Source organism: Gallinula chloropus (genome assembly GCF_964237585.1).
Source record: "Gallinula chloropus genome assembly, chromosome: 7".
NCBI classification, from domain to species: Eukaryota; Metazoa; Chordata; class Aves; order Gruiformes; family Rallidae; genus Gallinula; species Gallinula chloropus.
The window spans coordinates 12652390-12940747 of record NC_140092.1 but is presented as its reverse complement, the minus strand read 5'-3'; the positions used below and the strand labels follow the sequence as shown (position 1 = coordinate 12940747).

The 288358-nt window shown below is 36.7% G+C and overlaps 2 protein-coding genes across 2 annotated transcripts; one reads left to right on the top strand and one right to left on the bottom strand.

The window, feature by feature from the left end:
• Window positions 1–54903: 54903 nt before the first annotated feature.
• Window positions 54904–71906, bottom strand: DTHD1 (death domain containing 1; the record flags this gene model as incomplete). Its single annotated transcript, XM_084266756.1, has 10 exons — window positions 54904–55193; window positions 55794–55851; window positions 61638–61882; window positions 63196–63485; window positions 64065–64229; window positions 64956–65200; window positions 66017–66196; window positions 66811–67135; window positions 67621–68460; window positions 71632–71906. The coding sequence occupies 10 exons, from the start codon at window positions 71904–71906 to the stop codon at window positions 54904–54906; spliced, it is 2913 nt and encodes a 970-aa protein (XP_084122882.1).
• Window positions 71907–91186: 19280 nt separating this feature from the next.
• ARAP2 (ArfGAP with RhoGAP domain, ankyrin repeat and PH domain 2) lies at window positions 91187–209224 on the top strand (the record flags this gene model as incomplete). The annotated part of the gene is made up of 32 exons (XM_084266843.1): window positions 91187–92067; window positions 99490–99560; window positions 100483–100562; window positions 105280–105365; window positions 106164–106520; window positions 109715–109784; window positions 114932–115052; window positions 117639–117820; window positions 143989–144104; window positions 145303–145507; window positions 146191–146271; window positions 146933–147115; window positions 149604–149778; window positions 151239–151373; window positions 155560–155704; window positions 157494–157596; window positions 158234–158432; window positions 160412–160475; window positions 168126–168289; window positions 170122–170334; window positions 172560–172665; window positions 174513–174660; window positions 175452–175520; window positions 181152–181226; window positions 182328–182445; window positions 186779–186907; window positions 192416–192555; window positions 197243–197325; window positions 198664–198699; window positions 199149–199212; window positions 203549–203680; window positions 208874–209224. The coding sequence occupies 32 exons, from the start codon at window positions 91187–91189 to the stop codon at window positions 209222–209224; spliced, it is 5082 nt and encodes a 1693-aa protein (XP_084122969.1).
• Between the last annotated feature and the right edge of the window lie 79134 nt (window positions 209225–288358).

The following is a 288358-nucleotide window of genomic DNA, read 5'->3' as shown; positions in this document are numbered from 1 at the left end:
CCCTCAAAGGTCGTAGGACTCTAGAATAGGTTAGGCTGGAAGGGACTTCTGGAGAACCTCTAGTCCTTGCTAAAGGCAAGGCAGGACCAACTATGAAGACAGATCAGATGGCTCAGGGCACAAGATTGCACTGATTCTGATGTGACAAAAAGTTGAGAAAGGCAAACAGTAAGAAAGGGCCTGAAAATTTCTCTTTCCACTTGCCACCTCTGTCTTTCCTAGGGCAGCATCTTCATCTGTTTCTTTCAAGTGCAATTTTGAAAGTCATTCCTAGCTGCACCAACTCCACATGGTCCACAGGGATCTCTTTGAAAGTCATCTTTTCCATCACTTCTGAGGCCTGGTTTTGGATCCTCATCTTTCTGTAAATGAGCTCCCCACCGCTGCAACCTACCCTCATAGGTTACTGCTTATTATCTTTTCTCCTTTCTAACCAAGGCTTATTCTCCATACTCAGCTTGTCTCCATCCCCTGCCAATTTATGGTATTACTGAAGCTGATCCCAAAAAGCATCTATGATTTCTTGCAGAAAGAGAAACTCTTCTACAGATTTGCACCTGACCCAGGGGCAAAAAGAGTAGTACTAGGAACCTCACCTCCACCTTTATAAACAAAGTATGTGGCTGAAAACAAATTTAATGCAACCACCACAGCATTCTTAGGGAATATTTTCAAAGGATTTAGGGATATTAGTTTTCTAGGAATCCCAGCCTCAGAGGAATTGCATCCAAACAGACAGGTTAAGCTAGTTTTTGAAAAAGAAGGCAAAAGCACAGATTTGTCCTCCTCTAAATATCCACAGAACTTCTGAGGCTCAACCCTTCCCAGCACCTGCTTTGGCAGCTACTTCTGACACAAATAGCATTTAGTTTCTCACAGGCAGACTGCCTGTTAGTTACTCTGTGTAATTGACACTGGTTAATCTAATTTAGGTAAATGTTCTGTAGCATATTAATTACTTAAAACCTTAGCTATAAAATAATCATATTTTCCGAGAACATGATGTGAATTACTAAGTTTCTTCAAGCCCAAATGAGAAATGTTTTTTGTTTTAATTAACACTTTGTACCCTTTCCATAAATGAAAACACAAAGAATACTAGCCATCTCTCTATGATATGATCCAGTCTCTTTCACCAAAATTATTATTGCAGAGGACCAAATATTTACAATTTTTCACATATAAAATTCATTATAATTTCCATTTTATAAGACCTCTACATAAGGAAGCCCAGACAGATGGATTAAAATATAGTTCTATCTAAACCAGAATGTAATTAAAACATTTTGAGCTTTTCTTGGCTTAAATAAATTCTTTACATTTTCCTGTTCTAAAAAATTAACATTTCATAATCTGAGATGAATGCAGAAAGCTCTCTCTGAAATTAGGCATTCTGGGATTTATAAGGTAAATCACTCAGATAAGAAAGCTGTTTATTCATTTTAATTTTCTGAAAATTGAGCTTTTGAATATTTTCTACTATTAACCAAAACTTTTCATGGGGCTTCATATGACCTTGATGAAGGCTACATTCCTTAAATCTAAACATTTTTCCAGCCACATGATGGAGAGGAATTAAATTTGCTCTTTTCTCAAGCAAAGATAACAGCTGATTCCCCACTATGCACACACACTTAATTGCCATAATTTTCAAATACTGAATTTCTTATGGTTCACCTGAGACCATCAATTCCCAGAGATTCAGATTTTCTTCTGGCATTGATGAACATCTTTTGCATGAACCAGCCTTATTGCCATTGCAGTAAGCCTTGCAGTGATTTTTGACAGATGATTCCAGCCTGGTATTTTCTTTGCAAATGTTTGTTTATTTATATTTTCACGATAGTTTTGATTTAAAGTCATGTTTTATACATAATTTTTAATTTTTTTCTGTCTGCAAATAGATTCTACTTTCATGGTTTCACAATTATTCCTTTAATATTCCATATAACTGAATTTATATTCTTTTGGTAGCTGGACTATGCATATAACATACAGTGTTGTGCATAAATATACTATAAATTTTTATTGTTATGGATATCTTCTGTGCATCTCCTATATTACCATGAAACTGTGTATGGTCTGTGAGACATGAAAGTGTTCAAAGAAAATAATGACATGGTGATACTGATGTGTGGGTGATCAAAGAAAATGATTACTTTTTGCAGTGGAACTCTTATTTATTTTGCTTCTTATTTAATAGAAAAATGTCTGGTTGCTGATTTAACTCCTCAAGGTGCATGGAAAATTATCATCCCAAACAGGTGTAAATTCTGTAGTTATATTATGTCAGGTACCTTTACACACAGCAAATCAACTTTTTTTTTCATTGAGTCCCATATGCACCCACTGATTTCTGTAAAAGAGGCACCCTTCACTCACAACCTCCATTCCAAGAGTGCAAAACATTTGTGCTGCCTGTTGCTGCTGTTGTCAGTGATTCTGATGAGATCTGTGAGCAGGAGGTCTGCTACAGGCCATTTTCAACTTCTGGTAGGTAAACAAAATGTATTGTTGCCTGATCTGCCCTAAGGGAAAACACATACTTTCTGATAAGCAAGGCTTCTTGTTCCTCCTCTCTTCTCATTCTCATAACAGAACGGGTTACATAAATGTGGGGTGTGTTGCACTCAAGTATATAGGGCAACACACTTCCTTCAAGGATTCACATCCCCAAAGCAAGAAACAGCCATCATATGAAATCTGGCCAGGACAAATGGTGTCAGTAGAAGGTGAGCATAAGGAGAGGAATAAAATTTGCCATAAGGATATGAAGGAGAGAAGCTTGAGCAGCCTGGTCTGTGAAAGGTGAATCTGCCCATGGCAGGACGGTCGGAACTTAATGATCTTTAAGGCACCTTCCAACACTAACCATTCTGTGATAAGAGGTCTGTGATTCTATAACTAAGTAAAATAGCAAGAGTCAGTTCTTTGCTTCATCTGTTGCCAGCATGAGTGCCCCAAGACCTACCAGAGCTTCTAGTCACACAACTCTTCCAGTCTTTTCTTCTTTTATCATACTGAGACTGCTTGAGTCCTAAACAATAATCTTGTGTATAGATAGCTAGGCCAGGCTAATTCTTTTGTAGTCAGCACCTCTGATGCATTGCCTGAAACATATTGATTGGCTGGCATTAGGAGCTCTTCAAAAGTTTAGGGAAGCATATAAAGGGTGAAAGTTGGGCTGTAGTGGTTTCTGCACTTCTCAAGTTCGTAAGGCAGAGACTACTGAAAGATGTACAGGGGGAGGGAGCTGTGGAGCTGGTCTGATTTCTCTAGTTGTCCTCCCATAAATTGTAACTAGATTTAGAGACTCTGGGTGTTTCAGGAATAGAGGCTGAGGCTATGCTAATTAGTTTTGCAGCACAGCTACCTTATGGCAAGCTCTTGGCTGGTCAGACCCAATGATAGACTTAAATCATGAGCAGTAGGTATACAATGGTGACTACAGACTGTCATTTTGACATCTTCAGATCTCCCCGGTGACTTTTACATGATACTTCTTTGTGCCTCACATCTTGAATAGCTTTGCTTCTTGTTGGCAGTATAAGAGTAGGAACTTGAAGAACTGAGCATCAAATCTTCATCTGAACAGATCACAATACTGGTATTGTGATCCCTGACTTCTGACCATGTCTGATCTGCCAGCAGTCCCTGTGGAGCCTGTTCTGTGCATACTCACCAGTCTAGTTCCTCTCTGCTGGTGGTAGGTTGAATCTGTCATTTCCCATGCTGGATTTTCAGCTCTTTATTCACTCTACCAGTCCCATCCCTGTCTATGGACTGAGAAGTGTACTAGAGTATGTTTTAACAGTGATAACCTTGGGTGTAGGAGAAGGGGTCCATGTGATGTCCAGAGCCTGTGACTTCAGGCAGGTACGGGAGGAGGAAGAATCAGAGGAGGCAAGTCCCTCAATAAACCATATCCATAATCAATTTTTTTTGTTTTCCACGTGGAGCAACCCAGGGACATTTTTAAGCTGATGGCATGACACAGGATCGGTAGGTATTAATATGAGTCATCTATGAATTCTTAGGGATGTCTAAATTCTTGTCAAACACATACATTCCGGAGTTTCTAACATTACTGCAGGGATGTGCTTTCCTGGACAACTGAATTTTGACTGCTACAATAGTCTTCCTTTCGTTTACTGAACAGCAAAATAGACACTCTGTAGCCTAGCTAGACTATATTCCTCCTTCCTTTTCCAGTTTTGAACTGAGAACTGCTAAGCTTGATGGAAACACTATCTATCCCCTTATCTTTGAAGAGATATGCTATCTGCTCTTTAACCATCTCTCCCATTTATTTTTCACAGTTTTTCTATTTTCACTACTCAGTATAAAGGAGTTAAGCACAGATTTCTATGATTTGCCTTCAAATTCTCAGTCTTCACAGAATGACTTTCAGATGTGATTCAGAAGCATTTGTGTGGTTCCACTGTGAAGGAGCAGTCTTTAAAATTGTGCTATTCATTTCTAAATTGTTGCTCGTTACCTCCATGATATTCATTCCTGTAGTCCTGAAGGCTACTGATGGGCAACTTAGGCACAGCTCTGTGGGGCATCCCTGTGGATGGTCAGGGACAATGGATGACAATGAAAGATTATTCTCAAGAGGATTAATCAATCATGATACAAGGTGAATTTATAATTTTTTTCAATTAAATTCTATACAGTCGATAATTGAACAATTTTGTTCTTGATGTGGGAGAGCTCATAGATGAGTAGAAAGTCTGTGAAAATTTAATTCTTTCTGGGGTGGTCTAACACACCATGAACCTTACAAGCTTCCAAGCTTAATGGGCTTTCCTTCCAGCTTGCCAGGTCTAATTAAAGGCCAACTCTGTTTCAGTATGCTATTCTATTAGCTTGCATAAAATCACTCACATTTGCATGAGCCTGTCAAACCTCATATTCAAACCTGCCTAGTCTCCTGAATAAAATGGGAGATTTCCTTTCTTTTTCTTCTGGCCATCATGGTCTTCTGAATTAATTGTTCAAACTCTTTGCTTCTGCAACTGTGAACCTGACAGGTAGTGTGTTTCTCATTAACAAGGTATTTTGCTTGCTCTGGTGTTATGCTGATACTTTTCTTCAAGCTGCACAGTAAGACTATTTCCTAGTCAAAATATAAGCAAGTCAAAGGGTCTGGAAAGCTATCAATATAAAAATGAGTTGATACTACATAAGGTCATAGATGTATCGTAGAGAAAGAAACTTGACAAAATATTCAGTATTAGATACTGACATTCACAGGAAAAAACCTTATTGAATTTACATTATTCTCTTACTCCATTTACAGCGTAATAGGCATTAGTACATTCAGCTTTTATTATGATTGATAATCTATAAAAATAGCATGAAAAATGAAGTGATAGGAGGTCACAAATCTCCGCCTGCAAACTCTTCATAAAGATACTGGACTTAAAGTTGAAAAATCAGGTATTAACAATGTAAAACAATTGGCAATCCTTGTCTTGATATATACATTTATTTTATTGGCTTGCACAATTAAAACATTAATAAGAAAGAATAAGAGAAGAATCTGTCATGACTAGTTATGTCCATTCAGAAAACTTGCAAACTACTTCAAAAGAAGTGCGGTCAGCAGATCACCTGTTGGAGTGTGTCCAGAGGAGGACCACAAAAATGATCAAAGGGCTGGAGCACCTCTCCTATGAAGACAGGCTGAGAGAATTGGGCTTGTTCAGCTTGGAGAAGATAAGGCTCTGGGAGAACCTTATAGCAGCCTTCCTGTACCTTAAAGGTGCCTATAAGAAAGCTGAGGAAGAGCTGTTCACGAGGGCATATAGCAGTAAGACAAGGGGAGATTTAGGTTAGGAAATAGTTATTCAATATGAGGGTGGTGGATCACTGGAAGAGGTTGCCCAGAGATGTAGTGGAGGCCCTATCCCTGGAGAAATTCAAGGTCAAGCTTGATGGGGTTCTGAGAGGCCTGAAGATGTCCCCTGCTTACTGCAGGGAAGGTGGACTAGATGACCTCTAAAACTCTCGTCCAACCTTACACATTCTGTGATTCTACTTTACAAATCAGACACTTCTACTCCATTGATACGTAGCTTTTTTGTACTGATATAGGTTGCTTATTCATGTAGAAGAATTCCAGAAATGTTTGAGGCAGATCCAGTGGTGTATTGCATCAAATCCAAATTCCAGTGTGATATGTGGGGTAAAATGTAATCATCCACTTCACATTTTAGCTAGGGCCATTCGGCCATATGCTTAATTTGTTCCTACTGCTTTGTAATGTTTGAGTGCTTCACTGCACTTTAATGGATTTAACTTCACAATACCATTGAGCTATAGTAGCATGTATAAGTTTATTATGCAAAACCAGAACTGGGACACTGAGAAACTGATCCAAATGAAAATCTATTGAGAATAGAAAATATTTGGTCAGCTTCAGCTGGCCTTGGATCACACCCAAGATAACATGTGAGACCTGGAAAGACTCTATTGTTGGCAAACAGCCTCTTTAGCAAAAAATTACTCTGTTTTGAATGGGTAATGTGATCTTTAATCAGTGCAAGTGATATGAGCTGCAGTTTGAAATGCCCAGAACACTGAAATATCGGTGTTTGTATTAAGTCACCAACAAAATAATCATTATCAGTAGTTCTCTCCTGAAGGAAATACAGTTATACTGAGACATTTTTCCTAATTGAATAGTAAAGTATTTGAGTTGTGATTATAACAGAATTACTATCCCTGAAGCCTTGAGGTGTGCCTATTAAAAGCACTTTCTTGTGGCAGGCATTTTCATAAAATAGTATCAGTAAAGAACTCCAGTGAATGAATCTGTACATCTGTTAGTACAGTTGGTTCCACCCAGGAAAACTGTTTCCTCACAACAAGGATTCATGCAGCATCTTTGATAGAAGAACTGCAGGATTAATCTAACGTTAGTCCATAAATTAATGTTATTCTGTTTTTGACAGAGATGGAGTTAATTTTCTTCCTAGCAGCTGGTGTAGTGCTGTTTTGGATTTAGGATGACAATAATGTTGATGACACACTGATGTTTTAGTTATTGCCAAACAGTCAAGGGCTTTTCAGTCACATACTCACCTGTCAACAAGAAGGTAGGGGGGTGCCAAAGAAACTAGGAAGGGATACAGCCAGGACAGCTGACCCAAACTGACCAAAGGTATACAACGTCATGCGCAGTATATAACTGAGGTTTGGCCAGGAGGCAGCATAGCTTGGGAACTAGCTGTGCATCAGCTTCAGGTGGTGAACTATACTGCTGAGCATAACTTGTTTTGTTGTATTATTGTTGTTGTTGTTGGGTGGATATTGTTGTTGTTGTTATTTTTTTTATTTTAATTTTTCTATCTAAGGCTAGTGTCTGCCTCTGGCCATCACAGCATGCTTTACAGTGCCTTGTTCCTATCTGGTCTTTTTCTTTAGATGTATGATTACTTAGCTTTTGTACCCAAAGCATCCTGCAGACAAAGCTTCCAGCTCACCTCAGTGGTTTATTTATTTATTTAGAAGGCCAATGGCATCTTGGCTTGTATCAAAAACAGCGTGGCCAGTAGGTCTAGGGAAATAATTGTGCCCCTGTACTCAGCATTGATGAGGCCACACCTTGAGTGCTGTGTGCAGTTCTGGGCTCCTCAGCATAAAAAGGACATTGAGGTCCTCGAGCGAGTCCAGAGAAGGGCAACCAGGCTGGTGGAGGGGCTGGAGGGCAAATCCTATGAGGAGCAGCTGAGGGAGCTGAGGCTGTTTAGCTTGGAGAAGAGGAGGCTGAGGGGAGACCTTCTCACCACCTACAACTACCTGAAGGGAGGTTGTAGAGACGTGGGCGATGGTCTCTTCAGCCAGGTGACAGGAGATAGGACAAGGGGAGATGGCATGAAGCTGTGCCAGGAAAGATTTAGATTGGACATTAGAAAATTTTTTTTACTGACAGAGTTGTCAGGGCCTGGAACAGGCTGCCCAGGGATGTAGTTGAGTCACCTTCCCTGGATGTGTTTAAAAAAATGGAATATGAAGTACTTAGGGATATGGTTTAGCTTAGGATGAGATTGGTTGGACTTCATGATCTTGAAGGTCTTTTCCAACCTTGTAATTCTGTGCTCTGTGCTATTTATTCCTTCCTTTTAAATTTTCTATTTTGTATTGATGGTCATGTGACATATTCTTTGTATCATAATTCTAGAAATGCTCAAATAGTAGTTTTCCTTTTCTTTTGATTATTTGTGTGTTTGTTAAGCAATCAAAATTATTCTAGGAGTCAGACACATAAAAAAAGACACAAACCCTTCCTCAGGGTAATCAGTGTGAGAGACCTGAAGAAAGAACTGTTGATACATGCTATGCATCAAACCCAGCTTTCATCCACTGATGATAAATTTTGGAGCTGTGTGGATAAACTAATCACTTTCCAGACACAGGCACCTTTCCTCTCTGAATCCTTCAGTTCTACCTTTTGCTGCCAGGAACCAGGGTGGAGTATGAGTCAATCTTGCCCTTTTCTTTTATAGGTTTGTATCCTGTAGTGAAAATTATTTATTCCTTCCAATCAGTGATTAAGATGAAACATGACAAGGTAGAAAACACCATGGAGAGAACAGGTATTCCAGTCCAAAAAAAGGAAGGAAGACTCTACTGTCTTTCTGCCTTTGCAGCGGAGTAAAAGGCAGGATCCAGCCCAAGGTCATTTCTGTCTTAGAATGTGTTTTTTGTTATAGTTCATGGGCCAAACTCCTCTGAATACGTAGCTCCTGGTTCATCCTGTGTTACATTAGTCCCACAGCTTTTTTGTTCTGAGTATTAATCTCTCCTCACCCATAACTCAAAATGTCTTCTAACATTTACAATGACAGATGTGCCACTACTTCAGCAGCATCCATATGTCCTTCCTCTCTCCTGGCAGGGCTTTCTTATGCCCCCCCATTTCCTGGCACAGCTCTACTTTCAAGAGTTTGTATTCCTTTCACTTTTCTGGTTGGCATTTCCATTTCTCTCATCATTAATAAATGTCTGTTGCTCAAGTTCTGTGATGCTCTATTAATCATCCAACTAAAGTTACCAGGTATATTTTTTTAACTTAGATCAATTTTTCCCCACTTGCTCTTGCACTGTCACTTTGACTGTGTTTGAAAAATGCATGTTATCTGTAAATTATTTTAACCAAAGATTTTCTTCACTTTCATCAAATTGGAAGCTGTGCAAGTATTGACAAAATACATTACAAAGTTCTACCAACCTTCGCCTTTATGACTTGAAGAAAATTCAGTTGGAAACCAGAAGACACAGATTCAAAAACTTTTAGAAATATTCTGCTAGGTTGTGGTGGTTTGACCTTTTCTGGAGGCCAGACACCCACCAAAGTTGCTCTATCCACTCCCCTTTTCAGCTGGACAAGGGAGAAAACATATATTGAGAGGCTTAGGAGTCAAGATAAGGACAGGGAGAGATCATTCCTCAGTGAGCGTCATGGGCAAAACAGACTCAACACAGAATAAAGGAAAGAAAAGTATTTTATTACACTACACTACACTACACACACAGTGAAACCAGAGTCGGGTAATGAAAAGTACAACCAGATCTTAAAGTACCTCCCTTCACCCCTCTCTTCTTAGCAGACTTCACTTTAGTCATGCTTTCTCTCCATTCTTCCACCCCATTGTGGCACAGGGAGGGGTGGGGACTGTGGTAATGGGGTTATCAGTCACTTCCTCATGAGTTGTTTTCCTTCTTAGCTGGAGGGAGGGGGGGCATTCCTCACACTCTTCCACTGCACCAGCGTGAGGTCCCACCCATGAGAAAGTCCTCCTGTTGGGGTTTCAGCTCCTCACCAACTGCCTCAATATAGTTCCCTTCCATGGGGTGCCAACCTTCAGGCCCAAACTGTTCCAGCCTGGTCCCCCATGGAATCATAAGTCCTCCCAACAAAACTGCTCTGGTATGGGTCAGCCTCTTCACTGTAAGTAGATTAGTATAATAGATGCAAAGAATCATATTTATTTTATGTAATTTAATTTATCTACACCCATTGGTGCCTTCCATTGTTGGAAACATACATTTGCTTTTAGTAGTCAGTCAAAGCATTTTAAAAATGCACATAATAAAACATTGTATTTTTATCCCAAAACCACTGAAGTCAAGTCTAAAAGATAATGGTGACTATTTCTTAAATTGTAGGAAAGTTAAACTGTAGCCATTTTAATAATACAAATGATTATAGTTTTCCTCTGTCCATTTCTGAATACTAGTTCTCAGCCAATATTTATGGTAAGAAAGAGAAAAATGCTTAAAACTCTTTCTCATAGATTTCCACTCTTCAGTTGAACTGGAAGTCAAAACAATGCACAACCTTTGTACCCTTTTGAATTTAGGTACAAAAAGAGAAATAAAGAGTAGTCCTTCCTACTCATTTATTGACTTTCTTACTATTAAAAGAATATGTAGATTGTTTCATGAGATAAATTTAATTCAGATCACTTCTATGCTCTGAATAAGGCTAAAGTTTTATGCTTTCCCCAGGAATAGAATTGGTCATGTGTGCCTGAATGTCCTTTCCATATGCATGAGTGCTCACAACTTTCAGCACCAACAAATTAATAGTCTGCACTCTCTTTTCAGAGGAAGTCGAGACGCATGAGTCACTTTACTATTGATTCAGGAATTGGGACTGCCAAGTTGCTACCAATAAAGTAATTTCCTAAAATCCTAGCAATCGTAGTCTAAAATGCATCGCTGTCTTATGTAGCAAAGCATAGCTTCCAGAAGACAGAAGAAAATTCATTAGAAATCCAGCGATGTTCAGATGGCAATAGCAAAGGTCTTTGAAATAATGCAAAGTATAGTAAGAAGATCTGCTGATAGCATGAGAGAGATTTTAAAACGATGATTCATCTGTAGTAGCACAAGTCATATTATGCTTTAGAAAAAACTTACAATCAGTCCCAGATATGGAGTACTATTTAGTTAAGGTAAAATAGTCTCTTCACTGACAAAATGTATGGCTACCTAAAGGGTTTCTCATTTTCAGAAACGGTTGTAGATTAATCAATCGGGTGATAGTCAGATTTACTGTGTTATTTTTACCACAGCCACTCTAATGCAGAGGAAGTTCATGCTCTTTCTCCTTCCCTTATATATGTCCTTAACTGTCTTACTGCCAGGGCTAGCAGAATAAGCCTACAGGATCCTGCTATGATGTGACTACAAAGTGGATCTTTTCTTTCAGGCCACTATACTAACAAAATCCTCTTCAGCTACTGGCGTTATTCTATTCCTTTGTTTTCTTGCTTCCCAATCTTACTGTATATCTACCCTTAGTTAATGTTCAAAGGCACTCTGTAGCCCCCTGCAAATGTAGCTCTGGGCTTATTCTTTCCCTCAACCCTACTGCTATGCTGAGCCTTTGGCAAGGTACCTTTGCCCTTCTGAAGATGGAAAATTCCTCAGGGATATGTCTTCTGTCAGCTTTCCATCTCCTTTTCCAGAGTCTCTTCAATTGTAGCTGCGTGTTCTCTTGCTCTGAACCCTATGTCTAACCACACATAGGTTATCATACCCAAGGGATCCCTCTCCTTCCAGGAACAGAATACTCTCCACTGGAGACTTAGCTCCAGTGAAGAGTATTCTCATCATCCCTTAGCTGTTTGTAAATTCTTTCCAATCCCCAGCCATTTATGTATCTCCAAGCATTCCCTTTCTTTAATCTTCATCCTCACCCTAGGCTGAGCCATAGGGAGCCAGGGCCCTTTGATTCATCCAGACACAAAATGCCAGTTATTTAAAAATCCCTAATTTCCTTTGACAGCTCTTCTCTATCATTATTCCCTTCGTAGCTCTGGGCTTTCCCTTTCTCTCAACCCATAGCTGAGACCTAGACAAGACACCCTTTTCCATCCTCACATGACACCAGTAGCACAAAATAACAAAAATGTCAGTGAGATCTGAACAGTTCTGTTGGGCTGGTCCCAAGGAAAGAGCTTGGGCAGAAAGGCTGGATTTTACTTTTTATGTCAGCTGCTGTTTATGCAGATTGTGTTCAAACCTGCCTCCCACTTCAGACCCAAAATCTGCATTTTGACATCGAGACTGAAGCAATATACTTAGAAAACCTTACAGGAAAGCTGGAAATATATTACATTCTCTGAAAACAAATCTCATAAGGAGTTGAAGTTGGACAATCTTTGTCTTAGCTGTAGATACACTGATTTCTGTGAGAGACCATATTCTGAAAAATCTGGCCGTTGCTTTTCATTTAGCTGAGAAAAAGGGCTTTAAGACCTTCACAAAGATAAACATAACCAAGGCACGCCTAGAAAATGGCAAGATTTAAGACGTGTCCTCAGCATCTATATTGGCTGCCTCAGCTGATATACGGTGTATTTTAAGGTATGTGCAGAGGGCACTTCGGGTTATGGAGTGCATGTGAAAAGCCAGAAACCAAACTCACTCCACTAAATTAGAATTCAAAGGTAAGAGCACAAACACTTTAGGACCCATAAATTCTGGATCACCCGATGAAGGTGATCCAGAAATGCTTCTCTCTTTCTATTAACATACAGGTAGACCTCAGTGTTTATAGTTTTAATTCAGCTATGCTTTAGGTGTTTGAGCCTACAAGCCTGCATCTTTGTAGACAATACTGTGCAAAGTACTTAATAATTCCATTTTTAATAGGCAAAATTATTTGTTGTTGATAAGCAAAATTTAACAATGATAAGGAATTGCTTCCCAATACAGTTGTTTTGACCTTCCACATTCCTTAAAAATAATTTGTTGAGCAACTATGAGTGTAATATTTTTCATAAGATTTCTGTTTCAAGAATGAGTTTTGGTGATGAAATATACTTTTAGAGACTCTTCCAAGAACTCCTACAATTAAGTAATGTATAGTGCTGAAATACCATGCATTGACTCAGGAAGGCTTCTTACAGGGAATGTGGAATTTCTGCCAGGGGAAAAAATACCTCTACTGACAAAATCCTAAATAAATTCTTTCTTCAGGCATGTGGCTCTAAAACCAAAATTATAAAAGTAGGTGAAAATGAGCTCAGTCAAGAACCTTAATGTCTGTGATGGCTGAGACAGACCTGGGGATGTACAGAAGTATAACTTGGGGCTCCTAGGAAACTTTAATGTAAAAAAAAAAAAAATTTAAACAGAGTACTTCTGTATTGGTATTCTGTGTAGGTCACTGAATACAGAAAAGATGGGTTTCCATCCTGAAGGGTACCAAGGACCTCTTAGGGCATTTTCTTGTATTTCATTTGTGAAATGACAAAGTGTTAACTGCCAGAATAACCTGAACTGTCTTTAGTTCTGAGGACAGGTAACTGAAAAGCTTGTGACACTTAAGTGAGCTATCAAAAAATTACTTAATAGCTAATATAGTTGATCAATGTAGGTGTTTTTCATCCTTCTTTTGATTTTGATTGGAGAAACTTTGAAACACACACACAAGTTTCTTTAGGTTTTGAAATCCCAGTCACTTGTTTCCAGATTTAACTGGTATAACTGAATACTTGAAAGAAGCAAAGAGGACAAATGAATTATGATAGGACATGTCTGAGTTTGTGTGATAATTCATAAAAACGAATCCTCGCAGAATCCTCACAGGGAACTCAAACTGTCATCCTGTGGACTAGGAAAGAAATTCCTCTCTCCAGTTCATAGAGGAAATGGAAACTCTACTAAATCAAGAGCATTTCCATCAGAATCTTTCTCTGCCAGTTGTGCACAGGCACATATGCTTGTTTACACTCTTTCTCATATATATGCATTAACATTCAGAACAAAGTTGATAGATGCCACAATAATTACAGGGAATGTGATGTGTTACTGAATATCAGTAGTAATTCCAAAGGGTCTGTGTATGGATATTTCTCTTTGGAGCTTGCTTTATGGTGGCCCAAGGTCCTTTCTAGCCTATTTTCTATGATTCTACATTAAACTGGTATTCAAAATATGTTCTAAAATATGGATTTGTATGTACTTATAGGGATAATATTTGACATGTATAAAAGTCTCTGGATAATAATACGTTGTTATGTCTGAATTGCCTTGGTACTTAACATAATGACTATACACATGTAAGTAAACACAACAGTAATGCAAAATAAGTATACCCAAATTAATATTTTCAGGCAGCTACAAAATTATACTTAAGCTGTTTGTGACTGAATGATTTTGTATACCTTGATACTGTAAATAAGATTTAATGAAAAGATTGAGGTTTTATAGCATAATATTTTAATATGCTGGATATTATGGTATAAAGATTAGTGTAGAGCACCTTTGTTTTTGCACAGTAGATGTGCAAAAGTGGAGTTAACTCTTAATGGTTAATGACCTACAGTTGCAACTTGAAAGGAAATTTGAAAAGATCAAGAGGAATCAAGCAGACCTGATCTTAGTGCAAACAAGATGCAATTCAGAAAGGTCATTTCTTTCATTACATCTGTTTGACACTATCTAAAAAGCAAGTTCTAAACTAAATTTGTGAATTTATTAAGTTTAAATAATGTGAAGTGAGGTTCTTATGCTGTATAAAAGGTGTTCATAATGTCTGTGCTATACTGTACCTAGTGCTGCTGTTGGTATTTTATTCCTCTTTGTTCTAATATGAGAAAGATCACAAATATCATCTTGTAATTGGTCTGACTTCATTATACCAATATCAGTGTACTAAGCATTAATATTACGAAAATAATATCGAAAGTTTTACAGAAACTCTTCTTTAAGAAAGAAGTCTCTTTTCTCTATGTCCAAACTTAATTTTGTGCTGTTGAAGGTCTTACAGCCTTCTAATAATTTCTGAAAGAAATATGAAGTGGGTCATGAAATATTGATATTCCAGCATCATACTAGAAGATCTTGTAACACAGCATGTTGGAAAGAATGGCTGTGATTGGTGTGGTGACAGACAACACTGGGAAGTGTTCAAGGCCAGGTTGGATGGGGATTTTGTAGAGGGCATCCCTGCTCAAGGCAGGGGAGTTGGAAGTAGGTGACCTGTGAACTCATACCATTCTGTGATTCTATGATGCTATGTTCAACTAATTCTGTAGAGTAGTGAATGGACATTTATATAAATAAACTTTCAGTACAAAAGAAAAAAATATTTTGTAAAAAGACAGTCAGGTAAGGCAACGAATTGGGAAATTGTAGTACACCATTGCCTTGGGTAATTTTTCTTTCATCTCTGACACCAATTGTAAGTGAAACGATCTTATTCTTTGTACGTGGAATCATAATGTTAGTTTTTCTGTATTATACCAAAAGAGACTAAATTCCCAGTGGATAATTGCTATTTGAAATCCTTTTGTCATCATTTCAATACATAAAGTACAGCTGAAATTGTAACCGGTCTGATTACTGCAAATCCTGAAGCCATAGCTGTAATTTATGCATTACAAGGTATGCCTTTCAGGCTTCTGACCTCTAGATTTATTTATTCCCTCTGCTAATTGATGAGGCTTTCAAATGTTGTGAGCCAGGTACCTAGAGACTGACTCTGAGTAGAAGAGAAGACCTACATGCTAAGTGTTTTATGGCTAGTCAATACAAACTGCACAAAAAGGTGAATTTGAAATCTTACCATTCTCTGCAGAGAAATGCCTTTGAGAAAGCACCTCCACCCCTTTGAGGTCTCAGAGTCACTTCTTAATGAAGGCATCTGCAGCCATTCTAACAGGCAGGGTTTGCTGCTTTGTTTTAAAACATGGTGAAAGAAAAGATTAGTGGTCGTGGTGTTCTGGTTTTTTTGGTTTTTTTGTGGGTAAAGCACTTGTCAAACAGTAGGTAAACTCAGTTCTTGTGTTTCCCTTTCTTACCTCTGATGAAACTGCTTAGTATGCAGCTCTGAGGGTAAGATATCTACACAGTAATGGATGGATGTTAATCTCAGGCTGTGGAGAATGTAAGACTTTTTGTATGACAATTTAATTATTAGGATGAGATCCTTTGGAAAGTTAGTGACTGCAACTGCTTTTCACAATGCACTGACTTCTGAGGTGCTGAGGGAGAACACAAAATTAAAGGTCAGGACTTAGAAGGAGAAAAAAAGAACATATTTTCTGCATACTTGTGTTTCTTCTCTCTGATAACTGTGGAATGTTAACTAGAAGTAGTATATATTGGAACTTGAACCGCATGCTAAAATGTATTTGGCTGTTAAAGTCATAACTAGCAAGAAATGCCTAATGCTGTTGGAAAATATCAGAAATAAAAGATGTTTTGGAATATAAAAGCGAGCAGCAGACAGTAGGATAATAAATGAAGCAAGTAAAAAAAATCAAGAATTTTAACAGGAGGTGCTGAATTGATGAAACACTGTGAAAAGAAGCGGGATTTATATTTGCATGTTAAATCTCAGTTCAAGCTTTAAACTGTTCCTTTTCACATCTTTTAACTGAAGCCTAGGCTTGAGAATGTAATCCCTGAAAACCATCAGCCCATCAAAATTCAAATGGGTCCCAAATTTTGGTCCTACAAACACAAACGTTCATGAACAAGCTAGTCCAAGGGGTATTTATGCTTTTGTTCTCAGACAGGTACTAGCTATTTTTGCTGTGAATTGTCTATTTCCTACCAAACTCATTTACAGGATAAAAAAATCCTCAATCTTCCCATACTTGTCCATCTCTTCACATACTTTCAAATGTCTTTAAAAGTACTAAAAAAGCAATCTCCTTAAATGTGAAATAACCTTTATATAAAATTGATAGTAAAGTGCTGGCTGTGTAGGAAAACCTTTCTTTTTAACAAAGGTTGGTAGAAAAACTCACAAGTTACTTTTCTCTCCTTCCTCTGCACAGATTACTCAGCCATAACTGATTCTGCTGACCACTTGAACTCATTAAGTAGTCTGTTAACCTGGCATTAAATTGAAGAGCAGAGAGGAGGGCTGGTATTGCACTGAAGGCATTCATCAGGTACTTGTGGATATTGCTACTTCTTCTCCTGGATCTAGGTACTTGACTGTATCTGTTTGATTGAAAGGCAATAACCTAAGCTAAAAACCTGTAATTTGGGAAGCAAAATGTTTTGTCATCTGCCCGGGTGGACAAACGCTTTGAAGTTGTCAGGGAAGGCAAAGAGTGGGGGAAACCTTTTCTGAACTTATTTTGTAAAGAAGAGCAAGCTAATAATTCACACCTCCAAGCTGGGCCTAATATATATGGTGTACCTACAGGCTGGTTCAGAAATAAATGGTGCCATGAAGTTGTCTTAAAGCAGTTCACTCTACAGAGATTTCTCAGTGGGTACAGAGGTTTATCTATTTATTTTTCTTGTAGATATAACTGCAACATAGCATGAAGACAACATTCCCTAGACTTAAGGTACACAGTATTAGATTAATATTGCTATATTCTGCATAAGAATGATTCGATAGCCTTTTTGAAGGCTTGAACTATTGAAAGGCTTATAATTTTGACATTTCCATATCAGGAAGCCACCTATAGAAATTCATAAACCAGTGAACTGAACTAAATAACAAAGTTCTAGGAACTTTTTACCATTACATCTGCAGTCAAATTTCTGTGGAGATAAAGAATGAACTTGACAACTCTATTGCTTTAAAGGCTGACTCCAAAATGGTTGTTTCCTGCTGCCCTCTTCTTTTTTTTTTTTTCTGCATCTATAACAGCTGGGTTAGAGGGTTTGTTTAGACATGATCTTGCCGATGAACCAATGGATAGTAGCTTGTCTCTGATACTCTGCCTCTGATACTGAGATTGCAGTGCCTCATGCTTTGTTAGAATTCGAATCTACAATAAATAATTCCTCCAGCTGCCTGGTGAGAACCACATCTCTGGGGAATAACTTGCATGTGAAATTAAACATAGACAACAATGACATTTGTCTTTGAAGACCCATACCTATACTTTCTGTAGTTGACTTCAAAAACCAGTAATTTATCTGTTAGCAAATATTTTTCTTACCTTTCTGCTTGTGTATTTTGATACCTAGGATACATTTTCCTAGTTATTATTTTGAATTCTGCAAGTTCTTTCTTTCCACACAAAAAAACCTAAGCGCAAGCACAGTTCATGAACTTCAGGGTTCATGATGATCCTGTGTTTGCTTGGCGGAGCCCTGAGCTGAGAATAAATTGATTTTACAGGTTAGACTCAATGCTAAACATCATAGTATTTGGTTAAGTGCATGTAAAAATCTTATTAGAAAGTAGTTTCAAATTCAATCTCAGGAATTTAATTTTGTTTCTTTATAACATTAACACAAATACAGAAGTAGCTGGGAGTATGGAAATAGAGTGGATGTTGTCTAGATAGATTCCTCTGTTTCTTTTGAATGGGAGTTAAAAAACAGGAACTTTTGCAATGCATGGAAATAGCTATAAAACTGCTTCTATGACTCTATGATTTGAATGCCATGGAATGAATAGCTAAAATCAAGTTTCACATATTTAAAGACAGAATGCTTGAAAAAATAAATTTTTTCCCTGTTTTTGAAAAGAATGTTAGCATGATTTCAAAGTCATATCACAATGATGATATGACCTTCATTTAATCCCTTGTGATCAAATATCAGTTGTGTTGCAGTCCTGAAAACTACAAGGGAATAGCTGAAGAGTAAAGGCTCTACTTGTGTCTTCCCCCCTTCCTGCATTATCAAAATATGAGTATATCATGATACGTAATGGCCTTTTTTTAAAATTTTTGGAGGTCTGTACCTGTATTTGATGTAGAATAGCTATTATATATTCTGTATGTGGAGGAGAAATGCATTTGCCTTACTAATTCAAGACAGTATGTTTTGCATGCCAGAGTTTTGATTCTCTAATGTTTTGGTAAAACCACCTACAGCTTTTCCTTGTCTGTACAAGTGGGAGTTGGAAGAAGTAGGTTAATTCTCAGCTCAGAAACAGAAATGTGTGTATGTTATTAACGAGCCGGTTAACTTACTGAGCTCCTGGTTCCAAATTTGTAAAACAGGGTATTATTCACTGCCCCTCTCTGATTTAGTATCAAATTTTAAATGCTGTGAGATTTAGAATTTCTTTTTTCCAAAAGTACATGTGATTAACAAAGCTTTCTGGAGAATTTGTTGCTGAGTTGAGCTGACCTTTCTTACCATGGTTATGTCTGTATTAGCAATAATTTTACCTACAAGATAAGATTTTCAGAGTGAAACAGTTGGTACTGAGAGCCTCATATTCATACAAAAATATTTTATTTTGGACTAGCTTTAGTATGATTTCATGGCCTGAATGGCTGGAATGCAGTTAGCAAGCTCCTGGATCATATCTTCTCATCCAGTTTTGCCAAAGGAAAGCATTTATTTGCTCCAAGTTCACTCCAGTATGTAAACTACACAATATGTGCAGGTGATTTGTGCATTGAAAAGTACAGTACGATGCAATTGCACCCTTAGACTCTTGTGGAGAACTACATTTGAATACAGCAGTTTTTCTGTGTTCTCACAGAAGTCTCATAAAAAGAGGTCTAATAAAAAGCGGTTGATTTAGGGTATTTGCTTCTCTTGGACCAGTCAGACCAGTCACCTGTGATAGCTCCCAGCAGTCCTTCTCCCTCAGATTCCCAACCTTGTTCTGGCAACAGACTCCTTCTCCAAATCTTTTTAATGTCAGTTTTAAATTACATTTTTCCCCAAGGATTTCCAATTTTCCTGACACTGCTTTTCTCTCTCTTTGCTCCCCTACTTAGGTCATTATGAATAAATAAAAATCTTGTGCAGGACAGAAATTGTAGTTGCTTTACAGCTCTGTGTCACAGTTGAAGCTGCTACTCCTTTGGAGAAGATGATAAAGAATATGCAATAAAAATATCATTGCACCTGCTTATTTTGAACACAGGAAAAGCAATAGATCTGTGGGCTCCAAGCTGATGAAAAATAGAGAAAAGTCTTATAACTCTCCCAATCATAATAAAGCTGGAAGTGAGGCAGGGAAGAAGACCAGTGATAAAATCCAATATATGTCATTTTCAGACAGTGATTCCCTCTGAACTGTGAGACCATTTTGTATATACCTTCACAAGGAGAATGAGGTGGGAATGTGGTATTTCATAGAAACTTTGTGAAAGAGTTCTTGTCTCACACACACACACACACACAGAGAGAAAGGAACTGAAAAGTACATTCACATATTTCAATCTGTTTGTTTTGGATTACTGACTGGAGTATAACAATAACTAAGCATTCATCAGCTTGTACTTGCCGTTTCACAGTCCAAATCTTGTGTTTGAAACAGTCAAAATGTCTGTGTGAAACTATGCAGAAAATTACATTGGTAAATTTATATTTACTTTAAATAAAATGTTCTGACTGAGTAATCTCTAAACTCCAACCAATTCTGCCTCTCTCTGGGCAGAATATCACACTGGTTTTCAAACTAAATCTGTTCATTTTTAAGTAAAACGCAACCAGGTTGATATCTGACTAAATAAATTATTTTTTAAAGTATTATTAATACATATTCTGACAGACCAAATAATAATAAAGGGTGTAAAGGGCAGATGTTTGCATACACACTTAGATTGTACTAATAGCCCTGAGCCTGGTTTTACAGAATGGTTATATGCAGTTCTTCTTCCATTAAATAAAAATAATCTTAGTGTGGAAACATTTAATAGAATTCTTCATATACATTCCTGTTACAGCAGACACATGTAAAATTTTTAGCACAAATGCATGGACTGTTTAGAAGTGAAGTTAAAAGTGACTTAATTCTGCCCCCTTATATGCACCTGGAGTGGCAGGATTGTTCAAAGGGATTTTCTTCAATGCTTCACATTTCATGTCTGCATTCTAGTTACCTAAAACAACTGCAGAGTGAGCAAGGAACTGTGTTTGAAAATTAAACAAGCTGCTAACAAATATTGCCATCATTCATGCAATGGAAATCGTAGTTGATCTCTTAGGACCAGTGGATATGAATATTAGTTATAACAGTATCAAGATTTATTCTACAGTCAGCATAAACCAAAAGTAGAATACAACAATTTTCAAGCTCCAATACTTATAAACAAATTAATTTCACATATAGATAGATTTTCAAGTAAGATACAATAATCAACATTTTAAAAAAATAATTTTCACTTAAAATCTGCAGGAAAAGCTAGTAAGACCAGCAGGTTCAAGCGCTGTGAACCTTTTTTTATGCAATTAGATATATTTTTCATTGCATTTGAATATGTAAAATCTTCCTTGCCATTTGGCTGGAATCTTCCAGTAAACACGAACTTTACATGTGTGGTGAAAAAAATATTTCTTTGACAGATGTGGTTGAGTTTATCCTAACAAAAGGAAAATTCACTTCATCTAAAAGCTAGCAGTCTGTGACAGTTTCTGAGCCCCACTTCTGAGCTAAGCCAACACTGGATGTACCACTGGCTCAGCCACAAGCCATCTCTCCATAGCGTCAATTATAGCAGGTAACAAACTCCCTAAGGAGTCCATCCCTCCCAGGCATGGGTACTTGGATTTATTAATATATAAATTACTGTCTGAAGTCCATCCTCTCCATGAGTGCACACCTGGCTTTGTTAACATTAGAAAGATGTTCCTTACCTCTTGCCTTTCTTTGAACCAGTTTGTAAGCAAGGTGTCTGCAACCACTTGGCAGAGAGCATGAGTGCAGAGGAGGGAACCCTGCCTGCAGGATCTCTCCCTACAATCACAGCTAACAAAGCTTCGTTCTGGCCTATCTGAAGTTGTACTTGCACTATTATGCACTAGGAGTCCTGAGTTTATTTCACATCATCTCTTTAACTTAGCAAATTGGGTGGCACGTGTGGTTGGCAAATATGTGCATGGATTTCTAACTAGTTCTAAAGGCCCAAGCTGACTTATTAGAAACTGAGAAACTGACAGGGTGCATATGACTATTGTTAATTCAGTATTTCAGTTCCTGAAATGTCAAAGTTGCCTAGGTATTTGAGCATTCTGGTTAAAGAGGTTTATTACTGCCTTCCAGAATGCTGTATATGTATGCTTGCATGAAGAACACAACTGTGCACATAGCTAAAAATGGATCTCTGATTTCATATATTGTAATTTTCCAGCTTTAAAAAGAAGCTGGAGTCCACACCTTGTTTTCCTTTCTAGTTGGAAAATTTTGGATATGCTTGTGTAGAATGAGTAACATGCTAATCACGATTTAGGTTAAGCCTGAGAAAACTACAAGTATGAGAAGAAATTCCTCTGATTAAAACCTAAACATAAAATATCTTTGGGATATAAATATCACTGGATGAAATAATGTCCTTGCATTTGTTCTTCATTTCTTTGCTAATGAGCACAAAATGTTTTCATTCCTGATATCATTGTGATAATATGCAATGTGCCAGGTGCTGTTCTGCTTTGTTTTAAGTTAAAATCATTGTTAAGTTAATATTGTTTTGTTTTAAGTTAATATTGTTGCTGGTTGTGTGTTCATATTCATTATCTTAAGCAACAGGGTGAGAGAGTGTTTCTTTTATATATTCCATACTCTTTGTCTTGGGTAGCAGCTGTGTATGGCAATAGGGGGAGAAGAAAGGTGACAGCTCAGAACTGTAAACCAAACTGTATGTTAAGAAGAAAAAGGAAAGCAGAGTGAATGAAGTTGAATGTCATACTGCGTAGCTGAAATGAGATCACCATTTATATTGCAGGAGTTTAGAATCATGTATTACCAGTAACCCTTATAGGTTAGGTTCATGCATAGCATCAGCATATAAATTATTTTACTCTTATCCTTTTTTATGCAAAATCAAGTTTTTGTGTACAAAATACATTGTTTCCGTGAGTCCTAGGAGAAGGAGTTACATTAGATTGTACCTTAGATAATTTTCCATTATTACCTGACCTTCTGCTATCTTATCACTGTCTTCTATTACTGTTGTAGGTTCTGTCAGTTCATGGCTTTGGACTTCAGAGTGTCACCTAGAGATCAAACATTTTGCTAGGGAGCTGTGCCAGTGAAGAATAACGATCAAAGATATATAGTAAACAAACCAAATTGCTCAGTGTCTATGTATTTAAACTAAGTGCTGTTATTACAATATTTTTTTTCTGATGTGTATGCATCAGTGCAAAAATTTCAATTTTTCATTGTAAACACACAGAAGAGAAGCTGAATTTGTATAGAAGCCTGCGCTCTTTTGAGTGTGAGATCCAGGCAGCTTAAAAAACATCTCCCTGTGTAATTTATGGTACTGTTTTCATGTCTGGCATCTGCCCCACTTCATCTCAGTCTAAAACTGTCCCTTTGACAGGGTTTCATAGTTATTGTGAGACCTTTGAATTTTCTGTTCTGTTACAGAATAGTGTGATTCATGAACAGCACTTATACAATTCCCAAATTGTGTTGATCTATGTGTATTTGTCTGTCTCTCTATGATCTATCTTCAATTTGTAGTAGGAAAAGCACAGTGGGGAGCTGCCCGGATCCAGCCCAATCCACATCAGAGTAGCAGATCTTGGCACAGAGGGAGGGAAGTGCCCAGACCTTTCTCCTAGGGCAGGGATAGGCAGCAAACTGACTTGCAAAAGCTGTGCCCAGGTGGAGGACCTTCTGCAGCTGGAGGCTGAGCTGCAGGAGACAGCAAGGCCCCATAACATTGGGAAGGCTGAGAAGGAGTTAGATGGATGGTTCCAAGCGTAGTCTGCAGTGGACTCACAGCCTGTGACCAAACAGCCAAAACTCCCCCACTTACACACACGGAAGGGAGGGGGGCAACAACACAGAAGAATGGAAGCTTGCAACAGCAAGTCACTTAGGAACAGGTAGTGGGTATGGCAGAGCTGATCCACAGAAATTAGGTTATGGGATTGAAAGCTGACATGTGCCATGGGAAGAAATGCCAGATCCAGAACTTGCAGCACAGCTGAGGGATCAATCTGTCCTGAAAGGCTGGATCTGCTGCTGACTTGTGGGGCAGCTTTCCAGTGAAAGGCTCTGAGTTAAATCATGTTGGTATTTTCTATTTGGAAAACTTACCAGAAAAACAGTGCTTAACCAGAATGCTAGCCTTTGAATGCTGCTAAATACCTATTTTCTATGTTCAGCATCTAATCTTAGCTGTAGCTGAAGGAAACATAGCTCTTGAGTTGGTCAGCTGAAGGTTTCTCCATAGGTGAATCCAGCTCAGGCACCCTATGGAACAGTTACTTAGAGATTAAAATGCTGGTCTTCTAACAGTGCTATAAGCAATCAGGTATGACTGCTGATATAGCCATGTGGTAACCTTTGGGGAAGTGTTGCTTCTAGGAGATGCTATTTTCTTCAAGGGAAAAGTACTGAAAACCTTCTAAACATAGCTCTGGGTAAAACTAGAAATGTCACATTTCACCATTGACTTCAGTCAGGCTTTAGTTGGGTCCCAGGAAGTGCAGCATTAGAAACATTTTCAGACGTCTCACATACCTGAAACACACAGTTACTAATCTCTATTGGAGACTTTAAACAAGTCATACATACGATTATATTTAACCAGTAATGCTGGTAGTGCTTCAGTGTTTTCAATAGAGTACATGACACAGTTTAGTTCCAAGTATTCTATGTCTTCAAATGAGAGTTACTGCTGAAACTCCATCTCTGATTCAGTACAGCATAGATCTATTGTTTTTAATAAATTTGCACATATAAGCAGATTGTGACACAAAATGCATAATGCATTTCAAAGTTGTCTTGCACATTTAGGCAACACTTCCCCTTCATCCTGCTTTTGGAAGCTTTCCTAGGCTGAAGGAACTACTGTGTTCATATTCAGTTCCACCTGCATTGAATCTGCTAAATTGGGTGTTACAGTTCATAAGCAAGTATTAATGTAGGCTGAAATAATATTTAAATAGGTTTCCAGGGCTGATTGCAACTTTTGATCAACTTCAGAAGTGAGTTTCCCTTTTAGTAATTTGAATAAATGAAAGGTAGAAGTTACTTAATAAACTGGTCAATGAAAAAAGTTCTCCAACCGTAACAGTAATTAATTCTTCTTGGTCAAAAGCTATTTGACTAATCATTAATCTACCCACTAACAGCTAGGCATTCTCTGCCTTATTTTACACAAAATGAGAGTAGATGATCATAACCATCTAATCTTCTAGAAGTCAGTGGGTAGAACTGTTCTCTTAATCAATTTTGTCAGAAATAATCTCAGAATACCTACAAATAAAATGGCTTTTAATCAGAAAACAACAGTTTCCAATGTAACTTTCATTTCTGATTATGGGCATTTCAGTTATTTGTGAAAGCAGTCTAAAACAAGACAATTTAATGTCCCTTTCTCTAAGCCTTTTACTCTACATGATTCTCAATGCATTTTCAGTTTTCCTTTGTAGCTGTGGTTTGGAGTCTTCTTTTCAATACATATAGAGGACTCCACATAGAAAAAGACATTCTGACTTCTTTGAACTATTTTCAGCAGTCTTACCATGAGGTATAGGAAACATCTGTACTACTTAATACATAGGAAACATTTAAACTTTCCTTCTCTCTGGAAGACTTTCTCTTGCTTTCTCTTTGTGTCATTTTCCTGCTTTATCACACATACTTTCAATTTCCTCTCTCCTTGCACCTGAACTCTCAAGGATTCTCTACACATTGTCTTCTTTTCATCCAGAATGTCTCGGATGAGCAAAAAAAAGAAAGAATTATAGGTCTCATAAGTTGCACTTACAAAGGGTTGGAAGTTCAAGAGATGCAGAATCACAAGCACAAAGCATGGAAGTGGTTGACATCCAGCCACCATAAATAATTTCAATTTAAAATAATTATATGTAAGTAAGCTCCTTGCTGCAAAATCCGGATAAATGGGCAGAAAGAAAATTAATTGGAAAAACTGATAAAAGAGTGATAGAGGAGATTGAAAAAAAAATTAAAAATTCTCTTTTTTTGGAATTGGAGACGGAAGAGAACAGTGGCTTAAATGCACAGTGAGAAAGTAATTTCAACACACAATAAGAATTCCATCTGGGGAGGATGAAAATGAAAACATCTATACTACTAAAACATGAAAGTCATGTAACTGAAGTTACTGTAAAAGAGAAATTCAAAACCAATTGTAGGAGGTCTGACATATTTTTTTTAAATTTTATTCATTTGTTTTACTATTCATTCATCCTTTGAAAGTGGGAACAGTCTGTTTCTATGGGAAACAGGTGTGGTTCTACTTTTTTTCTTTTTTTCCCTGCTCAGAATGTCTAAAACTTAGGGAATCATCAGTATAGACAAAGGATGGTGGAAGCTCCAGCTGGAGACGGAAAGCAAGTTATACTTTTATCCTTTATTTTGTTAAATATTCTGTCTGTGTTTGACTTGCAAATAGTGGGTTTGGGGTTTTTTTTGGTTGAAGTATGGTGGTGACAGGCCTCTAGTAGCCAATATAACATGGTGCAGAAAAGCAATGAGGTCAAAATGAGAGACTGGACGAAGAAACTCCAGCAATAGCCTAGTGGATAGGTCACTCCTAACTCCATGATCTGAAATATGTTTTCCAAGAACTGCTTCTACATCTATCCAAATATTGCTTATTGTAAGACCCATAAATAACTTGTGCTCAATTCTCTATCTTGCAGTTACTCATATTATTCACTGGAAAAATACTGGTCATCAGTTTGTAACTGTTTTCTGCCTTACAAAGAGACCAGGAAAACTAAATCCTAAAAGACAAAACACCAAAGTGAAATAATCTCTCTGAGTCTGTAATTTTGAGGCTTTGGGTATGAATGCAGGGGAGTGTAATTACAGTTATCAGCTGATGTCTGAGACTTGGATGTGAAATGTAAGGCATCAAAGTTTATGGATGAATTCAGTAGTCATAAAAAACAGCAGACTGTAAGGAGTCTGAATTTCTGCACAGCTTTTATCATATGCCACAGGGCAAATCTTCAGCTATTATAAATCAGCTGTGCTTATTTTGGAATGAAAATGATGCCAAAGTTACAAGAAAAGGGTTAATTAGGTCTTGCTATTGAGGATCTATGAGTTCCTCTGAGTTCGATAACAGGATTTGAATACCTATGAACAAGGTGATTGAGATGATCAGATGGCCAGAAAGGGTACCAGATGAAAAAAAAATTAAGTGCAATTACTTTTATAGACGGACCAGAGCTGAAAAATATCCATAGCCTTGGCAAGATTGCTGGACCAAACTCACATTCTAAACTGAACAGGAGCCTTGAAGTAGCCACACCACTGGCAATGGGATGTTCAGCTGTAAATTAAATAGTGGGAGAGTAGTCTGAATGTTTTTAAGCTAATGAGAAATTGAAGGCATTTTATATGAAGTATTGAAGATGTAGAATTCCAGGATTTAAGATGCAAAATGTATCACTTCTTGACCATCTGTGGAAAAAAGATGTTTTTTTCTGTTGCCTCTACAAGGAGACATATGGAAATGTTACCTTCAAAAGTGAAGCAGAAGATGAACAGAAATATTTATCATGAAAACATGAAAATTTCACAAGTTTAATTTTACTGATGAGAGAATCACAACACAAGCAAGCAAGATAGCAGTCAAATTCAAAGATACTACGAGTTACAAACGAACATCTGAGCATTGCTGTTGACTTCAGTGAATGCAACAGACACTCAGTGAGGTTTGAAATGGAACAAGTGGCATTATGCTCTTCCCTGTGCTTTTCTCATGGCTGCTATTTCATTCACTTACCACTGAATGCCACATTACACAACGTAAGTGTATATTTTATAACATGAATACATCGCCAGTGAATTTAGTCTCATAATATTATGATGAAATGTTTACCGTATTCAAACATACAAAAGAACTTAGTGATGATATAAAATAGTTTTACCTAAATTATTTTTAAAAAATGAGGTAGGAGTTTGAAAAGACCTCTTGATTGCTCTTTAGAATTAAAAAGATATCATTTACCCCATAATGTATTTTTTTACCTATTTTATATTTTTCAAGGTAGAGCTTCCTGCCTGTATATGCATATGCTCTACTCTTTTTATTCTCTACTCTTTTTATTCTATTTCAAAGAGTATTTTCTTATCTTGTGATCCTAAGGGCTTTTTGCAAAACAAATACCTGCATGCTTCTAAAATACTTAAACAGATTTACTAACTATGAAAACCTTATTGTTTGACTTAAAGCTCATGTTTGTTTTTTCATGCTGCCTACATAAGAGTAAATGACTATAGGTCTGCCTTTGTAGGATTTAATGGAGAAAAATCAGTTTTTATATTTTGTTATTTCTTTTTAGCATTCACTAAAATTATTAAATCAACAGATTTGTTACATACAATTATTTTGCTTGCTCAAGTTCAGATGTTCCAGTTTTCTCATAACCAGGAATCTGTCTCTATGCTGTGACACTCAACAAGCCTGAAAGAAAAGCAGCTGCTACCATCCTAATTTCCAGAAAAGTATTAATCTTGTTAGAACCTATTCTAAAACAAAAATTACTGAGAAAATAAAAGAGTGAGAAAACCAGCTCTCAGGTCCTTCTAATTTATGCATTTTTCAATCAGCTGATGCCTGTTTGCAGTGTTTACATGCCAGTATAACAGCTTTTAGAAGTGCATTATTTCAGCAGTGCAAATAAAGCCCCAGACCAGTGTGTAAAAGCTTGTGCAAATCATTTGTTGGATGAGCAAGGAAAGATCTTGAGGCTGAATTCATCATTTAGTTGGGAATGTTTATGTCCTACAGATGAGCAATCATTATGTTTTAGTGGGTAGAATTTTCTATTTGCAACACACTTGATGCTTTGCTGAAAGAAACAAATTATGGGAGAGAATGAGGATCAAAGTTTTCATTTGAAAGACAAAAGGTAACCTGAAGCTATAGTGGCTAAGTTGTCTTTGTATAGATTTCAGCATTATGGCACCTTCTGTATGCTTTCCTTTGTAGGGTCTGTATAGCTTGTGTGCCTGAAGGTAGGAGAACCCCATCCTTCCAGCAAGGAGCTGAATAGAGGTGGCTGTTCTGTATGTTAGAGGTGCTGGCGTGCTTTGCCTGTGCAAAGGAGTTGTAACCCCTGTTTCAAGAATATGTTTCAAGAACAAATGCAGGCAAACTCACAAATGGATTCTAGAAACTATTTTAATTTATAGTCATTACAATGAAAAACAAACAAACAAAACCAGAAAACCCTCTGTCCTTCATCCCTGAAGCACAACAAAGCCTGCCTGATTTCTGTGCATGAGGGAAGGAAGAGGAGTCCATGATAGATAGTATTGGGTTGCTACTTAGACAAAGTAGTAGAGAAGTACTTGGCTTCTATCTGATTCCATTAGTTGACAGGAGAACAGATACAGATACCTTTATTGGATGCACACATTTGCTTGAGAAGGTAACAAGCCACAATTTTCTCCTCTTAATCTTTGTTAATCTTAGCATAGTTAGAATTTGTCCTAAGAAAGGAAAAGGATAGACTTAACAAATGTTTAATCTAAGTGGTAGGGAGAACTGGCATGAGGTAATCCTCTGTAGAGCAAAAAAAGTACAGTTCCCAATGTCAGTAGCAAATCATGGTTTAAAAATGTCTCCAATAATGGATACGATGTTTGCCAGGAAATATAAGACATACTTAGCTGTCAGTCTTCCAGCTGAGAATGCAAGTGGGGCTAAAAAGTAATTTATTTGATTTTTATTGACAGATTACATATCTAGTAAATCAAAACAAAGCTATGAATTTTCGAGCTTTTGTATTTACACCTGGTGATATGCCTTAAGTAATAATAAAACTTCATGAGATAAATAGCTTTAAAGATATTAAATGCAGTCTTTCCTACCTCATCCTTTGTAATCTTTAAGAAAACGACACGTGCTTTTTGTTTGTTCTTAAATATTCAAATCAAATCCTCCATCTCTTTAATGGCTTTTCTTCTTTTCCTGAATTCCCTCCAGAATTTAGAGGTAGTGACATGCTCTGACCCCTTTATCCCCACATGCACTTGATGTAGCACTGGAAAACCTGTGTTCAAATACAGGCTGCCCTTTCTTCACACTTGAAAGAGCTGAAATTGCTATTTTGTGATCCATTATCCTTCCTAAATCTTCTGATTTTGTTTTGTTTCTTATCAAAAGTTAAAAACAGCAATCTGAATGAGACAGTCCTATTCATGTTTGCTCTTAGCAAACCATACAGAATTTCTTTTGTACAATAGCCATTTCCACTGCTACCTGTTAAGAGAGAAGGAAGGTTTTGCTTCCCCCCCTCCACCGCCTTTTCTTTCATTTAAATGAAAAAGGATTCATTGGACAGTTATGTTCACAAAGGTAGAGCACAGAATAAAAATTTCATGTGGAAATATTAATATGCAAATATTTTACATGAGAGTATTCAATTATCTCTTCCTTGCCTGACAACTATCTATTATTATTAGTGTAAGAGGACTTGATTTTGCCAACATGTAAAACCAAAAATATTCCTTACCTAATAGTAAATATAATTTTGGGTTTTGTCTGTATTTTCACTGTAATATTTTTTCAAAGAAATACAAATACAGATGTTGACAAACTCTAACTAACATCAGTACAGAGAGCTTTATGTATTTCAAGGGGACAGTGAACCTGGTAGCTCTTAACAAATAGGCACTTGCAATTGCATGCTGAAGTCCCATCATCTATAGTGGGATTTGAGAATATACTTACACATATATATAAGAACTTTGCCAAATGAACGTACATATCACAGAGGATAGAAAAAATATAAAAGTAAGTTTGCCAAATTCTCAGTCACAGAATCATTCCTCTGATTTCTGTGTTAGCTCTCCAACACAAAGTAAGCTTAAAAAACCCAACACCTCCCTTAACCCAGCAAGTACTCTGTGTGCTGGCAGATACTGACTATAAGTGTGAATTCATCAGTTGCTACTGCCATTACTTGTAGTCTGAATTTCTATTAATCATCCACAAAGTAATTAAAAAACTCAAAAAATCATTTCTACCTTTTCATTCAATGTATGATATGAAAAAATAATATTTTTTGTGAATACAAAGACATTTTGCTGAAAAGATTTATTTATATCTTCCATTATTTAACCCATAAAAGATCTGTTGGCCCAAGAACCAGACAGCATCTATTCTAAAAGAACCCTGTGAAATATGTAAAATACAAACATGAGGAACTTCAGCACATATTGGTTTAATCCACCAATTTTCTCTTTTTGCATCAATTGGCAATGTATAACATCTTAACAATGTACGCTGTAGCCTACGGGAACACAGTGCATATGAATGGGGGAAATAAAAAGGTTGTGTCCTCTCAGAGTTCCACACAGTGCAACCTGAGATTACAGTTCCTTACCAGCAGCATCTCCATGCAAACCATCATGCTTTAAAGAAAGGCCTTCCTGTGCACTAAATTTTAATTCTTCTATTAAACAGCAGTGAAAAATCTCAGAATAAGAACAGTTATTTTTCTTCTAGAAGGCATAGCTTTATCAATTAGGAATAGTTACTTTGTCAGCCAAATTTTAAACCCAGGTGTTAATCTATGAGTTATCTGCCTGTTGTCTGAGGCTATGTATCATTATGTAAATATGCATATTGCTATGTAACCTTTGTGGTTAAATTTTGATGATCACTTAAGGAAAAACTGTCAGCTTCATTTTAATTTCCCAAAGTCTTTGTCAGTGCATTTAAGGATCTCAGTTGCCCTGGAGTGTTACCCAAGGTACACAGATAATTAAGGAGAGCTTATAATTGAATATTTTGAAGTAATTGTTTACAAAAAAATGCTAAATTGCACTGATGACATGATTAACAAAACAAACTTGACTGGTTTCCTCTTTCACGGTCTCTGTTGCCTCTTTTTTGTTTAAGAGATGTTCCTTGACTTGCTTTACTTAAAACTATGCACTATTAATGCATAACTAGTTTAGACTGTTTAGTCTGCATTTTCCCTCTGAGACTTCAGTCAAATTTAGTGGCAAATTTTTATGAAGAGATACCTCCTGAGACAAGGGTTTTTTTAAAGCTAAATGTTCTATAGTAATCAACTGATTTTACTTCTACAGATGTGAAAAGACAATCCTTTCTGGTCTAGAAATGAGGAAGTCACGGTAAATGTTTTCTAACGTAATTGAACTTCATTTAACAGGTAGAAATGCACTGCAGCAGTGATATTTACCACATCAGTGATTACAAGGCAATTATAAAATCACACCACCTTATTAAAATTGATGAGAAATGTTATACATATACGTGATTTGTTAAAAGTATCATTGTACCTGATAATTTTACAAAGTATGCAGTGAGAAAATTAACACATTATTCTAGTAAAACCAGGAAAATTTAAATTCCTCAAAACATTTCTTGTTTGCTGCTTTTTTTTTTTGAGTGAGAAATCACAGTAAAGATCTTAATTAAACTGGTTTTTTTTTCCACTAAAGTTGTAGTAACAGGACCACTTAAGATCAAGGCCTTCCCTGAAAATAGTTCTACATATTCACATTTCCTTTAACAGTATTCTAACAGCAGCAATGGCTGATAGACTTACTTATATATTTGTCTTTCTGTTTTTCAGTAGCTTTACAGCTTTACTTCGGCTCTGTGTTCCCTGGTCCATCTTACAGTGAGTTTGTATAGTGAGTGTGCTGGGGAAAAATGATTACTGATGAAATTTTAATTTTAAAAAAGTATTCAAATCTATGTGTAAAAATATTCTGAGTTACTTTTTTATAAGTGCATATGTACTCAGCCAAAGAGCAAAAATATTAACAGTGTTATCCGGCCAATATCCAGTGAGTAATATTTAACGAGTAATATTGGTTTATGGAAACTATTATACAAATTCAATTAATTAACAAATTGAAGGGAATTGTAGTTTGCTCCTAAAATTTCAAAAGCAGACATAGCAGATAAACTACGTAGATTATTCTTTATGAGATTGTCTGCTCAGATTTAATATGAAACTAATTCAATTTTCATACCAAATTAAATAAATTGACGAGAGAAATCAACATGGAAAGTTCAGGAAGAAATAAAGACTGCTACCATCTAATAGTTTCTTTTTAAACTTACTGTTAAATCTGTTGTTCGTTCAAGAATTATGAAGGTGACACCGTGTGGTAATAAAGAATATTGCTCCGGTGCTCGCCACCGACAGGGTGGTTTAAGCTGCCTTCTCTATCTATACAAACAGGAAAATGCAATTGAATCAGAGGTTTTGGCCAGTAATCTTTCTCTGGAATATACTCTATTATACACCATGTTAATACTCTTAGATTCAGAGTGTCTTAATTTGAAAAGTTTTAAGCAATCTTCACTTTCACAATTTTCTACTTTTTTTATCTTGCTCTGTGGCTCTGGTAATAATTTTACATCTTTACAGTACTTCCTGAGTGGGTTTAAATACTGTTCCTCGGGTCCAGCCGAATGTTACGTTTGCTCCTGAATGCTCAGGAAACCGGAGAATCAGATTAATCGCCTCTCTCAATAGATACCATGTCCACAGATGCGCCTCTTAAAGGCAACACAGAGCATCTACAACATGCCCGAGGGCTATGCAGTGGTAGCTGCGCGCCTGCCACCTGACCTTTTTGTCTGTGCACAGGCTAGCAGGATACTTCAGTGGGTTTACATGATGATGGGAAAAGAGGTAGCCAAACCATTGCACGTTTAAGGCTGCTCTCCTAGTGCCTTGACCGTTACAACTGCACAGTGCTGAGCCTCAACTGATGAGGTCTCTAATCCTGGTATGAGTGGGCAGGAGTGATCATTTCAGTTCAAAGTGAAGTTTTTCTTGTTCCCTTCAGTCTTAGCAATGTACTTAAAGGATAAGTTGAGAGTGTGATTAGCATTAGGTCTATGCTTAGTGCACTGGGTAAGTTATAAGAGTTATGAAGTAAGAAGCATATTCCAACTGCTTTCCTGTAATTAAATTCAGAGATTAAAGTTGAGGGCTACTGTGAGAGAAAAGTTGGTAAAAATGTTGTATAAATGGCTGATGGGTTTCCCTGAGAAGGTGTCCAGATATCAGCCAAAAAGGTATTAATATTGGTGAAAGCAGTAGTTAAATGGATTCTATAATAATGAAATGGTTTGCCCTGGAAACAACACAGAAGAATTTGAAATATCGGATGACATCCAGCAATTTATTAAAGGAGTAAAGAAAATGTGGCAGAATGATAATGATGTTCTTACTTCTAAAGTCTTTGTTCCACTGAAAGAAAAGATGATAAATAAAAGTGATGTTAAGAACACTGTAACAAACTACTGAGAAAATAAGATGGAAAGGGATGAAAAAAAATCTTTTAAGGTTAATATAATTGATAAGGATTTTATTTAAACCTAAGGACCTTTTGTAGTATTCCAGTGGTACATTTGATTATAAGAAATGATTCTGTAGTTTTATTTGAGAAATCTTATCCAGATTTTTCTGTGCCATAGCATTACAGTAATGCTCTAGAAGGGTAGATACTGGTGACTGCTCTAGCAAAATTTAACATTAAATATCACTTAATCCAACAAATGGACAACATCACAGGACGAAATAAATATGATTATGAGTTGACAGAAATAAATTACATTCGACCAGTAAATGAAAGATCTTTAAACCTGTGACATACAAATTGTAGAATGAGGTGAAAAGTTGCAAAGTAGTCAGCTGTTCATATGGTCACACTGTTTATAAAGTCAGATCAGTTTACTCTTCTTTCAGTGAGGGATTAGGCAGCTACAAGGGACTGTACAGGTGGTTAGTGTGGAACAGCTGACATGCTGGATTTTAGTGCATAATTTATAATTATTTGTATACCCATTCCATGAGATTCTCATTTTCAAAAGGCAATATTTCATTCATCAAGGGAACTAATTAGTAGAATCAACTAGTTAAGCTGTAGGAGACTATAAAAATTTTAAAAACTATGAGTCTGCATCTTACACAACAGGGGTGTGGAGAGAGCCCATCCAATTGGGTCTAATCTGGTGAATTACCATCTGTGAAGTGTCAAGCAAGCTGATGACCTACATGGAACAAAAAATCATGTGATCAGAGAAATAATACTAACTCTCAGAGGTCTCCTATGTAAGGGTAATATGAGAATTACCAAGATTCAAGAATTATATCTGGCTAAGTAAAATAGTAAGTAAAGTAAAAAAAATACTTTCTATTTTGTATTATTTATATATATAATAGATATAAATATTATATATGTTTGTATATTATATATACATTATATATTATATTATGTTTGTATTATATATGTTTATATATTTTTATATATCTCTATATATAAGCTGTTCAGACCCAGTGCCAGAGTCCTATTCCTGCTGCCTAGGGAGTGTCAAACTGGCAGGTTTTGTCAAACAAGCCAGCTTCCCAACAGCTAGGGGTAGTGGAGCATCAACCTCATTGTGAACTTGGAAAATATGGGATGGGGGTAGGGTTCAGGGCTGTTACCATCTTTCTCCAATGAAGAGACTTAGTGCCTCAAATCTACTTTACAAAGAAAAAAAATCCAGCTACACATCTGTAGGAGAGCCAACACATGCACAAAAGTACTCGTCTGCACACCTGCTACTGACCTTTGCTTCCATTTCAGAAAGACTTCTCTGATCCAATACAACAAAGAAATTCAGTAAACTGTATCATTTCCATGAACTCCTAATGGCTGGTGCCATGGGAGCAGCAGAGAAAAGCAGAGTCAAATCTGGACCTCTTTGAAGGCCAGTAAGTAAATAGGGATACAGCAGTGTCACGAGGCAGGTCTTAAGGCACATTTTACATTGACTAATCATTTGACTGTCTGATTCAGTGACTATCTCACATCAAGCCTGACCAACTGTGCAGCTGGCAGGCAGGAAACTGAATAGACTGGTTGTGCAGTGGACAATAGCAAAAGCTAATACACACACACATACACACACACAAATCAAACAAATGTACATTCCTGAGAATGCAGGCTCTTCTTAAAATGTTTTGTCACCATCACAAGAGCAGCCACCAGCATCTGTTTTGAATAATGATCTTACTTAACATTTGTACTGATGGCTCCAGGACAGAACAGAAAAATTAAACGTGAACCAATGACAAATAGCACTAATCAAACAGCACTGGCAGGAAGAACTGGAGAAGGCAGAAACAGTAAGATTGAGGAAATGGGGACAGAGTTTCAAAGTACAAGGTGGTATGCTAGCAGATCAGTGAGGAGCAGCCTTGCCATCAAAACCCCCCAGCTAAGCAGAGCAGCTGGAAGCATCTCTGTGTGCTAATGAGTCATGGAGAGACTACTGCTGAGATGCAGCTGCAAAAAAGAAGGCTCAGATAGTTCAAACAGGTGAAGCATTTAGCATTGCCAGGAGAAATCTAATTAAATTCAGATAGTTTTAAATAATCTAGGCCTTATGAATTTTATTGCAGGATGCTTAGAGAATGGGTTAAGTGTTTTGAATGCAGTTGGAGGAGATCCACACAGGTTGGGAAATATATCAAATACTGGAGAAGTTGTGTCCTCTTTAAAGAGGGGTGGTGTTCGGATTCAAGCTGTTGAAAAATGAAATAACCAAAATGTGTAAGTCTCAAGAATTCTGTAGGTAATAGATCTGTGTTACTTTTCAGATATAAATTATAACAAAACATCTACTTTTTGTGTTAAGATAACAGTTTTACTGGACAACTAAATTGAGTATTGTTATTTTCTAGTCCCGTTAACAAATGTGGCTTTGGCAGTCCTTGAACAATTTGTTAAACTATATTTTCTCTTCTTGAATAGAAGTCACTAGATATTACATCTTAAAGAAACTAATAATATTGATTTAGGCATCAGTGCTCTTTGCATCTCAGAAGATGAACTCTGTCCACTGTACTTTCCATGAGACTTATCTGGAAAAAAAGTACTTTTCTGTGCTTCCCCATGGGCTGCTTTCTGGTTTAGTTTATCCACTGTGAATCGAGCCTCCCAGGTGATTTCTGGTGTCTGTGCACTGTTTGTTTGAGGAGCAGAGCAGATGCTTGTTTAGACCCTTAGAGGTGTGTTGTTATATGTTGTTCTGCTACAAGATTAGAGATAGAAATAGTCTTCAAACAACACATTTGTACTTGCTCCTGGGAAAAAGTTTCTATCTGTGTATGGTTCAGGCAGCTGGTATATGTGTATGTTTGAAGCTCAAGATACCAGATCAGTCTGGAGTTCATCTATGTGATTTCCAGCAGCTTCAAAGGAACATGGTTAGTCGTGAGAGAAAAGAAAATTAGAAGGTGTTGTTTATCTGTATTTAACTTCTGTTGCAACTTACTGTCTTTGTGCTTTTGCTGTTAGAGGTTTTGGCTGCTGTATAAAACAGTGTGCACACAGCCGTAAAAGGTCTTCCTCAATGTGTTGCTCGGTCATTTATAAACAGCTGTTTTTCAAATTCAATTTTTAGACAAGAGTATCATAAAGATAATTTAAAAAAAAATATTGGCAAGTGTGCAGTCATCATGTAAGTGTAATCCCCATAAAATGAGGTGTGAAGGATGAGAGAGTACTGTGAAACAAAATCCAGCTCTCTGTAGCTGGTAATATCCAGCTAAATAAAGAAGAAAATTGTCTGGTGCTTGGTAGTACATTCTCTGTATCTTAATATTTTAGTTCCTTTTAATTTCCTAATTATTGTACTTGAGCATAACCTGTTTGTTATTAATCTGGCCCGAAGTGAGGCATCCTGCCTTAAGTAATGCTGGGCTGTTTGAGCCCAAGTCAACAGACCTGTCAACAGTTGAGCTGTCTGACAAAACAAAAAGAAGTGTGATCAAAATCCACTGATTGCTTCGTCTTCTCTTCCCCCAGTGTATTAACTTGATTAAAATAATCACAACAGCTAGAATAAAGCTGTAAGTGTGCTGCATCTTGTTCAAATAGCATCTGTGTTAAACAAACTGTTGGAAGAGGAGGCTGCAAAGTCAAGTCCTGCCAAAATTGGCACATTCCAGTATGAAGACCTTAGCACAAGCCAACTGAAAGTTTGCATTATGATATTGTTTTAAAATAATGCTTATTATTTTAACAATGTACTTGTTCATAGTTCTGTTCTTTCTTACCGAGTAGCTATTCCATAATTCACCTTATTCCTCCTATGATCCCGTGCTTTATTTATCATCATTCAACATCTGTCTCTAACATGGCTGTTGTTATCTTTCATTTCTGTGGATGACTTCGTCAGTGAATGTGTATTTCTTGAATGATTGCATATAATAATTAAGGAAGAAAGTATTTTATGACACAAAGGTCAAACCTACTTGGTGCAGGAAATCTTGAGATGTCTAGGATGTATTTTTTTTTTCTGAAATGGAAATCTCCTTGGCTTCAGGTGGATTTCTGTCTTTTAAGCAATCATGCAAACTTGTCTATGGGTCTTGTTCAGGCTGCATAGAATGGGCACAACTTAGAATAGTCTAGTCAAAATAAACTGCCTAGGATCATGAGAGCCACTCTTGGATACAAATAGATTGCAAAACTGCCAGTAAAACATTTTAGCAAATGGGGATACTGTTCTTTTCCAGCAAACTCACACCTCATAGGGCATCCCCTGTACCTAATACTGCAACAAGAAATTCATTTCACTGCCAGTGAAGGTCCAGTTTATTTCTTCTCTCAGCCTTGCGGCTAAGAACACTCAGCTAAACAGGGTGATTTGGGTCTGCTCTTCGGACTATTTTTGTTGAAACAGAAGTTCACTTTTTTGTATCCAAGACAGAACTCCAAACATCTGTATTCCTTTCTTCAAAGCATAGTGATTCCAGACTTCAAAGAAAGGGTCATCAGATTATTTTGTCTAAAAATTTTTTACATTCTTCAAAATTACAGTTATTTTTGCTATAGTCAAAAAACTCTCACATAACTCAGCAAGACAGTGTAGCATACCTTCAAATAATACTGGTCAGCGGCAGAAATCTAGCAAGCAAAGAGTCAGCTCACACTGATACTTGGAGCTTGGCAACTGAGAACATGAGCTCTTATAATTAAAAGACCCAAGAGAATCATAATGACAAATAGTGGTATCAGTTTGAACGGTAACTATTCAATGTTACATCTAATATTCAGATGCCATCTGCTAATGGAAACACAAGGACCTTTGAAGACAAGAAAATGACAGCTGATAAATGAACTCTACTTCCTATGTGTGGCCCTAAACATTCAATATCTTGCTTCTGACATCAGTCTCAAGACCTCAGGTAAATACTATTCCCCAGAAAATGGGATAAAAAAGTAGAAACTAAGAAAATTAATGAAAATCCTTTAGTGGAGACAGGTAGAGCTGCATGCTGCTCTACCCACACAATCCTTACATGGACAAGCTGCCTAAGGTGAAGATTTTTGCAAAATGGCAAGTAGAGTTCCTCACCCCTTTGTAAAGCATAAGACAATGTTTGTACTGAGTCATGAGTTGCTTTAGATTGGTGTCAGGCCCTGAGTGATTTTCCCCTGAGCTTCCTTGGGGTTTGGCTGCCTGAGCTCAAGGCCAACTTTCAAATAATACAGCTGAAGGCTTTGAAAGACCGAGCAAGCAGATGTGTCCTTGGAAGCTTTCTCCAAGCAGGCCAGCTAGGAAGATGTAGCTGAGGCTCCCTGTTCATTCACATGGGCCTTCTAAGCCACTTGTGAGCATCCATAGCTGATCTATGCTGCAGCAATGTTGTGCCTGTGCCCTGTTGGTTCAGATCCTGACCCACTGACTTGGTGTGCTGGAGCTGGCGCTGCTCTGTCATCACAAGCATCCCTGATGACAAGGGCTGTAGGTTACCTGCCCTAGCCCTGCTCCCTCATTGGGAGTGGTGGGACAGGCCCTGTCTGTCAGTGTGTATGTGCCTTTGGGGGTTTTTCTAGTGGTGTTTCTAGTTTTCCAGAAAAGGCTTTAGTACTTTGCACACTCTATGTCACTGATGGAACTCTTCCCAGTTCTTACTTCTCAGTCACACTGTGGTATCTTATGCTAAGCACGCTGTGCTTTCCAAGCAGGCTTGAAAGTAAGAATTTTGCTTCAGTTCCTATTGTATCAATTTCAATAATAACAGATTAACTCACTGCTACTAAATTAGTGGTGGGATAAATTGCTGAATCTCTCCCAAAGCTGTCAAAACTACACAAGTACAGTTATATCAACTCATGGCTCAGCCTCTGCCTGGTGCTAGATTCCCTTCCCTGCATGTTTCTGTGCTCTTGACAAAGTTGTATCTGTGTTATTCATACAGCTGGAATATTTCACAAGTCCTACGCTAGTATGTCCATCTCTCAGTGGTGTTGTCTTCCACTACACACATTGCCTTGTACTCTGATTATATTTCCTAATTCAGATAAGTTGTCCAATGATTTAATGAAAACCAAAGTGTTTGTAGAAAACAGTTTATTTGCCTATTTCCCCTTAAAAATAGATCCAGATTGTATTTGTGGGTACAGCTTGTGGACATGCTCAAGGGCATGTCCTTCCAGAGGAGGAAAAAACCAACCTGTCAGCTCTGCCCATTCTAGGAGCTGAGCTGTGGTGAAACAGAAAGGGAAGTAAAATCCAATCAAGCAGCAAAAATTATCTATGAATCTGTTGTTTCATTTTAAAAAAGGAAATGGCAGTTTCACTGAGAATTTTAAAGCTGTCTCTTCTGCAGAAGAAAATTAACATTCATTTCCTTGAAGAAATTAATTTCCACCATATGTTTTTATCTCTTATTCCTCCAGAATACAGATGTGGGTCTGGAACTGCAAATTAACTCTTTTCTATGGAGACATTTCAGTCTTTTAGGAGTGCTTGCAGGCAACAGAATGCACGTCACACTTTCAGAGATCCATTCTAGTCTTATTTCCTTCAGGAAGTTTTATCCCTCTCAAAGTCAATGGAAGATAACCATATAAAACTGAAAATGGAATGTTGAAAAACTTCTGTTAAAACTCCATTTTTACTAATAACGAGACGTTTCCTTCCTAGGTTCTGGCATTACTTTGTAACCTGGAAATACTATACTAACCTCTGAGATTCTCCAAGTTGTTTTTTTATTTCTGTGATAAGTAGCTTTACAATTTACATAGAAAAATAGGACAAAAAAGTCTTTTTTATAGCTGACTGTTCCTGAGAACTTTGGAAATCTGGAATCATGTTGAGTCTGGGTTATATCCTGAAGTGAACATGCTTTCTGTTTCTAACACAATACATTCAGATTGTGTTGCAGTGACTTGTGATGAAACAGTTGAGAAAATATTTTTGTGGACATAAATATTATTATTTTAGTTCTCATGTCTAGAGGGTACATTCTGACAATTTAGGATGGGATTGCCTCACACAAATGAGCTGGGATAGAATGGAGAATGTAAAATATTTTCTGATCTAAAATGCATCTGGAGTAGGACATTCTTTTGGCTCACAAAAAGGCTCTTTTGGCTCTAGCCAGAAGAGACAGTGGCTTCATGACTTCCTATGTTTTCTTTGTTGGAGTCCTGAGGAAGTATTTTGATATTTGGACTGACAGCAGAGGAGAAGAGACTGAGTTGTGTCTCCTTTATGAGTCCTGCCTGGGCAATCTCAAGCTTTTTTTTTTTTTAATACCACAAGTATGGCCTCCATCCTCTGCTCCTGAATGCACATATTACCATATTGAATTTCCTTCTTTGATTGAACATGCCTTCCTTGATCTCTCATTGAGTCAACAACTAAATTTATCAGCATTAACTGAATTATTTTTGTCCTCATCTCTGTAAAAGTAAAACAAATGTAAAATCAGTCCCAGAAAAGTGTGATGAAAGAAAAATAGACATTTGGTGATATTCCCTGTTTACATTGCATGTTGAGACCTATCTGTTACTCAGCTTTTAATTGCATTAGTATGTGCCTTGATGATTTTTTAGCAGCTGAATTTATAAATTCATAAAAATTATACCATCTTAATTTGACAAGATCTATTTTCCATGTACCCATGTTGATTAGCAGTAATTATATTATCTTCCTTTACTTGCTTATTACTTGAATCCCATATCAGGCTGTACATACTTACAACAAACTCTTAATACTGGCAGCATGAGACCTTTCACTGATGACACTTAGACTATCTTCCCCATGATAATGCAAGGTGGTTGTCACTTCTGTTTTTTTTTTTCCTTCCAACTATTCTAGATAGATGCTTAAATATCTATTTATCTTGTTCACTAAAATGTTATGATAGTGTGAAAATAAATCTTAACTGAACAATACTGTCATGTTTTATTTGGTGAAAAATTTGACCAAAAGATTCAGAAGTATTTTAGTCTGAGTCATCAGTTCTCTAGAAACTTGGGATTTTTCATATTTTAAAAATATTTTTACAAAATTTCAGGTCTTTTAATAATTTTAGTGTTTAATGATTCTGAACTGAGAATGTTGTTCATATTTCAATGGTTAATCTTCCTTTTGTAGTTTGGTGACATAGGAAAAAAAAATTGTTAAATTTCACACAGGCAAAGGTAGAACTCCTGTATAGTTGTAGATGCAAAAGATCCAACATTATATGTAGGAAGCAAAATGGAAAGTATGTTACAAAGAAAGACCTGTCGGTAAGATTCTTAGCTACTAGTGGAGTGCAGTGATTGATATCAGTTAGATAGTGAGTGGTATCAAGTCCTAGATAAAAAGTCTTATATATAAATTTGATAAGTGAGTGGTTTTCTATTCTCTTAAATATTATTTGGAAAGTTTGTGTTTTTCATGTAACTGTTTTCAGAAAATGGTGGGGAGAGGTGTTCTCCAGACACAAGCTTTAGTTTATACCCTTAAATAGCAGTGGTAGGGAGTTAGAGAAACATTGCAGGAAGAGACAGCGTACATGCATGTCACTGCCATCTGGAGAAGCCCCCTTTCACTAATATCCAGTAAAGATGCTGTGTTTTCATAGAGAAAATTCCAGGAAGAAGGAATTTGTTTCAGAAGCACAACTTTTATAATCTCCAGGAGTGTCATATGATGACCTGCTTACAATTGTCTGCCATGTAAACATGTTTAAATGAAGGTTTCAGCTAGTTTTGGAGTCTGGCTTGAACAAGAGAATTTGAAGATACACAAAATAAGACTGAAGTGATTGTTACCATCAGGAATAGGCAGAATTAGGCTTGCTCACGGACGTTCTTTTCTGCATGAGCAGGGAAACATTATGTTTAACTACTCTGTTCATTTCTCTCAAAAGATAAGACTTTCTTTTAGCTGTTCACAATAAAAATGCAGAATAGAATTGCTCACCCCAGACACAATCTGAAATTTGAATGGCTTCTTTTCAACATTCAGAAATCAAAATAGTAATTAAAAAATAAATAAATTCTTGTGCTTAATCCCCCATTCTTAAAGATTTGCATTTTATTTATTTCCCCAAATGTAATACTTGTACTTTGAATTCCATCATATCTTTGCTAAGGTCATTTTTTTATTCTGATGCAGTGCCTATAACCTTTCCTGCCTTAATGTCATCTACTATTTTTAGAGTGTATTCTTTATTATGTGTTTTACAACATTAGTGAAAGTGCTTAATAGAATTTGATCCTTGATTGTTTTCTCCTCTTGTTCTCTGTCACATTCCATTTGCTTCATCATCTTAATTTGTGTTTATGCTCCTCTAGTTTCCTTCTTGCCTCAGGGATTTTTTCCAAGTCAATTATTATCCCCTAGGCAGTTCCTTTTCTCCTGGGGACTCTAGTTCTTTTTTTCTTAGCCTTCCTAAAAGTTAACTGGTTAGCTTTACATTAACACTCTACAGTGGATGCTTCTTGTTCCATTTTCTTTAATTACAGTTATATTTTTATGCTATGTGACAAAGTTAAGGCCTTGCTGTCAGCTGTTACTGTGCAGTTTTAATGCATATCCAGTGTTAAGCAACCCTGATGTGTGAAGCCATACTGCTGTTTGGGGGCTGGTTCTGTGAAGGGCAGCGTGGGCAGAAGGCTCAGCAAGTAAAAAAAATTCAGTGCAGATGTTACAGACCTAATGCTGAAGATCAGACCTGAAGGCATGGCAGATATAATACATCAGTTTATTCCATGAGTAGTATCCCACTTCCCTGAGGGAAATGTTGGATGGAATAATAGTATTTGCCTGCCTGTGTAAGAGCGTGTAGAAAGTGTAGTGCTGTTCAGCTTCGGGTCTAGAGTGTCTGGAACTACAGGTTCACTGAGTTCTTTCTGGAATACAGGAATGCCAGAAATGCTCCATAGGATCAATGTCCCTCTAGTCTAACTTGACAGCGACCATAATCTTGCTCCAGGAAAGAATGGCTATGGCATGGTGTCATGTCGTGTTTTCCAAATGCAAGACTGTTACTGATACAATGTATATGCTGAAGTATGGCCTGGAAACGTTCTGTGCTATTTTACCCTGCTGTAACCCTGGATGGTATTAGTCACGTGGGCATCTTAGGCCTGTAAAGCTTTGCTGTTGGCTCTGGCAGAATTGTCTTGTGACAATTGTAGTTTAGGGGGTTTTAATTGGTTTTTTTCCCATCTTCCCCTTAACAAGGAGCATCTGTCTTAAAATGCTCCCTCCTTACTATCACTAGTGCCATGAGTACAAAAAGAGGTAAAAATGTCTGTTTACTTCTTGCAGACACTAATTTTATCAAGCGTTTAAGCAATATCATGGGACTACAAACAAGTATGAGTCCACCTTGCACAGGCATCTGGATTTCAGCCAGGGTCACAGTTATTATTGCAGACTGAGATCGTGCTCCACAGCATTACTACTCTCCTGTGAACATATGGCTTGGAAGGACAAAAAGTGACCCAAAAATAAGAACTTGGTCTCTAAGTACCAAATGTCTTCAGTGCATTGGAAAATCAAATTCCAGAACCTCTAAATCAAAATTTTCTCAAATATTAGTTGTTTTTATTTTGCTTTAAGGCAAGTCACAAAACTACTCTCCTTTTTTCTTTTTTTACAGCTTCAGAGTTTCTGTAATTCTGGCTAGCTAAGACTTAAAGAGGTTTTGCAATATTTAAGATCCATCAAATGGTGGTGGTTAAATTGTAAATGTAGTTTACAAAGAGAAACCCATTGCAGAAAATAAATTTGGCTGCAATCCCATCATAATTTTGAGTGTAGTAAAAGAAGGAAGTCTGCAACAGATTTTGAAGCCACAACAGCATCAATTACAAGCACACACACAAAAAAAGTCAGAATTGTACTTTAGAAGACAGGAAAAATATATTTCAAGTGTAAAAATTTCTAGAATGTTCCTTCTGCTGTGGTTTATAACTCATTTGAAAGACTTCATTTGAACTTTTTGGTCTTACAGGTTGCATGCTAAGATGTATATTCATTGTTTTCAGAGAAAATTCTTTAATTGATTTTTTTTCTTGATTCAAAGATTAAAATTCTAGTGGAAGATAAATTCACCTTCTTTAATACCAGACAGATTTTATGGCAATTTATTGTACATTTATGTTTCTTCCTCTTGTACTGCATAACAAGAAACTGTTCTGGAGCCCAGGCATGGATTTAGAGGCCCGTGGAAACACATTTTTAAACTCCTTATCACACTATAATAGTCTGGCAGTAAAGACGGGGAAAAATCTACTTGCCATCCCATTGCATGCTGTCATACTTTTTTACTTTAAAAACATTGTAACAATATACACATATTTGTAACAACATGAAGGCATTTTGGTCTGTTGTATGCATTTTCTGTTTCCCCCACTCAAGCATCTAGAGGACTGTACTAAATTATATGTGGAGGAATCAGTGTTTCATTTGGTGTCACTGAGGGATTCTGTACTGTTTCACAGTGGGAATAACTGAATTTTAGCAGAAGTGGAAACGATTTCTGTGGGCTATTCCCACAATTACATAAATTTTAATACTTCCTCGTGACTTGTCCTGTAACAGCAACCACCACTCTCATGGCTATTTGGGAGGCTGTGGGTGTATGGTAGTATAACCACATCCTGTTCTCCCTCTACCACAGATATTTCTAGATTTTTTTCTCTGACTGTGGGTGATAGAAAGTCATCATCTGAAGAAACTTCCTTATTGAACACATTCCACTGCTGAGCACAGCATTGGACCACTACTGTGGTCCTGCACGAAGCTGTTACCAAACTTGTTAAAACTGAAGTAGCATTAAGTAATTATGCAACTGCCAATATTAATTAATCTAAAAAAATTACTCATTTATTGTACTTAATGTTCTTCCATTTTAAAAATCTTTAAATGCTTCAGAATAATATTATATCTGATATAACTTCTGAATAGATCTCTTGCTCTCCTATTTGTTTCTAGGTAACATTTTCTGAGTGAGGCTTCATATGCCAGACACTTGTTTATCACGGACTAACATCACAAATTTATGTGTTGGGTCTAAAAAAAAAATCTTAAAAGCTAGCAGTAGGAGGATGAGGTGGCTAGTGTCTACAAAACTTGGTGCAGACTTTAAAACTGCAGTTGTGAGGCTAGTACAGATGGAGGATTTTTAATTAATTTCTTATATATAAAATAGGAAATAGTAGAATTTATCTCCTTTTTTTTTAGTGTGTTTGTTAAATATGGAAATTTAGCTCAGCCAAGCTGTATAGAAACATCTATGTGGGCTTTTGATGAAGATTATTTCCATGCAGGCCCAGACTGATGAATATACAAATAAGTTGTTAAAATGTTTCTGTAGTTCAGAAATAGTTGACAGAATTGGATCAATTCTTATGGAAAACACCTGAGTCACCTAATGAAACTGGATCATGTCTCAGCTAAAGGGCACATGATTCTCTGCCTTTGGATCTGCCAGTAATAATATTTTTGTTTTCTGCTCCTTAAATTTCCACACTTAGCTGTTATGGTTAGTTATTAAGCAGAGTTTTTGCATTTTTTAGGTCAGAGTTTGGTCTAGGCAGGGCCAACTGAGGTAACTGGAGATAAAGTTTTGCAGGTAAACAGTGATGTTCCAAGAGGCACAGCATGAATGCAGTGAAGAAGGCATTCAAGATAATGACTAAATTGTTAAGCTACCTTCACTTGAAACTCTGGAACAAACCCATGTTAACTGCTACCTCAAAAATTTTAGAATAGAAACATTTCTCTCCCCTGCCCCGAATTAAAATAGATATGGAAATAGAAAATGTAATATAGAGAATCATAATGCTGCTATTATTTGAAACGACTAACATATAAATTAAAAATTGAATAAGCTATTTTGTATAAACCAGATTTTATGTTGGTTAAAGAAGCAAGGGGTTAAGACATTACCCCAGCTAAATCTATTACACATAAAATGGCTAAAATGGCTTTGACAAGCTCATTAAAATTAATACGAACATTTCAATGGGACAGACTGGCTGTCATAAATTATTCAGGAAAAGAAATTGTGCTATTCAACAAAGCATGCATTTTTAATTAAAATACATGCAAAATTTTAACTAGCAGCTAATTTCCATTTCACCCTGACTTACTAGCTTTATCTTCTTGGGGTTTCATAACAAAATGAGTTACAATAAACACACCCTCTATTACAGCATTATGGATCACTTAACTTTATTACATAGTGTAGCCATGGTTACCAGTCACTGAAAAAGAAGAGACATAAAGACTTGATAGCAGTTCATTGCTATCCATGAAACCCTAAATCAGATTGATTTCATATCTTTTTAGACGTGAACTGGAACTACTAGTTGCTTGTCAGGTTTAGGTGTGCATATGTGTGTCTGCGCATGTAAATGGTGTGTCATGTCACGAGGAGTGGCGTAACCCCGCTTGCAGGATGATGTGGACTGAGCAAATGGTATATATGTTGATAATTCCTGTCTGGTCTGTATAACCTAGGAACACAAAAATGGACAGAGAATTCCTCTCCTTGGGACCTCATTTCCCCACTGTTGAAGACTGGTCTTATAAAATCTTTAATGAACTTTAAAAAGTCCATTTTTAAATGTTTTAGGTATTTTCTCCTACTCACCCTGCTGGAAGGTTGTGATGGTTAGGAAAGTGCTTGTAACTCCCAGTCTGTGTTTATGTATATGTTTAGGAACCAGTGCTGCATTCATCTAACTAAAAATAATTTTTCGGTCATCCACAGTTTTCTTTTTTCTGGATAGACAAGGTTTTTTTAGTTTCCTTTGAGATCCCTTCTCCTCTTCTGTGATTTTAACTATTCCTTCTCTGCAGAAGGGCTCAGTGAAGAGATACGGCACTTTAAGTTCATTTGTTTTGAGCATACATGAGCAGAACTGTGCACCTGCTTCAGTGGAGGTCTCTTCAACCTCTTCTGTGCTAGCATTGACAGGTTGCTGCCCCTCTCAGAAAATATTTATCACTATATATATGGATCTTATTGATTTTTGGCATGGAAATCATTGTGGAGCTCTTGATTAAAAGTCACAGTACTTGTACAGTGCATAACGACTGAGTAGAAAAGACTCCCAAACAAAGCCTAAGGGCAGAATGAGTTGAGCAGAAATGGTTCAGTAAACCCACAGCAGCTTTGCTGACATTACATGCTTAGTCAATGTAATTTTACTTTGTGTCCCTTCTTGTTTTGTTCTAAACGTTTCCGCTCAATGTACAACTCTTGGTGGCATTTTTTTCTGGAAGATTTCAGAAAATGTCTATGTAGTTAAAGTAGCAGAAGGCTTTCACTGTCTTACTTGCAGACTGACAAAAATCTAATACTTTTAGGAGTTTATGTGTGTGTAAATAAAGGGATGAGCTAGACTGTTCTTGAAACCACTTGGATTTAGTCTTATAAGTACTGTAAAATCTGTTATTGTACCAACTTAATTTAATGCTTGACAGACGTTCCCAGAAAAAACTTCCAGATTTTTTGAAGCATCTTTTTTCTCTGAGAAATGAAATTTTATCAAAACTCCATTAAAAAAAACCCACAACAAACCAAAACAAAACCATAACATAAATTGACTATCTCTGTTAGTAATTATTAATTTGCCCCAAAAAGTTTTCTACTGTTTTAAAATGTTTGGAAGTGTATGAAACAGTAAACTCTTCTGATATTGTTATGTGTTTCTTCAGTACAGAAAAATTTCCTCTTGCATTCTAGAAATAAAATACTCCAAAATATCTTTACACATTTGTTTCTATATTCTATACCACTTCAAACTTTTTTTTCCCTTTCCTTACCTCCTCAGGCATGGACATGGATCTTCACAAAGGTTTACTGTTAACAGAAAGCATTCGTATTTCTGATTGGAAATTCTTGTTTCCATTGCATAATATCCATATCTTAAATTATTTGCATCCCTTCACCTTAAATGACTCTAAAAGGGTGTAACACATTAAGAGACAAGTGAATAATGCACAGTGTCTGGGGAATTTCTCTTCCATTATCACACTGAAATGACTTTCATATATTGAGCTCAGGTTTGAGAATACGAGCAAGAGTGTCTTCGTAGAAGCTCTTCTGCGACATCATCTGGCTAAATTGGCACTTGCAGTATAAAGCCGGCATGTAATAATAATAATGATCCTGGCTGGGATCCTTCCAGACCTATTAAGCCCTTTCAGCTTCTGATATGTAATTATTTTGCTCCGGCCAAAACTAAAACTGGTGATAATATTTTTGGAACTCATACTATAAAAATTGGACAATAATGATGAAAGTTATGCATGGATTTTAAACTATCTTAATATGTTGAAGAACCAACAGTTTTTCATTTGGAAAGCTACAGCTCAAAAGGTCATGATGGAAACAGTGATGTGGTAGGTGTTCATTCGACAAAATAGGTCACTGAGATCTAGATGTGTGATATATGTGCCGTTAATTATGTCCATGTCATATATGTGCACCCCATATATGGCTTTGAAAATCTTCCACGAAGAGGATATACATGCTGTGGCATAAAAAATTTATATATGTAATGGGGAGTTCAAAAGATGGAGAATAGGTTAACAATAGCAATGAAAAAGGATTCTCTTTCACTTAGACTTTACATAAGGACAAAGTCTTACACTTGCATATTGTAATATAGAATAATTTTCTTATATTTACGATACTTTCATTGTTTAGGGAGAAAGGATGAAACATGGATTCTGCTTTTCTATTCTTTCGTGGTGTAATATGACTTATTACAGTATTACAATTGATAACTAATTCATAAAAGCTGTACGTAAATCTCCAGTAGTATATGAGAAAATTATGTTCCTATCAGTCTGTCTTCAAATTGCCAGATTATAAATGGATTTTATTAAAATAAAAAATAAGGAAGTAATAGTAGTACTAAGGCAATGTTTTCCAGTTTATCAGAATCTTGTTGTGATGCAGGCTGTTGCAAAAACTGAGCTTGGTATTTGGAAGGGAGAGTGTTTGGTTGTTTTGTGGTGGTTTTTTTTTCCTGTAGATTAAGTTGTTACGATGACTGAGAGACTGTTGAGAGCTTCCTGGGAGAACATGGAATATAGTATGAGGAACCAACCTTAAAGCTGCACTTTCTGTTTTGCAGTTTATCTAGCAAACATATTAGTGATTCTTCTTTGCTGAAGAAAAAAAGTTGGACTTTCACAAGGAAACTTGCCATAGCATGCATTGTGGATGATACTCAATTTCAGATTAGCTGAAATAGGTGTGCTGGCAATTTTCCATACTATCTACAATTATCAGAAGACCTCCTAAGTATATTTTCAATGCATCATGCAAAGACCTTATTTCTACTGATATATTGATAATGATTGCATAATCAATGGGTAGGCAGAGTCATTAGAAAATGTATTGTAGCATTTTTGTGAGAAAGAAGGACTTTGAAGGAGTCTTGAAACAGGCTGGTACCTAGTATTCAGTTTTCAGACTTTCATACAAGCTCCCCTACTGGGACCAGAGGAACTACAGATTTCATTGGTTGGCACCTTATCTGAGATACATAAGAGATGTTCAAGGACTTTTTGTTGTGTCTTAGAGTAAAGATTATATGGAAATAAATGAGTTGTTTCAACTAGGCTATTTTATGCCAGGTTCCTGAGATTCCCTGCCTTTCCAGGGGTTTAGCTTGCTGCACTTAAGACAAGCTCACTGAAACAAATTGTTGAGAAGATGGAGCCTTTAAATGTTGAGCCTTAGAGGGTTTCTTTATGAGCATCTGGCTTCCTATCTTAGCTCATTTTCTGTTCAGTTGCCTTGACCGTTTAGAAGAAATATGTAGCATCACCTTACACTGAGGAGCAGAAAACATACTTATTCTAAGCAGTGTATCTCAGATCTTGCAGTCAGTCCTGCATGTTTTTACAGCCAATAAAAACAGATAGCAGTTTTTTTGTGCATTCTTTCCTACATTCTGATTTCAGTTCAGTTGAGTCTAAATCTCACTGAAGAAACCTTTTCATTAAGGAGACAATATTTGACTGAATGAAGAGCAAATGACAACTTTGATGCTAGATAAGAAATTGGATTTTCCACAGCAATAGTTCAGTCATATCAGCCTGTGATTGGCATTTGCTGTTTAGAAAGCAGCAGAATAGTCAGGTATTTGCCCTTCTATAAGGACTGAGAGCTGTCTCAGCTGATGTTCTATTGCTCCTCTTTTTTCAACAAGGTCTCTTTGGATTTTGCTACAACTTGATTGTAATTTGCTTTAGACAGAAAGAGATACATTTGGGGATCTAAATGCTGCTGCTGCAATTGCTCTGTTGAATAGAAGGCCACATTTTGGTCTGAAACCTGCTTTGTTTAGAGGTTTTGTTTACAGACTATGAACATCAAGGGGGGGGAAGAATATATAAACCTGTTGGTTGAGACCTAACATGAGGGAACCCCCCCATATTCTCTCCTGCTGCCAGGGGCCCTTACGGTCATGGAGATCTAGTGAAGGATGGTGCTTCTGGGGACACCTGGTAGAACAACAGAAACAAAGTGGGCATGCTTTGCATGACTCATTTTTTAAATTTTTTTTCTTAAAATGCATATTTTAAATGTGCTTTTCTGTTAAAATCTTTTTGTGATCTGAGAAAGTGTGTGCTCACTGCTACCCATGCCCTTGCAGGAGTGAGATAACAAAAAAGTGGGCACAAAAGCTATGAAGGTCACTAAGATCAGCTAAGAGGGAAAGCCCCAGGCAGAACTGATGGCAGAACAGAGCAGGGAGAGGAGAGGATAGGCACATCACCAGTCAACTCCTATTTGGTGGACCACAGCAAGACTAGTTACTAGTTTTAGATGGTGTTACTGCAAGAAGAGAAAAGTAACCAGTGGTCTGGGTGGTTACCTCCTTAGAGAAGACCTATGTGCACTGTTACAGTAAAATTGCTGATTTTTTAGGCTTTTCTAATTCTTTAATAAAATATATTGTTTCCTTTGTCACTTAATTAGTATTTGTCACTAATAAAAATGAGCTTTTAACATGAGCAAATTTAATATAATTTTACCATCCAATTAATGTAAAAAATAAATTCCAATTTCTAGGAAGAGGAGGCCAAATGCTGTTATTCCCGTTGTGTAGATGCTACTGAAATACCCACAGTCCTTGCTGCTTTGCCCTAAAGTTAATGATACTGTACAGTGTACAACTATCCAGGCCTGTATAGATGGCTTTAAGTTTTTAGCAGTTTTAGTCACGTTTTTTAAGCAGGTAAGACTTTTCTTAGACACAGAGGCCATCTTGTGGCAGAATGATGGTAGTTGTATTAAAATACCAGTATAGGTGGAAAAATGAAGTCCGCTTTGTTACAGTATTTCCAGTATTATTTGTAGTACCATCATACATTGTGCTGGTTTTGACTGGAGTAGAGTTAATTTTCTCCATAGTAGCTGGCATGGGCCTGTATTTTGGATTTGTGCTCTAAACAGTGCTGATAATACAGGGATGTTTTAGTTACTAGTGAGCAGAGTCAAGGTCTTTTCTGCTTCTCACATCACCCCACTAGCAAGGAGGTACACAAGAAATTGGGAGAGAACAGAGCTGGGACAGCTGACCCCTACTGACCAAAGGGATATCTATATCCCATACCATATGACATCATACTCAGCAATAGAGCCAGGGGAAGGTTGGGGGGCAGGGGGGAACACTTCTCAGGGATTGGCTGAGCATTGGTCAGTTGCTGGTGAGTAATTGTTTTCATTTGCATCACTTGTCTTTCTTGGGTTTTATTTCTCTCTTATTTTCTTTTTCTTCATCACCATCATTAGTATATTTAAATCATTCAACTGTTGTTATCTCAACCTGTGGATTTTCTACTTTTACCATTCCAATTTTCTTCCCCTATGCTGCTATGGGAAGAGTGAGTGAGGAGCTGTGTGGTGTTCAGTTACTGGCAGGGGTTAAACCACTACAATGACCATAATGTGTGTACATTCTGCCAGTATCTGCTGAACCTGCAGCAGAATAGTCATTACTAAAGAGAAGGCACTGAGACGAAAGATCCCATGACAGAATGTGTCAGGGCACTCCGAAAAGTCTGATAAAGTTTTCTGCTAATAAGTTAGTTTACATTTTAAAAAGATCTTTATAGAAAAATATTTTAAAAGGAAAGGCTGGTTATGTTACAGAGAAAGGATTAAGTTCCTCATATATTCTGCCTTAAAACTAAAACCTGATAATCCTACAGAATGAGACATTACTGAATAGATTAATTAAACTCATACTATTCCTATTTATCTTTTGTTTTGCAGTGCAGTTTTCTCATTTCTGGTAGTTATTTGGAAATGTTGCAAATATATGACATCTGAAAAGAAAATATCCAGACTGGCAGTGCGTATCAAAATTAAGATCTGTCAGCAAGACATACAGGGATTCTAAATAGTCTAAATATTAATAAAGTTTAGAATAATAACTTTTAGATTTAGAATAATATTCAGAGTTGGGGGGGGAGGGGCAGGGGGAGAAGAAAATAAGTGGTGCCTTGAATGCAGAATAATAACAGTAAGTAAAAGGTAATTATACACAGGCGGGGCGGGGTGGAGGCAGAGCTGCACGCTGCTAGAGCAAGTAGGGAAACCGCAGATGTGAGAGCCTGTGTAGTCACAAATTAACATTTATATATTTGTGAGTGTAAATAGCAAACAGCCAGCTTTCTCCCAGAATCCTGTTGCTCCCTGGCGCTTGCTAGCTGTGTTGAGCCTTTAGCAGAAATGTCAAAGTTCAGCGTTTAGAGAAATTTGTGGTGTGCTGTATGAGGTGGATTGCAGCAGAGCCACAACTAACTGAGGTCTGTTGATTAGGGTATTATTTCAGTAGAAATGCAGTTATAAAAATCCAACCCTGCTATTGCCCTGACTTTTAAAAATTAGATTACTTTTACTTAGCATTCTGGAAAGAAATGAGTTTTGAGAGATTGAAACACGTGGCTAAGGCATGGCACAAATACACCCGGTTTATTAACTGCACCTTCAATACAAGAACCCAGTATAATGAATGACATTTTAAAGGATTACATTTTAAAACTTACATGAAGAAATACTCCTTTTCCCAAACTTAATGGTAACCTGAAAAATCCATTACCACGACAGATAAAAGTGAGGCAATAAATCTGGTAAATTCTGGAAGCAGATTAGATATTCACACGTGGTAACAGTGGATTCTGCTGTGACATTCACAAGGATAAAGCCATTCACTGAGAATATAAAAGTCAGGATTAATTACTAACAAACCTGAAAGAAAGAAGAAATTTCCTCTCTCTGTGCATTGTAATGATCTATTATGCTTTCCTCTGAAGAACCTGGTAGCTATTATTACTGGATATAGAGTAATCTATACATCCTGGAACGATTAATGAGATTTTGATAAACTATGGTGAATAATTCCTGATATTTATGTAGAAATATAATTCTATGTCAACTGAGTATGGTACGTGCAAATAATCAAAGTCCTTAGAAATCTGTGCAGATCAGATCCTCCATACCTATACATTCAATAGCTCACACAAGAGAAATGTTCACTTTTAGCAAGCAAGGACATTGGTATTATACTTTGCTTTAGTAAAGAGGTTGCAAAGTAACACATAAATAAGCAGCCTGATCCTTGACTGGTATCCCTGTCACTTGTTCATTCAAAGATACGATGGAAATACTCACACCTTTCAGCAAGAGTAGAAATAGGCCTGTCAGTTGCCAGTGATTCTGTCAAGTGAACACTTTATTTTGCCACTTAAAACGAAGTTCTTCTGAAAGATCACTTCTGCCACTCTTCTGCAAATAGCGAGACAGAAGCTGCTGTTTATCAGCCGACCTTGGAAGGGACTTTTTCCAGCAGCAAAGCAGTTCATAGATCTGGTGTGTTAAATTATCAGGGCACTTCAGCTTAACAAGCTGAAGTACGCTCCGCCGAACAGGTAAGCGTAAAGCAAGCAGTGATGTATTATCTTCTGCGAGCTCTTCTGCAAGCCAATACAGCAAGCTGTCCCACAGTGCCTCTGAAGGGCAAAAATTAGTAAATTAAGAGCCTTTTTCTTCTCCCATGTAAATTGTTCTTTCTTTTGAAAAGCTTTCTAAAGCTGAGACCTCCTCAGCTAAATATGGTTCAGGTTTTACTTTCATGAAAATATCATCACTTATTCCTCAGCACAGTTACCAAAATTACATTTGGCATGATGTGAATTTAGTCAAAAGCAGATTCAGCAGTGATCTACAACTTTTGGAACTGCATGGGGAAAGCTAGCAATAAAATAAAAGGGTTTGGGCATTTCCTTTAACTGATACATAACTTATTCTAGAGCTTTTCAGTGCAAACTGAATCTCCTTACACAAAAAATTATATGCTGTTCAAGCACACACATGCACACACCCACACCCCTGCCCCCATCTTACCAGAGCTTTTGCACTTCCTGGTAAACACATCACTTTTTCTGGTTTGTTTTTTTCTTTGAATATCTTTTAACACATTAACTACTTTGGTTTATGAATATGAAATTTTAAAATTTCAGTTGCAGCCTAAACAAATCTTGGCATTTAAAGTAAATAGCAAGTATAACTATTTTTTTTTTATATTAGTGTAATATGTATGTGTTTCTTACCTGATGAATCAGAATAAATTCTCTTTGTGCTTCGTGGACGGTTGATCAACTTTTCACGCTATCAACAAAAATGTATTGAAAAAAGATAAATTACTGAGTAAGGAATGAGTTGTAGGAGATGGGGGTGGATTGAAGTAAATCAGCATATAAGATTGGTCCTACATACTAAAAACCACTTAACACCATCAGCAGGTGAAAATTAGTGTATAGCTATTAAAATAATGAAACTAAGTCTGTTTATACCAAATGAATGTCTGTTGCATCTTACTGAAAAGTTTAGAGTTTATAGTTTTATAGTTATGCTATTTTATAAAAGTTTCATCAGTAGCATTCTGTCATGAGTGGTGTACAGAAACCGGATGTGTAAAAATCCATATGATGCCTTCATACATGAAATGGACTCTAAATTTGAATATGGCAGTAGTTTTAACTCGCTGGTTCTGTGTTCTTGTTGCAGCTGTGTACATACCCTACTGTTTCCAGATATGCGGCAGCTTTTGTTAGGTCTAGAAATCATAATATTTTTGTAGCTATGGTTATTCATTTTACATGGATCAACTTCTAATTACAAATCACTAATAGCCATCAGAAGTCAAAAGACAAGTACCACTGAAAATACACAGTTCTTCCCCTTTCTTCCTTTGAACACTGGAGAGAAAGGAAAAATTACTTTGTCTTTTTACCCTAGGACTGAAAGTCTTGTGGGCTTCCCTGTTGTTTCCTACTCCATGTAGAAAAAGCAATTACTTCTGTAAGCACTGAGCATAAGAGATTCATTTGTATGAAGTGGAGTTCAGCTATTTGTTGTTAGAAGCTGTAATTGTCCTCTTTTAGTGTCTGAGTTACGTTTTTCACACCCATTCAGTTGTATTTCCTGGTTTTTTTTCTTCACAGCTTTCCCTGTGAGGCTTGCTCCTGGTTTATTCACTGAGTTTCTTTTTTCCATTTGTGAATGAAAAGCATGAAGCTCTGACTGGATAAATTACTCTCCTTTTCCTGCTGGGCATACTGAGCCAGAGCCTTGCTGAACGTATTTTAAATACTTTTTATAATACAGATTCTATATATTGTACTGAGTCGTCTTGGCAGTGGGATTCAGTAGGCACAGGATGTCCACAGTTTGAAGTGCTTGGCAGCGCAAACCTCCTGTGTGGCACTCCAGGTCTGGGTCTGCCTCGTCTTGCATGCTTCTACAGCAGCTCCTGGGGTGAAGTTAGCGTAGCCAGGCTGAATAAAAGCCCTCAAAAGAAAGGCAATACAAAGCTCTTCCCGAAGGGGGCATTGTTTTTCTTCCAACAGTCAGCTTTATTCGGCTTCCTTTAATTATGCATTTATATTTAAACTTATTTTCATTCATTAATGAGAGTTTAGCACCTCAAAGGTCTGTATGAGATTCTCAGAGTTATTGTAGATGAACTCAATTACCCATGCCTTGACTTTAATCTGAACCACTTTATGCTGCTTAATGTTAAAACAGTAGTAAAACTGATAAGAATCGAGAATGAGTATTGTCTAGAAATAGTGTAATAATATACAGTGCATTAGATCTAAAACATTACGTCTGCCTTTAAAGATTAAATAGCTGTGGTGAAGCGCTAAATTCACCCACGGTTCAGCTGCGCTGGCATGTGGCCCCACTGTTCTTGTTGACAGCGTAAGTAAAATACTCTTGGCGGTCAAAGCAGTTTTCTAGTCTAGAAGGCCCTTCAATTAGCTAAGCCTTTCTGAAGCAGAGGATCACATGCTATTTTGCTGTGAGACAGTCATTAGACATAAAACTTCAGCAGAATAGCAATTTGATAATGCTTTCATATATTACACCAATCTCTTTCTGCAAAGCATTCTGATTTCAGCCAGTAATACTGAAGTGCTCAGTCAAACGGACCTCTCGGACATGACCGGACTCTCGTAGCATATTAAACAGGACAGGCAGGAAAGGAGAAATCAACACTTTAAACAATTTAGCCCACTGTCACATAGATACAACTGCTTTGTAATTGGTAGAAATATTGCTGATACGTGTGCGCACATCCTTGACAGCAGAATCTAATTCACTGGATTTAACTTGTAAATAAATCACAGGTTTGACCAACCAGTGTTTCCTAATGCTGAGGAAATGAAAGCTCTGTAAGCAGGAATTGGGAGTGAAGATCAGCTCACTTCTGTACAAGTCTAGCATGTTTAAACTGAGAAGTGATGTGGATAGCTGCTTACAAAGTAAACAACCACTGCTTTTACCAGTGTCAGAAATGTATTTCTTAGAGAGTGGATAATGTGGGCACTTACATACAAAAATGGCTTATAATCTATATAGCTACTGTTTTCTCTCCAGAGTTAAAGAGAAATTTAGTTGGGAATTTTACAGAAATAATGTAGTCAAAAAAGTTGCCTTAAAAAGATTCCATCTATCCATGTCACAACCAAAATGAGGCATTGTGGATGGTTCTAACTTCACCATTGTGGGGGAAGAAAAAAATAGCCAACCCAAACAAACAAACAAAAAAACAAACCCAAACCAAACCAACCCCCCCCCCACCCAAACCTACCCAACCCCTCCCCACAGCTTAAAATCACTGGATGGTTTGGGTTGGAAGGGATGTCAAAGACCACCTTGTTCCAACCTCCATGGGACACCCTCCAGTAGACCAGGTTGCCCAAAGCCCCATCCAACCTTGCCTTGAACACTGTATCCTGCTCCAGGGCCTCACCACCCTGACAGTAAAGAATTTCTTCCTAATGTATAATCTAAATCCACCCTCCTTCAGTTTAAACCCATTATCCCTTGTCCTATCAATACACTCCCTGATAACCAGTCCCTCTCCAGCTTCCCTGTAGAGGCCTTCTGGTACTGGAAGGCTGCTGTAAGATCTCCCTGGAGCCTTTTCTCCTCCAGACTGAACAAGCCCAACTCTCAGCCTGTCTTCATAGGAGGGGTGCTCCCTCCCCTGACCATCTTTGTAATGAAACTTCATTCCATTTTATTGAGAAAATTTGTATTGTTACTGGCAACACTGAGTGTTTGCAATTTCATGTGTATTGAAACTAATCTGCTAACAGAGGTAAACTAAATGTAAGGTATTTAATTCAATTAAATAGTAGAAATGTAAATAGTCTTTGCTGTTATTGTCCTGCACTTACTGCTATTTTTGAGATTTTATTCTCAAACCATGAAAGGTTCTCCCAGTATACTGGGAGGAATTGAGAAGTCCATCAACAGTTTCACAGCTTAGAGTCAACTAACTCGCAAGGAAAACACAAGAGCCTTACTGTGACAACTGGAGCTGTGTAAGCAGCTGTATTCGTGTGACCAATACTATGAACAACCCAGCTTTGTCAATAGGTTAGATGTGAACACCAAGCATTACGTTTTCATATGTTTGCAAGATTTGTGGCAGTTCTGTTGCTGTAGTGTAGTAAATATGTGTTAGAAACTAGCAAAACTGCAGGATCATTGCTGGACTGTGTGTCTACACACACAAATGTGGTCAGACAGTCCTAGGCACTTTGTCGATATATATTAATAACATCAGCATATGACTAATTATGGAGCGTGCCAGTCTCACTTTGTATCATATAAATAGTAACACAAGACTTGTGCTTTAATGAAGTGGCAAATAGCAGTTGCATTTGACAGATGGCTGGTGTAGTTGTTTGTGTAATTAGTGCATTAAATTTCCCCCTAACTGTGTTTTCGTATACAGTTGTAACTATTACCTTCTATTTCTTTTATTTATTAGAAAGTCCACCTAAATGGGAAAGATATATCTGATTCAAATATATTGATCAGATCATGGATAGTAAAAACAAGATAAAAGTTCTTATGTTAATTTTTACTGGCACTGCTCTCATCACTGTTAATAATTTTAGAACACATAATAAGATATGGTAAGTAATTAGAAATTCCTTTTCATTGCTCTGGCATTTAATTGCACCTGGATCATTATGCTTAATATATGATTCCATCTCTCTTCCAGTCAATTCCTTTCATAGCTTAAGCACATTTTTAACTGCTGTTCAAATAAGTTTACTTTTTGACAATTTTGCATGTTAAAAGTCTGTTATTTTCTATTACTGGTTACACCTGCCACTTAACAATATTGTTATGCTTATATCTGGTAAGAGGGTTTATAATAATTGATTTTTCAGTTCCTCCTTAATATTCATAAGTGAATACAATATTTCAACTTCTGTTGAAACTGCCTGAAGTATTGTCGTCAGAATATTGCCTCTCTACCTAGAACCGCTCCATGTTTCTGATCAGTTTTCTTTCCTCCTCTTCCAAACCTTCCTTCTGAGTTCTGTGACCAGAATCAGAGTGTAGTCATGGTGTGGATGCCTCATAAATACATGGCATAATCTTGTTGTTAGTTTTGTTTTCTAATAATTTGGAATGTTCTGCTTACCTTTGCATTTGCTGCCAGATGCTCTGGAAATTTTCAGAGAGCAAAATGAACATGGGACTCAAAAAATGACTTATTTAGTGTACTAGGTAAGTTAGAGCCTGTCAGTATAAAATTAGGTATGTGCTTCCACCCCAGCAAAGCACTTGCTGACATTTAAATTATATTGTTGATTTTCTAGTCACTCAGTATCATCATATTCTGTGATTCATCACAGACACCTTTAGTATTCTGAACATTTTGTGCTGTCATCAGACTTCTCAATTATTCAAAGTTCCTGATTAATATACAAACATGGATCAGTGTGGGACTTTACTAGTAATCTTCTTCCCTTGAGAAAACCAATTATTTTTCCGACTCTTCTTCCTATCCAGAAAACACGCCAAAAGAGAATATATTTTGTTCTTAAAATATCTGTGATTTTGTTCAGTATGGAATTCAAGATCTACTTGGCTGATAGAAGGTAAGAAGATGAAAGGAGTAAATAACATTAACATTTTGCATTAATGAATGTTACATACCACTAGATAGTGGTGTGGGTGAGAATTCTTGTGTATTTATATACCAATAGTAAGGTATGTTATACTCAATTTACTAATTATTCACTAAAGTCAAATAACCAGCTTCCTTCTTCAAATGGATAGCTGAACTAGCTAAATTATTAAGAATTTCTTCTTCTCTATTAAAAACCTGATGGTAGGCATGGTCAATTTTAAATTATTATACTGGAGAGATAGAAGATAGATCAAAAAGATGTAACTGTATCCAATTTTGTGTATTAAGATGACACAACACAAGGGAATGTTTTACGTGGATGCTATTCTACATTCTATAGAGAGGAATTTCGTACTACAACAGAAAATACAAATCACATAATTAAAAAGTTATCAATGCTGAAATTTTTCCAATAATTTTGATCACTGTTTTTGGCCTGATATTTGTGTTTAATGAAGATTCTGGCTCCTTTGAAATGTCTTTATCAGAAGCAAAAGAAAAGTTATTTGCAAGAAGCTGAAATAGTGATTTTTCTGAAGTGATAGAATCATGCTCTCTACTCTCTGAGTAGATTTTTGTGCATCAGACACCAGGTGATAGGAGAAAGATAGGTTATGTGAACCATTTAGTGCTCCTACAATTTGCAGTTCTGCACTCCCAAGACAAGTATACAAGAAGTATATGACCAAAATGTAATAATTTCTTAAAGCAGAGAGCAAAATTTCTGCTAAACATTTTTTATCATGCTCATGCTTGGATGAGGGTCCTTTCCTACCTTCTAAGAGAAATTAAGAGGGTGTTTGTGATTGCTGATGGATCAGAATGGCTCCATCAGTGACTCCTGTGTGCAATCTGTAAAGCAAAAATCATACCAACATCTTTTTGCCTAATAAACACTTGGTAAGGGAAACGGGGAAGGATCTCTAACATTATCATGTGAGAAACTAACCTTTGGCAACGTTAGTGCTAATTTACACAATGGAGATTGGTGTTGATCTTCACCATATGGCAAGGGTTGTTCCCATTCCTTGGTTAACATCTCTCTGGTAATTTTATAAAACACCACTGTTCCTTTGTAATGAGGTGAGCTGTGGTTACCAAATTCGTCCACTTCTTTAATTTGGAGCTCTAGTCTGGGTCTTCTTTGTGAATGAAAAATCAGTCTGTAGACTTTTCCAAAATCTTTTCCATTCTCTGCAGTTCATACAAAAATAGAACCAACAAAAAAAGCAAAAATCCCAAACCAACCAAAATAAAAGAACGCTGTATTTAGACATGTGACATCTAAAATAATTCATTAGAGTGAGTCAGAGCTAATCACATAACATTTGGTTATCATCATCATTATTACATTATATTGAACGTTTGAGGTTCAAATGTTTCTGCCAGCCTGCTTCAGTAGTTAAAATGTCTTCATAGAAAATGTCTTAGCCCCTGAATTGTTGGTATAAGGAACAAGTCGTCAAGGCTGTGCTACAAGTTGAAAAGTAAGGAACATGGAGGGGGATAAAGTGCATATGACAGAGAGAAATAAAAGTGAGGTGATATTATGAATGGAATTAGAATGTACTTTCTGGTTATTCAGGATGGATACCTATCTGTAACAGCAAAATGAATAGGGTCAGGGAGGTAGGTGTATTTCTAGGATTTTTAATTCCATTTTAATTGATACATCTATAAATCCTTTGCATAGCTAAGTAGGCATTCCTTGGGGGCTAGAGACCTCTTTTTGAAGAATAATCCTTTCTTTAGGGTAAACAGAGATTTCAATGGGGGAATTTATGTACAACATGTTCAGAGGGACAAACACATAGTTTTTTCTATTCTTTCCAAAACTGACAGAAAAAACATTACATAATTTTAGGTAAAGGTTTTTTAAGCATTCTAATATCTTCTCCCTTTAAGCAAATCTCTGAATAATGGCAGCCACTGCATAGAATTTTTGAGGCTGATAATGGAAACACCATTAACGGCTCGCTCTCATCACCTCAATTCATAGTGCAACTCATAAAGAGCAACATTTTGCCCTGGATTTCAGTTTTTAATTTTGCTCATGTTAAGGGAATTTACACAGATAAAATAGCAGAATGTTACTTTCTGTTTGGAATCTGTCTCCTAACAAAGGTTCGTCATATTGAAGAGCCATTGATGGAAACCTGTCTTTTTGAAATAAAAGATAAAATGCCAGCAGTTTCTGAGGCACCAGGTTTCACAGGATGCCAGAGGTTGGACGATGTCTCTGGAGATCATCTTGTTCTATCTCCATGCTCAAAGCAGAGCCAATCTAGAGCAGGTTTTTCAGGATGTTGTTCCTCTAGTACATTTGATTTTTTAGTTAGGACACTTTCCTGTGCAGTTCAATGCACCTATCACTTACAAGAAACAAACCACTGAAACAGCTAAATGTGCCGTGACTAATCACAATCCACAAATGTTCAAACACAGCATTTCTGAACAGCTGAGGTGACTGATAATGTTCATCCTGATGCACGAATTAATTACCTTACCTGAAGCAAAAATATTGCCTCTAAATCTAAAAAGTATCTGCTCTCCTTCTCTTAACGAGAACTGCTGCGTAGGTTCTGGGGGACCAAAGTAGCCCTCTTCATGGAGATGTTGAAGTTCCCAGGTCAAATCTTTGGATGCAGATAGCAAAACAACTATTTGATATGGGTTTTCTCTTTTCCGATACAGTATTACATTAGCCATTGTGCTACAAACAGCTTCTTCCAGTGCCTGGGCAAAGAGGAGAAGGTATGTGCTTTCCAGGAGGAATGAAAGGCGAATGACAACAAATCTGGATATTAGAAAAAAGAAAAAAAAAAAAAGAAAGGAAGAAAATAAATAGGTCTATGTGAAATCATTTTATCAACCTCCTATAATGCATTATGCAAAAGCACACAGGACTCAGTCTCCAATGGACCTCATGCTATCTCCCTTCCATTCTTGTTTCCAACACGTGAAAGGGTGGAAATTTGCCTGCTTCTGTAGTGTAGAGTACATTGAGTCTGTATCTATGAATTCAAAATACGTATAACTTTTAGATGAAAGTAAAATAATATTTTCTAATAAGAAATTCCAAAAAATATTATGGGTTTGTAGTTAGAGAACTAAATAATCTTTTCAAATTAAGAATAATATCTGAATTTTCAGTTTCAAGTTTTGTACATATTACATTCTGTACAGTCTAGGAACAGAAGACAAATTAAACAAGTTTATATTTTCTGTAATTATGAGTAACAAAACTAAATCTTTTTCATACTACAAAGTGGAATAAGAGGTGCTGGCAAGTTAATAATAGTGTACAATTTCTTAACTCTAATAATTTCTATTGCTATATATATATGATAATGTTATGAAAGTATTGTTACATTACCTTTCTAAATGCTCATTTAATTGAAATGATACAAGCCCATTCCGTGCACTCTGGATAATAACATCATCAAACACCTTCCACCCCTCTTCTTTGTTTCTGTGACCTAATAATTTCAAAGTGTCACTAAGATTCTCCACATTTTTTTTCATAGAAGCACTCATGGCCCTGGAAAGTCAAGGAATTATAGGGAAAAAATAGTGAAAAATAGATCCTGCAGAAAGAGTAAGTTTGTAGTTGTAGCTCTACTTTCTCTTCTGCTTTCCTTGATGACTACAAGTGCTTTTCCTTACTTGCTGAAAATCTACATCTGGAACTATAGTCCATGGTATGTGAGAGAGTAATTTTTTTCAATTCTCCATAAAAAGAGAGGGGGAAAAAAATCTGTCTAAATAAATCTAGTTATCAGAAAACCGGTATATTCCATTGTAAGTTCCATTGTGTCAGAAATTTTGACTTGGTTAGCCATTGGAATGTGTAGAGGTAGAGATCAAAAGGTTAAAAGGCCAGGGTAGCCAAACTACTGAATGGCAAAATAATGTTCACAGCAGCTTTGAGGCATGGTTATTCTCTATGTTCAGTGTTTGGCTTTGGTGGAAATGGCTGGACATTTCTTGCTGAAAAAAGACTGTTCATTTTTTATCAGGATTCCTGCTAGAATTTCTGTGGTCAGCGTATTTAAAGATTATACCTCAAATGCTATATGAATTTTCCTGGTGAAGCTGTAGCATGAAAATTCTGGGGATCTGCTCTAGTGTTTCTAACAATACTTCTAAGCTGACTGTATAAAGGAACTAACACATTTTTAATACAACAAATTATTAATCAACAACTGTTAAAATAAATTCATTTTGATTTTTGAAAATGCTGGATTTGTAGTGAAGTTGCTCTTACCAAGGATGGTATGCCATAGCAACCCTCTTTATAGTTGCACTAATGGCTCTCACGTGTTCTGTCTCATGTCCTTGCCTTTTTTTTTCTGGATTTGGAGGACAGGGTAGACTAATAGTGACTGAGCTGTGAAATGGTTGGGCTGAAGGATGTTGGACATAAACCAGTGCACTAGTAGATACCACTGAGTAATACATATCGTGTCTTGCTTTCAGTGTCGCTACCAATGATGGTTCAACTGGCTGAACCTAAACATGAAAAGCATTTGTACAATTAATTTACAAATTAATAAATCTTTTCTTACATGCCTGTTTTTTATAAACTGATCTACCTTTTGTAACTAGATTAGAGATTAGATTACCATAGAAGCTTTAGGTTCCTCTCTGTCGCCCAGGAACAACACTACCAATGTATCAGCACTTTTACACAATGCACAACCAAGTGCTTGAAAGTCATCAAAACCCAGAACCTTTACAGACTAAAATATTTTAATTGTTTTGTTCCTGCCTTGAGTTCAAGTTTTAAGACTCCTGAGGTCCCTCTGAGTTTGATTATTTTCTAAGATTTTTCAAATCTGTTAGGTATTCACTATTAATTTTAGTTTCTCTGTACTTAAGAATCAATTTGTTTATAGGGCAATGGAGAAACACATTATAACTGAAGAATATTTTGAGATTATTCTCAGCCTAAAGCTAAGAAGTGACAATACCTTCTGCTGCACTACCTTGTACAAATAGTGCAGGTCAGGCAAGAAAAAATGTTGCATTAATTTAAACACTAGGCCAAGCACTTGAAGTTTGGACTTGAAAACAACTGCATTTTTTTAAGCATATCAAGCAAAGGTAGATGGTTCTTTTTAGCTAGAGGTATCATTGACTAGTGACGATATGTGGTTTTGACAAAGTTGACAGGAAACCATTTCCTGTGCATACAGGATGTGGAACTGCGCTCACTTTTCACTTCTAATAATGGAACAGGTTGCCCTTTAACATTATTGCCATCCTTGCTTCAGAACTGATCAGATAACAGAACTATGGAACAAGTATTTCATATCTTAAGCTCACCTTTAACTGCATGGGTGCTGGAGAACTGAACGTTTCTGGAAGGTAATAGAAAGAGATTCTAGAATCCATGCTCAGCTTTTGTAAGAGTCCTGCATTTGGAACAGTGAATGTTTCTTTCTTTAAGCATGACAAGACAGAAAAAACACCCAAATGGTAGATTTTCACTTCTGCAAAGGTTTCCTGCATAAAGAGAATTTTATTTTAATGTACATAGAGGGAAAGGAAGCTGTTTTCCACAGTGGATTAGCACTTTGAGAAGGCAACTTTATTTATAGAGCAAGGTATGAAATCATCATGTGATGTCATTAATATTCCAGTGTTGGATGAGTGAAATGAAATAAACTTATAAACTGGATGATGAACATGACCGATTGCAATTCTTCTGCACTTAAAAAAAAGAACCATCCTGTTTCTGTTAGATGGAGTTTAGACTCATACACACAGGATTGCATTACTACTCAGTGATCTAATTGCAAAATAATTCCTCTTAAGTTTGTACTTTTATTAAATAATACGATGTGTTACACTTGTTTACAAAAATCATGAACCGTTACTCAATAATTAATATTGTGGGATCAAGCACTTGCCTTAACACTACAAGTGAAAAAAGGGGCCTTGTTAAATACTAGGTTTCAAACAGAATTAGTTCTTGAGAGAGTAACAAAAGTTCAATTTAACCCTATATAGTGGGCAATAGGGTTAAATAATGACAACTTTACTTGTATAACTCCACAGGGGCTTAACTGGGAACATGGAATGATGTTTTTACAATGCTTAGCTGAGAGGTTACCAACCTTCTGGTTTCCTTGATATCCCTCCAAAGAAATAGGAGTTAAGTAGTTTGATTGGAAGTTCACATCAGTCACCTTCACCATAATCTCCCGATAACTTCCTCTGAAGCATGAAGTAAATGGGATTGCAATGTTGATAGGGAAAGGGATTGTTTTCTCATCATCAGAGCATTCAATACTGATGACATTGCTGACCAGCTCCTCAGAATCATCCACCACCAAAGAACTAGTGTCATTGACTATCTTACACTTCAGATTCTCCAGAGCAGTTGCAGGGGCTTTAATTAAACAAGCCAGTTCATTCTTACCACTCTGTCTCACTAGAAATCTGGAGGGAAAGAATATAAAATATTATTTGTATTTTGGTCAGGGAATTATCTTGTATTTTGTGCTGCACTGTTGTAGCATAAGCAGTTCATTCATAAAAATATATGCCAGTGACAAGATGGGAAACTCATGAAAATTGTTATGTTTAGCTTGTTTCAGAACAACTTAAATGTTGTTATAAAACTGACTAATCAGATCATTTCCTACTGATTTCCAACAATTTGGGGATTATTGTCTTTACTAGCTGTGACTCAGTTCTTCTTTGGCATTAAAAAATATAATTATGCACTCAAATATAAAGTTACAATTTACTTTAGACCAAATGGATGATCTTCATTGTGCATACCTAAGATGTAAAGTGCTACTGTGTGCATGACCACAGCAGCTGTCTGTAAATGCATATTGAGCTTCGGCCTACAGATGCATGTATATATGTTAATAAGCAATATTCATGTACAGCTGTTCCTAAAAGGAATATGTGCTTACTCTTTGTTCATCCAGTGCCTAGATTTTTTTATTTCTTCTGAATCATTCACAGCAGTAAGATCACAGGTTTGTGCTGAAGATGTGAAGGTGTTTGGGTCATTCCTACAAATCCCATGATTTGGTTCCTGTTCACCATCTTCCATTTCCTCTGCCAGTCTATGTTCTTCACTTTTTACCCCTTTTGAAGATTCTTTGACTACTCCCTTTTTTTCTTGTTCAGAAACATCTGTGACAGTTCTGTCATAAATGTCTGTCAATGTCCCAGATAGAATGCCTTTCCCACTGCTAGTAAGAGAATCTGGAAAAGCCAGTTCTGCAGACTTTTCAGTAACAGAGCTACCTCCATGAGGTTTATCTTTTCTATTACAATCTTTTTTCTCTGTAACAGAGTTTTTTAGTAGTCTGTGTTCACCATCTTCCTTTTTCGTTTGAGATTTTCTGCTAACGTCCTGTTGTTGAGAAGATACATTCTCAGCTGATGATGGAACAATGTCTTTTTCCACAGTTTTAGTTTCACCTGTCTGGGTTTGATTAATATTCTGACTTTCTGTCTTGTTCATGAAAGGAGTTCTTTGGGATTGCTGATCAGGAGTAGTAGATCTTTGCAGAGAGTCTGTTGCTTCTCCTTCAGAAAAACACACATCTCTACAAGAATTTTGAGCAGTCTGGATCTGAGAATCATCATCTTTCCTGCAGCTGGTGGCATAAAGTTTATTTTCTGCCTCTTGAAGGTGTATGACTGTATTTATCAAATTATCCTTCAAATTCTGCAGACAGTCTATAATTCCATTGTACTCTGAGGGGAAAAAATAGGCAACCAGGTAAATTTTGCTGTGAAAGCTAGCCAAAAAGGTGAAAACTCTTATACACAAACCTAATGAATTCCACCTAATTCTGTACTGACAATCAATATGTGAAGGACAATATATTTCCTCACTTCCATTTAATATTTTTGCATTTACTGCTATTTAATTTCAATGAATTTCTGGAGAATTGAATGCAGACCAGTACATTTGTGTACTTGTCTAAGGCCAACTGTGTATTTGTCAAATTACTACTGTGGCAATTCTAATGAACACCTTTCTCATGATCAGACACTAGACAATCAATGTAACACATGGAATTGGTAAATGATAGTCAAATCAATTTGGAAATAGCTTTGAAGTTAAACATTAGCGTCCTGGTTTCAGTCAGGATGGAGTTAACTTCTTTTGTAGCAGCGGATGGAATGCTGTGTTTGAGAGTTAAAATGAAAGCAGTGCTGATAACACCCTGATGTTTTTAGTTGCTGTCAGACAGTCAAGGACTTTCTCAGCTCTTCATACTTCTCTATTCATGAGAAAGGAGGGGCGAAGCCAGGGCAGGTGACCCAAACTGGCCAAAGAGAGTATTCCATGCCAATTACGTCATGCTCAGTATAAAGGGGGGCTGATGGGAGGAGGAGCAGGGGCGCCTCCAGGATGCGCAGTTTTGGGGGGACAGTCGGGTTTCGGGACGGCTCTGGGTGGCACGGCCTGAGTTGTGGGTTCGGTGAGAAACCTGAGAGATCATTGGGTCCAGCCCCCCTGCCAAAGCAGCTCCCCAGCTCATACTCCACAGATAGGCATCCAGATGGGTCTTGAATATCTCCAGAGAAGGAGACTCCACCACCCCTCCCTGGGCAGCCTGTCCCAGGGCTCTGTCGCCCTCACTGTGAAAAAGTTCTTCCACATGTTGGTGTGGAACTTCCTATGCTCCAACTTGCAGCCATTGCCCCTTGACCTGTCTCCACAGAGCACTGAAAAGGGGCTGTCCAATTCCCCCTGCATCCCATACTTAAGATATTTATAAACATTAATAAGGTCCCCCCTTAGTCTTCTCTTCTCTAGGCTGAACAGTCCCAGCTCACTCAGCCTATCCTCATAGGGGAGATGCTCCAGGCCCTTAATCATCTTTGTAGCCCTTCTCTGGACTCTCTCCAGGAGATCCCTGTCTTTTTTATACCAGGGAGCCCAGAACTGGACACAATACTCCAGGTGGGGCCTGACCAGGGCAGAGTAGAGGGGAAGGATCACCTCCTTCACCTGCTGGCCACCCTCCCCCCAAGGCACCCCAGGATCCCATTGGCTCTCTTAGCCACCAGGGCACACTGCTGCCCCTTGGCCAACCTGTCATCAACCAGGTCCTTTTCCACAGAGCTCCTCTCCAGCAGGTCATCCCCCAGCCCGTACTGATTCAAGCGGTTATTCCTTCCCAGGTGCAAGACTCTACACTTGCTTTTGTTGAACCTCATCTGGTTTCTCTCTGCCCAACTCTCCAGCCTGTCCAGGTCTCACTGGATGGCAGTGCAGTGTTCCTGTGTGTCAGCCACTCCTTCCAGCTTTGTATCATCAGTGTACTTGCTGAGGGTAGATGCTATTCCCTCATCAAGGTTGTCAATGAAGATATTAAACAGGACTGGACCCAAGACTGAGCCCTGGGGAACACCACTAGCCACAGGTCTCCAGTCAGACTCTGCTCCACTGATCACCACTCTCTGAGCTCGGTCCAACAGCCAGTTCTCAACCCACCTCACTGTCCCCTCATCTATCCCATGCTCTCTCAGCTTTGCTATCAGGATGTCATGGGAAACAGTATCAAAAGCCTTGCTGAAGTCAAGGTAGATGGAAAGACCTGATACAAGTCTTACAGGAAACCACTGGTTTACATTCAATTTATTTAATAATGTCATATGTTGTAAATCAATACCCCGAGGTTTTCAATTTGGAAAATAATTTTATTGAGCAAGAATGCCATCACACATCAATGTGTAATGTTATATGATCTAAATAAGCCTTTCATTTTATCTCTATTTGCGTCTGATTAATTTAAACCTACAAAGAGTACAGTTGAGAATAAAGGATTTTTTCTTGTTGAATTCACTCTAAAAATTGCCCCTTTGCAATACTTTCTCACTTCCCAAATGACTTGTTATTGGATTTTGGCTATATTGGGGAACAGGAGAAACAAACACATTTTTTATATATTTTCCCACTGTTAGTTCAAAGAAAAAAATGTTTGTTCTAATGTAATGTTGGTTTTCCAGGGGCACTTTTACAACAGTGAGCAACTTCTAAATAGTTTACCAGGGCTGAGAAATAAACCAAAAGGATTGGAAATAACATAGCTTCATTTGCGTAAGAGGTTGTAAAAGACCACTTACTGACCAGTTTCACTGTAAGGCAAAGTTCAAGCTGCGGTAAAACTGCTCAAATTAACCTGTTTCCGCCCTGAATTTTGCATTCTCTAAACAAAATTTTAAACAAACCCCAAACAAATCATGCAGCTCTTTAAACTTCCTGAAACTCAACTTTGAACATAAGGTCACCGAAACAACATTTTCTAATACCGCAGGGCTTACAGCCAAGCAAAGATACAGCCTTGTAACATCACCCTACCCAGCCCTGTCATATGAAAAGACACTTTTTGCATTCTGCTACAAGTATAACTTGAAATAAGTCTCCTTTTGTGTTACTCTGTCTCGCCCCCTGCAACCACCTCTGTTCTAACATTTTGCTTTCTGGGCTTCTTTTGATATTTGATAACAAAGCTTTGGAATACAGCAGCAGTTTACATGTAACTGTCTTCAAACAATTTTTCTGACTGTTTTATGGGAAAGTGTCAGATGAGGAAGTAGCTTTTTGGATGGAGAATGATAGTAGATTCTTAGTAATCATGGGGAAAAAAAATCACATAGGCCATGAGGCCAGCAGAGCAAAGTTAGCTTTATATTGGAACCTGAAGCAGGTCATTTTTCAACAAACATGTTCTTTTATTATTATAGACCTGTAGAACAAGATTCATAAACACAGTCACAGCTAAAGATATTTGCCTGGAGTCTCTGTGTCATTTTGTTAGACCATTACTAAAAGTAGAAGTGTTAGTTCTCTTTTCTGCTTTGATGAAAAGCAAGGTCCCTCAGCACCATCACATGTCAGAACTTAGCATTCAATATAACCTGTCCATTCTGTTTACAGGTAAGTCCTTCCATACTTGCCTGGACTTGCAGTCAATTCCTTGTATTTGTCACGGAGAGCACTCAGCAAGTGGCAGGTGTCTTGGATACTTTCCGTCACGTTCTCCAGCTGCTGGCTGAGAGATCTGCTCAGCACTTTTGTTAAAGAGGTAAGTCTAAGCACATACGCCACTGTATCTTCATAATCCAGATCACTTTTCAGAAGCGCATCTCTTGCTAGCAAGTTTAGGTGCCAGATTTTCTCCAGGAGTTGGCCTGATTTGCCTGCAGGTATAATCTTATCTTCAGTCATTTCCATTTTATGTTCAGAATATACTACTAAAATGGGTTTTTTTCCTGCTTGGACACTTCCATAAGGTTTCGTCCTTGGTTCGGACAGCTACGCTGTCTCACAGCCTGTGCAGGGTCTAAAAACGGACTGTATTCCACACACGCTGACAAATCAAACTGTAGCTCAGAAACTCTGCGTTGATGTTGACTATTAAAAAGTTACTAGGTGACAAAAAGGAGTGGCTCTCCTGTGACTATGGGCAAGGATTACCAAGAGATGACAATGTATACTGTGCACCTTTAAAGGGATTGTGTAACTCAGTTACGTAGCAGTGACAAATTCCAGGAACTCTGAGTAATTTCTCACTTCAGTGGCTGTAAATGATCAGGACCTAGGAAATCAAGCTTAACTGTGAATTCATAATTATTTAGTCACCAATGTGAGGACATGCAAGTTAACATTAAATGCTGTAGGTCACTTGACACAATTTTCTGACAACTGCATTTCATTTCTTGTTCAGAGACATCAAAATGGTGGGACAGGTCCCAGCTGCTATACAGTCTGGATGATGTGTTTGAATTATACGTAGGTTTCAGTAAGAGAAGAATTACAAATCTGTGATTGGCAAAAATATTTATTAGCAATAGACGTTTAAAGAAACTTGCAGTGTTCTCTGGGGTGTGTTAATACAACAGGGGGAGAAATGTAAAGAAAAAAAAATACCAGCTAAAAGTTTAAATAAGAAGTTTTATTTGATTCTTTGGAATTTGAGAAGCAAACTTATCAAAAACCATGAGCCCGTTGAACATAACTGCATCATCAAGAGTTGACTCTCTGGGATTCACAGGGGAAAAGCTCTGTCTTAAAGACTACACCCATGAAAGTGGGCACCACTGCTTCCTCAAGGACTCAACCATTGGCTCCTGGAGGCAGGGCCAGTGCCTGGTTGGGCTCTTGTGCTGTTCATTTGCTTCAGTGAGTGACATTTGAGCCCTAGTACCTCAAATGCTAGTATTTGCAATGATTTCCATTTCACCCAGCAAGATCAGAAAAGAAGTCTCATCAGCATTGTGCTGAGCTAGGGAAGGACAGGGCTAAAACACACATCAGCAGAGTTCAGTAGTGGGCTAAGTCTGAAGTATCATATACACAAAATATGTTATAGTTTAAGAAATGTACTACAGAAATTTCCTACTAAACATTCATTATAAATACAATCAATGCAGCTTTAAATAGCAATTAAAATGGGACTGTTGATACAAAAGCACACTGAAAATTGAATGTAAGCATTGCGATAACTAATAAGGTAATGTCAGCAGAGCGCTTTGAAGATGTAGAGCACCGTAGAAATGTTAAAAATAACAATGAAGGATATAAAGTGTCTTTAATCAAAAGTATGAGCTGAAACCAGCTGTAATTATTAAATTCAAAAGGAAAGTTGCCTTTGACTCATTATAGTTTGCTTGATCACACCAAAAGTGTACTGCACAGCTAATACAAAAAAGCTTTGTGAATCATTAACCTATGTACCATTTCTGATTGCCTAGAGTCTCCACATTTTCCAAAATCATTCCTAATAAAATGAGAACTCTGAAAAGAGCCTATACTTTTATGTATATAAGGGAGTGAGAAAAGTTGTCTTTCTAACCAAAATTTTGTGGATGTGTAACGAAAAAAGAAAAGAAGATGGGGAAAATGCATTACTATATAATTACTGTACAGTATTGCCTAGACCAACTTTGCAGTGTGAATCCATACTGTTCCCCTAACCATAGTGTAGCTGATTTCATCAGCTCTACATTTTTTCAATGTATGTATTTCCTTACCTTACTTCAGACTAAATAAATTTATAATGTGCAGATGTGAGTTATTAAAAAAAAAATAATTTGAGTAAACGTAGGAGAAAACTGCCAACCTTGTAATTCTGTGATTCTGTAAAACTTGATTTTTTAAAAAGTAACATTTGTGAGTGAAATAGTAATAAATGGAGCTGATATTGGAATAGGCCATTCACTGAATGTTGTAAAGCTTATGAGAAACTCACTGTCATAAACGTGCTTTTAGAAGGTATGACAAGAACTGATCTATAGTCATGTTCTTTGCTGTAAGAAAACTTTGATGAGATAAAAGATTAGATATCTAACTCCTGCTTCAGTTAGTACATGCTATCTGTATCTCTAGGAATTGTCTCTGTATATTCAAAAGAAGACTTTAGTTTAAAAAATACATTTGTCTAAAACATATTCAATAGAAGAGAAACTATTCTGATTTTTTAATGTGTAGTTGAAACAATTTCAAAACAGTATATTGGTCTTCTCTGTAAACATGAGTGAAACATGCAAAAAAAAAGCTTTTGTAAAAATATGATGTACTGCATGATATAAATGTCTGTGATTACAGAGTGGTCTGCATTGATTGTAGATGCAGTTGGGTAAGCTACATTCTTATTAAAACAGTTGGTCCACAAGCACTGCTATTGGGAGACATTTGAATTTTAAACACATGATTATGTATCAGGTCTCATGACAGAAAATGTAATGGCTACTCAAATTACAGTTGACTTTTTCAGCTTTTTTACTTTTCAGCAGTGGTAAAGTGAATGTGTATTTAGTTTTTCTGATGATCAGCACTTGAAGGTCTTTAAATTCAGATTTTCTAATAGCAAAAGCATAGCTTCACTTGAAAAAAAATAGTCCCCCACCCTATTTTAATTTCAGTCCCAGTGTTGTATTATGAAAACCTGGTTTTTTGTGATGTTTTGCTACTAATTCACCACTTTCTCTTACTTAAAGAACGTTGATAAAATATGTTGGTGGAATTTATTATTCTTTCATGCTGTTTAGTGGATAGTCTTATGATAACTATAAAGTCTTTGGGAACAATCAGAAATTTTTTACTTGCCACAAGCTCTTACCTAAAGGGGTCCAATTGCAATCATAACTTTCAAGGCCCTGCATGCATGGCCTAGACCACCCTCACCTGGACCACATTTGAAGCTTTCTGAACACTGCACATTTTAAAAGTAAATGTTGCTGAAATAAGCAAAATATAACTGGAAAGCATGAAGGATGAAGAAAGCAGAGAACATGAGTCAGTCAGAAGTATTACAGAACAGTGAGTGTATATTCTCTGAAAATACACAGCTCCCTACACTAAAATGTACTATAGAGCGTACTGACAAAAGCAAGATCTTACAATAGATGGTATATGTGAAAGAGGAAGTGCTTTCAGTGTAATATGATAAAGAATATAGTACAAAGGTTATTTAAATAGAATTCATATCATACAGTTAATGCTGGGGTTTCACAGTCACTTTAAGCTCGTACTTTTGTGAAGTTAAATTCAGCCTGGATTAGTTATCTGAGATGGTTTACTATGCAGCATACCAACTTCAAAGAGGAGGTTGAGACAGCAGGAATAAGAAAGCTTGATAAGGGTAATATTACTCCATTATCCTGCAGTGTCAACTTTAACAGCGAAAGTACAGTTCGATCTTTCAGCTTTTACTGCAAAATACTGAACAGAAGAAAAAAGACACACACACACAAAAAGAGACAGAAAGAAAACCAGTTCTGGGATACTGTATTCAGAAGAAACTCACAAATTGGGCCACTGTGGATCCCTAGCCTCACTGAAAATCCCTGCTGAAAATATATCCTTTTGCTGTGGAAGAATCAGCCCATAAGGGTAGGATGAAGACACAAGCCATTGTGTTTACCATTACATAGGGACACCAGCTAATTAGTCCTACAAAAACAGACTCCCAGGAAAAAAGACATGGGTGTTCTACAACCTGATAGTCAAAATAGGGCTCGAAGACTGGGTAGGTAATATAAAAGGGAAAAAAAGAAACTAAGAGACAATCTGTAAGAAATAAAAATGCAGGAACAATTGTGATAGATGTAGAATTTTTGCTAGATTGTATTTTTTCAGGTCTTGGGTTGGGTTTATCTATTTTGTGTGAAAGAATTAATAACAAAAAAGTTGTGCATTCATGCATCAGAGCTTAGTTGTCCATTTAATGTCACCCTTTTGAAGATAGATCCTACTACATCAGCAGAAAAACAAAGCATAAAATTGGTTTTGTGTTTGATTTTGTTTTAAAACAATTCCTATTCCTGGGTTACTTTCGCTTTTAAATATATTCTGTAACTATTTGAAGAGTCCTTAAAAATGAGCTTTCACATCCATATTAAACAGTGGCCTTGGCTGTAGAGGGAACAAAATAGCAAATTTAGAAAAATAGGGACCAAAGTATACATTGAAATTAAGTTGTCATTTAGCAGATGTACACATTCTTTTCAGAATACCTTAAGACCATTGCGTAGCTGATAACAAAGGAAGTGGACTTTGCTCTGTTAGGAAAAGAGATTAGACTGTATGGTGCAGACCCAGTAAGTTCTAGCTTTATACTCTGTATATAATGCAAAGTTCAGTATGTGCCCATAAAAGCATTTTGGTGCATTTATTGATCTATTCATATCTGAAAATACCTGTCTCCAGTATTCTAGGACCCAAGTGAAGAAAGTGCTATACTGTGCCATGGAAATTACATGTTCATGTGAATTTAGTGCTGTACCATAGTGACCAGTGCTGGATGTTTTGTAGAAGGTCATAATACCCTTGAAATACTTAATTATGAATCAGAATGTTTAGGAAAGGTACATCTCTCTGAGCGCAGCCACAGTACTTGTCATTAAGCCCTCTTATCCATGAATCAGTGTGCATGAGCCTCACATTAGCAAAGGCAAAGCTCCAGAGCATGGGAATGAAGAAAGTCTGGGCCTGTGCTAAACCCCAGTGTGGGGCCACATAGGTGATTACATTCACCTAAATGCAGTGTGGTGTTCTTGGCCTGATTTTGCCATTTAAGTTAGCTTCTGTGGACCTTTCAGATAATCAATGTTGAGAAAACAAACCTTGCTCAGCTGTGCTGGAATAGAACTTGTGATCAGGGTGCTAACCATGTATTTCTTATTTCTGAGCCTGATCTATGCCAAACTGCATAGGCATAGCCTTTGGTTAGCTTTGTGACTTGGAAAAAAAAGGGTAATTTATATTCCTTACGTGTTCTCTTTTAGTTTAATTTTTGATAACTATTTGTCAGGAGTTTGAATAATATTCAGTGGGAACAGTCATCTTTGAAATTGCAGACTGGGACTTCGTAAATCCTCATCTTTGGTGGGCAAGAAGAATGTCTAGCCCATCTAATCTGTCCTCTACTGCTTGAGTACTGACCTACAATATAGGAAGACTGCAGGGTAAGACAAAAATAGCAATATATCCTCTCCAAATCATATATTATTCTATTTACACTCCTCTACAGGAGGTAATCTCGATTTAGCTGAAAGCCTACTCTGCCTGAAATACAGTTTGAACTGTAGCATGCATTTCCGATACCTCCCTTAAGTGAAAGAAATACAAACCACTTTTACTGATGTTTCCCTTACAATTCCTTGCAGACACAAGAGAAGTGAGCTTTGAGGACAGAGATTAAGAAGTGGCCTTTCCTTAGCCACTGAAATAATTGTAATGAGTTTTCATTACATATTTCTATGCTCACTTAGACATTTGGTGCACCGTAAAAATTGCAATGAATTAATTTAGTCCATTAATTTACACTACAATTTCCTTATTTTTGTATTTCTTTAATCTGTTTCTATATGCAAGAGCTGTGAAGGCCTCCAGGATTCTGAGCATTCATAAACAACTGATAAGTTTTGCGTTTCTGTAGCTGAACAAAGTATGTAATTTGAATTCCATGCCAGTGTGCATAAAGCAAAAAAGACTTAGTCACGGTTTTGGTCTTGCAAAGGGGTTTCTTGTGTGTGTGTGTGTGTACAAAATTGAATTATCTTCTATGAGGCCTTTGTGTGATACATTGGCTTTCCAGTTATTTTTTAAGGAAAGGACAAGATTACCACAGTGTCTCTGAAAGGTCAGAAGCTTGATTAACTGTTTACCTGTAGAAGACCATAATTTCCACAGCCTCTCTGCTGTTTGTCTCATTTTACAAAATTAAGTAATAACCTAATTATAACCTTTGGGAAAAACTAATTCTTGAAAGAAAACAGCCTTTTGATAGAACAGTAACAGTATTTTGTACTTATTAAAGATGATTGATGTTGTCTTAATGTTAGTACTTAATTTATAAAAAAACCTGTAGGCTTTTCTATCCAATATTGAAGTGACACTTAATTGCAACTTTAATTAAATTTTAGAAAGTGAGAGGCAGTAGAAACATGACATGAAAGTGTTGTTTTCACTTGATGGTATTTCTTTTCCTAATGATGAAGTCCTAGTCTCAGTTATTGCTGTCCTCAATAATGAAGTTAAACCTTGTTCTTAAGAGATACTGTTCTCACAAAACAATCCTTGAAGGAAGTATGACATTTTCTCGGTAGAAGAAGGGTAAAAAGATACCAAGAACTGTAGCTATCTGGATATAGAGTTGTGTGGTGTGACAGATTTCAGCAGAGCTTATAACATCAGCTGATGTGTATCTGAGATTTCTTAAATGGCAATCTAATTCTAAATAGTAGGCAGAACACTTAATACCATCCTTTGTTTACCTAAAATAACTGAGGTTACTGGTACTCCCAGTACCACCTGGTAGTCCCCAGGTGGCTCGGTCGCTTTTAACTTCTCTTTCAGCATTTCACTTTTGAGGATGTGTCTCCATTTGGTATTTATAAAAGTGACTGAAAATGAAAGAAATGGTATGCAAAATGGGATGCACATAGTAAAACTTCAAAGACTTGATACTTCTCAGCTTCTAACATAACCTAATCAATTCACAAGAAATTATTCATGGACAGATGGGATATCTTCATTATGAGTTGTCTATTATTTGTATATATAGTAAGTCTGCAGATTAGTCCCTTCAATAGCATCAGAAACCTGGGGAGTGAGCCAACTACTATGAGTTGGTTTCTTTGGTTGGGCAGAAGGCAATGAGGAAAGAAGAGAAAATGGAAAAGAGATAATGTGTTTCACCAGACCTAAATAATGATGTAAAATTATATTGAACTATGTACAATTTTTACCATGATTGTACTTTGGAAAAATTTTCCTCTAAAAATAGTTCTGTGATGTCTGTATTATGTTCCATTACTTTCCATACTGAATTTGCTCAAGCAACTAGTAAAATGAAAGAGGGAAAGAGGTATCTGAGAGGGTGACCTTTAAGAACTAATAGCATCTTTAAATGTGTCATACGTGGTTTCTGTAGAATGCAGGCAAGCCAATGCTGTGCAGATGAAACCTTAATGATATGTGATTCATTATAATTCAACGGACTGCGTAAAAGACGAATATGGGAAAAAATTAGCACTTTGATGTGCAGGAAAGTTCCTCAGAGGAATTTATTTTCAAATAAGTTTAAGAAAGCTCCATTAGGCTTCTCAAAGATGACAGGAAGTTATGCCAAGGTAACTAGGTTCCTTAAATGAAGGCACTAGCAGTCATAAAAAGGAACTTACCACATGCTTTGAAGTTGCATTTGTATTCAAAAGCAACTTGAAAATGTTAAAATATAAATAAGAGACAGAAGTGCTGGGATAAGGTCCCAGACTGAACACAGCTACACTGAAAAAAAAGCATTGAAACCACTCCTCTAGGTTTTCTAGTGACAGATTTCCAGGAGAAACCTTAAGCTGCATCTAGAATGAAAGGCTGATCCCAGGTATTTTTCAGTTACTGCTTTTTCTTGGTTAGACTCTTTTCAGACTCTTTTGCCAGACTCTTTTCAGTGACACCCAGTAAAAGGACAAGGGGCGACTGGAACACAGCAAGTTTCACCTGAATATGAGAAAAAATGTCTTCACTTTGAGGGTCACAGAGCACTGGAACAGACTGGGCAGAGAGGTCATGGAGTCTCCTCTGGAGATACTCAAAACCTGCCTGGACATGTTCCCGTGCAATCTGCTCTAGGTGATCCTGCTTTAGCAGGGGGGCTGGACTAGATGATCTCCAGAAGTCACTTCCAACCCCTACCATTCTTTGATTCTGTAAGATGCCTTTCATTTGAAGCAAGAGCTTAACCCCCTGCCTTGCTAGAATAAATTTGCTATTTTCATTTTTTTGGCTTGTGAACTCAGGTGCATCTAATAGCTGGGACATGCCTTTACTTTCCCATAAGCAATTAACTCAAATAAAGCAGTCCTCCAGACAAAATTCTCAGGTTGTCTGCAGATGGAAACATATATCAGTGTATATGGAAGCAGGAGATCACCAGCCCATAAGGCCGTATCAACAGATTTAGGTGCTGGCTCAAGATGGACATTATGGAGCGGGTTAGTCCAGGGAAATACTGTATGGTGTGCTTTGGCAAAAGGCAGTAGATAGACCATCCTTAACTTCCAGAAATCTCAGGGTGTATTTTAAATTGCCATCTTTGCACAATCCCACTGAGAGTGAGGTCAGGTTCAATGCTTCTGACTCACCCATCACCACCATACAAGAGGTGCTTTTAGAGCAAATGCTACTATTGAACTCTAAGTGTTTTCATTCTCAGAAAGAGTATTTTATTCTGAATAATTTCTTGCCTTTAGAGGATTTTGCATATGCAGCTGAGTTCAGTATACAGTACACAAGCCAGAAAATTCATTCTGACTGAACTGTCACCATAACTGGTAAGGGAAAGAAAGAAAATCGCTATCAGTAAACACTGTATCACCCTATTGCTCCAGCTTTATGTCATTTGTTTCAAACGTCATAAATCAATATCAAAATAGTTTAAAGGGACTACCTCATGAGTCTACCAGCAGCTTTAAGAAAACAGAAACTAGGTTAAGGGTAAACATACAGCCATTGAAGGAAATAAGAGAGCAAAAGCCACAGCCATTATGTTGTCATACCTGTAAAGTAGAACATTCACTAGTTCATAGAGTGATAGTCTAAAAATACAAATCCATCATATGGTACAGGGAACGATCTTATGATCCTTCTTGGAAATCAGATTGACTATTATACAATTACATTAAAATATAGGCTGTAGATCAAAGTGAATCTTTACAGCACTTTTGTCTTACACCAAGTGAATTATGTGACCTCATGCTAGAACTTTACTTGTGAAAATTGTAATGCATGATTTAATTTCCAAAGTTAGTTTTCCACATGATTTATTAAGAATAATATCAAAGCTATACTAAAACACTAATAGAGAAGCTCAAATCATAAAAGGCCTAGATATTCCCCTGCTGGTTGTTTAAGATGTAGCTAACATTTCATTTCCTATCATGCTCCACAAGCTCCAAAAAAGTAAATACATTTAGCCTTCTAAACACCTTGAGGAGACTGGTGGATGAATAATAATTTTCTCTTCTTTAAGGGGGAACAAATGAGACTGAAAAAGATTGAAGACAAGGATTAGAACTTAGATCTTGCTACCTAGATTGGACTGTGTTCAGTGGGAATATGTGCTATTTTTACAGCAGAGAGAGAAATAGTCTCATTAAAAGTTCACAAACAAACTCCATTCTTCTGTGTATTCTTCTGTGTATTTTTAGATTGTGGACAAACTTTGTGTACAATATCAGGTCATCTATAAAGGAAGGAGTAGTTGTTGTTTCCCCCAGTTTATCTAGTAAATTGCTGTTTGTGCAGCTAGTTTTGGAGTTCTTAAATAAAACAATGTGTAGCAAGCAGAACTGATCCATAGTTTTAAAGATACACACATTCAAAAATGACACTATTTGAGAACCAGAATATGGCTGACTATTTTGAATCAGTTACACTACTAGCTTAATGAACAATAAAAAATGTGGCAAGCATCTAGGTTGATTTATGAAAAAACACAAAGATAAATGTGGAAATCTGGGGTAAATCACTATTCTAAGGATCAGCTCCTGTGCAGTTTAGATTATGGTACTCCATCTTCAGTTATACACAGACTTACATGGTTACTCTTATGGACCGATAATGTTAAAAATAATCAGTCCAATCTCAATAACTGGAAAAAAATATTTTGAAGGGTTTTGTAACCATAAATCTGAGCTGAAAGGAAACGTAGCATGTTGAATATGAATTACCTTCTCTTACAGTCAAATGTCATTTAGGATACAAAATGCCCTAATGTCTTTTAGAGAATTTAGCAAAAGTCGTAGAATCACAGAATCATGGAATGCTTTGGGTTGGAAGAGCCATCAAAGATTGTCTGGTTCCCACTCCCCTGCCATGGGCAGGGACACCCTCCCCTACACCGGCTTGTCCAAAAACCCATCCAACCTGGCCTTGAACACTGCCAGGAAGGGGGCAACCACAGCTTCTCTGGGGACCCTGTGCCAGGGCCTCACCACCCTCACAGTGAGGATTTTATTTCTAATATCTAATCCGAATCTACCTTCCTCTTGTCCTATCACTTCATGCCCTTGTAAACAGTCTCTCTCCAGCTTTCTTTCAACTTCTTTTTATAATTATTTGCTAAGGTGAAATTTTATCTCTAGTTACTAAAAAAAAACATTACCTACCTAATATTTTTTGTGATAGGAACATAGAAACTCAAGGAAAGAGAAGATTATCAGATAATAAAATCTCTACAGTTTTCAAGCCTTTCAGCAGATTTTGAAAACTGAAGAATATGAACAAGCCATTGGATAGTACTGTGCCTTAGGTCATATCAGAATTACATCAGAATTAGTAAATTGCAATTTCCTTTTAGATTTTTGTAAGACTTTTTTTCCGTAATTGTAGAAATCTGTCATTTCATACTTTGACAGAGAACTATATACTGTAATTAAACCTGAGAATTGAGAGCTTTCTTATGTTCTGATAAATTATGCTACCTTATTTCCACAAAAACAGCATATAAGTTTGCCCAATACTGCTAATGTCATTTAAATATACACAAAAAGAGAAGGAAAACCCCTAACCCCCAAAAGGACATGGCTTAAAATGAATTTGTGTATACTGCAATTTTTCTGGACATAATACAGAGAAAAATGTCAACACAATTGGTAGGTGTTAAAGACATTTAACACCTTTTTATTCCATTTTTCACTCCCCCAAAAAACACAACCAAGTAAAAAAACAATCTCAGATCTTGTGGTCTCATACTGTGGTCAAGAGAAGTAGATAAGTACAATTCTGGTTGAGACACAGAGCGTCAGGGTGCAGTCTCATGTCTGAGGGGAGATGCTATTACTACACAAGTACGAATGGACCAAAGACAATATCTTACTGAGCTCCATGTGAGACTAGCATCTCTTTTATGACCATTAACTGTGGTCTCTGCTTCTGGCCCACTTAAATAGGCAAATTGTGTGGGTCTTCTGGAATAGAAGGGAAGGTGGACTTTACAGAAGGACTTGGGAATTTCTTGGCAGAGAAGAGCTCACAGGTATTAATTAATAACCATACATTAAGGTATGCGGGAAAAATCAATTCATCCCAGCAAAACCTGCCAATTAATCATGGTTTTGCATGGCAAGGTAAGCCTTACGAAGGAGGCAGATCTGGTTTGTTGTTTACAAGACCTGAATCTTTCAAATATTTGAAGTTACTGTGGTTAAAATTCTTTTTCAAAGTCAGCATTCATTGGCATTCTTACTGTCCTGAAAGGAAGCTAGGCTTGGCTGGAAATCTTAGTCAAATCTGTGCTCAGATGACTCTGTGAGTCATGAGGTTACAATCTAGAAAGGGCATGGCCAAGAAGGGTGTTAGCATACTTACCTGAATCACATCTTTGCGCCAACTTGGTTTGGAAATGTGTGTCTGTTTGCAAATAATTGGGAAAAGCATGGAGCCAGACTCAGGGAAAGCATTAATAAAAAGTCAGATACAAACGTTGTGAATTTCTTCAGGTTATCTAGAAAGGCAAAACCAAAAGTTTGCACTGGAGTGGGACTTTCTTGCCAGAAAATTTGCTTGCAGAATGCAAGTTTAGAGGCAAAATTTACTGCCTTTTTTTGTGTGTGTGTACACTGGTATTAAGCATCAGTAATTTGTGCTTGCAGAAGGATTTTCAGAAGTGCTTGGGCACCAGTGGAATTGGTTCTGTAAACTTCAAACTGCTAATTGCTTTGGCTGGGAGTTGGAGTGAAAAAGTTATTTGCATTGAAAAATGTGATCCCCAAACCTCATTTTACTACCACGGTACCCACGGTTTTTAACAGCGCTACTATTAGTAGGGCTACCTAGCGAGGGAGCATTTAGCATGTAATAAGCACTCTTTGAAGCAGGAAAAAGAACCCAGATTTACTTGTTCCTAAACGAGCACTTTAATTACTGGCCTCTTTTTCTCTGTAAATGCTTTTTTTTTGCTTCACCAGCCTGGCAGACCTCAGGCTTCAGCTTACAGCAGCGTGAGCCTTCTGGTACGCCCTTGGATTTAGTTAGAAAAACCCCGAACTGATACACGAAGAGGAAGTTGTACATGCACTCTGATAAGTAAGTAGACGAGAGTACTTTGGAGTCTCGCTTTGTGGAAGCTGAGTGACACTAATTCACAGATGTGGGCGAGTTCTTAGAAGTGGGGAAGTTGCATGCGTTGCTGAAAACTTAGTAATTCTTTATTTTTACCTCTTTTTTTTTAAGAAAAAAAAAATAATCAAGTGATCACTCAACAGCTGTGCCACTGCTATAAGGTACTAACAGCTTCCTGGCACCCACGGCGTCTGCCCCGAGCGCGGCTCCGTTGGGGAAGCCCTCGGCTCCCCGGGAGGGAGGGAGGGAGCCATGCCGCCACCCGGCCCCAGGCTGGGGGGTTGCGGGGATGGGACGGGACGGGACACCGGCACCCGCAAAGCGGTGCGCTGCCAACACTCTCAGAGCCGAAGCCTGTGGCTGCAAGCGGGCTTCCTCCTGACTCCTCGAGAAATATGCTGTCCGGCGAGTACGCCCTGAGCAGCCGCCCCGGCGGCCCACGCGTGGAGCGGAGGGGCGCGGAGCGGCGGGCGGTCCCTGCCCGCGCCCAGGTGCAGCCGCCTCCTCCGGGATTGAAGGAGGGAGGGACGGAGCTCCGCGCTGCGGGCGCGGCTTGCCGGGGAGCAGCGCGGGGGTGGGGTGTGGAGGCAGGAAGGAAGGAGAGAGAAAGCAAGCGAGTGGAGAGCCGAAAGGGGGAAAGAAAGCTGAAGCGATCTAAAGCCCTGTTCTCCCTCCCCCCCCCTCGCGCCTCTCTCTTCTCCCGTTCCTGTTGCTAGAGGTAAGCCAGCCTCCGCGGCGCGGAGCTCGCGGTGCGGAGGGCGAAGGCTGCGCGCCTTTTCGCCCTGTGCGCGGCGCGGCGGCCTGCGCGGGCGGCTCCCCGGGCCGGGCCGCTGCGGGCACGGAGCCTCTCCGTGGGTCGCTGCTGTGATGCTGGAGTCTCGCCCTGCCCCAGCGCAGCGGCCAGCGAGCGCGGACTCCTGGAGAGTGGCGTTAGAGTTAGCGGCGAGTTGAGGGGCGAGGCGGGGCGGTTTGGTACAGGGCTTGTCCAGATGCACCTCAGATACAGACTTTGGGATCTGGCAAGAAATAGCTCTTGGGCAGGTAGGAAATAAGACGCGTGGCTTTATTTTTTTTTTTTCTCCCTTTTTATTTAGCTTAAGTTACTTTAACGCTCTCCATGTAAATATCATACTGAGGAACCCTGCTTTATCATTATCTATTTGTGGGCTGGTTTTTGTGGCATTAAACACAGGCCGCTTGTTAGTTGCAAGCGTATTTCTGGAAATTTTATCCACCAAATGCACGAACTTCACTTTGGAAAAGTCAGAGAGCCAGCAGGATGTCCTAGATAGAAAAAACAAAGTGAATGATACAGCACCCAAGTGTTGCCACAGCAACTCACTGAAGTCTGCTCAACCAATTCCACTTTTAGTTTGCAGATTGCTGCCACGCAGCGCCTTACTCGGAGCCTGGCTGCAAGTTTGTTCCGCTGGAATTTCTTGCAGTATGAGGTTTGAATCCGAAGTGGCAAGGGTGGCTGAACTTTTCTCTGAAAGACAAGTGTTCTGGAATAAAATTAAAAAACCCTCTCAAAACCAAGTAGCATTTTTACAGAGGATGTGCCTGAAGATGTTTCGTAACTACACTATGTTGAGCTGCGCTTAGTAACTTCCTTGCGTTTGGAAGGGAAACAGCTCTCTACCAGTTGTTGCAATCAGTTTCCTCGCTCAGAGTTGTCCCCAACGTTAATTCATTAAGTGACTGCTTTAAAAAGGTCATTAAGGATTTTTTTTTTCCTTGTCATTTTTGAGTGTGGAGTCACTGTGCTGATTGCATTACGCAGGTTTTTTCAAAGAGCTTTAACGATTTTCTAGGCCTGTTAATCTTGTCAGTTTGTATGCAGTCAATTACAGTTACAAGATGAAATTCACTACTGTCAGATTTCATTCTGCTCCTTGGTAAGTCCTGCTGTAGTGTTTGGGTTTGGGTTTTTTCTTTTGTTTTGGGTTTTTTTTACCTGTTTGTTTGGATCTTATTCTAGTACGTGGTTTAGGAGGAGCTGGGAGCAGGCTTGAACTTGCTTGTATTTGTTGAACTGATTGCTCAAAGTGTGATTACGTTGCTGTGCAGTTGTAAAGGTTTGACACTTTCTTCAGGCTAATATCTATAGTGATCTTAAAAAAAGGGGGAAAGAGAGCCTCACTTGAGTGTTTCCATAATTCGGCTATATCCTACTGTTCACATATTTCACTATTAAAAGTCGTTGTGCTTGCTTCTTGCTTCAATGTAGATTTGCCTATCTTCCAACCAGTGTTGTCAACTGTCTTTCAACCAGTTGTCTTTCAACTGTTGTCTTTCAACCAGTGTTGTGGAGGAATCACAGAATCAGCTGATAGGGCTTTTCAGAATGTTAGGTGCAGGAATGTATCCCCCATGTGAGGAAAGGTTCCCCAAGTTTGGGTTTTTTTTCCTGTGCTATTGAGTTGTCATTTTTCTTTGTGCTATAGAGCTGTCACTTGTAGTAAAACAAAACCCTGATACATCACTTCAAATTGTTTTACTTCCTTGGCTAAGCCCCTTCAAAAAGATGGGAAAGAAAGGACATGAAAATCAATTTGAAAAGTGTGAAAAACATTATCTTCTATGGAAGAAGGTTGGATGATCCCCTATGAGGCTTGGGATGTGCAACACAAATTACTGTTCATCACCTGTCAAAACGTACTCCCTTGGAAGGGAGGCCTAGATGATTTCCCTTGTATTGTTTTTTTCTACGTAGCAATTTAGGGTTTTTTACCCTCTTTTCCATAAAATTAAATAGTGAAGTGTCTTCCAAGAAGCCTGTTTTTTGTAACTAACTGCTGTAGCATTTTCCTGGGTTTTTTGCTAACCATGTTGAATTATGACTTTTGTCATGGTTACTCTACCGTGGAGAATATGCTAGTACAGCAAGAATCAATCTTATTTAAGGAAGACCAAATTCCCCTATTCTGGGGGATTTTCTTTTCCTTTTTGATATTTATTTCTATAAAATAATGTGGGGAAAATATATTTTGCCTTTCTGCTGAGAGCATAAGTTTTGTTTCACAGGATGTATGGCACTATGAACTATGTCGAAGATTTTTTACTTAAACTTGTAGTGGTACAAATATGGGTTGGAAAGTGAAGGTATGTATATAAATGTGTTTATATGCACTACATACCTAATGCTGTACAAATATTCTTTAGAGTTTGTTATGACTTACTCCACAGCTATGGGAGAGATTGATTTTTTTTTTAAATGTTTTAATTACATTAAAATAGATTAATAAATTGGATGAGCTTAAACCCTTAGTACAGATAAAACATTGTAATGTAAGGAATTATTTAGTATTTGTCTCTTAGCCAGTGATGGAAACATTCACTGATGTGTGTAGATCCTTTTAGCTATTTGTTGCTTGAATCTTCATCTGAGTAGTCAAACCAAAACAGGTGTCAATTTAACCCTTTGCTCTGACCTACAAAGTACGTGTGACTGTAAACTTACAGGTATGTAACCAGCTGTAGGGGTAGGCCAGATCTGTAGCAGATCTTTATAAATCTTGATGGATGCATTGGCAGCTCCTGCCATAGATTACCGCAGACACAGAAGCTGAAGCCCAAGCCATTTCTTTTTTTATCAGTGCTGGTGGTTTATGCTCAAAATGTCTTCTCAGCAATAAGTTTCTTCTGTTCTCAGCCTGCTACATAGTTAATTTACAAACTGTGCTGCAGAAAGCAATGGTTCTTGCAAATTTGGAAACAAAGTTTGTTCTATGGTAGGCAATCCTCTGCAGTGTTATGTTATTTATACAGAAAGGGTAAGGATCCGGGTAACTGATGATACATGGCTACTGAGTTCCTGAAGCAATGGGACTGGAGGTGTTCCAGAACGAAGTGTGGGCAAAGCTACTGTGTGTAGAAAAATCAGTGTTTCAATACAGGAAAAGAGTATGCGTGGGTATAAATAAAAATATACTTATATTGAGAATATATATTTATTTATAAACATATACCTAAAAGCTAATTTCCTATATGTCACTTTTTGTTACTGCTGAAGATGGATGGACTGAGAGAATGATACTGTCTGAGAGAAACATTAACATTGCGGGGGGAGAAAGTACTCAACCACCACCATGAATCCTAGAATCATAGAACGCGTTAGGTTGGAAGGGGCCTTTAGAGGTCATCTGGTCCAGCCCCCGTGCAGTAGGCAGGGACATCTTCACTAGATCAGGTCGCTCAGAGTCACCAAAAACTGTCAAGCAGGTTGAAATGGCTGAGCTAATCAGTTGCAACTCCAGTTTAAAAATACTTAAACTGATATGCTAACATCACAGCGTTTACACTTGCACATATGTGGGTTGTCTGGTGTTTTTTGGGTTTTGTGGGGGTTTTTTTTATTAATAGGTACATGGAAGATTCTGTTCTGGCACAGGCAGTTCCCGCCTGATACTTTTTGTTCATTTTAGTAATCTCTGCACTTACTGTTTCTCATTCTGTACTTGGACTATATATTCAACTTCAGAGACTATGTAGTTGTATTTTCTGGGTTTAGAGATGGGTGTAGACCATAATGTTTGTTTAAACTTTATCTTTTATGGTTAGAGGCTTATGTGAAAAGCTTGAGGAAATGCTTATGTCTGATATTTTAGAGGAATGATGAGTGTTTAGATAAGTACTCAGCTTGGGAAAGGACAAAGTTAAATCTAAAGCTGATTGTTAATCATTTTAGCTCAATGCAAGACTCTTTGAATTTAAATGACCTGGGAATCTTTTAGTGAGGATTAACTCCTTAACAAACTTCATCTCTCTTGAGAGGTTTATATCTGATTGGCTTATACAGTCCTTCCTCTAAAAAGTTTTAATTGTATGAGTTTCATATTCAAGATAGTAAGTTGCATCTCAAATTAGTAGACAGTGATCAAAGCTGATAAAAATATTGCACTAATAATGAAGTTAGAGATTAGCATGAATTCAAACACTTATTTTAAATAACGTGCTATGTTGATTTTAACATTTTGTAGCAAAATGGTTGATCCTCTTTTTTTTTCTTATGTAATGGAGATACCTATCTATGCTGTAAGACAAAAATGGTAATCAAAAGCAAAGGAAAAAACCCTCATTTTGAAGTGCAGGAGTAATGAAGATATTTACAAAATTTTGCAAGACTTCTAGTGACTGAATTAGTTTTTTAATCATTTGTTTCATAGTCATAATGAAATACAGTCACCAAAAGCAGTGATAACTGTCGTGTTCCATTTAGTACAGGATTTTAAGTTTATGTTTATTTGCACGTGACTTTGGGGAAGGAGGAGGGGCATAAAGATTTATTTATGACTCCTTTTCTGAATAATGATTTAGTTACTAAAAAAAATGTGTAGGAAATCTTACAGGGAGAGGTTTTATCCTTCATTTTTTGGAATTTATGCAGTTCAAAAGTAGGCAATCTTTTAAGCTTCAATTCTAGGTGATACTGCCCTTTTTGTCAGGAAGTATTTTGAAGAATAAGGTATCAATGCCTACTACCATGAATATATTCTGGACATATGACTTCTTTTCTTTCTAATTGCTATGCAAGTGTTATGCTTAAATGTTCTACCAAAGCCGTTCTTTCTTTTCCAGGCTGCTTAAGGCTCCTACCTGCATGCCAGGACAGCTGCTTCAGTCAGCAGGTTTTCCTCAGGCGAAATTACTCTTTATACAGGAAGAGGGGGTGTGTGTGAAAAAAACCTGTTGACTGCTGCTGATCTTAAACCTTCTTTAAAGAGTTGTGATTTCAGGCTGTCTGAAACACCTTCAGAACAGTAGCTTCTGGAGTCTGTAAATCGTGAATTTGGATGTGGCCCTTCAGAAAGAAGAACTCAATTAGGTAGAATCTGGAGTGCAAGACCTGAGTTGGAATACGCTGAGGGAAAAACTGTTGTGGACACTCCAGTTACCAAATGTCCCTAGTGCGGATGCCAGAATTTGCCTATGGGGTTATACCTCTGCTGCTGCTTGTGGCTGAGGGTTAACTGCTTCCTTGACAGAGCTAAAAAGCTAGTAGTGACCTGTTTACTGTTTTCCTGGGTGATAGTTCTGTGAAGGGCCTGATCTACAAGACTTATTTTGATCACCTCCACAGCTTTCTGACTGTAGTTATTTAACTAGTTCAGGCACTTCCCTCCCTGCCTCCCTCAACACACTCAGAAATGATTCTACCTTTGTAAACTATTTTAATCATTATGGTATCTGTTCAGTTGGACCCTCAGTTGAAGAGGGCTTCAAGCCAAAGTTCACATAGAATGCTCTAGCTGGTCATTTTTCCTTTTTCCCATTAAAAGTCTGTTTCTGTGCTAAAAGGAGTTTAAGGCTTAGAAGATAAGGGAGTAGAAGTTAATTGTAGTTAATTGATGCTAGCGTGGGAAAGGGAAGGCTTTGCGTTCCAGCTCCCGTCTTGGATCACTTTGTCTCCCCCTTATATGCAAGTACTTGTGTGCTTATGTAGATAAGTGGTTCATCTCTTAACTGTTCATCTTAATGTTAACTAGTAGGGTTTTACATTTTAAGACTGGATTACTTGTGCTGAGTTAAGACTTTGATTTCTCTATTCTTTTTATACAGGCCAAGATAAAAGGATGAAGAGGTTATGCTGTTTACCCTCTTTGAAATTTTAATATATAAGCAATTTTAAAATATGACTGTACAAATGGCAGGGGACTTTCAGAATTCTATGCAAGATTAATGTGAATTCAGTCCGGATTTTTTTAATGCTCCTTTTTTTCTTTTCTGTAGGTTTGTAGTCTAAAAAAAAATCAGTTTGAACTGAAGAAACTTGGAAGAAGTGTCTTGAAGGAACTGGTTCTCTGCTGGCGGGCTGACAACAAATTTAGAGAGCTTTGTTGCCAGTGAATATGCATGCATCCTGACTATATTTCTACATGACTGTGTGGGGCAATATTTGGAATGAAGCTGCCATCATGTCATCCACAGGCAATGGCACTGATATTGAAGAATTTTTGGCCAACATTAACTTGGGGCAGTATCTTCCTAACTTTAAAGGATATGGCTATAACTTTGTGACGGATTGCTTGGGAATAAATAACAATGTGCTTCAGCAAATGGGAGTGTTGCCTACGGGGCACCGCAGAAGGATTCTTAAGCAGTTAGACATAGCTCTTTCAAAAATGCAAGGAAACTCTCTTTTCCATGAAAATCTAAAACTCCAAGACTTGAAAGGTTTAGAAGAGAAACAGTATTCATCCTCAGAGCAGGAGTCTCCAATAAGCAATTCAAGTGTAGATGGGACTAACTCAATACCTACCATGCTGTCAGAACAACCTCTTAATAAAGCTTACATTGATAAAGAAAAGCTCAAACTTGCAGAACAAAACTTATCTGAGGCAAATGATGATAGCATATACCAGAATTCAGGCAGCCTATTAAAAGCTGTCAGTCTAAGTGGAAATATTAAGATGAATACTCAGCCAGAGACATCACTGGAAGAAGCTGCTGCATACCAAGCTGATGACCACGTTGGCTCTCTGGCATTTCATGACCCTCCTTCTTCACTTGCACATTCATGTGAGACAAAATACAGTGAAAACAAACTTCGGACACTTGCGGATGAGAATGATTTGTCTGATAGTGAACCGAAGTCTCAATTTTTTAAGTTTAAAGGAGAAATGATAGACAATGACTTATATGATTCTTGTACACAAAACTGCTCGAAAGCATTTCCAGGAGCAAGCCAATCTTTTATATTAAGACATCGACCTGTACCAGAAATTCCTAAATCAAGTCAAGTTCAAGCTTCATCAAGGTAACTGCTCTTTCTTTCTAATGCAAAATCACTGTCATTGCAGAAATTATGCTTCAGGGTTTCTCATGGGGTCCTTTTAGTGTAATTTTTTGTGAATTTTTTTTTAAATATGTACTGCAAATACACTGAATCTGGAATGAATCTTGTCAAATTAACTGAAGAAACATTAAGCTTTGATGGAAGCTAAAATTTCAAATGATCATATAAAGGGAAATTTTGGAAATAATTTCCCCAGTCATTTCTATGTCTACTTCTTTTCAAAGGAAGAAATTTTTATTGCTACAGATATAACCCTTGTTAAAAACAACTATGTCAACTATTTTAAAAAAACAATTAATCTGTATGCAGTTAAGACAGGGAAGAATGGAAATGAACAAGTGTTGGAAACCCAAGATTGTAAAATAACAGAAAAAGCTGTTGAATATATTCCAAACAAAAACATTGTTAATAATATTACTTAGCCATTAGTTCTAGTGTATTTAATGAAATTCAGATCCGTAAGAGCAAAATGATGACAGAATGGTGATTTCAGGAGGGCAATAAATTCACTCAAGTATAAAAAAGTCTATGATAAGACAACAGCTATTGTGAAACACAGGTATTCAGGTTGTAACTTAATAACTTTTATGGTCATACCTTTGAAGAGATACTGTTCTTGGAAAATACAAGTTGTTTATTTTCATATAAACAAGGGGTAATGGTTTTAAACTAGGAAAGGGTAAATTTAGGTTAGATACTAGGAAACAATCTTCAATATGAGGGTGGTGGATCATTGGAACAGATTGCCCAGAGATGTAGTGGAGGCCCCATCCCTGGAGATACTCAAGGTCAGACTTGACAGGGCTCTGAGCAACCTGATCTAGTGAAGATGTCCCTGCTTTCTGCAGGGGGGTTGGACTAGACAACCTTTAAAGGTCCCTTTCAACCCAACAGGTTCTGTTCTTATAAGTTTCATATATATATATATATAAAATAAAGATCTAGGAATGTTTACACAACTGCACATATAAACATGATTTTAGCTAAAAAGCTGCGCAAAATTTGGAAAAACCTTCTTGTCTGTTTTGTGCATTGTATAATGTAGCCACCTTGTAAACAAAGCAGGATGTATCTGGTAGTGACTGCATGCTTGGGAACAAGACAATTGCACGAGTATCTTGAGTCTTAGACTTAAAGCATGTAAAATTTCTATATGAATATGTAATTTTATTTATCCTTTTTTAAAATGAGGATATTTTGTGGAGGAGGAAATTACATTATCCTTTAGTTCTAAAGCAAGGACTTTCTTAAAGATGGCTCTCTGATTTTCGGATCTCATGGTCATTTAGCTGTTAACTCAGAGGATGGGTACAACCAGCTTGTTGTATTAGGTGTTTGCTTTTGCAGGTGTTCTCAGTAACAAAACCAGCATGCAATGATGCTTGTAGTATAGTTTTAATATTTTTATACTGGGGGGGGGGAGAGGGAGGGACAGGGGCAGGGAGAGGAGGGTGGCATTCCAACTGGTACAAAGAATTGGAAAAAGAAAATTAAAAAAAAATGTGGGAGGGTTTTAGAGTTTATGGAATCTTTGTAAGGTTAGTTCTGTGCAGCACTGCTGGGAATAGTATTGGACAGAGTCCAATAATGTTTGTTAAGATAAATTGCCTAGAAGAGTTTGAATTTGTTTCAAAATCTTCATGTGATGTGGGTTGGGGAGCTTTCTTCCTTCAGAATGGCTGAGTTCATATTTTCAATCCACAAAATAGCGTGCAGCATTTATTGTCTTGAATAAGCATTAGTTGTAGCTTGTCTTGCCAAAATATGATGGAATGTAGAGGAAAAGGTCTGATGCTAGAACTGAACTCCAGCTCTGTCTTAATAAAAGCTTTATTGTTTAAACGTTAAAAATCATAGGCACTGAATGTGCAGTAGATTGCAATATGGCAGAATATATAAATGAAGAATATCTCCCCACAGATTAATTTGTGGTATTTTTTGATTCTGTTAACTGTAGGGTTTTACACATCATGCTGGTTAAGTGTCATAAACAGAGTAACATGCAAAGTTTTGTCTGTGTAGACATATCAAAATTATTAGGTTGCACAAGTTTAGTTTGTTGTTTTTTTTTTTTTTTTTTTTTTTTTCTTTTTTAACCACTAGCTATGCCTGGAAGGAACATGTCTGAGACTGCTTGGTATTTATCTTTTTCATCTGCATCTCTCAGCAGCTAGAATCATAGTTAGCGAGTTTATACAGGCCCTAAATACAGAGTTTTCCCAGCCTTTATAAGTTTCTTTTAGATCATTGAGAGAAATCAGTATTAAATGTTGTAATACAATTGTTTGATTGAGCATATTCTTTCCAACAATTATGAGATTTTTGTTTGCCTTAAAAACATTTCATCAGTGCCTCCTAAATCACAAAAAAAAATGTGCTTATTGAAACTTAAGTATAAACCTCTTTGAGGGGGGAGTAGCTGTAAGGTAACTTTTGTACAGTGATTATCCCTACTTCACTCAATAAAGCTATTCCTGTTGAGCTGAAATGGGAATCTCATCCTAAAATATAACAACAACTAGCTACTAAAAGATTACTCTTAATGTCTTTAGAGAAATAATCATTCAGTAGAGACATTATGCTGTATTTTTATGTCTTCCCACCATTGAGGTAAATCCTCCAAATCCCAGTCTATTAGTGATTGATGTATGATTGGGTCACTAACTTCATTTTTATTTGTGAGCGCCAGCTTATTTTCTTCATCTTTATGCTCGAGTTACAACAATATGGAAATTTTGAAGGACAAGTAGCAATCTGTCTGAGGAAGATCAAGGTTAAACCAAAACTTCAAAGCAGAACTTAAACTTCTCTGAAATATTCATGGTAACCCTGCCAGGGGTTGGGTTTTTGGGGGTTTAGTTTTTGTTGTGTTTGGGTGGTTGGATTTTTTTTTAGAGACAAAGAATTGACTTGTATTGATGGGCGCTGATTACATCCATATTACACTGTGTGAGAGAAATCCTAATGAAATCTTCTGGGAAACTCAACATTTCCTTCTAGTCATATGTGGACATTGGTCATAAAATATTCATGCAAGGAAATGTTTTTCTCATGATCTCCTCTATGCCTTTTGTCATAAAAAGTTCGTGTGGTGTTTGTGCTTGTGACCCTTTGTGGGTCTGTGACCATGTCACTTCTCATTACTAATAGTGTGCTCGCCTCTCTTGCAATTATATCCGCTTCCCCGTCCCACGCTTGTGCTCCTGGCGCTTGCCTGTAACGAAACACACTGTCAGCTGGTAAGATGCTGTAGTGTGCTGTAAGTCGGAAATAACTGTGGTTTTCTTCTTTGAGGTATGTGTGTCATCACTGTCGTACTAAGGGGTGCTGAATAAAAAAAAGTGACTATTACCTTGTGTTCTTGATAGGTTACTGTGCCAGTTTTAGCAGTGTTGTTTGTTGATCCACATTGAAGTGCTGTGTTATTAGGCTAGATCCTTGTCACCTAGACTTTTTCTTTTAGGCTATTATGAGCTATTTGTTGATACAGAATTAGTGAAGCTCACTCTAAGTGTGTTTAAACGTACTGAAAGTTTTACAGGGATTGCAAATAATCTTCTAAAAATTAAATAATCTGAATCCATAATGTCTTTGTTTGGCAAAGTCAATCACTCTCTCTGAGGCCCTGCATTCTGTGCTTAAGTGAATAGTCTTAAATTTTTACTACGGTTCCCCAGTCATGTTATGGAACAGAGCAAAGGGTTAAACAGGGTGGATTGGAAGTTTCATGGCTCCTCTTGATACTTTTGGTCTAAGTTGCTTCTTCCATACAGGCATGAGTGAAAAACTGAGGCTTTTGTAAGACAGAATAGTTAAAGTAATGCAATGGATTGACCTAACCGCTGACATGCCTTCAGCGCCAGATTGAAGGTAGCAAGCGTGGAGATAGTTTTAAAGGCTTTGGCTGCTTTGGGCAATGTCATTTAGTAGTCGCTCTTAGGTGAAACAGCTATTGCTACATCATTCAGCACAGCAATCTGTTCAAAGAAAAAGCTTAAGCAGCTTGATAACACCATAGACCTGGTTGTTATATAGAATGCTATACAGATAAAATTTCAGGCTGATTGCCTCTATATATGTTTAGATGTTTTTTTCCATATGCCCCAACTTTGTTGCTTGTACTGTTCAGCCGTGGGGTTGCTCTGATTGTTTATTAAAAGAAGTAAGAAGAAATAGACCAAAAGTAATTCCTGAATATGTGCTGTGTTTCTGGGAAAATATAAATAAACAAAATAGATTATGGTGCTTGGCCTGAGCAGGCACTGTTCATCATCTGCAGCTGTCAGATCCTATGATTGAAACTTCTTGCTTGGTGTGATAGGCTTTAGATTCCATTTCTTAATATACTGGTGGTAAAGACTGCTAATGAGGCACCCAGGCTGGTGCTGCTCTGTCTTTCTACTCAGTGGTCTGGCACACAAAGAAATTGCTGTCTCTCTTTTACCCTATGGTCAAGCATCACCATTAATTTACCTCTGCAAGCAATCTATGAAGCTCAGAGCTTGAATACGGCATGGTAGAGCACTTTTGACATGTTTGCATTATGGGAAGGCAAGGTGTTAAGATAGAAAATAAAACGTCTTGAATGAGCTTGAAAACGAAAGTTTTATTCATTTAAAACTCACCAGATGAATGCCAGTAAAGACTTTTAAGCACTGACTGCTTGCACTGACCTCTCTCTGTCACTTTGTTTTCGAGGTGACAGGAGTGTTTTGAATAAAACAGCTCGGCTCAACCCCGTGCTAAGCTCTCACCTTTCCAGTCTCTCAGCCTTAAGCAAGACCAGTCACTGCCTCATCACACCCTCTCATCCTGTTTATGCACAAGGACAGGGCTGTTGAAGAGTAAGCAGCCTGAGCCGCATCCAGTACACCTTAATATATGAATGTAGTTATTAATCTCCACGGTTGTAACAAAGTGATAATTTAATTGCCATTATGATTTTTATGTCTTTTTAAAATTGGCACCCTTTGTGATTGACAGCCTGCTTGCACTAACCTACCTATAAAGTGAGAAATAAAGACCATTAATCTGAAAAGGTTTTGAATTTTGAAATGGTTAAGGAAAGTAATAGCTCTTTATAGATATAAGATCTTGTTTCAATCATAGTTACCCCCAAAACAGTAGTCAGTGTTTTTCTGTACTTGTATATTTAACAAATACTTATTGTATTTGTAGTCTATGGAGCATCAACAAATTATTATCATTGTGTATCTTGTACTGTGTGCTATTTGTTACATGTAATCTTTCAAGCAGATATTCAGTGTAAGCTTGTTCCATATATTTTATATCTCAAGATAGTTTTTACTTGACATAAGTTAAAACACTCTTTTCCAAAATTGAAAAAAGGTTTTATTTTTGATTGCTGGAAAAAGCCTTGCAGTTTGCTTGCTAGCAGGTTTTCTTGACATGTATGCATACATGTAGATACATAACCCAAAACCAATGCACAGGATCTGAGAAATAGATGAATTTTTAAAACATGCAGGCCTTTGTAAGCGGTTTTGTTATTTTTCATTTCCTGGTGAGTTTATTTTCACTCTTTACTATTAGTATTACTCACTTCTAAATCCATCCCCCTGAAACTAAGCCATTGACTCACTGCTCTGAATGAGGAAGAAAACCATCTTAAAAGCTTTTTCAGTCAAAGCTGATTATCTGTATCTCTAATTTATTTTAATGCTATTAATATCCTTAAAGAAAAGTCAACCTAACAACAAGAAATCTGGTCTGTGCTGAAAAAGAGGTTTTGTAAGCATTTCAGGTTCTTTAAAATCAGCTTAGTACAGAAGTATGAAGTTAGTTTGCTAGCTTAGCTTCAAAAGATGGAACTGCAACACTTTTAGTAAAATGTATGAAGAAACACAGACTTCTAAAATGTTTGCTTTAAAACTTTGCTTGTCTAATTTTAACTCGAGAACATAAACATTGGTGTGTGGGAGCCAGGCAGTGATACACCTTAAATCACCCACCTTGTATTTTCTAAAACCATGGTTTTACAAAATATTAATGAGGAACTTAATTGGTATAACCTGGATAATATTTGAAATTTCAAGTAACTTTATACAGTGCAGCTTCTGTTTTAAATTCAATCTCTTAATTTTTGCTTGGTGCGGATTACAACATGGAATAAAGTGATACAAAATAGTAGTTTATAAATGTGTGCCTTCTGCAATAGAGAAACATCAGTCTGTAATATGGTGTAATTGAACTTGGACCTCATGGGGCAGTGTTTCTAAAGCTTTGAATACAGCTAATCTTAAAAAAAAAATTTTTTTCTGGTGGAGAAAAATAAATAGGAATATTGATGATTTCAGTAAAAAGCCCTCGTATCATTGGCTGTGAAAACAGAGGACCCACAAACTGTTAGAAAAACTTTGAGTATCTTTTATGCCATTTACCAATCCATGAATACGCTGTAAGGATGCACAAGGACCTGATCAATTCTTTCAAGAAGAGAAAATGAAATTAATAGGAAAAAGTACTAATTATTAATGTTAACAGGGGAAATCAGAGCTTGGCTGAAAACAGGTGTAATATAGGTTGCTTGAGTAGTGAGGATGGGTTAGAAATATACAGCTTCAGGTGTATTTTTTTCCTGTGTTGTAATTCTAAAGCTGCTGTCTCAATCTGAAATCTCAATAATATTAATAGTAATAATAAAATGTGATCTTTAGGAGCCTGATGAGTTCCACTGTACATGAAACTGCTCAAGTATTTAGGGCCTAGCACACCAACAACAGTAATTCTGTTGTGTATGGAGATACATTATTATCTATCCACAAAATGTGCTGTGGTAGTTACAGGCAGTTCCAATGCAATGTTGTTTGTCTCAGATTGAAAATACTCTGGGGAAAAAATCACTTTAGGAGATAAAAACTTTACAGCACTATTCTGAGTTTGCTTTGTTGCTTCTTTGAAGTGTTTGAGAGCATGCTTTGTCTGGATTTCCGTGCCCAGATTTTTCACGCTCCGTTTGAGCTTAACGTTAAATTAGACTTTGATAGTACATCCTTCTTTAAATACAGTCACTGGTAATCAGACTGACGTGAGGGAGAAGAGAAAGTAAAGGATGGGGGAAAAGAGTGGGAGATGTCCATGCTTTCTAGCAACCTAAACATATCATAAGGTCAGTTAAAAACAAAAAAACAAACCTCAAACTCAAATTGTGTACCAGCATCAGAGAAGCTTTCAGTGTCATAAAGGGAGGAAAGCACGTTGTTGGGTGACTTCTTAAATTAAATCGGAAATCTTCTAAAGACTTAAAATTGACTATTTCTATGTTTGTGTATAATTTCAGTAACTTAATAGTATAAGAAGTTTTTGCTCTGTTTCTGCGAAATTTCACGTAATGTTTCCATTTTGTGCTTTGTTTTGTTAAAGTTCCCTTCAGAAAAGAAGAAATGTGGATCTTGTAAATATTTCTTGCACTGGAAGGCAAACTTCACAAAACAGTGAGTTAAGCTTGCTGCTTTTTACATCTTGAATATTGAGGAAAAAGAAACCTCAGACCAAAGTTGTCTAAGATGAGTATTGGCTTGCTGATTTTAAGAAATGTCTGGAAAAAGTGATCTATGCAGTTGTAGAGCTTTTAACCAGTTCTGCATTTTAACTTTTGTCTATGAACTAAAAAAATAATAATAATAATGGAAAATTCAGTCTTTAAACCTCATTTTCAGACTACAGTATTTTGAGCTTGTAAGATTAGATCTGGATTTTTTTTTAAGCAGTTAGTTTTTTCTTGAAAGATACAAGAAGCATATTCCTGACCAATGCTGCTTTGTTTGTTAGTGTTTATAGCTTCAGGAAATAACAGGAAATTAACTATATTAAATAGTTTACTGTAAGAGTTTAAAAGGCTTGTGCAGTCAGTTGTAAAAAAATCTTTCATGCTCTAGAGGTATGTCTTTTTTGAAGTTATGCATATTAATTTCAAGCAAATACTTGGTGACAAACTGAAGATTATGCACAAATGAGTTTTTGTGGGCTTTTTTATTGTGGGGTGGGTTTTTTTGAAGTCAGAATAAAGGACACTTGGAGGTGTTTTTCCTAGGAGTATTTAACAAGTTGCAGGTTTTTTTTTTAACTTGATGCAAAATAAGAAAGAAGAAAATACCTGTATGCAAATTAAATCCAAATTACATAGTAATAGTTGTAATGTCTGAGCAGGTGGTGTTGGGGGGCAGAAGGGGGAGAAACATCCCTGGAGTTCATTTAAAAATGGGAACTTTTTCTTGTTGTTCAAATTATTTTTCTGAGAAGGATAGAGAAATCACAGGAAAAAAACATAATCTGTGCCCCTTGTTGATTTTATTAGTACTTTAGTAGAGCATTGAACTGTGTGACTGTGTAATACATGTGTTTTATTGCTTTAAGAAACTTCCACAGAAGAAAAGCCACCCATCATCTCTCCATATGGGGAAACCTTCTTTTGTGACAACCCCAAAGATGCTCAAGTAAGTTGAGGGGTCTGGGTATAAATAGTCTGTCTTCACTTTAATCTTTGTGCTCTGTGTTTTATATTGCCCTTAATTCTTTTTCCTCTGTTTTTTCAGTTCCCGGTACTTTTTCTGTCTTTTTAGTTACATCCAAAAGGTTTCTAGTGTAAATATTTGTGGACTACTGGCTTTTCTTAATCTTGAAATGCACTTTGTCCTGTTGAATACTAATTGAAAGCTGTGGTGTGTGTTTGTTAGGTTTTTTTGGGTTTGTTTTTTTAAATGTAGGCCAGACAACTGCATTTTTTTAATGCCCAAACCTGCTATGTCAAATGCAAACCAGTTAGTTACAGGCAACTGCAGGCTACCTTGATGTCTTCCTTTTACCCTTTTAGGTGCAGTGGTATATTGTAATACTTCGTGCCTAAATGAGGTTAAGTGGTGAATAACCATTAGAATTAACTAGTAAAGGTGATAGTGGCTTTTCTGTTTTCTTATGATTGCAGATGAAAAGTGGGCACCTAAGCAGGCTCGTGTATATCCGATGACAACTGCTTACATGTTAGCTTAGATGGTCACTTTTGACTATACTCTTCTTGTAATTTCTGTGTATGAAAGTTCTGAGGACTTGTGATATTTTTCATACACCTCCTAAACTTTCTGTGTACCCAGAAAATCGCTTTTGTTTTGTTGAACAAGAAATCGCTTTTTTGTTCGCTCTGAAGTGAACATTTTTGTTGGGGTCAGTAATTCATGGTGTGAATATCATATATGACATGTGAACAGACTTCTGAACTGTGTGCAGATCTGGGAGGTAAATTAGTTTCACGATGCATCGCCAAATGCCATGAATCCCAGCTCCTGCTTCTGTCTCAGCAGGAGAATTGTTGATTCTCTGTTTGCTTAGACTTGTCCCAGCTGGTATCAAGCCACTGACATAGAGAAAAGAGTAAATTATCCTTAGTTTCTGACCTGGTGTTCTGTCCTAATGTTTCACGTTTTAAACTATTGTAAACTATTGATTAAAATGAAAGCTTCTTAGATGTAGCCTAGCATATTTTTTTCAAATTTGATTTTTTTAAAGAATTAGTCTGTGAAAGTAAATGGTCGAAATGTCATCTTTTAATGGGTGTGGCTTGAGGCATACAAATTTTTTGCACTTTTTGTACATACTTGCTTTTCTTTAGAAACATGTTGTGCTTTCTTTTGTTGACTTTTTAAGGAGGTATGCATAAATTCATGCAGCTTTTCCTTTCAGTTCTTATCTCTATGCAAAAGTGACTTTTGAGCTCTTGTTTTCTTTCCTTGTGTGCAGTGTCTTGTCTGTGCCAATGTCTTAAATTTTGAATTTTTAAACTACTTTGTAATTAGTTCAATGGTATAAGTAGGTTTTAAAGACTAAGTTCCCTAGCTGCCTTGTTACTTCTTAGTGTTTTTCTGTATGTTTCACTGAAGTAGTTATAAAAAAAATCATACCCAGGAAAGTTGTCAGCAATCTTTCTTATCTTACACAGGCACCAAATACAGAAATACCATGCTGCTAAACTGGATTAACTGCTTTAAATAAAATTGTTATTTCTGCTGGCTGTAGAATTGGAGTTAATGTAGTATATTATAGCATCCTTTCCTTGATCTGAAGATCTTGATTAATTATCACCTTACATGAAAGTGAACACGGAGCTATATTTATCTCATGGTTGTTGGAAACTTCATAGTTAATTTTGGTTCCATTAGAACTTAATTGCAGACAAAGGTCACAAAGAACCATAAAACAAAGGTCCTAAGATACTTCTTCAGGTTTGTTTTTTTTTTTTTAGTGGGTATCAGGTATCCCAGAAACAAATAAGAAAGCCTAGATAACACTGTAAAGTATCTGAGGTTTTTAGGGCTTGTAACTGTTGCTTCATTTTAAAAGATAACCTCACATGACAATATCGGTTTTCTATATATCAGAAAACATAGCACATTGTTTTACTGACTGAAGTTTGCTTTAAGGGCTTGTAAGCTGGCCATTACCCTTCTTCCTGTTTCACTGGTGTAAAGAAGAAAAGGCTTCTATAGGCTTTTATGAAGGGAGTGGCTGTAGAAATAAGTAATGAGTCACTACAGACTGGAGGTAAGCGAGCATGAGAGAACAAGGAATTAAGGTTATAAAGAAAATATACCTTTGACTGAGGTCAGGAAGAAAGCTAGAAGCAGAAACCTCTAAAGGGCAACCTGAGGAAAGAACATGTTTTAGTATTGATTTTAAAATAACATAACTCAAAGTCAAAATGTTTTAGAGCTGATTTTTTTGTTGTGTCCAACTGAAGAGTCAAGTATATTAGCATTCCTTCATAGGGAAAAAAAAAAAAAAAGAATTCTGATGAATTCAGGCCTCTAGATTGAACTATTGACTTTATTTCTTGATGTAGACTGTCAGAGTAAATTAAACATGCATATTGAATTCAATAAACTATATGGGCTCCAAAGCATTGTGCTACTGTGGAATGCTGGCCAGATTGCAAATCTTACCACTTGAAAATAAGAACCATTGATATTTTTAAAGGAGGAATTTGTCTTTATGGACCTGTTATAAAATTGTATTGCCAAACCATAATTCAAGAATTAACCTGTGGAGAGCTGTGTGACATTAAAGAAGACTAGGGCAGTATCTGTTAAAGAAGATGTCTATCCTGGTATTGAGTCGTTGTTTAGTGTCATCTCAGTTCCAATATTCTTCAAGTTCATGTTTTAGAGCTCAGCTTTTGTGACCGACTGTTGTGATCAAGACCACATGTTAAAAAAATCCTAAAACCCCAAATGCATCTGAATTGCTTCCCAATAGAAAGTAGAGGAATTTTATAAAAGGCTACAAGTAGGCAGTTCCATCTGCCTGGGATCCAAAAGCCAGATTTCTTCCTTAAGGGTAGGTGTAGGTGCTTAAGAACAGTACATATTTAGATACAGTGTCTGTGTATAATATATAGCTATATCCTAGAAAATATTTCTTTTATAAAGGTATCTACAGGAGAAAATGCTGCTGGTAGCTACCTATGTATGTATACCAATGAGATTTGCAGGAGTTGGGAGATAAGAATTTTGTCCTGAGTTCGAGCATTTTGCAGAGTACTTCTGTAAACAATGCATTGGAAATGCTTGAGATTTAATTTAGGTGAAATGTGTGTCTTTGCAAACAAAACAACTCCCCGTACCTGCAACTTGTGGACTTCTACATATTAAGATCTACTAGCAGTAGATACATGTTTCTGGATTATTGCTTGGAAGCTCCCTGGATTCACTAGTGCTGAAGTTTGTAGAGTGGACGCAAGCAGGACATGAAAGTGTAACAGCAATGGCTCATATGAGGGAGGAAGTGGTACTACCACATAGCTTCAATGGGTATGGTTTGTGGTTCATCCTGATAAGTAATTGAAGATAAAAGACACTGACCATTTTTACTCTGCAGATGCTTCCTGAGCTTTCCTCTTGACTATTGCATAGAAGTGGGACACTGCCATTTCTGCTACTTCTGTGAGATTCCAGTCAATCCAAGCATTTGATAAAGCAGTGGAAAGATTGATTTTGAGTTTTCAGATTAGGTTGTTTGCAAGGTGTAGGGGTGTTTTATTTATTTTTTTTTTGTCTAATCCTTGGTGCTACAACATAGTTAATGCTGTGGGGTATGGGTGGTGGTTGGTTTTTAGTGGTTTTTTTTTTATAATGCATCTGGTTGGCAGAGGAAGGCAGGCTGCTCACCTAGGTTTATCCTAGCAGCAGGCTGTGATTTCCGCATTTTTTGCTGCAGTGTACACATGCTCAGCTTTGGGCTATGTGCTTTTTTTAAGTTTGACTTTTCATGTTGCCAAGGTACAGCCCTGAAGTATAAGATGAGGTACTGCTGCTCAGAAAATAAATGGCAACCCTTGTGAAAGCTTATCCGCTTTTTTTTTCTGCCACACTTCAGCTTTATGACATACGCATCAAAGCTTAAACAAGTAAATTAAAATGCCTCCATCAGAAAGCACAAAGATGTTCATTTTAGCTTGTTTTTTTAAAGGAAGAATGGCAAGTATTGAGAAGCTAAGTAATGCAGTATGATTGTCAGATCAGGTTTAGGAAGTGTGTAGTGTAATGTTCCTGAACAGTGTTAACCTTGACATTTTGTACACTACAGGGAGTTTGTGATAAAAATTTCTAAACAAATAATAAATGTGCCTTTTGGGAAGAAAAGCTTGGCAAGAAAATGCAAGATATATTCAGTATGGCTTAGCTCAGTCTTACTGTAGGAATTTGAATTTACCATTACTTTATCTTTAGTGTAGCGTGAAGGCTGTACATTTAATTCAGAGAAGTAGTATTGATATCAAAGATAGCTAGCAGTGACAAATCATAGTATATTTACCATGCATGTAACATGTGGCTCTTGAGGTTACAAAATTAAAGGATAAGAATAATCAGTTGTGCCTCAAGAAGAATCAGAGCACTGACATTCCTACACGCTGAATTTCTTCTATTTGCATTAGGTATTTTGGACTGTGCTCAAATGTTCTGAGTGCTATTATTATTTAAAATTAAAATATTGAAAATAAGTTTTCTTAGAAGACTTTTAAAACATCTTTCAAATGCATATTTGAAAATGTGGCAAAGAAGAGATTTGCTAGTTAGACTGCTGTTTGTGCACGGTTAATGTCTACAGTAATTTAAACATCACTATGTCAATTCAAATGTTGGTTACAATGTATTTCTTTTCTAGGAACTTCATGGAAACGAATTCCTGGCTTGTGAAAACAAATTTGATCTAGGATTGAATGAAGAGTATTCTACTTACAAGAATCTATGGTATTAAATAAGAGTTTTAAAAAAATTCAAAGCATAAAGAGGAGTTATTTACTGATTCCATAAGCAGATCTCTAACTCTAAAGGCACTACCATATTTTTTTTTCCTATTTGAGCCTTTACACTATGCTATATAAGGCAAATTTGGCTCCTCTTTGGCTGTTCTGAAACTGTCGAATCCAGGTTTCAGAATCTTTGGTGGATTTGGAAATTGTCCCTCTCTTTCCCAGTCAGAACAAGGAAGACATGGGTTTTATTTTTGTATGTCTCCTAGTTAACCATGTCTGAGTGCTCTTGTACTCTACCTCCTCATCAGAAGGAAAAACCACCAAGCCAAAAAAACCCTATCCAAAACTAAACCCCATTTTCTACTCCTTTCATGAGGCAGTGGCCTGTTATTTGATAAAAAAGAACTAATGTGTTCCTAAAGTCCCCTGTCTGGACCTGGCTTCTGTTGAGGTGGGAGAGTAAAGAGAGTTGATGCTGCACTGCACATCCCCCAAAGTATTACTATGTCAGGCTAGTTTTCTGAGGAAGGAGAATTCACTTTAACTGTCTCTTCAAGCTTCAAAAGGAACCAGCAAGTGTTACCTTGCTATAGCGGACCTGTTGCATGGAGATAGTAGGATTCAGTGTGGTCATATTTATAAGACAGATTGTGGCTAGTATGTCTGTGGTTATTGCATTGGTCAAACAAGTTTTAAACATATTTATAAGGTATCTTAACAGTAGTTGGTCTAATGTTAAGTATTTATATGTTGTAGCAATACATTGAGAGTAAAATGCAGTCTTTCTTTCTAGTGCCTTTAACAATCAGGAAGTGAAGACAAAGGAATTTGCAAAAAGTGAATCCCTGTCTCAGGAAAACAAATCATTAACTTCAGAAGAATCTGAAAGTCAATCTATATATTCTGTTGTGGAACAATGTTCTTTGCCTTCAAAGAAAAAGAAAAATAAAGCCAAAACACACTCTGCATCTTGCAGCAAGATTCAAAGTGGACATTCAGATCACTTGATCAATGAACAAATGCATTTTTGGCAATGTGATGGAGGTCAGACTTCAACTGGAAATGAATCAATAACGCCGTATGCTTGTTTCTATGGACCATCAGTAAAGAAGGCTAAAGCAGGATGGCTGGATAAATTGTCCCCTCAAGGGTATGGTATTTACAGTAATTAGTATATAATTGTGAAGATGAATGTTTGCATAAGAGATGTTTTTATTTGGTCACAGCTTACTATTTGTGGTGACAAAAGGAACTTTTTTGCAAGAGCATAGAGCTCTTCTGAATTCTTAGTTTTTAATGATGTTACCTATTCTAAAGTTTATGTAGGATATGCACTCAGGGAAAATATTTTTATTAAAACTGCTGATCACCACTCGTGAACTGTATCAGAAAATATACAAATTTTATTTGTGGCAATATTTTCAATCTGATTGATTCTTTTGGCCACAAAGGAAGGCGCCACAAAATGTGAATGTATAAGTTAATAATTACTGTGACTGGAGATACTGTTGGTTTCAGAACTGTGCATATAAGTTGAGCTTCGTGTTTAGATATGAATCCAAGGTGAATTTTCTCCCTGGTTTAGTTTATTGGTGTGTGTAAAGTTTGTGAGGTATCTGAGCCCAAACCTTGCTTTAAGATGTCAAATAATGAAGAGAGGAACACAATAGAAAGAGGGGAGATTGTTTGACACATTTGTATGTTCACTTTCTGTTATTTATAAAAGTTTGTTTTATTTTAATAGAATTAAAATTCCAGCTGATCTTAGATTGTTTTACACTAAAAAGCACTCTATTATCAGATCTTAAACTCTGAAATTATTCTAATAAGTGTTTATGAAATTATCTCCTCCTTCATAACCGGAATAGGCTATTCTTTTTAAAAATTGTTATTATGAGTTTCTGGTGAATTCCTTTTTGTATTAAAAGTGGCACAATTTTACTTAAGACTACTTCTGCTATTCACTAATACTTAGGAACTAACTGGAAACTGAAGCTGTTGTCCTTGTTAGTGCTGTAATCCATCTATTTTACTATACTTCTGCTCAGTCCTTTGTAGTTCTGCCTTCTTTAGCTACATTGAAAGGTGATATTGAACTGGTCTGTCATTATTTGTGGCTATAATAATCATCACTACTCATCAACTAGTACATTAATTAATTTTTTTTTCAGTTTCATGACAAAGTTATTAAATTGGTTGAGAATACAATCTGGTTTGAACCCACTGGAATAAGCAGTTTCTAGGCTGGGACTTTGGGGTGTTTTTTGTTCCTTTTTAAGAGTTGTGATTTAGTAAATGGTAATTTCCTTGATTTTTGGCTTTGTGTTGATACTGTGATACACTGAACAGAATAAGAAGGAATAAGCCTGCTTTAATAAACCTATTTACCATTATAGAATTTTGATCTGATCAAACTTTAAAAAAAAAATGATTCAAAAGTCTTATTCACATTTATGGATTGTTATTTTTTGCTTTTGCTAAAAAAAACCCCAAACAAATAATTATATGCGGAGTCAAAAGACTTTTTACCAGTATAATACACATTTGCACTTTAAAAAAAAAAAAAAGTTAGTGTTTTGACTTCTCAGCTGCAGTTACCTTTAACTTTTTGTTTTATTTCACTTAATTTTTTTTTTAAATAAAACTTTTTGGCACTTAGCTCACAGAGTGGTTAAAAAATATTTCTTGATTGCAGTTGACTCATCTTGTGTTATTTGAAAACTGAATTGCGAACAAAGTGTGAAGGCTTTAGATAAGTACTGTGTGAGAATATATTATTTGAAAAAGATGAGTTAACCACAAAATACGTACTTTGGGGCTGAGTATAACAGTTGCAGAGTCATTAGCCTTGAGCCAGTGATATCCCTCAGCTAAATTTCTAGGACTCTTTCTTAAGCATGGTTGAGTGAACACTGTTTTTTGGTTCTTTCTTACAATACTATTTCACAAATATCTGAAAACTTAAAGAAACCAGCCAAAGGAAAAAAAAAATCCAACACCAAAACACAATTATTTTTTTCATCCCTTAAAGCACTGTCATATTTAATTTCAGTCCCTGCCAACTGAGTGTTTCTTTCTGTTGTCCCATCCCACCACTTCCCTTCTTCCTTTTTATAGAGTTCCCAATTACACCTGGCATTTTGTGTATCCTCAGGCAAATGAATATATAATCTTTTCTTAAATTGCTACAAATGGTGCATTTAAAGTACAGCTTCTCTTTTTAGTTAACTTGGTATAAATTGTAAAGCCCTTCAGTTTACTCACATTGTATGTGGTACTTAGCATCACTTTTTCTTCCCTGCATCATCTTGAAGTTTATTGACATTTTAATGGAAAATAGATTTTTACATTGGCCTTTACAGGTTATGAAAAATTATGATTTATTGTAGTCATATAATACAAGCTAATTAAGCCAGGGCTGCTATTTGATTAAAGTTTTGATAAAATATCACAGTCTACTAATTCTAAAGCAGAGCACTCATTTAGCAGGAAAGGAAATAATGTTAGTAAAAGAGATGTTAGAGTGGGGTCTTGTTCTTGTTTAATTAACTTGCCTAATAGATTTTTAGAATTGAAACTTTTATAGATGATAACTAATAGGCTGTCAACATTTTTTAATGAGCATAACAGACTGCTTCAGGTTCTCATAAAAGTAATTTTTTAGGAGGTCCCTACAGAGCATAAGTTAACAACAAACTGAAATAATAAAATGAGATTCTTATTAATGATGTCCAGTTGATAACACAGATTGAAAATGAAATCTTGTGTATCATTGGCCAGGGAAGAGAGGGTTCAGATGATGTTGATGACTGAAGATACCATAGTCTGTAAACAGATACCCTTCTCATAAGCATGGGAATGGTATGGCCATTTTAGGTTCTCAGGTTTCCTTTTTGGAAAGTAGCTTACAGAGCTTGTAACATTAAAAGTTATACTCTGTGTTCAGAATATTCCTTTGCCTCCAATAAAAATAGTCAGTTCTCATCCTTGTTAGTATCAAGCAAAATTACATGATGGAAAGTGTTATCTTCTGTCACTTCAGATGTGATATAGAGCACGTGGGCAGGAAGCAGAGAGAAAGGAAACTGAACTGACTGAGAACATGAACTCACTGATTTATAAAAGAAGTCAAGTAATCCTGCACTTCTTGTTTCCAGATATTGTTTAATTTGAAATCAGCATCCTCCTTCAGAAAAGAAATGATAGGGCTAAGAGTTACTTCAATTTTCAGAACATTTAGGCCAAAACACAGGAAGCTAGACATGATCTGACCTTTCTATAGTTTGTGCCTGAAACACTTTAAAAAGTTGACTTGTATTTATAATTTCAATTTTTGATTCACAGCAAGTGTATGTTCCAGAAGCGCTGGGTTAAGTTCGATGGAGACAGCATCTCTTATTACAATAATGAAAAGGTAAGTGACGTGTTTTGGTCGTATTTTGGACAAAATGCATCTGTGTAATACACATGTTACCGTGAAGCAATTGTGAATTAATATTAAATCCTAACTTTATTTAAATTGCAAAGACTAGAATAAGAGAATTATTAAATATTTCAAGGTGTCTTTGAGATCCTCATGTATTGTTAATCCTCTTGTTTTCTGGAAGGGCTTGTATTCCTGACCTGTTCACGTAGATACAATCAGGGCTTCTTACTTTATTGAGTGACACAACTGCAGCCTGCAAAACAGAACAGCATTTAAAAGGCATTTAAGAGATCCAATGTAATTGATGGTAGCTGCAAAATGTCTTGTCGTGAGAATCCAGCATGGTGGAGGTTTTGAGACAGAATCAAGTTTGTCATGGAAGGCTGTCTAAAAACTGAAACCCCATAGACTTGCTTAGTCTTCAATTAAAAATGTCTTTCCGTTTGTCATCTTGGAATAACGACATATCCTTGGAGCAGGTTATGTTTGAATAGGTCTCTTCCAACATCAGCATAGTACTGTGATGTCAGTGGCTGTTCTTTACCTCTGTACCTAAGGTTTGAGTTTCACTGAAACACTTGTAGACTCATGAGTTGCTTTAATTATTTCTTGTCTGATATGTGATACAAAAATGGATTTGTAAATCATGGTTTTCAACAAAAAGCGCAATCCCTCTGTGAAATTTTTAAAAGTTTTGATGCTACTGTAGCACAGAAGAAACTCCCTTTTTTTTTTTTTTAGGTCTGTCTTTAAATATGACTTTTTAACGATATTTGTACATTTTTTTTCTTTTATTTAATGCACTATAGACCACTACAATGTTTTCTTTTCCCACATTACGATTGGTTAATTTCTCCTCTTGGAAGAAATTAAGAACTTAAACTCAAAAGTGACAGATGATTGTATAATATGTATGTTTTATGGAAATGTGGTTATATGCATGTGTGTTATCTGAAATGCTGGAAAGCATTTCCTTTTGAAGATGCGTTAAATTGGGAACAAAATACATGTCTCATAATATGCAAACTCTTAGACCTATTTTAGCAGATGATGAGAGGGTAGAATTGAAGTTGGAAAAGATTGCTTATTTCCTGAGGGGCCAGGGAAATTAAGAACAAGCTCAAAAATTATTTACATTGATCTTTATGCTGCTGATTAGGAACATGAAACAAGCTGGTTTTGCTTGCTTACTTTGCTTCACTCACAGTAGAAGACATGATTTTGTAGATGAAGGAAACAATAGAATAGCATTTGGATTGCTGTGACAAAAAGTGTTACTCCTTTGTGAGATTCATCCCAGGGCTTCAGAGGAGCAGAAAAGCAGGGTTAGTCATTAAGAAAGACTTGAAAAATACAGCACTGGGATTCGCTTAACACTGTCTGTAGCATAATTAGGGAAAGAAATGCTAATACAGAATTTTAAATCTTGTATCTGTGCTGGGGATTTTTTTTTTTTGAAGGTCACTGAAAGAGTTACTTGAAGATAAATTACTCTAGAATAGTACTTGTTACAAATACATCTGTCATGTGAGATTCCAGGAATCTTCTATTCTGGACAGGGGAATAATATCTGGTGTGTCTCAAAGCATAGAAAGCTACAACTTCTGCATCCTCTATTTGAAAGGTTGCTGTGATATGTTAGACTCTGAGGAGCTTGCAAACTCTTGGTCTGACCCCTTTGTCTCACTTTTCCTGGAATCTGAGTACAAAACCTCACTTCAGGACCGAAAGAGTTGCTGTTTGGTTTGTGTGTACTTTGAAGAAATCTGAGTGTGTGACTTGTAACTTGTTGAGTCACATATGCCAAAACTTGGTATGTTTGGGAATTGTGAGGTCTGCAGCGTATTCTGGGAACTCAGGATGTGGGGAAACTCTTGAACTTGCAGACAGGAGGAAAACATAGCTAGCTGCCAATAGTTGTTGGTGCACAGTGAATTGGGTTGGGTGAGCAGTATGTATGTTGTTACCGTGACATTGTAAGCAACTACTTACAAACCCATCAAGACCTGCATGCAGGGCAGGAGCTGGTTCCAATAGAAGACAAGGATAGTTATATAGCTCATTGCAAGGCAGTAGGTCCCTCCTGGTACTGCTGTGTATGTATTTAAATGGGGAAGTTTGTTTTAACTTTAGATCTTAATGTCAAGATCCATCCATTCTAATGTGTGTTTGTCCAAGGCCATTCCTCCACTGACAAGTGTGTTTATAAAGGAATTGTTATACTTTTGATTCCACGTAGGAATTAAAAGTAGTTATCAAGGAAACCAATCAATTCTTGGATATTCTTATTATTACAAGCAGAGGACCGTGCACTCAGTGGAATGAGACTGTTTATTTTACCCAGAAACACTGCCAATAATAAATAGCTCTATTTGTCATTCAAATTAGGAACTTGAGTGAGCTTCTTAAGAAGGGGAAGTGTGCTACATGGCTAATGAAGAGTGAAACAAATGGAGGATGGGGAGAGAAAGCACAGAGGGTAGTATTCCTGAAAATGCATACTTAGCCCATCTAAATGCTTCTCTGACAGATTTAAACCTTAATTATCTAAATAGCTCTCCAACTTTGAGCTAGCGCATCAGCTTCTAATCAATGGAGATCTGTTCTTTATGTCTGTATATATGAAAAAAAAGAAATCCTTTTCTAGAATTATCATCTGACGTAGGGAGAGGTTTTGTATGAATCTGTGATGCTGCTCACATCTATGTTCATGGTCCTAAGCAAGTTGATATGGTCAGACCAACATCCTGTGTGGTTTTATCTTAACAGAATGTGGTTAATTGAAGTGAGAAGAAACAAGAGGGGAAGGTAGAACTTGAAAATTTTCATCTACCCAATATGCAGTTTTTGTTCCAGATTTCTTCCTACTTTTGGCAAGAGGACTCTGGTGCTCTAACATGCCCTTTATATTAGGGCAAAACCTGCTTGTTATGTTGAAAGTTTGTATTTTAAAAGATCTTAGGGTCCCTGCCAAGACTTTTGCTGAAATCACTAATATGTTTGTCTCTTCCTCTGGAGAGTTTCAGTACTTTGCAGTGTTATGTTGCATGTGAGTATAACAAAGAACAAAACTCAGTGCAAAACAGGTGAATCATTGTCATTCTTAAAATAGGTCATGTTTGATCTGTTATAGACAGAAAGTTAAAGCAGTGCAAAATGGTGTTTCCCAGGATTTCTACCCAGCTCTGAAACACAACTCTCAAGGACACCTCCATTGGGCTGAGTTTGAACATAAAAGTTATCATTAGAGGAGTTGATATGAAAACCCACATTCTTTTCTCCACTAGAAAATTGTTTTGTCAAAGTTTTTTAGCTGCCCTAAAACTAGAGTACACCTCTCAGTAATGAGAAATATCTGTGAGGTTCTTGACTGTGTTTTTGTTTTCTATATTCTTAAATAACTTGCTTAATTTCTGTTCTGGAGTATTTCAAGCAGAGAAGTTGTAGCTTGATCAATAAAAGCTTTTTAATATTTTCTTGCACGTGAAAGAGACATTGTTGAAGAAAAGATTGAGAAATGATTATGATTTAAACTGTATTTGAAAACACGTATGCCTTGGAGAATGAAACTTTAAAAGGACAAATTTTTAAATAGCTAAATCAAAACTATGCTCAGCTTTTTTAAACAAATAAAATAGAGTAGCTGTGACTTCCAGCAGTCTGAATTATTCTTTTACAGTACCAAATACAGCCAGTAGATGCCTGCAAACACCATGGTATAATTATATCTGAATACCTTTAGAAATAATGCGTGTAATAATTTTGCTTTGCCATTGTGAAGGATCAGTAATTAACAGAATATTTGACCTTATTAACAAATATGTTAGAAACTTTTCCAAAAAATATATAGCCATAATGAAAAAAGATGTGTAATACTAAGATCACTCTGAGTGACAGAGTAATTCTTGTGTGTAATGATGGTAACTTGTTCACTTCAGCTGTATTTTGATATTTCTTTTTATTTGCAGATTGCATTCACTGATGTATATTAGTACCTAGAAGTGAGACAATACAAGTGTAAATTTGGTGAAAATCAGTAGTATGTTAAACTCAGTAAACAAAAACTATGATCCTGTGTATCTTTTATGTTTAGAATTCACAGTGGTTCCTTATGTCCTTGCATAAAGTCTATTATAGTAATTTATACTTTGGAAGGAGAGTTATTGCAGTACAAATTCTTTATGGGGAGCTGACTCTTGGACTATTACTGCATCTGGATCATAAATCATAGCAGTATATCTGAATTGTCTTAGATAAACAATTGATCAAAGCATAGTGGGTACAAGAGCAGCAGTGTTAATTCTGGAATCCAGGAATTATATAGAAGTCTTTCCAAAATGTTGGACATCTGCTTGAGTTCCCCCTGCCCCAAATAGAATGCTTTGGTTAATTAGGTTAAATATGAGCCTCTTGGAGAAAGTACTTGTAGCAATTCCCTTTCTCTATGACACCAAAATGTATTTGAGAGTTTGTTCTCCTCCTACCTCATACAGCAGAAAAGTATGTACCTGCTCTAATTTGGAGGATTCTTGTTAGTGATAACAGGACAGTGGATTTTTTCAGGGAGGGATCACCCCTTTGAATTAAAAATTAGGGATAAATTTAGTGAATTTACTTCTCTTATTGGCTAGCCACAGTAGCGGTGGGGAAGGAATGGGAAGATTCTTTGGAACTTTCTGTCTGGAGAAGGGAATGTTTTTGCCCCTCTCTCCCCCGTCTGATTCACTTCTATAAGTATAATTTATTTAAAAAAAAAAAAGATGGTTCTGTGTGTCAATGTAACTTATTTTGGCATAAAATTGTACATTTGAGCAAGCTGTTTTGCAATATTAGTGTCATGAGACAATTTATAAAATTGTATCTCAAATATATGCATTCTATCTCTCTGAGGGGTTTTACTGTTTCAGAAGGCAGTAGGTATGCATAGACCCAGAACAGTGAGGTTGGTGATGTGTAAGTAATGAAGTAGTTTACTTACTGATGCAGTTATTAATAGTGCGGTGAACTTTTAGGACTGCATTATAACTAGACTGTGTATGTGAAATTCCTAAACATCATGGCTAGCAAGATTTGCCTGAGACACACTTGACATTCCATGAGAGTTATTAACTCTATCTGTTGCATTTTTGTTATAGGAAGTGTTCTCAAAGGGAATAATACTGCTCTCTGCTGTAGGAACAGTAAAAGTTCATGGGGAGAATAAGTTTGAAGTTGTCACATCCCACAGGACATTTGTCTTTCGTGCGGATAAAGAAGGTAAGTAGAATATGTGTAATTCTAAAATTGCCAGAAAATCATATAATCACAGCTGATAAATTATGCTTGTGAAATATAACTTGTTACAACAACAGAGAGATTTCTGGAATCCAGTTGTGTTGGGCTTACTGTAAGCTTTTTCAGAACGCTTGAAATTGCTGGGGAAAGGTTTCTATACGTACCAAAATGAGAATTCTGTTTTCCATTTCTTCTGTCTTCTCCTCCATCCTTCCCAAAGATGAAATTTTCTGGACGTTCCACAGGTCTTGCTAACAGCTCTTTCAGCCTGTGTGCTCTCAGTCATCTGCTCCGAGTCACCAGTTGTTAGAAAATTGACAAAGAGCAAGAATGAAGTTGATGGCTTGGGTATGATGCTGTGATCAAAGGAAATCCAAGTTTTTCTGTCTGTCTTTATTGACTATTTCATACCCTGTTTTTGGCCATTTATTGATAGTACAAATGTAAATTGTAGCAAGGAAGTTAGTATGATTTCTAGTTTAATGTTTTACCAACCTGAAGTGGTAATATGTGGAATCAGTGTCAGTGCATGTATGACTTATGGAAACAATCAAATAAAATGGAAAACCTAGGAAAAAAAAAAAGATATGCAATATGTATTTACAGCAGTACATGCCAGACCCATTATAGCTAAGGGTCTCTCAGCATTTCCATTATCAAATCCCATTTTTACGGGTTATAGCTTGGTTGTAAACATTTGCTGCAGGCTGTAACAGGAGTGCAGCATCAGTGAGCAAATCCTTCTTATCAGGTTTGGCTCAAATAATTTCAGGCATTTTTATGCTCTTAGCTGAGTTTAAAAGTATGTCTATTTTTATTATTTTTGCCTTTCTCTTCCAAATGTATTTTTAAACTTTTTTTCTAAGTTGGGCACAATGGTCTTGGTGCAATACATTTTGTAGGGCCGTAGCTTTCTTTATGGACCATTGCCTTTGAGTACTGTAAAAACATTAACAACCTATACTGACTGAGAAGTGGTTACTCTGAATATATTTTGTTATACATGAAATTGCATTTTGATTTAGTATAGAAAGATCTTTGGACATAGTGGCCAGTCTGTAAACCTGTTCACTTCAGGTTAAAAATATGTGTTGTACAAGTAATGTGGTCTTTACTGTAGCCAGAGCTGGATGATGTATTCATAGTATATGATGTAAATAACTCTGCTTTTGTTATGTGCGTGAACTGTTACTTGATGCTACTCTTTCTGTGGATTTGTGGTTGGGAATTGTTCTGGGACTATTCAAAGGGTACTTAACTTCTTTTCAAAGATTCTGAAATGATGGTTTATACTCGTTTAAAAATGAGTCCAAAAAAAAATATATGTAATGGTTTGAAAAGTTAGGGGCATTTGAAGGGAGTGGGGGGGAGGAGGAAAGTAAGTAGTTATGTGATGGCAGTGAATTAGAGCGTAATCTGCTCAGATGCAGCAAGATTTTGTTTAATTGGAATGAAATGCCATTTAAAAAAAACAACAGTTTTAGTCATTTGGTGCCCTCAAGTATACTAAGGTATTCCAGTGATCTTTTCCAAGTACTTAAAGGAGTGTATATTAAACCAAAACTTCTAAGAGGAGCACTTGGTTTACCTTCCCTGTGCTGGTCTGTCAGGTGACTATCTTCTTTGTCTTTAACTTAATATATTTGTTCCTTCTTGTTGCACTCATGACATTTATGAAGTAAGTATATTACTGTTTTAACTGTGTTCTTTGCAGTGTTTGGCACTGATTGTATTACCTTTATATCTGCTGTGGATAGAACTTTACTTCCCTCCCTGCCCTCCAATATATTTTGACCTGAATCTTTCAGAGCAAAGAGTTGAAATATTCTTTATGTTCCAATTGCATGGGGCAAGTCTAATTCAGAGTATTCAGCGTTAAAGTATATTGGTCTTAGTCTGGTGAAATATATGAACATAAGTGAATGAGACTGAGTGGGACTTTATTACTTCTCCTACTTGTGTTCACGTAAGATGTTAAATTAATAATGCATGCAAAAATATTCGAACATGCATTTTCTTGATTACTCAGTACCCTTGACAATATCAAGCTTAACCACTACACCTTAATGGAATAGATAGTAAATTGCTAAAAGGTTTTGCTTAAAAGCATGGCCAAACATAGATTAGCATGGGTGATGGCTTGCCTCTTTAGTGACAGATGATGTTTAGGCTCCCTAGTTTTTGCTTACATGGCTTCTGTAATTCTTTCCCATTGATCTGGCTTGCAGAAGGTGAACGTGCCACCTGTCTTTCACCACAGTCTTTTAGCTGTCTTACAACCATTAGTCATGATTTTAAGAATAATGATAATCAGTTTTTATAACTTTCAATCTGTGTATTGCTTACAGGGAGTTAATTGAATGTCTGTCTCTGCTAACCTCTCCGCTGATCCGGACTCTCATGATATTTTTATCTGTACCTCCTCTACAAGGTGGATGTTCTGTTTCATGTGGTATAGCTGTACCATCAACTAGCATAGCATAGTAGGAAGATAAGGAAAACCAATGTGCAGAGAAGAATGAAGCTGCTGCTTAACCATGGCTGTCTAATTTTTTTTTTCTTGTTTAGAAGAAAGGAATGACTGGGTTAATACGATGCTCAATGCCTTGAAATCACAGTCTGATAATAACTCTCAGTCTCGAACTTCTGTCGCCCCTGAGAAAAGTGGGTATCTTGAGCTGAAAGGATACAAAGCCAAAATCTTTATTCTACTTCAGGGGAATACGGTGTGGATCTGCAAAAATGAGCAGGTAAATTTTTCATATGCTTTTTGTGAATGAATGCTTACAAAGATGATTTAACTAGTGAGTTAGAAATTGATGGCTCTTTGTGAATAGGTGCATTTCAATATAAATGCATATCTCTTTTTATGTAGTACTTTATTGCTGCAATTCTCAGAAGGCTTCAAAAAGCAGGCAAGGTATCATTATGTCTATTGTACAATGGAAAAAACGAATATATAGTGAGGTGAAGTGAAAAGCCCTGAGTGTCACAACAGGTTAGTGGCAGGGCTGGGATTAATTCACTTTTTAAATGTGTGCCATAAGCACTCTACTAAATCAGAAGGCTTATTTTGTGCACTGGTTTCACTGTCCTATAGTACAGTGTTCTGGAAAGTGTGCTGTGCAGAAGTAGATGGTGGTATTTAAGTGATACCTGAGCTACATGTTAAAAACTGATGTTTGTGTTTTTAAGAATCCAGATTGTCTATTGTAATATTTCAAATAAATCCAGTATTTAAAAAAAAAAAAAAATGAAGCAGGCCTATCCTTTCAGGTCCCAAAATCTAGGGGGTTTTGTTTTGGTTTGGGCATTAATATACTGTGATGTCAAGTAGTTAGTTGTGGAACTCTTTAGGATAATGTAGATAGATGATAAATGAGAATAACTGGTTTCAATGAACGGCTCTGTGAATTAGTGGATGAAAAATCTATTGCAGAACATGAAATGGAAGGTGTTATTTCTGTGTGAGGAGATTGGTGACACATAAGTAGTGGGAACCTGGGAGGGCATTCAAGGGGTGTGCTGTTACTTGCTACATTCTCGTTTTCTCTCAGATTTGTGTACAGGTGAAGTCTTGTTAGAAAAATGAATGGTCTCTGAGTAAGGCTTGCCATTTTGGAGTTGATCCCACTTACTCTCCTGTTATCCTCTTAAGTGTGAAATTATTTAGATAGGCTTGAGGGACCATATAATGTGCAATATTAGATCTTACTGTTCGTTCTTAGGGAACAGCAGGAAATTTGAGACTGACACTCTTTTCTTTCCTTTTTTTTTTTTTTTTTGTACTTACTCTGCTTAAGGGAAGCTTTACTTGTCAGGTACATTCTTTGAGGTCAGTCAACAACCAACTAATCAAAAGAGTGACGCAGCTTATGGATTTATACTCTTCTGTAGCTGTAGCAAAACTTCACAAATTATTTAGGTGCAATATTTTACTAAAAGTGTATTGGGTACATGTCATTTGAGTTTATGCCTGCAGCGTGTGTTTTGCTGAATGAATGCCACAGAGAAGAACTGGTCCTCACAGTTGAGCACAGTATGCTTTAGCTGTACTGAAACCCGCAGTTGTGACTACCCTAATGAGTGGGTGACCTGCCAGTGACTTCGGTTAAGTAAAATTTACTGCTGGACATCTTTAAGGAGGAACAAAACCAAAGCTTCCTACCCTGAAGCCCTGTACCTCTCTGAGGTGCTCTTATGTTATTCCAGTAGAAAATCTAAGTTGACCAACTTACTTTACAGTCTCTCCCTGTGGGATGCCCCACCCGCAGTGTGCTGCAATGCTTAATGTTACTGTTACATGGGGTTTCCAGGTATTTCATCAGTGAGAATCCCTGGAATGCATTCTCATCAATGACAGTCCTCTCTCTGTGGACACTCATTGTAATGAGCCAGATGTTATCTTCAGAATCAATACTGTATTCATCTTATACCCATGAATACTTTTTAGTGCTCCCTTATGGATGTTCTGAGCTTCTTGACTAAGGGACAAATGCTTCTTCAATGAGGTATACAGACCTGTGGAGGAATTTCTCTTCTAGAGTGATGGGTCATTTGAAACTAGGTATGTCTCTCTTGAGAGTCATTGTACTAGGCATCACATTTTTGCTTGCTTCTTTCATTCTTACTCCACTGGCAGATAACCGTTGGGAGCATCTTTCTTGCCTCAAGCAGTCCTTTGATCTTTCTCTGTTGATATGGGGCACTCCCAGCTCTGCCCACTATGCTGAATCAGTTTTTCTGCCTTGAATCTGTTGATACAAAACTGTTCCAGGGCCATTCACTGTTGAAGGGTTCTTGACTGCTTTGTTAGGTGTTTTCAGGGGGCAGATTATGACCATCTAAATCTAAGACTAGTCTCCATTTCACCCCCCCAATCAGTTTCCTTTCTTACAGGGATTGGTTTGTTCGTTTGGGGGGTTTTAATTATTATTTTGTTGTGTGCACTTGTGTGTTGGTTCTATCTGTTGTGTGGCTGTATGGTAAGCTGTATCAGCTCTACCCTTTCAACATCATTGATTTCAGATTTGCTTTACCTGATGAGGAAAGCACAACCTTACATGGCCTCCCTACTAGATGTTTATTCCCCTCTACTATGTGGGTGCTCAGCAGACATCCTTGACTGCAGTGTAGCAGAAGGCAAACCAAAATCAAGCCCTGAAACAGAATGAAAGTTAGACAATCTGCCAGCCTGTCAGCTCCTTCTGTGTGTATAAATATTACAAACAGTGCTGCAAAACCAGCTTCTTCCAAAGCTTATTTATTTAAAAGCACTGAATGGTCTTAAGAGGTTTCTCTTTAGATCCTCCATTTGAACAGTGTCCCTTCTTTACATGATTTCTGGAGATTTGGGAATCAGAAGAAATAACTTCTGTCTTTTAAGCTTTTATAGTCTGTAAATCTTCTTTCAGTACCTCTTGTGTTTTATTTTCAAGTTGAAAACCAAATTTTTTTACTGTAGCACTGATGAAATCCACAGTAATACAACATTGAGCCTTTAGAGGGCTCTGTTGTTCTAAAAATCTTTCCCTGTCTTAAATTTGTGCTTTAGCCAGCAATTATCAGGCAAATATGTCCAGGGATGTCCTCAAATCCTGTTCATATTGGAATTCACATCCATACTAGAACGACTCCCTGGGAGATTTAGAGGGGTTTATTCTAACTGCAGTGCTAAAAGACACCTATTTAGACTTCTTACAATGCTGAAATGAGATCGGATCAAGCTGATTCATTGATTTCTATTAAATTTGATAGAGAGTCCACTGTTACTTTAAAAGATTTTTCTTCATTGTTAAAAGTGGAGACGATCCTAAGCCAAATGCCAAATCCTAACATAACCACCATGAACTTTGTGAAGTTCAGATTGAGATCAGAACATCATGTCTCAGACCCATTTCTAGTTAAAAAGTGATTGGTTTAGCTTGAGCTTCTGGCAGTGATATAGTGCTAGTATGAAACCATCAATTTCTTTGACTCTCCATGTAGTGTGAATTTCTTAAACTTCCTCTCTGGAGCAAGTGAAAAATAGATCGTACAGAATCAATTTGTTCAACCTGCAACTTGCTGAAATTCCCATTTCTATTTCAAAATCATTCGTGCTTAAATAAAAACATGTCATCTGATCCTTCATGACAGCTCAAACATTGGCTTGAAATGTCTGTCTGCTGTGGTGGTGCAAGTGATAACCTTCCCTCTGTGACCATCAGAAGGGCTTTGACAGATGCTTGCCTGGTCTGCTAGAATATATCCCCTTCATTAGGTTGTATTTAGGATTCACTGGGAGCTAGAGTCAGGGAGGGTCTAGATGTCACAGTGTTTGCACTAGAATTTGGCTTTGATAAAGGGAATTGAGGATCCTCTTTGTTATTGCTTTGGAGGGTTCTGAAATAGATTTATTTACCTGGGATATCTGAGGAAACTTTGCCAAGTATAAAGGCTGGGAAATAGTATGTATGGCTCTGTGCCATAATTATTTGTGACTTTTTTCCTCCATGCATGACTCCAAGTTAAAGCTTGAATTGTGATGAGTACTCCCTCTCTTATATACAAGCAATAGTATCCATTTCTTATTGAAAACCTCATTTCAGTTTGGCTCAATGCTCTTATTGATTTCAGAGGGGGTTTTGTTTTGTCGAAGATTGAAATGATTTGCTTGGTGGCAGATGGAAATGTTTATTCATGTTGAGTGAACCAGTAAGAGTGCTTAGTAATTTTCATTTCCTTTCTATTTCTAATGGTGCATTTAAAGCAAACCTGGACAGCATCAGAAGATGGAAATTATATTAAACAGGTAAAAGATAGCTAAGGGTATGATCATGTAGAGAACCATTAAGGGGATAGATGGAAGGACAAGTCAAAGATGATGCTTGAGACTGCTTCCTCTTTCAGACACCAATGTGAATATCAGTGAAGTGGAAGGGGTGCATGCTTGTATCTCCATGTGTGGAAAAACAGATGAGTTATCTCAGTTAAGAAACACAGTCTGACAGGGGAATGCTTTGAGCTACCTGATACAGGGAAATATGTCCCTGTCTGTGTAGCTAATGTGTCTGTTGGGCTAATGATCTTAAAAGGTCCCTTCTGACCCAAACCATTTTATGATTCTGTGAAACACAGTGTCACAGACAACGTAGTTGGGATTCAGGGGCAAACTTGCAAGTCTGTGACTTTTTGGTATATGGTAATGTGAATGTATAATGATTCTTTGCAAGGGAATTGTTTGTTAGGAAATGTTTTGGTTTACTATGGAGAAAAAGTAATCTTGATTATTAAATCATGAGCGTGATGGATGAGAAAGATCGTTTACTTAATTTTTAAGTGCTTCTCTATTAAGTACAGTAGAAAGTGTCTAACAATAGCAACTGAATAGAGAAATTAATTGAAGTCCTGAAAATGAGTAGCAATGATTGTCGTGCTAAAGCAGCATGAGAGCCTTTTTCATATATTTAGATTCTTCATTACATCACTGTGATAATATCTGTGAATATGAAATGAGTCCAAAGTGATGGCAACAGCAATATGAAAGAAGTCTTGGGGAGAGGAGCTCAATGTAAGTTGAGTGGAAAGCAAAAGAGTTGCTTAAAGATTTTGAAATCTAATGAGGAACCCGGAGCAAAAAGCAACTGACAGATTTGGAAAGGAAGCTAGGAAAAGAGGTAGAGGAAAGAATGCAGGAGGAATGGGAAGACCATTCAGACAGTTGATAGGGAGTGAGAGGAGAAGGAGTTGCCTGATAGGCACTGGTTTTGGGCAGTAAAACATTACTGAGAATGAGAAAATTGTGTTGCCTGTATTGTTGTTCCCCATCCTTGTTTCCCAAGCCCTAAAAACATGTGTCCTTTTTTTTCCTGTGGTGATAAGTGTTATTTGTAATAATAACTGGGAAGCTCTCTAAAGAAGGAGTTTTCCACTCAATTGCCTGTGTGGCTAGGAACAAACGTGTTTACAAACATAGGAGTGAACCTGGCCAGGAATACCTTAAATAGGTGGAGGTGACAGAAGTAGCTTTTGGTTTAAGATCAAGTATACTGATGCATTGGTGATTGAAGTGGGCACAAATGATCCAGCCTCTTTTAAACACAGTTGTTTGCATCAAGTTGTAGCTAGGATGATAGATTAAGGTCTAATTTTCCAGCAGCTCCTTGGCAAGAAATTAATTCCAATCTTCCACACTCAAAACCATGGCAGAGATCAATTGCTGTATATGACATCAGAAACAACAGAACAGGAAATAACTTGAATTCTCCAAGAAAGTTTAAAAACTTACTTTTTTGTTTGTTGAGCAATACAAATTTAATAATTTCAGGAAATTATGTTGACTGGGGGAAAGTTTTGTCTTTGTTCTGACTGTTACTTCAGTTTAAAACTAATTGCACTACTACTCAAAAAAAGTTCTTAAATTATTTAAAATAATATGCTATTAAAATAACGTGGTTGAATTGGACAAGAAAAATGTGTTGGTGACCATATATACAGGAAAGATCTACATTTTACATTCAAAAACAGTTTTGTGGGATATTGTTCTAGGTTGTTGCAGAGAATATTAAAGAACACGGAGTAGTGCATAAACGAATTCTATCGAAGAAAATTGAAAAAGTTAATGTTAAACTCTTCTGTATGCAGTTAAACTTTGTCTCTATGAGGAGTTTATTTTTCTTGTTCATTTGTTTTTATTCGATTAAGATCTCATTGAGATGTAAGTACATAGAAAGCAATCATGAAATATGGTAGTGAGCCCAATGCTTTCACATTGATCAAAACCTTCGTGATTAATTTGATTTGGGGTGGAAGGTAGGGAAGGAGGAAGGAAAAATCACAAAGTTACTGGCTTCTCAGTAATGATCAGTCAAGCTTTCTGGCTAGGTAATGTGTATACAGCCAGCTACCTTGATTATGTGAAAATTAGCTTTGAAGAAAAGTAAAATCTTTTTAGAATATTCAAACAAATCCTAGAGTGGCACAGCATGTGTTTTAGATCCACATTCAAAAGGTTATAGCACTATTAAGACAATATTGTGGAAAATTATTTCTCCAGAGTACTGCAATTAACCAAGAGGATTGTCCATCACTATACATCTTACTTGCATTTCAAAACTACTAGCTTTGCTTCAACTCCCATGGTAAAATAATGTATTGGATCAAAAGCCCTGCATGCAGGAAGCAAAGCATTGTTTCTGTGTATCTTTGTTTATAATAGTAGGCCATGTCTTCATTTATTTATTTCAAATCATATGCACAAGTTATTTCTGCATTCAGTGAAACTAAAGATTGTATAATCAGCGTGTCTGCATCTATATATATGTATATCCACACACACTCAGATAATGATGTGTTTTCTTTTGTGTGTGTGCAACAAGGTTTGAGATTAACAATGAAACTGAAAAAGAAGTATTTTTCAAGAATAGTTGGATCTCCTTTCAGTAGCTCAATATATTGTGGAAATAAATGCAGCCAAAACATTATTTTGTACCTAGTTGATTCCTGTTTAATTGTAAACATATCAGTTCTCATAGGAGACATACTGAAAAACTACTCTATAGCTTTGATTTGCTTTTTGTCCTTTAAATTGAGGATGACATAAAGCACTTTTTTCTTCTCCATCTGTTACATCTATGCATTTGCCATATTTGGGACAGTCATTTTAGACATAACACTGGCAACACTAAATTTTTTTTCCTCTTGTCTGCATCCTTTATTTCAGGTATTAAACTAATTAGTATAGCTGAAATATTAATATTTATGTAAAGTTTCAAAGCCGTTACCACAGTGAAGAGCAGAGTATTTCTGAAGCAGCATAGACAACATATCCTTACTGAAGAGGTCATTGCACAAACTTACATAGGAACAAGCATATGTTATGCTAGTGTATGTGAAATCCTTTTCCGAATTGGTTAAAAATACCATGATATGCCATTGCAAATTTTAATAATTTAGCATATATCTTCTGTTATCAACTTGCTGGTTTTGAAATCTGTTACAGCTAAACTAAATGTGGCTTATGCATTTAATCTTTAATTGGTGTGGCAGAGCTTAAACAAGTAATGTCTCAAAAGGGTGGGGGTTTTTTTTGTACATTGCCTGTAAGTTAAAGAGCGAAGCTGTATGGATATCTCTCTGTGAAATCTAAACTTTGAGAGGTGAGGCTTCTTTTGTCCATTCTGAAGTGAAAAAGCAGTAGTCTTTAAGACCTTGGGATTTGCCTAGTCTAGGATGAGTATGATCAGATGAGCACTGGCAGTTACATTATAGTGATTAAAATGTTCTCCTTGGTTGCAATACTAAATAAAATGGATTAGCACGCACCATCAGGAGAGCAAAGAGTATGGCTGTGATTCATTAATGTGCCTTGTAACTGACACTGTAAGGTCTAGAACCCCAAGCACTTAAAAGCAGGTGATTGATCATAATGCATTTAACTCGCAGTAGCTGAACGAGCAGGAAGAGCAGAGTGGTCATAAAGAAAACTGTTTTGGCACTCACGGATTTCTGGTTTTACTTTATGATGATTTTCAAGATTGGGTGATCTCCCTTCAATCACTGTTGGAGTTCAGCAGAGTAAGGACCACTTTAATTTAAGATGCCCAGAAGTTGTAGTCACATTCCCCTCCCCCTTCCCCCTTTTTTATTTTCTTGGTTCTCTTTCACACATGTAGTCCCCACACCTTTTTTTTGTTACAACCAATTAATCAAACAGTAAACATTTTCTCCAGAACTGTTTTCTGCACTGGAAATGTGAACTGTCTCTTTGCTGGCAGTGGAGAGAGAGAGCAGGTTGGAGTTGCTATAGGACTGCAAAGTAATTAGGCCAGTTAAGTTTTCATCAGTTATGCAAAGTGGATGGTTTAAAATAAGAATTATAAAGATTATCCTTAAAGTACAGAAAATATCATTGTAGCTTAAATGGCATTTTAATCTTTTGGACATTAAATTGTTTTTCATTTGTGCTGGTTTCATTATACTTGTAGCAGTATGGCATTATTCAGATAAGAACACGGCATTATTTTCTTAACTCTGCTATCTTGCGTCTACAAACTTTATTCTAAATAAATGCACCATCCTTACAGCAAAAGGGAGGGAATTTATGATTTACAAGGTAGTAAGAATGTGGGGAATACCCCAGTGTGCTCTCTCAGCAATAATTTCTGTCCCTGGTTAATAAACTGCTAGACCAACAAATTTGAACTTAATCAACTCCAACTGAATTATTGCCTCGTGAAACACTTCAATGCCATTATTATTAACTGAAAATATCTCTCTTATTATTTTGTTGGAGATGGCATGTTTTAAATCCCATTCATTAAAATATGCTATCTTTATAGATATTTCCAGAAAATGTGACAAAAGTTCTTTCCATCTCAGCACATGGGTCAGGACAGCCTTGCATCCTGAGATCCACTGGAATGATTGATTGAGTGATATCTAACACTTCTAAAAGAGCATTTTAAAAATATGAATTGCAGCAAAAATCAAGTTTTGTTCCTTTCACTTAAGGTGAAAGGTTGCCAAAACAATTGGCAATGGGCAGCTGGAGGACCATGAGAACAGGCTGGGGATTGTGGCTGAGAAGAAAAATATTTTCAGCTTACTAACAGAGAAGATGAAAAGCAACGATTCAGGAAATAGAAGGTGGAAATAATTTTGTTTGTATTTTAAATCATGACTAGTGACACTAGCATGCTTTAAGCATTCAAACAAGTTTTATTTGGCTGAGGCTTTTATGTCTTTTGGGTACCTTTGACTGTACTTCTGCAGTTTCTCCAATAAAAGTTGCTTTGGGGAGGAAAAAAAAAGGCAATGGCTGATGAGTGTGTTTTGCACATGGCGATAAGCAGTTCAATTACTGATTTTGACAATCCTTTTTGGGGATTCTGATATCTAAAATTTAATTGAGTATTACAGCTCCTGTCCATTTGCTTAAGATGAGTTAGGCTATTTAAAAGAAATTACACCCCCCCAACCCCCCCACCCTGGTATCTGTTGGGTATGACTGGCAAATTTGTCACCCTCCAATGTTTTCAAATTGTACACTGAGGCAGAGAGGAGTCTGTATCCCAAATACTGCGTTTGTCAAAGTTTGTACATGTCTGCACTCTAAGCCCAGTATGCAGAGCTCTGTTAGAGAGTCAGGAGGTTTGAGAAAGGTCTTGAAGCAATGTGGCTACATTAGTATAATTAATATGGCTTCGTGTCCTGCTTCCTGTTCCACAACCAGTCTGTCTGGCACTTGTTTGAGAGGCTCTGCAGGATGTTGTGTGATGATGAGAGGTGTGATTTTGTATTTTTTTTTGCAGCCAAGGGCTGTAATTCCCTGCCATGGGGTCATAAAGAAGTTCAAAGGCAGATAAAATGACAGCAGTCAGCAACAGCAGCTCAGCTCCTGCAACACAGGAGTAATTGCAGCCCATTATTACAATTGACTCTCGCTTCTCTTCCCTGAAGGAACTGAGCAGCTGCCAATTTACTGGGCTGCAAGAAAACTGATGAGCCAGGAGATGGGGGTCATAACGAAAGTTGAGAAACTGATCAAGGCAAAATTCATTAGTCCTGAGTAGCCATAACAGAAGAGAAGGAGACAGTGTTGACTGGTCATCACTGATGCCCAGGTGGGAGATGGATTCTGACTTCCAGGTTGGTTTGTTTCACCTTGCACTTCTTTTTTCACAAAGAGAAGCAAGGGGGGATCCGGCATCTTTTTTCTTAGTTTGTTTAAAACAAACCATACAGCAGAGGTACCTGCCATTTTAAGTGACTTATCCAGACAGGTCGTATTTTGCCCTGCATAAACACATCAGCTATTTCTCTGTGTGTTTTTTGGTGTGCTGTGTAATCATTCCCATGCGTTAGGTTTTTACAGGTTTCTTACTTTCTTTCTACAGCTATAAGAACTTTTCTTTGTCTTTTCTGTTTATTTAATAATGATGTGCAGGTGGCAAATCTTAGAAGCTTCATTTGAGGATGATCTTAGGTACTTGCATGTCCCTATGTAAATGTGTAAAATCAGCAGGCAAGGTGTGAAACTTGTGTGTGTCTGCGTTTTCACCAATAAATGGTAATGTGCAACTAAAAATGCTACATCTATGTAAAGCTCTGCTTTGGAGGCTCTGTTTCTTTACCCTTCTCACAGATAAGGTATGGAATATCAGGGAAAAAAATCTCAATATATGCAGGTGGAGGTCTATTGGATTTTTACAGGGAGAAGCAAAAATAAAGGTTAATAGAGTGTGCTGTAGGTACAAAACCAGAAGATGTTATCTCATCAGGGTTCTGCGTGATTATGTGGTGCTAGCTGTTCAGGTCTTCTAATTGTGCAGGTCTTTCATCTGCAGACCTAAATTTCATTCTCCTATAAGGAATGCAGATGTATTTTAAAATTAACCTGAAGAAGCCTGTGCAGATTTTGTTCTAGCTGCTTGTGGTTATAAATGGGAAAGTTATAGATAGATTTTCAGTATATACAGGACCATTTAAGGAAAGTTGTTGCTTGTAGGATTTGACACAGATACCTGGGGTGAATCTCTAGCTCTGTGAATGTCAGCTGGAGCTTTGCCATTAATGTCAGAGTTGCTGGATTTTCATTTTAGTCCAGCATTTTGTTTCATTACTGAATTCTTCTTTGTCCTAGTTTCTTAAATGGCATGTTCATGCTGGGAAAATATACCTTCTTCTAACTTCAGTGTGTTTGCAGATTGCAGTTGTACATTCTTGCTAACATAGAAGGATTTTTGGAAGATTTTCTGTTCTCAAAAATCAATGTAGCATGTTACAAGCCTTCACACCCACGGTTAGTATAAAATGCTGCTGCTGAGTTTCTGAATATACTTAAATAGAGAAATTCTATAATTCTAATTCTAGAAGATTCTCTTTTACAGTGTTATCTTGATGAAGCCTTTGCAGTGTTGCTGCAACTTGTGTGATGACATGTATCTGCGTACCTTCAGTGATGGCCAAAGAAGCTTCTTTGATAGCTGTACTTCACCATGACTTGAAGTGGGTTGAGTTTGCTGCTGCATAGGTCAGGATGTTGCTGTTAGATCAGCCCATAAGTCTATGCTTCCCTTTTTTGGCATTTTTTTTCATGACAAATGACACTTTAGGTACTGTTTTTTTACTGACCTCTGATATGTAAGGTGTCTTGTTTGAACTGAACATAGTACTATCTAGATGTTTCCAAATTATTTTTCTTTTTCATTATTACCTGATTTTGAAGGCTGTTCTAATAGAACATTAAGGACACAGATTTGTAAACTTGCAAAATGTGAAAAACAAGCTTCTCTTTGCTATGTTACTCAGAGCTTATTAATGGTTTTAGAAGTACAGCTTAAGTAAGTAGTGATCAAAGCCTGTTGCCCAAGCATGTGCTCTGAAACACAGTTAACATTGCTGTTGCCAATTTTTGCAGATAAGCAAGATATGTTTGTTTGTTGTGTAAGGAGATGGGTGGGAGTGAGAGACCCAAGTAAAAATAATGCAGGAGACAGGTGCGATCATTGCACTAGGAGCAAGAACGAGCCATGTGTCTGTAGCTCATCCTGAGTCCTGCAAAACCTTCCTGTATTATTTATTCTGACAATGGGAAGGTCAGTGGAACAAACAGAATATAAAAGTGGTAAATGGAGATAATTTATTAAAAATAATGTAATTACTAGTGTTCTTTCTACCAACTAGCTCTCTAGTTGGTAACACAGAGTATGAAGGTTATTCAAAAAGAGTATGTTGTCAGGTTTTTTTAAGGATAGGAGGGGTTTTTGTTTTTTTTAACTTAGAATTTTTTGTAGTATCTTATGGTTGCTCTGCATTTGTATGAACAGTTTATATTTTTCTGTTGGATGTTAGCCTTTGCTTCTCATTAGCTGAAAATAATTCCATTGCAAGCTTGAATTTACTTAATTTTTGTATAATGTGCTTCTAGCTCATATTTTTTTAGTTTTGGAAGACTGATATAAAAAACTAGACTGTTATGTTAATTAAGACAAAGGCATTAAATCTGTAATTATGGCTATATTAATTCTAAATCAAATCCTGAAACATGAATATGCAGATGTTTTGTAGGTGGACCTTGTTTTATTTCTGACAGTCAAAAAAAAAACTTAAATAGCTTCTCTGTAATTGTATGGGGTTATTCTTTGAGTTGTGAGTGCCTTTGTTTAAATTTTGTAGCTGTGATGGTTACCCTTCTTAGCTTTAATCACTGCAAAATAAAACAAAAAAAGAAATCACGCGAAGCAAATAGCAGTGGCTTTTATATGAACTCATAATAACACTTATTTACTGAACTAGAAGTTCAGTAAACTCTATAAGCATTTAATACTCCAGCCATTTCAGTATTTAAGTAGTGAAAAGTAGCTTGCTTATTTGTAAACTTCATTGATTTGTGAATCTCGTACGTATTTACTTTTATGCTGTGTTTTCTTTACGTGGAATCATTACCTTCGTGACAGTCTAGGCAAATGTGAAAGTGAGTAGCTGCTAAGCAGTACCTACATGTGTGTCCATTAGTGATTCTGCTTTGAACGAATCAAAATACTTTTTGTGTATTCATCAGCTATTTTCACTTTTCTTTGTCTCACAAAGCCAAATTAGCATGTGTGATTCTGCAGCCAGCAGAAGAAAACAATTTCTTTTCTAACCAAACTAACCACCAACAACAACAAAAAAACTCACCACAAAACCAAATTCCAAGAAATCTCTAACAAAACTCCCACTCTATTTTTGGTTGAACTAAGTGTAAGGAGGATGCCTTCCCAGGAGAGAAAATGCTGAAATGACTAGGTTAGGAAAATTCCTGCTTATCAAAAGCTACTTTTCAGCGTTGCTGTTGTCATGGCATCAGCCATTGGTCCAGGCACAGAAGAATGTATGGCAAAACTGTTGGTGCTGCTTTCCCTTCGCTGTGTTAGAATAGATATTACAGAAGTGGGGAAGAATTCACAAATCATCATTTGCTCTCCTCTAGGTTTCTGATTCTAAGCATTAATGGGAAGTTGCTGCTTTACATTGGCCTCTAGAAATGTCTGTACGTCCATGGAGTCCAAGGCACGTCCTTCAGAGTTATTGTGCATGTATGTATGCATGCACACACTCAAAGTATAGAACTGTTAAGTACTTATTTATGCCTTTCTTAAGAAAATTTATTTTGCTGTGTTGGCTCAGATATTTCAAAAGATGATGAATTCCAAATTGTAAGCAAATCTGAAATTTGATGGGGTTTAATGTCTCCATCTTTATAGGGTAAATATTTCTTAAGCAGAAGAGAATTTATACTATCGGGTCAAAAAGTTTTGTATACTTTTCCTTTAACTCATTTTTTTCCTCTTAAATTGAAGATCATAATGTCATCTGTTTAAAGTAAAACTTCCCCCTTCGTGGCTTTGGAAGCAGTAGGTGTCTCTAATCTCCCTAGCTGGAAAAAATAGCACAATTCAGAGCTCTCCATATTTCATTAAAATATTCCTAATAAGGGTTTTTTCGTGTATGTTGTTCCAATTCCCAATCTGAGAAGGGCCATTGAGTTTGGTGGAATCAGAAATTTGACCTGTTTTATTAACATCAACAGGGAAATCCTTTAGTGTTCCAGTTATCATAAAATGGAATGTATTTGGAATATAGGGTATTTGAATAGCCATAATTTTATTTTTTAAAAAGTGAAAATGTCTGTTGTTACTGGGACCAGTACTAGTCAATAAATTCATCAGCGACCTGAATGAGAGATCCGAATGCACCATCAGCAAGTTTGCTGATGACACAAAGCTGGGACAAGTGGCTAACACACCAGAAGGCTGCACTGCCATTCATTGAGACCTAGATAGGCTGGAGAGCTGGGCAGGGAGAAATGTAATGAAATGCAACAAGGGCAAGTGTAGGGTCTTGCGTCTGGGGAAGAACACCCCTCATGTACAAGTATAGGTTGGGGATGGACCTATTGGAGAGCAGCATAGCGGAAAGGGACCTGGAGGTCCTGGTGGACAACAGGATGACCATGAGCCGGCAATGTGCCTCATGACCAACAAGGCCAATGGAATCCTGGAGTGTAATAGAAGGGATGTGGTTAGTTGGTCAAGAGAGGTCCTTCTCCCCCTCTACTCTGCCCTGGTGAGACCACATCTGGAATATTGTGCCCAGTTCTGGGCCCCTCAGTTCAAGAAGGATAGGGAACTAGTTGAAACAGTCCAGCACAGGCCTACCAAGGTGATTAAGGGAGTGGAACATCTTCCTTATGAGGACAGGCTGAGAGAGCTGGATCTCTTTATCCTGGAGAAGAGGAGACTGAGGGGTAACCTCGTTAATGTTTATAAATATGATGGAGCCAGGCTTTTCTTGGTGATGTCCAATGGTAGGACAAGGGGCAGTGAGTGCAAGCTGGAGCATAGGAGGTTCCATGTGAACGTAAAGAAAAACTTTTTACTGTGAGGGTGACAGAGCACTGGAACAGACTGCCCAGAGAGGTTGTGGAGTTTCCTTCTCTGGAGACATTAATAAACCACCCTGGATGTGTTCCAGTGTGATTTAGTCTAGATGATCCTGCTCTGGCAGTGGGGTTGGACTAGATTGTCTTTCGAAGTCTCTTCCAACCCCTAAAATTCTGTGATTGTTAATCCTATATGGATGGCACTTTAATGCGTGTTGAAACTTCTTTTAATTGATTGTCCTTTATAAGTATTTTTAATTTTGCAGATTACTTGGAGATTAAATTTGTGGCTAAAAACCTTTGCAAAACTTTCTCCATCAGGAAATGTTTTTTTTGCTAATACTGAAAGAGAAATTATCAATTGTTTTTACATGTGAAATAAGATACCATAGAACTCAATTTTATTTTAGAGAGGTAAAAGGTGTTAAATAAAGTATGTTTTTATATATACTGTAAGGACTAATTGTCGTAGCACCTTACTGTTTGAGGTCAGTAAGCAAGCATTGTGCTTAGCCAATGATGCTTTTTACTGGTGAATATCATATTTGTTTATCTCCACATGTAAATTTGGAGGAAAATGAGATCTCTGTTAATGTGGAGGTTTTCTTGGTTCATTAGGGGAATCTTCGCCAGCAGGGGTATTGTACCAGTTTTCTCTACTGTCCAATGACAGCTGTCCAAAAAGGTTTATAAAGAAGTTAATCCTGCATGACCACCGGTCTAGATTATTTTTAAATGTCACAAAAAGTTCACAATTTGTCCATCCTCTAGGAGTTCAAACGCTTTGTTAGCAGTTTGTCTGGACTATGAATACTTAACAAGGACTTTGGTGTCTATGTAAAGCTTCAGCAAGAAAATTATCAAGTTGTGAATTCAGAAACCAGTAACTGTATGTGGTACTCTTAAAATACACAGATCTTGGTCTCTGGAGAACAGTCTTGATAAATCTTCCAAGAAGGTTTCCAGTTGTGAAGCACTTCCAAAGAGCAGTCCAGATGGCTAATTAAAATTTTAATAGTAGTAGCTATGTTTAAAAATGTCCTTGTATCAACAAGAAGTACTCTGGGCACTCATTACAGGTGTATGTGTGTGTGTGTGTGTGTGTGTGTGTGTGTTTAAAACTGTATATGTGTTTGAGATGATGGCTGTAGGGGATACCTGTTTCAGATAAATGAGAAAAAAAAAAAAAAGGCAGGTGAAAAGGATGATACAATAGAAGTGAGGAAAGCTGAGAAATTTCCAGGTAACGGTAGGTTTCATATACATTAAACCCCCATCCCTTTGGGATAAAAATGAACTCTGAACTGGAATGAATTTCCATGTGTTAGGAGTTCTGTATCTTAAAGAAGATGATTGTCTCTTTTAATAGCAGGCAATGTTGTAAATGGCTACAGAATAAGAATAAAGGTGAAAGCCTTGAATAGATGCTGCAGTCACTCAAGACAGGTTTTGAATTTTATTTACATGTGTGTTTATCTGCACTATCTCATGATGCTTCATGAAGCAGCGAAAGTAAGATTGTAGCACAGGCAGGCTGCTGCTGCTTCAGCCTCTCCAGCTAATCAGATGCTGCTTTCTGAATGCGCTCGGTGCTGCAGAGGAGCCCAGCTGGAAAGGAGTTTCCATAATTGTTCAAATTGGAGCCTCGCCTGCACTTGTCTTTCGTGTGGGGTTGGCAATAAAGAGAGCAGTTTTCTCTCCCTTGGTTGATATCTGTTGGGGTATTTTGGAAGATAGCAAGGCAGGTTTTGTGTGCAGTGTTACCAGATTGCTTTTGATGCTCGATTCTGTCTTGTGTGCCTCAGATGTGAGACTGTTGCTTTCCTAGCATGTTGAGTGACAGGAAAAAGAAAGCATGTGCGTGCAGAATGGAGTACAGTCTGAATCACACTTTCTGTACCTCAGCTGAACTCTGAACTGTAGAATAGTTGACTTAATTCAGTCCTTTCAGTATTTTTCTAAAGCAGCAATGCAAATGACTGTGGTACTTTTAAGTCATGAACTCTACTTTGCAGTAATAGCTTTAAATTGCTTTGTGTTAAAATGTACAGCTTCATGTAGAATTCAGTTCCATACATCGATGCAACGGCTCACACAAATTGTTTCAGAAACACTGGAAAGGTTATTGGACCATCACTAAATGGCATGCCTACAAATCATTTGTAATGGCAAGGCATGGTTGCAGCGTGGATTTCCCCACGCTTCCCTTTCTGCACCAGTGAGAAACTTGTGAATATTTGGAATTGCAACTTTTCCTCCCCTCTATTTTGTCATCTTGGTTTGAGGACAAAGAAATGGAAAATTTAATTTATGTATGTATTCATTTGTAGCTTTTCTTTGAACATCTCTTTCCAGATTGTATCATCTTGTCTTAATTCACTGTGACCATGCACAAAAGCTTTTCCTTCTGGGACTGGGTGGGGAGGGAGGGGGAGTTTAGACTCCGTGTCCTCTGCTCTAATTTGTAATCCTTAGGTTGTCTTAAGACCTGAGGTATTCAGTGGTGGCTATTAGGCTGAATTTGTTTGTAAGCCAAGAATTTATTCAGTTAAAAAGTTAATTGGGGTTAGGTGGGGAGGTGGATGCACCTGTGATTATGTAAGCTTCATTTTTGGGAAGATCTTTGAAAACCAGTAAAAAGTTAAAGATCTGTGTGAAATAACATTACTGTGATTAGATTTGTGCACCCACTCTAAACATGGGAAAACTTGGTTTATTTTGAATATCTTAATTTCATCTGATTAAACCTATACAACTTAATATTGTGCAGTAATTCCTATAATATGCTAGTTTCTACCAAGGGTGTATAGCCTCAGCCAGTGCATTGTTTACTTACTGTTTGGTAATCTTAATTTTTTTTTTATGGAGTAACCTCTGCCTTTTTTATTGAACAGTGCTGTAAAATGCCTTCCAGAAAGAATCTCCTCATCAGTAAAGAAGTGTTTTATGAGGAAACAATCAGTAATTGCTGTGTTTGGCTGTTTGAGGAGCAAGAATGAATGTATGATTTTATCAGTTCCTATTAGGTAAAGAAACATGATTGTCATCTCTGTCACCACATAATTCCAAGGAACAGAGCGAATGATTCAAATATCCTGATGTTTTTTGCATTCTTTGTTTTCTCTGACTTTTATGGAGGATTGGGAGGGAATAGTTTTCTGTCAAACTATTCTGGCTCAAAATACTGCTTTCACAGGTCTCGGCTGAAGTTCCAGTTGCTCAGCAGTTCTGCAAATCAAACCCTAGAGCATAAAGTCAGGTACTCGGAAATGAAAAATGTGCAGTGAAATGACTATGCGAAGGCTTTTGATTTGCAATGAGTAGAAACTGGCAAAGGCAAAGATAAGAGCTCTCCAGTATAATATCCAGTTACTTTAATTATGTGATTTTTTTTTTATTATTATATTTTATTTTATTTTGCAGCCTAGATGGAAGCGGGCGGGGGGTGGGGAGCTTTCATCTTCATGTGTCCTAGATCCATCCCATACCACAAGAAAGGCATAGGCCTGATGGTGCATAATCAAGTACTTAAAAATTGTATTGATACTGCAAAATACATACAGCTGCTGAAGTGAGAATTCTGAGTTACTTCTGTACTAAGTGAATAGGAAGATTTGTAACTAACACCTAAGGTTGTAAGTACCTTCAGAGTGTTGATCAGAAATGCATTTTTGAAACAAATCTCATCATCCCCATTTTGAAATAGCTCTATGATGAAAGTTAACACAAAAGTACGTGTGTTGGATTTCTTAATAAAGTAATGATGTGGAGTAACATGGAGGGGGTAGTGCTCCAGTAGCATGTCTAAGACACTCCAGTGAAAACAAGCCTACTGTATGACACTGACTATAGCTGATCTAAGTGATCCTTCTGTGATCCTTCTAAGTGATCCTTTGACCTTATCACTACCAACAACTACCTGAAAGGCGGTTGTAGAGGGGTGGGCTATGGTCTCTTCAGCCAGGTGACAGAAAGTAGGACAAGGGGAGATGGCATGAAGCTGTGCCAGGGCAGGTTCAGATTAGATATTAGAAAAAAATTTTTTACTGGAACAGGCTGCCCAGGGAGGGGGTTGAATCACCTTCCCTGGATATGTTCAAAAAAAGGGTTGATGAGGTACTTAAGGATATGGTTTAGCATAGGACAGGAATGGTTGGACATGATGATCTTAAAGGTCTTTTTCAACCTTGCGATTTTGTGATTCTGTGATTCTTACCTTTTGCTCTCTTCCTTATTATCATAGAATCACTTTGTTTGGAAAAGACCTTTAAGATCAAGTCTAACCATTAACCTAGCATGTCTGCCACTAAACCATGTCCCTAAGCACCTCATCTACGCATCATTTAGATATGTTCTGGGATGGTGACTAAACCGCTTCCCTGGGCAGCCAATGCTTGACATTCCTTTCGGTGCAGAAATTTTTCCTAATGTCCAACCTAAACTTTCCCCAGCACAACTTGGTGTCATTTCCTCTTGTCCTATTTCTTGTTACTTGGAGAAGAGACCAACACCCTCCTGGCTGTAATACCTCCTTTCAGATAGTTGTAGAGAGTGATACAGTCTCCTTTTCTCCAGAATAAACATCCTCAGTTCCCTCATCTGCTCCATGCAAGAGGAGGTCTTAGAGACTAGGCCCTTCATCAGCTGCTTTGCTCTTTGGACATGCTTCAGCACTTCAACACCTTCTTTTAACCTCTAAAATTATGAATGTTAGGTTGTCATTTCAAAATGTTTTGCAGTAATAGCTCAAATCATTTTCAAGTGGTTCTGTAATGGAATGCAGGAATGTTGCTTAGCTAAGTAAAGAACCTAAAATTGATGATGTGACTACCTCACACATCATAACAGATGAGCACAAAGTTACGGAAATAACATGCACAGAAAACTTGAATTCTAGCATCTCCTTGCTCCTCGTCAGGGCTTGAGTTGGCAAGCTTCATGTTCTTTTAACATCATTTTCTTGTGTGTGTAATTATATACTATATGCCTCACTGCAGTTTCTTTTTGAGACCTCATTAGGAAGAGTGAAAGGGAGAATACATATGTCTTTACTCTTGGTGGTGTTTATTCCAATCTGTGATATGTAACTCTCACCTAAAATCGGTATTAAATATACAAGGGACCTAAGTCTAAAGATGTGAAAAGCCTGATGAAAGGTAGACTGGGAAGGCTAAGCCTAAATACAGTTTAAAAGGAGAGAAAATCAATATAAACTTGTGGAGAAGAATTAATATAATCAAAGTAATTTCTGCATTACTAGTCACTGTTTCTCAAACTAATGCATAAATATGTCTTAATTTTTCATTGAAGTGGAAAAAAATTCCCACTTTTTTCTTGCAGAAATTAGCCTTACTTACTAGCTGGAAAGGCTGACATGTATACCTTCTATTCAGAAGGAGGGGAGAGAATCTATGATAGCTTTGTCTGAAGGATTCTAGTTACTGGCTTTCAATCTCTTGGGAATAATTCAGTTGTTTGATAGGAATCAAATGGCATGTGGTTGGGATGAAGGAAAAATCTAAATCATGTTTAATTTTGAAGGGAACTCTCAGATCTTTCAAGAATAAGTCCTGGTCTAATTGTCACAAAATTAATTGTTCCTTCCCCAAAGTAAACCTAAAGAGCTATTGCAAATAGGAAAGGTAAATTCAAGGGAATATGTCAGGTTGTATTTTGGAACTCTAATCAGAGATACTGTGATTAAAGGTCAAGAACTTTCTGTGTATGGACAGTAGCCAAGAGTAGTGTCAGAAATGAGGATGGTCCTTTTATAAATTAGTGGTAGGATGGTAAGAAAAGTAGATGTTTGAAAAGTAAAAGGCATGTGTGCATATATAAAAGTGCATACATATGTGTATGTACATATATTTATATGTAGTATATTTTTCTTGTATTATCTGGTTTGTCTTACCCTTATTGGGGCCTTGTGTCTCTCTGTGTGTGCACACCCTTAAATATTGCATGATCACAAGATCTTGCAGCCAAAGACAAAAAAAGCATCATCGTTTAATTCACAGGAAGGAAACTGATGTGCAGTGAGAATATACTCAATTGATATAGCAGTTTCCAAAATCTCTCTGGTCCTGGCATACACCAGTACTGTTTCTGTACGTCGGAGTTCTGGACTTTCTGTACATAAAAATATGCTACAAATACATATTTACGTATGTACATATATGGGTGTGAGTGTAGCAATTTGGCAGCAGTTCTCCTTTTTCTCTGCTAGTGCTGTTATCCCCTTAGACACCCCGAAAAAACTGAGATAAAATTACAGACTGATACTTGTAATGTGAAAATAGTAGAAATAGTTAACCTTCAAAATACAACTTCAGATTTATTTGCAAGAATTTTCATGTGATGGATAAGAGTAAGAGTAAACTTATAATTGTGGTTGGATTTTTTTGTTGGGTTTTTCTCATGTATTTTCCTGAAAAAAGTTAGGGGGGGGTTGGGGTTCATCAACTTTATATCTAATGGACATAAGAGTAGATTCACTAAAGGCAGTGAATTTTTGTTTGACTAAACAAGAATGCCAGCCCAAGTTTTACTAGTGGAGAACTGAGTGGAAGGGAGAAAATTTAAACAAAAAAAAGTTTTCAGGGTAAAGAGTAGTTTTGTAGAGAAGGTCTCCTCATTAACTGAGAGCCAGATGATTCAGCTCTGCTTACAGATATTAGAATTCCTTAGAGGAAGATCCCTAGGCTTTTTTAGGATAACATAGCAAAGGCTATGTGTTTAGCAACTCTGCAAATTAGATTTGTTCAGTTGTAGCTGCATGATTTTATTCATATATGTAGTTAAGTTCTGTTTTAACATTTATTTCTGTGCCTGTAGAACAGTGGTGATGTATTAGAAAAGGCATGAGACTAATCTTGGAGCTCCTCAAATTTCATCCAGAATAGAATAAAGGTTAGTAAAGTGTCTCAGGATATCTGAGAAAAGATAAAGCAATTTTGTACACTGATCTCTACTTCACAGATACTCATTAAATGTATGTTAAAATAATAAATACAATTCACAGTTTATATATGGTTGACAGGTTTTCATAAGCTACATCTTTTTCATATGGGGTCATAATAATAGCAGGAGTTGCACATTATAATCACTTCTTCAAGAAGGAGAAACAGGTTGCTAGAAAGCCAGTGCTCATCTCATAGTTAACTACTTGGCCCTATTAGTATTTTTAGCCTTCAGTTAACCATGCTGTTTAGTGAATCCTTCTGATCTATTTTGGTTTCTTAGAAAGCTCTTATTGTCAACACATTTTTCAACTTTTCTTCAAATTCCTTAAAGTAATATAAATTTTTTTCAAGACATATCTATATTTTAAAAAATGAATCTTCTTAAAATTTTCTTCATTTGTCAGGAAGTCTAAGTCAGTTTAATCTGAAACAAGGAGCTTTCAGTCTGTAGAAGTAAGACAATTCTTATTCTGAAAAGATACTGCTTGGTCTTGCTGTCAGTACATTTTGTGTAGTGCTTGAATGGCCCTATTGTCCTCTTGTGCACTCAAAGCGAATGAATTTATCTTTCAAAGTGAAGCATTTCTTTCTTCCCTGTACCAATTCCCACTTCTGTTTCTGAAGGAGAGAACAAGACTGCACTCCTGAAAGCATATAATTCTGAACCTTGAAAATTAGATTCCAGTGTACCTGTCGCTCACAAAGCCTGGTTTATGCCAAGTGTTGTATAGTTACTGTGAAGAGTTTGTTTGGACCATTACGGAAATAACTTCACTCTAATGTACCAATGAAATTGGTTAATTTGCCACTGCCTTCAGTTCTGAGAAAGGATATTCCTCATGTCTAATTTCTTCACCTTTCTGACATACCTCATGCTGAAATTCATTGTAAGTTCTTATATACTTGCTGAATTTAAAACATGATAATAGCTATTCTCTTTAGTGTGATTGTTCATACACTGGGTACATGTGCAAAGTTTGGAGGGTTGCTGCTCCAGCAAGTAAAGACTTTCAAATTAAGGCAGCTCATTTCTAGACTGCTCTTAGTTTTGCATTGAGTTCAGTACAACAAAGTTATGTGTGTGTCCTTACAGACACCATGTGAGTTGACAACTGTCAACAAAGGCAAGTATAGGGTCCTGCTCTACCCAGAAATAACCTGAGGCACCAGTACAAGTTAGGGGTTGAAATGCAAGGCTGCAACTCTGCAAAAGACCTGGGAGTCCTGGTGGATAACAAGCTCTCCATGAGCTAGTGGTGTGCCCTTTTGGCCAAGAAGGCCAATGGTATCCTGAGTGCATTAAGAAAAGCATGGCCAGAAGGTCAAGGGAAATTATTCTCCCCCTCTGCTCTGTCCCGGCGAGGCCACTTTTGAATTCCCCCATTCAAGAAAGATGGAATTACTGGAGAGAGTCCACTGGGAGGATACAAAGATGATGAGGGGACTGGAGCCTCTGTTGTATGAGGAAAAGCTGAGAGACCTGGGTCTGTTTAGCCTGGAGAACACAGAGGGGATTTTATTAATATCTAAAGGGAGGGTGGTTGTCTAAAGGAAAGGGCTAGGCACTTCTCAGTGTTACGCAGGGATGGGATAAGGGGCAATGACCACAAACTGTAGCACAGGAAGTTCCATCTCAATATAAGGAAAAACTTCACTTTGAAAGTGACAGAGCACTGGAACAGGCTGCCCAGAGAGGTTGTGGAGTCTCCTCTGGAGATACTCAAGATCCATCTTGCTTTTAGCAGGGGCTTGGACTAGATGATCTCTAGAGGTCCCTTTCAATCCCCACCCTTCTGTGATTCTGTGAGATGTGTGCTGTCTTCAGCCCACAGGGTACCCCTGTGCAGCTTTTCCCCCTTTTGTTCCAAGGAAAGTGGGCTCAGCTAGTTGTTTGAAGACACAAAAATGAAGAGACTGAAGGGAATCTAGGATAGACATTTTCAAGAAGGAATGGTATGCAGTAGGTAGATGAATAAAGTTCAGTTACCATTTCTTTTCTCTAATGTTGTGTAATGAAATTCTCAGTTATTGGGGGAAAAAATTTAAACCAATGTACATGCACAAAAGGAACTACTTTCTTGCACAATTAATATATGGGAAATATATGAAGTAGAATGCTGTGGAAGCCTCAAAGGATGAATTTGTTTAAACTCCTTGAGGATGTGGCTGTCCATGGCTAGTAAGTATGATGACTTGGCTGCAACTGCTTGTTCAGGGACCTTCTAGCTGGAGGACCTTAGACTGCTGGAAGCTTATACAGGAAGATGAGAATGTACCTTTATTTGCGTTCTGTTTGTGACAGTTGCCAGTAGCAAGTGCTTGAAGGAAAGATTCTGTACTAGATGAACTTTTTATCTGGCTCACTATGGTAGTTATTTCAGTCTTCATCGCTCATCATTTACTTTCAGTAAACTTTAATCCCGACCGAAGAGTATAATGAACTCTTATTAACCATGGCTTCTGGCAGTCATTCAGCTGCTTTTTAATAAATAAGGAATGCCTTGCACTGTTGTTCAGGTACAAGTATAGCATTATTACCTGTCCTTTAAATATCAGGACCTCTTCAAGCCAATTACTTGAAGTAATTGAAACCAGCAGATGAAATCTGCATCCAATTTACATCTCAAAAGCACAAACCATTTAATTTTAGAAAGCTAAAGGTTATTTTTTTCATCTTGCTCGTTTGATTTAAGACATGGCTGCCAATAGAAATAATTTTTTTCTATTTCTCTATGCTCAATATTTTTTTTACCTTCAATTTTATGCTTCTGTTTTTCTCACTGGTGATGTCTGACTTTAAGAATGCTTCACTGCCATGGAGAATGCTGTCAAGTTTGTACTCGAAAAGAGATTATTCTGCCCACTCCTTTCCCATAGAACTGATCTTTGAGGATGAATTAGGGAAATGTGTAGGCTTCACAAAACTCTCTGCTCTGAGACAGATGTGTCAGTATGAAAACTGTTGATTTATAAGAAAGTGGGGTTGGGGGCTGAAAGTGAGAGATTTGAGGGTAGAAAAAAGGTACAAATACTAAAAAATCTATTGTATGAGGAGTGGCTAAGCCAGGGTACTTGTTGAAACATGACTACTTTTTTATAAAGCTTTGTGCTGAAAACCACACCTGGGTTCCATGCTGTTACTGTCAAAGGTAATGTTTGGTGAAAAAAAAAATCTTAAGAAGTCTGGCAAGGAAACATTAGCTGACTTATCCCACACTGTGTTTAATTAGTGGAAATTATGGTATTTTAAAAATCTTGCCTTAAATTAGACACTGTAATGCTTTTCAGGGCATAATCGCCTTCAATGCCCTTTGTTACCCTAATGTGATAGAATTAGGACTTCTACTTTTGCATAGACACACATGTGTGTGTTATGTCAGATTTAGCCTTATCAATCATTGCTGAAAGGATATTTTTATTTGCTCATACCTGATAGCAGGGAACGAAGAGTTTTGTGAAGTATGTTCTCCTTGTGAGCTTTAATGCTCACGAAGTTTGAAAGTCTTACGACTTGTCAGTGGTGTAGGTTGAAATATGTATTTACTAGAAAAACAGTCCCCTCTGCACAGGCAGATACCTCTGAAGTGCTTGTATTTTTATCAGCCCACACCCAGGTATTTGTTGTGTGAGAGGTACCTTAGTGAATAACAAACAAATGGTAAGATACGAGGATTTGGTTTTTGCTGGAGTGATGTAATTTGATTTTGTTTCTGATGTAGTTTCTGTTCCCAGGAAGTATGCTAATATTTTGAGAAATTAAACTTGTGACAGTGACTACAGATAGATGAACATCTCAGCTTGAGGAGATACTGATGGTATTCCAAATAGATCAGAAATAACGTGCGTGTGGACCAGTGTTTCCAAAGCACATGCATTTGAGAGAGCCTCACAAAGGCTCCCTGTATGTTTTAGTTTCTGACTGTGTTAATGTGAGATTGCTTTTATTTTAAGTATGTCCTTTCATGTTGGGGGGGGGGGAGGGGAGAAGTATTTTTGCCTTAAATCAAGAAAAAATTCTTAGCATTTTTAATATTTCTTCTAATAATTGAGTCACAGCTAACCCTCTGCCTATTTTAGCTGCTGTGATGTTTCATGTGCTTATTTCAGAAGCAGGAGCAGCCAAAGTTTAAGAAAAAAGTATGCATAAAATTCTATTTTGTTAAAACAGTATGATTATAAGCAGGCCAAACATCATTTAGTCACTAAAACATCACTGAAGTTAGATGCTTCTGTAGTTTTGGAACCCCATTTTAATGCAATCTGTGATTTAACCATCAACACCACCACCTATCCCACCACCCCCTTATTAATAGTCACAGTGTGGGGGGCTTTTTCCTACTAACAATCAAGTTTGGTCATTCTAGCAATTAGAAGCGTAGCGTTTGGACCAATTTCATTATAGTTTTATTTACCCATTGATGAATTAGAAGCTTGTGGCTAGAATGTGTATTACTGATCTCGGATTTTTGAAACGTGTTGGATTTAATTGTTCTAAACATGTTTGATTCTTGAATGATAAAATTCTGAACTGTTATTGTCTTTTCCCTAGGATTTTAAGACAGGATTTGGTATCACTTTAATCCCTATGAACGTGGCAAATGTAAAACAAGTGGATCGGACTGCAAAGCAATCTTTTGAAATAATTACTCCTTATAAAAGCTTTAGGTGAGAACTTTAATATTACAAAAATATGTAAGTAATATACTAAAGGAATACCTGCTTCTTACTGTAGTGACTTAGAAAGTTTGGATGGAAACTAATGATTTCCTTAAGAATGCTCTGCTGTTTTTTTTAGAACTGAATTATTTTCTTTTGCTCAGATGTCTGCTTCATCTGTTACCTCACTGTCTAAACATCATATTCCTACAGATGTATATTTTCCTGTAGCCTTCTTTTTTCATTCTGTGCAAGGGAAGAAGTCGTCACTTCAAATAACATTACTTCATTTTAAAGAATAATAAACTGCAGAATAAAGAATAATTATTTCAGTAGTGAAATAATGTTGCATCCATATATATGTAAAGCCTTTTCTATAAAAATAAGAATCACTCCTGTGCCATCCCGTGTAGAAATCCTCCACTGAAATCAGTAGAAAGTTTCACTTTGGCCAATCCAGTGACTTGTAATGATTTTTAGGGAAATAAATGTATATGCTAATAATATCCTTTTTCTAAGTGTTGTAGTGTTTCTTAAATGAAACCTCAGTAAAGCAGGAGAATAAGAAATGACTTTGTTCTCCTGGGCTTGCTAAGTGTTAGCAAAGAATTTCCTTTCATTCTCAGTCAACTATTGTAGCAGGTAAATTAGTCTTGATCAATGATTTGAATCTGTGACTAGTTGATAGGTAGCTAGATCTTTGATTTTCTTTAAGCCATCACCATGTTATTTTGTTTTTGTGTTTTTTGTTTTGGTTTGGTTTAAGTTTTTTTGTTTGAGTGGTTTTTTTTTTGTTTTGTTTTGTGGGGGGGGGGGTTTAAAAAGATCAATTTAAATGAAAAGCATTTTTGGCTGTTTACTCCTCAGTAACTCTCTGTGACTCTATAGGTCACCCGATGCATTTGTTAAAGTTCAGGTAATATAAAAAGATTGAAAGTAACTCAAGAGCATAACTTCCACATTACAGAAGCTATGTACCTCATGCTAGTAGTAGTGTTTTTGTTGAAAACTGAACACAAAACCAGGGAGTTTTCATTGACTAAAACTACAAAATAATACATTCCATCTTAGTATTTATATTTGTGAAGAGAAAGATTTTTTTGACTGTGATTTTTCAGGTGTAAGTGTAATAGATGAGAGACTACAGTCTATGTTTAATTGGGCTTTAAAATAAAGATCAATAACACAGAAAAGTCAATTGTTTCAGCTTTACAGCAGAGTCGGAAAGAGAGAAACAAGACTGGATTGAAGCACTGCAGCAATCGATAGCAGAAACTCTGTCTGATTATGAAGTAGCTGAGAAGATTTGGTTCAATGAATCCAACAGGAGCTGTGCTGACTGTAAAGCTCCCAGTCCTGACTGGGCATCCATCAATCTCTGTGTTGTCATTTGTACAAAGTGCGCAGGTAGAGTAATTAATGACAGGCTGTGTGAGTTCTGCAAAATGTCATATTTGCATATATCTGGGTATGTCCTTGAATTGGCTTTTTTCATTTTTACAGTGTCATCCTCGTGAAAGTTTTTACAAACAAAAAGTGAAACTAAGTTTTTGGGTTTTTTTTTTTTTTGGTTTGCTTATACCAAGGTCATCCGTAATCTAAAGCACTTCTCCACTTAAATTACAGGTCTGTAAGGTGATTAGTTTCCCTGAGAGGAATAATCCTTCAAAATTAGTGAAAATTAAGACCCACTGGCACTTTGTGGGAAGTGGCTGGCTTTTTCAAGGCTCACTGCCAAAGGATAACAATTGTCAGTATATAAATTGGGGGTATTCATTCTATTATGTTTTATATTTAAATATATACTTAACCAATAGATTCTGGGAAATAGTTTCTAACTTTAGGCTTTCTTTCAAAACAAACCCTCCCAAAACAGACAGCCCACTTTGTTCATGCATTGTTATCAAATGCAATCCAGGTAGGCTTTTTTAAATTTGGGGGTTTTGGTACTTTTATTTTCAAATATCAAATCTATCCTTTTTTAAAAAATAGCAATTAGAATAAATCTGTCTAATTAATTTTTTTTATGTCAGCAGAGGAGAAGCCCAGTTTAAGTGCTTTAGTTAAGTAAAAATACTCTTGGTTTTCAGGACAGCACAGATCTTTAGGACCAAGAGATTCTAAAGTCCGTAGCCTAAAAATGGATGCTAGCATTTGGAGCAATGAACTTATTGAGGTATGTTGTGATACTCTAATTCCTTGTTCTTCCTTGAAACTACTACATGAACAGGAGTTATTTATTGCATTACTTACAGGAAAACTGAACACACAGCTGCTAAATAACATGCTGCTGTTACAGTAAACTTGAAGTTTCCAGGAATAATTTAGCTCTGTAATTCAAAAGATTGTTTTAATAGCCATATGTGAAAATTCTCTTAATATCTCTCCAAGCATCTAGATTTTTTTTTTGGGGGGGGGGAATTGCTGTTTTTTGGAGAGCAAGCATGATGGACAGTATGGGGAAGGTAAAAAGAAAATACCGGTTTGGTGGCTTGGAGGGTTAGAAAGTTGTGCTTATAGAGAGGGTTGAGTCACCAGTGTTTTCTTTAAAACATGTGCTAGTCTTCTCTGACCTTTTACTGGTATTTTCTAATATGTATTGAAATATAACAGGTTAGTCTCGCAAAGCTTAGTTGCTGTTGATGGTAAATGAAGACTGCAGACTATTATTCATTTGTAGATGACCGTAGGCAGTGACTGAGAGAGGCTTCTGTCTCCTGCAGGCAATTTTCTTTTCTTTAATAACTTTTTCAACCTTTAGCAGCTGAAAGCTATTTAGAGGCCAGCTTCATATACTTCATGCTATTTTGCTTATTTTTTTCTTGCACCTCATCCAGCTTTTTATCATCATTGGAAATAAGAGGGCAAACAGTTTTTGGGCAGGAAATCTTCCTCCAGATGAAGAGCTGCATATGGATGCCCCTGCAGAAAAAAGGATAGCATTCATTACACAAAAATACAAAGAAGGAAAATTCAGGAAAGCACCTTTTCCCTACAAAACCAAGGAACAGTTGAATAAGGTAATACTAGAATGCTTAAGTCCATACCATGCATTTTGTGTTGTATTGTACAGTTTGGTGATCACGTTGAACTGGTGAGAAATAAATTTGGAATCCTGAGTGACATTGTCACAGAGCTGAATAAGTTCTTAGTTCCTAGTTCTTCCAGGTAGTTTGTTTGTAGGAATTTATGGTACTGCTGTAGTTCTGCATAGCAGGGTCCTGCAGGGGCTGCAGCGGTGGCCACTTCAAGAAGCAGCTAGAAACTGTCAGCCAGTGGAGAAAGAGAGACAGACATCCATGCCAGAGCAGGTTTTTGGGGGTACTTGTGACTCTGGAGGGGACCATGCTGGAGCAGTCTGGGCATGAGGAACTGCACCTCATAGGAGTGAACCAAGCTGGGGCAGTTGGTGAAAAGCTGAAGCCCTGTGGGAAAGGACTCATGTTGGAGAAATTCCTGGAGGACTGTCTCTGATTGTACTTGTCATTATCTGACTCTGGTTTCACTGGGTGTGCAGTGTGGTGTAATAAATTTGATAGTTTCCTTGCTTTATTCTGTGTAGAGTCTGTTCTGCCAATGACGCTAATTGCAAAATGACCTCTCCCTGTCCTTAGCTCAACTCCTAAGACTCTCAGTGTGTATTTTGTCCCCTGTCCAGCTGAAAAGGGGAGTGATAGACTGACTTTGGTGGGTGTCTGGTGTCCAACCAGGGTCAAACCACCACAGGTACCAATGTGGTGCCTGTAATATGTCTTCCAGATCCATCAATGAATGTGTATCTTTATTTTTCTTTAAATGTACACTCTAGGGGTGCAAATTCCCACTTCACTTCTTTAGATTCCTTTTCATGTTTTTTATAAATCTTATTTCAGACGTCTAACATGCCAGTACATTAGGTGATTCAGTGTTATCAGTGTTGAAAGTAGTTCATGCACATTTATATAATAGTTTGTAGTTAGTTGGAAATGAAACAAGCTAAAATTAATGATGAGTGTTCTCAGTGTTTCCTTTTACACAAATAACTCAATATTGACACTTATAAAGAGGAAAATTATAATTTCTATATAATTTAATTATAATTTCTATAAAATTTTTGATGTCCATTTGACTGCTAATTTCTGTTGATTTCAGTCTTGATTGTTTAAGGTTTATGAATGTAGAAGAGTTTTAATGCATATGTATTACAGTGCTAATGCATCCAATTTCTTGAGTGAGATTGTCTCAAAGTGTATACAGAGCCTGCACCATTTAAAAGCTATTGCGAGTTGAACAAAAAGAGGTCTCACTTGTTTAGTGGTTATTGGATCAAAAAGGAAGTGTTCTTTTCCATGCATTTTATAAGTTGTATGGTAATTATACACAGAATTTAAAATAAGGACATACAAGAATAGTTGCCATCAAAACACTTCTAGCCAAAGTCTGGATGAGTCTCACTGCATAGCTTAAATTTAGGTTTTCTGCATTTCATTGAAATTAGGAAACTTTTTTGGGCTTCCTGGGGAACTCTGGTTTTGCAAAATAAAGCACTTGGATTGTTTTTTTGTTGGTTGATTTTTTTTGAAGTCTGGGTTTTGTTGAGGCAGAGGAAAGGGTGACTCAATTTAACTATGTGAGATATAATGGTCACATTCTCTGTAGAGACACGAAATTGCCATGTAATAAGGTGGTGGTTGCCACATAATCCTACAATTCTTACTGAACTGTCTGCCCTGTCATATTTTGCTGGGTAGGTGCTTTTATATTTGTTAGAGCGGCTGAATGAGTAGTAATATTAATATGTTGAGTAACTTCTGCCTTAATGAATTAACTAAATCATTTAAATATATATTCAGTCATAGAAAGTGTTATGACCTAGACTGCTGTAGTTGTGTGGCTACTTCAGGTTTTATGGTGTTAGCGCAAAATTTTGAAAGAAATAAAAATATTTTATGTTTGTCTTTGTGTAGACAAAAATAAAAGGGTCTGATATTTTAGGATGTGGTGAGATCTTTAAATCTCAAGGAAGATGATCAAGTATGAAAACCCTAAAGAATAGTTGCCTTATTGTCTGTGATCATAGTTTTTAAAAAGTACCTATGAACTGCAGCCTACTCCCTAGTGAGATTTTAGGGATCAAATTTTCTCTTTGGTTGAAATTTTGAGGTCTGGGGGTATTTTTTCATTAGTATTTTGGTGTGTGAAGGAAAATGAGGGGAAAATTTTGATGTAAATAAACAAGCTTCCCCTCCAGTTTATAATTCATTATATCCTTCCCATGTGAAACTTGTTACTAACATCTTTCAGCGGCTGGATTGATGATGTTTTTTGTGTTCTCTTTTTTTGTTGCTGCTGCTATTTTCTAGATTCAGACAATAATTCATAATTCCTGCTACTTCTCAATGTTTATGGTCTTTGAAAATGCAGGGGAACTACAGTGGAGGTGGAAGGATTTACATCTAAATTGCATGCACTTATGAACAATAACTCTCTCATTTAAACACACTTCTTATTTTCCCCCTACACGATAAGGCTCTGTGTGCTGCTGTAGTTAAACCAGATGTGCTAGAAACTCTGATGCTGCTGTTTAGTGGGGCTGATGCCATGTGTGCCACTGGAGACCCTGTTTACAGTACTCCATACTTGTTAGCCAAGAAAGCTGGACAACGACTCCAAATGGAATTCCTGTACCATAATAAGTTTTCAGGTAGGATGTATTCTTCTTTGCTTTGATCTTCTAATTTTATATGGGGCAAAACAAAAGGAAGGAGGGAATTCAGAAGAAAAATTGGCACAGAGTTGAACAACAGTGGTATAGTGAAGGGGGAGTTATAACAGCGTTAACTGTACTTCAACAAAACTGTGTATGTAATTGTGTATAAGTGACTTTTCTTTTGCTCAGGTATCAAGTCTAGGACTTCAAAAAACATAAAGGCGACATAGATAACTCATAGACCTTGTACTCTTGTTTGCAAGAAAAAAAAATTATCTAGTCAGACTTTTATCAGAAAAAATGGTATATGCAGTTAGCATGTGTCTAGGTATTTGCTGAAGGCTTTGTTTTTTCTTTAGATTTCAGTTTGATACCTACCCCTACTGCACACATACCTACTTGTTTGTTAAAAAACTCTTTTCCCAAAATATAACTCATCTATTGAACTTACATGATCTATCCCAGAAAACTGTCTTTTTGTTGTTTCACAAAGAGAACTTCTGTTGAAGTTTGGAGCATGTGATAAACTTCAACCTTGAGAGCCAACAGTTCTGGTTGTAGTGTGTGACTGTCATGAGGCTCTTGAAAACAGAAACCTATTCTTAAAAATAAATAAATAAACTGTAGAGTATGGATGTGCCTGACCTTATGTTATAAAAGGGCTGTACAGTATGCAAAGCAGTCTGGGAATGAAAATTCACACATGTATTTATGCTCAAAAATATTAGCTATGCTATACTGCAACCAGCATTGTGGATGTACTTGTGGACCAGTTTTCCATTGTCCTGTGCCACTCTGCAAAGCAACGCTGCACAGGCTGAGAACAGAATTATTTGTGGGGAACATGGGGATGATTTAAAGCTTCCTAAAGCAAACATAGTGCCTTAAGTTCTACCCCAGCATTGCTGTTAGTAGTGCCAGGCACTGGATGACTGGATGTTGAGCTCAGACACTGTGCAAACATGCAGCTATGGGTGTTTTGCTAGCTGTGCTCTCAAGTGTCCTAAAGCTATAGAAAAGTTTGCTTGTCTTGGCTCTGCTTTTTTTTTTTTTACCTTTAGCCTTCTAGCCAAGGCAGCGTCACCATGTGCTTATTCTAGTTCTCTACAGAGTTGGTGTAAACTTCTAGATAAACCCTCAAGAGAAAAAATTAACTTCTGTTGAGGTATGTTACATAAGGGATGAAAATAAGAACGTAGTACCCTGGAAAATCATATTTTATATTACATTAGTAAGCAGTGGTAGACTACACCAGTGGTGTAACAAATACAAACCAGTATTTTTTTGGTGAATATGTAAGAATTTTACTCTAATTCTAAAAATGAATCAATAAGATGTATCATTGTTTTAGTAAAGATATTTGCATATCTACATATACAGAGTTAAAGACCTGTGGAAAAATGGTTATAATTTATATGTTTTGTATGTTACATACACCTTTTGTCTTTTAATAGATTTCCCAAACTATGATACTTGTTTCCAAAGTGGCCTCTCTGAAGATTCTTCACATTCCACCTTTCTTTGTGAATTCTTATACAAAGTTTCTTCTAATACTGCTAAGCTTCTTACAGAGAAGAAATTAAAAGAAGGTATTTAACTTTTATTTTATGTATTTGAATAATACGTTAATATGCATGGTTTGGATGAATTGGGTTCTTCTTAACATCTTGCATTACTTTTTAGAAGACAAGATTTCTTTGAGATGGCATATCTGCTATTGATTTGGTAGACCTCTTTCAGATAAAGAACGAACTGATTGTCTTGATCTCTTTATTCAGTGGTTGACAGAGGAAGAAAACTGAAACTACTGAAAAGTGACTTAGTTAACAACAGTTATTGGTATATAAAAACCACTTAGAAACACTTCTCACTTCTCTGTTAAGTGCAGACCTTGTTTTCTGGGTTGTGGATATCTAGATCTGTATTCGTTTAAAAAAAAACTTATAAAGCAAAAAACCAGCTGCACTAGAAGAAGTAGGGAGCAGATATCAGGCAATACTACTGTCCTCTCAGAACACAATGGTGTTAGAAGTGCAGTATATGTTTGTAAATGCCTGTATATATTGAAGATTTAGCTGTAAATGTTTGCAGAATGTGTCTTCTGTAGTATATTGGGGGGAGATGCATTGGGAGTGAGCATCATCAGTAGGATGCCTTAAAAATATTTAAAAAATATTTTTCCCTTAGAAAAGAAACGACTGAGTTTGGTTGTCTGCTGTTTGGGGGTTTTGGGTCGGGGTTTTGGGGTATTTTTTGGACAGGTGTCTTTGCTTTGTTTTTGCATTAATGTTGAATGACTTGTGTGTTTGTCATGACTGATGTTTCTGGGATGGGTACCTTATGGATACATAGGAAGATAGGTTTCCCTGGCCATGTGCAATTCAAGGAAACTAATGACAAGTGGGGCAAGGGAGGAAGATGTAATAACAACATCCTTTCAACAACAACAAAAAAACCCTGCAATTTTGAATTAGAAACTGTTCTTGCCTGAGGGCTGTAATATATGTCAGCCGTGAGTGAGAAGTATTATGACAAAAGTTGTGAGGGGGTTTTGCTATTTAAAACATAAAATACATTGTTTGTGGTGGGTTTTTTCCTTGTGTATTGATTTTTTGGTGGGTTTTTTTCCTACATCATGTTTCTACCTTTATAAAATTTCATTAACATGAAATAATACAGGATATCTGTATCTAATGTTGTTGGGAATAAGTGGTAATTTTGTTTTAGAAATAATTTGATAGCTAGAGTACTAATGTGTGCGAGAGAGTTTCAGTTCCCTACTCTGCCATTAAAGATTCAAAGAAGAAGTTTGCATTACCCAAAAAGATGACCCAGCTCTTCAGTTCTAGAGAAAAGTACTTGTTCCTGTTGAAGCTGTCCTGACTTATTGCACACTGAGTTCTCATTGGCCAGACAGGAAGCCCCATTCTCTCATGGGTGATTAACAGCACTGTCCCAAAGTACATTGGGCTTTTGATCATCTGATTTTTTTAAATTTTTTTAAAATTCTTTTTCAAATGCCATTTTTGGAAAGGGCTGTAAGCCAGAAACCTGTTAAACTGTCTAACCATTAATCTAGAGTTCAAGTCTTCCTCAGTATTACAGATCTCTGAGGCAGTTGTCAGCCTTGACTTCAGGGCCGAGGTCTGAAAATTTAGGCACTGTGTTTTCTATCACAGAAAACTGTTAAAACCTTTGTGGGCTGAACCCTAATGGTAAAAGGACATTCAAGAAATCCTTTTTAGTGCTGTGAATTGAACCCAGATTTTATAACAACCATGTGGAACACCTGGGAAAAACATCCGGTTTTTCATTGCAAGTTTCATGGAGTAAGGCAGTGTTCTGTGTACTTCTTATGATAGCAGCATCAGTAGTTTCAACAGGGGTCTGTAACTTTTGAGGTAGTTGTTAATTAACAGCTGTTGATTGACAGGAAGAGAGCTCAAACATTGGCACAATTCTGATGCAGTGGATCGAAAAGTAAAGGTTAGAGTTTAAGTGGCTCAGGTTTGTTGGGATTTTTGTTATGTTTGGTTGGTTGGGGTTTTTTTTTGGTTGGTTGGTGGTTTCTTTAGTATTTTGATTGTATGGAGCCCTGTTAAAAACTTTGACATTCCAAAAACATCCTTGAGAGTTGTAACAGTTCAATGAATATTGTAGAAATAAGCTGTTTTGTATAATAGGCTTTGGGGGATAAGAGGGAGAAAACTAGGGGAGGGGACAAAAAACCCCAAACAATCAAAACCTCCAAGTTTGGTGCTTAATTAATGTAAAGCTATAAATTTTTAAACCCTTCATCTTAGGTTTATTTTAGTATTTAAAACATATATTAAGATAGAAATAGAACTAGATATATAGTAACATGATACAAACAAATGCTAATAAAATAATACTGAAATATTAATAAAACATGCAGAAATCATATAACAAATAACAAAAATTAATTGGATGAAATATCAGATAATATACTAAGCATTGGCTAACTACCAATGCAATTCGGATTTTTGTTTGATGCTTGGGTGTTTTGGTGTTTTTTCTCCCTGAGCTGTTTTAAGAAAGTCTCACAAATACTTTAACAGAGTATCTGCAGTTATACAGGAATTTTAAGAAGGTAAAAATAAACTGATTATTTTCTGTTAGGCCCCACTTCTCTGCAGTGGGTGGTAATAGATGCACCTCAAATTATATTCTAAGAACTAGGTGCAAGATCGAATGACTATGTGAATATTTTGAGGTAACAAATTATCATTAATGTGCTATATCATGTGCAGTATTAATATTCTAGGTTCCTAACAGGAAGTAGACATTTCTTCTCAATTAAATATGCCAGATAATGCTTTTAAATTGTTCTTCAGATTTTTTTTCTTCCACCTTACTGGGTTTTGGGTTGGCTTTTTTGTTAAAAAGTACAGATGACAATTAGTAGATATTCCAACATATCTAATTCAAAGTTATAACTAGGTAATTAAACCATGCTCAGCACCTGTAATTGTTACATGTTGAAAGCACCCTACAAATTCTGTAAGCTACACTGTTTCTAAACTAATTTACCCTTGCCAGATATAGATGTGAACAGCAACAAGAGAGATCTCCAATTCATTCTAATGTGAACATGCCAGCTTGAAATGGCTGTAGCTACCGCTTGTCTGCGATGTATCCATTTTTCTCCCCAGTATAGAGAAATAAATTCTGTACAATTTCATTACTGCCTGACACTCAGGCCTGTAGTAGGAGTGCTGAGAAGCGGTTGTTCTATTAGTTTTTCTGTTATTCAGTTTGTCATCCTGTACTTTTTGGAAACATATTGTAAAAAAAAAAAAAAACATGTAATCATGTTAATTAACAAAACTTCTGATTGTATGTTCTTTGTGTTTAATGGTAGTGTGCAATGGATAGAAGTTCTGGCATGTATGACACTTTTTTCTAGACTATTTGAAAGGCTGACTAGGCTGACTATTTTTTCCTTGATCTTGCGAGAGTGGACACCCAAGCATTACCAAACAGTGGAAGACAGACTGACTTAGTTTTGGCCTTTAATTCCAGGAACATGAAAGAAAGAGTAGCCCTTTTTTGCTACTGCATACCGTGGAGTCACGGAGCCACAGAGTCACAGAATATACTGAGTTGGAAGGTACCCATAAGGATCATCACGTCCAGCTCCTTTCTCCATTCAGGGCATGTTTGATATCATCACTTTCTCTCTTTGAGCCTTACAAACCAATTTATTTACCTTTCCTTATTGTTTGTTCATAATAAAACCCTGTGACTCGTACAATTAAATCAATAAAACCAAAAGGAGAATCACCATGCTTTTCCTCTCCACAATCTCTCAACAATAAAGGCTGGCCAAGTGTGTCCCAAACACATAATTCAGTCACTCACTTTGCTATTAGTTCATGTCAGAAGGTATTGTTGCTGTAGCTTTTAGCGTTTCTAACTTTGCAACAAATTTTCTTTTTCCTTCTTTAACTCTCCTCCACAGCAAATGAAGTAAACACCCAATACAATGGTGAAGTTAACTTACGAAGCAATCTAATACACTTATGAAGTAAAAATAAATGTGTTATATTTTAAATATTCTTTTCTTAAATTACCATGTGCTAGAATTTCTGTAGACATTGAATTCCTGGCTCACTGAAGTCAATAAGACTGAGATTTCATCATAAAGACATTACTGTTACAACAGAACTATGCATCCTGTGAGGCAATTTCTGTAGGAAGAGGTAACTTCTATTACTATGCCAACTGACTTTTCTATTATTTCTTTAATCACAGAGTGCAACAAAAGATGGTGTACTTTGGAAAGTGGCTTTCTGAGCTACTATGAAAATGATAAAACTACTACTCCTAATGGTATGATTGACATCAATGAAGTTATCTGTCTTGTAGTGCACAAGCCAGACTTCTTTTTAAATAGAGGGTAGGTTCCCAAATTATTACCTCAATAAACAAACTCTGTTGTTTTAAAGATTTTATTCTGGGGTTTTCAGAGCTGTTGAAGTTTTCCAGAATTTTGAACATGCAATTTAAAATAATAATAATAAAAAAATTGCTTTATTTTGACTTCAAGAAATAAGTGCTACGTCGAGACTATTTTTTTTATATAGTGAATAATGAAAATGTTAGGGTAATTTAAAAGGGCAGCACAAATTAGATACATCTGTTTCTTATTAAAACTTTAATGCATGCTCTCAGTGCTTAAAAGGTTACATGATGATAAATTGAACAATAAATACTCATTTTTCTTTCTGGGATTGACCTCTGCCTTAAACCAAAACTCATGTTTTGTTTCTTCCTGATAATGTGGCAGATTAGAGTTTTCCATAATTCTTTTGGTTTTGGTCACAGATCTCATGGTCTTTGAAACGCATTCTGTGTTCTGCCACTGAGCAGAACAGTGTGACTTCTGCGAACTGTGTTAATTTGAAGATGGCTTTTTTTGTGTGATTTTTTTGGGTTTTTTTCTAACTCACGTTCTGTTTATAGATTAAAAAAGCGTCATGTGGAGAATCACTTAAATCACAGTGATATTTGATTTCTTCAAGGCACCTTTTTATTTATACTTTGAGTCTGTCTAAATTTCTGTAACACTTTTAAATTTCTTATTGTGTCTGTGTGTGTAAAATAGCGGTGTCTTTCTACAGTGTAATTCTGTAATGCTTGTAGTTACAAGGCAAAAGATTCTATAAATTAACCAAATATCTATTTAGTAAGCTTCTGGAAAAGATAATGGGGAAAAGGGCTTTAAGTACTATAGAGATAAAAGACTTTCTGAAGGTAGAAATCCTGAGGCATGGTGGTACCTCAAGATGCTATATAATACAGTGGAATGGCCTCTGCTATTCTGTAGTAGCATAGCTTTTGGTATCCAGAAAAAGAAAAAAAAATACTACTTTCTTCTTCTGTCACTGACTCTAACCTATTGCTTGCTACATCTCAGCAAGTTTCAATTGGTTTGCTTTTTTAGTCTTTCACTGTCATTATTTGTCAGTTAAAAATGGAAAACCACAGTCCATCTGTGTTAAATGTCATTTACTTTTTTTAAAAGGAAAAGTGACCATGCATTTCACCCTAGAAGGTTCAGGCTAGATGATAAGAAAAGCCTCCTCGTTAGAAGGGTGGTAGAGAACAGAAAAAGGTTGCTGAGAGAAATAGTTGTCTCTCTTGAAAGTTTTCAGGGGTTTTCATTGTTCTGATCTACAGTTAGTGATAGTCTAGCTTTGAGTAGGAGATCAAACCAGGTAGCATCTAAAAGTCCCTTTGAACCAATGTTTTTATGATTTTGTGTCACCTTCTTTATAACTTCCCATTCAATGAGTTGTTCTGATTATATTAAACCTAAACAGAACGTTTTGAATGTATCACAAAAAACTTGCAAAACCCAAAAGTTCCCTGTGAATTTTAGTAACTGTAATAAGCATTTTTATTACTTTCAGAATTACTGGGGGGGGGGGGGGGGGGAGGGGCGGGCAGAGAGGGAGAGCAGAATGCTTTTCAATAGCCTCTAAACACATATTACTTACCTGAAAAGCACTTTGATCATGTTTTGTTATAAAATACTTTGTTATTAGTCTGGTTGTACTTGGAGGAGAAATGCAGATTGCTTCCATTCTGTAAGTATGAAATAATGAAAAAATAGAGAAATGGGACTCTGTGTCTACTGTTATGAAGACTAAATACAGCTGCCTCTTTCCTTTTGATTGCTTTAGGGACATCTTTACCTTTGAAATCTACTTAATGTCAGAACGTGTTTTTTTATTTGGAGCTGAAACTGCATATTCACAAAGAAAATGGACTTGGGCAATAGCTAAGGTAACACTGATAATTATCTTTTCCAGTTAGGCCAGGAGCCTTTGCACAGAGAATATAGTGTCATTGTTAGCTTAAAATCCTCTGAGAAGCCTTTCTTGATGAATACTGATCTATCTTGTATGTAAAGGTTTCTTGTGCAGCAGGTAAAAATAACTTCTGTGATTTAATGTTTGAAACAAGATAATAAAATGGAAAAGGAATTGAAGCAACATTTTAATGCCAGCCTTAAGAATATATTGAAAGCACTCTGGTATAAAGACATATACTGTATGAATTTAGTTCAGCTAAGTTGTTTATGGTTGCAATTCTATTTTTCTGTTCACTGAAACAGAATTCATAAAGCAGCACTATATTTTATATAGTGCCAAATGCTAATAGTCACATTGCTAATTAAATCAGCTGTAGTTTAAAAAGCAAAAAAGTTTGAAATGTAGAATGTGAAGGAAAAAAGTTATACTTGATTTTCTAGTTTAAATTCAGTGTACACATGGGTTTATGAACGATAAATCTGAAAGTCTTATTTTTTTACTTTGGCTTTCATCCTTGAATCTTATAGATTTGCAATATCTTGATTTGCTTTTTTTTAGGGAAAGAGGGTTTTTTTTCTTCATCTGACTCATCCCATTTTCTTTGGTAGCATTTTGTTCCCCCTGTGGCTGAATGCTTATTAGAGAGAGACTGTGACCTGATTGGCCAGCTGTACTACAAAGATTGCCATACCCTGGATCAGTGGAGAAAAGGCTGGTTTGCTATAGAGAAGTCGAGCCTTTATTTTTGTCTTGAAATGGAGAATGCTGAAGAAGATTCCATATATCTAAGGAGGTTGCAAGAACTAAGTAAGAATTTTGCTTCACATCTAGAATTCACAAAATACAGCATTAATTCACTATTAAGGGCATTACTATTACTTTTTAAGGTCATAAACATTAGGGAGCTTAGTAACTACTCATTGCATAAGCCAGATGCTCTTCAAACCCTCATCTAAATATGGAGTTGGTAACGTTCTATCTTAGATTTTATTTTCCCCCACTTAGTGGCACACTCTAGAGAGATTTTTCACAGTTTCATAATGAATGAAGACAATTTTTGTTCCAGTTGCAGCAGTATCTTTCTTACAAGAGTACAGAATTGAATAATAATAAATGACCTTTTGGGATTATTGTCTCATATTTTTGACAGGGCAGAAATACTCACTGCAGAACGTGTTCTTCAGATGATTGACAGGCCTTGTTTTAAAATACTCAAATGTACTGGAAAAATTATAATTCTCTTGGAAAACTATTTCACAGACTAATAGACTTTTTTTCTGATACTAAAAATATTCTTTGCTCAATATGATATGGAAAGATAAGAATATTATACAAATGGTCTTCTGTGACCAATTTTATATCATTGCCTGTAATTATGCTCTGAATCTTCTTTAAGCATATCTGCCCTACTTGTTTTTATACTGAGCAAGACAATATGTAGGAAAGTAAAAAATAATATGAAATTTTAAATTAAAGTAACACGGAGAAGATAATTTAGCTCTTTATTGATGATCCTCCTTATATGCTGTAAGATTGTGGGCTGTTTTGTATGAACCTGCCTAAATGCCCCTGGGGTTTTTACCTTTTATTTACTGCCACCTTATGTTTTCTGTGAATTACACTGGGAAGGTAGTTTTTAATCAGGAACATCTTTATGCCTCTATCTTTTAGCTGTGAATACTTACTGATCTTGACTGAGAATTAAAAGGTTAGACAGTAGGAGAACTGTTTCTGGTACTAGGTTTGATAGTGCAACTGTAATTGCTCCTATGGTACTCATAAGTATCCAAAATGTGTGTGTATCAACTGAAAATGAAAGGAAACACATATTTAGCTTTTGGTTGAAAAATGGTTTTACTTGGGGTTTGATTTTTTTAAATATTAGTTGTATTGTATATCCATACTTCTACCTTTTCTTTGATTTCTCGTTTCCCCAAAGCAAATCTATTCCACTAATAAGACTGCTGAAACTTGCTAAATAATGAATTATCAGGGGAAGTATAGTCACTTACCTCCTTCATATTTGACGCAGTAAATGTAAATGAGTCAGGAGTGTGTGTGATACAAAAATGTCAGAAATATATTTATTGACGGCTCTTGAGATTCAGGGCTCAAATGTGTCTCTGAAGTTAGTTGAGATAAGATGTGGATTATATGTAAGACCTAAACTTTGAAAGAATAAATAAATAGGTTGCACTTAATTTACCATTTTTAGTATACTTTTGCAAACACAGTTACTGGAAACTATGCAGATGTATTTTCTGTATACAGGTGTTTTAGCAGGAATAGCATAAGGCAAGATAAAGATTGGTGGCAGTGGTCTTCACAATGTAACACAGAACTCATGTTACGTTATTTTAAATACCTGCAGCCATCAGGCTGCAAGTAAACAAATGGATTAAAAATTCCAATTTACTTCAGAATCATTATGACTTCTAAAACTTGTATTTACAAGTCAAATTTCAATATGATATAACACTGTAACATGCTTTCACATTACAAAGTAATATATATGTATGTAAGTAATATATAATATATATTATAAATAATTATATTAATAATAATTTTCTCTATTAGCTTTCTTGTAAATGTGAGTGTGTTGTGGTATTTTGTGGAGTTTTGCTTCTGTTATCAGTAGTATTCTTTATTTGACATCACGAAGAATTCCACGCTGCTTTTGTCACTGAAGATCATTTAGAAAAAAGTGTCTATATGTGCATGCCTGTATGTGTTTATATATATGTGTCTGGGTAGATTGTATGAATGTGTATGTGTTTTGTTTTCAGCAATCAGTAGCCTGATGCAAAATGGAGAGAAAATAGATGTCCTGCTGCTTGTTGAAAAAGGAAGGTAAGGTTCCCATCTGAATAAAGCTTTGATGTGCTTTTATATTCATGTCTGAGAATTCTTGCTGATCAGTCGTGGAGCTCTTTCACTTGCTGTTGCTAGAGAGTAAATTTGTCGACTTTTTAAAGGAGGGAAAGTCTTTGTGTATTAATTACGTTTTATGTCTGTGTCAGGAAATGCTAACAAGTACTGCTTAATTAAAAGCAGTTTTCCCACTGAGAAAATTATTCCCAGTCAGATTAGTCTGCCAATAACGGTTTCTTCAAAAGGACCTAATTTCTTTTACCCTGTAAAGAAATTACATCTTTGGATCACTTCTCAGGGTTTCTTATCACTCTTACGTCCCAGAATTCTGTGTCTCAATCTGCATAGGTCAGGTTTGAGAGAGAGTAAGTATGAATCCTCCCCTGGGTAGTCTTATAGTATTGTCTGATCTCAGTCAACAGCATGCCAGCTAGAGAAAAAAACACAACATGCTTTTGAAGGAAAAGTGATCTGTGTTTGCTGGTAAAATTCTGCTGAGGTGACTCTCAAATATAGTGATATGGGAGGTTGAAACTTCAAGTGAGGCAGAGCAGTTCTGCCTTATATATGGGTACAGATTTTAAGATGAAAGTAAAATTAGTGAAAGTAATTGATATTTTGTAACAGGTTGCTGTGGGGTTTTTATTTCATTATAAGCTATTGGACAAACGTCCATGTAAGAAGGGGTACAATGTTCACACAGTCTTCTGAACAGCCAGTAGTACTTTAATGAAGGAAGATTGTTTTCCTCTTTGGGGGAACAGAACAAAAAAGCCCCAAAACCCACAGATACTATTAACTTCTATTTTGATGTGGAGAACCTTGTTGGTGAAATTCACTGTAGCTTGTATGCTCTGAATTTTGACTTTTCCTAAGATACTGTTAAAGTTCAGAAGTCAGTAAGGTGATGCAGATCAGAAATAAACACTTTTTCTTGTTGGTCTTATTTTTCAAAGTGTGTTGAAAGATTCGGCATTGACCGAATCAGGAAACAAGAAGTATCCTGTCAAAGGTGCAGTACAATAGATGAGTACAAAGGGTCCATCTAATTTCATGGATGCCAATGCACAGCAGAACTTCTAGCTCCAAGTCAGTTTTTATTATTTCTTTCATTATAATATTTCTGTTAAGTGAGGGTAGGTTTTTCCTGAATTACTTTAATGGAAATTTTGAACTATTTTAAAATAATTTCAACATGGGCACTGACTGATTTATGGCGGTTATGAATGTTTAATTTTTCTTCACTGAAGTCACAGAATCACAGAATTACAAGGTTGGAAAAGACCCCTAAGATCCTCAAGTCCAACCTTTCCAACATCTAATCTGAACCTGCCCTGACTCAGTTTAGTGCCATTTCCTTGTCCTGTCTCTTGTCACTCGACTGAAGAGACCATCTTCCACTTCTCTACAACCTCCTTTCAGGTAGTTCTAGGTAATGATAAGGTCTCCCCTCAGCCTCCTCTTCTCCAGGCTAAACATTCCCAGCTCCCTCAGCCACTCCTCATAGGATTTGCCCTCCAGGCCCTTCACGAGCCTGGTTGCCCTTCTTAGGACTTGCTCGAGGACCTCAATGTCCTTCTTATGGTGAGAAGCCCAGAACTGGACAAGTCCAAGGGCACAATCACCTCCCTAGACCTATTGGCTGCACTATTTTTGATACAAGCCAGGATGCCATTGGCTTTCCTGGCCACCTGGGCACACTGCTGACTCATATTAAGTTGGCAGTCAACCAATACCCCCAGGTCCTTCTCTGCCTGTCAGCTATCCATCCAGTCTCCTCCAAGTCTGTATCGCTGCTGGAGTTATGTCCCATGTGCAGGACTCTATGGGACATAACAACCCTATGCAGCGATAGAAGTCTGCCATAAAGAATTTAAATGCATAATGTGCACATTATCTTAACCATTCAAAGCCATATGGATATATAAGTTTAGTGAATCTTGCTTAGGATGTTACTCCGAAAGTGTCCAGGTGTTCAGCACAGTTGCATGATGTTGCATCTTGCAGTGAAAAGAAATTTGATGTGTGTGTAAAATGATTGAATATAAATCCACCTTTTATCTTTAGACTTAATTATTGTGAGTGGAAACAAACACAGCAATCCTCCTTCTGCCCTTCTAAACACTAAATAAATGAATCAATGTCGCTGACATCTCAGCAGCATCAACTAAATGACATATCATAATTTCTAGGGTTTTCTTAATATTTTCTGTAATTTTATAGCAGTCCTTGTCTAATGCCAACTTTGGGATAGATTGATCACTTAAAAGAGACCCTATATAGTGATCTATGGACAGCTTTCACGCTAACTTGTTAGTCACTTACTTAAATGCAGGATAAATGATAAAATCCTAAAAAACAGTATTGCAAGATTGAAACAAAGAAACTGAGATTTTTTTTTCCCAAATTAAGGAAAGATTTTGAAAAACCCAAAACCCAAACAAATACAAAACCCCTAATAAAACAAAAAAGTCTCCTTTTTTCCATAAAATATAAATGTGGTCATTGTTTTTCAATATCTTGCTAAATTTTATTACAAAAAACAATTGCTAATCCTTGACTATTTGTCTGCTGAAGCTCTTATTGTTCTTCTCTTGGATTTGTCACTGACAGAATTACCTTCCTATTACTTACAAATATTTATGCCTTTTTTCAAGTCTCCATCACTAGGTTGATTAATTAGGGAAAATCATACATTACATGTATCTCATACTTTTTTCTTTGGCACTTTTTTTCCATTGGCTATGTAGGCAAAAGAGTGACTTGTTACAAATGGGCTTCTCACTTAGAGATTGCATATGCAAATAGTTCAGAACTGTAAAAACATTAAGTCTTAATGCTGAAATAATTACAATGTAATAAATCTATGAATTCTGAAATTAAAAAAAAAACACTTAGTAAACTTATGTGTATGTTAACTTCTTGGGGTACATAAATTTAACTTTGATAGCTGATCCATAACAACCAGAGGAAAAGTTTACAACTGATTTTTGGGCTGCAAGGTGCATAACGCTTTCCAGCTTGTATAAAATACAAGAAATCAGAGAGAATGCTACCAGATCTAAGCTTTCAAGATCCCAAAGACGTTTCATGTTTATCTTTGGGTATCTTTGCTAAGTAAATTGGAGTGGAACACAGTCGCTTTTGTAGCACCTATTAAAGTCTCTGTTGGAACATCTTGTCCAACCTGTTGTAACTCTCTCCAACCCAGCTGGAAATCCTGACTTCTCCCAACACTGTTTCCTTATGCAATAATCAGATAGATGATCATTCTCTTCCTTTTACGTTCCGCTTTCATAGTTAAAATGCTTCCTTACCTCTTGCTAGAAGCGGCAAACAATTTTCCATTTTTCTATATCTATCACTTCACTCTGTCATCTGGTTTGTCCCATAGTCAACTGTTGTGGGGTTTTTTTCCCCTCTCTCCTATGTATTTGTAAAATTCATCAAGTGACTGGTGATAATCTCTTGTTACCATCCAAAAAAAATTTGCATAGCACCTAAATGAAGAAGCTACTCCTGTGTAGTGCAGTAGAGGTCAACAGAAGAGACAAAAAGGGTCTGAAAACAACCCTGTACAAGAATTTTTAAATGTATCTTCTATAAATAAAATGTATTGCAAAAATCACTACTATCATACTTTAAGGAAAAACAGTTGTGCAGAAAATTCGTTTCAAAGGTTGTTTCTTTTTTTTCTCTGTAGGCATTTAAGTTCTCTCTTAGGTGTCAGTGAATGTTTTCAGACCATAATGTAATCCAGATGGTGCTTTTTCATCCCGTTAAACTTCTCTTGTAGTTAGCTCTTTCTTATTATAGATAATAAACCTTTCCTACACACTGGCACAATTTCCTCATGCTGATGGTTCATTAATTACAGTGCTTTCTTCTTAACCCTTTGATGACAGCGATAAGATTTCTTGTAAAATGCAATTATGAGCACAAAATTGTTGAAATAATCTACTCAGATAAGTAAAATCTACTCAGATAAGTGAAAGGACTTGTGTTTCCAGTATGCTGTGCCTGATAGAAGATCTTTAATATATTTTGAAGAAATATTGCTTACCTTTTTTATACATCTGTAATTATTAGGGGATTTTCCATGTTTTAATTGCAATTTGATTATTCTGATATTATTTCATAGAGATGCATACATTCTCAGTACCACTGTTTTCAGACACAAAGCTTCTTAGTACCCTATGGCAATTTTCAAGTGATTCTGAGTTACACTGATGTCTGTTTCTCATCCTCGTTGCCCACATCCCTTACTCAGAATCACTTAGTATCAGTGCAAAGTTTTGTAACACATACAGACATAGCTAAAGCTAGTGGACTTTGCAAGATGGGTTAAAGATAAGCCTTTGCACTGTTGTGGATGAACTGCTCTCACATATGTTGCGTGTCTGACTAGTGGTACAGAAGGAAAAGTTGAAAAGCTAACAGTAGCTTCCTTGATGTTGATACGAGGTGATCTTGAACTGCTGCTGTCAGTTGGTCCTATCCAATTGCCTCCCTTCCCTAAGGCAGAACTCAGCATTGGCAGCACTTCTTACTGGTTTGAGAACTTAAATTATTCACGTTTTGGGTACAAACTGTGTGTGCTCCACACTTAACAGGGCAAAAATTCTGCTGTTGTTCACCAGTTACATAGTGTATATATAGTCACTATTGCTGTTAGTTATGAACTGTGTGCTCTTTATCAACCTTTGAATTAGAAGTGGCAGCAAATACATAAACATACTGTAGAAGACACTGAATTTATATTGTTGGAATGTATTTCTGGTCAGTCTGCACAAAGTAGTCTGCATGGTAGGTACATCTTCATAAACATTCAAACATAATTACTACTTTAAACTTAGAGCTATTCTTGATTATAAGTTGCTCAGTTTTGTTGATGTCAGTACACTTCAGACTGTTTACATGCTAGATCTAATCCTTGTATTTAATTTAACTTTATATTTTTATAATGGCAAACCGTTCAGTGAGCAGTACATGTATCTGTTATTACTGCTGTCTCTGAAAGCTGTGGAAGAGATGATGACACTGACATGAAAAGCAGAAGCTAGATCTGTTTCTAACATCATGAAATTTTGTTCTAAGATCTCTAATGTGCTTTGAAAGTTCTTCTCTGCTGGTAATTATTTGCCTTTTCCTACTGCCTTCCAGGTTTGTGGAGATCAACAGATGGTTTCCAAGTAGGAAAAAAACTTTTGCTAAGTTTTTGCAGTGTGTGTTAACATTGGAAGGAGTTCTTAAATTTTTATTCATCCATTGTTGTATATTTTTATGATTTAAATGTGTCCTAGGTGTGCTGAGTCTGCCAAAAATACTGTTGCTTGAGATGAGCTTTCTAAGCTACTTTCACAGTAAATTGACTGAATTCTGAACCGTGGCTGGTACCGGTTTCACTTCCTCTTCTCCATTCTTCTCTTTTATGGTGTTGCAGAAAACAGTGAAATGGCTTCTTAGCTGACTTTAAGTGATCGCTCTGGAGTTTTTTGGCTGGGTGGAGTAAAGTTTTTTTGACAACAATTAGTTGCCTTCCAAATCTTCCAATCCTAGCTTCACAATAACAGCAAGATTTTTCACTTTATCAGCATCTTCTTTTATGACTGTGTTGGTGCTACTTAAACAGATACCTCATTTTCTTTGTTAATTGTGAAATAACCTCTTCCTCTGTAATAAGAATCTAACTCAACAACTTTCAAATTTTAGAAAAAAATGAGAGCATCATTTCTTGGTAGTTCTGATACTTTTTTTATTTTTTGATGTGCATTAAGGGAAAATCCATAGAAAAAAGACAGTGTTTTTCACATAGTTTAGGTAATTTATATATCACAGTAGTTGACTGACAGGAGCATTATTTAATCTTTCATATCTTCATGAAAAAACTTAAATTATCTTTGAATATACACTACTGTATTTCCTTTCTCCTCCTCTGGTACCGATGCACTGATACACAGCAGAGTTGCCCTTTTCTTGTTTAGAAGTAATAATATTTTCACTTTTACAGTATGCTGCTTCCTGTACATATCATAGTTCTTTAGATAAGAAAAAATAATCTGTTGAGACTTCCTTATTATTTTGCATAATACCATAATGTGAATCCTGCTGTTCTGCAGGGAAAATAAAAACACAGTAATATGCATATATATGTGCATCGCTTGTGTTAGGAAGCACCATAAATCTTTTATGAATCATAGTCCTACCCTCTGCTGATCTGTGAATAATAGCACTAAAGGAACAGTGTAACATGCACTGTCAGGCTCTTTTCCACTCAGTTCAAACTTTTTCATTTTCTCATACATATGGCTACAGCAATAATGGAGGATGTCAGGATGATGTGGTATTTGGAAGCCATTGCTTAAGAACCACCTGCTTAGGCTATCTGGTCTGACAGGTCTTCAGCAAATGTTTGAAAGTATTGTATTCGGCACACTCATTTTGCAGTAAAAATTTGAGAGCTTTATGCAAATTATAGTTTGTTCTTAATGTAAGGCAGGCATATGTAATGGTTAATATGACTTTCAAAGTGAAGAAGAGAGACTTTTTAAAGAGGCTTCAGTATAATGAAATATTTTACTGTCTAAATTCTGCTGCTGAGTGGCTAAGTCTGTAGATCCTGAGAATACTTCAGATCCTGGGTCTGTGTGTGTGCATTGACCACATCCTCATTTCCCATCAAGATAGGAATGCTAGAATGGAGTTTTTATAGAAGAAAAATTGAAAGATGCTAAAAAAATCTGAAATTAAATATTCCATCATTATATAAAATACTTTGGATTTTTACTATATAAAATAATCAAAATTAATTTTTGTTTATGTTTTGATGAAAGTATTTTCATAGAAGTTCAGTAGAACACTTTAACAAATTACCAACTAAATTGTTGTTAAAGGAAATGAATCCCCTACATTTCCTTAGTGGGAGACACAGAATATTTATGTGGAAAAATTAGCTTGTGATTTTAACACTTAAAACAGTTGCCTATTACATACGTGCATATGGGTAGATGCATACACACCCTTAAACTTTTCTGTTTTGGAATTCTCACTTAGAGGCCAGTTTGTCAGGGTAAACAGGAGAGATTGTTGTAGTATGTTTAAATAACAAAATCAGAACTAGGACATGCTTTGAAATGAGAAGGTAATCAAAGTATTCTCCCTCAACCTTTAGTTTTTTCATACATGTTCCTTAGTTCTCTGTGATGAAGGGTTCGATATGTTTCAGTTCCTCTACAGAGTGGGGGTAGGGATAGAAAAGAAGGAAAGCTTTTTCCAGTATTCAGAGTTGTCTCTAAAACTCTGTTTCCCACTTAACTGTGACTTGGCCTTATGAATGCAAAGTGTAGAAACAAGACTGAAGAAGAGTAATTAAAATGTCGGTCAGGTTCTTTCAAAGGCTTGTGACAGTGCCTGTGGATCTTCTTTCATTTATTGTGACACTGCTAGGACAAACGTAGCTGGGGACGGGGGGCAAGATGTGCCTCTGCCACAGCTTTATGTGATGGAAGGTGCGTTGATGTCTTATTCTAACTTTTCTTATTTTTTCCAGACAACTGCTATGTTGCTTTAGTACAGTAACATCAGTTTTCTATTTGTTTCCTGCATTCAAAATATTTTTATACTTTTCAGAACGCTATACATCCATGGGCATACGAAGCTGGATTTCATGGTCTGGTATACTGCAATTGAAAAAGCAGCAGGTACAGATGGTAATGCATTACAAGATCAGCAGCTCAGCAAAAATGATGTTCCTATTATAGTGAACAGCTGTATAGCATTTGTTACACAGTACGGTATGTATAGTGGATTTTATTGAACCTAAGATAATTTGTATAATACTTAAGCCCCCACACCATCAGATCTTATTGAAAATTTTATATATTGCTAAAGGATACACCTTGTTAGCCTTACTGCTGTTTGATATGATGGTGAAGTGTAGTGCTGCACATGTGAGAATGGGCAGTTTGGGGAAATACATCTTGGTAGGTGCCTTTTATAGGTACCTTCCTACTTCAAAAATTGGCTTGTGTGACTGTAGCTTAGTCTTGGGGTCCAGTGGCTCAGTGCAGAACACCTCAGCCATGAAAATAAGCTTTGTGAACCAGGAAAGACTATGGCCTGTGTTGTCAGTGCATCTTTTGGGAAATTGATAATAAATGTGGAGATGAGTTCAGCCATAGAGCTGCTGTTTTTTCAGCATAATTTATATTTCAGTGATTGAAGTTTTGCTGAATAACTTTTGAATATGGCAACACTCTGTTTTGGTAAATAGGTGTGCCTGTGTTACGACTGTTGCCTAAAACCAAAGAGAACCCTCAATATTTCCTAAAATATTTTTAAATCATTAGCAATAGAAGTTATTCTTAGTATAGTTTAAACTGTTTAACAGACTGAAACGTTGTTAAAGTAGGGTAATTATGTCGACCACTCAGAACAACTGCTCCATATGTCTTTTCAATCAAAATTCCATTTCCTAATGTCTTTTAAATAAGCTAGATCCTTATTGAAAAATATGTTTTTTCAAGATCAGCATAACTGAGTTGTCAGGGCCTGGAACAGGCTGCCCAGGGAGGTGGTTGAGTCACCTTCCCTGGACGTGTTTAAAAAAAGGGTGGATCAGGTACTTAGGGATATGGTTTAGCATAAGACAGGAATGGTTGGACTCGATCTTAAAGGTCTTTTCCAACCTTGTGATTCTGTGACACTCTTGGGTCTCACAGCCATTCCTGACAGTAAGAACACAAAGATAGTATCATATTGGTAGTGCTTATGGGCATTACAGGAAAGGTGAATTACAAGAACATAGGACATGCGTTCATAGGATGTGTGGGATGACTTAATTTGACAGGTATATAAGAAAAGCAGAGTCTTGTATAAATACTGTTCTCTTTCAAGAACTGTGGGGAACGCAGGAAATGCCTCTACAAATACAAATTACAGGAGTACACATTGATACCAAAATTCCACATGTGTTTGAAAAATTAAAAGATTTGACTACTCCAGTATGCAGTAATTGAAAGTCATCTTGACTGTACTTTGGACTGTGAACTTTTTTTTTTCCTGATATTTTTCACGTTCAGGAAGACATCAGGCAGCCACTATTCTATTTAACAAGTAAAACCACCAAAGCCTAAAGCTAACTTAAAAAAAGAGTGTTTTCTACTCATGTTGAGGCTTTTAAAAGTTAAATGTTTCAGGTTGGATGAATACAGTAATACTTTACTGAGACTTGAGTTATCAATATGGTGATACTATAGTTGGAGTATCGCTCATGAAATCATCTGTGTTTTGTGTAATACAATACCAGCCATCAAAACCTCTTTCCTTTATTGTGTCTTTTGCAACTATTATTTTAGAAAGTCTTGAAGAGATTTGGGGATTCTGGTCCCAGGCTTGCTTAATATTATGATGTGTATTTTTTGCAAAGAGGTCTGGTTGGGTGAAACAGACTTGGCATTGTTTTTACTAACAAAGCTTATGTGCAAAAGGTCAGGGAGATTTTAGTAGGAAGTACAATGTGTTTGACAGCCAGATGTGCTTTTCATGTAATAATGCTTGAAATTTTTTAAACAATGCTTGATTTTACATCTGTTTATTTTTCTGCCCTATATTTGTGTAACTTTAGGTTTAGGTAGCAAGCAGATCTACCTTAAGAATGGCAATGCTTCCAATGTGGCAGAACTGCTGGAAAGCTTCAAAAAAGATGCAAGGAGTGTTAAACTAAGAGCAGGAAAACATCAGCTTGAAGATGTGACGGATGTATTGAAAAGCTTTCTTTCTCAAATAGATGATGCGCTTCTCACTAAAGAACTGTATCCATTCTGGATCTCTGCATTAGGTAATATATTTGATAACACTCAATACAAAAAAAGTTGTATGCACATTTACACTCTTCAAATTTGGGGGGGTTGTTAATTACTTTCCCTGTGTCAACCTGTGTTGTTTGACAATTGGCAAAACAATCATAGTGAGAAAAAACCTATTTAATGCTTGGCTGCAATAGCCAGAATCAGAGGGGATTTTATCGCCTTTAAGAGGACCAGGATAATAATAATACAAATAGTGGCGTTTACTTGACAATGTGTCTGTAAACAGTAGACCAATATTGCACTGTTGTAATTGGACCACACAAAGTAGGAAGTGATGATTAATATTTTATGGAAGCATTAATGGTAGAAGTCAAGAAATAAATAAACATTAAAGTGGGGAAAAAAATGTGTACTCTGTCTTTTGACCATATGTAAAAGTTTAGTTCTGCAGTGGCAAAATGTGTATGCTGTCATCTTGCATCATAGTTAAATGACACACTTGCTGCTTAAATTCTTCAGATATCTTTCATGAACATTACCACAAAGTTATGCATTAATAATATTAGCCTGCTAACAATGCTTACTTGTTTTTATTTCTTTAGAAAAATTAATTTAATATGAAAGAAAATTTTAAATAACTTCAAGCTGTAACCTGTGATGTATTTAAAACATGAGCTTGTGTGTCTCTATCATTGAAAAGAAAACCATGAGATTACTTATATATTAAGCGATTACTATTACATAAATTATGATGATTTTCACAATGGTCTTACAAACCAGCAATATTTCTATTTGTTTCTTTATGCTAGCATTTACAGACAGTAAAAAACAAATGTTTTATCTCCTGAACTGTGCTATAGAATTGCAGATGATGCGTAGCAATAAGAGATGCATAGCAAAACCTAAGATTGACCATTAATTTCTGCATTAATGCATTGAAATCATATAGGCCTATTTACTGTGTGGTGAGTTTTGGCTTAAAAAAAAATCCTAAAAGCATATTCCCTCCGATTTTGCTTAAGTTCAAACATATGTGTGTTTGCATTGCTTTAGTGTGAATCACTAAAAGTTTGGGAAATTCTGGTATGACTATTACACGTCTTTGACCTTTAACCTCGGTTTCAACAAACTAGAGGAAAAAATACTAAGAATTTATTCACTTACAAGATTGCTCTCATCTTGTCAGAAATCAGAAAAAAAGTTGTTTCGGTAGTAGTTTAGACTTAAGTTAGCTCTTTTGTGAAAGTGCATAATAGTGTTACAGTGATTTAACTTCCTAATTTGACACCGGGGCTAAAATTTTGCTTCAGCTTTACAGCAGAGAATCCTATCCTTTTAATAGTTAAGTGGCACTGGGAGTACTTGTGGGAAGACTAGAACACTTAGGAAGATAGAGTAGAAGACCTTTAAACTGCTAGGGTTTGTTGTTGTTGTTTGTTTATTTTTTCTTCCAATTATCAAAGAAATCAAAACATGGTGCAGTAGTTAGTGAAGAGTTGTGGCAATCAGCTGGAAGAGATGAGAGTTGTTCTCTCAAGCGTCTGAAAACAAAAAAGCACAGAAGCAGAAACAAAGGACTGAGAAGAAAAAGCTAAATAAATAACATTTGCATTGACTTCGCTCGTGCCCTGAGCAGGATTATGCACTGTAGTAACTATGCAGGACAGGGAGCCAGACTGAACTTGAAGGTAAAGAGCTGTGGCTGTGTCACAGGTACTGTAATTCCCAGGACTGGCATTCCTGTCGTTGGCTCTGCCGCTGTTCAAGCTATGCGACTTTGTACAACTCACACCCCCTTTTGCTTTCCTGTTACTGGTGTTCTGTATTTGGATACTTAAAGTACTTTGGGCCTCAATAAGCATTTCCAATAAAAATAAGGACAATTATAAGCTCTTCTCATCTTTTAGAACTCTTAGAAGTACATTTGCGCTTGTGCGTACACAGATGCACTTAAAGGTTCACACACAAACTAGGGGTGAAATATCCTCTGAGAGGCAAAGCAATTGCTATCCTGGGATTTAGTTTTAAACTGTATCAAATGCTGCTTGAATATAGAACTGTCCCTCTTTATTGCTGGTACCATTTCCCTGAGCTGGTGTTCAACAGTAGACCGTCAGTGTTGCATTTATGAAGAAGAGCTTGATTGGGCAAATTGTAATTTTAAATGGTTGATGATGCAGTGTATTAAATGAGAATCGCTGTTGGTTTTAGTAGGCTTTGTTACTAATGCTCAATGATTATTATTTTCCGGCAGATACACAGAATGAAAAGGAGCGCGTGAGGAAATATGGAGCTTTTATTCGGACGCTTCCACTAGTCAATAGGGCAACTTTGGCTGCTTTAATTGAACATCTTTACAGGTCAGTGCAAATGACTCACTGCAGCAGAGAAATTCTTGTAATGGGTTCTCGATACAACTTCACTAGAAAGGAAATGTGGCTTGTTATACTAACTAGTAAGCATCAAAAGCTTGCACAGTTGTGACGATTAATTATATTTGATAGTCTTTAATTTCTAATATGTTTTTTCTTTGGCTGTATTTTTAGCAGTAGTTATATATAAATGTCAATGGAATGGAACAGCCTTACAGGCAAGACAGGGCTGTCAGTGTATGTGTCCAAGTAGGGTAATTTTTGATGTAGGTTCTTTATAAGAACTCATTTTACTCCAAATCTGCTAGTCTTCCAGTGGGTTGCTGCAAATGGTTCTTGAAATTAAGATTTTTTTTTTTCAGGCAAAATGTCTGTCTCCACAATCTGTATTGCACATAATAGCTTTGAGAATTAGTTACCCTTCCTGGTTTTCATCAGTGCTTCATTTTGTAACTGAAGTAGTGGTAGAGAACATCCCTAATATAAACTTGTTTAAGCAACAGAAGTGATGTCTTATTCCTACATCAAATAAGCAGCAGCAAATGTATAAAAAAAAATGTGACTTGGATGATTGTGCAGTGTCATGGCTAAATAGTAATGGTTTATATTATCTATTGAACAAGTAAAGTTATATTCCTGATAAATTGCAGTGGGTAGAGAATCTCTTTATGGGATATTGTGTTCAGAAATTACATTACATGGCCAGGTACATTGCAGATGTCCTTTAAAAAATGTTTATGTTATTATTAAATCAACTGGTACCATTACTGGGATAAATATTATAGTAAGAATTGCATTTAATGATGTTTCTAAGCATATCCAGTTCAGATATATCAATATGCTGTTATATCTGTTCTGAAAGTAGTTTGAATTCATGTGTATAACAGCTACAATTCTGTGATACTTTAAAGTGTTTACTTTTAAAGAGAACACATTATGTAAATAGAAGTGATATGAAAACTTCAGCACAAAAACAGAAACTGAGAAGGATCTCATTTCTTTCCACCCTCTGGTCTGATCATAGATCATAAGTATGTAGGATATACTTGTGTAATGTACTATAGTGAAGCCGTATTTAACATTGGTGGAACCTCACCTTGAGTATTGTGTGCAGTTCTGGGCCCCACGATTTAAGAAGGCTGGGAAGGTCTCTGAATGCATCTAGAAGGCAAAAAAGCTGGTGGAGGAGGTGGAAGGCATGTCCTATGAGGAGTGGCTAAGGACACTGGGCTTGTCTAAGCGGGAGAAGAGGAGGCAGAGGGATGACCTCATTGCTTGCTGCAGCTTCCTGAGGAAGGGAAGTGAAGAGGGGGATGCTGAGCTCTTCTCCCTGGAATCTAGTGATAAGACATGTGGGAAGGGTTCAAAGCTGCCACCGGGTAGTTTAAGACTTGACATTAGGAACATTTCTTAACCTAGATGTTGCCAAATTTAAGAACAGATTTCTTAAAGAGGTGGTTGATGCCCCAAGCCTGTCAGGGTAAACACTGGCAGGACATTTGGACAATGCCCTTAACATGCTTTCACTTTTGGTCAGCCCTGAAGTGATCAGATTGGATGATTGTTTTAGTTCCCTTCAACCAAACCATTCTAGTTTTAATCCATTCTAAATAATTTTGCTATCCCTTGAGATTCAGATAGAAAATATTAGGTTTAATTTCTGTAATGAGATGTGAGATAAAGAATATGAAGAAATAAATAAATAATGTTGGATTTCTTTCATTGCATTTAATGTAATTATTCATTTTGAAATGCACTCCATATTCTGTAGAGGAACATTATTTAAAAAAAATAGAGTGAAACCTTCTAAACATGATTTGTTTTTCCTTCAACAGGGTGCAGAAGTGTTCTGAAATCAATCATATGAACCCTCACAATCTAGCCATGGTGTTTTCCTCATGCTTATTTCAAACTAAAGGCCAAACTAGTGAAGAAGTCAATGTAATTGAAGATCTAATTAAAAATTACGTGCAACTTTTTGATGTAGGTACTTTTATATCAAAGTGTTCGAATTGCTCAGCTGTTAGACGTGATAAAATATAGAAATCCTAAAGATGGTCTTGCTATTAGTTACACTCTCTGAGGATTTGATGGCATTTTGAACTCTTAATTCAGTGGACAGTGGCCTTTGCTTTAAATTTTATTTCCCAGCTAGCTTAGCATGTGTACGAAAGACTACATGTTACCAAAATGGTGCACGTTTTTCTTGCTGATGCAAGCATACCAGTTCTATTCAGATTTTATGGACCTGATCAGAACCAGAGCATGGAAGAATTCTGCATTCTTAATCTCCCAGTGGTGGTTACACCAAAGACTATAGAGAAAGGGTTTGCTTCCTTTGGCCTAGAGGGAACTTTAAACCTAACTGGACAGAAAAGATACCTCTTGGAGTAATTTGCTTTATGTGTTTTGGTTTAGAATTTACTGTGCCACTGTAACATTGTTTGGCAGTTTTTCATGGAGACCTCTCTCTTCTAACATGTATTTGGTAAAGTTTATTCTAACGTATCCCATCAGTGAAGTGCTGCTTCTGACTGATAAATTATTTTGCATACCTGCTTCTATTCGAACAAGATTAAGTGTATTGTTAATTGTAATAATATTTACTGGTTTTGCATAATTATTATTAGCTAGTTAGATGTAAGCATTCCTTTATTTAAATTTGTATTTATCTTAGTTTCTTATATTAAATTAGTGTTGCCTAGCTTCTGTTGTAATTTTTATATTAGTTTGGAAATGTTCATTAATTGATGAAAATCACCCATTTTAAACAGATCAATGAAGACCAAGTCAAACAAATGGATATAGAAAACAGCTGTATTACCAGGTGGAAAGACACTCAAGTAAGTGTCAAATGTCAACTGGTATGTAAACAATTTTAACAAAGACTATTTTGTTTACAGGTTTTTATACCTAGATTTCTAAATGTAAATTTCTAACTCTATATACTCACCACTGTTGTTAACTACAGAGCTGAGGGAAATAAAATAGGAGGCGTAAAATAATAAAGCAAAAAAGTTCTGTGTAAAGCATACTGTGGAATTATGTTCTGGCCTTAGCACTGCGATAAATTAAGTTGTTACATGCTTTTACTATGCTTCATAAATTCTACTAGAAGGAAATGGTCAAAATTTGCAAGTGATGGCCAGGATTTTTTATTTTAAACAGGCATGTTAAATATCTGTAAGTCTATATTAATACTTCTTTTTCATGAGTTTTGGGTATAAATGCCTCTCTTCATTAGTTGTCCATTTTTGGAGTTTTAAACATCTGAATCTTTAGCTGCATCCTGTTTTTTGACCATTGTAGAGCCCCAACACAAAAATATTATTTGGGGAAGCTTTGGATGCATACTGAAGATCAAACTGAATTTCAGGATACAGTACAAGAAAATGTGAGGGCTTATGTCACTTATTATCATCTTGAGTTGGTCTCTTGAATACCTTCAGAGTTTAAGAAACAGTGAAGTGATAGCATGTTTCACTGTCTGAATGGTATTTATGTACAGTCCTAATTAAAGCAAAAATTGGAAGTTTCATACCGCTACTAAGGTGGCTGAATTAAGAGAGGTAAAAGGAAATGCAGGGGGCTTAAAAGCTTTTTCAGAAATCTGAAGTGGAGACGCTTTCAGTGATTTTTTGAGCTTATAGGGCTTTAGAAACTAATAGAAAGCTAGCAGGAAAAAAAGATCTATAATGCTATGCCTGTTGGCTGCCTTCCCCCTTTCAGCAACAGTGTTAAGGTACATTGTAAGCCATCATTAAGAAGACAGGGTCTTGGAAATACATGTTGAAATTGCATGTTCTGTGAATTGCTATGTGGAGTTTTATTTTTATCTTGTATTCCCTTATTGCCTGGATCAGAGTAGCATGAAGTTTTCTGACCATAATGACCTACTGTGAATGTGCATATAGAAGGTACAACGCCTGTTTCCTCCTTTTTGGTGCCCGGTGGGGAGTGACCAAGTCATTGGAAAGCAATTTAAAGCTTAATTTTGGTGTCTGTCTTGCAGAATGGAAATATCTGCCTTGGTAATGGCAAAAAAATCCCCAAATTTTATATACCTAAGAGCATTCTGCAAGGCAGGTATTGAAGTACCTTTAATGAAACTTAATTCTGAGGTTCATGCACATCTTGATTACAGGATAAAGTTTTGAAGTTGAAGGTAGTGAAAGTGTATAGGCTTAAATACATTATTTTCTGTGGTTTTAGAAGAAAACCCGATGCTATTTAGATTTTTCCAGGCAAGTCTGGAAGCCTTAATGGTTAAATGTTTGTATCTCCCTAATTCTTCCAGAAGGTGATACAAGAGGAATGTTGTGAGTATAGAAAGACATAGTGGAGACATTCACATTAGTTAGGGAGGAAAAAAAATGTAGAAAGGAAAATGAAAAGTGGCTGAAGGATTGAATATTGTGGTAGTAACTGCTGGCTAGGTGATTGTGCTGAAAACTGAAGCTGGGAAGATTGTGGAGAAGACTTGAAGTGGTTTTGTTCTGTATTTGTTGCACCACACTGGCATTATGAGGTATATTGTGTTCAAAAACATAAAGACAGAGACTTGCTTTTGTGTTTTTTAGGTAAAAGTCTAGTTTTTCTAAAATGGGTAAGTTTTTTTTATTAAAAAGCACCCAGTGCCTGAAACGCTAGTCTACCAAATGTTAAACTTCATAATAAAACCGGAACCTTCATGAATAATGGGGCCTGTTTGGACTGGTTTCTATTGGAGTCTCTAGGTTGTTGGGAGGCAGAGTTGTAGAAAGATTGAACTGTGATTTCACCTGTTCTTATCTTACTCTCAGTAAGGCCTCTAGCATTAATAATAATCTTTCTGAATTAATGATTATACCTACTGTGTTAATAGACTCTGGCTTGATTCTCATAACACACATGACTAAGCTCTAAATTCTTTATAAAAAATAGTAATAGCACTTTAAACTTAAAATCTGCTGCCTCATCACAGAACTGTCATAGATTCATAGAATAGCTCAAATTGGAAGGGACCTGGAAGGATCCCACTCCTCATAGGACTACAAGATAATTGAGAATGGTGTTAGCGCCATCAGTGAGATTCCTCATGAGTCAGACCTCATGAACTTACGTACATCTAGTTTGTTTAAGTGCACCTTAACCTGATCCTTCTCTGAGGGTGATCTTCCTTGCTCCAGACCTTCCCTCTGGTTTCAAGGGCCTGGGATTCCTGATGGTCAGTCTTATCAGTAACGACTGATACAAAGAAAGCATTGAGTAACAGGCTCTTCTGCGTGATTTGTCCCCTGACCATCGGTGAGCCCATGTTTTCCCTAGTCTCCCTTTTGCTGTTTTATGTTAGAATCTTTTCCTGTTGCCCTTTGCATCTCTTGCAAGCTTCAATTTAGGGTTGTTCTTGGTCTTTCTAACCTCATTCCTGCACAATGGGACAGTAACTATGCACTTTTCTTGGGTCATCCACCCCTGCTTCCATCACTTCTGCTTCATTTGTACATCTGAGTTCAGTCAGGAGCTCTTTGTTCATCCATCCATGCCTCAAAGATAGAAAGGGATGATTTACAGTGCTTTATAGTACTTAAAATTAGGAAGGCAGCAGTGAAAAGGCCTCTTATTTTATTAGGTGGTATGCAACTGTCAAATTTGTTCTCATTCTTTCTTAACACATTGCTAGAAATGACTACTCTAGTTTCAGAGAGAATGCTTGTACAAGTAGAGCTTCGAAAATGTCCGAGAATGAAGTTGGGCACTGTGGCATTCTAAAATTGTGTATGTGAAGTGATTCCAGATTCCTGCTTGGAAAACACAAAATCTTAATATTTATTCAGTACATAATTTGTGTGCTTTGAGGAAAATGGTAATTGAGCTACTGGAATTTATTAATTAATCTTTGTTGATATTGTATATGAAGACATGATGCAATGCTCTGTGTTTGGGTTAGAAAATGCTTTCAGGTCTTATCAAATCATTGGCATCTTTACTCTGTGTGGCATTTCCTGGAAAAAGACCTACGGGAAGTCAAGATAAGGAAATATGAATTCAGGAGACCTTAGTTGTTTGGAAGCACTTGCCCCAGACACAATGGCTTTTTTCTTTTTAGCTTTCTAAACAAGCAATGGACAATAGAACAAAACTTCTACCTTTTAATGGTTGATAAATTGAAGTTTGAAATGCTTTTAAGAATAGGGACTGCATTCTCTCTGTCTTGTCTGTCTATTACCCCTTGAATGTAACAACTGAGGAACGGAGTCTTCAAAAGCCTGACTGTCTGTGGGAATTTGATTGTGACTATGGCTTTTTTCCCCCCTCTGAATTAGGCTGTGGAATGCTTTCTGCCAATTGCCATTTTTCTAAAGTAGACATGACTAATGTAAAAAGCATTTCGTTTAAAAATATATTTTTCTGAAACACCATGTGCAGATAACATGTGAAATGTGTGAATGTCTTGTACGTGGGACCACTTCATTGCACAATGGGCTAATTCTGATCAAAGATGGTGCACTTGCTATTATTTCAAACTTTTTATGGTGTGAAGCCCACCAGCATGAATGATTGGCAAGTTATGCCTCAAGCAGTGACAATTTAGAATTTTGTGAAGAATCCTTTTGATTTAATATCTGATAGTCTATCATCATTGCATTAAAACATGAATATTTGTGGGAAAATGAGTGGTGTGGTTATATTTGAGTACATAAGGTGCTACAGTAGTACCACCTCCAAGTTGGTGATGCAGAATGCTCAGATAAGAACAACTGAACCAAATTTCTACTGAAGGCCTGGAAGTTCTCAATTCTGAAATGTCACTAAAGTTCCATTCCAGGTGTCACTTCATTAGTTGCTCTTCATTTTCTGTCCACCATATACTTACGCCAGCTGTTTCTATTTGCTGCTGTAATTTACATCACATTTTCTCTCCATACGGTTGTTTATATGAGCCCAGTGGAAATCAAATGTCAGCTTCATTCTTATATTCAACCTTTTTCTGTAATATCATCTGAAAAGCAAATTTTGCAACTAAATGAGTTTTTCAAGTCTGTGCCACTGTAATTAAGCAGCTTTCTTCAAAGTAGCTTTGTAACGTTTTTTCCTCACAAATGTTTCCATTAGTTTTCTATTCTCAGAGGCTAAACTAACTTTAAAGTTGCCGTTTTTCAGAATGTTAATGCTCTTTAAAATTGACTGCTGTCATTTATTTTTCTCTAGAAATGTAGTTTTAGCTTCTGTAAATTAGTCAAAATGTATCCCAAAGCTCTCCTGTTCCTATAATTTTCTCTATGTCTTATTCTGTATATGATGCAGCATTTTTTACTTTTCTTAACCTCTGTCTCTGTTTGAAGTAACATGTAGATATCAAGCATCACTATGAATACTGTTCTCAAAATTAAGCCATACATTGTTATTCTTAATTTTAATTTGATTATTCTTTATAATGGAATGAAATGTCCATTTTTCTGCCTTATTTTTTTTCTTCTTGTCTTTGATCATCACCATGTGTTTACTTTTACAACATATCTTTGGTAATCGGATTAATTACAATCTTCTGAAGATGCTATGACTATACTGCAACGGAAGTAGAACAGGCAAAATGTGAGACATTTTTAACTTTAAAAAGTTCTTGTCCACCAAGATAATTATATTGCCATGGTTGAGCAAAACTTATTATGATGAAAAATACTAAATTCATTCTCGTGATTCATTCTTCTCTTTCTCCTTGATTGTAAAATGCTGGATTTATTTGTTTCCCAATTTGAAAATTTCATGTTGTTAAATATGCTTAAGTTATGTTAGTCCGTGTTGACTATATAAAATTATTACATATTATGTAATAAACTTATTTATAATATAATTATTCCACATTTAGATAGAGATTGGTGTCAAGAGCATTTGTTTTAGTTCTTTTTTTTTAAAGAAAAAGTTAATTAAGTTTCCATTGTGATTATTAATCATAAATGTAGTCTTACGAGTAATTTCTTACTGTCGGGATATGTACATATGGTTATATGACAGGAATATCCTGTTGTGTGTAATTTTCTCTCACACTTTCCATTTACACATTTCTGGTTGGGGTTCCTGACCTGTCTTTTTCATGGTATTAAATTCTGTTCCTCTCTCTTGGCTCTGAAGTGAGTCTGGCTAACCTCTAAATCAGAGCTATGATTCTGGCAGATTGAGATACTAAGGTACACTCGTGTAAAGTGTATTCATTCTGTTTGATATGATTAACCAGGGTTTGGATTTTCCTTCTGAATTTGTGAATAGTTGCTGGTTTTTTTCTTACCCTAGTCAAATAAAAGTGAAGGTAGTGTGGTTTTTCCCATTAGAGTCAATGTTTGGACTAATTTTGTAGATAAGTGGTGGAAAAAAATATTGAGTTCAGTAGGTTGTAGCACATCTACTAGATAATAATTGTACTTCCCTGATTTAAGTGGATATTTAAAGTATTTCTAAGAGAGACTAATTTTTTTTTCCCAATTCTTTTGTTTCAGGTTTCCCAGGCTGGAGATTTGCTTATTGAGGTTTATGTGGAAAGAAAAGAGCCCGACTGTAGTATTATAATCAGGGTTAGTATATAAAAGTGATACAGTGTTTTTACTGAGCACTTTCTTGTGAAGTGTGCTAAGGTTATTTTCTTTTTTTTTTTTTTACGTAATTTCATAAAGGAAGTTTGAATTTATATCTATTACTGTTCTTTTCAATTACTGTTTAAAAATTTTCTGTGTTGCCTAAATTTTATAAAAACTTCTTATGTTTTTTTAAGGGGGAAGTTATAATACAATTTCTAAAAGGAGGCATCCTCTTTTAGTTCTTCTGCAATATACAGTGGTACGGATTTTCGCAGCTGTACAGGTGCAACATACAAGAACACTTACAAGTACCCAGTGAATGCTGCTTTTACTCAATAGTACAAGGCCATTTAAATGACCTTCCTCCTGATTTTTCTTCTTGCCAATGTCTGTGTGCTTTCCTTGAGTGCTAAGAAACTTGATGCTTGTTCCTTACTATAATTGAGGTTTTTCAGCCTTATATCTGAGTGCATTTTAAACACACTTGTCTCCATGTAGTAGTGCTGTATTGTTTGGATGCTGAGGGGAAAAAAAATAATTTCGGTAATGGCAAAGGACAGGTATTTTTAAGGAGGAGGTAGAAAATTTAAAATTTAAGGCAATTTTTTTTTAATGCTATACCACTCTGTTTTCTTTTTGCTCTGTTCAGTATATGACTCATACACTTGTATTTTTATATATACATGGTATGTGGCATACAGAAATACATGTACGTAAGACATGCTTTTTTAATAGTACTAAAAATGGATATATGGATTGCTAAGATTTAAAAAATGGTATTCCTGTAATATTTACCTTCCCGTACTCAAGAAAATATATTGAGGTTGTTTAGTTTTCCTCCTAGTTTTCAAAGGTAGAGAAAAGTAATTTCAAGTTACCAAATTCAGTCAGCTAAACATTATAACTTCGATTTCATAGAACAAAGTAAGGAAAGCATGCTGGAGTCTGGCATCTTAGGAGTTTCCAACTCACTCTATCTGCCTGTTTGGGGGAGTTTTGAGTCGATTGCAGAGAGGAAGATTTTGGGGAAAAAAAAAAAACCCAAACCAGAAATCAGTAATTGTAATATATTATAAACTGACTCAATTTTTATTACAGGTATCACCTTTGACGGAAGCAGAAGAATTAACTAATGATGTTTTAGCAATCAAAGACATAGTTCCTAACAAAGATGATATCTGGGCTGCCTTTGAAGTACTTGAAAATGGAGAACTAGGTTAGTGACACTTAAACTTATTCATGTTCATCAAATTTTATTAACTTTATTTTTAAATACTTAATCAAAGGCTTAGTTAAAGACTTATTAAAAGACTAATAAAAATGAAAAACTATGTTTTGTTCCATTGTTTTACATTTGGTTACTGGGGCACCTGCATGATTTCTTTCTACACTTTGCCAGAAATGTGATGAATTGATTTAAAATGCTTATAAATTGAGGGCTGAAAAAATGGTCTTTGTACTACTCTGCTTTGCAGTTCATTAGACATCACTGTAGAAAAGTAGGTCTTACCAATAAGTCTCAAAGAAGAAACTTATTTCCATTAGAATGTCAGCAGTTGATTTTGTAAGGAATAATGTTTTTCAGAAATTTAAATGAGAAAATACATGCAATACTTAGGGCAGGGGATCTTTTTATTTAGTCAATTGCTTTATCTGTGTAGATGAAAAGGAGACATAAAGTGTGTCGTCCTGTGTTTATAGCAAGTGGCATTATGGTGTATCTAGCAGAATCTTGAAAGATCTGTTTTACATATGGTTCCACTGCCACCAAGAGCAAATGTCACATGGTTGCAGTATTCATGAACTGTAGAGAGGTTTTCATATTGGGAGTGCTTTATACATGCTGGAGCTTGCACGTTATTTTTAGAGATATTTAAAATATCGTAAAGTAATAATGGTTGGGGTTTGGTGGGGGTTTTTAGCTAAGGCATTGTATTTTGAATACTTTAGTAATGTTATCTGATTTTTTTAAGAATACTTGAGGAGAGAAATATGCTTTCAGTAAAAAGCAACCTCTATTTGCAATTCATTGTAGGTTGCTGCTCACGGTTTTCATGTTACAGAAGTGCACTGTGGACTAGTTTATTTCTGTAGTGAAGAAACCTATTTTCAAGCTTAAAAAAAAAAAAGCATAAAAAAATTGAGAGAACTCAGATTATTGAATATTCCAAAATGGTTTGAATAGTTTTGTTGTATTTGATTTTCAGATGTGCTTGCACTAATCTCTTCAGATTTACTAGTATTCCTTATATACTTATGTCTTGACTTTGGCTGTATCAATAATGAGAATGGAAGTGAATTCTCCCTTTGACTTAAAATAATGATCCTGATCCTTCTTTGCATTTGTGGTCTTGTGCTGATGTTGTGTAGAGTTGTAACAGAGTTCACTTCGAGATTCATAGATGATGGGTGTCAACTGACAAAGAATGCTAGCATCTGTTGTCTTCAGAAGAGTCCTGGTAATTCCTACAAGTAATCTAGCAATACTTTTTCCTTTGATTGAGCAGTCAAAAAATGTCAAAAGAATTTTATATACTTGAATTTTATATGTAACACTTGCAGGCGAATGAAAACTAGATAAACTAGATATGGCCAAGAGGACATGAAAGTAAATACAGATGATAGATCCCCACAGCATCTTCTTGAGATATTTGGGTGTAATGACTAGTGTTTTAGTGTGGGCTAGAAATGTTGTCTGAGCTAATGACTAAAGAAGATCATCAAAATTAAGCTTAATGATACACTACAAGCTGTATATAGGACAATAAATACTAGCAAGTGGTTGGACTGTATCCTACTGAAACAAGAGTTTGTAATGCAAGCTTGAAATGGCATGCCCATATTTTAAAACTCAAAGAAAAACCAAACTAAATAAAATCTAATTCTGCACCTGGCTCAAATCAGTAGAGACTGCTGATGAAATATCTGCTTCATGTTTGGAAGAATCTGTGCATCAGAACAGGCTAAGTGAATTAATAATGTTGAAAAACAAAAATAAAACTACCGCATTTCATAAGAGGCACTTACTCAGGAAGACTCCTGTGGTGCGATAGCTGAATCTAGCACATTTTCAAAAGGCAGAAACACAGAGTAAGTAACAGAGAAAAACAGTCCTGTGCAGTATTTTGTCAGAATGTGACACAAAAGAACTAAAAAAACTGCTTCAGTCTTTGCTACTGGAAGTTGATCTTACTAAGATCATTTAAGAAACACCATTGAACGTTGTTACCTAAGATAATTACAAGTAAGTTGAGATTCTGGCATATAATGACAGAAATAAAGTTTGCTTTTTTGTTTCAAAAATACATTAATGATAAGTGTCTTTCTGATGGAAATGGATTTTCTGCTTGTGTTCCTGCTGTGGTCTGGTACCTGTCTAGTGTGTGGTGGTATTCGGTTGGCTTCACTTAATCCGGAATTTGTATGACTGTTACTTTACTTTTTAAGATATACTGCCCTGAAAATGAACCCTGAGAAGCCAAGAAAATTGAAACTTATATTTTCTAAAAAGTAATTTTCTCCTGATAGTTAATGTTGTTTAAGGTGAAAATGACTGATTTTGGATATTTACCAGCATATGATGACCTAAGAAAAAGGGTAATTGACTGCTTGCTGCTCAAAATACTAAAATTCCAATATTAGAAATCAACTAAATTATTTGCATATAGAAAATTTGAAATAATTGATAATTTTATCTAGCCTAATGCAGAACATTCAATACCATATGCTTTTTCAAAATAGGGTGTTGGGTTTTTTTTTAGTAATTTATGCTTGATGGATAGTTTGTAAATGAGGTGTGTTGCCGGTAAAATAGCTAATGCATTTCAGCATGATGATTTATGTACCGTGTAATCCATAATGACAGATGGTCTTAAATGCAACTATAAATAAAACAGTAGGTGTTTACTCTGGGACTGCTGGTGTTCTAGGATGATGTGGTGATTTGCCAGTGTTTCCTGCCTTTGATTTGTGAAGTTCTTCTCCTTAAAATGGATTTTTCTCTTGTACAAAGGCAACAAGTTGTTTCCACTCTCGTCACATCAGAGTCCACAGTTTCAGAGAAGCTGAAAAGGAATTTTCAAGTTTGACCATTGAAAACAAAAGGGCCAGAATAAATGGTGTTATAAAGCAGGGACTAAGCTGATGTCTACAGAATAGTATTTTTTGTTAGGCTGCTTTGGCATCATGTCTGAATAAGAAGATCCTTCTGTATGTGGTAGAACAAGTCTACAAGTAAGGTAGTAGTTTTTACATCCCAATGCAGCGGTAGGGTTTTTTTCTGTCACTTAAGTGTGCTATTTGTGGCTGCTGCTTTCTGAAGCTCTGGTATTCAGGAAAATATGTTGTGTTAGAGTGTAGTGCTGGACAGTCCCAAAACAGCTGTTGACATTTCATATTCATCTACCCTAGCAGAAATGAAAAATGAGATTATGGTGGCATACTTTTCCTTTCAGTACTCTAGAGACACGGGACTAGACTGCCTGACCCAACATGACCGTGTCACACAGGTGTGACTTTCCTGGAGCTGTACCCAGCTCTGCTCAAGGCCTGACCCACATAAATTGGTATGGAAATTGGAACTCAGAGCTTCTGGAAAAATCTTGCTTTAGAGCTAAAGTAACATTTGGATACATTGCTGTAAGTTGTAGCCTGCAATGCCATCATTAAGGGTCTTGTGCTTTCATGAATTGTAGTAGATATTTACTGCTGAGGAGGTGAAATCCTTTGGGGTAGAGGGGTATAGAGGAAGAATTAGTTGAGGACAACTGTACAGTTGTCTTCTATCCGCATCCGTGTTGCCTTGTATGATACCTCAGGCTGTATAGCACTGCCTGTCTCAGACTTGTGCTTTCTCTGGGAATGCAGATTTAGAGACTATTTGCAAGATCTTCCCTAGTAAGACCACATGCTTTCCCTGCTAGGAAAAGGCATGTTATGAAATCAAGAATCTGTCTCAATCGGTTTTGATCATTACAGACAAAATAGTCTATACCAGTTTCGGGTGTGTGTTTTGGGTTTTTTCTTCCCACTAAAATTGCTCCAAATTCTCTGGGTTTTGATTGCAGAGAACTGGTATCTCTGATTATTCATTCTTGTATTGAGTCTAGACCAGTGAGGTCCAGTATAGCTGCAGGTCTCAGCTCTCTTTTATCATACTTAGGTATGCCCTGTGATAGCTACTAACTTCTGTATTTAGTTTGAAAGCAGTGTTCTAGTGTCTTTGCATTAAGAAAATATTCATAACTAAATACAAAAGTGTCATTGAATGTTTTACTACTGCTTGTTTAATTTGCTACTCATTATCTACGCAGACCCCGCTGGCAAAGGTGTTGCTGCGGGAAGTCAGTGAAGTGCCTAATCGTCTTGTTATGAAAGCAGTGGTTTTGTTCTATAGCTCAAAGAGAATGAGACAGTGTTCTGTATAGGCATATGTCACTTGTAAGGGCCTCCAATCTTCTTGTTTTGTTTGGGGTTTTTTGGGTTTTATTATTTCAATCTCATGTTTTGTTTGTTTTGGTTTTTTTTTTTTTTCATCTGGCATTTTTCAGAGCGCCCGCTGCATTATACAGAGAATGTACTAGAACAAGTTCTGCACTGGAGTTCACTACCAGAGCCTGGCACTGCATATCTGATAATAAAGAGATTTCTAACGGCTGACATGATAAAACTCTACAGTGGTACGTATCTTTTTTAAAAAATTAGGTATTCCATGTGGGGAATACCAGCTGTTTAACTGGGGCAAAGTGTCCCAGAACATCTGAATTACTACTGCTTTATAAAAGTTACTGACTTACTGAGGGTTGCGCTGACTTCCTTTTAAAACATAGAAGTTATGGATGTTCTTGTTTGTACAAACTATAAGCTCTCACATTCAACCACAAAAGTATACAGAAAGTGTGCATTCAGTTCACAGTTTATGAACTTCTGTCAAGCCTGAGACTGCTCTTTTATCCATAGTGAAGGTCTACACAGTCCATCCACATATATACTACACTATACGCTCTCTCTGCAAACTATATATATATATAGTTTGTATACACAATAATTATATATATACACACAAAGTATGTTTTATGCCAATAGTTATTTCTGTTGTATAATCCAATGCCTCCGAACTACAAAGCTGGTTTGGATGATGTACTGAAGCAACTGAATGACTTCAAGTATGTGGCCTTTAAAAAGGATAAGGAATTTAGATCTGACACTTGAAAGGAAATATAGCTCAAATATACAGTGGAAAAACATGATTTAGAATTTGTCCCAGTCCTGTTTTGTTTTTTGCGGTTTTTTTACATAATACTTGGATTTAAGTCTCCTGTGTAATAATATGCAGTGTTTGCTTTAAGGTAAGCAGGAGTTTAGAAATTAAATGTGTCCAAAAATTAATATCCTGTAATTTCAAACAGGTGAAATCCTTTATGCTGTCACTGTAAAACAGTTCCTGGTGACGCATGATGCCGGGTTTAATGCCTGTCTGGTTTTATCTAATGAGTTATTCAAATATATTTTTTCTTTTCCTCTCTTCCCCATCCACAGAGGTCTTATTCTCTCCATCTCTATGTCTCTTCTGTCTTGATTTCAAGTAGAAGTTACTCTATTATGCTTATTTTTCTGAAAATTTGTCTCACCATACTTTATTCCTGTAAAAGCATATTCCACACTTATGAACCAACCTTAACAGATATGGTATTTGTGTCATTTGTATTTGAGTTTCACTGTCTCTAAGCATGTTGTAGCAGATAGTGAATAGAGAGAAATGGCTTACTTCATTGAAAGGTTGATATATGAACTCCCATCACCTCACTCTATGTTGAGGTATAATCAGAAAAGGGAATGGATCGTAAGGATTGTGTGAACCACTGCTCTAAGAAACACATAAGGATTAGAATATCCATGTACCCAGTTGTCTGGCCTTGGCCCATACAGATGGACAACTGGGTGGATGTATGTCTTCCTACTTTGCAGTGGATTTAATAGGATTGTGATCATACTACATTTTGTTTTAACCAAATTCCATTAATTTCCCTTGGTTCTCTGATTTATGTTAGAATCTTACGGACTAAATTATGATATTCCTGACCTTTCTTTCTGTTAAATTTACCTCAGAGCTTTGTGTCATCAGCACTTTTCTCCTGTTTCTTCCAGAGTCTTTAATGGTCTTTGAACTAATGTTATTTCAATATTGAGCCTAAAGAAATACTAGCCTTATTTCATCTTGGAAATTTACCATTGTCTTCTGCAACTTTTCCTGTGTTTCTTATACATAGTACATTCTCTTTTTTATAAGTACTGTACTCATTCTCATTTTGACCATTGAACACTGTATTGAGGTCTAGATGTTTATTTTCTCTTGTCTAGAGATCAACTTTCCTTTTCAAGAAAGAGAAAATGTTAGTTTACTTGTACTATGCGTTTCAGTAAATTCGTGGTGAGTTTTCCACTTCCCTCCAGATCTTCAGTTTTCTCTTGACAATTTACAAGCTTTTCATGCTTGTTGCAGGAGCACTCTTTCAAGTGTTGTTCAGATGGGCAAGGTGTGCATTATATTTTGGTATAAGAGATACTCAGTAGAGCTTAGTTCTATTTCAAGACCCTCTTTCTTTTCCCTACCTGAAAAGTTCCCATATTAAGTTTTCTTAGTGTATCTATTCTCTTGTATTTTTCTATAAAGTGTGTGTATATAGGTACTTGAAAACTTAACAGTAAGGAGATGTATAATTTGAGTAGGAAGTATTGATTTCTGAGAACAAGCTATTATTCACAGAGTTTCTTTGAAATGCAAACTTCTAAACTATAGGTGGATCAATCCTAAATGTGCTAAGTGTATCCCTGCTAGTTGCAAAGCCCTAGAAAGTTCTACATGTTTTGTAAAGCTTGTATCTGAAAAAACATTCTGCTTATGACACATCCCACTTACTTTAGATTTACTTTGTGAAATATTGGCTTCTATAGAATATAGCATATCATCAGTTTTTAGAGGATTATTATTTTTCCTCCTTCAGGCTTTTCAGAGATCTTTGTATCAAGTGTGTTTGATAGATTTGCTATGGTGGGAGTACTGTGAAGTTTAGAATGAGTTTTTGTCATGTTGAGAGCTGTGTGCAGAAATTTAAAATCTTCCAATTTGATACAAACATGCTACTCTTGTTTGGTTTGGTAAAAAACAAAGCAAAACAAAAAGAGCTTGTGATTGTGTGGATGATGATTCATATTCTATTCTGAACATGCAATAAATATTCTGTTGTCAAAGAGGGAATGTTAGTGCTCTTTTAACTGTGTATATTTGCACTTGTAACTGAAGCAATCCAAGTAACTTCTGATTTTTAATTGGTGAATTGTATCAATTGTCTCTTCAGATTCTTTTTTAAACCGGAATGAAAATACTGGAAACTTTCTTTCGTGATTTTCCTTTCATGGCAAGCATGCTGATTGGAATCTAGATGCCTTTGAAATCAAAGCAGTTTATTATTTTTTTTATTTCCATTATATTTGTAAAAGCTTTTCATAACTTCAATTTGTACTAAGATACAAAGCAAAAGGGAATTAGATTCACCATTTTTAATTATCTTCTTTTTACAAATAATTAGGGCTAGTAGGAGGGATAATTTACTTCTGACTCTTTAAACAGCTGTTTTTCAGCCAGTATGAGAGATGGGATTGAGATCTAATTTTTCAAGGTAGTCCCAAAGTCTCTCTACGCTGTAAAAATGATAGTAGAATCTGACTCTGAGTTTTGAAACCTAACTGGTTGGGGGTTTTTTGTATGCTCTTTAAAGTATATTTACATAATTGAATGTTTGAGACTGGATGTCACTTTGGCACTTTTCGTGCATGCACAACCACACGTCTACTGCATTCCACTGTTAAAATGGCATGAATAGTCATGTGTGGAATAACTGCCTAAATGTTCTTTAAAAGAACATTAAAAAATTAAATACTGAAAAATAAGTAGTTGCAAACAGTAACATGCAATATATTTGTATTGCAGCCTGTAGTTTAGGCTTATTAGAGGTTTTTCATGCAAATTCATGATTCTCCCTTGTCACCTCTCATACTTGCTTTGTGCATGTCATGCAGTGTTTAAAGATATTGACTGCTTATTTAGCAGAATGTATGAAAATGGATAAAATACCTGATTTTGATTAGTACATGTTACAGCAAGCATTGCTTCTGAAGCATCACTTCATATAGTTAGCTGTGGCTGTGTAATACAGCTCTTCACAAATAAAAAAATTATCTAATTGATGAAAGTTGGTCTCTTCTGTATTCCTGTCTTTCCTGGCCAAATAAAAATGTATTTTATTGTTTGTTTTTTTAAACCATTCATATTTTTTTGAGATTATGTTTTGTGGCACTGCTTAATAGTAGAATTTTGGTATCAGATGTTCGAATCCCAAGTGGAATTCTAATGAAAAAACCCAATTGAGTAGTTGAGTTCTCCATAGACCGATAGACCACATAATCCTTTTGTGCAACAGTTTTATTTTCTATCTTGAAATTAATATATTATGAAAACTAGCATTCTGGGACTCCTGAGTGAGTTTATTCAGTATTCCTAAATATCTACGTTTAGCAAAAGAAAATTGGTGGTGAAAGCCAAAATACGGCCTAAGTAGTAAGCTGCTTGTGTTTTGGGATAAAGGAATTATTAGCCCTGTTAGCATGGCTCCCTCTTCAAGGTGAAACAGTGTTGCCTGGAATGGAGGAGAAGAGTTCATGGCCTGCCTAGTTGCTCTCTCTCTCTGCTGGTAGTCTGCTTCCACGGTTAGGTACTTCAAGGGAAAAAAAGTATAGTTCAAAATTCTGCTAAATCCTGTGCTCTTTCATAGAGAGTTCATAAAAGGCAAGATGGAATTATATTTTTCTTTTATTGTTCCTTTGTTAGTGCACTATTTTGGTTTGAGTTTATGTGCATATAGAAAGTCCTATTAACATGGTAATTACTGTAATTAGTGGTCAGAAATTCTTGCTGTTTGAAAGTGGATTGCTGGGAAATGCTGATAAACTAGTTAAAAACAAAATAGAGTGGAATAGGAAACCCAAAAACATCTATTTATATGTAGATACAATAGTTTATATGCACTGGTAATAATTTATTTAAAATTTTAAATTGCGAAAAATGTACTGAAAAATCTAGTCTCTACCATTGAAAACACTCAGTGGTTCTAGTTGTTTGGGGTTTTTTTAATTATCATTTTCAGTATGAAGTTAAATGCTTTATAAAGGTGACTGTAGTTTGTTGTTTATTGTTTGGTGGGAGTTGGGGGGTGATTTGGGGGTTTTATTAATTTTACCAAATTTGTGTGTTTTGACTCAAATGGGAAAAATGTGTCTCCACCTGCTCTGGTGTGGTGTCTTCCTCGGGCTGTAGATGGGAACTCTGCTCCCCATCATTATCCATGGGCTGCAGGGGGCCTGCGTGCTTCACCATAGTCTCCACAGGCTGCAGGGGCACCTGGGGCACCTCCTCCCAAACTCTTCACTGGCCTCAGTGCCTGCACGGTTTCTTACATCTCACTCCCTTCTCTGGTGGCAAAAAGCTACTGCTAACATTTGGTTTTTTTCCTCCCAAATGTGAGTCCCAGAGGTGCTGTGACCATCACTGATTGGCTCATCCTTGGTCAACAATGACTCCGGCCTTGAGTGGTCTGTTGTTTACCCTGTCGAACCTGCAGACACCTTCTAGCTGCTTCTTGCAGGAGCCAACCCTGCAGCCCCCCCTTCTCCCCTCAAACTTTCTCACATAAAACCACAACACAGATCTCTGTGGAAACTGTTACCTTTCTGAAACAAAGTAGACGTGTCATACTTTTGGAATTAACTGCACATTTTATTCTGAAAAGACTTTGTTAGTGGGTTCTTTCCATGTTATCTTAAAGGGGAAACAGAAAAGACTTCCCTCCCTTACCCCATAAAAATTAAAATCATAATGGTGTCAATATTAAAGAATATCTTTTTAATATGTATGCTATTGTGTGTATTTAAATGTAATACATAGTTACATCTTTATTAGAAATAATTTTCATTTATATTATAAACTTTATTTTTATATATATCATATTAACAAATCAATAGAATTGTAATTTTAGTCTTTTGATAAACATTTATATTCAGGACACTTAAAAACTAGCATCTTTTCATGTTACATAATCTTCTAACAAAATGGATTTTTATTTTCTTGATAGAGAAAAATGAGAAAAGTAGCGTGAAGGCTGCCAGTCTGAAGTACAAAGAAGAACCATCAAAACTACTGTCCGGAAACAAATTTCAAGAGCGTTATTTTGTGTTACAGGAAGGAAACTTGCTTCTTTATAAGGATATGAAGGTATAACAAACGAACTCTTTACTAAACTCTTAAGCATACTCTTAAGCTCATGTTATATTAAAAACATAAGACAGACAAATAGATCAATATTTCTGATATTGACTGAAGACTTCTAGAGGCTGGGCTGAAGTAGAAGTTTTTTATTTTAGTATATCATAGATGCCTTACTAAAAGGAACTTGTCAGTTGTTCATTTACCTATTGTAATCATGCATTACTATTAGCTTTTAAAAACAAAAATAGACCGATGTTTAGGAATGCCTACAGCTTGTGCTGTGACTAAGTTTTTTGAAAATCTATTGTAAAGAGCAGTAATAGAAGTCATACAGAACTTAAGTGAGCTGCATGCTGGTTTCTTCTTGGTATCTCACACAAAGCCTTTAGAAATTAAAAGCAACAGGATACTTATGCCTACAAGTGTCATAGTAGGAGAGTTTATAGGAAATAATAGCCCTCACTAACAAAATATTCCTCTGCTTCCTAACAACACTTTTCAGATGTATTCTTAGTCCTCCAAAACCTGGTACTGCCAATTAGACATACTTCAGAATTCCGCAGAAGCAAATTTAGGTATTTAAGCACATAGCATAGTGAGTTCAGTTTTAAATATTTCATAGGAGTTTCCTTTCAAAAGTGATTTGGGATTTGTATTAAAGTATAAAACTAAATCATGCAAATTGTGAACTATGCATTCATTTTAGTTTTGATAATTTCTGGTTTTAAAAAAAGTCTTAAAGTGCTTTTTTTGCTGACTGCGGGTTTTGCCCATCCAGCAGATGTACACGTGCTGACCTTAAAAAAACCTTTTTTTTAAGGACAGATCCATTGCTGAAGCTAATGCAAAAGAAATGTTGTGTCATCTCCTGATATTGTGGATATAATCTTAATTAGAATGACCCCAGAGTGTCAAAAATAGTATCTCAAAATTTAGTGCTAAAACTAAATTGGCACATATGTGAGAATAAATTAATATGGCCATAAACCTTAATTAGTATCTTGGAATGAGTTTGATAGGATTGTTGTACTATTTTGCAATCTGCTTTTTTAAGCCATTCTGATTTATAAAACATTAAATTTCAACTCAGGTGGAGTTTTGAATAGTGTTACTTTTAAGTGACTTTTCATTTGGTTTAGGGTTTTTTATTTTGAGGGTTTTTTTGGTTTTCGTTTCTTTAAAGCAAATGGAAATACCATTCTGACAAAATAGTGTATATCAGTTTGTTTTCTTTTGAGAGTTGTTCATCTATCAGTAGTAATCTTGGTTTCATTTTAGTCGTATTTAGAAATAAATAGTAGGAAAACTTGACATTCCAGATGGAAAATCATATTTAATAAGACTACATGTACTAATTAATTTATAAATTCTCATTAGCAGCAAATTAAGTTTGTATATGCAGGTGGAGATACATTCTGTTAAGTGTGGCTCTTGTTCAAGAGCAATTACCAAGAGAGTGAAAAGTTTCCATGATACTGTACGTTAAATTACAATACTGTGGTAATTGACTGCAATAGCATAGCACTTTAATGTACTGTTGTTAAGAGATAAGCTCACACCCAGACAAATGGATGCTTAAAGTACATTTTGTGTGAGAAGTGTACTGTTGTTTAACCGAATAGTATGCTTTGTAGGAGTGTTGTGGTTTTATTCATCCTGGCAGTACCATTGCTTTGAGTGGGAAGTTACAGAAGATGGCCAACCATAAAACTGGGGGGGGTGGGGGTGGGGTTGGGAGGGTTAGTTTGTTTTGCTTAAATGTTTGTGCCATCTCAGATTCTCTCTTTTTTTTTTTTCCCTACACCACAGTGTTTGAGATTGAAAGGTGTAGAGGGAGAAATTAAGAATACAGGAAAATAAATACTATGGAGTAGCTTTCTATACTGGGATTACAAGATTTGTTAAGGAGTTAAGTTTTGGGGGTGCTTGGGGGTTTATTTTATTATTTGTTGGGGGGGTTTTAAATAAAACCCTAAAAGTGCTAAAGAGTTGTTACTGTGTTCTGTAGTACAGTAATGGACGTGATAATGTTACTGTTTCCTTTCAGTATTTCATCCTCCAGGCATATTCAGTTCTCCCACCTACTGTGGGTTGTGCCTGTTGGACCTCGGCTACAGATAGTTTGTTTGAGAAGGAACAAGGAAGGAAGGAACTTCAGATCTCTAGTCCAACTTCCTGTTCACAGCAGGACTGGCAACTGAGGTCAGAACAGGTTGCTCAAGGCTTGATGGAGTTAAGTCTGGAAAAACCCTGGGGATGGGGATTGCATTACCTCTCTGGGCAGCCTGTTGCAGTATCTGACTATCCTCATGGATTCTCCTTACATCTAGTCGTTTTCGCACAATGTGAATATCCTTGCTCAATCTTCTTGGTAATTTCTCTGTTGTTACTGGGGGCAGCTTTTAGGTCAGTCTCTCTTCAAAGGGCAAATGCTTCAGCCCTCGGCCAATTTGGTGGGCCTCTGCTGAAATAGTCCAGATTATTGATTCTCTTTTTTTTCTATTGTGAGGCACAAAACTAGATGCAAGGCTGCAGTTCCAGTCTCACAAGTGCTGAGGAGAGGAAGAGAATCACTCTTCCTAACCTACCAGCTGTGTTTCTGTTAACATAGCCCAAAAGACTTCATTTGCTGCCAGGACATGCTGCTGACTGATTCCCAGCTTTCCATCTACCAGCACCCTCAGTTGCTTCTCAGCACAGATGCTCTCCAGTCTGTGTCACTGCAGGGATTTTCTCCTTCCCTGGTGCAAGACTTCGTATTTAGCATTGTTGAATTTAATATGTTTCCTGTTGGCCCCTTTCTTTGTCCTGTATAGGTCCCACTGGAAGACAGCCCTGCCCCAAGCTTATTGGCTGGTCCTCTGTTTTGGTGTGCAAACTTGATGATTGACTCCTCCAGGTCATTGATGAAGATGTTAAAAAGGACAGGTCCCAGGATAGACCACTGCTGTACTCCCCTTGTCTTAGGTCTGCAGTTAGAGAAAGTCTGATTTACTGCCACCCTCTGAATCTGATCATGCAACTAGCTTTTTGATGATGTAGTTGTCCACCCATCCAGACCATAACATTCCAGCTCGGATAGAAAATTGTGGGAAACAGTGTGAGAGCCTTGATAAAACTGAGGTAAACTACATCCAATATGCACCTTTCATCCACAAATCCAGTCATTTTGTTGTAGAAATTAATAATGGTCATGTTGCATGTTCCCAGTAGCACCTTCTCTTCCATGTGTTCAGAAACATGTTACAGCAGAATTCACTCCAGGATTTACCCAAAGACTGAAATGAGGCTGCCAGGCAACTAGTTCTTCAAGTCGTCTTTTCAACCTTTATTGAGGATGGATGTAATGTTTTCCTTTTTCTAGTTATCAGCAGTTTCCCCTCATCTCTTAAACTTCCAAGATGTCACAGAGCAGCCTTTCAGGGATGTCAGCCAGCACACTCAGAACCCTTGGATGTGATCTATTTGATTCAATGGACTAGTGCAGCTTAAATTCTCCCAAGTTTTCCTGATTCAATCCAGTGCTCCCCTGCTGCAGTCATTCCATTCTTTGAACTTTGTCTGGAAGTGTAGAAGCCTAGGAGACTTTGCTGGTGTGAAGACTAAAGCAAAGAAGATACTGAGTTACCTTCAGCCTTACCTGTGTCTGCTGTTGCTAGTTCACCCTCTAAGTTCAGCACTGTGGTTCTACATTTACCTTTTACTGCTAAGGGTTTGGAAGCCCCTTGTGTTACCTTTAATGTCCATAGCAAGTCTCAATTCCAAAAGAGGTATGACTTTCCTAAAACCATATCTACGTGTTCCAGGCAATGTTTCTAAATTTCTTCCCTCATAGTCTCTTCCTGCTTCCACCTCCTGTATACTGCCTTTTTGTTCCACAATGAGCTACCTATTTACCTGGGCTAGTCTCCTGATAAATTTATTTCTTGAGTATTGGGATTAATTCTTCTTATTCTTGGAGAATAATGTCCTTGAAGACCTACCAGCTTTGCTGAGCTGCTTTACTGTTCAGAGTTGCCTTGTCCCTTGGACATCTACCTATCTGTTCCTCGACTGGCAAGTTCTTCCTTGTCTGTGAGTAGCAGATCCAGTTGTGCATCACACCTTGTTCACCCATCCCGTACAAAAGAATTTATCCCTGACGCCTTCCAGAAATTGACTGTATTGCTTGTGTCCCACTGTGTTGCTGTTACGGAATACACCATGGAGAGGAAAGCTCTGCCTTCTCTACCTCCTGTCCCATAAGAATCAGAATTATGCAGAGACTTCTTGGGTTAAAGACTTCATCTGCTTTGTTTCTATCCTGACTGGGTGGTCTGAAGCAAATACTCACCATGAGGCTGTCCATCCTGCAGCAGATCTCCTTTAACAGAGGGCAACCCACTCCCCATCTTCTCTGACCGTCTGACTCAAAGAGCTTGTGTCCTTAGATTACAACATTCCAGTTCTGTGAATTTTACTACCACATTGTCTTTACCCCAAATCAGTTTTTTCACTTAAGGTGGATCTCAAGTTCTTAATTAATGTGCATCCAGTAATAGTGATTGGCATATTTTGTTAATGGGAAAGAAAGAGGAAAAAACATAAGGATCAGTGTGCGGCCCATCAAACAAGCCTTACTGTGAAGACAGTCATGTGATGTTCTCTTTAGCACATTCCTGATACAATAATTATAATCTTGCTTTATTTGCAGGCTAGCAAACCCGAAAAAGTGTTGCATGTCAGTTCCCTGAAGGTTTATCTTGGAGTGAAAAAGAAAATGAAGCCACCAACAAAGTAAGAATTGAAAAGAAAACAAATTAAGTAGTGGACAGCAAGGTATTTGTAGTATCACCGCGAAGGAGGAATATAAAACATTGTAGAACAAGAAAAAGTCAAGAAGCCAATTAACTTATGCTGAATTAAATTTCCCTGTATGATATTTGTTGTGTTTGTGTCTCCTGGTTTTGTTTGCCATGTTAACTCTTTTGTGCTAGTAAATTACTTTATTGATTGGCTTTTCTTAAGATTAAGTGTGTTATCTCTTGTGGATATGTTTGCTGCTAGTTCACTTAGTTCTGTAGTGTATGTCTTGGTGGACATGCCTCCTTTGCCCCAAGGAAAAAAGAGAAGAAAAAACCAGCTAGTCATGGCCTTTAGTGACAGTCCCTGTTGTTCAGTAGGTTTTCCTTTCTTAGGATCCTTGTTGTTTTGATGTTTCTTTTTCTAGCTGAAGACTACAGTGCCCTTTAAAAGCATCAGTGACTATTTCAGTGTTCTTTTCCAGAGACAAATGACACCTGTTTTTCTCAGATGTTTCCAGCGCTTGTTCAGTCAAAGCTTTGAGACACTGAGACCATGTATATAGGATCCTGTCCCAAGAGGATTCTAAGTTGGGTGTAGCCTTTAAAGAGATCTGCTTGAACTTTTTCCTTTGCAGTTGGCACATCAAAATTCCCCAAAACGGTCTATAAATTTCAAAGCTTAGTTCTGTTAGCAAAAAAGTTGGTGGGTTTTAGTGGTCTTTTGATTTTTTGTTTGGTGGTTTTTCTTTGATTGATTTGTTATTTTTTTAGTTAAGCATCAAAGGAGGGGTTAAGAGATTAGGCCAAAACGAGAATAAAAAGGTTATGTAAAAAAAAAATCTGCATGTCCATCCTTGATGGTTTATTTTCCATCTACTTTCAAAAGCAGACTGCAAAGTCTGTTCTGGATCTCCATGTGTCTGTGTGGGTTACACCCCAGAGGTGTTTATAGCTCTCATCCCTCTGTGACTTTAACACTGTAGTGGACTCTTTGCTGGGCACCATCTTAACAGCTTTACTTCCAACAGCTTTCAGAAAGTACAGCTACAGCCAAAAAGAGGCAAGTTGCTAGCCATCATCTGCAGGGCTTGGCTATAGACCTTTGTGCAGAACACAATCTTCAGTACCCATGAATCAGCTGTGAGAAAATAAACAAAATACACCATCAAACCTACAATTTTATTCGAGGTGTGCAGTACACATTTAAACTTTGTACATTATTTTTCTACCTAAGAGCAGTTTATAAAGGTAATGGATCTCTGCAGTTTGAGGAATATGTCTCTGTCTTGAGTTTCTGGAACTAATTTTTGAAAACTTTTTTCTGTTTCAGCTGGGGACTTGCAGTATTTTCTGAAAAGCACCAGTGGTAGGTAAATGGAAAACATGTGATTGGTTTAACTTCAGTATTTAATACTACTTGAAATGCTCCATTTCAGAATCAGAATGTTTGAAAACTAATGGACATTATTTTGCTTGCATGCTTTTTCCTATTTTATTTCTTAATTAATGGTCTTAATTCATATATTTTGTTAATCTTTTGATAAAATAAATTTGTTTCATAAATTTAAAATGTTAGATTTTAAACCTGTGCACATGCTTTAAATGAAGTACATGCATTGTCTTCAAAGTAGGAAAAAGTGATCATTTGAAGCATGTATATTTCCTTATCTTTTTATGGAAGTATTCATACTATATTAAAGAATCGGTTTCTAAACCACTTGAAACAGTGCTTACCTTCCTTTATGAATGCTGTCTGTATTTAACTGCAACATAAGATTTTGTTGGTTTTCTCGTTAATTATAAATTCTGTTCTAGGTATATATGTTGTGATGGACAAGATGCTCAGATGGAGTGGATGTTCAGCATTTTTACTGCACAGGTACTGATCTTCTACTGCTGTTGTGAATGATATGTATATGTTGTGGATATATTACAAATAAAGTGGCCATGCTGTTAAAGTTTTAGGAATACTCAATGTAATAAAACTATAAAAAGAAGGATCTTGGTCTATGAAGAATATTTTTATGTCATTTTCATATGAAAGCTGAATGCTTTGAGAGAAAAGAACATTACATTCTGGCATCATTACTTTTTTTCTTCCTGTTGTGTTGTAGAGGGCTGGTTAAAGACAGAAAACTCATCAACTCATTTCCTTTGCAGTAAGAAACTCTTCTGGGTGAAAATCTGTCTGTTGACCCAAAGGGTCTGCCTGTGTGCCACAATGCCTGAGTGCTATTTCTCATTACTTCGGATGCTGCATACAAAGTAGTAATGAAAGAAGGGTGTCCTGTTAAGTTGTACTGTTGTGAGGACATTCTGGTGAAGAGCTGTACCAATGCAGCTGTGTTTCTCTGGTATTCAGGTTAACTTAGTTAACACTGACAACTGATTGTGTCAGGCATTATCCTAAATTAAGTAATCATTTGTTTGCTAGTAGGTAGTGAGTAAGCAGGGTGTGCATTTGAGTGCCATATAATTCATCCTTGCAAATGGAATTTAATATTTACATAGGAGAAATCTGGGGCTAAGATGTGCAAAGAATTTAACCTGACAGGAGACTGGAACATAGTTTAAGGTTTTAAAAGGATTTTGTAAATGTGCCAGATTTTTCTTGTTGTTCCTGTGACGTTCAAGGAACTTTGGGGAATATCACTGTGAATAAACAGCACTATATTTATGGTTACTTGTGAGCTTTAAGTATTACATAAAGTGAACTAGGCACAAGACTTCGCAATGCATCCCTCTTAGAGGCTTTCTATAACAGAATGTGACCTTCATAGATAGTATTGCTAGAAGTATAATGCATGCCTTGTAAGTAAGACTTCCAAATTTTCATCTTATTCAGCTCCCTTAACTGAAGTAACTATTGTAGTTTCTATGGAAACAGCCACCGGTCCTGGCATACATCTCATGGGCATAACATGAGCGGTGTCACAACAAATAGGCTCAGAGGTTATTGATATAGGCTACTTAGAAATAACTCATACAAGCTTGGGAACTGCTGAAGTCCTTTTCACGTAAAATCACAAGAAGGGCAATCTATTAGGATTCTGATCAGGTAGGGTGTTATGTAGAACATTCTTCTGACAAAATAGATGAACTGAGACATACTGCTCAATGTTTTGGATAGTTTTTTCCTGAAAAAAGGTGCTTTTTTAAAATGCTATGAATTTTTTTTTTTAACTTCATTCCAATGAGTGAACACTACAGTGAATTAGTCCTATTGCTGAGATACATGGGGGAGGTTTGGGGGTAGCTTTTTTTTTGTGTTTTAGGCTTGGTTTTTTTAATTTTTGTGGAGTTTATTCATGGGGTCTTGTGTTGGATTTTTTAATCAGCACTGTGGACATCAGTAAAGTTGTCAGTCTTTGAATTACATGAGAAAGTAAGTGCTAATGATGCAGGTGTGCTGTATTCTTATTACAGTCTATTGCTTCAAACATACAGTGAAAAATCTCCTTGGGAGTGCAATGGCTCATGCAGCTAAAGCCGATTATAAGATCTCCAAATATTTGTGTTGTGCAGCAGCAGACAATTATTATTACATTATCCCATTTCTAAACCAGAAAACTATAAATGTCAACTGAGGTTATTTCTAGTTAGAATTTTTGAGGCCATCTTTAGGGAAGGGAGCTTGTCTGTTATCACAGTATTTGAGCACCTTTATGTTATAGAGACTGCAGGCAATACATTTTATTTGTCAGTGGAATAGCTTAGATTACAAATTGAAAAATACTTTAACATAGGTTTTGAAGTATGAAGACATTGACATTTAATGATCCAATACAATTAGGGGGAAGATAAATCTGTGTTACTGTGCTTGAGCAGAATAAGACTTTATTGGTAGTGATATCAGTAAGACACTATTACTATTGTTATCCTCCCCATTTTCCTGATAATATTTATTCCTGTTGTTTAAAAAGTGCAACTAAATAGCAACATGTAGATGCTATTGTAATCTGGTAACAAGAATGCTTTTGATACAGAAAGTCAAGTTTAACCTAAAGGTTATTAATCTTGTACCTCAAGCTGGTAAACACAAAGAGGGTTTGAAGAGGACAATTGTTTCTTTCAGTTCTATGCAAAATCATCCTGAAAAGTATGTCTGAAACTTGATTCTTGAATTTTATAATACTTTTTGTACAAAATCACTTCATAGCACACAGCATACAGTTAAAGTCATTAATTGATATGAAGATGGACACAATATTCTTCCAGTTTCACTGCCTTTGATCAACTAGAGAGAGGCATATTATATTACCATGAGGCACACTTGAGCAGATAGGTCAAAACTATGAATAAATACATTTATTATGTGCCCTAATACATTGCTAGTATTTCAGATGTACTTTCTCAGAGTTCTATTTTAAGAAATGTTACACAAAAGGGAGATCAGACTGCTTAACTGACAGGGATAGCTTCCTTAACCTTGCTTAGAATTAAGGGAGGCAGTTTCCTTCAGAGCTGGCTTGGTTTCTGAGTTTCTTTTTGAATTGCATCGGTTTCTTGTATCTTGGTCTACAATAAACTGATTTTAGTTAGCAAGACCTTCTCTTTCATATAATACCTTCTCAGCACTTCATTGAAAGAAAATGTTTTTCATGTTCACTGGGGAAAACTCTTACAACAGACTTTTGCGTCACCCCGGTCGGCAACTCGTGTGAGAGTTTTACTCCATGAATATGTGAATCTAAATACTCTTTCCAAATTTGGAATTGGGGGTTCTGATTTCTAGATTGCTATTCTAAGTCAACAGTCACTGATTTTGGTGGCTTTGTAATAGTAATGCTGTTTTTACTTGCAGACCATCTGCAAGTATGATCATAGCTTCACAATGGGATTTTTGTATACAGTCTTGAAGAGACTTCTTATTTCATGGATTTGGACAATTAAATACTTTTTTTTTAAAAAATGGACACTGAAGATCCTGATACCTGTGAAAAGAAATCCATTAATTACAGATTTGGACGGTGTCACATAACTGTTTGGGTTGGAAGGGACCTATGGAGATCATCTAGTCAAATCCTTGTGTTCAAAGTATCTAAAGCAGGTTGCTTAGGACTGGGTCCAGTCAGATTTGAATAACTGGAGATTTCATAACCTCTCTGGGCAATTCATTCCAGTGTTAAATCACTTCCACAGTAAAAAAAAAAAAAAATTTAAAAAAAGTTGGTTTTTCTTATGTTCACACAGAATTTCTTGTTTCCTATTTATTACAAATGATGCTTTGGGTTAGTATTTTGCCAATATTTACAGGAAGCATTCTCAGCTTTCATCAGGGTTCCTTTGCAGTTCTGGCTTGCCAATTTCCTTTAGAGTTGTGCTTATTAAGCTTTATGTGCTCATCTCCAAGCTTTAGAAGCTGTTCTTCTGTAGGCCTTGTACATCCTCTTTGATTCACAGAATCTCATGTTGAAGCTTTTTCAGGAAAATGCTCTAACACTACCTTGTCCTCAAAGATACCTTTCTGGTTACCATTAGCATCAGTAGACGACTATGAGCTTCAAGCACATGTCCCCAAATTTCTACATGATCTGCTAATGAAAGTTGATTATAGACCTCTTACAAAAATAGGATTTAATGTTTTATTTTAAATACTCAGTTAATCCTTTTTTTTCTTCCCTTCTCTTCCCAGTCATTTTTTCACTCAGAATAAAGCTGCATGTTTCAGAGTTCTCACCAAAACAGACCTGTTTCAGATTATTACTGTTTCATTTGTAGATTTTGGGGTTTGGAGCATCCAGAATGTCGAGCCATTTTCTTTTGGATAGCACATGTTGTTATTGTAGGTTAGGCAGTGATTTTCTCCTGAATTATTAATTTAATTTTTGAAACACTTGTTTGTAAATTAGGGTAGCTTTATTTTATTTCAGAAACTTTTGCTGGGACTCCAAAAGTGTGCTGTTATAGAATTTTTAAATTGTGAATCAAGTCAATGTGTGTGCTTTCTATCCTTAGAAGACTAATTGGAAAAATAATATGGAGAGAATTTGATACATTAAAATTGTAGAGACATGTTTTGGTTTTGTTCACTCAATATTGTGCAGTAATTATATTAATATTATTTTAAGTAATGCAGTGTTTTCCCCTTCTCCCACAAGAGTAATGCATAGTATTGTGTGGTAGATGGCTTCTTCCAAGAGAGTTTTACATACAAAGGCATGTTGTGTTTATGACGTTCCACGCCAAAAATAAGGAATCATTTTGTTTTTCAGCATGCAGATATATGGCCACCTGCTGGAAAAACAAGAAAACAGTCCATAACTAAAAGTCCAAAGGTCGGAGGCTTATCACTGATTCCCATTCAACAGGAGAACACCACTTCTAAAATCAGAGGGAGTACAGAAGTAAGTGGGGTTTAAACTTGGTGTAGAACTTCTAACCACAATGCTGTGCTTTTAAATAGTCCAGTAATAATGAACTTTTGAGAGCTGGATAAATATAAAATGTAGATGACTATTATCAATGTCCACATCATTGTTTTGTCACTAAAGAAATAGGACAATTTTAATGTAAAAAAGCCACATTGTGATACAAATGTGCATCACTTCTTTGGCTGTTCAGTAAATCAGTAGTGGATTTTCATTTGTGTTTGGGGCTTTTTGACTTTCACCTGGAATGAAAATGGACTTTATTACAGTTATATTTTAATAAGGTCCTTGAAAACTGTCCTGCCACGTATATTCTCCCATACCTTTTCTTCTGTCTAAAGTAACTGCACTGTTGTAGTTATCAGCCCTGTGAATGTAATGGAAAAGCTCAGATGAAACTGTGATACGTTTAAGTCTCAATGAAGACCAAGAGGGTTGAGTTACCACTCTTTGCAGAGGCTGAGCTGTGTCATTACATTACATGCAATAGTGATATATCTCAACCTTTTCATATTAGCTTGAGATGAATTTCTGGTATCCACGTAGAGCTTCTGATGCCTGTGGAGGACTTATTTTCCTTACTTCCAGCTGAGAAGAAGCAGTGGTAGTGAAGACACTGTTCTGCTTGGGAAAAACAGTGGTAACTAATCTGAACGCAGCAGAAAACAAGTGTTGAACCAAAACAGCTTGGTCCTTTGACTGTATGCAGTATTATTTCTTGCATTTTTTTGAAGATTTTGAAGAGTAGTAGATAATATGGTATGTGTTATCACCACTTCCAGAGACAGAGGTTCAGGCACAGGCACTGATCAGTTCCATAGCAAGCCAAATGCAAAGGTAGAAGTAGTGCTTTATCTATAAGGCAACTCTACTTTTCTTCTGTTGTGCTTTCTTCAGGCATTTCAGCTCTGCCGTAGCAAATGAGCGTAATACAGTGTGAATGCAATTACGGTTTTCCTATTTTGATTAATTTCCCCTTTCATTTTAACCTTTTCTCAGAAAGTGCTTTTGCAACTCTTTGATAAATTCCTTCTACTGTTTGCATTTTTTAAACTTTTTTGATGAAGGTAAATCATAGGTCTTGTCATTCAAAAAAACTTGATAACCCTTAGTTATGACTCCTACCTGTCATTTACGCAAGTACAGCTGAAATTTCCAATACATTGTTGGAGATGCCTACAAATTCAGGCATTCTAGGATACAGGTTTTACTGGGTTTTGAGCATCCTTATATTAAATTCCTAATACTTTATAATACTAGAATTATTTTTAGTATCATTTTTGTTGGTAATTAGCTTCATTAGGAAGGTCTAACGTTTTGTGCACTGTGACTTAGAGGAAATATGCATTTAAACTTAAAAGTAGATGATTGCAGTCTTTGTAATTTATGCTATGACTAGATCCAGAGGAGTTTTATACAAAGGGTATTTGCACACTTCAGGAATGTTAATACAAAATTATTTAAGGGAAAGTAAAAACTAACACTTTTATATGGAAAGCAACTGTACGATACAGTTTTTTAAGGAGAAATATTATACAGCGGTGTAGTCAATAAAGCAGTAGATGTCCGTTTAGAGACCCCCTCCTTCAGTATTTTCATATATTTATACATATTTATACGTACTTCTCCAACTAGCAAAAATATTTCCATTTTAAAGCATTAGAGTATAATAAGAGGTACAAGCATTTTCTTGAAGATGCTGGTTTATGAAAAATGGAGGTGTGTTAACAGATCAATGCATAAACTTGTAGTAGAAATATGATCAAGGTTCTTGTAGTAGAAATATGATCAAGGTTATCTACCTATACACAGGAAAAGAGACCGAAAGTTTACCAAATAATGAAAAAAGTGGCATCTTTGTGATGTGAAGATAAGTGAGGTGCTGAACAGGAATTCGAAGATACACAGAAAGCAACAAGTTTAATGCTGTGTGCTAAAAAATATATATTAGATGTTGTCTTTTTTCACATTATTGGAAGTAATTTTATTGTGTGGTAATAAGCTAAATATATAATGCAGAAAGTTTGAAAACACTGTATAGCTAAGAATCCTTCTAGTAACAAATAGAACCAAAAGTTTTCCATTATTTCTGCACTGCTTGTTGCATACGTGGATAATATTAATATTTCTCATATAGAATCATTTAACTGAAATAGAAATACATTGCTGTATATCTGTGGTAAATCTCTAATTTTATTTCATAATATGGGAAGGAGGAGGAACGAGTTAAAACTCGGCTATACCTCTGTGGTGTTTTGAAAGGAACAATATTTCACAAAGATAATGGAGGAGTTACTCCATATTTTTCTTGCAGGAAAATGAAAACATACGGTTAGATCTACGTATTATTATCAATTTATTCACCAAATTCACTTGATTCAGGGGCTGAAATTTAGAGGCAAACAGCTGCCTCAAATATGCAATTGCTGCTTTTTACATTAGGGGTTATTGGGAGAAAAGTATAGAGTCCAGCAGGGTAGGTTGTATCATGTGACTAGCAGTGGGCAGTAGATCAAATACTAAGAAGTAAGAAATTTGATGTGGCAATTTTATTCACAAATCTTTTTGATATATTGTTTATATGGGAAACTGTAACTGTTAGTGGTATAGTTTGAATAACAGAATTTGGCTCCATCAGTTGAATGTTCTTACAGTGTCAATGTCTGGGAATTACCATTCCTGTATATCATGAATCTACTCTAAAAGTTCGAAGTAGTGATTAGTAGTCTGTGTTAAGGGGCCACATGCCAATATACAACACTGTTTCAGAGAAGCAGGCTACGTTAAATTTGAGTGCTGTATTTGATCTGTTCCTACTCTATGGCTTCTGCTATACCCAGTTTAGCAGAAATATGCTGATTTCGGAAGAAATGTAGTTAGCATTTTCACTTCTCAAAAGTTGCAAAATGGAAACGTGATGTAAAAAATCCTCTAAATAGATTGTTGCTTCCGACTGAATTTCACAAGTAATTCATATCTTAGCAAATAGCTTGGAGCACATTACTGGCTTTTCTGAAGGGTGCTGCATGACAATTTACAGTTCACATACTGTGTGTGCGTTATCACTTTTTTTGTTCATATTATCACTGATAGTCTTTTTATTATTTTGTTAATTGAACTGAATGTGCGATAATCTCACTGATGTCTTGTTCATACCACAACATTATTTTAAATGGAAAATTACAGCTTTTTCAAATACTTGGCAGAATACCTCACATTCATGAGTCATTGGGACAGTTCTCAGTTGCCTTGAACTTTTTTCACTGAATATAGCTGAACATATTAACTCTTATGATGCTTCTAGATGGCTTTCATGATAGCAGATTCTGTACTGCTGACAGGTAGAATTTCAAAGACTCTTCAGGCAAGCTACACTCTGCTCCATAGCATGCACCGGTGGTAACACACGTAGCAGTTTGAGCTCTTAGCATGCATTGTTGTTCCGGGACTGGGGGTTTTTTGGTTAGTCTGTTGGTTTGGTTTGGGGTTTTGTTTGTTTGGGTGTTTTTTGTTTTATTGTGGGTTGCTTTGATTTGGTGTTTTTATATCATGGCCACTGGTGCTTGGTTAGGGGTAGGTAGTTTTCATTCTTGGTGAATGCAGACTGAAATATCAGTCTCCTTAATGATAAGTGATATCAATAAAATAACCCCTTTGTGATTTATATCATCCGACTGTTTGTTTCTTTTATTATTGAACAGCTGCTAGCTCAGGTGAAATTTCAAGAGTCTGCACAAATTCAGACTTTGTTTTATAGCTTAGATCTCTTCAATGTAAACTCATTTAATATTTACTGGTTTTCTTCCTACATAGCAACTAATTTGCTTCATCAACACTCATTTTTTTGTAATGGGTTTACATTTGCTGTCCTCATGAAGAAAGAAATGTCATTATAAAACATAAAAGGCAAATAAGAATGGTAGAGGATTGTATTGTATTCTGTCTACTCGGTGTGGCAGGAGGCAGATCTTTCTTTCGTGGAAGAGCCTCATAGCTCCTGAAGAAAAATGAGGCCTCAGAAAGCTGAGGGAGACTGTTTCTTTTTGTCTTTCCTGTGTGGTGCTTGTTTGGTTTGGTTGGTTTTTTATGGAGTTGTTAATGCATAGTATATAAGCAAGTTGTGTCATGGAATCTTGATACCTCATGTATGTTAAAGTAAACATGAAAAAACACTAGAGAGGAGCTGATTGAGATACAACTACATGTGTGTTCCAGTTAAAATTAGGATTTGGTTGTTCCTGTGTTTTTTGCTTCGTATTGTGGAGTGGCTCTGGAGTGTGAACTTGGATTGCTTTCAAATTAAACTGAAGTTGAAGATGTTCTGCAGGAGCAGATCTAATGCACTGCTGCCAAAAACAGACCGTCTGCCAGCAGGACAAAGCTAAAGCTAATCCGAAGTTGTTTTGTTTTGTTTTGTTTTTAAAAAGGCAGCAGCCCTGAAGTAGTGTTAGTGTGGATGTCGAGTTCTCAGCACTTTCCTTCCAGTATAGAGATGTGCTCCTAATGGGCCACACCAGTTGCCAATTTAGATGCAGTATCTGATGTACTTCTCATTTCCTGCACCTTAAGAACTTCAAAACAGCCTACCAATGTGAGACAGTGTTGTTGGCATCAGTTTGTTGTTTTATCCCACTTCCCAGTATGTTATGTAAAATTGTTAGCCAAACCTTGAAAAAGCAGTTTTATCACTTATCAGGTAGTACTCAACAGCTGCTAAAAATGTTTGGGTTCATGTAAAATTATCTTTTATACATTCATGTAGCTTAGTTATCAAAACTGCAACATTCTTGGTTGTATTTGTTTAAGAAATCTGAGTTTTAAGAGTACATGGATCTGCTGTAAAACATTTAAAACTTAGTCTACTGTGGTAGAATGAAAAATCAAATTGTGAATATATGAAAATGAATGTCTTTGTTGTCATGGTGTATTTAATTGAAATATTTATGTAATTTTCAGAAGTATCACTAATTGAGAATATATGCTTACTAAATGATAATAGCACAAATTGTGGGAATTTAAACCTATTAACTATGCTGTCTCAACTCTTGGGTAAAATTGATTTTCATTTTAAACTGTTATGTGAAACTAATGAGCAAAAATTACAGTCTAAATATTATTGAATATTGTGTTAATGTGAATGATCTTATTTCTCTTTGCTTGTTTGCTCAGAATATAGAACTGCAATCTGGAAAAGCAAAATTTGGTGAGCATCATGAAAAAGACTTTGTGGAACAAAGAAAAAACTTGAAAGAAAAAGCATCTATTGTGGCACAATGTTTGGAACAGAAGGAGGAGAAGTTGAGGAATCACGCAAAGACACATCGGAGTTTGATCTCGGAGGATTTAGGTGCAGGGATGACCAACCTACACCAAAAGCCACATAAGGCACTAAAGAAAAATAAGAACAAAACAAACAAAACTACATTGGAATTAGACAACAAATTGCCATCAAATGTGATTCAGGAACTAAATACAGTGCTACAGAAGAGCAGAGCACTCCATGATGAAACCTCCAGCTAATTTCCTGAGTCCGAAGTTTTTATTTTTATATGTGTATGTATATATGTGTGTGTGTGTGTATATATATGTGTGTGTATGTTTTCTGGGCAAAAGTAGTCTTTTTTTTGGATGTGTGTAGCTTGTACAGTGCAGAGGAAATATAATTTGTTTATATGCAACTGTTGATATATATGCATATGCCACATTTTATAATTTAAGAATGAACTGAGAGAAGAACTGATTATGTAAAACCCCTGAAACCTGGGAGTTTTCCTGTGCAGTGCAATGACACCAGGGTTTTGCTCTTTATTTCTTCTTGCAATTTTTGTTTGATTTAATAATTTTGAGCACTATACAAAAGCTTTTGCTCTGTTTATATTCTGTGCCATCTTGTAAGTACTGGGGAGAATTTTTTAGGCAGAAGACAAGGTATACACTGAAATTCATCCTGTTGGCCTGCAATACTATTATTTGTCTAACACTATAATACTGAGTAACATCTGCTTTGAAAAGTGTTTTTTACCTGGGTTGGGTTTTTTTTTATTTATGAATAAAATTATTATCTGCATAGATTTTTCCTAGGAGAGTGGATGTGAAAGGATCCAAAGGGAGAGAATGTAATAGATGAGACAGCATATTAGTGCTTGCATGTCCAAACTGTCTATATGCTGTACATCTGATAATAATGTGTAAGCTATGAGAGAGAATATTGAGGATGACAGAAAGAAGTCCTTCAAATCAGCATCTAATTTACGAAGGGTGTGTGAATTAGAAGAGTTGCATCATCCCTCTTTGCTCAACATGCTGAAGTAATTTTATAAACTAACGTTGGTTAGCTCAGGGTGACAAAGGCAGACTTCTCTATCACTGGGTAGAGCTCGCTTGGTGCTGACAAAGTTGCTGGCATCTGATTAATATATAATATTCATATGAGAAATTAATTTCCTCAAGAACAAACGGTCCCCACACCAACAGATACAGCAGAAGGCTACAAACTCCACCTAGAAGTGCCAGTTACTAAGTGGGTGAGGAGATTAACTCCTCCCTTCACCTTGAGGACAAAGGTGAACAGTATGCTTTTGCAGGGACTGGGAAATGCTTGTGCTACAACTGTCGCATGACTTCTGAGTGTGAGGAGAGGTCCCAAGGTTGAGACAACAGCCTCAGTTACTGTACTGGCTGCGTTCTGACTATGTAGGTAGCAGTTGACATACTTTGGTTTTTAAGCACTGACTTCTTGAAATTTAAAAATCAGAATCTGGCTTCCAAAGAAAACCTCTGTGAGGAATGAAATAGTTTGGGTTTCTTTAGTTGTTTTGTGGATCTCACCTTCACTTATCCCATGTGATTGCTCCCTTCCTGTCTCATGGCATATCCCAGTTTTTATTTGTCCTCTAACAGCTGATGGACGAAAGGCACTGCTGTGCTGAGGCTGTTTCCAGGTGTTGCAGATGTTGTCTGGTTCAGCAGCAGGACCACAGAGCAGACTGCTAATGAGCTCACACTGCACATTTGCTCCAGGGTAGGCATTAACAGTGCCTCCTTTGTTTGCTGCTGTCCGTTTTGTGTTCTGATTGGCCACTCTACACCGATTTTTCACCTGCCTTTTTAAGAACGGACTGAGCCTTTAGTGTTCCTCAAGTTTCCAGAGATTTTAGGTTAAAAGAGAGAATTTAAACTAGATCTTTTTTATTGGAAATTGTTTTAAATAGTCTCTTAATGCGTTAAAATTTCAAAGAAAAATTCAACTTAATCAGCATCAATGGTGTTTGATTTTTATTAACAGATAGTTTTTAGGGTGCTTTATGTTGCATCCTATATTTCTTCCCATCCAAAAGCAGTGTGCTCACTTATCTCCTCTTCTATTTTTGGTAGTCACAGGTGCCGTAACATTTCTCACATCATTTACTTCTATTTTTGATTGCACTGAGCAGCTTAATTGGAAAAATAATTTGTTTGATTGAAGAAATTAGACAAATGACTTAATGTATCTGGCAACTCTGCTAGGAAGTACAGGGAAAATGAGATCAAACCCAAATATTTTATAGTGTTTTGTATTTATTCTTCTGGAATGTAGCACTAACAAAGCAAGTTTAGTCTTTCAGACTTTGCACTTACCTTATTTGTCCACTTAAATCTGAAACGAGTTTGTAGTTTTTAATTTTCCCAGTGCACTATTGACTGTTTGCTACTTCTAATATGTAATTGAGCCTCCTCTAATCATTGAGACCCTGGCTCCAAAAAGTGTATGAGCCTGAACTTGTATTGACTAAAGCCAGTGCTTAATGTTAATGAGCACATTCTTAAGTGCTGATTTGAATCAGGGCCTATATACTGCCAGAAGAAATTGCTTTGCTTTCTGAGGCTGGACCTGAATGTACTGTTTACAGTTTTACTTCTATTTGCAAATACTTTTCAGTATTGAGTTATGGTTGCTGTATTGTTCATCTTTTTATTGGGTTCTTAAAAATGACATTTACCTCTGCTGAAAGCCTCATGCATCATTTAAGTCCCTACACTAATGGAATAAATGGAGCAATGGAAGGGTTTTGTGCATTGAAGTGAATATGGCTGTGAAGAAAATGTTTTGTGTATTTTTATTGGCTCAGAGGACTACAGAAATGTTTGTTCTATTTCAAAAGCATAGCACAGATAAAGCGTCAGTATAGATGCTGGTAAAAGGCCCTAAAAATCAAGAAAAGATGTTTACTAGAATATGTTTAAATTTGGTTTTGTTATGTGTGTATTGCACAAACAGGCTATGTATGTGTGCATAGAGTTATATGCACGTCCAGAGACACACAGTGAGTAGTGACAGCGTTAACCCAAGGACAGTATGTTTGGGAAAGTAGAAATTAAATCTACAATAAACTATTTCAAATAGATGTCAAAGTTTTGAACCAATTATCTGTTATATCATTGTTGCACTACACATTTCTGACCCATTAAAGACCTGCAGAATAAATATGTGTTGTTGCAATACCTTAATGGCTGCTGATCTTTTATTGTTCCTGAGCTATGTTGTGGAATGGTAAAGGAAATGTAATTTTTAAAGAATAAATGGTAATTACTTGAATAAATGCTATTTCTCTAAAACAGGTGATGTATTTTTAAATTTTTTTTCTAGAAAAAAAACCAATAGAAATGTTGAAAAAAAATTCTGAATGCCTTTCCATGTGAAAACTATTGAATAGCCTGGTAAGTGCTTGCTTTCTGATCTGCAAAATGAAGTTAAACGAGGCACAGGTGTTTCATGTATGGGCTTCTGTGGGAAAACTGGGATGAAAATCTTGTAAACCTCAGGTTCATCATTACCTTGTTAGACCTGCATCCATCATAGGTGTAAAGCTGACATGTAAATATGATTTATACTGATTGTTTTAATATAATGCCTGTTTTCTGTTTGTGTGGATTTGGGGTTTTTTTTCCACATATATTAGTATGGGGGAGGGAAATGACCCAAAAATTCAAAAATATGAGCTGAAATCTGTTTGATTTGGTTTTGTGGAGGTTTTTTCCCATTTTTGAGCTGAATTTTGGTTACTGTTCTGGAATTTTTCTTTGAAACCTATCTTCTTCCAAGATATTCTTAGGAGCTACCAGTTCAAAAGAGCAGCTTGACTAATACGTTTCATGCCTTGGCAGAGTGCTTCAGTGTGGGGTCGATTTGACCAGCTGGGAGTGTGTTCATGCAGAGCTTACCTTTACTGTGTCACTTAGGTTGAGACTGAATTATAATTTTCTGAATTATAAATTTTTGCATATGCTATCCAGGAATCTGTCCAGTTTCTTTATGGTGATGAGCCCCAGGCTGTTGAACCCAGGGTGAACTGTTAGGATGCCACTGGCTAGCTGGCCCTACTGCCAGAGGTTTATCAGAGTACAAGTTTGGGGAATTTTATCTCACAAGTATGATTCTTAGCTCCCCCTGATTCAGTGCTGGTACAGTTTGTGTTCCTCTAAGTGCTGCCAGCTTGCCACCAGCTCTTCATCTCAAGTTCCAGATAAGGAGTCTGAGGAAAAACATAACATGCTCTGCTGGGGATGGTGGTGGTGCGGGCAGGAGTCAGGACTTAGGGTGTACATGTCTTACTGGCTGAGAATTTTGGTATGAGCTTACCCTGCCACATCATCTTTCAGATTTTTAAATCCTGTTTTCCAGTCCAAGTGGGAGAGAATCTGTTATCAGACTGTTGCTGCCATCTGAAATAAAACAACTTCAGTTGTACCTGAGTCCAAATGGAAACTCAATTTTAAAAAAACCCTACTGTCATAAGTCCTTGTTGTGAGCACAGCATGCTCTACAAAGTACTTTTCATTTGAGCTACTTGAAGGAAATCTGCAGTTTCAGTAAGTTACATTAGGAAATGTGAACTACATATGTGTGGGTAGAAGCAGATTACTATGGATGGATGGAATGTATTCCAAGTGGAATTGTGTGAAAAAGTATGTACTGACTTGCAAAGCTGTGCCTATTGCAGCCAGACTGAACAGGAACATTCATAATGCTTTGATATGGTCTGTTTTCTGCTTCTGACCTGCCAGAAATTGTCTCTGCACCGTCAAAAAGGAGTGTTTGTCGAACTTGGTTTTGGAGGCTAGATTGTTCTCTGTAAAAAAAGGCAGGAAGCCTTCTATATGCCTCATGCCAGATTTGTGTTATACTGCTTTACTTGCAACTCTATTGCAAATGGGATCCCTCCACAGCTCAGTTATGGGGAAAAACCGCCCTGCTAATTTTAGTCCTTACCACTGCTGTGGCTTAGCTGTCTAGTTCTTGTCTTTCCTGAAACGTCTTTGATAATATTCCTGTTTTGCTTGTGGTTTAGTAGAAAATCATGGCAATCTGTGATACTGAAGAGGAAGAAGGATGTGGATGTTAATGCCATGGACACGATAGGAAATTGTATCTTCCTACGCATCTATACCCTTGCACTGCAGTTCCATACACGCTCTATCTTCCATACGTGCTCCCGTTCTTTGCATTGGCTTGAGGTGTTTTTGCTCTGCTTTTCTAATGTGTAATTCAAACTTTAGCCATACTTTCTGTTTAGATCCGACAACATCTCTGGCTATTGAATTTAGCTTGGTTTGCAGATGGTATGTGCAGTATGGTCAAGCCCATTACATCAAGCTTACCTTTACCTTAAATCCTGATCGAGATGTTTCCCAATAGAGAAAAGACATTTGACTCAACTGGCCAAGAGAGTTAGAGGTAGAGATCTTAAAAAATAGGTGTTACAAAGTTTTGTAACCCATTTCTATAAATGCCCCAAAGGTCTTCTACATATTTTCAATTTGTAGTCCTTAGCAAATCAGAAAGCAAGCTAAAGCAAATGTACTCTGTTTGTCTTTTTAAATTATTTTAGTTCAATGCCTTAATGATTCTATAATATGTGTTGTGCATGGTAATAAAGAATGCATTTTCTTGTAAATTATAGCTTTGGTTATATAAACAGTAAAGCCTTTTCTTTCAAAATTTAATTAGCATTGGTTTGTCCAGTACTGGAGATTGCTTAGAACTAATAGGTCTGGATAAACTGAGGATTGCTGTACATATGAGTACATATATATAACTTGTCATTTTCTCCCTTATGTATGCTTCCAATATGCTCCATTTAAAAGCTAATAATGTATTTGAGTAATTTTGCTTTATATGTCTATTTAATTGCAGCATGATTGAAATAGAATTTCTACAATAGGCTTTAGCCGTCAGCCTTTAGTTTATTGTGTTTTAGCAGCTTACAGCTGGGATTGGTGTCCAGCACTTCAGATTGTTTTCAGGGTTGTTTTAATGTTTTTTTCTGCTGTTTAGTTATTTGTCTTATACATCAGAACTGTTCAAGGTCATTGGATGATAAATATCTTAAATGGCACATAACAATACTAAGGTATTCCCAGGTAGAACGTTTTTCACATGATACTTACAGGCTTTCCATTCAGGAGAAACCAGATTTCATGGGAGATTACACAACTTAATACTACCGCCTCCTGGATATAGATAAGGTCCCGTTCTATCGCTTTTTGATCTTGTATAGCAAACCTTAGGTATTGGAATTTGTCAAAAACAACTTGACAGCATTAAGCAAAATATTGCTACTGAAATTCAGCAGTCCTGAATATGTTTCTTACTTGAATAACACATCCGTGATTTGTTATGGCCAATGATGAGTAAGTTGCTACAGGGAATCTGACGTATCAGCAGTTAGCAGCTTATTTTTTTCCAGTTGAGCCTCTTGTGGGCATCTCCTCTTTCCTCAAACTCGTTGGGTTTCACAATAAGGCATTGCTTCAGAATTCCAGATGCACAAAGATTTGTCTTGAAAAAATCTATTTAAAAAAACAAAACCCCACAAAAAATACCCCCCTCCTTAATGTCTTTGTATAAGCTTCCTGTATTAAATAATTTTTGAGAGGCATATAACAAAGCAGAGAGATGGCACCCATCCTGAAATACAAATCAGTTCTGCAATTGATAAATGGTGTTTGCTATAGAATAGTTCTTTCTCCATCAGGTGGGTAAGGTGATCAAGTAAACTGGTCAAATGGCTTGAATCAAGGTCAGAAATCATTGGCAAGAAACTGCACCTGTGTCTTGCTCTGAGGACTTCAGTGATTTCAAAGATGAATGTTTATTCCATGGTTTCAACATTATTTTTTTTAATTTCAGTTGTTATATGAAACACCTCAAGTGAAATTTAGGAATTTCTCTGATTTTCTTCCAGCTTGTGGACACGGCCATGCATTAATTACTGATTGTTGCTAATTACTTCTCTGCTGTAGCTTTTGGGAATTTAATTTTTAGGACTAAACTGACATGCAAAGTTTTACAATTTGTCTGGCATGCCTAGAATACACAACTAGGACAGGAAAGGAGGAAACCGCACAGTGTTTTTCCACGTTTGAATATATGCTCTGATCTGTACCTGAGATTTCTGCTCCCAAGAGGTATCAAAAAGTGTCTTGTTTATAAATGGTCTTTGTTAGAGTTTATTATCATCCTGTACGTGGCAGAAGGGTTGGACTAGATGATTTTTAAAGTTCCCTTCCCACCCACACTATTCTGTGTTCTGAAATGAGTGGCCATACTTTGAATCACACTTCAAATGGACAAAGTTTATAGTCAGAATTTAGTCAACTGCACCAGAATATATATATATAAAAGGTATTCATATATATATATATATAAAAGGTATTCATATATATATATATATCTACATTTAACAGAATCATCTTCTCCTTTACAGGTACGGAAGGCTTCAATGATTTGGGGTGGGGAAGGGTTTGTGGCTAATCAAGCCATGGAGGCCATGCAAGCCATGCAGCCAAGTACTGAATCTCTGGTAGAATGTAGCCTGGTATGTCTGAAGGTCTGTAATAAAACAAGTATAAAGTTGTCAAAGCACATGGTCAGTAATATCACACATTTGTAACTGATTGGTAAACATTTTTGATACTGTGCTTAACAACACTTTGGTTTTCATAGTAAATCTTTGATTACAAATAACAAAAGTAATTTCAAGATGTTTTACAAATAAACTAATGTAATTTCATTCGTTTTCTTTTCAAGCTTTAGTTTTTGCTTTATAAGGAGTTGTTTTAATAGACACATATAGCACTGATTGCCCTAAGAATAGGCTGTGGATAGACAGGGACAATCATTGCTGTATGTACCTTACTTTACCCTCCCCAGTACTGGCTATCTCACTACGTTTGAAAGTGTATTTCTTGTTATTTATTAAACAAAGAGTGGGCAAATAGCATTCTGTTGCACTCCCTTGTTTTTTGCTTGACACTTATGATGAGACTCTTCTTTAGCCTTGCCTGTTGTAAGCTGTTCAGAGCTGAAAAATAAGGAGCAAAAAATAAAAGCAAGCCGGACACCTTGTTGCCTCTGCAAAGTACAGATGTTGACCATTCTTATAAATGTTTTCAGCTTTTTAGCCATCCATGTCCACCTTTCTATTCCCTGATGTATCATTAGTGAGAAGAACACATAAAAGTGTATCCCAGCCTCATGGCCATTGAGGATAACATCATAAAATGACAAACTTTTTTTTTTAACTTTCAAGTTATCCCTTCGCAATCAATGAACTGTGAAAAGAAATGGCACAGTAAAAGGATACTACCTCTGCAGCTGTATTTATGATTAGACCTTAAATGGAGGGCTAGTTTATGTGACACTTAGATTGTGAAAATCACTTTCTTCTTTTATTTTTTTATTATCAAGATAAAATGTCTACTGGGCCAACAGGAGGAAATACTCTGAATGCAAGCAAAATTATATAGGCTTTACTATGAGAAAAAAGAAATCTCATTAGCATTCTTATTTATATATTCCATTTTCAGAGAGTAACTTCAGTTTTATTAAGAGACTACAGCATATGTAACTATCTGCTTTTAATAACAACTACTTTAATAAGAACTACTATGCACACCAGAAACTCCCAAAATCAGAGTTTTTTGCCATATATTTCTTGGAATAAATTCTGGTATCCAGATTTATATTTTAAACTTAATTGTTAACTCAAGTACTTTGGCAATCAATTAACTAAAGTTAATTGACAGTTTAATGAACCATAAGAAAGCTTTACCACACAGAGTCTAAGTTAGCTCACACATTCAGTGTGCCATAGGAGTTATGCTATTGAAATAATTGATATTGTTGCAACTTTTTGTGTTCCTTTATAAGACCAAACATTTATTCTTGTGTTCCCTGACATTTCAGTGCACTTTATTTTCAGTTGCAGAACTCTATATTCCTGTGCAAAAGAAAAATTTCTCATCGATTTACTGGATGTTGTCCTAAGTGTTCACAGGTGAAGAATGCATTGCCTCTTAAAAGAAGTTTCTAAATAAGATGATCAACTGGTTTGGCAGCAATTAAAGCCCTCCAGAAAGTCACATCTGCATCTTCATGCAAAGAGTAAGGTCATTTTACTCTGGTCTACAATTCGGTTCAGGTCCTCAAAGGATAATGTCCTGTACATTAGGCATGTTATAATTGAACTGTTGAGAAACAAATTAAGATGTTAATGAACTGTCTTCCCTTTGGACATAAACTCTAGGTTTCTTATTACCAGCACTGCCAGCATTCTTGATCTTATTGTCTAATTGACGCTTAATGGCTCTCTCTTGGTGTCTCTAATTTTACGTAATTAATGTGCATGTAAAATGAACCTTGTAAATATCTTATGCTCATATACCACATGCTGAATCATGTAAGCAAGCTATTATAAGTTGCTTATGTTTGCCCCTTGTAGTTTCTTGATCTCGGAACTTTCTGTTAGCATAGAGCTGTGAAGGAGAAATGTACTGGACAGCTCACCTTGTTTGAAGCATATAACCCAGAAACAGTGAAAAAACTCTGAAGAGCAAAAAGATCAACTAGATTCTTTATGTTTGTTTTTCTTATACTGCAGCAACCTAGTAAGTAATAGACTGCAGAATATTCCAACTGAAATATTTGACTGTTTGACAAGCATATCTCTCTAAACTGATTATGTTTTTAATAGCTAAATGTCTTGCAGATGGCCTTTATGGCTACTTATCAAGGCAACACTTCTCCATATGTATAAGTGATATCTAATGAAATTATGAAGTATAGGTTTTAAGCTTAAAAAGAATGGAAAGTTTTCTACCTTACTGAAATTATACTGAGGAACTCTAGCAACAGAGAATGCTCTTTTCACTTTTAAATACTGGTTGAGTTTCCAGAAAAGGAAATACCAGGTCACTCACCAGAAATTCCTCATGCATTAGTGAATCAGAAATTTCTTTTCTCATCTATTCTACCACTCTTTGCTCTGCATTGCAGAACGCTGGCTTAAAACTATTGGATTTGATGGTTGTGACTAAAGGGAAAAAAAATCTCACCTTTTTATTTTGCTGCTACTATTTGGTATTTAATTCTGCTCTCCTTGTTAAGCTATAGTGAGTTTGAAGAAATTTCAGTGAGGCAGGTTAGGGCCGCTGAGCCCTCACTCACAGAAAATAGTTACCATAAGAGTGTCTTTCAACAGCTATGTTTTTAATAAGCTCTTTCCAGCTGCTGCTTTTAATATACAGTCTGTTTCATGGAGATGGGAGAGTGTCTTCATTTTTTCACATTGAAGTTACAAAGGGTTTGCTCATCAGAATTCTGTAGCAGTTTTCTTTTTCAACCTCTTCATTTATTACCTGCCACTAGAAATTACATAAAGGTGGAATCTAGGTCCATGCAACAATCTGGCAGCTAAGTTGCCTTATTTTGATACATTTTCCCACACTTATTCAAATAAAAATATATTTTTAAAGTAGAGAAAAACTCAAATAAATTATGAATTCAACTTAATTGAAAGAAAACTTAGGGAGTCCTGACTACAACAAAGCTGTCTGTAAGTGTAAGTAAATTTCAGTTAGCAGTTACATGTACTACAAAGTTGGGAAAATGGTTGCCTACCAGACTGGTGACACAAAATTTTATGCTTGTACGTTTGTGAGTAAAACATTTAGTTGCTGCACTTCCCTTTGCAGTTCATCATGTGTATCTCTTACATTAGTGCATCTTCTGCCGCAGTTAGTTGGCATTTATGTGTGTACCAAATACATTTCTAAGGACTGTCGTGAGCTTGCAGTTATCCTGACGGCAGGTTTGCCCTTGAAGCTAAGTGGATTGCTTTCCTGTGGCGTGCCAACCTGGCCATCAATACCAGCTCCATTTTCCCCTTTCTCCGTGTTCTACCATCCTGTGCTTTGTAGGACTACCAGGAAAGAGGTCACTTCAGCACCACCAGTTTCTACGGTCAGTTAGGACCTCTCTATTCTGCTCAGACTAGAAAGTGGTCACACAGCCAAAATTTGGTTGGGAATATTATGGTGGACAAACATCAGAAATTATGTTCTTGAAACAGTAATGCAAGGCTGAGTTACAAGTGCCTTCACTGTCTTCTCATAATATATTGAATTTCTTCAACATACAGTGAATCAAGGATGCAACTCATCGTTTTTAGTCCCAGGGAGAATTTTGTTGATTTGTGGGTGGCAATGAGATGCAAAGCGTTATCCATCATTAATTTGTTTTGGTTTGTTTGGTTTGATTTTTTTATTACGGACAAGATAAGAACTAAATATACTAAATCTACCCCAAAATTCCCCTGCTTGCAAAAAAGCAGTGTCTGTTTGGGAAACACTTTTTGTTCTACAGAAAGTAGGTCTCTCTGAGTGTTAATTCCTGTCTTAAATTGTTAGAGAAGAATCATTGATGAGTTAGTAGATGAACACAGGATTATTTCAGTATTTTCTCAATTATAATTTAGTATTTAAAATTTAATGAAACAAATATTTAAGTAACTTACTAAAAATATGCATTTTCAAGGAGTTTTCTTCAAACAGGTAAATTGAAACAGATCCAAATCTAAATGTTATCCTCATTTATTAAAATGAAATTGTCTTCATTGTAGACATTCAAGTGTTTAATAATTTCATGTTCACCAAAAAAATATAATTGTGTCCTAAATTACGGAATATTACACTAGTGTCCTATTAAAATTACTTCATGAGGAAAATGAAATGGAATTCCTAAATAAACCTTTTTACTTCATCCCAGCAATGCAATCTGAAGACCTGGTGATAATGTATTTTAAGGTGGAAAGTTGATTTTTTTTTAATTATTTTACTGCATTATAGTTGCCTTGCAGCACATTCTTCTCTTGTGGTGCCTTACAGTGGTGTAATACGAGTGAGGTCTGAGTGTAGTACAATCTAGATAGGAAACAGCACTTCAGCAGGGATAAAAATAATTGCTCAGCTTTTGGAGGACATTACAGTGAAGGACTGAGGCTGGTGCATATTGCTATGTTCTGCTTATCTGATGAATATTTTCTTCTTTGTCTGCAACTTCCTAACCTGAAAGGAAGGTGCCTGTAAAATTATGAAAGGCTGTTCCCACTGTATGTAGTTATTGTCAATAAATAATCTATTAATTTTATGGTGAAGAGTTATTTTAAAATTAATTTTCTCACCTTTGTGCTGCCGAGCTAGAGTTCAGGATAATTGAAACACTTGGAAATTTAGGCTTTTGAACTATTCCATTTTTTTTTATACTGAATTTCCTGCTTTTAACTCCAGCTAACAACAATTTTTCTCAACTTGAAACACAGACAATCTATTCCTGTGGAGTAGAAGATGATTTTATTTCCTAGATTTCAACTGCATTTGTTATTATTAGAGCAGAACGTGGAGTTCACCTGCTGCTAATACAGGTTCTTTACTGAGAGGGTGCTCGGGCATTGGAACAGGCTCACCAGCAAAGTGGTCACAGCACTCAGCTTTGCTGAGTTTAAGAAGGGTCTGGACGATGTGCTCAGTTCAGTCCCATGCTCTGACCTGGCTGGTCCTGTGTGGAGCCAGGAGTTGGATTTGATGATCCTTATGGGTCCCTTCCAACTCAGGATATTCTGTGATTCTGTATGAGCAACATAAAGTTTATCCATTTTCCACAGCTAATCTGGACACTAAACAGAGTTCATCTTTTCTGTGGGTTATTTTCTTCAAGAGATGTACCACTAATATAAGTAAATACCCTTCCCAGATACTGAACCTCTCTATCACAAAAAGGGTTAATGGATGAGGATATTCTGTCAGGTTTTGAACTAGAGAGGATTCACCTGTTACAAGACCAAGTAATGTCCTCCTCCTTCCTACAAAATCAGTAGGTATAGAAAGTATAAAAATAGAGTGGTACCCTATAATATTAAAATTAATAGCACTGGTTTTTAAGATATTTTAGAAAAAAATTACCTGACTTTCTTTTATATTAACACTGCATAGCTTCATTTGTAACCTACTCATTCTACGTGCGTTGGCAAATATTTCTGAAGTGCAGAGAACATCTGTAAACCACTAGAAAGAGTGGTGCCTAAAATGTTTTTGGATAATTACAGTGCCACTGCTAACAGATTTCCAGTTACAGGTTGCAATGTGCATTCAGGCTATGGTCATATTTATTACATCATAGGCATTAAAACTGTGTTTTGCTAAGTCTTATATGCAGAGAGGTTTTTCATCTAGTTTTACTTTATAAGTCATGAGCAAAGGTGAGATAATGATGTCCTGCCATGATTAGGTGTACTGCCAAGGGTGACTCATCAATCATAACTCACCCCTGTAGAAAACAGCACCTTGGATAATTTCACAGTCAGAGACAAACATTGCACTATGTACAGCCTTCCAGCAGACTTCCATTTTAATATTACTTTCAATACAAATTAAACAGGAGACTTTTTTTGGCAAATGAACAGTTTTGATTTATTAATGCCGAGTGGAAAAGAGAGGAAAAACAGCTATTGACAAGCGAAGATACATATCCCACCATATGGATTCTAACGCTTTAATTATATTGTTCTCTTTCTTTTTATGGCAACTTTTAGTGATAATAATTTTTCAACTAATTAAAGACCAGCTGCTACTTAGCAAGCTAGGCACCCAATTAGGAATCCAGAACCTGGTAAACAACCTTTACTGCCAGCCAGCTAGTTGAATCACCTCCTGTCACTGGCATGGAAGTCTTTTTTGTAGTTGATGTTTTATAAATGCATGTTTTAGTCATATTGACCAGCTCTGCTGAATGCTCTTCCTTGAGACTAACACAAGAATCCGACATGTTCACTTATATTTTCCAGGGCAGCCTGCAATCCCTTGTGGTTTTCTGCATTTTTGGGTTTTTTTAAAGTTTACTAGCAATTAAAAGACTTTTTTTTTTAGGAAAAGGTTTACTGAGCAGAAAGCCATATATATTTTGTGGATGCAGAAAGCAGTTTGCCTACAGCAACTCCCAGCTATGTAATGATATTTAGAGAAATTATGTTGCTATTTCAGATTGAATTCTAGTTTTTCTATGCAGTGTGCAAGCCATATGAATGTGGCCCATGCTTATTCTGCCTGGTTTTGTGCAGTAAAAAAAAAATCATCCATATATGTGCTGTTTTTCACTTTGTTTATAAAAAGTAATCACTGCAGAGCTCTTTAGTACCAGCATCCATGAAAAAGAAATTTGTGAAACTTGTCCTGCCTGGTTTTGTTCACTGGTCACTCCACGATACGTTCAGTGGGGACTGTCAGAGACAATGGAGAAAGGGAAGGAGATTTGCAGATGACATAGTCACTTAGGTTAACTGAAGCCTGGAAAAGCTGGTTGTCAGTACAGGTACTCAGTTTTGGATAAATGTATGGGGATTCCTACTGAAGGGAATAGTTTTAATGATTCTTCTGTATTGCAGCAAGCCCCTTCTAGGCCACTCAGGGAAACAGGTTTGGTGTTATTGTAAGAACAGTAGGCTTCTATTTAACATACACCCATGCTAAAAAGGCCTATAGTATTAGTGTGTATCAAAGTAAAGGAAAAAAAGAAGCAGCTACAAAATGAAGTTGACAGCTTTTCCATTAACCTAGTGCTTACTTAACTAATACTGCCAAAAAAATCAAGCATCGTTAACAGAGCTACGGGAAGAGTACAAGCGTTTCACTAGCATGACACAGACATTGAGAGGTCTGGGGCTGACTGGGTGAAGAAGGAAGCAAAGGTGTTTATGAAGGAACAACGTGAGAATTTCTATAGATTTGATACATGAAGATATACATTTCTTAGTTTTAGTGGTGAGGAGTTAGTCATGGTTTTACTGCACAGAGACAGCTCCAGATGTTACTGGAAGTTTCCTGTGCAAACCATAGCCAGGTCCTGTGGCAGTCTCAGGTCTTTGCCTTTCTTCTGGCTTTGCAGGTCTGTCAGCTCAGGAGAAGAAAGGTAAGGTTCAGTCTTACGGAATGAAAAGTAGATCTTTTAATGGTCTAGTTCTTAGCCGGAGAGCTCTGCCAAAAGGAATGGCTCTGATGAAGATTTTAGGAGGAATAAATGCTTTTGTGAACTACGAAAACAAAATCCATTTGTTTCCAAAATAGAAATGAGTTACTTTGGAGAACAATATAAATATTTTTGTGTGGTTTTACTGCAAATTGTAGATTCTAGTGGCAAGATTAAGAATGTTACAAGGTTGCAGGGCCAGTGGTAAAAGTCAGAGTCTCAAGTGTGCAATCAGGCAAGTTTCCCAGGCTCAGATTTTCAGCCAAATGCCCTCCTTATTACTGACTGCCATCCTCTTACACCAAAATCTATGTCTATTCCTTCCTCCTAAATTTGCTCAATGAGATTTAAGATTATCTGTCATAATATTCTCCCCTACTCCCACCACGTGTGTTTAATTTTGCACTATTCTACCCACCTCTACCACTAGTCTAGATGGAAGTGAGGGAACTACATTCTGAATAACTGCTTGTGCTTCTCAGAAACCACCTGGAACCAAGGAGTTTCTTTTGGCTGTGTATGAGAATGAAGTCAGCGACAACCTGATCCTAACTCCTTCTACTGGAGGATTCAGTAGATATTTTAGCCTATGACTCTGCTGGAAACCCAAGCTTTTGTTATGCTGCTGAGTTTTCTTGGGACTTTGTTCAAGAGCAGCAGAATGGAAAAAAAAAAAAAAAAAGGAAAAAACAAAATTGTGGTAGAAAACTGGGAGTATAGTTTTCTTTTTCTGTTTTAGGTTGTTTCCATGGATCTGGGGTAGCAGAGATGGTGATGTCAATGATGGAGCATAGCCCTGCATTACATGAAGTTTAACTGAAGATGAACTGCCAGTTAGAAGGTATGTTCTTCCTAGTTTGGATCAGATTAAAACTAAAATTAATGTATATTTGTCAGAGCTGGGTTTGAGGCTTCTCAGAGGCATTTTGACAGTGTTCTTTTCTAAACTGCTTTTGTGAATATTATTCTTTTAAACCAAAGAGAGTATTTTGAGCTTTTGTGAGACGTTCTTAGTGTGAGTGGTACTGAGTATTGTGAATGCTAAACAGCAGTTTTGCAAAGTTAATAACTTGACCATTTTCTCAATTTTTTTCTTTTTGACCACTTGATGAGTTTACACACTTAATGGATGGCCTGCCAGTAACATTTAATTTTGTTCCCTTTCTTTTCCTTCTCTTAAGCTCAATGAAAATAAGTTTAAAATTTTTGCCAAGTTGTATGCTTTCATTTTGACCAGGTAGTAAAAAGACTATATAAACATTAAATATTTCAATGTATTGTTGATTCCAATTAAAATTGATTTACCTTCTCTTTTTCCTGTCTATGCAAAGTGACCATGTAAGATTGAAAATGTGCATTTGTTTTCCTCTAAAAGCCAGTGTTTAATTTTATTTTATCTGTGGGTCGTCTTTATGCTTAGAATTTATTTTTATTATTAGCTACATTGTGGCTTTACCCAGAAATGTCAGTGTTACTATTCTAACCTATGTGCAAATACACGGCGACAAGGTGAGGTGGAAGTGGGGGGGTGATGGTGGAGTTGGAAAAATCAGCAGTACTGTATAATGAAAGGTGAATTCAGCATTACAGAAATGCTAATGTTGCTCCCTATTAGAGGGAGAACGAGTCAAGGCAAATGTAGTCACTTTACCAGTATTAAGTCAGTTAACTCCTATTGATTTTTTTTTAAATACCTCTGATGGGCCTGTAGAAATGAAAGTGGACTCCAACATCACTGTGTGCAGTCTCCTCAAATTACTCTTGCACACCCCAGCACACCCCCCACCCCTAAAAAAACCCTTCCTAACAATGGGGAATGAAGGGGCAGGCACTCTTTGGTGACCAGTGGCAGAACCCTAAGGTATGAAGCTGCAGCAGGAAAGTTTAGGTTGGATATTAGGAAGAGATTCTTTACTGAGAGGGTGGTGGGGCACTGGAACAGGCTCCCCAGGGAAGCGGTCACAACACCGAGCTGGACTGACTTCCAGAAGCATCTAGATGATGTACTTAATTGCATGCTCTGACTTGGCTGGTCCTGTGTGGAGCCAGGAGTTGGACTTGATGATCCTTATGGGCCCCTTCCAACTCAGGTTATTCTATGATTCTCTGATAAAAGTATATTTTTCTGAGACAGAGGACAAAATTTTCCAGACTAAATTTTTAAATTACCAAGAAATGTCAGTAATGACCTAGAGATCTTAAACCCACTAGTAGCATCATGCACCTTTACCTGTCTTTAGCTATATGCAATCTCCAGTTTTTTGTCTTAGAGGAGAGCAAGACAAGGAGGGGAATCCTTGCTGCAATGCAGGCAATTATCTTCTGGCACTACACAGGAAAGAGATTCATTTTCATGCTGTAAAAACAAACGAGACAGCACAACTTTCCTCTGCTGATTTCAGCCTTCCCCCATCCTTTCAAACATGCCTGTACAGGGATTTACATCTGTGTGCAGATTAGTGTGGAAACAGAGGTTTTTGGTCAAACTGCAGGCACAGCTTGAATAGCTTTGGCTTTGTTTTCCTGGATCTGATAGGAATCATTACACAAATTATAGAAACTGTATTTCATTTGTGGAATAGAAAAAAAAAACTGTAAAAGAAAAACCCAACAGAACGATATCTGTCCAGAGACTTGCTTTAATTTCTTGTTCAATGTCTTTTTCATCTTTTTTTCTTTAGGTGGCAACTAGGATTGTCATAACTATTATTTTTTCTTTCTTTTTTTTTCTAGCTATAAGCAGGCAGAAGGCCTGGTTGTCCAGGCTGGAAATGAAGAAGGTGCAGTTCTATTTGGAGACCCAAATTATTTGTCAACATTATTAGTATTTGCTTTGTTCTTTGTGACAGATCTTGATGAATACACAGGTGCCTTTATTCATTATTGTTCTGAAGACAGCAGGGATTGCCAGCCTGCAACAGGTAAGGAAGACAACCTGTGTAAGACTCTGGAAATGTACTATTAGTGCTCAGTATTTTTCTTGAAGGTAACAGGATACACTATTTGCTTTAGATCTTCAAAGTGGTTATTTGAAAATATCAGTTATTTAGACCGAATACCCACTTCTTGACTTAGTGAAGGCTTCACTAGGAAATGCCTTCTTAGAAAGTCTTCTTGAAGGACCTCTTAACCTAAGGTGCAGTTTGGGCAGATAAGCTCCCTTTCTTTCTACCAGAACTCTGAAGAGTATTTGCAAAATGTATGATATTGTTTCTATGCTCGAGTGCAAGTATTGTTATTATTTCCAAGATTAAAATACCTTCATGTATTTTAGGCATCTTAGTTTGGATGATGTAATTTTCATTCTTACTGTGTTTCAATGGCAACAAAGCAGCAATCAGTACTTTAGGGCGCGTCTCCCAGAAGTAGAATAGCCTGCAAATGAATTAAGGTAGAAAGAGTTGAATACAAAAATCATAACTTATAGCTTTATTTTCAGTTTCAAAGAAAGTTTTATTTTCTACCTTTCTTAAAAAAGTAACACCACCAACAAACACTCTAAAGGATGTTAAATCATTAGGAAACTAAAAGCAGTATTGTCTACCAAGGAAATCATTCTGTTGCAAAGTGTGTATATTCTAGAAAAAATTAAAAGAGAAAGAATTTCTAACCTAAGGCTTGGTGGAAGGTCAATATTTGCATTTTAATAGCAACATTTTAGAAAGTATTCTTTCAGACCATTCTATGATTCTATGATTATGAGATCATAAACTCTGTGCGTTTTGATATAAAGATGGAATGAAGACATAAAAGGAGCTATGGGTTCCTGGAATTTGAACAGGTCTAATACAATCTTGATTCTTCCTCTGTATACCAGTTCATGGTGTAAAGAAAACAAAGCACTCAAGCAGGTTAGTAAACAAAACAAAAAAACCCAAACCAAACCAAAAAAAAGAATTCTGCTGCTTTGACATGTATTAGTCAGGAGAAATTATCACTTTTTAGTTGTTGCTCCTTTTACACACACAAGTGACAAGCATTCAGTACGTCTGTTTGGCTGACAATAGAACTTTGTCACTCTGATGACAAATGAAAAAGGATTGGATTAATTTAGTTATAAAGAGATTTATACTTTACTGCTTCTGACTTGTCTCCACAGGACTGATGAATTAGAAATAATAATTCCTTCTGAAGCCACCCGTGCAGAATGAGGTAGAAACATTCCACTCACTGAAATATGTATCACACCTCTGGCAGGTAAACCCAAAGAAAGTTCCTTCTGTTATTAGTTCATAGGAGAGAACAGAGTTTGTGAGATATATGGCCTTACTGCATTGCTGGGGCACAGGAACTCGACTGTGCTGTTGAGTATAATACCTTCACCATTGTTTTTTTCTGATGTGCTTTGGCACATTTATTAGTGGAAGGGTTGTCATTGCAATCAGTGTAGGATTCCTCAAGTTTCCATGTTTTTAAAATTATATAGAGGGATATATATTTTTTGACAAAACACACTAAACAATGGCAAAATGATTCACCTGTTTTCTTTGTTTTCCTTTTCGTGTAATATTCAGTGATAAGTTTAGCATCTGATTTTTATGTAGAATCATACTTATGCAAAATTAACCTGTGCCCAAGTCTGGCAGTAGTCTGAATGTCTGATGGATCGTTTCCTGAACATTTGGATAACACTAAAAGATCAACATAACGGAAAAGTGAATTATAGAACACAGGATCTGAAGAAGAAAAGTATTTCAGAAGCATAAATTAAATCCTGAAACAAATTGACAACAAAGGCTTGCAGAAATAAAAGTGGTAGTTTTCAAATGTACTGGTAACTGAAATATCTTCTTGTGATTTCCTAAGATGGTCAGATGTGACAGAGCAATTAACTGAGGAACAGAAATTTTCACCTGCTGGCTTTATACTCTCTGAGTCAAATTTCTACCTGCAGAAACCCACACACTTATCAGACATGAAGACAGCATACCAGTCTAAAAATGGCATGCTATATTAAAAAAAAAAGTTCAGAGACTCAAAAAAATTATACTTTCATTGTTGTGTTTTTAAAAAAACCAAACTCACAAAGGTCAACTAGCTTCAGCAATACAAATATAACTGATTCCTGTTTCGAGTTCTCTGACATGTTTGCACTTTTATCTATAGTCTGGGTTTGTTAAATAGCAGCATTTTTATCTCTTATTGCCATGCAGTTGGTCTTTCAACAATATGCAATAATTGCACAGCTGGCTCCCTAAATTATTGTGCTTGATAAAAATACGCAAGCGTCAGAGGCTTGGTTGTGTACATGTTGTGATGCTGACTGACAGCTTCAAAAGCTGCAGTAAGTACCTCTAGAGGGCTCAAAGATATTTAAAGAGTTAAGACCCTGTTACTCCTTAAAATGTTATTTTTCTCTTACAAAATTTTTCTTCTGAGCTCCTTATTTCCCTTCCTTTTTATTTTTTTTTAAATGAGCATTACTTTTTTTTTCTCTCTTATTAAATATTTTTATAACTGTATTTAGGTACTTTTCATTAAAATCTCCTCTGGCCTGGTTTATTTGGTTGGTTGGTTTTTTGTTTTGGTTTGGTTTAGGGTTTTTTGTTTCTTTTCTGACTCCTTTTGAAACCTACACCTAAGCTTCAGTCTCTACTGTCATAGTCCTAAAAGCAAAACCTGAGATACCTTTGCTCCTCTGTGAAGAACAGTGGAGGGTGTCCTGCTCTAGACCAGAGTTTTAAGCTGTGAATTCAAGGTCTCTCTTGAGCCCTAAATCATCAGCATTAGTAAAGACAGTATTTCACACACAGCCCCATCCTTTGTATGTCTTGTTCTTTGCTGGCTGATTTAGTTTCTTTATGCTGTGAGTTAATTTATAAGCCTTATTGGATGTATTCTCTCAGGTTTCCAAAGCCATGGTTTTTGAGCCCTGTCTTGCTCTTTCCCAACACTCCACCTCACTGTTGTCAGTGTGCCAGGGTAATCTAAACTTTAAAAGAATTAATGCCTAATGCTGGTGTGCCAGTGTATGGGGATTTGTGGGAGGGAGGGTTAGGTACTGGTGACTTGAATTCTTTTTCCTGTGAGGTGCAACTGTGCTGCTTTGCATGTGTGTAGCAACAAACCTTGTATCAACCACACAGACAGAAGAACACCATAATGAGAAAATATGGGTGTTGTCTGGGTTCCTCTCAAGAAACAGTTAGTTTACTCTGTGTGTACCTGCCAGTTTTCAGAGATGAAAGGCAGCTGAAGTCTGAATGTGGTCCTTTGGGATAAAACTCTGGTTCCACTGGAACTGATTGAAGTTTATGCATTGACTTAACCAGGGATCTCATTTTGACTTCTACTTTGTATCTGTCCAGAAAGAGTTAAAAATAAAATTAAAAAAACCCCACCAACCCAGTCTAATCTGTGCCATCAGGAAGTGTGCTGTGTTTTCTGGAATAAACCGCAAATAGAAAGCCTGAAAGGACTGATCAGTAGGATAAGTTAATGAATGCAGCGTGTGTCATAACAGTACAGCACGATGCAGGAATGTATAGTATGAACTAAGGCTAGACAGCTCTTTTTCAGTTATCCTACATCTATATCACAAGGAAATACTTAACAAGAAAGGAAATGTCTTTGCAGGGCTTTACTGAAGCCTTTTTAGTATCCACATGAAGTGTATGGCCAATGAATTAGCCAGCAGTTATTGATAATGTGAAATTGAATCAAAGTTCATTAAACACTACTGTGCATTTGCAATGACTTCATTTATATGTGTACTCCTCCAGGGGAAAAAACAAACCAACCCAAACAAAAAAAACCCTTATGGTGCCAACACCACCTCCATGCAGCAAAGCAGATGGTTAAGTTATGTTGGCATTGTAAAACCCCTCATGAAAGAACTGGAAGTTCAATTGCTCATTTGCTCATTCTTAACCTCACGTTAGTTTAAACAAGATGGCCTTAATCTGAAGGAAATATTATTATTTTTTTAATCTTCAGCTTTCTGAGAGCAAGGCAATTGTTTCAAGCATGCATATGTGCTTTAAGGGATGAAAATGCAGATTGAGTCAACCAACAAGGCAAAGGGAAAGAAATTTATTATTATGCTTTCAAGTGAGCGATATGAAGAGTACAGGGACTGTACATTTCAACGTGGTGTTTTCCCCTTCTATAGACTATTACATTGTCAAAATGTGATTCTGACATATTAAGCTTATGATCCAATGCAAATTCCCTGTCCTTCTGTGTAGGATTATTTTTGCCTTATCATCTCCCACTTTGGTTTGAAAGATTTTAAAATGCAGGTACTGTTTAGCTTCAAGAGAGGAACGAGCAGGACATTAACCATCTCAAAATACCAACACAACTACTGCAAAGTAATAATGAAAAACCTGTTATTTCCATTTATGACATTTATTGGGCTAAATTGTAACACCCACGATACAGTTCAGAGGTCAGGAAATTTAACGGACACCCATGAGACATTGCAGCATATTGCCTGTGGAGTTTATGGTGTCTCTGAGCACACGTTTAAGTGGTCTATCTGGAACAAAGTAGCTGAGGGTGATCCTGCATTGGAGGGGAAGTAGTTTATCTTTCCAGCTCCATTCTGGTACTATGTATGGACATAGTGTTACATATCATAGTCTGAAGATGAACAGAGGGCTTCAGTGGTGCTCAAATCCAAAAGGAAGCATACAAATACTGTACAGCAAAAGGAAAGAAAAAAAAATGTCTATGTACTTCTACTTTTGGCTCATCTCCATATTATTTTTAACACCACAATAGAATGAGATAGAGATAATTGTTCCTTCCAACCCAGATCCATCCTATGATTCTATGAAACTTAGCTTTAGGTATAGAATACCAGCAAAAAATAGATGCCTAATTAAATAAATTGATCTAAAAATATTCATTAATTTTACAATAAGGGTATTATTTTCTCTTGTATTTAAAGTTATTCTTTGAATAAATTTTGGACATCATTCATGAAATATAAAATTTGTGAGTATTTTTTTAGTGTTTAAAACTCCGGAGTTTCTGGCTTTCTTTGGTGGGTTATTTATTTGCTTTTGGTTTGAACTAGCTAGCTCAGCTTTAAGAATCAGCATATTTTTCATACTATTCATAGAATTTTTCATTCAATTTTCACATAGAATTCTTATCAAGGCCAAAATTTTTCTTGTCAATGATTTTTTTCATTATTACCTGTCTTTAACTACTGTTGCTGTGAACTTGAATATATGGACCAGGGCTACCAATGAAGCAAATTTCCTATTTATTTCAGTAAAAATTGTTAGGAGAACTTTTTCATATGTCTCTAAGTGCTTAAAAAAAGCCTATGTGACTTTTTTCCTTTTTTACTAAACTTTGCTGCACTTGCAACAATCAAACTTGACTGTCAGATGAAAATAATTGTATTGCTTTGAGAGAGTTCTCATTTTAATTTGGGTTTTTTGGCTTGTACGATAAAAAAATTGTGTTAATAGTATTCATAAAACACCGTCAACATGATTTTGTAAGGATTAGTACTCTATTGAAAGTAATGAATTTAAACAGAGCTATATTTACATCTGCTTTTCTAAATATTTTATCATCTCATTCACTGAGTGCTTGTAAATCGATCTGCCAAGCACCAAACATCAGAAATTACAGACATACCTTTAAAGAGATGTTGAGTTCAGTGATGCTACTGATTAAATTTGAAAAAAAAAAAAAAAGCCACAGGGCAGAGTGATAGTAAGGATCATATAACAGCCTGAAGAATAGATAGAGTAAAACTAATTTCTATTTTCTCCCATTAGAGTTGTAAAAACTATTAACCCATTTACACAGATGATTCTCTTGAACAAATAGTAATTTCTGGTCATGATCTTCTCATGTATTACTTCAAAGCAGCTAAGCATAGGTTTATACTGAAAAACTAAAATGTTTCTGCTGTTTCTTCCTCCTCATTCTTGCCCTGCTCCAACATGAGGTCTCTCCCATGGGAGACAGTCCTCCATGAACTTCTCCAATGTGAACCCTTGCTACAGCCTACAGTTCTTCACAAACTGCTACAGCATGGGTTCCCCATGGGGTCACAAGTTCTGCCAGCAAACCTGCTCCAGGGGTGGTCCTTTCTCCACAGGTCCACAGGTCTTACCAGCAGCCTGCTCCGGTGTGGGCTTCCCGCAGGTCTCCTTTAGGGGCATCCACCTGCTCCAGTGTGGGGTCCTCCATGGACTGCAGGTGGATGTTTGCTCCACCATCTTCCATGGGCTGTAGGGGCACAGCCTACTCCACTATGGTCTTCTCCACAGGCTGTAGGGAAAACTCTGTTCCCGCACCTGGACGACCTCCTGTTCCTCCTTCTTCACAGATTTCACCTGGATATCTGCAGGGCTGCTTCCCATTTTTTCTCACTCTCTCACAGCTGTCATGCAGCATTTTTTTCTCTTTCTTAAATACATTTTTACAGGCACACCACCACCCCAGCTGTGGGGCTCAGCTGGGCCCCCTGTGAGCATGTCAGAACTGGCTGGAACGGGCTGTGTGTGGCAGAGGCAGCCTGGCCTCTCCTCATAGAGGCCCCTGCAGCAAGCGCCTGGGCACCCTCGTGCAGTAAGCACCCTGAGTTCACAGAGGTGAATGTCTGCAGTCAGTGCTGAGGTGCCACCCACTACTCAAATGGCCTTCCTTGGAATGAGCATGTGGCCCATTCACCTTCAGTGCTGAAATGAGAAATCCCAAGTTACCTTCGATATCCATATGTAGGGTGGGTAAACACATATTTTCAGTCAGTCTTCTCCTTGTGTAGTTCCCTGAATTCGTTGGGGTTGCTTAAATATTTAATATTAAAACATATTTATTATTTCAGGGCGAGACCTTTGTTTTTTTCACAGGTATCTGACTACCATATAACATCATGGAGAGGTGAAAAGCACTACCATGATCCTCACCAGTGAGATTTTCTTCACTTGCAGACTGTTAGCTTGTTCCCTGGTCAAATCTTAGCTTCCTGCTAAAGCATCTTGCTACCAGCCTGGCGGAGTGTAGACTACCTCTTGAGAAATGAGAGTATGTAGAGTCCTTTTCCAACACCTGAAGTTATTCTGTTCTCACTGAATTGGGATTATGCTTAGTATTCTATTGTTTCATTATAATTTTATACTGAATAGCTTACTGGTTCAGCACATTATTACCAGGACATGCTGAAAACTAATGTTTCTAATCCATAATTAGAGGAGAATGTGAACCACAGTAAGAGATTTAAATAAATTATTTGGAAGGTGCTGCATTGCGATGTCTGTGAAATCACTTTCAGGCTCTTTAAGAGCAGGTTTTCCACTGTATTTCTGTTTGGATTTCATGCAAAGCATGTTCATTTATCTACAAATGAATCCTAATGAGGAGCCTTTCAGGTTTTGTGATGTGCAAAAGATTTCTGCAGAAACTGAAGCTCCTCACATATAAATCCTTTCTTACCTTGTTTCAGTGGTGGCTCCTCTGATACCAGAAATGAATTTTTCACATCTGACTCCTCAAAGCAGTTGCTAGCTTAGTAATAACATTTCAGCACCTGCAAATGCCTTATTAGAAACACTTTCATGATTCCCCCGCACTCTTGCACCAGGACTTGCTGCAAAAACCTTCAGGTTTTTCTCTGCAGTCAATTTTACTCTGTGTAACCCAATCTATCTAGAATATTCCCATTTGTATAACAATATAGCCCTGGACTTTCTGTAAGTTTTAAAATATCCATAGGGAATTAAAATAAAATTATATTGTTGGTATGGTAGGAAATAGTATTCCCAAGTGTTATTTATCAAACAGCACCATTTCTTTCCAATGGGAGTGAACAAATTTATTTTGAATGGTCCTCTATTTGCACTTTCTTTTGTGCTTTTGAAAAGGTTGTGTTTATTTGATTTAATAATAATATAAGAATCCAGATGAATAGAAAATGAGAAATTACTATTGTTTCAATAGATTTAATTGATATTGTAAATCAAGTTTAACCTTTTATTATTGTTTACATCAGATTTATTTCCATCATTTTCCAAGTATTTGCATGATTCTTGATATATTTTTTTCATATGTTTGATACTATCTTGAGAAATTTGACTCATGGGTTTCATTAAATGCAAGAAAGGCAAAGTCTATGGGTTTCCTCGTGGTAAGGTAAGAAACTGAAATGGATGGGGAAAAAAACCCCACCTCAAATATTCATAAATGACATACCTTTCCCCTACAGACATTCTCCATTGACCTAGGTGCTAAAACTCTGTAATATAAATCCTAGTGTAGGTATGTAATTCCTGCTAAAACATGTTTCATGGTGTAAACAAAGTACTTGTCTCAACACAAAATTTCATGACTGGTTAACTAACTTGGAAAAAAAGACAAAAACATTGTGTTGAGGTACAGATGGAAAAGATTTTTGTTGTGTGCCATTTAGGTAGCAGAAAATAATTTTCTCTGTATCTGCTACATTAAATACTTTACTGAAAGTAAATTTTCAATGTAATTCTATCATTATAAAAGCAGGGTAGGCTAAAATATCTGCCATCTTACTTCATTATCTCTTTTTTTTCAGTGCAAAGAGAGTAAGTACTTGTGTGATCCAAAACCCAGGAAGTCCACTTTTCTTTAAAAAGCTCTAATCTGTTAATATTTCTGTAATGAATTATAATTGCCTCTGTACACTTGCTGTTGACGGCATTTACTTTTAGGTAGAAAGTTTAACTCCTTCTAGGGAGAAGAGGAATTTAGATTATTGTAATTTCAGGCAAAATATAAGTGGCAAATAATATTATTTGTACCACCAGTCTTCCAGACCTGAATTGAGGTAGCTTTGTGCTGCTTTCATATGATGTTCAAGCTACGCAGAATATGAGGATTTCAGCTGTCTCTAGCAAGAGGTGCTTTTTATCAGTATACAGGTAATTCCAGATTCCATTTGTGGAATTCAAGGTTATGCGGAATATTGCTATAGCAAGGATCATTCCCCATCTCTGAAACCCAGCCACAATCACTGTCTTGTAGTTTCATTGCATATCCTTGTCAGAAGGAGACCTGGGCATGGTTATGCTGCTTGCTTCTCTGCTTTTTGCATAAAAAAGCCCTCAGGAGCAGGAGCAATAATGTGCTCTATGGAAGTGGTAGTCTGCATGATCTGTAAGCTGCTGCGTTAAAGTGCTCGATAGCTGCAGCCTAAATCTCCCTGTGTGCTGCAGATTGCCCCTATGCATCTCAGGGTTTTAATCTAAGTCCTCCTAGATCTGGCCTACTGGTAATACATTGTGCTGACTAATTTTTTGGCATTTATGTTATTTCATGGATCTATTTCTCTGTCACTTGACCATGTTAAAGTTTATTAATTTCCACCTGGTGTTTTAAGAATAAGAACTCAAACCTACAACTATTAATTTTTTAACGTGTTATTTCTGCATACGTGGGGTATGTGACCTTTGTTTTAAAACAAATCCTCCAGTCACCTATACCTCTGCCTATAGCCTTGTTCAACCGAAATTGAATAACAAATCTCTGAGCCTCCTGCTTGGTGGACTTGTGTTTACTGTTAAGTAGCTGCTTATTAATAGATATTTGTTTAGTCAAGGAGAGGGAGACCTCAGCACTGGTAGAGGAGAACCATTGCAAGAGAAATAATAACATTTTGAGAATAACATTTTGAGGAAATTATTACCCATCAATTCTAAAATCAATATATTGTTCTTACATGATATTTTGTCTTACAGACTGAAAAACTGTATAGCTGATAGAGAAAAAAATAATAAAACCTGTCCATTTTATGTGGTAAAGGTAAATTAGGGAAGCACACAAGTAGTCAAAGTATTTCTAAGGTGAAATTTTAATTAAACTGAAATAATAAATGGCATAATAAACTGTGGAAAGCAGCCTAGTACGCTTTAAATAGACCCCTAACATAGCAGTTTCTGCAGCTTTGAGATAGATCATTACTGAGTATAGTCAGATCATTTAAATATTGATCTGCCCTGTAACTTCACTGAGAGCAGAGCACCTGATGATGCTTTCAAAGCTGAACAGCTCTTTTTGACTAGGTGAGAGGGGAAGAGATGGCAAACGACAGTAACAGAACATTAATATTTTGAGCTTAACTCTCTAACTTCTGCAGTACGGACACTGCGTATCTGTCGTGTCTTAACTCCAGCTGGACTAATGTGTTTTTAAATGGCACAGAAGGAAGAGAAGGCAAAACCCCTTTTTTTTTTTTATTTCTAAATATCTGAGAACTAGTATAATAATGTGGACCATTAGGTCTTAGAGACAGAAGCATACAGCTCTTCTGTTCTTGTTTCTCTGTGAAATCAAAAAAAAAAACCTTCAAATCTTTCCTACTCTGGTTAATATAAAGAATTTATCTGAATAGTTTGAAAATGCACTAGAGGTGTTTGCAATTTAGAAGTGATGTGCACGTGTGTCAGGGAACTTGGAGATCTAAAGTGGAAAGAGTAACATACAAATTGTTCACCTTAGAGTAATCTGTGAATACAAGAAGGTTGGTGAGTGCTGCAAATAGTAATGGGAAGGTATAGAAACATAAAGGATTTCTGCAGGCTTTACAAGCTAAGGACTTCTTTTTACCCTTTGAGATTACTTTGTATTGCTCAAGTGATTGTTCTCTGTGTGCCTCTGCTTGATGAATTGATTAATTGATTCAGTATGTCCCAACTGTCATCCTTCTTTTTTTCTACACACTCTATCCTAATAAATTTGCATTAGCAGTTGAAGAATTTTTGGTGTTAGTTGTGCTTGGAAAGGGTGATTTAGGAGAGGATCACATTCCAGAGCATGGCCCATGGCATATGGTAATTGGGTAATAAAGCATGGGTCTGTCAGTAGGAATATAAATACCGCCAGATGTAATTACCGTTCCCTATTCTTGTAGTCCTTTGGTAAGCCTGTGGAAGTGAAGCCACTAATATGTTTTAGAAAAAACTTCTTTTATTAGCATACATCATTATTTTTCTAGGTTTTATAACACTAAATTGGGGACTGTGAGTAAGATGACTCCTTAAACTATCCCCCGATCCTGTAGGAGGACAGAAACAATATGACTGTTTTATTTACATCTAAATGTCACAGTTTCCTATAGCCAATATTTTATGGGCTGGATATACATCTACACAGCTGTTCATATCTGAGCCTCTTCTCTGATGATCAGGTGATAGTGTTAACATATAAACTATACTTCAAAGTCAAACTGTTGAACAAATAACTTAGTAGACATTAAATAAAAATTCGATGATGTAATAATAAATGTCAACAAATAACTCAAAACCAAAAATTCATTGAATTCAAGAATTCCAAACGAGCAAGTGTCAGTTTCTTAGCAATTTGTCTCCATGCTCCCATCATGATATAGCCAGCTGTCTCCAGGTCCATAACATAATCTTCCTCGTTGATTTCCTCTGGTAATATTACTGGATCCTGCTCCTGTTCTCTGGCATCTCATTGAATTGCCAGTCACTTGCTATAGCTATCCACCTTTTACCTGACTCCACTTATCAACCACCTGAGTAGACCCTTTTGTGTTGGGGCAGAGTCTGTGGGTGATGACTTACCTGTTGACTTTCCAAATAGCAAAAATAGTGCTAAAGACACAATGCAGCCTCTTCTTTGATAGGGCACTAACTTGAATTTCTTTCCCTTGTCCATCTATTGCCTTTCATGCAAAACCTTGACAGCCTTGGCTGCTCCTGAGCTGTGTTCTTCAGTGCAACTGGCAGTCCCCAGCTCCTCGCACCGGCAGCATGGGGCCAGAAGCAATGTGCTGCCTCCTTGCTCCTTACTGCGCAGGGCACAGGAGCTTTCCTTTGCCCTGGTGGAAGAGGATGGTGTACAGCTGGATCTCCTATGACCAGTTAAGTGGACAGCTGTGCTGTGCTCAGGTATGTAGGTCCTCTAGTTCAGATGAAGCCTTTGAGACTCCACTGTCAGAATCAGACCTGGAAAAACAAGATCAAAAATGTGGGAAAAGGAGAGTGAAAGGCAAGCAAAGAGTGATATCACAAGAACTTAATTTCCTAAGGAAGCAAGGTTAAAGCATAGACCACGCATCTCCTTTGTATTAGATTTACGTGATGATCTGTAAGGTTTCTTTTCAAGTAACTGGTCAGAAATGAAAAGCAGGGCTGAAAAGTTTTTGTGTGAGAGCATGTTCAAAGACTGTTTCTTAAACATTTATGAAGAGAATTCAAGAGACTGCACAGAAAATTCAAACTGTGAAATTCTACATCAGCAGACTATTTTCAGAGGTGTCTTGGTGTACTCTTATTTCAGAATATGATCTCCTTTTCATAATCACTCAGGTTCCTCCTTATTACCTTTTTCAGGCTTTTTTTCTGAATACCACAAGGCACATAACCAAGAATCACATCTATACATAATAAATTACCTGATAAGGCTTCCCTTTGGGGTAACAACCCAAGGGGAATTGTGGATGATACAGTAAGTAGCAAATTTTGTAAATAGTACAGTAAGCAGAAAATCAAACTTTTACTATCTTCAGATATTTTTAAACCCTGTTTGGGAGGGAGAAATAATCAAGACTCTGATGTTCATTCTCTTATTTACACCACCAGATAATGTCCTCTATCTCTCTACAACACTAGGGGATGCCCATTTAAAATTTGCTTGGTCTATATGATAGAAAGTCATTTACCAATATCAACTTGTGTTTTCAATAACAGATATTAAAAACACAAACAAAGCACAATAGAATTTTATATTGTATGAAATTGTTCCTATCTGATCAATAATGTATTCCTTCTTAATTATTCAATATTATTTAGTGAAATTTTTATGCCTACTGGAATATTAATATGATGTAACAACTGTAAATACTCCCATTTTAATTAAAATACTTTAGCAAAAGTTGAAGTAGAAAGTTTTGATGCATTGATAGTCACAGCAAAGCAAAGTAATTCATTGAAGTGCAAAATGAAGACAAGGAATTATAAAACTACTAAGGAAATGCAGGAAAATTGTCTTTATAAATCATATACTTTATTTTTGCTTTCAAACTCTATCGTACATGCAAATGATATAACTAAAACATTCTGAAATAATATGGTTTTCTATTTATTTTTCATGTGCTGTGTATAACTTTATTTCTGTGAGTTTTTAAGAATAGAAGATGCTCCTATTTAGTTCTGCAGAATGGCAATCTTGGGTCTCCAGGAAATTAGATATCCTTTTAACTAAAAAAGTTCATTCCAACTGGAAAATATTCCATATGAGATATTCCTGCCAGAACCCATGAAAGTATTAACAAGCTTCTGGATATGTTTCATGTAAGAGTGAAAACATTGCTGAGCAGGCAACCTTCACAGTATGGAGGTGCTTCACATTCACTGCAGTCGTCAGGCTGTGGCTGCAGTCCTGGATTCACTGATCTTGAGAGCAAAAGATCTTCTGCAAGGACCTCATTGTACAGCTGTGCAGCAAGGGGATCTCATCGAACGTCCACTGTCCTGTAAGTGGCTGACCACAGCTGCCCATGATACCTGGCAAACATAGAGCAAGGAAAAGAGAAAAGAAATAGCAAAGGGATTCTCCAGAAGGAGCTATAAAGATGTTTGCAGAACTTTTTAAAATTCCACTTCATGGTAATACTGTTATGTACTTATTTGGCAATATAAAAAAGAAAAACAAAACAACTTCTCTCTTCCCCCTCCAAAACTAACTAAATAACGTTGCAGTGTGAGAGATAAGGGAGCTTTACACGATAAAGAGACCTGAGCTATTTCATGAATACTGTTAAATGTGTGAACTTGTACTGTCCTTGGAGTAATAATCTCAGACAAATTGGAAATTTATCTTGTCAAGTGATGCTTTCAATAAGGTATAAAGCTATCTTAGGCATACTGAATCTGCACCTCCCAGTACTGGGGCTGCCTCTATAAGGACCACCTCAGGTAGTGTCGCATCACATCAAATCATCCCACACTGATGTTAGTGCTGTATAGGGCTGTTCTCAGGGTTACTCTGTATGCTGAAGTTATTTTGCTCATGGGGACCTACAGCACTGTGAAAATATGAAAGGAGAAAGAATAAATTCATTAGAAAGGAGATAACAATCAGAGAAACAAAAGCTAGGGGAAAAGATGGTTTGTACTATATTTTGCCTTTCACTATTCGAATATATTGCCATTCTGTTGCTAGAAAATGGCCCTTTTCACTATAGCAGCACCTTATCTTCAGAGCTTCATGTTTCAAACTGTCAGAATGTAATAGGCCTTACTAAACTGCTACTGGTGGATAAGAGATGATGCTTAAAAACCATAACGAAATAAAGCAAACAGAAAATGGATATTCCTCGCTCGCAGACTCTATATTAGGAGTAAAGCAAAAGCCAAACCAACTTGAAATAGCAGAGGTTATGAACAATGCTGTGAACTGTTCAGAGGTATAGTAAGAAAGGTAGGCTGAGCATTGGATGCCCTCCATCAGGCTGTGTAACTTGCATATGCCTGCTCAGCCAGGGGGATGTTTGCTGATTCAGAGCTGTTCTTAATTTGTTACAACATTTCATATAATTTCTTTTTAATTTTTACCCCAGGTATATGTTTTTTTCTTCAAGATATGTATAAACCCAAGCTATCGGAAAAAAGATAGTAAGCTATAAGGAGCTGGCTGTGCCGAACACCGGGCTACTAAGTCAGACCAATGGCCCGTCTAGCCTGCCTCTTGCAGTGACAAAAAAGTGATGTTATTTAGAGAACAAAGACAGTACCACAGTCATCCCCAGGGGACATCACTTGTAACTCTTCTCTCTCCCAGACAGAAACTATTAAGTCTTAACGCATTGCTTCCTACCTTTTAGCCAGCTTTCAACTCATAACATGTTCTTTTCTGCATTCAAAGGCTAGTTTTTAATGTGTAATCTTCTCAAACACTTCTGAAAAATCCAAATATTTTATCTGCATTCAATTCTCTTTGTCCATGTATGTATTTACATGCTCGTAAAATGCTTGCAGATTAGTGAGAGGCAGTGTTCTCCTTCCCAAAATTTATACTGACTCTAGACCTCTTCTTTATTACAGATTCTTTGCTTTTCCCAGTGATGGTAGTTTCCAGAAGCTCTGTCCAGATATTGAGACAAGAAAAATTGCTGCAAACCATTCATTTTCATTTATTTATTTACTTTACAGGCAAGATTTGACAAATGAGTAGAGGTTTCCAGCAGTGTTTCCATGTATTGCATGGAAGTTCTTACAAGCACCCTTACATGTGAGGTGAAAAGGATAGAAAATGAGGAGGGAAAGGGGAAAAATATAATTCTCTTTAATACCCTCTGAATGTTCTCCCATTTTTAATACAGTGCTTATGAAAAAACTAAAAGTGACATCTCTAGTACAAGAGCAGTGGAGCTACTGTGCTTGTTGTCATTAAGGTTTAAATTCATGAATACTATAATTATAGTTAGCAGTAAGCGATATGAGCAGGAAGCATATCCACTTGTTCAAATCCTGCAGTGTTTGCCTATGTGGGAAACCCTGAGAATTCTAATTTAAGGCTTTGAGTCACCTCTAAGATAGGGAAGTAGAGGTGTTTGTTATAAAGGGAGGCACAATACTGTAATTACTTTTTATGCCAGTGTCAGCATCTTTAATAAGTATCTGCACTCTCCTCAGCATGTGTACTAAACCTTGATGCGGTCAGTGTAGAATAAAATTGGCATTTCTTTGTCCTGCTTTGTCCTTTTCATTAAAGTTGTACAGCTAAAACCGAGATAAAGATGCTATTTTCGAGCTAATAAATACAGATGCTTATTTTATTAATTTGCAGCATTACTGAATACTTAGCACAAGACCCATCAGGAATTAATTTTGCTCTTTGTAGAATGCTCATCAGTGATGCACTGTAAGTGAGATATAACCTTAGGTCTAATGTTTTGGATTTTCTCTGTTCTTCTGATACTTGGTAAGATCCCATCTGTTTTAAGCTTTTGACCTCCTTTTTCCTTAACATACTAAGTTAAACTCAGAATAACTATCCCTAACTTCAATAAGATTTTGTTGCTTCTGTTAGAACCTATGGAATCACTTATGTGACCCTAATCTTGTCTCCTTATTCCTGCTTCCACTTTTAATTTAACCTTTTCAGAAAAATCTCATCTCCTTTAAGCCTTGTTTCTCTCAGGTCTTAGGCTGTGACAACTCCAGCAACAATCTCAGTAGCCAGGGTAGGCAGTGAATGGTAAACTGGTAGCAGTTAATTTGAAGGAGTTTCTGAATAAGTGATTGGATACATTCACGCTGTGACCATTTAGTTTCTCCTTTTCAGAGTAGAGGCAATAGGCCATCCTCAACTTTCCACCTGAAATCAAGCATAAGTTTTAGAAAATACTCAGTCTTGATTTTTAAATTGCCAACAGAAACCTATGTAACCTGTTCTAATTACTTCCACTCACAGTTAAAAGTTTGGACCTGATTAAAAGGCTGAGTTTGTCCAACTTCAGCTGCCAGCCATAGGATCTTGTTACACTGCCAGCTGCTAGCCTGAAAGCACATTATCAATACCATTATCAATTTAATTGATCTTTTGCTGCTGGTTCACGATTAGGCCCTTAACTGGCATTTCTAGCTATGCTGTAGAGTCACATAAAGCGTTCCTCACTGCAGCCAGTCATTTGGTGTATGACGCCTGACCAAAATTTACTTAGAAAACGATGTCCAAGAAGGGCACCTAGGATGAGATAGGATGAGTGTAGTCTGCTGTTGGGTAACTCCTACATTGTTCATGCTTCACACAAGTGTAAATGACTAAGTGAAGCACATGTAGTGGAAAATCAGACCCACTGAAATTATTATTTTTTTTGTCTAGATGCTGGAAAGCATGAATTTAAATTTTGAACAGCTGTCATCTTCGACCACATTCCTGCCCCTTTTTTATTTGCTATTTACAAATATTCATGTGAACATAGTATTGTTCCCAAGGATGTCTGGGGAATAGCTACTCTACATATAGAGACATGCATTTGCATGCAAATAAGTATTTCTGCAATAAAAAGATTATTCAGTCATTGTATTTTTCCATTTTAAAGCACTTCAACCAACCAACCAGGGGACAGAAACAAACTCTAACTATTAGATGGCCATTGGCATGCCCTGAATAGAATGGCAAACAACTGAATCCACAAGACGTTTCAGGATTTTTTGGCTATTTGTCAAGTAGGTCTAAATAATAAGCATTTTCACAGAAATAAATCTTTGTTTGCTGAACAGAACTCACTACAGAAGTTGTTTACTATGAATAATTGCCTCAGTTGTTCCAAAAGACATTTTTATCCCCTTCTGATATTGGAAGAATGTTATTAACCATCAAAAGCTGGTCTTTAGAACAGTCTTGGCTTTCAGATTTTGGTGCTTGCTTGCTTTCCGTGCTCCTGCAGTGTGCAATCTTATCTCTTTAGGTCATTGCTTTCATTCACTGAGGTGCTGGAAGTAGAGCAGGTAATAGCGCTTGGATAGATAAAACACATTCTCAGTACTTCTGTTAAAATATTAGGGCTGCTGGTCAGGAGTGCTCAGACTTGTTCAGGAATTTTCAGTTCACAGATGAAAGTACAAACTATTTGATATCGGTGCGCATGGTGACATCTTTGATGGGTACAATAAAGTCTTTCTGCTATGCTTGTGAGTAGCTGCAGGAATATATTTACAGCTCAGTGACTGAATTTGCAAATCTGTTTCTCTTTCCATTTACAGCATGAAAAGTGGTGTAATATTTGTTTCTGTTTTAAGAAGTCAGATTCAATGGTCTGATAAACATCTTTTTCCTTTCAAGGGGGAACAGAGAAAGCAGATGTTCCCTAAATATCTATTTTAGAGAAAACTAAATTGCATCTGCTTAGCTTTTTATCAAATTAATAGGAGGCCATCCTTTGTGAAGTAGACAAGTTTATACCCTAGTAAAATGTAGGGATGACATATTTCTCTAATTTGCCCTTTAGCTCTTCTTTCATGGAAATCTATTTTTCACTGTCTGGAGATTTTAAATATTTCCCAGATCTATTTTAGAAACTGGACAGATCTCATTGTCTTACTCTTGAATTTTCTACTCTAAAACTAGCTCTGGTGATGAGCAAATGTACTTTGTATGCTCTTGGCACTGCCACTAACAGCTTCAAACTAGAAATTAATTTTTAAACACCAGGCTTCTGTGACCACTGCACTGCTATTAAGCTCTCTGGCACAAGCTTGAGTTTTACTCAGTTACGGTTGATGGTCACTTTTTCCCCTCTTTTTTCTTTTTCTTTTTTTTTTTTAAGCTCTATTTTATGGTGCATGGTACCTTTTCCCAAAAAATAATATTTAACTCAAAGTATATTGGAAGATAAAAAAAGAGGTATATTAAAGGTGCATATGCCTGGTCAAGTTAGAGATTTCATTTTATCTGCAAATAATAGAATTTCAGTTTGGCTCAGCTGTTTATACCTTGGTGGAAAAACACTGTATCAGCAATTTTCTGTTCTTTCAGTGGCTGTCGTGCTGTAAAAAAGGCTGCAACATCAGCAGGCCCAGCAACCTGAAACCTTTTAAAGGAAATACTTGAAAAGGCAAAGCCCACCGTCTCTCTCAAATTTTGCCCCTTGGCTGTCTGGAGAAAAGAGAATAAGGTTGACCATCCATTGCCAGCCTGGCCATTCTAGTCATCTAAAATGATCCTTGAGGTTACAACTATCTTAACTGACGTCAAAATATAGGTGAAGATCTCTGACACAAAGTAGAAGAGGGGTGAAGCTGATTAAGTGCAGACAGGAATTGGGAAGTGTACACTTCAAATGTACACCTTTCCTTCCCTTAGGGAATAATGCTGAATAGGGTTCAGAATACTGAGAATCAAGATTTAAATTAATTTTGCATCTTAAATTCAACATGTTTGAAAGAAAAAGAATCTAACACTTCCCTTATGATTCCAGAGGGCAGAAGCCTAATGCTTATATCAAGCAAAGTAATCATGCAAATATTTTTCCTCCTTTTTTTTTTAAAGTGTGGTGTTATTTCAATTGCTACCAATTACGCCACTAGATCAAATGAACATGATGTAACTGAAGATTTAAATATGAACCTGGGCTGATTAAACCACATGTTTATGTGGAAAGAGCAGGTGCTATCAGTAACATACTGAACTTCCTTAAATCAGTGTTCTCCAACCTTTCTGGAAGCATAGCCCAACAAGGACTGTGCTATTACTAACAATATTCTTATCTCTCAGCCCTCTTGATTTTAACTTAAAATTTCCTGTGTCTTCAAGGGTGTTGTCTGTAACTTATGGCTTACTTTGAAAATCACAATATTCACTTATAGTTCATATAAATATGCAGAAAAAAGCTCCTTGCAATTTGGAGTACTAAGGGACGAATAAAATTCTCTCCCCGTTGAAATCAACAGCTGTTCTGCTTCTCAGAGTAGCCTAGGCTAGATTTCATCCTTGCCAGTGAAAGCAGAAGATGCTTTCTTCACCAGACTCCATAAATTAAGAAAGTTATGTATATAGTTATGTTATGTACAACTCTCCTTTGGTTTTGCATCTCCAGGACATTTAAGTTGTTTAGTATCAGTTTGAATGGGATTATTATTTTCAGAAAATAAACACAACTGGAATCTATAAGTGGAAATATAGAGCCCATAAAATAACTTCAAGAATTTTGGATGTGTTCTTATGGGAGGTCAAATATTTCTATTTTGTTGTCTTCTTTCTGAAAATTGACCTTTAATTGCAGTAAATACTTTGCTATTAATAATGCAAGGTAATTCCTAAATGCTGCTATTATTCTGCTGGATCTAAGTAAACATCATGACACCGTATAGTATAGCTGTGACATGCTTTAGATATTTCCCATACATGCTAATTATTCTGTAAGTAGGGTTGGTTTTTTTAATATTAGTATACAAGGGAAAATATTCGTCTGGTGTGCTATTAAAGAAGTATCTTAAATCTTCATTTCTGTACTGTATACAAAATGACCCTTTATTTTGTATATTTAGATTTCTTGTCCTTCCATAATGCAGGGTTTTTTGATCTGAAATGTAAAAACAACCTTCAAGAAGATTTTGCTTTCATGTTGCTGAGAATAGACTGTCAGACACTGTTTTTGGGGTTTTTTTTGCTAAGGAATTTCTATGAAATATATACATACTTATATATAGTAAAGCATCATTGACCTTATGGTATTGTATTGATGCTACTTTTGATGTTAAAACAGGTTCCAGAGTTTTTGAGGCCAGCTTTTATGGTCTTGAATATTTTATTCCAACACCAACACTGAAGGAAGGTTTAGTTCACACACATCAATGGTTTTAATGCAGCAAACTTTTCAACTGGATCTAAGACATAAAAATTCTTTAGCTTGCTTGGGAGGCTTATTCAACACTGTGAACTTGAGCTCAACTGAATCACAATGTGACAATGCAAAGCAGCCTACAGAAAACTAAATTAAAAATATAAATGAAAAATTCAAAGCTGAAGACATCATGGAAAGTTTGTCCTATGTAGAAACAAAATGTTGGAATGCTTGAATAAGTTATTGTTCCATGAAGAATATCACATTTCTCTCTTCCAATTTATTCTGAAATTTAATGAAAGCTGGAGAATATTTTACCTACTGTTTTTCTGGGATAAGACTAAAAAAATGCTATTGTGACGTTCTGTGTCTCTTCTTTTGGACTATCATTGATTTGCCAGGAGGTCACTCAGTCTCCTGAGTTTGTATGTCTTGTTATCAGGGCATGAGGACTACTACATTTGGGAAACAATTAATTATTTTGTATGTGTTTACTTTTTAATATTGCCTATAACTTAGTGATGATTACAGCACCATCCAAGCACTGGATACTTCCTGAAAAACATGTGTGTCATGAAAATATTTAAATCTTTATTTCTAACCAGGTAGCCCCTTTTGATTTTTATAGATTAATCTGTGGAACGTGGATTAACTGGAGAAATGACTTCCCAAGAGGCCAAGAGAAGTACTTGCTCTAGTGTATTCTCTGTCACTTCTCTTATCACTGAAGCATTGACAAAGTCTCTGTAGCCACCTTTGTGATGCTCACTTCCCTTGTTGCAGGAGGGTCTAGTGTAGAACACTGTATTTCATAGTGATGGTAGTACCAGAACAGTAGGTTCCACTAAATGGCTGACAAGCAAAGGAAGAAATGGTCACAGCAAAAGGTTTGCCCCTTTGGATAACACCAGTGTGTTTGCTCCAAGAGACATCACCTAGAAGGAAGAGACACTGTATAGTGTTTTATAAAAGGCTCAGTCATCTGGCAAACAAATAGCTGGATTTGTGACTTCTTGGTGAGGACTATAAATTCCTTTACTTACCATATGCAAAGGTAATGGACAATGACCCTGTGTAAATAATTTGAAACATCAAGGGTTTGAGACTGACATCCATGTGACAGAGTAAGATGAGAAAAAAGATCTGGAAACAGAATTGAAAAGGTCTTGGGAAGAAGTATGAGGATTATAATTGTTACAATAGTATTTTCTAAAATTTCCCCTGCACAAAATAATGGAGGAGATACCACTGCAGAGCTATGGAATGAGAGTGCTTCCTATTTCCCATACATAGGTCCTCTCTCCTCAAGCTAAACATATTCTGTAGTAACTAAGAACGTTACCCTGAGATAAAAAAAACCAGCCATCTGTTTTTTTCCCCCATGATAAGTAAAAGGCTGAAAGTAGTAGATTTTTCTTGGACATAGTAGTAGTAATGCAGACTTTGGTTGTTTAAGTGTTTATGCCCACAAACTAACATTTCACTATAGAACACCGAGTTACTAAGAACTATATCCTTTTTTCAATTAAAACCTGCATGTTTTTGTTTAATGCATGTAATTCTGAGAAAAAATCTGGTATATAGTTTGCTCTGCTGTACCAAAATGGCACACTTAAATAGTACTAAATATCAGTGGTAAAATGTCTTCTATTGTGGGTAAAAAGACTTGTCAGGTGGTTGGTGACCAAAAACAAGACATCTGATTATATAACCAAGCCTCCCTGAGGATTTTTTTAAATTGTATTTGTGAATTTGTGAGATTGTGAATTCAGTTTCTTGGTCCAGCAAATCATGCAGTATGTTCCTCCTGTATAGTTGGTATGCAACAGTATTAATTGCAATAAGTTTTTCAGTCAAAGAAAAAAATTTTTCAAGCACAGGCGTAACATGCACAAAGGAACTCCTTCCAATTTATATATATGTAATAAGTATAGCACAAATAATAACATATATGAAAATACTACTGTTACAAAGCAACCTCTCTGCAAAAAAAAAAAAGAAAATAATTTCCTGGGTTTGGGGTTTTTATGTTTTCTTTAGTCTCCATTTTTAATTTAAATTTATTGTAATTAAAATATACCATGATGAACACTTTAGGGTTTTTAGTATCTGACTCTGTTTTTGTGTTGTTTTTAAGAAGTGTTTTCTTACTAAATATATGCAAAAATATCCTTAGCTGGTCCTCAGTCTCTGATGGCCTTCATTTACTGAAACATGGCAAGGAAGATTTAAGGTCCACTCATGCTGATCTATTCCATTGTGGTGGTTTTAATATTTTTACATCTTTCTTTCTCTTAAGAGGTAATAATGAGCCACATTCATTGTTCCCCTTTTGTATTTGTATGAAGTGTAATTTTTCTAGTGTAAGTGGTTCTGAACTGAAACATAAACTTCTCCTTTTTAGTCTGCAAAGGAAATTTGCCATGGGTAAATGCTTTGTTCCTATCAAATGCCAGCTAGCTGCTAGATTTGTATTTGCCAGTAATAACTGGGACAACAGCATTTCTGGGGTGACAGACTGTAGCTGTCGAATATTCTTTTGGAAAAAGTGATCACAATTCTCAGGCATGGGAAACTATGATATAAGGTCAAGGAGGCTTCGAAGGGTCGTGGATGCTGTTTCACTAAGCTACAAAGGAGCTGATAAAGCAGAGTGTTGGTCTAGCAGAAATGCTTCCCAGGGGGAAGTGTTAATCAGACTATCCTTGGCAGGTAGAAGGGCAGTGGAGAGAGTGCTTGGAGGAGATTGTCTCCTTGGAATGGTAACATCGTAAAACCTTTTGTTTTTAAAGTTTTAAGTATGAAAGCAACTAGCCTTTTTTGTAGAAAGATAAATATGTAGACTTTTAGATGTTTTTGTTAAGAAACTGCATAGAAGTTAATTTTATATACATGCTATAGAATTCTGTTCTTACTATGTGACAAGCATTAATAGATTCTCAGCTCTTGCGAGTCATTTTTTTTGGTTACAAGAATCTGGGTATTTTCTTAGCTTGTCTTCCTGTATTGATGTTCCCACTTCTGAAAAGGAAGAATACAAAATACACAGGCAATCCTACTTTTTAGGAATCTCAGCCAAAACACTACAATCTGCTTCATAGAAAGCAGCAGTACCTCAAAAACTGATTGATGTAGAGAGAAAAAGACAGACAGCATTTATTCATATTTCAAAACTGTATTTTTTTAAATAGTTAATACTTCATTTAGACAAGGGTACCATACTGTTTTCTAAAAAAAAAAAAAAAAGAGTACGTGACTGAATTTGAAAATCTCACAGGAAGAGAGTATTTGTAGGAAAATGGTAGAAAACCTATTGGAAAGCTTTTGTTAGTGTCAGTTTATTAACAGTGCTATAGTTAGAAGAAAGTCTTTTTTTTTCTTTTTTTCAAATACATCTGTATTTTTTGGAAAAAACTAATTTCTCTGTGGATTAGGCCACCTGCTCTGCAATTTTAATCCTTCTAGTAGTAGACTTACGTGTTTTTTTCACTTTCAATTCCATGTTTGGGTCCTGGTTTTCACATCCAGGATTTTCAGTTATGATTTTTATGCTTTACCATCAATGCTACACTACCTAACTGCATATGAGGACAGTGATTAAACAAATAGTGTTCATCAGTCTGAGCAGGATAGTATTTGTGTTATTTGGATAGTAAATTATCCAAGGAGAGTCAGACATGCTTATACATACACTTATATAATGATTTGTCTATATGTCACTAATATTGGTGAAGAAGTGATTAACTTCATCTTCTATGAAATAAAGAGAATGTGTTATAGTGAAACTCCTATCTACAACACTGGGAAGGAAAAAATCTTAATAATTATTACCCTGTAAATTGCAGGTAGAGTAATTTAGATATTATTCCTTCCTTCATATGCCATATGGGAACACACTGTCATTAGCCATACCCTAACACTTTGAAAGAAAAGTATGCAATTTAAATATACATCTTTTTTCTTTTCTTTCTATTTCAGTTAATTCTGCCTACAAACCTTAAGACGCAGCTTGTGCCTGGAAGTATTTGCAGTCATTTTGTGTTGATTCACTGGTAAGATCGGGGCTTAAGAAGAAGAAATGTGAGTGCAACCATATAGAAAACTGCTTACTAGAAGCAATGTGTGGGCTTATTTTTAGATAATGGAATCTTACTAAAATATTAATATTATAATATTAATATAATATTAATTAAAGTTGGTACAATTTTGTGTTACATGTAAGCACTCCTTAAACTTAAAGGCTTTCACGGTATTAGGCCAAGATGCCATTTTGTCTCTACTAATTGCCTTAATTTTTCTTTCACATTGCCTGCATCATTTTTCTTTCACATTGCCTGCATCTGTTACGTTTAGCATTAGCTAGTAAAAGTCAGTCTTAAACCTACATAAAACTGCTATTTGCAAACACCAGGCACTGCGTACTGTTCATAATATTAAAACACAGTGGTAAAAGAAAGAAAAAAAACCTCACAAAACGATATTTAGCTTAATCCTATTAAACCGGACTTGATTAAGAGCTAGTCCTTACATGCAGAAAGTGTACTAGACGAAAGAGCAGGGAAATGCAGCTTTAGTAAATGCATCGCTGTGGCAAGAGCATTTACCACTGGGTGTCACTGTTGATTCATGCAGTTCTATACAAAATACTTCATTTGGCAGTTCAAATGTTTCTCTTCCCGTGAACAGCAGGTGCTCTCTTAACTGTTTGAACATCCCTACAGAGAAGAGTGGCTGATTAGGAAAGAAGTGTCACTTTCTCTTTCTTTCTTTTTTTCTTTCTCTGGTGAAGGCATTCTCTCTTCCCCACCTTCGCTGATAGTTAACCTCACTGAAGACATACACCAGAATAGCTAACTGGAACTGAGTTTAAAACTGGGGTTGCTACATGTTTTGTGTGGAGGTTGCATGGATGATGATGATCAGTGGAATTTCAAATCTTATACAGCCAAAGCTAAAAAGGAAAGAATTTTGTGTATATTATATCCTACTATAGCAGTGTTATATTCAAATTTTATATATTATACCCTATCATCGTAAAAGTGAGAACATCACCTACCTGCACTTGTGCAAAGCATTTGATAATATCCTGCATAACATCCTTGTCTCTAAATTAGGTAGAGATGGATTTGACCAATGGACCACTTGGTGGATAAGGAATTGGCTGGATGGTAACACTCAAAGTGTTGTGGTCCAAGGCTCAAGTGAAAAATGGCATTCATCAGAGGTCAGTATTGGAACCAGTGCTGTTTAACATCTTTGTCAATAAAGCAATATTATAAATATTCAACAGAGTTGAGATCTAGAAACAACCCAAGAAAATGATAGCCTTACCTCTTTTGCACCTAGTTATCTTCTAGCTTGATCAGATAAAATGGCCACTAAAACCATATGTGAAGAGAGGACTGATTCTTAGGAAAGAATTGAAAGAGTTGTTGGGATGTGGAACAGGCTGCCCAGGGAGGTGATTGAGTCACCATCCCTGGGTGTGTTTAAAAGACGGGTATATGAGGTTGTGATGGAAAGACACTTGAATGCAGGGTTTTAAAAATAAAAATAAGAATTTTTTTTTTTTTTTTTTAATTGAGATTCAGGGCATATTGTTTGTTGAAAGAATTCCAAGGCTCAACCCAAGTTTTGGTTCACCATATAGTCTTGTTTTGCAGGACAAGTCATGTGTGTGCTATCTACACAGCTCACCAGGGGCTGTATCTGCTGATCTAGGGCCTCAAAGCAATTCAAGACCGAGTCACTTGACAACCCCCCATGAGTTGCCTGATGGCCTAGACATTGCCAAAACCAGTTTGTGGAACTCTGAGCCACATGATCCTTACAGAAGTACTTAGGGATATGGTTTAGCGTAGGACAGGAATGGTTGGACTCGATCTTAAAGGTTTTTTCCAACCTAGTGATTCTATGTGATTCTGTGAAATACATTAAAAATACTAAAGGACATAACTCAGAAACCTGTATACATGAAATCTTTGAACTTTTTGAAATGGCAACTTGTTTAAACATGTCCTATTCCTTTCAGGACTATGAAGTGTACTGGCTTAGTAAACTAGGGCTAGTTTATGAAGTCCTGAGTTTCTTTTGTGGCATACTTACTGCTAAGAAGAAATAATAATGCAACTGACATTTTTCCAGTGTAATAGGACTGACTCAACTCTCTTTTCTTCCAATTCCCTACCTGCATCCCAGCTTTGACATCATCTTATTGCTTTATGTTCTATCTCATTTTGTTAAAGGCATTAAAGCCTGGAGAATACAAGTAAAAATGTGTTTTAAAAACAGCAGTATTCTTTCTTTTGTTCTTTCTCTCTCTCTTCAATAATATTTTGAAACTCCAGGGGGTTGGAGTACAACACTGTATAACGTCTACAAATGAATCCACCTTTACCCACCTAATAATAGGTGCCACCACCTTCACCTACCTAATAACAAGTACACCTTTATGAGAGTGCATGAGGTGTTATGAAGCTAAGACGGTATGTCATTTTGTGAACTATTTTTCAAAGAAAAATTCCTACAAAGTGACATACCCATGCAAATGTCCCATTTTCCCAGTGCATTCACTCAAGGTTTGTTAGGAAGGCTGTGGGTAGAGCATGTCCAAGTGGAATTCCTAAACTTTAACTAGACTGTAGTCAAAGTGTTCTTTCGATTCAAAAAATTCTCTAGTATTTTGTTGGGGATCGGTCATTAGCTTTTATCTCATTGATCTTTTTTATGTCTCTAGAGGTATTTGTAGAGTGTCAAAGGACCATGTACTGATTTTTATGTATACAGCATGGTTTCTTCTGTTTGACAAATCAAATATCCACTCTTTGAACACGCACTGTTTAATACCAGGGCCAGCAGTAAACAAAGGAAGTAGTAAATGAAATAATATTTTTCAAGCAGCATATTTGTTTAGCAGTGTTTCAAAAGGAGGCTAATTTACTAGTGAGAGGTTCAAAGGAGGTAAGAATATGAAAAATAAAACCCCCTGAAGCTACACTGGGAAGCTATGAATGAATTTTCATCACAAAGAAAGCCTGAAATAATACAGTGATTAGAAATCAGTACCGATGAACTAAAATATAGGTGAATATGAACTGAAAACTTTAACTGAAATTATCATTTATACAAATTGCTTGTGACTAAGGAGATTTTTGGGAAATATTAGAAAGAAACAGTGAAGTTAGGTAAATTGGTAACTGATGATAGAAGAAAAAGACATAGACTTATTTATGATAATGCAACGCTAAAAGAAAAACCAACAAAATGCAACCCGCTTCTCCAGGAGAAAGTGATGATTTCTGAGTTAGTTATGATTTAAATGAAGTGTAGTGCTGCTGCTGAAACCTGAAGTGATATAAGACAAATATTTATGAAGTTATATGTCTTTGAAAACAATATGGTGTCACTATTTTGTTTATTACTACCTCAGTTTCTTAATTTGGGTCATTGTTTTGTTTTGGAAAAGGGAGATCAAATAGAAATGTGGAAGAATATCTAAAAAAGGAAAAGTTTCTATAAGGAAAAGTTTTTATAAAGTAAAGTTACTATTTGGGGAATTCTAGGTCCTCTGCCTCAACTTTCTTGAGAAAACTAGGAAAGTTCTCACCTTTGGTATCTTTCAATGTCTCCAGCTGCAAAATTAACATGGTACTTCAATGATGAAGGTAGTACACAGGGTGGTGTGTCTTTTCAGATAAGAATAAACTTTGTGGAGTCATAAGTAACATACAGCCATTAAGAGGTAGTTTTATCTTCTCGTCAGATGTTGTTACAATATCAGCAAAGCAGAAAATATTCCTGCAGAAAATAGTAATTCATAATTTATACTCAGCTGTGTAATATTCTTTGGCTGATGACAAAATATATATTTAACCTACTATGAATTTTGAGAAAATTACCAGAAAAGGCTAACTTACTTTATGAAAGTCATTTAGAAAACAAAAAAATCAAATCTGAACATAAACATTAAATTATTTTCTTGAGTAAATTATTGAGCATCGTTGGCTTGCTTTTAGCTTGAAGTACACATTTATGAGTGTAAGGATAACTGCAACAGTGTCAGTAGTTAATAGAACTACAGATGACACATAAGATTTAGGATAAAATATAAAATAATAATCCCCTATCTTAAAATATGAGGTTAGAGAAAAATCTCCTTGCATTATATGATTGCATATTAGATTGTGTATCACAGTTTTTTTAATATTATTTTTCTATAGAATTTGTCTTGACATCTTCCAGGACAACAAGTTAGTAAAGGCTGCAGTGGTAATTCCTGTCTAGTGACAGGACAGAACAGAAACCAAAGGAGTGGATTGATTCATCCAGGCCATGAACTCCAGATGACAACTTGTCATGGTTGGTTTTATGGCCAATGAAGTTGCTAAGCCTCTATCCATCATATTCGAAAAGCTGTAGCAGACTGGTGAAGTTCCCAGTGACTGGTAAAGGGAAATGTAACTTCAAAAAGGAAAAATGGAACAGCCAGGAGAGTACAGGATGGTCAGTCTCCCCTCTATGCCTGGCAAGATTGTGACACAGATTCGTCTGGAAACTACGTTAAGGCACATGGAAAACAAGTAAGTGATTGGTGACAGCTAGCAAGGCTTCACTAAGGGCAGATCATACACAACTAATTTGGTGGCTGTCTAAGATGAGTTTAGTGTATTTGTGGATAACAGACCTGTGTAGAACATTTGATACTGTCCTGCCCAACATTGTCTCTAAAATGGAGAGACATAGATTTGATGGGTGATCCACTTGGTTGATAAGGACATGGCTGGAAGGACAAGGATATGGACTTGCTCAAGTGCCATAAAGAAGGCCAGGGAGTGGAGCATCTCCCCTTTGAAGACTAAGAGACTTATGGTTGTTCAGCCTAGAGAAAAGAAGGTTCTGGGGAGCACTTATAGCATCATTCCAGTTCTAAAAGGGGGCTTACAGGAAAGTTCCAAAGGGACTCTTTATGAGATAGTGTAGGGCTAACAGTTTGAAATTGGAAGAGGGTGGATTTAGATAAGGTATTACAAAGCAATTCTTTACTGTGGGGGTGGCGAGGCTCTGGAATAGGTTGCCCAGGGAGTTGTGGTCTCCCATCACTGGAAATGTTCATGGTCAGGCTGGATGGGGCTTTGGGCAACCTGGTCTAGTGGAGAGTCCCTGCCCATAGCAGGGGGTTGGAACTAGATGAACTTCAATGTCCCTTCCAACCCAAACTATTCTGTGATTCTATGTTCCTTATCCTAAAAATGAGCAAAAAGTCATTTTATTCTCCTTGGAAACTTTATATATCAGAAACAGCAGCAGATAGCTAGAAATATGATTCCTATTTCATATGAAATTAATTTAGTGGGATTTGGACTGTATGAATTAGAATTTGGCAACAAAATTATAAGACTTTAATTACTTCATGATTTCTTGATTTATACCTTATGGGCATATATACATAAGGTCTTGGGAAAGATATTAAGTTGATTAAACTGTTGGAAATAGGAAAAAACAATCTTAATGATAAAAATTTACCAAAAACTGCAAGTAGATTATCCTGTTTAAATAAACTTTTTGTTTATGTTCTTTTCAATGACAAAATAATAAATAACAGTTTTCAATTTGTCTACCAGTTTCCTCTGCACTTGCATTGCATTATAAGATCTAAAATATGGGAAAACATATTAAGAAGACAAAAGAAAGATATAAACTTTCAAACGCTTGAAACTGGTAACTGGAAAAACATTTTGGTCTGAATTCCTACAGATGGCAGAAGAAATTAAAATTACGCAAGATTTTAGTATTTTGCAACTGTAAACAACATTGGGGGGGGGAGATCAAGAGGGGGGCTTCGTATGAGTAACGGCCGCAGTTTCCATCTGAGCAGTCGCAGAAGCTATCTGTTAGTGAAAAATAAGATCTATACATAACATGATGTGAAGGAAAGGGGGCTTTATAAAATCTGAAAAAATGACTTACATGGAAACACGCACTAAAAGTATTTTTTTCTCACTGTTAAGAGAAGAAAAATGACTATATTTCTTCATGTTAAAATTGTAACAATTGCCAAATAACTTACTAGGTTAGAAAATTTTCATTATTTTCTTTCAATATTCTGGGTGGAGAACAAGTTTGTTAAGACTTTGTTGTATTTTCTGTGCTTTTGGCTTTTATTAAGCACCAATACGCAGAAGAACTTTTTCACGGTGAGGGTGACAGAGCACTGGAACAGGCTGCCCAGGAGGGTTGTTGAATCTCCTACTCTGGAGATATTCAAGACCTGTTTGGACACCTACCTGTGCAACATGTCCTAGGGAACCTGCTTTGAGAGGGAGGTTGAACTTGATCTCTAGAGTTCCCTTCCAACCCTTATAATTCTGTGATTCTGTGAATATGGACTTTTCTATTTGGGGAAAATGAGGTGCACATGGAACAAATAGCTGGACAATTGCAGCACTTCTCTCTTTATATTCTCTTTAAAATCCACCCCAAATAAAATTAAACATTCTGTTCTTATCTGCTTTGCTATTAAACTAGCTGAAGATTTTTTTTCTGCTTGTGTCTTCTTAAAATGTGCCACTATTAGTACTACAGCTGATACATAGCAACCTAAAATTTGTATGAATCTTTGGTCGGCCCTTGTGAATGATATAAAATTGCTATTTAGCAGTGCTGCACCTTAGAATTTTGCAAATTCCACATTTTTTAAACATAATAAATACATTGAAAATGTATTGATCCAAGTTTATGAATCAAGATGGTTGAAACCCTATACCATTGAATTTCCATAGTACAGAGATAATGGTGGCTGCAGATGAGGACCCATAGGTCTGCAATGGACAGCCTCATTGATTTTTAATTGTTTTGTTGTCTCCAGTAATATTAAAATGTCTGCTAAAAAATGAGTATTGATATGTCAGAAAAAGTTTTAAAAGTTCTGTGATCCTTGAAGTTGGGTAAGCAAAAAGGTATTTACACTCTCTCTCTCTCTCTCTCTCTCTCTCATTGATACTGCAATAGTTTTTAAATGAAGGAAAATGACATGAGATCTTGCAGGACATCCATCCCTCCACTTCAGACATACTTGGCTTGTTTTTTGAATTTGCTTGTGTACTTGGTCGACTGCTTCTTTCTGTTCTGTTGTTATATAGTCTATTTTCTCCTTATGCTTTGTTCCTAAATAAATAATTTAAGCAATATTCATTGTTCCATGCTGCGACTCTAAGTTAAGATTGCTTAGTGGAAACCAACATATTTTATTTGAGTGTAGGAGAACTGCACAATGTCACTTCAAAATTTGCTAGTTAGACCTGTTAAGAGCTAATGCCTGAAGGATGTAGGAGGGATGGAAGGCCTGTCTGGATACTGTCACAGGTAGAAATTTTAACTGCTCTGTAACCTTAGAATTGCTCTGTAAGGTTTTATTTCTTTTTCCTGGGCTGGAGAAGAATTAGATTTTAAATGTAAGTTTCACATTAAAAGGAACATCCAATGTTTTGTAGGATTTCAGTTTATTAGGAAGTCAACACTGGTACTAATTCCAAATTCTGTCTCATTCATATGTAAGGATTTTCATTAACTCTAGGCAAAAGGAATGAAGACTCAAAACATTGGGAGTTCTTAGCCCACTGTTCAAACTGAAATTATTCCACAAGATCGCTTGTGCTGAAACCTCTGTTTCTTCAAAATCTCCAAACTTACAATTTACTTCAGTCTAAAATCTAATTCTTCTTTCAAGAAAACTGTCCAAAAACTTTCCCTTGTCCTAGTCGGTCTAACTTGCAAAGTAGGTATTCAGAATATTAGTATAAAATACATATTGAATGAACTGTCCACAACTCAATTATTGATATATTTGCAGTCAAACTTTCTTAACAAACCCAAGTAAATGCATAAGTGTCAAAATTATCTCAACACAAAATTAAAGTTTAACAGGGGAAATAAAAATAAGCCTCTTGTTTCCTGAATTCTGAATCACGGCTCTCACCTTAGAAAATGAATCTCACTCACTACCCTGAAGTAACTACCTGGGATTTCTGCGATTAATGTGGGGACACCTTATTTTACCCATAACTGATTTATTCACATGTAATAACACCCCCTGACCAGGTCAAGACATTTTTCTTTTGAACTATATCAACAGCGCTTTGACATGCTGCTGTCAGAAAAGCATTTATAATTGAATCACTAGAACCTTATTTTAATATTTCTCTTGAGACTAAAACCCCCACTTCTCTGAAATCTAAGTGCTTCATTCTCCCATGGGTTTCTCCTCCGCCTATCAGCCTAAACTGTCTGAGAGACCGTATATACCTTTGCTCTGTCTGCAGTGTCTATTAGCCTCAGTTAAAGCACTGTTAGGCCAATGCTTAGTGGTTTTGAAAATCCCTTTTGAAGGGAATTTCATTCCACCTGATCGATCCAGCTTTATGACAAAGGACCAGCTTCAAACGCTGTATTAGCCCTCTTCAGTTGTACACATAACCACTGAAACGATGAGAAGCATTAAACATTATTATACTTTGATGTAGAGAAAGTGTTTGACTCCACTGAATGGTTTCTGTGTTTGTTTTGGGTTTTTCTGCTTTTAAAAGTTCTGTTTTGGAGTGAATAAGATTAAATGGAGAAAGCTCCTGTATATTTGAAGGCACGGTTTAGATCAGCTCTGTTTTTTCTAGCAAAACCAGTTACCTTACTTTGCTTTTGCTGCTATAGAATGTTTTTCTGAGTATCTGTCAGAACAAAAGATTCAAAGGGCTTCAGTTTGCTGATACTGCCAACCACACTTTTGTGCAATCTGATAATCCACTCAACTGTTACCCCAGCAAACTCTGACCTTTCACATATGCACCTAATTGATCGATAGAAAGATTTGTTAACTGCTGCAACACGCCAAAGCCACTTATTACCTGCTTTCCTTCTAAATTAAACAGCTTTTGTAGGTAGGATATATTAATCATATTATTGTCGATAGCTGGCTATGCTGTCTGAGATTTCTTTGCAAAAAAACTCTGTCATTAGAGAGCACATTCTGCCACTATCACTTTCTGTAATGCTCCTCTTAAGTCTTTATTTACCTGAAAACAGAGGCTTTGTGGCATGGGCAGAGAGGTGAACTTTGTCTGATATAGGGGGAGAGGACAAAAAGAAGTGACGAACAGGAGGAGAAAAGGGAAACACAGAAAAATAAACCAAAAAAGAAATACCAAGCATATAACATTATGCTACCTGGATATCACTGTTCTAGAAGCTTGAAATTATACAGTAAAAAACAGTTGCAGGGACCTCAGCAGCAATGAAAAAAGCTCAAGTGTTTTTTGGGGAAAAAACCTTTCAACCATCTGGTGAAATCATGAAGATTGAAATGTCTTTGAGGACTACTCAAATTTGTGGGCAAAATTTTTGGTGATTGCTACTGTAGGATGCTGCTCTAACACCACAGAATGGCCAGGGGACAGGAGCCATTAATCTAGTGCACTGAAAGAAAAAAATTCTTTTCTTCTGGTGCTTATGTGAGTAATTTTTTTCTTTTTCACAGCATTAATAGCAATTTATTTTTTCTGAAGGAGTTGGCAGCAATTTTCACCATATAAGGATAAAACAAAGTTAGAAAAAATACACTCTTGAAATAAACAATCTCCTCATGAGTTAAAACTGCAATTTATTTAAAATTTAATGAAATGTTTTTTTAATGTATTTGTTGTATTTTGTCACAGCAGCAAGGGTATACATAATTTATATCTTGTTTATAAGCCTAACAAATGTGTTTTCCAGAGATAAGGGGTCTGTTTCTAATACCAGTTATTCTTTGCATAGCAGAACTTTCCTAAAAGGTTTATGAACATTACTTATGATTATTTGTTGATGCTGCTGTTTTTTAGAATTGCAGCCCCTGCCTTGCGTGCCAGAAATCCTAACGCTTACTCACGTCACTTGATGATCAGTGAAGATCAGCTTACTTTCAGACAGTTCCACAGAGCAGCAGGGAATTCAGCATCCTAACACCAGCCTGTAGATGTACAACTCTGTTAAGTTAGAAACTCTAATGCTTAATTACTATTTACAGATATTTAGGTATACAAAGCCTAGGGACAAGATGGTTGTCAATGAATTTTTAGCTTCGTATCTCAGCAGTTTGCAATGTAATCTAACATACTGAAAATCTAAATGCAAAAGCTTTATCAAATTGAACTATGTGGACTATTTTAGTTAAGTTTTCTAAAGGGCTTAATTTCTCCTTAAGCATTGTAATAAAGTGTCGGCTTTGAGAACTGAGCTCTTGAAAATGCATGTGCTACTACTCATTATACAGATTAAACTGGGTAAATCAAGGATGAAAACTTCACCCTACAAGAATTCAGCAGCAAAACCACTCTCGATTTCAGTGAAGTTGGGTTTTCACTCAGCAGAACAGAAGCATTTTTTAAAACTCTGCTTGAAGTTCAGTCTCTGCCTCTTATGGGGAGAAATAAGTTGCTGATTATTATAGTGTTATCATCCTTTTTTTCTTTCGTTCTCTGCTCAGCAGTGAAATAACACTCACTGGTGGCAAATAGGTTTTAGAATTATCACTCAGGGAGATGAATGGAGGACTTGTGTACCTCACTCCTAGATCTACTTTTTGCTGCTGGCTGAACTGTCAGCTCTCACAGGCACCTCAGTGAGCGTTTCCTTTTACAGGGTTTTCTTCACCACAATAGATTCCGAAGTGTAGATTTTTCTTCCAAACAAGAGCTTATACTGCAGTTTACATGGACAGGATCTGATTTACCACACTGCTGGGAGCTAAATTGAAGTGACCTCAGCTTGCAAAACAGCCTCTTGGTAATCTGCAAAATTAAACCTTTAAAGAGCCAAGTGGCCATGAGTGCAGATACAAAGTTTGTCTGTGTTCTGTCTTATCTTTCAGGTTTCTGTGTACAGAGCTGCTTCAGCAGTCTGCCTCATAGTCCCTGATGATTATAAACAAGCCTCTGTGTAGGCCTCCAGGTGATTTTTCCTTGAACAGAGCTGATACTATTATAATAAGTTCTGCTTTGTGGTTGAGAGAGTGGGGTATTGGATTAGGACCCAGAAGGGGAGAAAAAAATTATTTTTTCTCTCCTGTCACTGAACTCTTTTGTGAACTTGGGCATATTAGTTCACCTCAATAATTTCCCCAATGTGAAGAAAGGGAATAATGTTTCTATACAAAAAGAACTGCTGGTTCTTACATTACCTCAGGTAGAGCTGTGACAGAAGGTGTTCTGGTTGAAACAGTGAAGTATATAGGAGAAGAATTGACAGGTCTTGGAGACAGCAGTAACAGAGATGTAGAGGTAGCAGTTCTTGTCCTTGTCGCTGACCCTGCAGATAACCTTGAAAAAGTCACACATTCTATTTGAGCTTTAGGAGTGCTCCTTATTAAACAATGGTGTTCTGAGGACAAATTAACTGTTGTGAGGTGTTCGTCTACTACAGAGATTTTAAGTAGGATAAAATTTCTCTTCTGCCTTCACAAAGGAGAGGTACTTCATGGGATACTCTGGCATATGGAGTAAGGTATAGCACAAGTGAGCAACAGGGCAAGGGTTCTCTTGTCGTCATCACTGTCTCAAGAATGGTCCACAATATGCTAAAGTTCCTTCAGAAATTAGAGCTGGAAATGAGCTGCCCTAGTTAATATGAAGCTGATATCTAGGGTAGAAGAAAGGTATCCAAGCCTTTTTGAAAAACCGGGTTTTGTTTTTAAAATAATTATGAGTTATTTTTATGAGAAGTTTACTGCTATTTAGGTAAATTAAAAACTGTAGTGGAAAATAAAAGTATACTCCAATGCAAAGCAAATGATCAGCAAAACATGCAGCAATGGACATTCAAGGAAATGATAGAATTTATTAAATAATGGATCTCAGAGATTAGCTAGGGAGCTAATGTTTACATGATGTAATTATATTTTTGAGCCAATTATCAAAATTTGTGATATGCTAGTTGTTTCATTTAAGAGGATAAATTCATGATGCAAAGCTGTACATATACGGTGAAAGCATACACATTTGGGGCTTTCTGTACACAGCAGGAATCAAAACCCAGCAGAAATGATTTTGTTCAAAATTTCAATTGTCCTTTACCTAGTCAGACCAGCATTTCAAGAGCTTGGTTTGTCTGCCTCCACCATTTCCTAGGTGTCAGTTTGTTTGTGCTTCTGCTGTTTTTCACCTTTTGTGCTATAGTAAAAGTGCAAACCAGTTAATTATTCACCTAACTCCTTATTTTACATGTCTAAATCTTAAGGCATTATTAGAGTGCTAGGAAACCCAAGACTGCACAGGATCTAGGCTGGTTGTCCCCATGGTGCCCTGCTAGTGCATGCGACAATATGAAGAGAATATAAAAGGAGTTCATGAGTTGTGTTTTGCATATGGACTGCTTGTACATTGTGCTAATCCAAAGTATAGGACAGTATCTGGGTAAAGTACCCAGTTTAACAGAGACGGACTGTTTACAAGGGTGAGTAGTGACAGGACAAGGGGTAATGGTGTTTAACTAAAATATTTAGATTAGAAATTAGGAAGAATTTTTTTACAATGTGGTGGTGAGACACTGGCTCAGGTTGCTCAGAGAGACTCTGGATCCCCCATAACTGGACGTGGTCAAGGCTGGGTTGGATGGAGCTGTGGGCAACCAGTGGAGGGTGTCCCTGGAATGAGATGTTTTATAAGGTCACTTCCAACCCAAACCATTCTGTGATTCCATAAAAGCCTGCCTCCAGGTTGGGAATGGATGGGATACTGGCACACGTATTCGTGTATTGGTTTAATGCATTCGGCTGTCGTGAGCCAGCAACCCCACTCCAGCATGCTCCAGAGGATGGGAGACACACACATCTGAATGTGTGGTGGTGCATTAACAGTGTTTTTGATGGGTGAATTTGGATTTGAGAATGGACCTGGACAGCTGTTAAATGGGGATTTAAGCTAATGTTGCCCTGTCACAAATCCCGTTGCTTGGATGCCAGTGCTGCAGCAAAAAATTCTGTCTGCACAGGGAGGCTGTTTGTCAGCAGAAGAGGACTTGTGCCAGGTTACCTTGTTCTCTGGAGCTGGTCAGAGCTGTGCTACCTGCAGGCACCCCCTCCTTCTCCAGGCTGCTCTGATGAGGCTGTGGGTACTGCATCCGGCTGTGTGCGTGGCGCTGGCTGTCTCCAGGTCAGCACTGGCTGGCCTCTGGCACGGTTGCATTTTTTCAGTTATCACTTTAAGAAAGAGCATCCAACCACTTCCTTATTTAACTGAGGAGGAGGGTTGTGTTCTAAAGCTTCTGTAAAGACCATAACAACCCAGAACAGAAATACTTCAGGGTGCAATACTGTGATATAAAAGTATTATTTACCCATTTTTTTTTCCCAGAAGGTTTATGTGAAAAAGTTGTGTGGCTGCAACAGTTTCTCAAATTGCTCTCAAATTAATAAGAATAAATTACTGATGTTTGGTTAAAAGGGTTTTTAAAAACAATGGAGGATTTTAGATACTCTTGTTAATTTTTTCTTAGTATTACAGTCATCACATAAATCTTCTGTTCAGACTGCCTTTGCTTTCCCCTGGATACAGAAGGTTGCTTAGCAACCACCTTGGTTTAGTCATGTGATAAAAGTACTAGGATGCCAAAAAAAGTTCACATTAAAATTACCTAAAAAAGAGGGAAGGTGTACTTTTCACTTTCAGGATATGCTTTATCATATGACTGATTAGGTAAAAAATAAACAAAACTAGATTTGAATAACCCAAAATTTTGTTTTTACTTTCTCAGATAACTTGAGATACAAACATTCACTGAACCCCAAACTCCAAGCTATTAGTTCTGAATTTTTTACAGACAAATCCACTCCAGATTTCCAGTGTTCAGAAAAACACTCGGCCAGTCGCACTGCAGTGCAATCCCCCTTGATAACAGGATAAAATTGCATGTCTCTGCAAAGAGAATTAATGGCATTATGACATTTACTGAACACATAAAGTACTTAAACACATCAGAAAACATGTGACTTTGTAAAGGACTTCAATTTTTAAATGTCAAACTGTCTTTAAAGCAAAAAGATTTTCCAAGCCCCTTTGGTTTTCTAATACAATCACTATTTTTTTTAAACAGGTTTTTTTCTTCATAGAGCTTATGCAGTCTCCATCACAGAAATTTTGAGCCAGTGTTATTGCCTGTTGGATTTAATCCCACAGAGTTTCAGCCAGCAAGGGTATAATAAGGTAAGTTTTGGTTTTCAAAACTCACGTCAGATAAATAAAATCTTGATGCATTTTTCTTTTCACTATGTTAAATATTTAACTTTTTTTTTCCCACAGAAATATAAATTCACATGTTTATGAAGATCTTTGTTAAAAGGTCTTATGTTAGTGTAAATAATGGTGTTTTAGTGTAGGTAAACAGAGAAAGGAAAATACATTAGCATGAAACATCTGACTCCAACTTCCTTTGCTGAAAAATGTACATTCTAATGGAGATTTTGAGCAAGAGGATGATATTTACTTTTGAAGTGGTTCAAACACGTAGTTTCAGAAATCAGGTTCATGTTAAAAAAATGAACTTTTTTTTTCCTTTGTGTGCTATTTTTGGCTAGGTACAGACATATTGTGACTTCTTCCTGTTTTGTGAAAAATTTCTTCCCCATTTGGAGATATCAACAAAATAAAAAGGACTGATGGACATGTTGATTTGCTGTTACAGCTATGTGAAATTTTAAAATGGATATTCATGTTGCTAGGCTGGTGCCTCTACTACCTTGTACAATTTCATTGTTAATTTAGCGATGTTACTCTGTTCTCTTCTGTTTCCTAACCCCACTCACTGAGCTGTTCATCAGTGCTTCTGCCTAGTGCTGATACCTGTTCTGTTGGATGCAGACTGCAGTCATTGCCATGGTCTGCCCAGTGGGAATATTTTTCCTTTCCTTACCTTCATTACTCTCAGTTAGTCAGTCAGTTCCCTTTGTCCTTGGTTCTGCCACCTCTCAGTTGGAACTATATATTTTCCTAGCTGGTGAAAGGATGTGAATTGCTGTCCTAAGAAACATGTTGCACCTGCCTACTGAGCCTACTCTGAATTTCCAGGTAGATATATATTTTCCAGATGCATATAATCTCTTATTTAGTGGGATATTACAGTGTCACTATTTCCCCCTTGCTCACGTCTACAAATGTACACTTGTGCTTTTATAAAAATTTAAAATCAAGAGCTCCTTTTGCAAAATATACAATCTCTGAAATCCGTGAGAGGCAACTCTGCTAACACAAAGACACAAAAGTGAAAGCTGACAACCAGGGTTTATAAACCTGCATTTATTTGTTTATAAGCAAGGAGGACTAGTTACAAGGCAGGAATATCCCAGAAGCTTTATGAGATACCGTTTTCTTTTTGCTATCACAGTTGAGAACAACAGTCCACTTAGATGAACAGAGGCCAAGCTAATTGACAGAAAAAAGTACTGTGAAAAGGCCCCTCTGATTTGCTTTGCAGGATCATACATGGTGATAACTCAAGAAAGGAAATCCCCTGACTGCTCATTTCTTTCTCATATTTTAAATGGGCAAGGATAGTAAGATGATTATCTGTGATTTAGGAACACTGAGGTAAATATATATTTCTTATAGGCTTTATACCACATGACATTAAACCAATATGTTTTGTTTAGTTAGCACAATATTGATGAGGGGAATAGGAATGGCATAAGACTACTAATTTGCTGCTGACTGAATTTTAGTGGTGTGCAGAACATACAAAGTTTTTATTGACACTGCCTCAAGCTATACTGTGTATTGTTACCTATTAGTTCACCTTTATCCTTCACACAAACATTCAGGAGAACTGAATGAGTGTTTGAAAGGGCAGGACTTTTCTGTTGTCTCACAATCCACTGAAGACGAACCTGTGAGGAAATTACATGAGAGCAGACACAGCTTTTCAATTTATGAAGTTAAAGAAAGCTTTGTCAGAAGAGTGTTTAGTTTCATAACACTCCATTGTATATATTGGAAGGGGCAGGAGTGGGGGGGGGGAGGAAGAGCATATACATCACTGACATACTTCATCACTTCACATACAGACATCACATTCAATTAAGTATAGAGCTCTCTGTCAACATACTTGACACGTACATCTAGGGAATGTCACCAACCCCCCCAAAATCAATATTCAAGTTATGATGGACTGACAGCTTACCAGCTGTGAGTGAGTGTCCCCTGATTTTACTTATTCTTCCTTCAGAATAGTGCAAAATCCTTGAAGCATATAGAATAAACAAAATTAATTTAGGGATCTGGCTGAGTACAAACCAAGTGTCAACAATTCATACAGCATTTAAAAAAACCCCAACCCTGGTTAATGAAATTCAAATCATTAGGAAACTGAAACATGTTTTTAAAGAATCTGAAAATATAAATTCTCAATATCCTAGGATGTTATATACTAGATGAATACCACTTTCTGTGTAGAATTAAATCACTATAGACCTGGGGAAGGGTTTACTAGTGCTGCCATATTATTACCATTTTTCTTTTTCTGATATATATAAGAATGTAAAGGCATCATAACCATAGTAGAAAAGACCAGTATGGTAGCTAGTTTCAAAATTGCATCTTTGACAATGGCCGATATTGTATGAATGAGACGAAGGTTAAACTTGCTACCTCTGAAACTATTCTTTGTAAGTATAGCTCAGTAGGTGTATGGCATACCTATAAAAGGAGGAGGATGTGTAACTTGTCATTTATAATGTTAAATTCTGACACTGTATTAAAGTCTTTTAGGGCATGACAGCCTTATTGTATTCAGGACACTTCATGCTATGTGAGTAGTCTAATGGAAGGATGTACATACATGGTGGTCTTGTTTATGCTGAATTAACTAGCCTCTAAAAACAGAATAATTCTTTTGAGGAAAAAAAAGCTCCAGAATGTGTTTGTCCTTATGGATTTTTATTTTGGCAACTTGATCCTACTTCAAAATACCTATCAGTAATAGCAATTATTTTGATTTGGAGAGCCTGAAAATACAATATTAGGTATTTCTGCTGTCATACAACTGACAGGAGCTTTGGTATTTAATTTTCAGTGTTTATGGGAGATGCACAAAAGAGCACAAAAGCATCTCTATGCAGTAGCACAAAAAGGTCTGTTTGTGTTATTTATCATCTTTACACTACAAATGGCTCAGGTATAACATTGCTGCCTTAAAAATACTGCCTTGTAAACAGGCTACTCATAAAATCACTGAATAGCGGAGTCTGGATGGGACCTCTTGATATCATTTAGTCTAAACCCCTACTCAAGCTAGAGCAGGCTGCCTGGAAATATGTCCAGATGGCTTTTGAATATCTTCACAGATGGAGACTTCACAACTTCTCCGGGCATTCTGCTCCAGTGTTTGACCACCCTCAGAGTAAAACAGTGTTTTCTTGTGTTCAAATTGATTTTTGTAGTTTTTGATTTCTGCTGTCAGCGTGCACTACTGAGAAGAGTCTGGCTTAGTCTTCTTCATTCCCTCCCATCAGATTTTTCCACATTTTGATAAGACTCCCCTGAGCTTTCTCTTCTCCAGGCTGAACAATCCAACTGTCTCAACCTTCCTCCAGTCCCTTAACCATCTTAGTGGCCCTTTGTTAGACTCTTTCCAGCATGTCCATGTCTCTCCTGTCACTGGGGAGCCCACACCTGGACACAATACTCTAGATGTGGTCTCACCAATGCAGAGTAGAGGGGAAGGATCACCTCCCTCAATTTGCTGGCAATGCTCTGCCTAATGCAGACAAGGAGGCAGTTGGCTCCCTTTATTGAGGACACACGGCTGGCTCATGGTCAGTTTGCTGTCCACTAAGATCAAGAGATCCTTTCCATTGAAGCCGCTTTCCAGCTGGTCAGCTGTTAGAAACCAGTAGGTACTGATCCTCCTGCCCTGACCTCCATTCTCCCTGTGCCATGTGAGGCAGAGAAGGAGTCCAGGATGAAGATGAGCCTAGGAAAAAATGGAGAAAAGGTGCTGTTGTAATGTTTGCCTTTTTTGTTTCCCACTGCCCAAATCAGTAATTAAATATCTATTTTAATTGGCAATAAATTAAGTTAAATTTCCCAAAGTCAAGTCTGTTTTGTCATTGATGGTAATGGGAAGTAATCTCTCTGTCATTAAGCATGAACTTTCTAATTCCTCTTCTTTCTGTTTTCTCCCCCTGAGCCGCTGCAGGGGGATGTGTTTGGTGACTAGCCAAGGCTAACCCACCCCAATCATCTGATTCCTCCCCATTTCAAATCACCTGCAAACTTACTGAAAGTGAAGTGTCCCATAGTCCAGGTCATTAACGAAGAGGTTTAACAATATTGAATCCAATATCAGCCCCTGGGGTACATCACCACTTGTCTGCCACCAGCAGGACTCTGTGCCAGTGGTTAAAAACCTCTGGGCTCAGCCATTTGGACAGGTTTTCTGTCACTCCACTGTGTACTCACACAGCCTGTACTTCTTCAGCTTTTCTAAGACAGTGTTATGGGAGACAGTGTTAAAAGCCTTACTAAAGTCAAAGTAAGTAACAAGCTACTCTCTTCTTCACCCAGTTGGTCACCTCATTGTAGAAGGCTAAGTGGTTGGTCAAGCATACTTCTATTCAGAATACTCCTGATCACCATGTCCTTCAATGAATTTCAGGATCACCTTCTCAGGTACTGGGTGAGGCTGACCAGACTGTAGTTTTCCAGCTTTCCTTCTTTAAAACTGAAATTACATTTGCTTTTTTCTACTCTTCCAGAACCTCTCTTAGGCATAAAAATGTTTCAAAGATAATCAAGAGTCACCCCACTATGTCATCAGCCATGTTCTTCAACACTTGTGGGTACAGCATCTCTGATCCAATGAATATGTTTATGTACATCCATTTCATTTAAGTGCTCCCTGACCAGTTCTCTTCCACTAGGTGTAGGTGTTCCTTGTACCAGACTTTCCCTCTGGTTTCAGGGATCTGGGATTCCTAAAGGTCAGTCTTACCCACTAAAGACTGAGGTAAAGAAGGCACTGAAAACATTGGCCTTTTTCTTTGTCAGCAGTTTCCTTGTTCCTTTCAGCAGCAGGGCCCTTTTTTCCCTTGACTCCCTTTTACTGTTTATGTACTTGCAGAATCCTTTCCTATTGCTCTTCATATCCCTTGCCAGATTCTATTCCAGGTCAGCCTTGGCTTTTCTAACTTCATCCCTGCAAAGTGGGACAGCAAATTTATACCTCTTCTGGGTTACCTGCTCCTGCTTCCAAGCTTTGCACACTTCCTTTTATGTCTGAGTTCAAATAGCATACCCTTGCTATCCATGCAGGTCTCAGACTTGTTTTCCTATTTGTTGAGATGAATTTTTGGCTTCCTTTTATATCCTTGATCAGTTCTTCCTTGCATGAGGTCCAGCAGAGCACCATTCCTTGTTTGGCTACTCAGCCACCTGTGTCACAAAGTTGTTGTCAATGAGTTCTAGAAATCTCCTAGACTGGATTGACCTTCCAGCAGATATCAGGGTAATTAAATTCCCCATGAGGGCCAGGGCTGTTACTGTGAGGCTTCTTCCAGTTGTTTGAACAAGACCTCATCTACTTTGCCTACCTGTTCAGGCTATTTATAGGAGATACCCACTACAACAGTAATTCTAAGATCTCAACTGGCTCCTGATCCATCCAAAGGTAGAGATCCATGTACTCCAGCGGTACTCTCACAGGAAGTGTAGCACTCCCTCCCACTGCTGTGGCCCATCCTTCCTTAAAACCCTGTATCTATCCATCACAGCACTCCAGTTGTGTGAATTATCCTGCGACTCCCTAATATCAGTGAGGTCATAGCCCACTAACTGCACAGATTTCAAACTCCTGTTTTCCTTCTAACTCCATTATGTGCATTACTGAAAAGGCCCTTCAGGGAGGCACCCAAGCTTGCTGATTCCCCAGCACAGGCTTGAGAGTGTTCTCTGTAAGGCTATTTTGCATCCATTTCCATCTCTACATGCCTAAACTTGAGGTGATTCCGCTTCAGTTCTGTTTTGTTGATTTCTCTGTTCTTTTTGTTCCCATCACCTCAGGTTTGTTACTCCACCCACAAATTTCTTCTTTTTTTATTGAAGAATCAATGCTTTGTCCATCACTAATAACATACAGGTATCCTACAGTGATCTTTACACAGTATAGAATTTATGTGTACTATATTCAAGGTCTTGAAGCTTATTGTTTGACAGTCCTTCATATTCTATTTTTACTGTGAATTTACTAGCTAGTTAATGAACTTAGAAAACAATGAGGAATAGCTTCGATTTTTTTGCAGTTCAAAACAAAATTCTTACCATTAAATGAATGGATGGACAAGGGGCAATGGCTTCAAGTTGGAGCATAGGAAGTTCCTCACCAATAAGTAGAAGAACTTTATCACAGTGAGGGTGACAGAGCACTGGAACAGGCTGCCCAGGGAGGTGGTGGAGTCTCCTTCTCTGGAGATATTCAAGACCCGTCTGGATGCTTACCTGTGAGACCTGTCCTAGGGAACCTGCTTTGGGAGGTGGTTGGATTCAATGATTTCTTGAGGTTCCTTCAACCCCTATGATTCTGTGATACAATTCTGTGATTTTGTGTGCCTGTTGTTTTTTTGTTCGTTTTTTTTTTATTTTAAACACTGGTGATTCTGAATGCTTTTTAGGAGGCGGCTTTCAAAATTTAAATGGAAGTTAGAAAATTGGTTTAAAGCCTACCTAAAGATTTCCCAGAAACATTAGTAAAGAATATTGCTGGTATTTTGATCCAAACCTAATTTTGTCCAAATGTACTTCATGGAGAAAGATGTGACTTCATAAAATATATAGTGTTTCAGGAGAGACTTTCTTTGAGAATAAACTAATAATGTTTCCATGACAGTCATTGTAACTATTGGATAAGTGAAAGAGGAAGCCTTTAGAATTCTTCCACAATCATCTACAAATAACATTCTACATGAATATATTATTCAGATATTATAATATTTGGTTTCTGATCAGGCATCTGCTTTAAACGCCTAAGAAGCAAGAAAAAACTTAGTGGATATACAAAAGTGCAGGGTACACAGGAGCAATAAAGCAAAATGAAGTGACAGCTTCTTGATATGTTGGTATTGGTTTTTCAAGAACTCTTTCAAATACTGTTTTCATATAATATGGCATTTAGGATAGTTTATTATTTTCTTTTGTATTTTGGTCATTGCAAATTTTTGCAACTGTTTGCCATAAACTGGCTAATCTTTATTTTTCACCTTTCTTCACATACTAAGTAGAATTTTGCTGTGGCTTGTTGCTACACTGTTGAACTGAGACTGCAGCTTCTTTCATTAATGCGTCGCAGAGCTTTTGTTGTTTACATGCACTCATGATGAAGGTCCCAATGTCCTTACGTATATACAAGATGATATATAGAAAATACCTGTATTCATTTTCTAATGCAGATTTTAATGAGAAAATAGCACAAAGAAACATCTGCTTTCCATAAGTATTATTCCACTCTTTAATAAACTGCCATTTGTTACATTTGTCACCTACAGAGGAATAAAACCTATATTTGATTGTCTCCAGGAAAGTCTTTAAAAGAAAATATTTTTCTTGTTCTGTTGTAGGATCCTGCTAATTTAGCAGCCAGAAGGAGTTTTATGGTCTGAAAAGATGCAAACATATTTACTAGAGAGGCTTCAGGAACACAAATTTGCAAACATTTTGCACTCACTTAAGCTTCAGAGGAACAAAATGTGCTCTAACAAATAAAGCTTTTTAAATGTTCACTGAACACAGCTCCTTTAAATTTTCAATAAGGCTGCTGTTCCAATATAACATTCAAACAAATAGAATAAGTCAGATTTACTGAGTGCTATTTTAAATTGAGAGCCAAGAGGGGAGACTTTTTTTCTTATTATAAACTTACAGACAGGTACACAAAGTAACTTTTCAAGGTCAAACAGCAAGTGAATTGCTGAACTGGGCACAGAGTCTAGATTTCCTGCTATGCAATCTTGTATATCATCTAATAAATCACAGTAAACCTTTTTTCAAAGCTGAATTCATTAGTCTGGAATTATTAGGGCCCTACCATTTGCTTGTAAAGTCAACTTCTCTTTTGTGTCAAGATGTGAAGGTTGACATTATGATGGAAGTCTGTTTCAGTCCACTTGATTAGGACAAAAAATCAGATGAAATTTTCTTTAAACACCTCAGAAGCCTCTGGCTCTTATGGGGGAAGCAAGGGGGGTTGGCAGGTGGGGAGGTGGCTGTGGTCTCCTTACTGTTTTCTGGAAGGGCAACACAGGAAGACATAAGGAACCCAGAAGATTTCTGGAGGGTGTCAGGGATTACTTCTCCACACAGGTACTGTATTCATTAAGGAGTGATTCATGGTTGGATCTGTGGTTCACAGGCAAAAATAGTGGAGTTAAATATCCTGACGTGAATGAAGAAAGCAAGAAGCAGAGGGCTGTCCCTGAAATTCTGGAGACCAACTTTCAGATTACTCATGGGACTTCCTCTCCCTCTTCTCTCCTTTCCCTACCTGGCTCCATACCATGAGTGGAGCTATCTGGAATTGCATGGTAGGAGTAGGGCTGGAACACTGATAACAGAGACACTAGCAAACTGGGGGAACTGAGACTGCATAGTATCTTTACAGACAGTTCTTTTAATCTCATTTGGTGGTGTCCTCTGATGAAATGTAGATTGTCTATATTTGATCTAGTTTTTGAGATTCTGTTTATACTAGAGACTTATATATATATACATATATATATATAGTTGATTGACTAATAAGAGGCCAGATGCTTTATGCCGTAAATGTGCCTGGTTTTGTCATTGGCTAAAGGAAGGCTAATATAAAAAGCTTAGAATACAGATATCTAATGTTGGGTGAGGTAAGGCTCATAATTATAACATAATTGTGCTGGGATTGGAAATACTTTTAAGTCTCTGAATGGTACTGCTTTTACACTTAAAGATTAGATCCTCAAACATTCTTGTAATAAATAGTGTATTTAAACTTTGATGGTAGTTTATAGGAAGCCTTTCAGTATCTCCTGAGGCTGCTTCTTTGTAACAGTGCACATTGTGCGTAGTTTTTCTTTGCTGCAGTCTCATCTCAGCCATGATTTATAAGGATGATATTCCTTCTCATACCAAAGCATCCTTGTAGGAAGTGGTAACACATTGCTTCCTTCCATACAGATGGAAGAAAATGGTAAGGGAGAGTTAGCAAATCCACATTAGTCTTGCTTAACCCCAAAAGTAGAAGTGAATAGCATCATACACATGTAAGATGTGTCTTGTGTTCTGCTGTTACCTCCATTTATAGCTTGCAGAAGCAAGCTACAAGCTATTGAGAACTGTGTAGAACACGTGGAATATGTGATCATTGCTTAACTTTTTTTTCTTTTAACTGGAACCTTCTTTTAGACATTGAGAATGCTTTTGTGGAAGCAAAACAACCTTTTTCTTCCACTTGGACCTACATGAAGACTTGCATAATCAAAGCCAGGAATGGCTTTTCTCTATCCTGTAGTTGCCAATTTGCATAACAGCAGTGATTGTATGGAAGTCTTGACACACAAAAAAAAATCCATTCATTAACATTCAGAATACACCTGCACACTGCTTGAGTTAATTTACTTCTTTCTCTAATGCTGCACCTGTACATACACTACTTTCTTTTCCACCAGTGGCTTTTTGGCATAATAGCAAAGCAATGGAAATGTTAGCTTTGTCATAGAAAACGTGTGGACACTGTATATTTTGTCAAAGCCAGAAAATACTGGCCCTGTGGTAGGAGACAAGAAAAAAAGAAATACAACATGGTGAAACAGTAGGTTCCAATTCATTAGAGCTCACTGTGTTATGTGTTTGGAAGGCTTTAGGAATACTAAAAAAATTAAACATAACCATGGTTGGGAAACTCAGAAGAGGAACAGCTGATGTCCTTATCACCTCATTGAAATCCCCAGAGGCAGTAATGATTAGTTCCTTGCCAATATTTTCTTTATTTCTAGGCATCTTTCTATTTGTTTTTTGGTTTGGTTTGGTTTTTTACTCCCAAATTTAAACATTTGTAAAGAAATAACACTGATAGGTGGTGAATGGGTCCCATGGCAATGAGTATTCAGTCCTTGCTCTTTCATCATGTTTTGTTTAACCAGAGAAACCTAAATTCATCTTCCTGCTGTGAACAAATGTTTCTGCTTATATTGCTTGAATTTTGGCAGTGATCTTATAAAGCAGGAGACTGAGGTCAACTACAGAAATGATGCAAGAGGCTCTTAGGCTCTCTTTATTGGTCTGGCTTAAAAGCAGTAATCTCTTATATCCTTTGCCACTTCCTAAGCATGGAAATTAGAACAAATAGCGCTCCCTGGAATTTGAGTTAACTTTCTGCAAAAACCTCATTTACATGCAGATTTAGCCATGAGGGTTACTGCAACATTTGCTATATTTTGCACCTCTTCTGAACTGTGACTTCACCATTTAAATGGTATGCCAAAAAAATTTCTTCCTTCATCTAAATAGAATCAGTAATTTACTAAAAAGTGAGAGCATGTAGTAGTATAGAGAGAAAGAAACAGGATGTAAGATCATGTTATATAAAAATTCGGAGTAGTTGATGCATTTGAGTCATATCTGTAATAAACTATGCATAGGCTGGACAAAAATTAATATGTGAGTAATATATAGAAAAATGAGTGATATGTGTATGGGATAAAAGTTTGAAGGGAGTCTGACTCATTTGGAGGCAATCATAAAACTTCATGGCAGCAATGCCAAAGGTACAAAATCATGCAGTTTATTTAGTACATTAAATTAAACCCCAACTAGAGGAGGACGAGGCAGTTCTAATGCATTAAGCAAATTGGGTTTTTTTCCCAAGAAATAATAAAGTGAGGATCCATTTAAGTCACAAATAATTTCATTTACATTTGGTTTACTGGCCTCAGACAATAATTTGACAGAACTGAGGACAGCAACTCATCAAGATGCATAGCTGTATGCAGTGCTGAAGTTCTTAGGATGTTCTTAGATACAGAAATATCCAATATCTGCCAAGAAAGGCCACAGGCAGGGTGCTTGTACAGGTCATGGGTTGTAGTTATAGTAGTAGCTAGCAGTGAGGCTGTCTCTATTAGAGAGTGCTAGTATTGGTGATGCAAGCTCGCTGGTGAAAACAGTCCCAGCGTGAGGATTCCCTGTCGCAAGCAATCTAACAAGGATTTTTTGAGATTTGAGTAATCTGTGACTAAGACTTCTGTCTATTCCAACTCTATTAGAAACTATTAGGTGAGAGCTAGTGTTGCCATTATTGGTGAAAGAAACATGAGAAACACTGCTTTCCTGGGATAAACAGAATCTCAAGACACAAAAATGGTTGTGCACAGGCAGGGTTAGGCTGTTTATGTACCATACGAATTTTTGAGATGAAATACAGGTTCACCATGTTGAAAGAATTTTAACTGTAAACCAACAAGCTTTATCTGGTTTAGAGCTTGAAAAAGAAGGAGTGGCATTTGCAGGTTTTGCTTTTTGCTCATTTTCTTTATCAATTTTTTCTAGCTTGCTTATAGGAAATGTATATCCTTAAAATTATTTCCTTTCCCCTTCCAAGCAATTTGTGACATGAACAAAATAAGGTGCTTGATTTGTATCACATCTTAACAATGCATTTTTGCTAGCAGTGATTTTGGGTGTGATTCAAGTCACGCTGGGTAGCAACTATAAACAGGTGCCCAACTAGCTAGGAAGAAAGCTTCTGTGTGGATATGGGGGGCTGATTTTACAAGGCTGTTTGTAACATGAAAGAAAAGATATTCTGCTGTGGCAAGGTCATGCAATGGCATTGATTTTCTTTTCTGTGATAAGGGGAGACATTTATTGAGCATTAGTATAAGTGGATGAAGGGTAGGAGGATAGTTTGACACACTTTCAGGCATATTTAGATTTCATGCCTGCAAAGATTTGCAATAGCTAGATGATATATCTAGAGAGTATCCATACAGTAAGTAAATCACTTACAGTCAACACTAGCCGGGTCCACAATGTCCAAATTTCAGGCAAGAACTCTTGGATCCTTGCATGCATTTTAGGTTTAGATGAAGTTTAAAACAGTGTAGGATGGAAACTAGCTTATAAAAGAACACAAAACCTTGCAAAATATTTAGTAAAATAGAGGAAGAAGAAGCATAGGCAATACACATCAGGGAAATGTAGAAAAACATGGTTAGGAGACAGGCAGATTCCTTTGTGTAATACATTGAAGGAAGGTCAGTATATTCTGCATAAGAAAAGGTCTTGGGATAACACCAGGAATAAGCTTGACTTAGGCAGAGTTCAGGCTTGTTAAGCATTGTTTATTTCTAAAATCACTATTATATTGGCTTTATAAAAGTGAACTAAGATGATATCTCTTGCTGTGCAGAGGCTTGTCTTGTGGTATCAGCAGTCTCTTTGACACTAAGAAGAATTCTGACAACTACCCTTTATCTCTACAGGATGCATTCAGAGAGTAGATTTGAAGAAAGGGAAGGAAGGATGTCATGACTTTTCTCATTCCTCGGTTGTCATGATCACATCGTAAAGCTGCTGACTACAAGATTACTAAGTGAATATTCATTATTACTTTCTACTTCTTAAGACAGAGTAGGCATTTGGCCATTATTTGTGTTCCTGTTCTTTTGGCTGTGACATATTAAAAGCACTAATACAAAAATGGAACTGGTTTTGTCATATTTTTACAGTTATATTTGTGGAGTTTGGTTGCTGTCTGCAGCCAAAGTACAGCAGAGACACTGCTCCTCATTATAATGAGTGATAGTTGAACTGGGTCAGTATGAGTGCTGCAGGGCTACACGGGCTATTGAGCAGGGTAAAATACGGCTGAATCTGGTTGGGAAGGAGAAATTAAATGGGTTGTGCATGTGTTGACTGTGAGGTTGCAAGCGCGTACACAGACCTACATACAAGCAACAGTCTCCTACTAGTCTTGTTACACCAACTTTCTATGTAGCCTGGGATATCTCACCGTGCATTTGGATCACCTTTATCTCACTATTTTGAAATTTGCTCAGAAATAAGGAGAGGGAGCAAAAGAAGTTGGTGGAATATTTGTGACTGGATTCATAAAGTGGTCTAATTGCAGTGATGCTATTTCACATAAAATCTCAGAAATAAAGCTCTTTGAGCCTCCTACAGATGTGTGGATAGAGAGGTGACTGCATAAGATTGGGATCAAATCAGGCAGTCTTCAGAAGGTAGAAGAAAGAAGCTAAGTATGCTGTCTAATGGTGGCCAAGAGACAATTTTTTTCAAGGTATCCTGAAGTGAAAGGCATGCTTTGAGAGCCTTTGCTAGGTTACTTTCCTGGCGATTCAGCTGGATAATTGTTTAATTTCAGGATGCCAGTGTTAGATTCTATCAATGACTAAGTGGTTCTCTATATATGCACAGAGGCAGAGTTTCAGGCAGCAGAAGAGCTTCAAGAAAAAAGTTGAGCAGTACATGCTGTTAAACTGCAGCTCAGTCAGATATCAGTCAGTGAGAAATGCATCATGATTCTGATCTGAAATCTTTTGTCAGGATCATAATTGCTATTATTTTTCTGACTCTCAGAGAAAGTATCTTTCTGATTTGGGGAGTTTCTCCTTTTGACAACCTTGATGACAGTTCAGTTAAACACAGCTAAAGTAAATTGGTTTATTGTCATTCCTTAATGTTTATCCAATAATAATGAGATACTGAATCCAGAAAGATTTGGGTTTTCACAGCATTGAATACAAATGTCTGTTGTCCTTCTTTCTATTGACTCTGCTGCAAATACTACCCAAAGGCTGGAGCTGGTCCTCTGAATCTCGTATTTAAAGATTGTGTGCTCTCCTTAAAGGATATTATACACCATTAAGATAGCATTTCAGTTTTATTACTGTTTACTGGTTTTGGAAGATTCTTATAGGCATAAAATTGCTGGATGTAGCAAATATGTATTTAGATAATTAATTTAGCTTTACTTCAGAATATATTTAACAGTTTTCAGAATATATTACTAAAGTGAAGGGGTTCTAAATGTCACACACTCACACTCCATAATAAGAAAGCGACGAAGTGTGTTATCACAGTCAAGCTGTTTCTTGGACTTACTTCAGGAAATAGATTAAGTTCCCTGTGGTTACAAGGTAGTATTTTTATCATTATTTCTCAGACAAAGAGAAGGTTAGGTAAGGGCGAGGGCATCTCATTGGCAGATTTCAGCAGGGGTTGGGTCTGATCCTGGGAATATTAATGGTTAGGAAAGGTGGGATTACTTTCAGAGGCTGAGAGATCTATCTTTCCTACATCTATATTGAGACTTGAAGATCCCTCATTAACTTGAGCTTTAAAAAACATTTTTTCTTCTACTTAACAATAACCATTAACATTTCACTCACTTTCCTTCTCTAATAGAAACAGAGAAATGTGCCAGATCCCTTTAAAAAAAGGGGGAGATGGACAAACCAACCTACCTACTATAGTGCATTTTCCACTGGGTTATAGTTATACCATGGCATACATTACTGCACTTTTCCCTTATAAAGGCACTTAATTGTGCTAAAAGTTGATCTGTAGTCTCTCATAATTCAAGGTTAGAAATCTGGAACTCTTTTCTTTTATAATTGTAACTCTAGCAAAGTGTGTTTATCTCCAATGTAGGCTTCTAATCACTACCGTGCCTTAATTAATCTTTGAATATTTACAATATTGGCAGGTCCAAGACTGCAATAGATTTACTATGTAAATATCCTGACTTCTCCTCAGAGGTCTGTGAGTTAAAAAACAATAGATCAAATTCTAAACAGGAAAGTACTAAGAGTAATCTGCCATCAAGATTGATCAAAATTGTCATTTAATATCTGAAATAACTTATTCCACATTAATAAATTCTGAATTCTTAAAAGATTGTGAGTTTTAACTGAATATAGTTGTTTACCCTCAGGTGGATTAAGCTGATCTAGCAAGTGGTTCTGTTTATAGTATTCTTATTAGACTGCAGAATAAAAAAAAAAATGCTAAAAGACATTTAATAAACTAAAAAAAAACCTTTAAGAATTTTATCACATTTTAAGAGAACCTACATAAGACGTTTTTCAACTATTTCAGATCCCATTATTTGGCCTTTCTACAAGGAATGCAGTAATTAAATACCTGTATCATTGTATCTTCTATATATAAAACAATTGAACCACAAAATCTTCAGAATCTTGAATGAACTCTCATCATGGAAGGCATGACACTATTATTAGTAATTATAGGTCTTTAATAGTCTATGTGTCAGAGTAGGTTCAGCAGAGTTAGTAACTGTGTGGAACTAAAAAGGAATAAATTATGTTTCCTTGGTATTTCTTTTCTCCTTTCTAATGCTCACATGACAGTTGCAACATCCACTGTCTGAAGCTCAGAAGCAGCTAACTGTTCTTGTAGCTGGATTCTTCCATGACTCTTCATTGCAACGACTGTCCTCAAGAGCACTGGTAGGATCCAGCAGATAGCACCCATGAATCGCTTGTGGCACTGGTATTGTCCATTTTTAAGGTTTTTCCTCAGAAAAAGAATGACATCTTTTGTTAAATATTCATGCTTGTTCTTCAGCAAAAATATTTAATACAAGAGTTAAATACAAGAAATTCTATTTACAATTTACAAATTTCTTTTAATACAAGAGTTAAAACTGCAATTTAAATGCAATTAATGTGTTTAAATGAAAACATAAACCCAGAAGCCATCTGTATGGTAGCATAGACAAATGCTGTGGAAGTTGTTCTAGGTTTACATGTTTCTCTCTCCCTCTTTTTTTTTTTTAAACTTTGGAACATCATAAATTAAATCCCTAGGTAGTCTATAGGGCTAAGAATTTATTTACTGAGAATTATGTAACATAGCCACTATTAGTTACCATCCACAGTAAATCTGACTAATGCCATTTGTTCTCTGACTCAAGTTCTACTTAACAGTTTGGCTTTTTAAAACTTTAAAATATCAAGCCCTAAGTAGTTTTTTAAGAAAATAACTTTCACGTTTGAACTATCTTTTGAATCCCTTCAAACCATATGATTTATTTCTTTTTTAAAAGGCCAATATATGATTAGGTTTTGCAGCAACTCTGCAGAAAAAAATGTAGTCTGCTAGCATTTAGTTGTGCTATGAACAGCAGATAGAAATGATGTATGCTGACAACATAGTCTTGCAATTACCCTGAATTTATATCAAAATGTATTTCCAAATTTGTTACATGGAGAAGTGGCAAAAGGAAGGAATTGGAATTTAACTTTATTGGTTTGGATTAAGAATGTTTGACTATCACCCCCTCTATGTCACCATACTCTTTTCCTTGCTTTGAGAAAATTGCTTCAGACCAACAGCTGCACATGTTACAGAAGTTAAAACATTCCACACAGTGTCAACTGACCGAACCTGGGAAATTATGGGTTTTGCTGAGATGGCAATTAGATTTCTTTAAGGAATAAGGAATCTTCTTATCCACAAGAAGAGGGTCTCAGAGGTTCTGGTTGAGGTACCAATTACAATGCTTTAACGAGGCTTGTATGCCACTGACTATTCAAAGGAGGCTATCTTTCCTTCTTGCTACAAAAGGTTCACATAAACAGCCTGGTGGATTTTGAGTTATATATATATTTTATGGTTTCTGAGCAGGATCAAAGTAAAGGTCATGGAAAAATAATCTAAAATTCACCTATATACCAATAAAATATATCCGTGATCCTTCAAAGAAAAAAAAAAAAAACAGTCCACAAACCTAACACTTTTTAAAAATGCAGTTTCCTTCCTGGATGCCTTCTCTCATTTGCTTTTCCTCTCAAACTCCTCTTTTAACCATGGCTGCTTTTTCCATATATTGTGTCCTTCAATCTCAGGTGCCTGTAAATTTCCTCTCTATGGCATTATCTTTTTTTCTGCTAATCCCAGGCTGTTTTTTGGCTTGTCTAACAACTCTTCTCATCATACATCTCTGTTACTTCAGTTCTTCTTTATTGATTCCAGGATGTTGCTTTCATTATACTCTTTCTGGTATGGATGTTGAATTGAAGACCTCATCTCTGTCTCCTGCGTGATGCTTTTTTTGATGCAGACTGGTAAGTCTTGACACACACTTGCTCCAGAGTCTGTCCATTCAGTGGTAGATAGGAGGGATGACTGGAGGAAGAACAATTATTGAATGAGAACAAAAAGCTACTTCTCATTGCCACACAGTCTTGAGAAATTGGCTAAGAGATTGATTTACTGGGACAGTAGTAGACTTGAGCAGATCAGAACTATTGGCAGCATGAAAGAATGACTGTCTGGAAGGAGTGATCAGGGACAGAAAGGAGTGTAATACTGTAAGATGAGTTTGTTAAAACATATAATAGTCATTCAGAGTGGACATCTGTGCCCAGGACAATAAACTCTGAACACAACGACATCAAAGGAAAAATAAGATTGGATTTACTGTTATTAATTTCACCCAGCAGGTGCCATCTCCTTTTAGACATATGGATTTACACAGAAAATAAAGTTTTCTGCTTCTTTAGGCCTCAAGTCAACAAAACACTTGAGCATATGCTTAAATCCAAAAGAATTCCCATTGAATACAATGGGACTTAGATATGCAATTCAAGTTACAGTTAAATGTTTCCAGAATAGTCGTGGAATTTCAATGAGTTCTTTTCATTTCAATGCATCCAAGGCAATTTATTTATGTTTCTTCTTATGTTCCCAGCTCCTTTTTAATACTGCTACTTGTTTCCTTTTTTTATTTCAGAGCTGCCAACTGTCCCAAACCAACCGTGACTATACACAGTAAAAAAAAAAAAAACCAAAAAACAACCCAACAAAGCAGTTTTCTCAGGAAATGGAGTTTTCTGTTAATCTTTTAGGACCTTGTGTCTGCAGAAGGCAGCTTCCCCTTTTCTCTATATTCCAACCAGTTTCTCTAATTGAAGAAACCCACAGTTTGCAGCCGCTTTACAGTTATGATTTTGAAAAAGAAAAGTGTATCTGGCAAATGGAGACAATAGTGTTCTCAGGAACAACACAATCCATGTAGACTTCCACCCAGACTAGTCAGGAAACTGCTCACTCTGGAGACATAAGTTGTGTTTAGCTGCATCAAGTGTCAATTATCTTGAAAAGTTTTGTCTTTGTTTTCCAGGGAAGTAATATTAGTTCTAGATTCATTACAAAACTCCATTGTTCATTCTCTTAAGTGAATAGAGCTTTCTTCTACTTTTGGTGTTATCAAAGCTTACAGATTTCTTGTTTCTTTATAATCTTAAATTAAATTAATGTCGTGGATTAGAAATAAATATTATACAAGCATGTGATTTGGCTTCTGCTATTTCTTGTGGGTTGCAAATACGCTTTTCTCCCTTGCTGCTCTAGAATTTTTGCTTGGTTGTTTTTCCCTGATCCACTGCATTTGAGCCTTCCTCCAAATGTTACAGAAATTACAGTCCTGGCAGGTTGCATTGTGGGCATTTAAAAGAATGGATACCCATTATCTTACCTGATCTCTTTCAGTGGCATTAATAATTGTGTTTTTTGGACTTAAATGACATCTTAAGCTTGTTAAAGTTGCTGGGAATTGCTCTATAGCTAAATTTCTTTGTCATTATCAAGGATTGCAACAAGCAGTCACATAAATTCCTTCCAATTCCATGTTCTGGTATCTTCCATTCTCTATTATTTGAGTTAGAAAGGTCAGTTTGTTTTTCTGTTGAAAGCTGAGGGACCTGTTTCATATTTGGCAAACTCCTACACTGTTCATAAAAAGCTTAAATTTGGTAGGAAAATTTTCCTTGGAAATAGGAGGAAAAATTCTTGCCTTTGAAGCACATAGAATTTTCCTGAAGTTACCTTGTTGACAATTACTGAGACATATATACTTTGAATAAATTTTAATATGGTCCATTCCACCAAAGTCTATGCTACGGCAAGGTAAAATTAAATTCTGGTACAGTATGTGAAAATTAAAATAATGTTAATGCTTATTTATAAATTGGTACATAATTTTAGACAGATAGTGTTTAGGCAAAAAGGTGTATACCAATTTTCCAGGAAAATTATTAAAATTAACACTTGAATAATAGCTGTAGTAAAAATATTTTGGCTGTCCCTAATTTCATAAACACATTACTATTATATAAAAATCACCTTCTTTAAATATAAATAAATACATTAGAAAAAACAGAATTATTAAGAGATTTGTATCAGAAACTACATTAAGAACTTTGACTTTCTAATAGCTAAAGACTTCTCAAAATAATAAGACGTATTATCATGTGTATCCTGGGTCAACAGAAAAGGCTTGGTCCTTCATAAACTTTAGTCTTTAATCCAGGACACATACAGTCTACTTGCTGTCATCTAGCAGATTATATAATGACACACAATCTGCATCTGAAATTACATAAAAGCCTCATATACACAGAAGTATTAGAAGTGTTTGAAGAAATAAGGTGATATCCCTCAAAGATGGGTTGTGGCAGTTTGTTTCAGGACCGTATTTTTTCTTCAAACCCAAAGGCAATTTGTTATTTCTCTAAAATATTCATTGAAAAGAAATAGCAAATCCAGCTATATAACTACCTAAAAGAAATAGACATATTTGAGGATTTTTTTAATGTGTTTTTGTTTTTCTCGCTCAAGTGAAGAATCATCTGCCAGGTTTTTCTTAGAAATTGTCAGAAAAACAATTCCCACTGCCATTCTGGCAGAGTATAAAACCAATGTATGTTTCAGCAACAGCAAGAGGTGAATGAATTACACAGAAGTTAAACCTTAGTTTGCTGGATTAGAAATTCTTTCATCTTATCTCAGACGAAGAGCAAATAAATACTAACCAGAGACTAACAGAGAAAGTGTCTCATTTCAGAAGGCTTATGTTAAAGAAATGCTTTGAAAACTCAGGCTTTAGTGGAAGTGTTTGGTCTTATCAATGGAACACAACCACAAATGCATTGCAGTAGCTGTTCGTGTTTTAAAACCGCATTTGAAACCTTTCAGGAGAAAACAAGTTATAAAATATAATTAACTGTTGGTAAGCATTGTAAATGGATAGATGTCTTGCAAGTGACCAGACAAAGAAGTTAATGTTAACTGGGATGACCGAGATCCAGGAGGGATCACAGAGAGGGCGTAAGTATTATGGAGACAGTCTTTATAAACTGGAAGAGAGACATACTTATCCTTTCAGGACAGCATCAGCAGTGAGACTTTTCAATCCTTTCTTGTGAGTGAGTGTGCTGGTTTTAGCTGAGATAGAGTTAATTTTCTTCACAGGGGACTATGTTTTGGGGTTTGTGCTGAAAATAGTGTTGACAACATAAGGATGTTTTTGTTATTGTTGAGCAGTGCTTACATGGAGTCAAAGCCTTTTTTGCCTCTTCACCCCATCCCACCAGGGAGTAGGCTGGGGGTACACAAGAAGTTGGGAGGGGACACAGGTGGGACAGCTGACCCCAGCTGACCAAGGGGTATTCCACACCATATGGTGTCATGCTCAGCATATAAATTTGGGGGAAGAAGAAGGAAGGGGGACATTTGGAAGGATGGCGTTTGTCTTCCCAAGTACCCATTATGTGTGATGGAGCCCTGCTTTCCTGGAGATGGCTGAACACTTGCCTGCCCATGGGAAGTGGTGAGTGTATTCATGGTTTTGCTTAGCTTCTGTGAATGGCTTTTGCTTGACTTATTAAAATTACTGCAAGTTTTCTCACTTCTATTCTTCCAGGTCTCTTCCCCATCCCACCAGGGAAAGTGAGCGAGCAGCTATGTGGTGCTTAGTTGCCAACTGGGGTTAAACCACGACAGTGAGACAGAAGATGTGGGTGCACCTTAGATGATGAACACCAAAAAAAATAGTTAGCGAGAACAGTAATAAAGAAATATCCATTCAAGGACGTTATAAGGAGCCAGTTTACCCCAAGATGGTTCTGAGACATCTGTGTAGAGTGTAATGAAGATTCACCTTGCAGGCAGTGAGGTAAGAACAAATCAATTTGTCCATAAGGACTTTGCTGAATGCCAGAACCTCTAGAAAACTTCAGCTGACCATAAGGAACAGTCAATAATCCTCCCTCACAAAATAGAATGACTGGGTTAATTTACCAAGTTCAGAAAACAAAAAGGTATTTAAAAATGAATGGATAGTATTTCACAAATCAAATTGAATTTATTGATCAATTTTTTTAGGAGCACTTAGGAAAAAGAAGACTATGATGTCTGGATATGGAGTTATTCTGACGGTACAAGGGTCAGTGGAGGTAATGCATTTACAAACTTTCATGATTCTCTTTCAATAGCAACTATGAATTGCCTTTTCAATTCTCTATTTTTGTAATTACTGCAATAGTTAGGATTTGATTTCTTTGATTGCATTTGTAATATGCTATCTGTACCAAATTTTCTTTTTTGGGCTTAGTGAAGGGACCAGCAGATTCATTAAATGCATTTTTTTCATACTTGATAATTGCAGCCTAAATACCATATTAATTTCAAAATATACTTCACTGCCTGTTTTTGTGTGCTGTTCCTTTAATCTGAAGAATTCTTTTTATAGGATCTTGACCAGAATTAAATAAGGGTTGATACCATGGGTTTTACAAGGCATAATTTCTCTTTGTGATACTCTATTCTATACCCTATGCTGTTACAGTAATCACAGCTGTCTGAAACACACACTTTTTTTTAATATATTCTGCCACAAACCGTCTGCTGTATGTGTGTAGTCATCTGCCCCAATTCCATATCCACTTTAAAAATGTACAGGCATAAACTAACTGGAGCTCAATAAACTATAATTTAATTTAATAAGCATAGGATGGCTAAAGGAAGCTGGCTAGCAGATGAAAAGCTTCTTAGAGACACTAGCTGTAACAGTTCATTCAGGAAATTAAATACTCAGTTTCTTGGTCTATATATTTGTGGGGGTTCCAACTCTGTATAATCTACAAATAAGATTCGTATTTTGGCAGAGATGCTACCTGGGCCTGTCATTCAATCACAATGACATAGCCATTGCATTTTTTGAATAGTATTTTCATATTACTTGTCAGTCAGTGTGTGAAAGATTGTTCATAGGACCTATCAGGCCCCCCATATATATGTATATATATATATGTATATAAAGGTGTGTGTTTGTATATATGTACATATTCGTATTTATTTGTGTAGATATGGTTTCTTGGTATGAAGAAACACCACATGTTCACTGGGATATATACACACACTTTAAAAAGTTTATGTGTATATGTTTATATGCATATGTGTACACACATATAAAGTTTTTAAACTATTTTTATATAAGGTTTTCTAGTGAAGTTTTACAATAATGACTAAGCCTGAAAGAATCCTCTGCTGACAGTCAAACATCAAAGCTTCTGATCCAAAACTGCATCAAAGCTAGTTTTGAATGTTGCACCGAACTTCATGAAACTTTTAAGTTCAGCCAAGCATTGACAAAGCACAAAACCAGAAGCCTTGTCACTCCAGACTCCCAATCACATGGAATGAATAAAGTTTTAGAGCCCTTCTGAAGTTACCAAAAAAGATCACCCATTCCACAAATATACTTCAGTGTAACAACTTTTTGTTGAATTTATTCTGCACCTAGATAGTACAAGACTTTAGTCTTCTATGAATAGAAAATGAATGTGCTGTCACAGAATATAGCATCCAGGTAAAACTACAAATTAATGTTACAAAGAAACAGATGAAATATAAACCTGTCAGCAAAGTTCCTTCACATTTTCTGAGCTTTCTAGTTTGCTTTTCAACATAAGTAACTGGAGTGGTTTTTTTCAAGTGTTTACGTATGTACTGTCATATGTGATAGCAAAGCGATCTTTTAAAAACCTCATAATATTTGAAACTGCAAGTAATGTAATATAAACATAATATAAACTATGTAATATAAGACATAATATAAACTCTATCATATTTGAAAAGTAATGGCAGCCATCTAACTGGAAAAGGAATTGTTGCATCCATTTTTTAAAAGGTAATAAGGAGTA